This window comes from Adiantum capillus-veneris, chromosome 16, assembly GCF_014529385.1.
Source record: "Adiantum capillus-veneris isolate H3 chromosome 16, ASM1452938v2, whole genome shotgun sequence".
Lineage (NCBI taxonomy): Eukaryota > Viridiplantae > Streptophyta > Polypodiopsida > Polypodiales > Pteridaceae > Adiantum > Adiantum capillus-veneris.
In genome coordinates, this window is record NC_140946.1 from 142,726,061 (window position 1) to 143,014,418 (window position 288,358).

The 288,358-nt window shown below is 42.7% G+C and overlaps 1 protein-coding gene across 3 annotated transcripts; it reads right to left on the minus strand.

Annotated features, from left to right (window-relative positions):
* Positions 1–69,823: 69,823 nt before the first annotated feature.
* On the minus strand, positions 69,824–203,530 carry LOC147439983 (CBL-interacting protein kinase 24-like). Of its 3 annotated transcripts, XM_086485688.1 has the most exons (15): positions 203,403–203,530; positions 203,026–203,335; positions 146,029–146,091; positions 145,859–145,930; positions 145,614–145,721; positions 145,460–145,540; positions 145,289–145,342; positions 144,906–145,031; positions 144,735–144,824; positions 144,436–144,558; positions 144,217–144,336; positions 144,021–144,137; positions 70,885–70,941; positions 70,737–70,811; positions 69,824–70,627 (listed from the first exon to the last, which is right to left on the minus strand). In XM_086485688.1, exons 2-15 carry the CDS (start codon positions 203,182–203,184, stop codon positions 70,544–70,546), a joined length of 1,329 nt encoding a protein of 442 aa, XP_086341814.1. In that variant the 5' UTR covers positions 203,185–203,335; positions 203,403–203,530; the 3' UTR covers positions 69,824–70,543. The 3 variants fall into 3 exon arrangements, 2 of the variants coding, with proteins under 2 accessions (XP_086341814.1, XP_086341812.1); XM_086485686.1 differs by lacking the exon at positions 203,403–203,530 and having other exon boundaries at positions 203,026–203,396; XR_015184674.1 differs by lacking the exons at positions 69,824–70,627; positions 203,403–203,530 and adding an exon at positions 71,027–71,061 and having other exon boundaries at positions 203,026–203,396.
* Between the last annotated feature and the right edge of the window lie 84,828 nt (positions 203,531–288,358).

Genomic DNA, 288,358 nt, shown 5'->3' on the forward strand with positions numbered 1-288,358 from the left:
TCCTCCAGTGAATGAAGCGGTTGTAGAACTTTGTTGGTGTAGTTTTTGTGACCATGAGAAAGTTGAATTTTTCATGATCAAACTCCTCCTTTTACAGAGCTTGAGATTGGTTATTTTTTGGTTTTTCTCTTTTCGTGAAAGGATGAAGAGGTTATGGTAATATGAGTTTGATTCTAGAGAGAGAAATTAAGCTATATGTGTATAGAGATGATAATTTTGAGCTATAGAGTGAGGGAGAGATGGAAATGGTGAAGAAGATAAAAGAAGCCATGAAAAGTTATAGATTTGAGTGAGGGATGGAGAGGAATGAGTGTGTGTGTGTGTGTGTGTGTGTGTGTGTGTGTTTGGAAGTGGAAAAGGAGGTGAGAGAAGACTATGGGTTACTTTGTGAGAAAAGTGAGCAGACTGGGGTCCACTCACAAAATCCTATTTCACCGGTGGTAGCTCCAAAAATCATGCAAAAATTTGAGGTGATTACTCAGCTTATGGGCTACATTTCCTCTGTTGATCACTTCTTCAAATTCCGAGCCAAGATGGGCGCCAAAAATCTCACCAAAAAGCCTGTTTTTTATGCCTCCAAAAGTCTTTTAGTGGCCCCCTCCTTTGTTGAATTTTCACAATGCATACAAGAGTGAGCCCCTCCTTTGTCATATCGTGATACAAAGCATACAAATTCCCTTTACACATGCATGGAAGAGTATTATTGATGAAATAAGAAATATATACATGGTGGGACTAGTGTATGGACTATTCATGGATTTAGCTCAATGAGCACATGATGTTAGAATAATGAGTACATAACTAAAAACAATATGGAAGAATTATGAATATGGGAAAAGATATTAGAATCATATGATATGATCCCTCTTTTGTATTATTTTGGGTGAAAGAGGAAACGGTATACAAGTAAATGAAAATAAATAATAAACGTGACTAATGGAGTAGAAATCAATTTTTTGTTTTCACAAGGGTGAGGGTGAAAATATGGGGGGTAATTTGTATAAAAGAAAAATATGAGGTTAGAGTATGTACACATTGACAAAAAAATATGCTTATGGTGCAAGAGGATGAAAGAAGGCGTACATAGGTTTAATAAAACACACACCTAGGTATAAATATTTAAATAAAATACCAAAATAATTATAAAAATCCTATATTTAGGCCATATATACAATGAAATATCTACACACAAGAAAGGCCATAATATACTTTTTTTATTTATTTAATTTTTTTTTGGTTCAACTAGCCCAGTGACTAGCTAGTTGAGGGTTTTTAAGGAGATATGGGAAAAGTCTCCTAACTCACACAGGCCTATGTACAGTCAAAGGGTGAGGATAACCACAATGTTTGAGTGATTTGATAGGGTGAGGTAGCTCACTATGGAAATTTTGAATAGCCAGAAAACTGCTATCACTGTTAGTCTTGGGTAATTTATCCATGTTGGCCTCTTCCTCTTCAATGCATCGTGTGCCTGACATGTCCTTACCCTTGGTACAAGACAGAATGTAGGGTCCTTCTGTATGGTTGCATGTGCTCTTGTGAAAAGGATTAGATATCTAGAGTTCTTGTTCAACCAGTTCTTTCTCCATTTGGGGTGGATATCATTTGAGCCTTCTGCCTACATATCCTTGTAAAGTCTTTCCTTAACCTGCAGTAGATCCACCTTTATCAATGGGTAGGGTAGTGATTGTTGTTGCCATTGAGCATTGATTTGGTTGGGAGTGAGCCGAGTTACATCTACTGAGCCGAGTCTTGGGTAATTTAGCCATGTTGGCCTCTTCCTCTTCAATGCATCGTGTGCCTGACATGTCCTTACCCTTGGTACAAGACAGAATGTAGGGTCCTTCTGTATGGCTTGGCATGTGCTCTTGTGAAAAGAATTAGGTATCTAGAGTTCTTGTTCAACCAGTTCTTTCTCCATTTGGGGTGGATATCATTTGAGCCTTCTACCTGCATATCCTTGTAAAGTCTTTCCTTAACCTACAGTAGCTCCACCTTTATTAATGGATAGGGCAGTGATTGTTGATGCCATTGAGCATTGATTTGGTTGGGAGTGAGCCGAGTTACATCTACTAAGTGGAGAACTCTCAACCCCCAATCCATTGTTGCTTTCCATTTAGCATCTGCTTCTTGGACAATCTGCTCTTTCAGTGCATCTTCCTCATCTTTAGAAAGCTAGACCATTGGCATTTGCTTGGTTTCAATGATTGGTACTTGAAACTCTGATTCTCTGGCTAGCCCTTCTGATCGTTGTGTTTCCATATCAGCAAAAGAGATTGATGGTATATCTATGGTTGGTTGTTTAGAGGTTCCTGCCTCCTCTTGAGTTTCTATATATCTCTCTCTTAGTAGCTGATTGGCTCTCTTCAATTCCTCTATTTTGTTGAGCAATTGCTCTTGTCTTTGTACCCACACCAATGCAAGGTCTTGTCTTTGTGTTTGTTCCAGCTTCAGCTCAAGTTCAAGGTCTTTCTTCCTCTTTTCTAAAGTCTTATAGACTTCGTATTTTCCCTTGATTGAGGCTACAACATGGTTTTCTCTTATCTATCTCAAAAATGCCGCTTGATCCTTGATTTGTTGCTCAAAGTACTGCAAGGAGGCATTAGCTACATCTAGCTGCACTTGGATCTTTTGTATTGATAGAGTAGTGGTTAAAAGTTCATTGGTTACTTATGCCACTTGTTGATGTTTGATTTGGCATGCATCAGATAACTTTATTAGGAGCTCTCCCAGCTCTTTCATCTCTTTCTAATGTTTCTCCCTGGAAATCTGGTGTTGTTTTGCTTCATTTTTCAGCTCTTTAAGCTGCCTTTGAAGATCTACAATGATGTTCATTTTGTCATCTAGCTCTCCTTCTTGTAGAGCATCAATGACTTGTTCCATCCCTTTGACTCCATTTTTTGAGGTCTTCACCTGCAGCTTGGCAGCTCCTTTTGTATGTTTTCTTTTCTCTTTCAAATCTAGCCCTTTTTTGTTGTGGTTTCTCTTGGTGAGTTGCCACTGCTTTCTTTTTCATTGCTTCAATCCTTGCCCTGGTTTCTTTGTTGTTAGAGCTTTCACTGTTGTGGGCTTCATGGGAACTTTCTATAGATTCCTCATCTGATTTATATACTCTTTTGGTTGATCTAGTGGTCCGCGGAGAAGGTTGAGCTAAAATGATCCATGTGTTCTAATTTGGGGCTGGTGGCAAGTTGCCGATCATTCCAATAGCATGATATGCTATTATTGTTAGCACTTTTGGAGCACCCAGATATGTGATCTTTCCCCCTTTTGTAACATTTAATGGCCTAAAATCTTATGTGTAGCGGAAATTAGCATGAACATAGTGAGCATTTCATTAGAGTTGATTCCTAATGAGAATTACAAGAGTGCTTGGGTGGAGAGAGCAACAAAAAGCATAACACCTAGTTAGATAGCATCGACAATACTTTCAAAAGAGAGAGCAATTAAGCTATTGACAACAGTTGAGGACCGGATTTGCATGGAGCCGGTCCCCCCTCCAAAAGGCTTTGTATTATGGTTTCTCCCATCAAGAGAGACATTGTACAATACAATTCTTTGTGTTCCTTCAAGACGAGCTAGTGCAATGAAGATGGAAGCTTCATACACCAAGCAAAACACTTAATCAATCACAACTTGAATTATCCCCGTTCTCAGACCCAAGACCTCACACACCTTCGAAGATGGTGAGAGCTAGCAGGGTATGAGAGTAGATTGAGAGGAAAAAGAAGTATCTTACGAGAAAGAAGTACATCTCCTCACATAATCACTCATATTAGCATAGCTTAGCTTAGTAATTAGCTTGGTAGAGAAGATGAGCATGCATTGAAGCTTGGCTCTTGGTTGGATTTGCATCCACATGCCAAGAGAGTGTTGATGTAGGCTTCTATCTCACAAGCTTGGAGTAGGTGATGAGCTCTCCATTAAAGCTTGGGAGGAGATAGAGTATTTTCCCTTCACACATGGTCAAGTGTGAGAGTGTGTGTGTCCATGCCAAGCAAAAATCAGCCCCCTCTCTCTCTTGGGCGAGCCCTAGCTGCTAAGTTAGTCTGGCTTTTGCCTCATTGGACCTCCCCAGGTCAAGCCAATAGGGATTAAGCAGCATAAGTGATAGCCTTCTGACATGTGTCCCCCTTTCCCCTTTTGTGAGAGCTTTAGATAATTAAATAATTAAACTAAACTCTCATTGGACCCCTTTGCCTCCTGGCCAATAGGAATCAGGCAAGCCATGGGGCTCCTGAATGCTCATTGGACCCCTTGGGAGACTGCCCAATAGTCTTCTAGGACACTTAATTCTTATTGGTTTCTTTTATTAAATTTTTTTAAATTAATTAAACTAGATTTACTCTAGCCTAATTCTCATTGGTCCACTTCAAGGGTCTTCCAATAGGAATTGGGCATACCTTGTGGGCATCTGGCCTAGGGAGCTGACATGTGTCCCTCATTCCCTTTGTGTAAAGGGAGCCTGTGTGTGTGTGTGTGGCTTTCTCTCTCATCCCCTAGCTTTGGGGCTCGCCCCCTCCCATGTAGGGATGTAGAAAGACTTTTTGGGCACACACTAAGCATCCAATTTTCCCTAAGGTTGACCTTTGGACACAACCTTTGAATTTTGGAACCTTAGCATTTTGGAAGTCTTAATGGGCTGAACCTTAGGGTCTTTTTAGCCCGTTGTTTCACATGGCTCTTTTGCAGATGGCCCCCCCTTTGGATCCCTATTTTCCCTCCTTTGGATCCCTACTGTGGCCGGTCTGCTAACTTAACCAATATTCTAGCTTTTTCTCCCTTGGCACTTCCCCACATTAAATGATCAGTTTAATATGAGAAAATCATTTAGGAGAATTAGATATTGATTATTATGACACCTTTCTTCGTGCCCTTCAATGTTGTAAGCACGTATTGTGCGTGATCTATTGCTTGCCTGGTTGTTGACTTCAATACTTGAGTGAAAGTAGTCGCAACTGCATGGTTTGGAGTTTTGTACCATGGTGGTCTCTTTGAGAGGAATTGAAAATGTTGATGGTAGAGGCGAGCTAGATCCTCCACTTGCCTTTGGATGAGATCAAAAAATGTGGCAGCAGTAGTATCCTTGGTAAAAGTACCTGCTGTCTTTCTATCCCTAGCCCGCATTGTCATTCCTTCTGTTGGAAAATTCAGTGCCTCAGTCACTATATCATTAGTGATCACCACTTCAACCTTTTGCCCCTGTTGATCTGTGATTTGGGCCGATCCATCTTCTTTGATTGTGGATATCAATTCATATGCTTTCTGGAAATCCACTCCGCATGGTCGCCTGGTCGTAGAAATCTCAAAGCCCCAGTCTTCTGTTGGCTTCTTTGGTGTCTAGCTTTGCAGCTACATCATAAACCTCCTTAGGTAGCATTTGCAATTCTACCTGGTGTCCTTCTTCACTCTTGAATCTGTTAGTGAAGACCATTGTGTTGTGTTCTTCGAGCTTCTCTTTAGATAGGTAGGTTGCCTTTGTCATCTTTATTGAGCTTGGATCTAACTGATATGGTGGTAGGTCTTGCAGCTTATCTTTTTGGGACATCCTTTTCTTTGCCTTCTCAGTCGCTTGCATTGCTCCTCTTAGGTGAATACAATGTCAAAGTTAGAAAATTTTACAGATTCTGCTCTGAAATGCCCTAAGCTTGAATGGTTGACAATTGATGTCCATTTTGCTTCAAATCAATTTTGGAGCATGCATAGATGCATAAAAACATGTAAAGATCAAAATCATATAGTCCATGCAAAATTTGCAACAAAAGTAAATAATCGCAATTATTTACAGCTGGGGATTTTTTCCAACTTTTTGCATTTTTGACATCACAAGCTTGGAACATGTGGCATTTAGGTACTCTAAGTGAAGTGTGGGCTCATTTCAGTGCACTGGGTGGAAATGGTGCCAGATTTAGGCTTTTAGACACTGAAATATTAGATATAAAGAGATTTTGATTTTTTGAGATCCATACTTGCTTAAACTTGATTAGTGGGCTTGGGACATCATGTTCTTTGGTCCCATAAGGTCGAAGTTGCAAATTGCATCCATTTTGGTAAAAAGGTAAATAATCACGATTATTAACTTTTTCATGAATTTGTACGTTTTTTGTTGCAACTTGGTTCTAGGCATGATGTAGAGTTTGTGTGAGATATAGGGTGATTTGGATCAAGAAATATGACAGTTAACTCAAAAGTTGGATTCAGGAGACTTGGTGCGTTTTTGACAAATTCAGAGTTTTTCTTGATCATTTTGGCTTATGTTTGACATGTGGCATGTAATAGATGTGTAAAAGTGATAGGTGAATTGAAGAGATCAATTTCAAGACAAACAAGCACAAAAGTATATAATCACGATTATTTACAGCAGTCATTTTTTTTGCAAGAATTGACAATTTTAGGACTTGTTTTAATACATCTAAAACAAGTCCTAAAATGAATTTGGTAAATTTTGGTCATGTTGGCATCACTTTGTGCTCTTGTTGACTCTGAAATCATCAATTTTTGTGACTAGATGGCATGTAGAGTTGATTAGTCACTTTTGAAGCTACGGATTTGTCCGCTACATACTCCTGATGCTACTCATCTAGTTTTGGCCCATTCGGAGTCAGTTTGACTTCATAGGTTAAATTTGACGCTTTGTAGTCTTCAAGCTATTGTTTGTTGTTTGAGAGCTTGCCTTGTTTGTTTCCATGAAACCATCTAGGTACATTGTGTATAGACCTCGTCTATAAGCTGCTTGTGGAGTCAAATCCAATTTTGGCATATGGCAAAAACCTAGATTATTTACTTGGGACCCCCTAAACCCGTGCCAAATGGTCATCTGGTGAAAGTGTTATATTATATAGTGGCATGCTACAGTTCAAGTCTCGTCCAATTCGGTTGAGTTGACAGGCCGCTCTGGTCATTTTTGTGTCGTAGGACTTCGTGCACAACTGGGTTTCTAGGGTTCTTTCCTGAGCCTAGACTTGCTATCCGACCATAAAGAAATGTTCATTGATAAGTTTAGAACATACCTCTTATGTCTCGTGTGAGACGACGTTGTAAATGGACGACTGTAGACTCCAGAAATCGCACGCGAAGAAGGCAGAAAGCTCTCTCCTCCAAGAGTAACTAGTGGAAATGAGGTGATTTTGGGCTACCTTGGATATCTATAATCGGACTTCCCAAACTATTTTTCTCCAAATTCCCTTGTTAGTCCTAATAGGCCATGAAATCTATGTTAGACTCATAAATTTTTTCAATCGGATTTTGTTAGCTCATTCTGCAAGAATTTGCGAAAGTAGACCTTGGCGGCCTAATTTAAGCTTCCCGCTTTCATCTGTCGTTTTGGTTGAAAATTTATGTTCATGTTTTCCTTGTTCTTTTGATCATCATCATATCTTCAGTTTCTCCATCTGAACTCATTTGCTATTTATTATTAATTTTTGACTTGTTTATTAAAAAATCAAAGAAAATAATAAAATGCACTAAAAAAGCAAAGTGAAAAATCAACAATTAAGAAATTCCATTGACAAACACTGCTTTATTGTTTTTTGGTGTATTTCTCCATTTTTAAGTCCCAATATCAAGAAAAATGATGAAAATAAGAAAAAAAGTCTATTTTTTATATATTTTTTGATAGTATATACACTATTTACACTTATCGAGAAGATGTTATCAGTTAAATTCCCTTGTTTATGATTTTTTTTAAGGACATTATATTTTGTAAAAATCACACGTCAATATCCAACTTTGTCCTCCCTCTTCAGACATTGCCCTTAATTACTTAGTTCCCTTCCACCCCTCTTAGATGGTGTACTCCGGGACGACTGTGTGCATGGGTTGAAAAAATGTGTCTATGCATAGCCTTGGTTGGCTCTACCATGCTTTGAAGATCAATGCAATGCAAACCATTATGTTGTACAAGAGTTGAGTCTTGAGTAATTAACTCAAGGGTTTCTATGGTCGAGGTTACCTTTTGCTGTTTCCCAAAGAGAAAATCTTGTAGCTTGTGCGCTCTTTGCTTTATTGTACCATCACGATGCTTTGGCATGTTAAATTCTTGAGCTGTCGATATCAATGATGACGGTTGTTCATCTTTAACTCACCATTGGTATCTTGGTTTTTCATTGATGAACTATTGTGGTTGAGTGTTTTGAGACTTAACTCTCCATTGCTTCATCGATTTTATAGTTTGTGGAGAAGATAAGTGCTCCTTTTTCCTCCAAATCCATCTTGTGTTAGGTTCCCTGCTCAAAGGTGCTCTTCTTTATGTCTTTAACTTTGGAACCTTCTTCGGTACGGTAGATGATGTCTTGGGCAGCCAAATTTGAGACAGTTTGTCCTTGAGTTGTGCTTTTGGTACCCAGATATGCCTCACTCCTTGCATGCCACTTGTAGCATTTGCTTGTCTAGAGGATGAAGAAGACTAATTGATTCCTGGTTTCTTTTGCTGATAACCTCTTTTCCATTCCTCTTTGCTTGGTGCAATTGGAACAATGAGTTGTCTTTCTTTAGATAATAGCTTGAGTTTATTGGTATCCCAATCTGGTACTACCTTGTACATCCGCATCCATGAGATTTCAAGAATCATTGTTTTATTCATGTGTTCATTTGATAAGCATAAAAATTGATGAGGGCATGAACATCCATGTACTATCATATTCAAGTTGACTACTCCCAATGCCGATGTTGGGTTCTTGTTGCATCCTTTGATAGTCGATATTCCCGATGTCAAAGGCTGAATTTTTGCTTTCTTGTACGTGGAATAACTGAGTGCATTTACCCGAACTCCCGTACCAACCAATGCATTTGTGCTATGATTGTTCAGTTGTACTTTGATGCAAAGTTCCATTCCATCTAACCATTCATCATTTGTTGACACTCCATCCTTCTATGATTCCCATAGTCTTTCATCTAATTCCAAATTGTTGATGGGAATAGGTATTTGTTGCTTTTTGAGAGCAGCTTTCCTTTTAAGTACTCAAAGCCGAGCTTCCTCTTAGGCTTCATTAATGACCTGCTATCGTTTCTTCTTTCTCTGCTTTGCTGCATGCATCTTCTCTAGCAATTCATTGGCTATTGGCAAATTGTACTTCTTTAAACAGTATCCACTAATCCAATTGGCCATTGATTCACCATCTAGAGTGGACAACTTAATTGCTCCACTTGGGGATACATCTTCAATGATAAATGGCCTGTTCCCCTTTTTCTTAAACTTGGGAATGTGTTGCTCAAGTGAGTAAACTAAAACTAACTCCCCTTTTTTGAAGATTTATGTGACTAGATGGGAATCAAAAAACTGTTTTTGTTTTTACTTTTGTGCATATATGTGAGCTGCAGTTGTTAGACTTTGCTCATCAAGCTTCTCTAAATCTTCGAGCCTCTTTGACAATTCGTGTCCAGTCCACTCCACTCAAGATCCTTAGCTACCCTTAGTGTCGGCAATAGAAATTCTATTGGCAATATGGCATCAAGACCATAAACAAGGTTAAAGAGTGTAGCATTCAAATCTGTATTGAATGAAACTCTATAAGCCCATAGAGAGGCATGTAGATTCATTTCCCAATCAGTTCGTCCTAGCTTTCTTTACCATGTTAACTTGCCGATCTTGGCAATGGAGAATTGTTAGCGGCTGGACACACCCAACAGAGAATGATTGCTCGGCGGAATATTATTTTTTGTAATTATTCTTTAATTGAGAAAAACCAGCATTTCCCCCTTGTAAATAGTGGGGCTTACAGAAGCTTCAAGATTATATCCCATTTTTGACATTTAGATTCAGTAGATGGTTAAATTGGAACATTAGGGTCTGAAATTGTAAGGTATTTATACCACTTTTGACCTTAATGAAAAAAACCGTACTCTGTGTACGAGAGAGAGTGAGAGATTTATCTTGACGCTACGCACGCACCGATGGTCGGAATTGAGTGCATAGAAGTGCAGCGTGTTGCCCCTGATGAGAGCTACGCGCCAATACCTACATTGCGGGTGTACGGTCTGGCTTTGCGAAGTCGACCCACGAGCTACATCTGGTGATTCGATGAGAATACGTTGTCTGTTTTCACATTTCAACATATCCACATGTTCGCAATGAGTAGAGCTACACATTAGGCACTTTAGTTTTCGAAAACGGTGACCTGAAAATTTCGACCAAACATCCTACGTGATTTTGCATCAGGTGTTTCGGGTTGGGATTTTGGTTCATGGACCTTAGGGAGAACGACCTATTGGTGTTAATAGGGTCTTCTTCAAGTTCTGTGGCATTTTGAGAACGTTTGATGGGTATTTGGCTCTTGAAAGCGTTGTAGGAAATCTCCTCTTATGCACTCCTGAAGGTTGTAGCTTAGACATTGGGTAGAGACCTCTGTAGGAAGTAGTCAAGAGTCGGTCGAGTGTAGGTTGACACCCTATGCTTGCTTCCACGCACCTGCGGGTTGAGCTTCGTCCTTAGCTGACAAATCTTGTTAGGTGAGTTCTCGCTATGCTGACGTCCGTCGTGGCGTATCCGCCAACATTGGCGCCGTTGCCGGGGACGAAAACCCTAGGTAGGTGACCAAGACTAGTCCTTGAGGATAGGGATTCTCTGGCTTGCGAGAGTCTCGTTTTATATTTAGATAGGATCAGAGGGTGGAGGACTCTCTAGGTCTTAGGGGGAGTCTAGGGAGCGAGTGTCTGGCCTAGATCCTTTGACTTAGGTAGACTTAGATAGTTTTAGGTATTAGTTGAGTTGTGGTGTAGAGAGTAGGAGTTGGAGTAGGAGTTGGAGTGGTGAAAGGAGAGCTTGAGATTCCGGAGATGCCAGGAAGCAACCGAGACACCAATATCACCATCTCACATGATGAGTAGGAGTAGGATAAGTAGGACATCATGATTTACGATCTGGAGCACTTCATGCATGTTATATTTGTTGTTAGGCTCATCACAAGGTTGTAAAAGACAGAAAAGAGTGTTTAGAAGCTGAAGTGAAGTTCAAAAGTTTCTGTGATTGTTTCTGAGAGAGCTACAGAGCATCAAGAGTACTTCTCTTACGAAAAAATTAAATTTTAAGGCAGGAGACATCCTACGCGTAGGATGTCTACAGGGTGTTTTGGTGGAAATTTTGAGAATCTGAGTTGACCAGTGTGTTTAGAAGGTAGGTTTTACCCTATTTTCACCTAGAAAGTGGAAGTTTGACCATATCTTGACAGGGTAAGGCTAAATAGAAAGGAAATTGCCAGACTCCTACCCAAATTTTGCCAAGGCATTATTTTAAGACCAAAACCATAGGAGGGCTGCATGAGCATGATCTGTATGATTTATTGAGTGCCTGAGAAAGGTTTCATCTCAATTGGGTGAAGAAATTGTATTTTAAGCAGACTTTAGCATTTTTGACTCAAAGGGGCTAGGATAGCTAAAATTGGGGTCTTTTGAAATCCAAAATAAAATCTAAGCATAGCACTGGGTTGCTGACATCAAGGGGAAGTTGTGGCTCAAGATTGGGGTAAAAAAAACCATATAGACATCCTACAGGTAGGATGTGTTCTATGTGATTTAGCACTCCAAATTCAACTTTGAGCATACCAAAGTGATAAGCACCTTAAGAGGAGTCTGTGCTTTGAATTTGAAGCCATTTTGAGTAGTTAGACATGCTATGCATAGAATGTCTAATGCATGAAATTGAAGTCAGAAACTGACTAAAGGCATAGCAAGGTGTTGTATAGCCTGAGGCAAGCTTCCTAGTTAATTTTGGTCTAAATTGGAGTTGATTTGACTAGTCAGACCAACATCAGGCTGCTGTAACAGATTTTTGATCAATTGACTAGCTTATAGGTGTCCAAATCAAAAAGTAAAAATAGTTGTGGACTCAGCACATCAAGGGGAATCTATAGTGCAAAATCCAGGGAAAACAGAGCAGGTAGACATCCTACGTGTAGAATGTCTACAAGGGCTTAGTGAAGAGAAAAGCTGATAGAGGAAATAGAGTGATGTTCCAATTGACTTAACAGTTCCAGAACTTCTTTTAGAAGTGAATTTGGACCTTGTTTGACCTTTTGACGGATCAAAGATGGAATTAAGACTTTCCATATAAATTGACCAACATTCGAGGGAAGTACAGTTCCAGATTAGCAGACCTAATCAAGAACATCCGAAGTGTATAAAATACAGTAGTGGTAGAGGTTAACCCTCCAATTATACCAATCATTACTAAGACCACCTCTAGCGGTTAAATGCTTTGATTCAATTGCCGAAATTAAACGCTTGTGTACAGGTATATTCAGCGGCAAAGCAAGAAGTTTTGCGGAAACTGATCCTTTACCAGGTGAGTGGTTGGATTTGTGATAAGTTGCATTGCTAAGTTTGATGAATTTAAGATCAGGAAGACACATTCTTAGAGATCAAAAGGTGGCAGGTGATCAGGGTAGCTTAGTGTCTACTAAGGAGAGTGTAACTCAGGCAAGGCTAGATCCATTAGCACCGATTATTGAGGAGGTTAGTGATACTGACACTTCATCAGATAAGTCAACAGCCAGGAGGTTTCTCCGATGAAGGACCAATGCTAGGAGGAAGCACCTCCCAAAATCCTTTGAGCGATTCCAAGTTCACTATAATCTTCTTAGAAGGAACAAACTCGAGGGGAGCCCTAGTTTATTCTGACTATCGAGGACGCAAGTGTATTTGTATAGAAGAAAGACCTGCTCAGAGACTGGAGATAATTCGAGTCTATGATAATGGAGATAGATTCCGAGATGAAAAGGGGAACCACTATCTGATAGTTAGTAACCCTGAGGATTACAACAGATATGGAGATAACGTAGCAAAAGAAAATATGATTTCAGAAACTCAAGAACCGCCTCCAAACATTGATCGACCTGGAGCTCTTTTTATGTATGATAAGAAAACAACCAGGGTCTCTACTTATAATGAGAATGTGGGAATTTACAAGCATGAGAGCGAGGGAGTAGTATCTTACTTTCGATGCAAAGAATCCTACCCAAACGAATTAAGCAAAGACAAGGTTCTTTATTTATTCTCTTATGAAATTGCTATGGGGAAGGATATCATTTTTGTTGATAGGTACGGGCAAGAATACAAACGTATTCTCCCAGAGGAGGTAGAAAAGGCAACAGTTCCAGAAACATCAACATATACCCCCGAAGAAGTGCCAAGGGTCACTTACATCCCTAGCAAGTCGACAAATCCATTTTCAAAAGAGTATGACACGACCTCACATTCTAACCGACAACAGACGTTCAACTACCAAAACCAACCAGCAACCCAACCATCAATGCAGGCATGGCTTCGACAAAGTGCAACATTAGAACAAGACCGAAACCGAGATGGTTATCCAGCCGCATGAGGGCTAAGGTATTTACAAGAACCACCACTCTATTCACGGTATCAAGGCAAGAGTAAGCCAAAAACTCAAGGGTCAACAGAGCTTAGAAGACAACCCATAGAACCAGCAACCCAACCATCAATGCAGGCATGGCTTCGACAAAGTGCAGCATTAGAACAAGACCGAAACCGAGATGCTTATCCAGCCGCATGAGGGCTAAGGGATTTACAAGAACCACCACTCTATTCACGGTATCAAGGCAAGAGTAAGCCAAAAACTCAAGGGTCAACAGAGCCTAGAAGACAACCCATAGAACCAGTTCAAAGAGATGAACCATCCCAGGGAGGTCACCTAATAAAAATGTAACCTATCACGTGAGTTCACCAGAAGGGTATTTAAAGTTCATGAAACTTACAAAAATATATATATAGAAGGGCATTATTTTTTCAAATTCAAAAAAACTTACAGATTTTAAGAGAAAAGGGTATATTATATTCCTAAAAAAATTCACAGATAAGGGGTTTTACAAACATGTCTTGAACGCACGTGATATGGTAGTTTTACACATAGTGAACCCTCCGAGTGAACCATCTCTTGCAAAAACCGTTAGAAATTATGGCTTAGGAGCACCTGTGGGAGAGGAACCCTCCCACTATCGAAGGCCAGATGAGGTATATCGAGTAGGATGAGGAGAACCAATGATGAGATTTGTAGACCATCATAGAATTAGACCTTCTCAAGTGCAAAATTAGGTAAACAAGAAATACACGGGAAATAGAGATCCTAGGATCATGTAGCAGCCTTTGTGCATGTAATTAGAGCTGAATAAGTGTTTGACTTTCCTACTCAGATTGCAGGGTTTGGGCTTACCCTAGAGGAGGATGCTGCTACTTGGTTTGACTCTGTGGAGCATAAAGACTTTGAGTCTATGAAGGAGGTGTTTGACGAGTTTATCAAAGAATTCTCACAAAGGGGGATAGCTCATAATACAGTCTCACAAATCCATAAATTCAAACAGACAGAAGGGGAGTCTGTGCGAAAGGCAGCCCTATGACTAAAATGATATGTTAAGTTTTGCCCTGTGGAAGAACTGCCAACTCAGTCCAAACTTATGCTTATATTTATCCAAGGACTAAGGAATGCAGATCTCCAGAAGGACTTACATATGAAGAGGAGCACGACGTTAAATGAGTTAACTAAGGAGGCTCTTTACCTTGTAGACAATTGTGCAGTCTACAAGGAGGGTGAATTCAAGGATCTTGATGACGATTCATCCTCACAACAAAGTGGAAGCAAGTCCGCTAAGACAGCACCGAAAGGAGAAGTAGTTGTAAGCCAGGAGCAGCTTGTAGAGGAAGTGCTAAAAAAGATTAACATGTATGCCAAACCTCAGGCTAAACAGCCAAAGTGGTGTGCTATTGAACAAAAATGGACAAACCATGTGACGGAGGAATTTTATTATAACAAGGGATATGTGAGAGAATGACCTTATGCTCCCCAGGCTCAGGTAGCATCTCCTCACCTTCCTCCGATGTCTAGGTATCAAGCAGTCAACCTACCAGGACTTGTAGGCATAGAAAGACCACAACCAGTGTTGGGGCATCAATCACCCCTACCAGGATTACGACCAGTTGGCATAAGATACACACTACCAGTAATTGAACTAGAGGAGAAGGCTTTGGTGCCTATGCATGCATATTAAGAAGATCCCAATGGATATGCTGCAAAGCCTGTTTATTATCCACCGGAAGAATCCCCAACGCTAGAACCTTGGAGCATGATGGGAAGTGAGGGACCACCAACAGGTGCACAGGTAGAAGGAGAAGGAAGATATAGCTTGGATGAACGAACATTGTTGTTCATAGCCAACGGAGGCATGGGTGGGTAGAGACATGCATATCAATAAAGAGGAGCTCAAGGAGCACCTCAACAGCCTAAGAGACCCTGCTACAAGTGTGGTGGAGACCATTGGCTAAGAGACTATCCTCATGATGAAATCATTAGAGTCAATGCATATTGCATCGAGTGTGGAATTACTCATTTGATTCCTGATTGCCCTAAGAACCCGAGAAAAAGAGCAAAAACTACCTTGAACATGTTGGAAGCAGTGACTTCCAGTGGAGGGTCAGAAAACGAGACAGTAATACCTATTCAAACAGTGACACAAGCCCAAGCTTAAAGAATGATGAATGAACCCATAATTGAAGAGTCAAAAACCGATGCCCCAAGTTCAGAAATGAAAAATCAGAGAAGCACTTGGAAAGCTAGAAAGACGCGTATGAAAGCCAGGAGATAACGAGAGAAAACGGATCTATCCGAGGAGTTAAAACACACAAAGGATAGATTAGAGCGGTTAGAGGATCTAACTAGTCTAAGCTCACACACTGCGGCAACCATAGCACCCAAGGAAATAGCATCATCCAAAAGTGCAGGATCAGGAGGATCAGTGTTGGCAGAAAAGGTAAATGAGCAGTTAGACGCACTTTTAAAAGCATACAAAGCCAGATTCAAAAACAACCAAATCCAAGAGCAAAGATGGATGACTTATCCATGTGCAGAAATAGAAAAACATAGGTTGAAAATGTGTCGAAAGATGATTGAAATAGCTCAATCCTTGATAGAAAACCCGCTTGGTAAACCTGCAAGTTGGCACAAAGTACCAGCTCCAACCCCTATCAAACCAACTTTAGAGAAACAAGTAGACACGAAGGAGAGACTCACGAGTGCCTCTGAGTCTAGGAGAGAACCTATCATAGTGTCAAATACAACAGATGGGACAATTGATGATTTCCAGCCTAAAACATTGGTAGAAATGAGTAAGGATTGTAACGGTCTAGATGACCTGTGGAAGCAAATCCGCAATGCCAACGAGGCTAACAGGGTGAGTTACCAAATGAATGGCACGAGAAAAGAGAAAAATGAGATCTTACCTCCTATTGAAGAATGCAAGATCACAAATGAACTTTGATATGCACTCAGAAGGGGGAGACCAGGGATCAATTAGTTCGGGGCACAGCCAACCAGACTCACTAAAAACTCTACCCTCTTACCTAGGGGAGTATGAAGCCAAGTCTGAGGTGAGATCAATCCCATCTCAAAGACTTTCTTCCAACAGAGTGATGGATTCACAAGGGTTGATTGAGATATTGTCCATCCCTGTGGCATGCACAATCACATTAGCCGAACTCCTGAGGTTACGGCCAAAACATGTGGACCACCGTAGGCAAATTCTTAGAAAAAAATGGAGTAAAAGACCCCACCTTGAAGCTTCAAGAAGGGAATCAGAGAATTGGACAAGCCTCAACTAAACACTAGGCCAGTACCTTTAAACAAGGTTGGAGAATATTACGAGGGAGAAGATGGAAATACCACACTACCAGTAGAATTCCAAGGAGTAGTTTCCAAAGCTATTCTTGACAGTGGAGCAGGAGTCGCTATCGCCACCAAGGAAATCTGGAAAAAATGGGAAAAACCGGCTTTGAGAGCTACCAGAATGAAATTGCAACTGGAAGATGGGTTCATGGAAAAACCTCTAGGACTTTTAGAAAAAGTAATTGTCACCTCGTGTGGAATCGAGTATGAGCATACATTTGCAATATTTGATTTTGACAAAAAGAACAATTACGAAATCATTTTGGGAAGACCATTCATGAGACAATTAAAGATGGTCCAGGATTGGGGTTACGACCACATATACCTCAGACATGGCGAGACTACAACCAAAATACACCTAAAAGACCATAGTTACAAAGATGTTAACCAAACACCAGTGGAAGAGTTTGATTCAGCTACATTGGCAGGGTCTGAACTCCCAGCATGGTTAGGGCAAAAAAAAGAGCTATGGATGTGCGGAGCTTCACATTGTGGGAGCTTAAAAAGAGACGAATGCGTCTTAGAAAGAGCTATTGAGGACAAGGATTATATTCCAAAACCTTTTCCCAAAGATGCCTTAGAACCTCTGGAATGGGAACACATACTAGCAACATTGGATGTCTGTACCATTACAGATAGCCCAACGACAAAATTTTGCGATAAGGATGGCTATGATGTGCTACCCTATTACATGGTAAGCCTTACACCAGCAAAAGATGAGATTGTGGAACCACCAGAACAAGACAAGTTTTATAACTCCTCTGAGCATCTAGAGGTAAATAACGATACAGATAACGAGTGTTCAGACAGCTCAAGCCAACGTGGGGAGAAAACAGCGAATATCAAGTTTTATGATTTTGACAATCAACATCCCAGAAGCAAGGAACGCTATAGAAAAAAATGAGCAGAAAACAAAATAAGAGAGAACCTGATGCCCAGGATAAAAGATAAAACTCACTATCTAATGCTTGTCAAAGCAGAGGATTGTGTAAAAGACCAAATATCATGCAGGTCTCAAAAGTTCGAAGGAAAGGAACGCAGGAGGAAATAAAACAAGTACGAGAAGCTAAAACAGAAACAAAATCAAAAAAATCTCAACAATCAAAATAGGAAAAAACAAAAGACCCAGAGTAGACCAAAATGGAGCGTAAAAAGAAATACCAAGAACTAAAACGATCGTTACGAGAGGTATGGACTACGGAGGGAGAAAGTGATGGTAAGGAGGAGTCAGAAAAAGGAAACATGAATGTACCATCACACTATCGGAAATTCACCATCTAGGACCGAAAAATCATAATGACACCACCAGTCAGGGAAAGAATAAACCAGGAATCTTACGATGGGCCGGAAAATCAAAACAAATAGACCTCGCTGCGACAGGTAAAAAGCCTCAGTCTATCTATAGCGCAACTAATTTAGAGCCTGAAGAAGAAGAACTGCTAACACAACTTCTCAAGAAGTATAAAGGTGTGTTTGCATGAACCTACAAAGACCTCAAAGAAGTTGATCCATCGATATGCCAACATACAATACCGTTGAAATCAGATGCCAAACCTAGCAAATAGCGTCCTTACACATATAATGACACATTTGCTAAACGAATCGAAGAGGAGATTGACAAGCTGATGGATGTTGAATTCATCTATGAGATCGAGCATACAGATTGGGTGTCACCCATTGTGGTTGTCCCCAAAAAGAACGGGAAGCTTCATGTGTGTGTGAACCTCAAAAAAGTAAATGCAACCACAATAAGGGATAATTATCCCTTGCCGATCACAGAATATGTACTTGAGAGGGTGGATGGGAAACGGGCTTATTCCTTTCTAGATGGGTTTTTAGGGTATAACCAACTGGCAATTGCAGTAGAGGATCAACACAAAACAGCGTTTGCCACAGAATGGGGAATATATGCGTATAGAGTTATGCCTTTTGGCTTGACCAATGCCCCAGCTACCTTTCAAAGGTTAATCATGACTCATGCGTTCAAAGAATACTTGAGAATATTCTTAGAAATATATATGGATGATCTCTGTGTACACTCTCTTCTACAAGAAGAACATATTGACCATTTACAAAAGGTATTTGAGAAATGCAAAACATATCGAATCTGTCTCAACCCGGAAAAGTGCATTTTTATGGTTAGGCAAGGTTGCATCTTAGGACATATTGTCTCAATAAATGGCATAACCACTGACCTAGACAAAATCAAAGTCATCGTAGACTTGCCCAGGCCTACTAATGCCAAACAAGTACAATCCTTCATAGGACACTGCGGATATTATCGAAGATTCATATATATGTATGCAGTCATTGCACAACCTCTGTATCGCTTATTAGTCAGTTTCGACTGGACTGAGGAGTGTAAAACTTCATTCCAAAATCTTAAGGAAAACCTTGTATCAGGACCTGTACTTAAAGCACCAGATTGGGAAAAGATATTCCATGTTCACATTGATGCATCTGCATATGCAATTGGGAGTATTCTGGCTCAACTTGGAGACGGAACAATGGATTTCCCAGTTTGTTATGCAAGCCGACAGTTAAATAGTCCAGAAAAGAACTACACAACCACTGAAAGAGAGGGGTTAGGAATGATTATGCTATAAAGAAATTTTGGCATTATTTGCTCGCAAACAAATTTGTGTTCTTCACAGATCATCAAGCTCTTTTATACCTAGTAAATAAACCATGCGATACTGGTAGAATTGTACGCTGGTTTATTATATTGCTAGAATTTGACTTCACAGTGGTAGTCAAAAAGGGTAAAACTCATCCACGGGCGGATCATCTTTCAAGGCTGCAAAACGGGGAAGCTCCTAAGGGAGTAGACGATGACATACATAATGCTTATCTTTTCAATATTGAAATGATACCCAAATGGTCTCAGGAAATTATTAGCATTCTTTCTTTTGGAGGTAGATTTGATAACAAGGAAGACAGATCCAAACAACAAACAAGTCAACAAACAAAAAACTTCCAGTTGATTGCAGGACGACTGTATCATCTAGGCTCGGACCAGATTCTACGGTTATGTATAAATCCAGAGGAATTCGAGTGTTATCTTGAGGAAGCACATGTCCAGGATTGTGAATTTCATTGTTCAACAATGAAAACACACCAAAGACTAAAACAATTAGGGGTTTATTGGCCAACTATGTATGCTGACACACATGCTTATGTTACCAATTGTACTATATGTAGTGCCAAACGACCGGTGGATCACGTGACATTGTCTCAGGTAAACATTGCACTTGCATGGAGTCAATATATCATTGATTTCTTAACAACAAGGACATTTCCTGAAAACATAACAAAAGCGCAAAAAAGGGCTATAGAGATGGAGGCTCGCGACTTTAATTTAATTGGGAATCAACTCTATAAGCGAGAAAAGGACAATCAACTTAGAATCTGTGCAAGTGAAAGTGAATACGTGATTCTAGAAAACGCACATGGAGGAATAAGTGGAGGCCATTTTTCAAGCGATAAGATGGAAAAAATTGTCTTAACCGCAGGAATATGGTGGCCTACATTGCATATGGATGCTGAGGAGTTTGTAAAGCATTGTGACGCATGTCAGCGCACCAAGGTGCCGATAAAGAGAGATGAGATGCCACTACGGCCAATGATGGGAACAAGGGCATTTGCAAAATGGGGCATTGATTTTGTGGGGCCTATTTCACCCCCTGCATATCGCACCCATACCCAATATATCATTGTGACTACGGACTATCTCACAAAATGGGCAGAAGCCAAGGCAACACAAAAAGCAGACGCAAGAACCACTGCACAATTTTTGTATGAAAATGTCTTTGTACGATACGGATTACCAATAGAAATTGTCAGTGATTGAGGAACACATTTTCTTAATGAAGTCAACAAAAGAGACAAAGACTATGGCCAATTCAGCCACGACAATTCTCTTCAAGGAGACAACCATGGCCAAATCGACAATAGTGGCAAACCAAGCGACTTTTGCAAGAAAGACGATCAAACAAAGAGATGTAGAGTTACAACTTTTACTTGCAAAGAAAATCCACCAACCAAATCAACAACAAACAAGAAACCTCGACGGCGAATGCCAATAAGCATCTTGCTTATACCCTACTCTTGCACAACATTGATTTTTATATGCATTGACCGAGTATGTATCATATAGGGCCACATTACACAGCCGAGCATTAGCACAATTTTTAAAGCTATGCACGGAACATACACCGAGGCGATTCCTTGTCATCCAAGAGGACTTCGGCTAGGAGGGGGGGAGGCATTCTCCATTGTGGACCCAATGGTAAAAAGAGCAAAAAAGGGCATGTTTTTCGACTATTTTAAAGGGTTGTCATTTGATTGCAAAATTTTATGGACTAACCTAAGTACATATGCCCTTATACAGCATGAATCTACAAGTATATGGGGCCAAACGCCAAATCAAGCCCCTAGGTGTGTGTATATAGGTAAAAATAGCCATTTTTCGGGCAAAATATTGGTAAAATAGAGAAATCCGGCCATAAAAATTTCATGTGAGTGTATATAGCATTTTGCGGTGATGTTTTTGAGCTATTATGATTTTTGGAGATTTTTTGGGTTTAATTTGCTATTTTATTTTTAATTTTACTAATTATCGGCAAAATACAAAAAGCAGGTGAAAAACAATCGTAATGAAAAATAAAAAATATGGGGATAATCAGTGCCTATAGGACAACCTATGGTACAATGGGGGTGCAATTATGTGAATGGAGCGGAAAGCGTGTTTTGGCCAGATTTTGACCGAAACGTCAAATTTCTCGAAAATTGGGCAAATGGAGTCCAAATCAAGAATTTTTTGAGCCTAAATCGCATCTCGTAGGAAGTTGAGAGCACATGTCAAATTTCATGGAAAGTGGTTCGGGGACCCCCATTATAAGATTTTTTCACTTCATTTAAGCTCATTTCTACTATTGCCTTCTTGAGAGAGAGCTCTTGCCACCTAGAGCGAACCGGACTTCCAATGGCTTCTACGACACACACGACCACCCGACGAGCTCCAGACATGAGAGGTAGGCTCACCACCTTGAGCTTTTTGCGTATGTTTGATGTTTTGTCGTGAAAATTAGCGTAGGGTTCACACGGGAAGCGAGCAGTAGAGACCTACAGGTAGAAGTGGCCACCTAACGGCTAACCCAAAAGCAATGAGGCTTCATCGGCGGCTTACCCTAGCATAGGAGACCACTTTTGAATGCACAAAGGAGGTAGAAAACCATTGGAAAAAACCCTCACTTCTAGAGCCCTGCAAGAGGCCACCAAATGGTAAATCGGTGGAAAGGTGCCCAAATGCTACCAAAACTCATGGGTAGGATCATCTCGACATTCTTGACAAATCTATATAGCACACATGGCTATAAAGCGACCCAAAGTGGCACTAAGCTTCAAAAACGGCATCAGACACACAAAGCGTCAACTAGCTCTCACGGCCAAACCACATGTCCGTTTGCCACCAAACTTCACGAGCGGCTTTCCTAGACCATCAACAACCAAGTCCTATGGTGGTAGACCACCACAAGTCATCCACGACATGTAAACGCAACCACAGGTGCTTCCAGAGCGACAAATTGCCAAATCGAGCTCCGGTGCAGCCAAAGTCAACAAAAACCATATGGCAATGATCCCCAAGGAACCGTGAAGCTATGGAGACTAACATCAAGAAATTTCATCGCCAAAAAGCATTCCAAGAGTCAGAAAATGGCTCAGAGGCTCTGAAAGCCACACAGGGAGTTTCTATCTATCTATTTGACTTTTTTGTTGAAATAGTCCTTAAAAGGGACTCAGTTGGATTCAGGGCAGGCACCAGTAGCACTTCTCATATAAATTTCATCAGGAGACATCCTACGCGTAGGATGTCTCAAGGCCATATCTGGGAACCAAACACAACATCTCATATCACACACAGTTTTTTAATAGCCTGTACATGCTAGCCACCAAGTTTCATCACATTTGGACAAGAATTGACCTCATATGCATCAAAAAATGCAAAGTCAGAGCATAGAGGCAATAATGTGTCATAAACCTACCAAAACTAGTCCAAATCACATGAAACTTGCACAATATGCTCATGAGCACATTGCTAAGCTAACTGTGGGGTCAGATGTGAAAATTGATGAAATAGACATCCTATGTGTAGGATGTCTAAATGATCAATTTGACCTCCAGCTGGTATTTTTGAATTCCAGATCTCTTTATAACACCTTCATAAGCTCATGTATCAAGTTTCAAGCCTTTCCCATCACATTTGGCCACCAACACCTCCAAGATGCACTTTTTGAACCTAAAAACACTACACATGCTTTTAACAACACCAATGTTTATCCAAATCAAAATCTAAGAGCAGGGCCATGTTCCACATGCTAAGGGCTAACCCCAAAACCAACTTCAAGTCATTTTGATAATATAGACATTCTACGCGTAGGATGTCTCTAGTGTGATTTTGACCTTCTTTGTAAGAACTGACTTCATGGGAACCATTTACATGGTGCAAGAAGACTGTGTGTCAAATTTCAACCCAATTGAATATCATTTTCCACCTGTTGAGGACGTCTTATCCAATTTGTGAGCCTAAAGCCTAAATCTGCCCAAAATTGCACTTTTTCATGCCCAAACCCAATTCCAATCACATAGACATGTTGCACAGGTCAAGGGCCACCAGCCTGCCAAGTTTCACCAAAAACAGAGAAGGTAGACATCCTACGCGTAGGATGTCTACATGATAATTTTTTGGCCAGAAAGCTATTGTGGGCAAATGCAGTATTTCCCTAGTTCCTTTTAAGTTTTATATTCAATTTTCAAGTCATTTGGGTAGTTAGAACTCAGTTTATCAGCTAATATGGAAAAAACGCTAACTTCAGACTACTGAGTGCAACAGGATCCATGGCAGCTGCAAAATCACCTGCAAAGAAGAAGAGGATGACTATAAAAGACTACTTGGAAGAAGTGGAGCCGTTTGTGATCCCAAAAGGAACCCTGAAGCCCACAAGCACATGGATTCAGGATGATCTTCTAGAGTCCAATGATGTGAGAATCTACCAAGGAGTATTCAAAGATCCTGAAGGAAATGCAGTGGAGCTACCCATGATACCTCGGGAGCTCAATGAATTTTTCAGGAGCAAGATGGGGGATTACTTGGAGAAGCTAGATCTCCATAACTACTTTGAAGCTTTGCCAACAGGAATTGACATCAAAAGAGTATGGGAATTTGTAACCACAATCAAGGAAGATGGAGTGGCCCGAGTCACTGATCTGCGAGGCAAGCAGATACCATGATTGTCATCACAGTGAGGGTGGTGGCAGTCTCACTTGACATATCAAACAAAGGAGATAGTGTGACAAAGAGGCGAGATGAAGTCAAGGTCTACTCGGAAAAGAAGAACAACTATACATTTGAAGATGTTGCAAACCCAAAAGTGGCTATCATGAGCCAACTCTACAACCAATACTTCCACGTGTGTACAAAGCGGCCATAGAAGTACAGGATGCCACCTGGAGCCATTGCCACCACTTTCACCCGGGCAATGTAGAAGGGCAAACCAAAAGAGATCAATTATGACGCTTACATCCACGACAACCTGGTGAAGATGGGGAGCAAAAATCCCACCTATATTGTACCTGGTGAGCTGATAACAAAAGTTATCTATGGAGCAATGCATGCCAAAGGAAACTGGCTAAAGATGAAAGAAGACAAAGAAGAAGAACCTCCCAAGGCACCCAGGGTAGCCACACGTTTGAAGCGACGGTTAGAGATCGTGCTAGAAGAGCCGCCAGAATCAAAGGGAAAGAAAGGAAGTCTACAAGTGCCAATCAAGGAAACCAAGTCACAGAAAGTGGTGCAGCTAGAAAGACTGATGGAAAGCTTCAGAGCCAAGAGAGCACTCAAAGGAGATAAGCGAGTTGTGGAAGCCATCCCTTGAAGCCATGTCGGGTTCATCTCGAAGGGTTCACCGGGATCGATTCGAAGACTATATCAAAAACTTCGAGATCCTAGATGCTACGACAGAGAATAGCCCGAATATACCAATTACAGAAGAAGAGGTGGATGAAGTGAGATAGCAACTGCTAGAAGATCAGGAAGGCCAAGAAAGAGAGAGAAACACCAAGGCAGACCAGGATTTCAAGAAGACGCCACCAACTCCACCGTCAAGCCCGGAATCCAGCCCACTACCATCACCACCTCCCTTTAGCCCTCCACAAACCCAACAAAAAGAGCAAGATCAACGGCCACTGAGAGTGAGATTGATACTCTCAAAACAAATGAAGTTTATATCAAGACTAATTTACTGCAAAAACAGGGCCAAGAGCATATAGAGAAATAAACAGAGCTGCAAGCCAGTCTGGACACGGCATTACAAAGATGCCAAGATATGGAATGACAGAATCAGGTAGACGAACACAAGCTCCAAAGAGCAGAGGAAGAATACAAGAAAATCAGCAAGTCATTGAGAGATGCGGAGAGAGAGAGAGGGACAATCTGACTCTACAAATTTTTGAAGAGTCCAAAGAGGTTGAAACCCTGAGGAATGCCAAGGAAAAGGCCGAGATAGAACATGAGGCAAGCCAGGATGAGATAATAGAGTTAAATGATCAGATTAAAGTAAAAGATCAGACCATCCAAAGGCTAAGAGCATCTCCGGCCAGAGTTAAAGCTTCTACCTCGACTGGCACAACTTCAGAGACTGATTTGTATGAAGAACAAATGAAGGAACTCCAAAAGGAGTTAACGCTGGACAAGAGGCAAAGACTGATGCTAGCCGAGGGATCTCTTGTAATGCAAAACCGCTTGGAAGAAGAGAACCAGCCATGAAAAATGAGCTAGAAGCCGTCAAAAGAAAGATGGACGAGGAATTTCAGAGATGGCAAACAAAAAATGAAGCCATCAAGAGAAAGCTTGAGGAGGCGGAAAAAATCAATGCAAATCTGAACGAACTCCTAGTAAACATGGGAGATCAAGCGGAAGAGGCAAAGAAGGCATTTCAACAGCAGATAGATGAGCTGAAAGGCCAACAACAAACTGAAGAGCAGCATTTTAGCACCGGTCCAGCAACAACGGAAGGAATCGACATAGAGAATGTGTCAGATCTACTGGACACCAACATGCAAGAGGAAATCCTAGTGGGACCCTCACAAGAACCCCGGATCTGACACAAGAAGAAGAAGAAAAGTTGCAGAAGGCCATAGAAGCGGCAGTAAAAGACACAGCCAAAGAAGCATTGGAGTGGGAGCAGAGAGTGTTTAAATCAATGACCATTCAGAAGATAGATGCCAATACCATTCGGCGTGAATGGCTATAGCCTTCTCTCTCATATCCACTGCTAAAGTACGTATGAAGCTGCTACGATCAACAAACAGATAAAAGAGGAGCCCACAGTGCCATTGTACAAAGCAAATATCTCCAAACCTGAAGGAGTCAAGCTGATAGTGGATTCTCAACCCACGTGGAGAAAGACATGGCTCACAAAATATCCGCAATATATAATTCATCTGGTAGAGGCTCCCAAAAGAATCAAAGACAACCTTAGTTTTTTCCCTCTACCAAGGATGCGGACATGGAAAGCACACGAGCTGTTGCAGAGAATCCAACCCACTTGGCTCAATTACCCGAAGTTGCCAGGCTTGAAGGCAGGCGAGAGAATGAGTGAGCAATACATGGTGAAAACCCTAACAGGCGCCATCAAATTGTTCACTGCTTGCCTGACCTATCTTGCATCATGCTTAGAAAAGTATGTAAAACCCTTATGGCGGTCTTCAAAACCTTCAAACCTGGACAGGCGACAGATAGTATCTTTTTCTTCCAAGATACATGCAGATGTGCCTACGATCTGTCTGCTCAGCCTTCTCACGAGGTGATACATGCACTATATCACATAATTATGTTTTTGCCTTCTTATCACCTCCAAGCCTTTGAAGAAGCCTTCTACACCGACTTCTTAACCATCAACACAGAGATATTCGGCCCGACATTATTGGCTCAGCATGCGCGATATGAGTCCCTTCTAAAGATGTGAGAAAGCCTCCACTAAAGAAGCCTCCACTAAAGAACCAGGAGGGGGGGAGTGTTAGCGGCTGGACACACCCAACAGAGAATGATTTCTCGGCGGAATATTATTTTTTGTAATTATTCTTTAATTGAGAAAAACCATCATTTCACCCTTGTAAATAGTGGGGCTTACAGAAGCTTCCAGATTGTATTCCATTTTTGACATTTAGATTGAGTAGATGTTAAATTAGAACATTAGGATTTGAGATTGTAAGGTATTTATACCACTTTTGACCTTAATGAAAAAAACCTTTGTCATTTTTTTAAAAGTTATGTCTGTGTGAGTGAGCGTACTCTGTGTACAAGAGAGAGTGAGAGATTTATCTTGACGCTACGCGCGCACCGGTGGTTCGAATCGAGTGCGGAGAAGTGCAATGTGTTGCCCCTGACAAGAGATACGCGCCAATACCTACATTGCGGGTGTACGGTCTGGCTTTGCGAACTCGACCCACGAGCTACATCTGGTGATTCGGTGAGCATACATTGTCTGCTTTTGCATTTCAGCATATCCATGCGTTTGCAATGAGTAGAGCTACACATTAGGCACTTTAGTTTTTAGAAACGACGACCTGAAAATTTCGATCAGACATCCTACATGATTTTGCACTAGGTGTTTCGGGTTGGGATTTTGGTTCATGGACCTTAGGGAGAGCGACCTATTGGTATTAATAGGGTCTCCTTCAAGTTCTGTGGCGTTTCGAGAACATTTGATGAGTATTTGGCTCTTGAAAGTGTTGTAAAAAATCTCCTCTTATGCACTCTTGAAGGCTGTAGATTAGACATTGGGTAGAGACCTCTGTAGGAAGTAGTCGAGAGTCGGTCGAGTGTAGGTTGACACCCTATGGTTGCTTTCACGCGTCTGTGGGTTGAGCTTTGTCTTTAGCTGACAAAGTTAGATGAGTTCTCACTGTGCTGACGTCCGTCGCGGCATATCCGCCAATTACAAGAATCATTAGGAAGAAGATTATGTTGGATGGGCACGTCCTATTATTATTATCTATGGCATATGTAACACCTCTTAGCCCTATTAGCATAAGTGGCATAATATCTAGCCTAAATAGCCTGTGTGGCACTATGCTAGAAATAATATCTTGGATATTTCCACCACCTTACCTATGATGTCACCCTTTATTTCATTGTATGGCTCTTCTATATAAGAGCAATATTGTACATTCCCACAATCAATCCTTTTTGCAAGCTTAATTTTGTATTTTTCCATTTGCATATCTCCTCTCTCAAATTAAGTGTAATTACTCATAATCATGTATCAAGCATGAGTGCAACTTATAGCAAACCGCCTTAATTAGATCCTTACAAATTATGCCATGAGATTATGGAGGTGATTAAAACTTTGACAAATAGATGCACACCATGAGTGCAAGAATGGTGGCCGGGCGTGTAAGAATGGTCAAAGGATGCACTTCTTCCCTAGAAAAGGGGGTGCACAACTTTATGATATTCGGCATTCTATAACTCCTACATATGGTCTCTAATTAAAGTGGAGATTATAGATCTGTAATCTACATTTGTAGCACTAGCTAGCTAACAGGTTAACGAGCATCAGGTCCCAAGTAATGTATGTTGAAGCTCCAATATCCGACAAAGTTCTTATTTCCATTTTACTCAAAAGCTTACCTGCCAAATTTTGTCAAATTGTGATTGTCTTAAAGGAGAAATATCCTCTACCTTCTTTGGATGGTATTGTTATTCCTCAAAGGAAGCACAAAAGAGCATCACATGCTACTTCTTCTATGGTTCCCATAACATGCAATCAGTGGATGCACTTCTACGTCAACTTCAACCAAATTTTCCACTAGGACTAGATCTTGTTCAATTTGTGGGAAAACTAATCATCAAACGAAGAATTGCTTCACCAAAACTCCTTGTGTTCATTGTAGTAAGACAAACCATTCCTTCTAATAAGTGGTTCAAGAAGAACAAAAGTTCAATAAATATTGTTGATGGTGATGTTGAAGCATAAATGGTCTTAGTCAAAAGTGATGTCCTTCAGTTTGAGTTTTCTTTATGTTGTCATAGTCAATAAATTTTGTACGGGCTACACTTTCACACATCAAAATGGTAAGACCTCCCATATTTGTCAGTTTGGTTGAGTTTTTGTTGTCCCACTCTGATAGTTGTCCGAGGAGAGTACACATACCCCAATGTTGTTGTCAAGAGGAAGCCTTCTACTCATGTTTTAGGTGGTCTATTCAAATCTTCCATGGCCTACAACAAGCACTTTGTCAGTGGTTTGTCTTGAAGGGGATTGTTGGGCTTCAAGGCCATCAGTGCCCATGGGAATTGTTCACTTGGTACACACACACACCACTCTTTTTTTGGAGTCTGAATGGTAAATTTAGTGGTTAGACCAATTCTATATATATGTAAGAGGTTCACTCAATCAATATCATAGTGTTGATTTCTCTCCTTGTTCTCTATTTTTTGCTCGCCCTCCTCCCATGGATTGCATGTGATTGCACCCACCATAGTCTCTAAGTCCCAACATAGTTTTTCCAAAATTGACCTACTAAATTTAATTTTACTTTCCAGTACATTTTTGCATCTAATAATTTTTTGATGGATATGAGGCCCTAGGGATATCCTAGATGGTCTTGTCTATCTCATCATGGCAAGTTTGGCTGCAATTGGGCACTATTTTCTAGATGAAATGAATGCGTCAGGCTAGTGGTTGTAGACTAGCTTTCAATGATTGGGATCATTGATATTAGCATTTGATTGTGGCATGTTATGTTGTGATCACGTCTTCCAAGAGTCCTAACACCCTCTCGTAGCCTCCATACACTAGTCGAGTCAATTATGTCCCTTGGATTGATAATTATGTCTGAGGTTCTTGCTATTACTATAATAATGTTAGTGGCCTTGGGGAGCCCCATAAAATTTAGCATCATTTCTAGGGACAAGGGATCCTAAACTAGAGAAAACCTTCTATTTAGATTCATTATTAGAAGCTTCCTCTAGAACACTCGAGAGTAATCACCTTATCTTCTTTTTAGCACATAGTTAGTGATTGGTTTTGATGACTGTGTTGATGAATTAATTGAGAGTACTAAGATACTTGTCGATAACCTATTTGGTTTAGTTGGAGTAGGATTGGACTAGTGGGGTATGCTTTTGGGCTCTTGGGTGAGTTTAGAAGGTATTCATTGAGTCAAAGATTAAGTCAAGTTGTTTTTTGTTTTTAACTTCTTGTATATGTTTTAGCTTTCATAGGAGTACGGCAACTATGATGGATCAATGAAGGCGTAAACAAACAAACCCACAATTGATTCAAAATCAGCCTTTGTATATTTCAAGAGATATTTTAATTTGTGTCTTTGAAGTGTGCTTTGAATTTTTTCTTGAAAATTTTTTATTAGAAAGAGTTCCTAAATCGTTGTATACATATTTTTACTTTGTGGCTTTGAAAAGTGCTTTGAAAGTTTTCTTGAAAATTTTGTATTAGATAGATAGAGTTGATAAATCACTGTCTAAATACCCAAAAACAATCAGAACTCAAAAATATGAAAATTGACATATTTTTTAGTATCATTATATTAAACAAAAGGGCTAAAATTGATTTTGACTTTGCATTTAGTTTATGCATGTACTGTGCATAGTGCAAACCAAAATCTGGTCAATTTGGACATCAAAACTAAGACCAACATGGCAAACCAGTCAAAAAATGTAAACATAACAAAAACTAGTGAGATCTACTTGAAATCAATTCCAATTGACCACAAGAAACATCATTGAGCTCACCAAGCATAGGACTATCACTTCGATAAGTTTCAACAAAATCTAGAACAAAAGGCTACTATTGTTATAATGGTCTTATTGATTATCATTATATTAAACAGAAGGGCTAAAATTGATTTTGACTTTGCATTTAGTTTATGCATGTACTGTGCATAGTGCAAACCAGAATCTGGTCAATTTGGACATCAAAACTAAGACCAACATGGCAAACCAGTCAAAAAATGCAAACATAACAAAAACTAGTGAGATCTACTTGAAATCAATTCCAAATTGACCACAAGAAACATCATTGAGCTCACCAAGCATAGGACTATCACTTCGATAAGTTTCAACAAAATCTAGAACAAAAGGCTACTATTGTTATAATGGTCTTCTGGGCCAAAATTGGACACTTCTATAATTTTCTAGTTACACATTGTATATACATGCTAAAAATGGCCCATAGGTCAACTTAGAAAATTGGCATTTGATCAATCTAACTAGATCCAAACTTAACCAAAATTTTCTAGGGGGCTTAACTTAATATTGGGAACATTTATATCAAGTCAACATCTTCATAGCAAGTCCTAAGCTCAAGGGTGATACTAGACTTTTCTTCATAGTGGGGATATCTTAACAATCCTTTAGAGATACTTGATCACATCTTAGATTTTAAGTTTGGGAAAAATTGAACCATTAAATTGAGACCAAGATAGAAATTTGCAGAAAAAATAAAAACAGACAAAAATCTTGCAGTGGGCGGTAGCTGATACAAAATTGGTCAAATTCTGAGCAAAAAGTTCATTATTGTGTACTATATTTTTGGACCAAAAATGGTTTACATCGTATAAACATGCCAAATAGAGCCTAAAAGAGAACTTTGATAGAATTTGGACTTTCTAGTCATCTTGAAAGGCCAAAGACAAATTGCTATACTGAATACTGGCATTTTGGGTAAGCAAAAGAGATCTAAATTGAACCCAAATTAGTCAATTATAACTCATCTTTGTGAGAATTGTGATGTTAGGTCTTTCATAGCTATGAAATAGCTAGCATTACAATACCAGAATTTCCTTCATAATGGGGATAGCTAATTTGACAAGCTTATAGCTATACTTTGGCTCATCCCACATCTCAAGTTTGGGTCAAAAGTACCCTCTCGAGACCAAATTACAGGCACAAAAATCTCTTGTTTTTTTGTCTCAAAATTTTACTTAGTGCTGCTTCAAGTGCCTTTCATCAAAATTTCTCTAAATTTTGATACACAACTCCAAATTGAATGAGGTATTTCTAGAAACTAATCTTGTGATAGGTGTCTAGGATAGGTGTTCTACAACCTAAGGGCCACCAAAACTTGACTGATTAGAGACTGTATAGGGGAGGAAAGGGACTATTCACACTAAGAAAAGATGAGCAAATCAAGAACTATCTTGAGATTTTTGAGTGAACCTCAACTAGGCCAAATCATCCACTATTAGGGTTTCCAACTTGGCTAACCATAAGGAATCTCGCAAAACCTTTGAAAATGGATTTGGGAGAAAACCAAGGGATGTTTCGTCACATCAAGACAAACCTCATAGTTTGGCTTATAGAAATTCAATGAGTAGTTATTGACTCATGTGGAGCCATCCCAGCCACTCAATACATCTAGTCAATGCACAAGAGTAGGGAAATTATTCCAAATTATTGGACCAATGATACAAACAGAAACACAAAATGGGATAAACACTATGACCAACAAACCAATAAGAGGCCAAATGGGACACAATTTGATTCTAATTGGTTTGAAGATCTAGGTTTGGGGATGCACAATGACTAGAAAAGATACATCAAACCACACACAAAAAGTAAGACCAGTTGATTTTCAAAAATGGGTAAAATGAAGATGGGTCAAGAAATCCTCTAGACCATCTAGCAAGCTTTTGTCAAGTACTTAGAGCTAAAGGTCTATGATTTTCACACACAATATCAAGTTTTTGAAATGACACTATAGGGAAAGGCCTTAACTTGTTTCCAAACTCTAGATGCCCTATGGGAGTATTCATGGCCTTTAGACTCTAGCCAAAAAATTGTCACCTCATATGCTACAACAAGAATCAAACACAATACATTGGCACAAATCTATAGATTTTGTGGGATGGGTGTCTAACCTCACTCATATCTTATTGCAAACATAGCAAGAACCACGAATAAATTGTCAATCCATGGGACGAAGCTGACTCGACTAGTGCATAGAGGATACAAGAGGTTGTCAATCTCTTGGAAAACAACAAACAACTCGCATCTAACTCAAGCTACACTCAAGTGACTGAAATCACCAACCAATCGCTCATCGACTAACAAATCACATTTGTTACAGCATCAAATGACATCCAAACATAACTAAACTTCTAGGAAAAGTCTATAAGACCTAAGCACACATGCTTATGGTCTCAAATACCACTTTAGGTCAAGTGACAAAATCGCAATTATTAACAGCAGTGGATTTTTGACCTAGTCGTTTTTGACCCAGAATGCATCTAAATGCTTAGTAATGATGCCCCAATACCCCACCTATACTTAGTTTATGATTTTAAAGCTTAAATTCCTACTTATGATAAAATTAGGCCGTGGGTTGATGACGTCAAAAGCTACGGATTACCATGAAATGCTTATGTCAATGCGTAGAGCTCTTACCTGCCATCACAATGCCACAAACGTGAATGCAATGTGACAACCAGGGAGGGAATAGGAAGCATGAGAAGGAGAGAAGTGAGCGTCATTATCTCACACTGTGTATTTCATTATCCAAAACTTAATAAAATCTATACAAAGTTGGCTTTTATACCTTACCCAAGGTCAAAAATGTGTAATGTCTGGCACCGAAGACCTTTGAGGCTCCACACTTATTGTATCTGCAACCCAAGTACACTAAGTGACCTATGCTTTACATCTTGGAACTCTTATTGAGCCAGTAACATGTTACAATTATCACAATGACTAAATAAATCAAGAAATTACAATACATGGCCATTTTAGAAAAATGTGAAAAGTGTGTAACTCCAATCTTTACTGCTTCTTTGTATTCATCATCGATGTGCCTTCATAAGGCTTCGATCTTTAGCAGCTCCTGTTAACTGACATCGGCTAAGTTAACATTCTCCCCTTACAATTTTAGTGCCCGTCCTCGGGCACTGTTGAAAAGTGTCCGTGGAGGTTGTGGAAGGTTTTTGATTGGTTGTTGATGGGCTGATTGTCTTCATATGTGGTTGAATTTTTTGATGAGGTTCAATTTGTTGCAACATCTTGAGTGGTCCGAATATGTCTGATGTGAGAGATGATGTTGCATTTGTCCGTTGTAATAGCATAATGATGAGGCTGCTATTTATTTACAAGAAGTATGTCCAAGAGAAGTAAAATGATGAGGATCTAAATTAGGGTCTAATAACTGGATGACCAAAGGGAAAAAAACCCAATGGGAAAAAAATGCCTTTGGGATAAGCGCATTATTGGAGTACTTATTAGCATGGGAAATATTAATAAAGTACGCAAGGAATTTTTTGCTGATAGATATGGAATTAAAAGGGCAGCAAATATGAAAGGGTAGCCTTGATGGATCATGGTTTTGCCTGTTGTAGTCCACTCAAGGTGCATAGGTGGAAGCAAATAAGAGTGTCTAGTGCATATGTCCAATAATGGGACGTCCTATTTATGCATACACAAAAATGCATGGGAAACAATATGTTGTGCAAGAAAGATTTTGAGGAGTTCTTCAGAAAGATGGTGTAGCTATAAAAGCATATGACATGGCTTTGCAGCATGGCACCCTTTTAAGAATGGTTTTCATTGACGAGGATATGTGCTCTCATCCTACTGTGCACTGTGCGTGAGTGTGGGACTCTACGACACTCCACCAATTGTAAGTTAATACACTTTGACTCTTATGCTCATATCATCCAGCATGAGCAACATGACTTTAGATATTCTCAACTCTTCCAGTTTGAGCATAAGCCTAATAACTATGACTCTTAGCATAGAGTTTAATATGACTTGAAGCTTGGGACTAATGACTTTGCTCATTTCATGGCTCAACAGCCTGACTCTGACTATGACTCTGACTATGCCAAAGAGTGTTTTTTGCACCTAGGCAACTTGACTTTTTACATTCTTGTGCTTACTACAAACATTTCTTCAGGTAAAAGTAAGATTGAATCCTCAAAAAGAGGATTAATGAAGGACCAAGTTGGCATTGAAGGTTTATTTTGCCATACCTGTTTTATATTCTTTGAATCTGCATTCGTGTTGGTTGGGTTGTCCTTCTTTGACTGTGAAGACTTCATATATTATCTGATTGATTCTCCAATTGGGACTATTGATAGGATTCTTTGATGTTGTTCTAGGCCTTCGTTGATCGTTGACATTTGACTTTTGCCTAGAAGCATTGGAAGACTTAGAAATCCAAATCTCTTGAGGACCTTTGTAGCTCCTTTGTTGACTTTGCTTTGCTCTAGGTCATGTTGAGTTCTTGAGATTTGCATGCAAGTCTAGTGTAGTTGCAGTTGGCTTGTGGTTGACTCGTAGCCAAATCTTTGTATAACCTATGTAGAATCCTTGTCTAAGAGGGAGATTCTTTGAGATTTGTCTTTGTTATGTATCCTCTTGTGAGTTGTGGTAGACTTTAGAATATTTCAATGTTGTTCTATTGTATATTTGCTTCTTAGGTATCCTAGGATATTGTCGAGGTTGATACCTTGTGGGCCTTCTTTCTTGGGAGGGACTTGAAGCTACTTCATATGCTCTAACCTGCGATTTTGGCACCCATATCTATCTGTTACCTCCATAGTACTTCTATTCTTTTAAGCTCCATTGTGATGCTATCCATCCCATGTGTTTGTCTTTTCGTGGTGATTTCCTATCTTTAATCCAAACCGTATCATTGACTTTAACTAAAATGCTCGGAACAAACACTTGCTTGACTTTCCTTAGATTTCTTGAGTACTTTGTCTGATATATCTTTGCTTTGTTGGGTGGGTCCTTAGAGGTTTTAGTTGGGTCGGCAATTGACTTGAAGTTTTGAAAGCCTTTCTTGCTTGAAAAAGCTGATCCATGAGGGTTCTTTGATGTAGAGGCATATGCTCTCACACCTTCTTTGCTAATCAATGGAAGTTTCACTTTAGCTTTACCTTTGTCTACAAGATTTATCTTTGATTCTTGTGGCTTCTGCAACTCTAAATCCATCATTAATGGCATCTGTAATTGTTGCTTGATTCCTCTTAGAAAAGAAAGTATTAGTGTTGTATCTTCTTTGTAGGCCTTGTGTTGATCTAACCACCACTGATATCCAAGGATGACATCTGCAAGCATTTCCTTTGAAGGCTTCACCTGAAATTTTACTTGATCTCCATGTTGTTGGATGCTAAGGGTAGCAACCGTTTCTTTTTTAATTGTAGACTTACCCATGATTTCTCTGTTACCTGGATTGCCCTCAGTAATCTCCAAAATGCTCTGGATGTTTTTGAAACCATATTGCACTTTGCTTCGTTATCCAGTAGAGCATTACATCTAACACTTTCTCCTTTTGTACTACTGAGAACTATAGCTATTCTCATTGTTGGTTCTATTGAGGATCTCTCACCTGCTTTTGCCATGGTCTCATCTTGATCTAATTGTGTCTCCATGGAGGGTGGTTTGAGACTTTGTTTTCCAATCTGACTTACATCATATGATTCTTCTGGCAATGTTTGGACCTTTGGACTTTCTATTGCTTCCTGGTTGTCTGTAACCTTGTTCTTCTTTACTTCTGGGTTTGGTGGCATTCTCTGCCCAATAGCTTTCCTGGTTGCTCTTTACTCTGTTTGATATGCACTTACTGTTACCTAATTTGCTTTAAGCTCTTCTGAAGTTCTAATTGATGGAGATGACTCATCTTCAATAAGATTTTATTTGATATAATTCTCCATTTTAACTGTGTTTGAGGACTTTGTCATGTCATCTGCGGGTGACCAATCTTGGTCTTCATTCTTGGTTGTCTCTGAAGACTACATCTTCATTGAACTGTGGGCCATTGGCATTCCCATTATGATGTTCTCTGGCATATCTTTTGTTGTGATCACATGAAATTGAGCTATGATGATCTGTGAACTTACTGCAATGGTGGTGGAGATGATTCCCTAGCATTCTGCTCATTTGTTTCCTGATATGCTCACAAATTTAGGAGAATCTTCCAGCTGTGGTTGGCCACATCTTTTCCAAGTTTGAAAAGACATGAGGTTCTTGTCTACTTGAAAATCTAGCTTGACTTCTCTTGACTGTTTTTCTTCGTTTTCACCAACAATGTTGCACTTGATCGTCTCGGGATCTTTTTTTGTATTGAGTGCTTTTGTTATGGCAGCATCCTTTGGTTGAACTTTTTCTACATTGGCTTTGTCTTTGATCACCTGCTTCCGTTGATGTTGGCTTGTTTTGTTGTAATACTGCACCTTTTTCTTGCAATTGCTGATCATTGTGTGCCTGCATTTGAGTAACTTTTGATCTTAGAAGATCCACTGTACTTTCTGGCAGAATTTGTCTCTTCGGAGGATATTTTGGTGGGGACCTTTTTGTAGCCTTTTGGACTTTAGCTCTCATTGGTTTTGACTTTTCTGTCACCTGTTCTGGCAGCTTGAGGCTTTGCATCATCTTTAGATAGTCCTCGACTTTAGGTTTAACATCCGTAGGGGACTTGTACAAGGTCATGAACCTGCTGAGAATCATTGCCTTTTGCATCTTCGATATGCATATGCGAGCTTGGCATCATGCAACTGTTTGAACACTATGGGAATTTTTTGGCTTTTGACTTTGATTCGTGGAGATCAACTGAAACTTTTGTCCCTGATGATCTTCATAGAAGAATTTTTCTGTAGATTTTGATGGTTTCTGGGTGAATGAAAAACTTCCAACAATCATATGATCTTCCAATGGTTTTTACTTTGAACGGGTCTGCTGGCTAGAAGTTCTTGGGCTTCTATCTGGTGTAGCATTTTTTGGTACTAGAGCTGAGCTTGATGAATTTGCAGCTCTCCGCTTCCTAGGGTGATCATTATAGCATGCTTCATTGTGAGAGCTCTGGCTGAGTCTCACCTTTTGGGATTCTGAAGGCACACTTTGGGTAGCACTGTTGATGTTTGGCATATGTAAACCTTCTGCATAGTTTCCTATGTATCTCCGTGAAATATGACAAATTATTCCCCAAGTCAAGCTGTAGATAGCATTATCTTTGCCCTGATATTTTCTATCCCATGGGTCTCCTATGATATGAGCTTCTGTGGTTTTAAGACCCATGGCATCATAGATGCTAGACTCTCGTCTATATCTACAACTGCTTTGGTCAAAGTATATGCTCGTTTGGTCACAACATCGAAGCTTGATTTTTGATGGAGGAGAGTTTGGCTCTGAACAGATTTTCGGGTTCACTCGGGTAATATCCTTCAGCTCTAAAGAGGATGGGCTATAATAGATTATTTCCTCTGACAGGAACCATCCTTTTTGATCTATCATTGGATGTACTTCTATGAGTTGGTATGTGGGCCGTTCAAACACAGGTTGATCTTTTTTGTACAATTTCCCATTTTTGGTCTACATAGTGTGCATATGAATTATGTGTACCATACAAAGCTAGCATCATTATGTTTTGATGTGTCCCTTAGACTTCTGAATGATTGCACACTTGTGACAGTGGATGCAGAATCATTAGCAAACCTAACATTCTTTTCAACCTTTTGTGAGATCTTGACATCTTGACCAAATTCATGCAGGAATTTTTTGTTCAAAGAATCAATTTTAAGCTTTTCAAGTGCCTGTGCATCTTTTTGCTGGTTTTGAACTTGCAGTGCTTTTGTTGGTGCTTCTAAAGGTAATGCAAAATCATATAATTGCATTAAAAGTGACAAGTTAAATGCACTTACATCGAGATTTTCATTTCCAATTTTCTCTTGGCAGTCGATGTGTCCTTGTTGTCTGGATTTCTTGGACAATCTCCAGCAAAATGTCCACCTTTTCGTCCACAATCGAACCCATGACTGGTGTTATTTCATTTGGATCTGTCATATCAAGCTCTACTTGAGGAGTTTTTGTTTTTGTGCTTGCCAAATTGTCGACATGTTCTTTTAAAATACTGAGCATCAAGCTATAGATTGCTCCATCTTGACCTTTGTATCATCTTTGGCTTGGTTCTCCAATTAGACTGGCTTCTATTGGTTGATCTCTTGAATCTTGAAATTCTGGTTCTCGACTATAGATCGGACCACTATAATCCATGTACAATGACCATGATTGCATATGCACTAAATGTATGTTTTGCGAACTTATGCAGATTTCTGGATAAACACTTGGGTTGATTTTTTGCACCTCTATCTGCATCTTTGAGCTTACAATACCTGGCTCCACTGAAATTTGTGAACATCTGGGAGTTCTCAAAATTTGGTTTTACTTTGATCAATAGAATCTTGGCTCCTGTGCTGCTTTTGGTGTTCATCAAGTATCTATGGCCTTTTGAATCTGTATACAAGACTTTATCTCCATTGTAGTCATAAAGCTATAAAATCTGCTCTGTTGCACGTGTACCTGTGTTACCACTACTACTGGCTTGCTCTGCTGTACTTGAACTCTCAGCTCAAGATGCATCCATGTGGGTTGGTTCTCTAAAAATTGTCTCCTAGCAAATTTTGGTATTGATTAGCAAAACAATTTCCTCCTTGGGTTTGATAAGACTGCTTTTGCCAAAGTACTTTTGGCAGTTGATTTCTTTGAAACTCACAAGAGTTGATTAGCTTTAGCTTGAAAGTGTCAGAATTGATTGCAGGCTTTGAAATGATGGAAATCTAGGCCTTGAATAACCTAACCTGCAGATTAGATTGTTATTCGTTTTTTCCACTTGACTTGAATTCAGCTCTTGTCAAGCTCCCAATTCTTTGCCTGCAACCTGGTTCTTCAATCTAAGCTAAGTGAGTCAACAATTGAGATTTCCAAATTCTATCCTTGCAAGGAGCTAAAGGACTAATCTGCAACTTGAAAACTAAGTTATCATGTATTAATTTTGATCCGATGGAACCCAAACTTTGCTAGTGGCCTTGTATTATGTTCTTCTAACACTATACAAGCTTAAAAGTCCAAAATCTTGTTTCTAGGGCTGTCGTTTGGACAAGTTTGGTTGAGTTTGAACAAGATTTGTCCAAGTTATCAACTGTTTTAGTGTTCATAGACTCTGATTCCAAGAATCTGGCTTAAGTCTCAATTTTGTGATCCAAATTTCACCAAATTTGATTTGTGTGGTCTACTTGATATGCTTGACCTTGTGGTATGCTCAATATGTAAGATTGTCAATTTTTGAAGCGGATGTAAATAATCACGATTATTTACTACTGCTAATTTTTTGCAAGGTTTTGTTCCAACTTTGACACAATCTGTTAAGCACCTCAACTTAAGGTCTCTAGCCACGTTTCATCAAGTTTGGACTATTTTTGGTCAACTGAGCATCACTTTTCTTTCCACATACTAACTTTGCAAATTTGGTTGCAATTTTCAATCCAATGATCTAAATCGTGCCAAATTTGGTTTGTGGGCTTATTACAACATGATAAAACTAGTGGTATGCTGACTTGGTCAAAAAAGTTGAAAAATGCAATTATTTACAACTGGTAACTTTTTACATCTTTTTGGTCAAGTGATCATGTACACATGTTTATCACATCAATATAAGCTTATGAATCAAATTTCATCAAGTTTGGACAAATTTTTTCCCAATTTACACTCAAGTTTTAAAAAGTCAGTATAAACTTAAGTTTTTACCCAGTTTTTTGTCAGTTTGGTGATCCAAATCTTTTGTGTCTTTACAAAAGTTGTTTGTACACATGCAATGAGTCACTCGTATGAACCTTGGTCAAATTTGAGCTGAAAGTAAATAATCATAATTATTTACTTTTGGCCCAAAATGAACACTTTTTTCAACTTTTTCAGTGGACAGTCTTTTTATGATCTATTTTAAGCCTATAAATTAAGTCAAAACTTAATTTGACCTAAAATATCAAGAAAAAGAAAATAATCTGAGTTTTTACAAACTCTTGAAATTTTTACCTCAATGTGTCCTTGAACTTACCCACTGGTTCATACAACTTTTATGAGCATAATCTCCAGCTAGTTAAATGATTGATAGTCTTTTGGTGTTGTTTCAAGCCGTAGACCGGAAACTCTGCAACTTCACATAAACAATTCAGAGATGATACGTTTGGAGTGAGCAATGATTTGAGATCTCACCTCGGATTCTACTTACCCTACTCCTAGGTTCTTATGCAATGGGGTTGTGAAAAGTGTCCACAAACACTCGTTTCCTTGTTTTTTATGGTTTCCTGAGAATTAATCGTAAGACTTGTTTTGTCTATCAATCATCCTCAAAATCTTAATCTAGCTCTACAATCCTACAATCCTAAGGGCACTCAGCAAGTACGATTACTTCCAAGCTACCTCTACATAGCAAAAGATGACACTCTTAAGTTATGCGGTTTTAAAAAGAAATTTTTTACTCTAGGTGAACCTAGAGGAAGTTAATGGATAACTACACAAGACGCTCATGTTTTCCTTAATTTAGGTCTATTCGTCCCCGATAGTGGTGCCAAATGTGGGACGGGTGTCTAACCTCACTCCTATCTTATTACAGACATAGCGAGAACCATGAATAAATTGTCAATCCATGGGACAAAGCTGACTCGACTAGTACATAGAGGCTACAAGAGGTTGTCAATCTCTTGGAAAACAACAAAAAACTCGCATCTAACTCAAGATACACTCAAGTGACTGAAATCACCAAAAACCAATCCCTCATCGACAAACAAATCACATCCGTTACAGTATCAAATGACATACAAACGTAATGAAACTTCTAGGAAAAGTTTATAAGACCTAAGCACACATGCTTATGGTCTCAAATTCCACTTTAGGTCAAGTGCCAAAATTGCAATTATTAACAGCAGTGGATTTTTGACCTAGTCGTTTTTTACCCAAAAGTATCTAAATGCTTAGCAATGATGTCCCAATACCGGCCTATACCTAGTTTATGATTCTAAAGCTTAAATGCCTACGTATGATGAAATTATGCCGCGGATCGACAACGCCAACAGCTACGGATTACCATGAAATGCTTACGTCATTGCGTAGAGCTCTTACTTGCGGTTGCAATGCAACAAACGTGACTACAATGTGACAACCGGGGAGGGAGTAGCAAGCGCGAGAAGGAGAGAAGTGAGCTCCATTAGCTCACACTGTGTATTTCATTATCCAAAACTTAATAAAATCTTTACAAAGATTTCTTTTATACCTTAGCGAAGGTCTAAAATGTGTAATGTTCGGCGCCCAAGACCTTTGAGGCTCCGCACTTATTGTATCTACAACCCAGGTACACTAAGTGACATATGCTTTACATCTTGGAACTCTTATTGAGCCCGTAACATGTTACAATTATCACAATGGCTAAATAAATCAAGAAATTACAATACATGGTCATTTTGAAAAAATGTGAAAAGTGTGTAACTCCAATTTTTACTGCTTCTTTGAATTCATCCTTGATGTGCATTCATAAGGCTTCGATCTTTAGCAGATCCTGTTAAGTGACGTCGCCTCAGTTAACAGATTCAAACAAGACAAAGGGGATACACTAAGAGATTGTGCAAGTCAAATGAAACAATGTATAGCCGGATGTGAAATTCCTCACCAACAGAGAATTTGTTTCCTCTTCTTGTCAGGGTTTTTTAATAGGGAATTACATGCATGCTTGTATAGTATGAGATATGGGTCTAGCAATAATTTCCACTATGAAAGAGTACCAAAAAACATTTTGAGGAGAATAAATGAATTGATGGATAGTCTTCAAAGATAAATGCATCTGCAAATGTCAGGACAAGGGATTGCTTAAGATTAGTTTATCCTGAAAAGAAACAAATTAAGTAGTGTGCCATAGAAAGTAAGTGGACAAACTATGAAAGACAAGAGTGTTACTATAGGTCAATGAGCTATGGAAATGTGAATTATATGTCCATGGAGACACAAGGGCAGCGATGCACCTTACCTCATGGAAATCCAATTTCCCTTGAATGGATGCAACCCAAAGATCAAGTGGACAAATAGGCTATGTTTCATGTCATGTATTATATGGATCAATCAGCTATTCCATGATAGTTAATGGAGTATGATATTGGCCACCACCTATGGTATAACAAGAAAATTATATGCCCATGAGAGTAGATCTACTTTTATCTGATGTACATAGAGAAAACAAAGGGTACGGGGTTTTCATAATGGGGGAGACCATTATCATCAAAAAACCAAGTGTTCAAAGCCGGATCGAAACTTGTTACCACCTACTACATAATGTCAAGACTGTGGTAATAGTCCAAGAAATTCAAATAAAAAAATCAAAATAGCACTAAATGTGGAAGATGAAATTTTATCAGCCTCAATACAGGGTGAACCAATAGTGTTGGTTGTAACAAGATCTTGAGCAAAGCGCCAAAAACAATGAGGTTGAGGAATCTAACAAAAGCAAGAGGTCATCTCAATCAAGACAAAGAACCTCACAAAGAAAGTAAAAGTAAAGAGCATAGCTTGTGAAAAAAGCTAAAGAAATCTCAGGGAAAAAAAAGCCAAACCCACTCACCAAGGTAAGAAGGAGGAATCCACTGTCCATGTCGAGGGTTCAATCTTGGATGAGAAAGTGTACAATTCAATAAATGATGCACTAGAAGCATATCAAGTGGGTTGCAAGTTGCATAGAACATGGAAAACAAATAATAACACTACCCAAACCCTAGGGTAGAGAAAGATAAGCTTGAAGCTGGTCCAGATTACACAAGAACTTCTAAAAGTATAGAGAAAGGACCATCAATACTCATGGAAATCAAATAAGTGAAACCAAACACTAGTGAAAAGGGGCTCAAACAAGTTGAAAAAGACCCGTAATTGATAAGAGAATCAACTCTAGTGGTGCCAAATATGCAAGATGATTTTGACAGAATTCCACCTACGGTGGAAGATTGACCTAATGATCTTTGCGGAGCTATAAGGGATGTGAATGATGGAAGTCAAACCTTAGCTTCTACTCATTCGAAGAGATGTGTTTGAATCATCCAACCCATTGAGGTGGATATGAAGTTGTTACATGGAGATTAGGGATCAAAAAAATTGGGGACTCAAAAGAAAATACTTTTATATGTGGGTAACCACAAAGGCTATCATTAATTTGTAAGTCTACAAAGATGTTTATAGACAAAGTGCCCTTGAGATGTTGGTAACTTGCATTCTACATTGTCCAAGTCAATTCCATGCATTTTTAACGCTTAGTAAATTTCTAGAGAGACTTCATCTATGGAGTGATCTTATGAAGAGCTTAGAAAAAATGGAGATCAAGGATCTAAAGCAAGAACATATTGAGGAGATGAAGCAAGGAATTCTTTAAAGAAAAGTTTCAAATTTGTCCTTGTGAAATTGTGAGGGTGAACAGGCAACACCACCTTGCCTATAGAGTATGTCGTAGTCAAATCTCTTACAATACTTGACAGTGGGTTTAGTATTTCCTTTTCACATTCATATTAGGAACACCATTTATGCGACAATTGCAAATAATCCAAGATTGCGGATTTAATCATATAGACCTCAAACAGGTAGATCAATCACAAAGACCAACTTAGAAAGTCATTCTTTCAAAGATAAGTCTCTTTCCTGAGTATTGACAGCATGTTAGTGCCAGACAACTATGTTGTTTGGCACTAACATACAATGATGCATACATCCGATTGTGGCAACCTGCTAACGTTGGCACTGTTGTTGGGGACAGTGATCCTTAAAACGTGAGTGACCTAGTCATAGTTCTACCCTTCTTGTCATTAGACTTTGATATTCATTCCATTTACACCTAAGCAATCAAGTAGCTAGACGTGGTGTTTAGTGCTTGGTAGAGGAGGCTAGAAGTTGAGGACTTGCTAGATCTAGTCTTGATAGGCATTGAGAGTTGTGAGTGAGATATAAAAAGCATTTCATTTTGCATTTTTTTCAATACATTGAAAGTTCTGTTTTGCCACCCATTTCACTTTCAAAGTTGCATCGTTTGTTTGTTTTGTTCCTAGATTCATTTCAACACTTAGGAGTAGGCTAAGTTGCAACAAAAACATCAATTTGGTATGAAAAGTTTAGGGAAAAAACTGAAAGGAACCATATTTTGGTAAGGGAGTCCATAACTCTAAAAATTTAAAATTTTGATTTTCAGAGCTTGAAAGCTGATCAAAACCCAAAAATAGGTGCAAAAGGGATAATCAAACCCATAAGAAGCAATCTAAAAGGTTTCATCTTGTTTGGTGGAGGAACATGGATTGCGATCCATGTATTTCTGTGACAATTTGACCAAAGACTAATACTAATGGGTCAAGAGAATTGACCTCTACAGGGTACAAGCATTCTTTTGACCAAGTTTCATGCCAAAATGTTGCCAAACATGGATCACTATCCATGTACCTTTTGAGGACAGTAGAAAGATAAGTGTAAAAAATCTATACTTTCAACTTATGCACTTTAAAGCAATGAATTTTAAAATTTTCTTTATTTTTTCATGGCATGTGTGGATAACTTGGATGGCTCATAAGCTGCATGGATACATGAACTCTCCTCTAGGATTAAACAATCTCAAAATGATTGATCACTAGGTAAGAAATAAGAGATTTTTTAAAACCATGATAGCAGTGTCAAGGACATTAGCTTTTTGTACATGTATCCTTGAGATTACCCTTCACCATATGAGGCTAAGATTTGAGAATTAGATAGCCGACATCATTTGAAAAGACTTTCCTTAAAGGCACCAAAGAAAAAAATGCAAAAAAAATTGGTCAAATCATTAAAAGACCAATACATAGTCAAAAAACACAGGGCAGACTGAAAAATTATCTTTTGATTGACAAAACATTTTTCAAATCCAAAACAGAGTTGTGAGGTAGATTACTGACATTGCAAGTAATCAACATGCCAAATTTGGGATCTAGATGTGATGGAACATGGATCACAATTTTTGGACAGAGACCATATGAGCTTGTAGTAGAGAACATTAATACAAACAAAACTTCCAAAAGCAAGGTAGCCAAAAAAGTTGAAAAAGTTGGCAAAAGCCATTCAAGGCCAAAAACCGCCAAGTAGACCTAGGGTTTGACTTTTGGGTGACCTAAATTGATCCAAACCGTATCAAAATCATATACCTGATATTAGTAGACCAAGGGGACACTATGTACCAAGTTTCAGCAAGTTCTGACACAAATGTACATGGATGATGATCCAATATCCTTTGTCATAGTTGAGCTCAGACTCATACCATACTTCGCACTAGTCCCCAGGAGCATAGTGGTCTTTTCAAAATTGAATTCGAAGTTAATTTATGAATTTTACAAGAAAAATAATAATTCCTATCGAAAGGAAGATAAAATTTTGTTCAATTCAGACTTTGACTAATAGAGCAGTTTTGTAAACTCATAGCCACTATGTGTTTTTGTATAGGTTGCAAGAATCAAAGTGTGCATCTCAAAATACCTTCAATTAGAAGATTGGATGCATCAAACAAGGTCATGGATCAAGGTTTTGCGATCGTGTTTTCTTGATGTATTTGCAATCATGCAGACTATATCATAATAGAAACCCTACTGTTAAAGATCAGGTTAGTCACATTTCAACTAAGGAAAGTATCAACCACGGACCTTTGTTGAATTTAGAGTGCAATTACAAATGGATGACTTGTGCAAAAACCTTTTCCTCTTAGCCTTAAGAGTGAGACTTTTGGCAATTATGCAAAATTAGGTAGATTAAATAATAATCTCTTGCTTTGTGTAGTGGTATTCTCACACCTAGAAGAGATTTAGATAAGTAGTGAATTATGATTGCCTACCATGTCTAGAGTTACACTCACACTTGGAGGTAATTTAGGTAGTATATTTAAAGATATCTTTCTTTGTGTAGATTTTAGTCACACTTAGAAGTTATTGAGATAGGTTAAGTGATTTTTTATCATGATTCACGTATAGAGTGGAAGCTCACACTTGAAAAAGATTTAATTTGATTATTTGGAATTTAAAGAGGTTGAAAATCTATGTTTTTTTGAAAACGATAGGCGAATATAGTAATGTAAATGGTACGAGAGTTCAATTTTAGATGTGTATTTAGTAAATAGTGTTGTTTGAGTTTGCAGATCTCAAGAAGATGGTGAAAGGATATGAGTGGACTACATAGAGGAATTGGTTAGTAGAAAGACTACATCAAAGTTAAGGTGTAAGACCTGTGGCCATCATTTTAGCGGAAATGCACACATAATAAAAGAACATGTGTTCAAAATTCTTGGAAACGTGGCCGCTTGCAAAACCCCCCTAGAGGTATTGAAGAAAACTTTAATGAGTGGGCACTCAAGGCAAAGAGAGTACATCTTGAGGGGGGGGAAAGGGTGGTCCCAAAATGATGGCTCCATCTATAGCTAGTTGACGTGGAGATGATACTCAAGAATTGTAACATTTAATGGTCTAGTAAGTTGTGTGTAGCGGAAAATAACATGCACATAGTGAGAATTTCATTAGAATAGCTTCCTAATGAGAATAACAAGAGTTCTTGGGTGGAGAGAGTAACAAAAAGCATAACACCTAGTTAGATAGCATGAACAATACTTCAAAAGAGAGAGAAATTAAGCAATTGACAACAGTTGAGGACCGGATTTGCATGGAGCCGGTCCCCCCTCCAAAAGGCTTTGTATTATGGTTTCTCCCATCAAGAGAGACATTTTACAATACAATTCTTTTTGTTCCTTCAATACTAGCTAGTGCAATGAAGATGGAATAAGCAAAAACACTTATCAAACACAACATCAATTCCCTCACAGTCTCAGACCCAAGACCTCACACACCTTCAAAGATGGTGAGAGCTAGCGGGGTATGAGAGTAGATTGAGAGGAAGAAAGAGTATTCTTACGAGAAAGATGTACATCTCCTCACTCATATTAGCATAGCTTAGCTTAGTAATTAGCATGGTAGATGAGATGAGCATGCATTGAAGCTTGGCTCTTGGTTGGATTTGCATCACAAAGCCAGGAGTTGTTGGTGTAGGCATCCCTTCTCACAAGCTTGGAGTAGGTGGTAAGCTTTCCATTAAAGCTTGAGAAGGAGAGAGGGTCTTCTTTGCTTCACACATGAGATTGTGTGAGTTTGTGTGTGATAATGCCTTGCAAAAATCATCCCCCTCTCTCTCTTGGTCAACCCCCCTTGCTAAATGCTCATGCTACAGCCCTATTGGACCTCCCCAAGCCTAGACAATGGAAATTAAGCAGGATAAGTGATAGCCTTCTGACATGTGGTCCCCCTTTCCCCTTTTGTGAGAGCTTTAGGTAATTAATAAATGCAACTAAACTCTCATTGGACCCCTTTTCCTCCTGGCCAATAAGAAGCAGGCAAGCCATTTGGTTGTTGAATGCTCATTGGTCCCCTTGGGAGACTGTCCAATAGTCTTCTGGAGAGCTTAAGTCTTATTGGTTCTTTTATTAAGTGTTTTTAAATTAATTAAACTAGATTTACTGTAGCCTATTTCTCATTGGTCCACCTCCATGGCCATCCAATAGGATTTGAGTACACCTTGTGGACATCTGACCTAGGGAGCTGACATGTGTCCCTCTTTCCCCTTGTGTACAAATGAAGCTTGTGAGTGTGTGTGCGTGTTTCTCTCTCATTCCCTACTTCTTGGGCTCGCCCCCTCCTATGTAGGGCTTGACAAAGACTTTTTGGGACACACTCAAAGCATCCAATTCCCCTAATGTTTGACCTTTGGGCACAACCTTTGAATTTTGGAACCTTAGCATTTTGGAAGTCTTAATGGGATGAACCTTAGGGTCTTTTGAGCCCATTGCTGCACATAGCTCTTTTGCAGATGGCCCCCCCTTTGGATCCCTATTTTCCCTCATTTGGATCCCTATTGTGGCCTGTTTGCTAGCTTAACCAATATTCTAGCTTTTTCTCCATGGCACTTCCCCATATTAAATGATCAGTTTAACATGAGAAAATCATTTAGGATATTAGATAATTATTATTATGACATTCCCTCTCTCTTGAAATCATAGTCGTCCTCGACTATGGGGTAGAGAAGATAAAGCATAGTCATTAGTCCTTTTTGTAGCGGGTAGAGGATCTCTATGTTACCCTACAACATCGTTCCAAAATGGAAGACTAGTCCATTTGGTGCTTGAGAGCCTAAGCTGCCCAATTATTGTAAGCATTGACAAGGTTTAGGTTATCTAGAATCTTTAAAAGGATAAATTCTTAAACTTAATAAGATATCATCGGATAGTCTTACCGCCCTCTTAGTACCTTGTCTTCATGTTGGAGAATGGACTCGGGCTACAGCACCTCTTCTTGGTCCTCGATCTCCGGTGGGTCTTCAATAGTTGGTTCTTGAGGTGGCTCTAGTAGGCTCACATGGAAAGCATTGTGTGTGAGCCAATGACTGGGCAACTTGAGTTGATAGGCCATCTCATTGATTGGCCTAAGAATTTGGAAGGGACCATAATAACTTTTTTCTATCTTAGCATAGTACTTTTGGTGTCCCATAGGATTCTTGCATGTCGTGTGCCTTAATCGAGCCTTGGGAAATTTTAATAAGACCCAATCATTCTCTTTAAAGTCTTGGGCTCTTCTGTGCTTGTCAGAAGCAGCCTTTTGCCTTTGTTGTGAGATAGAGATAGCATCCTTAATCTTTTGAAAAGATTCTTGTAGGTCACAGCTATACTCATCTGCAGCGAAGATCTTCCTGTGTACCTTAAGTAGCAAGGGACTTTTTGATCTTCCGTCAATTACCTAAAAGGCGCTTTTCCCGTGGAATTATGTATAGTGCTATTGTAGACATACTCCATCCACTAAGGGTAAGTACTTCTCCCATTGGGATCTTTGATCTACTTCCGTTACATAGGCTTTTAGTAGATCGATAATTGTTAGGTTAGCTATTTCACTTTGGCCATCCGTTTGTGAGTGATATCCCGAAGAGAAGTTTAGCCTTGTTCCTAAATTCTCAAAGAGACCCTTCCAGAAATTACTTGTCATTCTAGGATCTCTATCCGACACTATGGACATTGGCAAGCCATGGTACTTGAAGATTTGTGAAATGAAGAGGGCTGCCATTTGATGGGCTTTGATAGACCTTTTGACAGGTATAAAATGAGCTTGTTTACTTAACTTGTCCATATTTCTGTATTCCCATGGATAGACTTAGGCGATCCAAAGATAAAATCCATGGATATGCTCTCCCATGGTGAATTAGGGATTGGCAAAGGTTGAAGCAATCCAGGTTGCTTCCCTCTATCAAACTTCTTCTTTTGGCATACCACACATTTAGAAACATACTCTTGTATGTTTGTTTTCATGGTAGGCCAATAGAAATATGTTTCAATCCGCTTTAGGGTAGAGTGAATCCCTCTATGCCCTGCATAAGGAGGAGCATGAGATTCATACATTACTTTCTCACGTAGTGAGCTAGTAACGCACTTAAGACTTTGGTGATCCGTTCGCAGAATGAAAGGAGTCTCCAATAAATAGTGCTTCCATGAGTCTAAGGCATGTAGAACTGCAAAGAGTTCCTTTTCATATATTCCTAGAGCTTACTCAATAGGGTCGAGCCTTCGACTTTCATAGCCTATAGCATGCCCTTCTTGAAGAAAAACAACTCCAAGGCAATCACCACAAGCATCACATTGGACCTCAAATGGCTTTGAGAGATCCGGTAGTGTAAGCACAGTTTGAGAGATAAGATTTTCGAAAGCATTGTTCTCCTTGGCAGACCATGTGTACCTAATGTTTTTCTTTGTTAGGTCATGTAATGGTCTTGCTATTAGTGAGAACTTTTCTATGAAGTGTCTATAGTATGCGCACATACCTATAAAGCTTCTTAACTCATGAAGATTCCTTGGTTTAGGCCATCCTTTTATTACCTCTAACTTTGATGGATCCATTTGGATGCCATCTTGAGAGATAATGTGACCTAAATACTGAATCTCTTGCAAGCAAAATTCACTTTTCTTTTGATTAACATAAAGTTTATTCTCTCTTAGAACTTGAAATATTACTTGAAGGTGTTGCTTTTGTTCGTCTAATGATTAGAGTAGATGATAATATCATCAAAGAACACTCCAGTAAAGGTTCGGTGAGGCCTGAATAGCTTCTCTATCAAGCGGTTGAATGTGGCTGGTGCATTGGTCAATCCAAAAGGCATGACAATGTATTTGTAAAGACCAAATGTAGTGCAAAATGCGGTCTTTACAATGCCTTGATCAACTCTCCTTATTTGATGATAGTCACTTTTTAGGTCAATCCTCCTGAAGTAGGTGAACCCTTGTAGCTTATCAAATAGGTCTTCTACTCGTGGAACAGGAAACTTGTTTTGATAGTGATCCTATTTAGTGCTCTATAGTCGACACACATATGATATGTGTCGTCTTTCTTTTGCACTAGTAGCACAGGAGAACAAAATGGAGATGAGCTAGGCCTAACCATGCCCTTCTCAACCAACTCATGCACTTGTCGCATAATCTCCTCTTGTTGAGCTTGAGAAACTCTATAAGGAGGTTTGTTAGGCGGTGAACGTTTTGGAAGAAGTTCAATTGCATTGTCATCATTACCTCGTTTAGGAGGTAGCTCACAAGGGATGTCGTCAATAAAGACATCTCGAAACCCCTTGAGAAAATTGGATAACTCTAATTCCTTTTGATTGTCTATATTTTCTTTTGCTAAAACATTAGGTTCATTTTGAGAATCTTTAACAAAAATCATGTACACAGGAATAGAGCTCTTTATTGACTTGTTGAAAGCTTGTGTATGTGCAATGGGTATAGTGTTACCCATTTCCTTAGAATCTATAAACATATCTTTTTCTTTGAAGTTAAAAGAGATTCTCCTTTCAGGGAATTTAACATTGGCAGCCATGCGATCAAACCATGGTGCCCCTAGGATTACATCCTCATGCTTGAGAGGAGAGATAAAGAAGTCCTCTTTGTCCACATAGCTTTGGACATGGAGCCTCAATTTCCTGATTAAGGGAGTGACTGAAGCTTTGTGACTGAAGCTTCTTGCCCCTTGAAAGCACCATCTGCGGGTAGGAAATCTCCCATCTCGTCTGCTTGTATGCCTAGCTTGGTGGCCAACTCTATAGATATAAAATTGTGAGTAGAACCAGGGTCAAAGAGAATAAAAGCATCATGTTCTCTTACCTTTCCCCAAGCATGGCATAGAGGAGATCCTTTGTGGTGAATTTCCTCCTCTTGGATTTCGACCAAGGTAGCTCTAGGAGGTTCATGGCGAGTGTTCTTTTGGGGACAAGTGCGGTACGCGTGCCCTTGCTTGCCACACTTGAAACAGCGGTTATCCTTGCGATAACGCTCAAGCTCTTCAAGAGAGAGTTTATTTTTGCCTTTGTAAACTCCCTTATCTTTAGCTTTGTTAGAGTTGCCCTCATGAGACTTTTGGACATTGCCCTTCCCCTTAGGCTCATTGGAACCCTTATTTTCCGTGGGCTTAGAATTTCTTTTAGCCCCCATTTGGAAATTGATTTAAGAGGCCACCATAGTATGGTGTATAACCACCAATATGGTGCGTGGCCTTTGGGAGTCAACATACTCCGCCATTTCTTCACTTAAACCCGCACAAAATTGTTGCTTTTGCTCTCCAAAATCCAACTTTTTGAACACGGTGGCTTTGAGTTGTAGGTCCCAAAACTTGTCTACATATTTGTGAATAGATTCATATGGAGAGAGCTTCAAGCTTCACCATTCGGTGAGTACTTCCTCTTTGGCATCGGTGGCCAAAAACTGCTTCATAATGGAAGCTCTTAAAGCTTTCCATGTTTGTGGAGCTTCATCGTTGGCCCGTAGGCTAGACCACCATTGTCTGGTAGACTTTTGAAAGTGCATAGCTACATGGCGTAGCTTAGAGGACTCCTTGAAGCCCTCATCTCCAAACGCCACATCGAATTGTTGGATAAAGGCAAATACTTTGTCCGTAGCACCAAAGGTGCCATCATAGGTAAGGAAAGAGATGCTCTTCCCTCCCTCTTTGAACTTCTTGATCTTGGACGACCTCTTCCATGCGGCGTAGGATTTCCTATGGCCTCTTCTTTTTTATGGTTAAAAGGTTGCACCATCACTTTGTTTAGAAGATGAAGAATTTGAGGAAGATGGAGAAGAGGGTGACCTCTTTCTCGCCTTTTTCTTTCCTTGATCTTCATTGTCTTCAACATCACTTTCATAAGAGGAAGAGGATGAAGAAAATGGAGAAGAGGGTGTCCTCTTTCTCGCCTTTTTCTTCTCTTGCTTTTTGTCATCCCTCTTTGAAGTATGGTTGGAGAAGTACACAATGGTCTTCTCCATTTTGGAGGTGATGGAGAGTGTTTGGCCAGCCGTCTTCGTGGAGCCATCTCCATCGAGATGGCAAGAGACTAAATTCTTTCTCGTTCCTTCGGTGGAGGATCTTGAGTTCTCCTTTGAGAAGGATATGTGTCATCAAGGAGAAAATTTTTGAGCCCTTCATATGGATCCTCTTCTTCTTCCCCAATCGGAGAGAGACCTCTTTTGGAAGTCTCGCTATGAGACTTCCTAGGTGTTCTCTCATCATGGTGGGGAGCTTGGAGAATCCCATGAGCAGGAAGCTGCCATTGCACTTCACTTTGGAGGGATGGATTGTCCATGGCTTGTTGAAGCCTAGAAACAAGATAGTTAAAAAGCATCGGGGCATCATTAGTAGCTTGCTCATTAGCAAAACCAAAGCTATCAACATTAATTTCACTCTCTTTACTATTGTCAACCATTCTAACAACTTTTAGGTGTAAACGTTTTAGGTGTACTTTGGCACTTCAAGCCGTAGTTGCTACTCCTCTTTACCCCTTTAGAAAAATCACTCAAGCTACTGTACACGTGGCTCGAATACCATTAATTGCAAGGAATAGAAGAGAGGATCGTTCAACACCAAAACAACACTGGCTCATGTCAAGCTTCTAATAGCTTGATAGTGGTTAAGCCGTAGGCAAGCCCCGTAGGACTCCACTATTAAGACCATAGCTCTCGACGGTGATGCCCGGTTAACTGCACAAAGGCAAGCGCACTGCAAGGGTGAAAAATACCTATTCTACTTACTCACATGTAATTAATAGTACCAATCATTTATAGCTAGCTTGAGGACCTCCCTTCTTGAGCAAGAAAAGAGAAACCTTGTGCTCTGATACCAATGTAACATTTAATGGTCTAGTAACTTGTGTGTAGCGGAAAATAGCATGAACATAGTGATCATTTCATTAGAATAGCTTCCTAATGAAAATAACAAGAGTGCTTGGGTGGAGAGAGTAACAAAAAGCATAACACGTAGTTAGATAGCATGAACAATACTTCAAAAGAGAGAGAAATCAAGCAATTGACAGCAGTTGAGGACCAAATTTGCATGGAGCCGGTCCCCCCTCCAAAAGACTTTGTATTATGGTTTCTCCCATCTAGAGAGACATTTTACAATACAATTCTTTGTGTTCATTAATACTAGCTAGTGTAATGAAATGGAAACTTCATGCACTAAGCAAAACACTTATCAAACACAACATCAATTCCCTCACAGTCTCAGACACAAGACCTCACACACCTTCGAAGATGGTGAGATCTAGCGGGGTATGAGAGTAGATTGAGAGGAAGAAGGAGTATTCTTACGAGAAAGATGTATATCTCCTCACATAAACACTCATATTAGCATAGCTTAGCTTAGTAATTAGCATTGCATCAGTAATAGGCTGATCTGTAATATTTTTAGAAACCCCCATAGGCTACACATTTGCCTCATTGGAATTTATATTCAAACTTCCACCACTAAAAAGAGGCAACAAAGTGTCATAAATGTCCTATGAGCTTACATTACTATCTCTAGTACATGACAGTAAGGGCTGAAAAAAATCTTCCACAAACACAACAACACGTGAAACCAATATATACTTTTTTGTGGATGATACAACTTGTAACCTTTTCTTTTAGCAATATAACCAACAAAAATACATTTGACAGCCTTATCATCCAATTTTTTGTGTTGCGTTTGTGGCACCAAAGCATATGCCAAATAGAAAAACACGCAGGTTCTCAACAGAAGGCTTTCTATCATGCCATGCTTCATATGGATTTATAGACTGCAAAGCTTTTGTAGGACACATGTTAAGTACCTAAGTGGCACACATAATAACCTCAAGCCAAAACAAATGTGGTAAAGCTTGACTTTTGACCATACATCTTGCCATGTTTATAAGAGACCTGTTTTTCCTCTCAGCAACACCACTTTGTTGAGGTGTATAAGGAACTCTACATTGGTGCTTTATCCCTTTGATTGGAAGGGAGGGAACGAATAGTACATTTCAAGACATTTTCATCCATAGCCAAAAATTTCTTGAAGCACATAAACACTTCGGACTTCACCTTAAGCGGATACACCCAAGCATGCCTAGAGTAATCATCAATGAAAGTCACAAAGTAAAGGTAACTGCTCAAGGATGGAGTTTGCATGGACCCACAAACATCCCTATGCACAAGTTGCAACTTTCATGTGGCCTTAACTAATTACCCATCCTTTGGAAACTTTGAATGTTGCACCTTACCCAAAATACAGCCTTCACAAACATGTTTGATAGGTGCTTCAAAAGGCAGCAAAGAAGCAACCATATCAAATTTCCGCAAACACAGCAAACTGGCAAAATTCAGATGCCCAAAACGTGCATGCCAAAGTTTTGCATCTAAAATAGCCTTAGAATCCAAAATTGCATTTGTAAAATTCTACCCACACTTGTCATACAAAGTGAGCTTATACAAGCCACGGCATAAAATACCAGATACAACAATTTCATCACCAAAACTGAGATCATGTATTGTACATCTGTCATCCACAAGTTTGACTACAAGACCAAGTCTAGCAAGGGCAGACATAAACAAAAGATTTTTCTTGATCCCACAGGTACATACAATGCATCAACAAGTGTGAAAGAACTACCATTTGCAACAGTAAGCACAATCTTTCCAACTCCCTGAATCGGATAAGAGGCATTGTTGGCACAAGTGACTAGATTCCCATGAGGGACAGACTCAAGCGAGGTAAACAAATCATGATGTGAGGTAATGTGCTTTGTAGCACCACTGTCAAAATACCACACATGTGAATTTTAAGCAACTAACATGCATGTATCATGGACAGAAGGATCATAAGTGCACTTTGCACTAAAAGTCCATTTTGCATCAACATGAGTATCATTGTCTCCTTTCACAAAAGACTCAACAATAGCTACATTTGTAATGGAACCAGTCTCTTTCTTCTTAGCCTCTTTGGCCTTCAACTTAGGACACTGCTAGATCAAGTGATCATTAGCTTTACAATAATGGAAACGCATCTTCTTTTTGCCCTTTTCACCAAAATTCTGAGATGAATTGTTGCCAGCAGAAGTATTAGGAACATGTGATTTACGACTCATAGAAGAACCATGAGAGGTGGGTACATTATTGTTGCCACCTTTTTTTGGATCCGGTATTCTATCCCCACAAATGAAGTAATGAGACCTTATTTATAGCTCTCTACTAGCTCTCTCACTGATTTTTCCCTATGCCATTTACCCTAGTAACCAATTCTAGTAATTACCAGCCTAAGCACCTCGACCTGGAAGTCACTCCCACTATTTACATTTCTTCTCCCCTTTCTAAGATTTTGGTGTATACCAAAATTTTCTAGTGCAAAGTCAACCAAGTGATCAATCCATTGAACACATTTCTTCTTGTCCGGTGCCTTCTTCTTTGGAGGTTGATACAATACTTTGTATGGTTCTAAAGCGCTTGGACCAGGACCAATTGTTCTCCTTATGAATTAGGTATTATAGTGCCTCTTGCTCTAGCTGGTCTTTTCTAATTTTTTTCATTTCAACTTCATATGATGTTAGCGAATTCCATGTCTTTGTGTCACGGTCATATAAAACTCTTTTGCCTCTAGTCAGGCGGGCTCTGGCCAACTAATGACAATATGAGGTAGTGTGCTGAGATAGTGGCTGATTGCATTTGGTTTTAACTTCAAATAAGATTTCAACCATCTCTCTATATTGGGGTTTAGAGGATGCTATGTTGGCCAATTCCTTCTTAGGAATCATAAAGCTTCCACAATTAGCTGCAATAGTTGGTTTGTAAATATTATTTAGTCATCGGAGTTGCCACTTGTTTATGCACGGATTCTGCTTGACTAAAAGCAAATGTTTGGACATTGCTTCTGTACATCCCATGGTAGAGCTTAGTTGAGCTATAAATTGCATAAGTAAACATTGAATTGATGCGCTTTCATGCTTGATTAGTGTAATGGTCAAGTGATATCCAACTTTGATACATATAAGTTTTTCTTCACTCATATGACATCAATTATGTATGATAGATCAGAGTCAAAAGTGAAAATTCATGAGAAACAGCAATCTCACTCTTGTTGATACATGTGTTGTTGGCATTGTGGTCACACACGACACATTAGATGTTTTTGTTTCAAATGTATGAGGTATTATTGGAGATGTATGCATGATACAAAGATGTTTTTGACACAAACTAGAGAGGTGGACTTTGTATGCCAGTGATGGTGATGGCACATTTACCTCTCATGTTCCTCTTGCTTTTATGTCTGATAGAGGTGACGCCTTCTCATGATGGTTGCTAGATGAGTATGTAGCATTCCATGTCACATCATGTCGTGAGTGGTTCAGCACTTTTACTAGTGGGAGCCTTGGTTGTGTGCATCTAGCTGATAGATTAGCATATGACATAGAGGGCACAAGAGATATATACTTGTCATTACTTGTGGTGCATCTTATATGCTACACCATGTGCCTTATGCTCCTGACTTTGCACAAAGCTTGATCTCAATGAGCTGCTTGAGAGATTGTGTTTATCATGTACTACTTCAAGAGCAATATTTTCAAATGCAATTGGGTCGCCTACTCAATTGTGTGAGGAGATATGTACTACAGTCTCTACCCACTACAGGGCATGCCAATGAACTTTGCAGAGGTAGAGGTGGAGTGAGATTGCTCATATGAGATACAAAAATTGTTGTCAGAGTCTGCAAATAGAGGTACAGCAGGTCTGATCCCTAGAGACACAGGAAGAGATTACAATCATGGAGTTCTTTGATGTGCTCATGCTAGAGGATGATGAGTTGATGCCAGGACAAATAGTTCCACCTATGGATGATAGGGACATAGAAATAAAATTGTTGGCGATGACACATCTATATGTGATGAGCAATCTTGATGATGCATTATATGCAGATAGCACAAAGGAGGCTAGTGCAGCTAGGATTGCAAAGATTTCATCAGCGTCCAGGCGTCTCATGTATGACCTACTAGTGTTCAAGCTCAATATAGCAGCTATAGTGGGATCATTTGCAATAGGTATTATTAGTCATATGATGATTGGCAATAGCATGATGCACTATGGAGCTATACATACTATACAATGATTACTGTGGGATTTGCATACATGCTCTAGTGTGGATTCACATGCTTGCGTATCACTAGAGCCAATACGGCTTCATGTAGATCAAGTGAGCAAGCTAGCGGCATAGGTTAAGAGAGTCTATCACCTATTTCTTGTACATTTTAGTAGTTTAGTTAGTAGGACCCACTCATTGGCACATTCACCTTTAAGTGGGATTATGTTGGGGTAAAGGTGACATATGCCTTGCCTTGAGGTTGGACGTCCGCTCTCCAGGCACCCACTAGGTTATATCTTAATTATGTCTATGGGATTTTCATACAGGCTCTAGTGTGGATTCACATGCTTGTATATCACTAGAGCCAACACGGCTTCATGTAGATCAAGAGAGCAAGCTAGTGGAATAGGTTGAGAGAGAGTCTCACCTATTTCTTGAACATACTAGTAGTTTAGTTAGTAGGAGCCATTTATTGGCACATTTGCCTTTAAGTGGGAGTATGTTGGGGTAAAGGCGTCATGTGCCTTGCCTTGAGGCTGGACATCCACTATCTAGGCACCCACTGGGTTCTATCTTAATGGGTGTCTTTATGCAAACAAGCACCTACATGCAATTTTATGCCTCTTATGTATCTTTGAACCTGCTTGAATTAGATTATGTGTATGAATAGCTCTATATGGATTTGTCAAAGCTGATATTGTATTTGCAATGATCAAGGCTTTCATTTTTTTATGCAAATCTTGATGCCATGTATGCACAATTGATTCGGTCTATGGTATGTGACTTCACTGAGTTTTCATGGAGAATGCTTAGGGGAATGACCATGGAAAATTTACAATACCACCTAAGTACAGGGGAGAAGGGTTTTTCAAAAGTATGGATAAGTCTGTTGTTGGGGTAAGCCTTTAGCTTACACACTATGTATGACCAATCCCTAAAGCCAAGCATGCACCCCTATGTGCATACATACAACCTTCTACAAAGAGTTCCCTAATCGATGCTTCTTATTTTGTGCACACATGCTACTCATTATAGCCACATGCTGCTTGTAGCCTACATGCTATTCATCCTCTATTACATATGGTGCATATCCCTTTCACAATTTATTCCACCTTCCATCTTGAGCCTATATAAGGCCATTATGCTAAATTTGTATTCTTTCAATCGAATGCCTTCAATGCGTAAGGAAGTACTCGTGGACCCCGCCCTCAACAACCCTTAGAGGCACATGGCATTAAAAACTGCCCTTTTTTAACGTGTGTGGGTGTGTGCCTAAAAGCCAAAGAAGCTCTTTAATGCTTCTTTTGAACGTCAAAAACTATTTTTAGGAAGATATTTTTTTAATGGGAAATTACTCCCTAAAATTTGTGGCAATTCCAATAATACTCCTCAAATTTCAAAAATTTCCAATATACCCTTCATATTTTACCAAAAGTTCCCAAAATGCCCTTCAATTTCTCCAAAATCCCCAAAATACCCCTTAGTAACCTTGCAAACATACCTAAAAGACAATTTCTTTTGCAAATCTTCATAGGAAGATTGGCTCTTCCTCAATAAAAGATGATAGAACTAGGATTTTGAATGGTATCATGGGCTCTTTGGATGAAATTGCTCATCAATTTTAGACACAGAGGTCGCTATTTGTGAGCTCATTGGTGAATACTTTTTTCTAAGACACTTAAAGATACAACTTTATTGTCATAAGCATTAGAGTATGCAAACATTGGGCCAAATCTACCCAAAAATGGTAAGGGTATATTGAGAATTTTTGACCTACAACAAGTGTAGTTGCAAATGGTATTCTAGACTAAAGATTCCTGTTAGATATATCCACTTGTATGTTCTCCAATAAAACTCATGACTGTTACCATATACATGTGGTAGTGATGTGTGTGAACACACTAGGACCGCCGGGGCATTTTTTCCCTCTTTAGGAGGTTTTTTCCCCCGTGCATTGTATATACGCTCATCACTCTAGGGCTATCTATCTTTCCATTGCACACTAAGTAAAACACTCTCTATTGTGTGCCTTGAGCTTCCTTCGTCTTCTCCAAGTTGTGTGTGTTTCTCTGCAACCCTAATTCCAACAATTGGTATCAGAGCAGGTCACCTCCTCCTGGGCTTAGTCGCCAGCTGCTCCAGCACACCCCTGCTCACGTTCTCCGATTTCAGTGAGCTTTGGCGAGTGTTCACAGGATGACAAAAACTTTGGGCAAGCTCAAAGAGCTTGGTCTACTCAGAATTTTGATTTGGGCTCATTTCGGCCTCCGTTTCCACTACAGGCAGTACTGCACAGGCTATTTCGTCATTTTGTGCAGAATTTATGTCAGTGCGTTTTTTTGCATAACAGGTGCCTTATAGTCTTCTACGGTTTGTGCTATATAGCACAGGTTGTTCCCGCTCTGTTTCTCCTATTTTTGGGCAGTTTTCACATCAGGTGCAGCATTTACCATGGCTGACAACAACAACACAGATGTGTTCAAGATGTTTGCTGTTGAGGACAGGTTGGATGAGGAAAACTACCCTATGTGGGCTTATATGATGCAACATGTTCTTGTGTCAAATGGTGTCTGGAACATTGTGCAGGGCATTGATGTACGTCCTGGTTCTGAGGATGTAGGCGATGTTGAGGATGTTGCAGGTCTTGCTGCAAGGATTGCAGCTGTTAGAGTTGTTTTGCCTACGGCAGAACAAGCTCGTTGGGATGTTAAGGATGCGCAAGCTCATGCATTGATTGCATTGTCTGTGAAGCGCACCATTGTTCCTCACATCCGTTTAGCAAAATCTGCAAAACAGGCTTGGGATATTCTAGCAGGTCTTTATGCAAGCCGCAATGAGGCTAAAATTGCTTTGCTGCGTAAAGAGCTGGAGTCGAAGATTATGCATGAGGAAGATGATATGGACACTTTCCTTGCTAGTGTCAAGGATATCAATGAGCAGCTTATTTCTGCAGGTGAAGTCATTTCAGATAGTTCCCTTGTGCAGACTGTTCTTGATGCCTTACCAGATTCCTACTAGACTTTTGCTAGTACTTGGAGACTGATGACCCATGGAAATCCTGAAGTTGTCAAGTTTGATGCATTATGCACATTGTTGTTGCAAGAGTCACTTTCTAGAAAAAACAGGACTAGGCAGCGTGCAGTTGAACAGGCTTTTATTGCTTCTCAAAGAAAGGGTGGTAACAGTAATGCAGCCACTTCTTATGGTTCTGTTGCGAGTGGCAAAAATTCTGTTCCTAATGCTTCTGTTGGCAGTACTTCGTCTGGCAATTCTGGTGATAAGGGCAAAAAGAAGATGCGTTGTCATTATTGTAAAGCCAATGATCACTTGATCAAGTCGTGTCCTAAGTTGAAGGCCAAAGAGGCTAAGAAGAAAGAGGGTGGTTCCACTGCAAATGCTGGTTCCACTACAAATGCAGCCATTGTTGAGTCTTCTGTGAAAGAAGACTATAATGCTGATGTTGATGCAGAATGGGCTTTTAGCGTAGAGTGCACTTACAATCCTGCTGTCCATGATGCATGCTTGTCAGTTGCTGCAGATTCACATGTGTGGTATTTTGACAGTGGTGCTACAAAGCACATTACCTCACATCGTGAATTGTTTACCTCTCTCGAGTCTGTCCCTCATGGGAATTCAGTCACTTGTGCCAACAATGCCTCTTATCCAGTTCAGGGAGTTGGAAAGATTGTGCTTACTACTGCTAATGGCAGTTCCTTTACACTTGTTGATGCACTTTATGTACCTGGGATCAAGAAGAATCTCTTGTCCGGATCTGCACTTGCTAGACTTGGACTTGTAGTCAAATTTGTGGATGACAGATGTACAGTTCATGATCTCAGTTTCGGTGATGAAATTGTTGCATCTGGGCTTTTGTGCCGTGGGCTGTATAATCTCACTTTGTATGACAAGTGTGGATAAAATTTTGCAAATGTTGTTGCAGATTCAAGGGCTATTTCAGATGCAAAACTTTGGCATGCACGTTTTGGTCATCTGAATTTTGCCAGTTTGCTGCGTTTGCAGAAATCTGATATGGTTGCTTCTTTGCCACCTCTTGAAGCACCTGTCAAACATGTTTGTGAAGGCTGTATTTTGGGTAAGATGCAGCGTTCTAAGTTTCCAAAGGATGGTTCAGTTCGGGCCACATGCAAGTTGCATCTTGTGCATAGTGATGTTTGCGGGCCCATGCAAACTCCGTCCTTGGGCAATTACCTGTACTTCGTGACTTTCATTGATGACTACTCCAGACATGCATGGGTATTTCCGCTTAAAGCGAAGTCCGAAGTTTTTATGTGCTTCAAACAATTTCTGGCTATGGCTGAAAATGTCTCGAAATGTACTATGGGCACCCTCCGTTCCGATCAAGGGGGGGAGTATATGTCTCATGAATTTAATGCATTTCTGGCTAGTCGTGGGATAAAACACCAATGTACAATGCCTTATACACCTCAGCAAAATGGTGTTGCTGAGAGGAAAAACAGGTCACTGACAGAAATGGCACGATGTATGGTCAAAAGTCAAGCTTTACCGCATTCTTTTTAGCTTGAGGCCATTATGTGTGCCACTTATGTACTTAACAGGTGTCCTACGAAAGGTTTGCAGTCTATTACTCCATATGAAGCATGGCATGATAGAAAGCCTTCTATTGAGCACATGCGTGTTTTTGGCTGTTTGGCATATGCTTTGGTGCCACAAGTGCAGCGCAGAAAATTGGATGATAAGGCTGTCAAATGTATTTTTGTTGGTTATAGTGTTGAAAGCAAAGGTTACAGGTTGTATCATCCGCAAACAAAACGTATTCTAGTTTCTCGGGATGTAGTGTTTGTGGAAGATTCTGTTCAGTCCTTGCTGTCATGTATTAGAGACAGTAATGTAAGCTCACATGACATTTATGACACTTTGTTGCCTCTTTTCAGTGGTGGAAATACGAATGTAAGTTCCAATGAGGAAAATGTACAGCCTATGGGGGTTTCTGAAAATATTACAGATCAACCTATTATTGATGCAGATGTACATGATGTACTTGATGAGGAAAGGGCTGAAAATGAGCAGGCTAGAGGTATGCCAAAATGGCTGGTCCACACTTTGTGTGATAGTAAATTGGATGCACCTTTGTCTAGTCGTACGCGTTCAGGCTCTCGCCATGCATCTTATGCATGAGATTGTTATGCTTTGGCTGTGTCTAGCTTACATGATGTTGAGGAGCCTCTGTCTTTTGATGAAGCACAGAATTCAGAAAATTGGATGGCTGCCATGCAATCAGAATATGATGCACTTATAGAAAATGACACATGGACTTTATGTGATTTGCCTCCTGGCAAAAAGGCCATTGGTACGAAGTGGGTTTACAAGTTGAAACGCAAGCCGGATGGTGAGATCGATCGCCATAAGGCTCCACTTGTTGCAAAGGGTTATGCACAGCAAAAAGGCATAGATTATGAAGAGACTTTTGCTCCCACTTGTCGTATGACTACTGTGCGTTTTCTATGTGCATTGGCAGCTCATTTTGGTTGGGATGTACATCAATCAGACATTGTTACTTCTTTCTTGAATGGTGACATATTTGAGGAAGTTTATGTAACGCAGCCTCGCGGTTTTGTCATAAAAGGACACGAGGACAAAGTGTGCAAACAGGACACTGCCAACACTATCTACACTGACAGTCAGAGCGCATTGGCAGTTGCGAGGAACCGAGTTTTTCATGCTCGCACAAAGCACATTGAGGTGCATTACCACTATGTCAGGGAGAGGCTCTCAGCAGGAGATATCAGCTTGGCTTATGTGCCAACACAGGACAACCTTGCAGATCTTTTCACAAAGGCATTGTCTCGTGAGAAGCTGGAAGCTTTCCGCAAAGCTTTGGGCTTACTCCCCTTTGTGGACTGATCATGTCCTCAGGGCATGGCACTTCCCTTTTCTCATGTGCCAGCTCTCGTTCACCGCATCACTCCAGGGGGGATTTGTTACCATATACATGTGGTAGTGATGTGTGTGAACACACTAGGGCCGCCGGGGCATTTTTTCCCTCTTTAGGAGGTTTTTTCCCCCGTGCATTGTATATACGCCCATCACTCTAGGGCTATGTATCTTTCCATTGCACACTAAGTAAAACACTCTCTATTGTGTGCCTTGAGCTTCCTTCGTCTTCTCCAAGCTGTGTGTGTTTCTCTGCAACCCTAATTCCAACAATGACAAATCCCTATTTAGTTTTAGTTATCTCATTGTGGGCACATCTATGGGCCACTACCTCATGAGTGTGATAAAAACTAATCAAGAGCTCCATTAGTTCATTATTAGATTCATAAATTAGTGTGGGCATTTGCATTGCATTGGCCGTACTCCATTGGAGGCCATGAATTCACTCTCAAAGCTTCTCAATTGGAAGTTATAGTAGAAAAAATTTGAAAAACCACACGTGTGTGCATAGCCGTGGTCGCTAGCTTTCATGAGCCCATCCACACATATTTTGCGTTGAGCATCACAAATTAATGCTCCCAATAAAATCAATCTTTTGAGCTTGGTTTTTTTTATCCCTCTATTGCAGCTCAAAAGATGTGTGTGTGTGTGTGTGTGTGTGTGTGTGTGTGTGTGTGTGTGTGTGTGTGTGTGTGTGTGTGTGTGTGTGTGTGTGTGTGTGTGTGTGTTTGAGAGCATTTAATGCTCACGACTCTTTTGGTGAGGAAAAGACTCAATTTCTTCAAAATCCTTCAAATCTACCTAAAAGCATGAGAGAAGCATCCTATGGTTGCTCGCTGCCAATTGGCTATTTCTCGATCAACGCTGCTTTTTGATGTATTTCCATCTGATTTGTGGACTGCAACTCTTTAGCTTTACATCTATAATAACATCTCTAACATTACTAATCTTTATCTGAAGCTTCATAGCCTTCGAGTGGATCACCACATAATTCTTGTGATGCCAAGGCATCCCTTAAAAGATATCACACTCCTCAAATGGTATGATGTTGATTTCCTCATGTCCTATGTAACCCTAAGAATGCAAGTGAGGCTTACCACTCAGAGGTTTTATGGTGACTTCAAGCCCTTGTGCTTACCATCATTGCATCTATTTCTTGTCCTATGCCCTCAAGCTTGTGTACAAGATGATCCGCCATCTCACTAAAGATAAAATTGGCTTTAGATCCAATTTCAAAGAAGCTTAAGGTCTCTTGATCTTGTCATACTCTACAGAGCTCAGTGACCTTGGGCATTCCCATAAAATCTTGGTACAAGTTACTTCCCTTCTTAGCCTCTTACTCCTCTACCACTTTTGATGCCTTTGGCTTGTCTTCCAAGTGCTCCTCCTTCTTAGGACGCTTTACAAAATGTGCCCTTTTTTGCTGCATCCATAGCGCTTTCATTGCTTATAGTATTCTTCTTTTTTCCTGGTAAACAATTGAGGAAATATGGATTTTTTATTCTAAATTAGCTTTGTACCCTTCTTTCCATTAGAAGTCGTTTTGTTTGCGCTTTATATATAGATGTATCCATTGAAAATGCCAAGGAGCTTGTTAACATTGAATAGCCATCTCATCGTGATGGGGATAGATCATTGCACTTATTGATCTTCAACGAGGAATTCCTAGTAAGCGCGAGTCACCAGCTCGCATTGACTACGTCCCTAGCCTTTATACACACCGCACGTCGCTCCTACCGATTGAATGGTCCAGTGAAGTTTTCGGATCGCAGCGACCCTGGCGGTTCGCCGCCGGCAACGTTGTGAGAAGTTCATTAAGCCTTATCATTTAGAGAAAGGAGAAGTCATAACAAGGTTTCCGTAGGTCAACCTGCAGAAGGATCATTGACACACATCCCATCAGAACGACGTGAACCGTGACGTATGCGAGGAAATGGCACATATCGATACACACAACAACTGCAAGCTCATTCAGTCCAACTTGACAAAGAACAAGCAGATTAGTAAGCGGCATCAAATTATTGGATGAAAAAATTACTTTGTTTGTAACCTTAAATCCAAAGAAAGTATCAAGTTTTAAACTTTGATCACAGTGCTTAAATTTTCTCCAAACCATCATACTTGGTTGGTTGAAGTATTTGGCTCCACTTTCTTCCAAGGTAGAGCCAAAGGTAGAAGATCTATCATCTAAATCATCCTCCTCTTCCAAATTTTCATAGCACCTTATATTTCTCCAAAACTCAATTCTTTGATGCTTTCTTTTTTGGGGCCAACCACTACCAGGGATTAAGCGGTTAGGGAGAAGAGTCGGGAAGGCACTGGGCCGTTGGCAGTGATAGTGATTGGAAAGAATCAAAGCACTAGAGATGAAACACAAAATGTAAACTAGAAACAATAATTGAGTTATTAATTGAGATTTGAGATGCTTGGTACAAGCGATAAACACTAGGGTTAATTCTACCTCTATGCAACTTGCAATAGGTAGCGAGCACTAGAGGAGAGTTACTTGAAGCCAATTTCCAACCTTCCTTGTCTTTCTTTGTTTTGTTTTGTGTCAAGAGAGAGAAAGAGGACGATAGAGAGATCAAGAGAGAAGCCCTCAAGCTTCTTTTCCCCCCTTCTTCTCCAAGAGCAAAGAGAGAGAGAAAGAGACTCTATCAAGAGAGAGTGAGAGTGTGCATGCAAAGCCTTTCTTCTTCTTCTTCTTCCTTCCTCCTCTTCATCTCTTGATAGTCTTCTTCTTCTTCCCTTGCTTTGTTCAGAAACTTATTCTTCAAGAAAGATTACAATACAACATCATAGCGTTATTTTTTGTCTTCTGAGAATGATCTCTCTCTCTCTCTCTCTCTCTCTCTCTCTCTCTCTCTCTCTCTCTCTCTCTCTCTCTCTCTCTCTCTCTCTCTCTCTCTCTCTTCGTTTCTTTTGATGCACGCATGCACCTTGCCATGCGTCCTCAAAAGCTGCATCCTCCATAGCCCGCTGCACCTAACATGACATCCATCCCTTCTAAACATGCACATCCTCTGGCATGTGCCATGAAGAGCACACCAATGCGGAAGTTGTGTGGCATGGGTGTGTGTGTGTGTGTGCGCGCGCGCGCGCACGGTGAGTGTAGAGTGATAAACTGTGTGTGGAGGTGGAGTACTTACTACTAAATGAATGAGACCCCTTATTCATTTATGTAGAAAGAATAAGGTCAATGGTCAATGAAGCCAGTATCTCGCACGATACACATCAACATATCTCTTGGACACACTAATGTCCATCAATCTTTAACAAAATGGGATTGCATGAAAAGCATTATCATGTACAAGCCAACCATGGATACACAAGCGCATTCATTACACTTTGACCTTTCCCTAACAAGAAGCTCAACAAGAAAATTTTCTTGCTTTCATAAGTACACCACACTTGGCATACAAGCGCACATGAGTGTGACTTTGAAACCCAAATTCTATGCAAGAGATTCATGAAATTTTAGTGGCATTGCTTGTAATCAATTTCCCAACAAGCTATTGGCCAAAGATGCTAAATAAATTGCCAACCCCTCAACTTCCCAACATTGTTGGTGCTTTATTCTAGTGCTATAGTTATTTTCTTCAAAACAACCTATAAATTTTGCTAGCTTCATACACTAAATTGTAGTTTCTAATGTTCTAGCATTGCAGCTCTATTTTAGCATTATTTCTTAATGTAGCTGCAACATTGGTTTTGACATTGAAAGGAACGATTGTGCGGGGATGGAGAGCATGAGAGAGAGAACATCCATTTCAACCAATTCCAAATCCTCAGTAGTAGTTGCTACTCCAAACATATTAAGCAAGATAGTCATCTTGACTACATGCAAAAAGATCTCATCAAACTTAATGCCTTCCGTTTGTGCAAATCCCTTAGTAACTAATCTACTTAGTCATAACATCTCCAGGAGTACTCTTTAGCTTGTAAACTCATTTGCAAGGTAATTCTTTCTTTACAGTGGGCAGTGCCAAAACCCTAGGATAAACCCTACATCGGAATTAAGGAAGAGAGAGAGAGAGAGAGAGAGAGAGAGAGAGATGCAAAAACTTGCTTTTGAAGCCCAAAAAAAGAAAAAAATGACCTATTGAAATCGGTTTTTCCTGTTTCTTCTCTGAAAAAATCGTCCAAGAGCTTACTTCTTAATCTTTACACAAGCTCAAGATTCATACTCAAGCTCGAATCTGCACTCCCTTTTGAATGCCGCTCAATCTCCTTCACTAAGTACCGCTTTGTCGACAATGCCGCCACAACCTCTTTTATATTGGCATACAGTCAATCTATAATTCTCTATACACTAAGTACTCCTCTGAGCTCCCACAAATTCAAGCTCTAGCTGAGGTTAAGCTCTACAATTGATTATACACATCTCTTTTTTATGCCACTTCAAGGAGTGTCCTAGGCACGTTCATGGCGAGAAGTGAGAGAGGAGAGTAGGTTGTAGTATGGGCAGAGCTCTACATCAGCAATCATTCTAGAAATGGTGCCAATCTTAGTGAGTTGCTACCATAGACGATACAACATAATTGCTTGAGCACTAACATAACAGCAATATTAACACGAGTAGAGCCACGTTTTAGGAGGGGAGGGGTGACCATAAAAAATGTAGCATACCATGAGTGTTCAAGAGGGGTATTTAATTTGACAAAATATTTAAACTTGCACATTCGATGAAGCGGATTTTGGTAAAAACTTACAAGGTTTATAAAGATGAGTTATCTTATTACCTCGTTTTGATAGCCTTTGAATGCGCGTTGTACGGATAATTTTGTAGAGATGACGCCCATGAAAAATAGGAAATTACAACGCGCCTTGCACAAGTGCTGCTACATCACTCCACCAGCTTTGTCATTTCTTGCGCAGATCCTCATGCTCAACACAAGCTTGCGGACTGGCCAGAGAATATACCTAGTATCAAAGCATGGCCATCCCACAATCGTCTAGCACAGTTGCCCTAGAAGAGCAAGGCCATTGAGCAAGATGGATCGAGCCTCCCAAAGATAGAAGGGAGGTTCTATCCATCTCTATCTCTCATTAACTTCAACTAGTTCCATGTGACCAACTGTATGAATGGTTTCCCACTCTCAAAACTATCAAGCCTACCCTTGAGCAAATGAGCAAGCCTCTCCTTATTTCACGCTTGTGCCCATCAATGTAGGTACCAGAACCCTCTAGCTAGGCCTAGTCATGTCTGCGCTCTTCAAACTTCTCTGAACAAGCCATATGATTGCCTCCTCAATGCCATAGAGCACAAAATCTCCTCCTTAATAGTATCATTATCCGTGTCGCTAGGACACTCAATCAAACGAACAAGGAGAGTCCACCCCAATTCTAGGTCCTTCAAGGATCACCTTTTCTCTAAACAGAGCTACACTTCAAAGGCCTCCACTCACCCCACTAGGTATGAGCCTCATTTTCCTCCAATCATGTAACAAGCACATACAAGCTTTCATTCCCTAGAGGTTCCGCTTCAGCGATCACGTAAAAAAGGACTTGATTTGTAGGTATTCATCCAGATGACTTGTTCTGGCTCTAGGTGGCATAGTTGGCCTATCCTTTGATCTGGGGGAGTTGATGTCTATTTGCCTATCTCTATCTGGAGCTCGTGTGAGGATGTAGGTAGCTGATCTATCGCGCATCAAACCCCATAATGAAGATGCTCACCCATGTAGCTCGGACATATGATGAAGCCATCCTTACTAGTGTGGAGAAAATGCTCTATAGAAAGCCATTTTCTTCCCTAGCTCCTCTCCAAGTGACAACCATGTCATCCTCATGTCCAGCTTTGAGAGATCCTATCTGATAGTCCTGCTAATCTATCGCCGTGTTAGTGCAAGCGATGGTGCATCCAATGAGTACTCTGAGAGAGAGAGAGAGAGAGAGAGAGAGAGAGAGAGAGAGAGAGAGAGAGAGAGAGAGAGATGAGATGAAATGACATATTAACGTTTTCAAAAGGCCAAAATGGCCTATGAGACCAATTCATTACAAACTACCATGTCTGGGTACAAAAAAAGAAGAGACCACTAATAGAATGGGTGCCCAACACAAGAGGGCGATATAATGTTTAATAAATCCATCCTTATCTGTACTCTGGATGTCGAGATAGTATGGCTCGAATCCTCTGTTGTAGTCTCCGTCGATGCTGTCAAGCTCCTCTCCTCAATTGTGGGCGTCTCAATCTCCCTAGCTCCAATGCTCAGTCAATGAGAGTACCGTGGGTATGAGTATGAGCTGAGCTTTGGCGTGGTGGCTGCTCCTCTATATGTCCAGTGTCTGGTGTGAAGAAATCGTCAATCTGGGGGAAGAGAGAGAGAGAGAGAGAGAGAGTGCTGTATTTAGAACTTGACATACAATAACCAATGTTCCAATTGAATAGATGTTTGTGTAAAGTAACAAGCATGTGTACATGTTATTGTACAGGGCAGATTGCATAGCCATCTGCAGTAAAGCTTGACGAGCAAGTACAAGTGGTATCTATGGTGCGATTTAGATAGAGAGACCAGACAACTCCCATAAAGGCCTCCTCCAATGCTTTGATCACTTTCAGCAAGCCCAATCACTGAGAAGACAGACGACTCCCGTAACGACTTCCTACAGCAACTTGATCACTATTAAGCAAGCCCAAGCATTGAAACTCATGGGTCACTTCGCAGAATCAGAATGGTGTGTCTCCTCTGCTGACTTCCACACAACATCTCCCAAGTCTGAGCATAAACTTTTATAAAACTGTGGAGGCAATATCAAGAGTAGCACCTTGGTCTCAACTTTCTTTTGGAAAAAATGTGTGAAATGCTGGCCAGTAAATAACAGAGACGAAAAGCGAGCAGCTGCATACCTTGTGATAATCCAGGGTGTCACCAGCTGCCTTGCGCACTTCAACAAGGTATAGAGATGGTGCAACCTCAAAAACCTTCATATAACGTACCAAACAAACTGTCAACTCAAAAGAACCCTCTTATTTGAGACAAACTTGAGATACATACCTCCATAGCAACTGCAAGTTCAGAACCCCTCTCACTCCAAGTCCCCTCCAGTCTCATCTACACACAAAATTCCAAAAAGACTTAGCAAAAATATCTCCAACTAACATCACAAACAAGGCCCATAAGCTAGCATCGACTATACCATTTGAAACCAACTTCCAGATTCGTAGAACAAGCCTATGTAACATTGGAGAAAAATAAGTAAGAAAGCCATTGCGAAATGTTTTGAAGTTTTAACCACATAAAACATGAGCCGTTTTCGCTTGCACTACAACACAGAACCATATCAATGCATCCACCAGCAACATGGAATGCCTACTATTAAACTCTTTGCAGCAGTGGGGCAGCAGACCCCCTGTACCATGTAAACTAGACTTGCGTGAAAATGCCTCTTAGTTAACTCTTTGCAGCAGTGGTGCAGCAGACTTCATATACCATTCAAAGCCACAGTCATGCAAGCCTAGGTCACGAGTGACTTGTGGCCCGCTATTTAGCAGTCACCCACTTGCACCTGTAAATATGCCGCTGCATGTTTTCCATATTAATGGACAGTTGGTTAAATGCAACAAACCCTGGCCTCTGGCGCTGACCTCTGGTGTAATCCATGCAGGACACTTGAACATAACTGATAGGCCCAACCTTTTGAATAAAACTTTCCAAGGTGAGAAAACATGAAAATGTTTGCAATTCACCTAATTTCTGAAGCTGATGCAACGTATTCATGAGTTCCATGCACATGCTACCATCAGGTGATCCCTTTACAGTACTTATAGATCTCACAGCTTTCAGATGAATGTACCATGCAAGCTGCTCGCTCCTGCTGCTCTGGCTCGCACCCACCCCCCCATCTCCCTTGCTGGCACCCACCTCACTGCTGCACCCTCCCTCGGTCGCACCCACCACACAATCTCCCTCGCTGCTGCAACCCTTGCTCGCATCCACCTTGCTGCTGCTTCCTCTATCGCGTCCTTGCTACTCCCCACCCCAAACCAATCCTCCACCTTCCCACCATTGCTGCCTCTCCTTGCCCACCTCGCTATGCTCCTTAGGACTCTTTTCCTTCGACCCTCACAGTGCACACGTGCTCTCTTGGGATTGTTCCTAGTGTTAAAACTTCTTTTCTTCTTCTCACCTCATTCACACTCCCCACTTTCTTCTTGTTAGAGTTTGGAATCTTTCCAGGTTTGTCCGATTGGTCCTGGTCTCTCTCGAGGACAGGTGATAACGAGTGGCGGTTGTTTTGCGGATGTGTGTAACCAGATGGCCTACTGCCCAGGCGGTATGGGACAGCAAAAACAGAGATTTTCAGCTTGTTAAATCAAAAATTCAGCACTTAGATATTGGAGATCAAAGACGGAGTAATTAGGAGACAAGAGAGACTGAGAGATAGAGATGGTATTAGGACAGATGGAGAGGGGGAGGGGAGTACTAGCCCCTAAATAGGCGCACCTTCCGATATTTGTTGTTACTATGTAAAATTTCAGCAGTACAAAGTTTATAAGGGATGGTGCCCTGCTTCTGTGAGAGCAGACCAGGAGAAAGGGTGCACCAGAAGAAGATACAATTAGTTAAATCACCCCTCTTTTATTGATGTGTGTGTGTGTGTGTGTGTGTGTGTTTAGAGTCTCCCCTCCATGCAGTTATGTGATGCCCCACAAGAGGGCTTTTCATTTAACCTATGTATAGTTATGTGGGTTCATGCGCGATTGCCGAGGCAAGAGTCTCTTGCACAGGTACTGGATTAGCTAGTTGCTAATCCTCCGCAAGTACAGGTGAATTCGGAGAGGTTTCACGTAAGAAATCTCGTCCGATTCAAAGGGCAAGTAGCCCTACACGTGCAAGAGCTCGAGGACTTGCTACAGATACGACCGGCTCGCGAAACAGAGCCCAAAACAGGGAAACAGCCTGCTGTGTATTTTTGCAGGTTTAGGGTTTCGGCCCTAACGGGTCCCTAATACCCCCAGGAGTTTCGGGGACGCCAAGGGACTGCTGTAGAGGTGATTTGGCGCATTTTCAGGGCAGAAAACAGAGAATTCAGCGTGCTGCAGATTCTCGCCGGGTTTTGCAAAGTGTTCGTATGCGTCAGGAATGTCATCTATTGCGTGGGGATACTGTGTGTGAAGCGTCCCTAGTACAATTATGCTACCGAAATCGGACCAGAACAGGTGGTTTTCAGCCCGGATTATGCGGGACAGCTCGTAGGAAATCACAGGTTTTATTCCCTCTGTTAATACAATTAACTGAAAGGGGCACCAGTCTTTGGGGCCAACAGGTGTCGGCGTTTGCTTGGTAGTGCTCTAGCTTCCAAGCCGTGTGTGTTTGAAGTATCAATTCCCGTTGCAGGTTTTCTTTTGCAAAGTTTCTCTATGTCCTAAAGTCTAAAGTAAAGTTTCGGGTGAAAGCCAAAGTCTACCGCCCTACGGGCCGGTTTCATGGTTCCATTGCCAGGATGAGGATCAGCCAGAAGTTGAGGAACTTAATGAGATCCTGGTACCTAAGTAAGTTTTGGCACTTAAGGACGGAAAAGTTAAGGACAGGTTGCAAGACGCTAGTTGGTGAAGTTCAAGAACTATCCACCTATGGATGCAAAGTGGATAGAAGAGCATGAACTGTCAGAGTCACCAAATGTATTGCAGCTTTACCTTGAAGGCTTTGGGTTACAGCCTACTAATGCCCCAACCCAACGTGTGCAAAGGAGGGGTAATGATAGAGCTAGCACATCATATGTACATATGAATTCAGTGTAATAGATAGAAATGACAAAAGTATGAAGGTCTCATTAAGTCATTTGTATCTGTCTGTTACAACCTTTCTTGCGGATACATGCAATGATAAAAGAGTGCTAACAACACAAGATCATCAGTGGCATGTATTTATGGTATGCAATCGAGGACGTTTGCGATTTCAAGAGGGGGGTATGTCACGAGGACGTAACAATTGTTAACTATGTCATGAGGACGCGGCAACTGCTAACCTTAGTTGTTGGTTTCTTTCCAATGATTTTTGTTTGATTTTTGAGCCCTTCTTTTTGAAGTTGCGAATGGTCGAACATTGTATGGCCAATATGAACGGTAGTTTCACCCGCAAACGAGAAGTTGGTCGGCACTCGAACTTGTATAGTAAAAGGATGTCTAGGCTGAGTTCAAAGTCATCTAGTCTCCTCGCCGCACTTAATAAGTTGGTGGATACTAGGAAATTACCTTCATAGAGGCACAGTGACAAGATGGGGTCACCTAGAGAAAATCATCCGAGAACTCGGCTACATTGCATTTTTGGATGTGGTCCCACTGGTGAAAGATGGTCTGATGATCTGTGAGAGTCCAATCGAAGCATCTCCTAAACTTTAGGGAACTGCTATTTTGGGCCATGAAATGTGTTCGCGTCATTAGCTCCGGAATGACAAGTGGAACATTTCATTACTCTGCCGCTAAGTCAACTAAGCAACCGGTTGAGATATTTTTAGACCAGAAGTTCCAAAAGCGGGGAATTAATGCATGAGTGTCACTTGGCACATTTTTGGACATTTTTTCAACTTAAGAGAGAAAGCGAGAAGCATTAAAACAAAACAAGGACTGCATTTTTCAGCCGTATGGTGGATTGTTGCAGGTACCAAAGCTATTGTGTGCTTGCCTACCCTCTATGTGCAAGAACTGAAGTCTTGCACAGCATTCACTACTCTGTCTCCCCCCTCCGTGCAATATTATGTGATGCCCCACAAGAGGGCTTTTCATTGAACCTATGTACAATTGTGTGGGTTCATGCGCGATTGCCGAGGCAAGAGCCTCTTGCACAGGTATTGGATTAGCTAGTTGCTAATCCCCCGCAAGTACAGGTGAATTCGGACAAGTTTCACGTGAGAAATCTCGTTTGATTCAAAGGGCAAGTAGCCCTACAGGTGCGAGAGCTCGAGGACTTGTTACAGATGCGACCGGCTGGCGAAACAAAGCCCAAAACAGGGAAATACAGCCTGCTGTGTATTTTTGCAGGTTTAGGGTTTCGGCCCTAAACGGTCCCTAATACCCCCAGGAGGTCCGGGGACGCCAGGGCACCGCTGTAGAGGTGATTTGGCGCATTTTCAGGGCAGAAAACAGAGAATTCAGCGTGCTGCAGATTCTCACCACGTTTTGCAAAGTGTCCGTATGCATCATGAAAGTCATCTATTGCGTGGGGATACTATCTGAGAGGCATCCTAGTATAGTTATGCTGCCAAAATCGAACCAGAACAGGCGGTTTTCAGCCCGGATTATGTGGGACAGCTCGTAGGAAATCACAGGTTTTATTCCCTCTGTTAATACAATAAAGAAATACCGAGAGGGACGCCAATCTTTGGGGCCAACAGGTGTCGGCGTCTGTTTGGTAGCGGTCTAGCTTCCAAGCCGTGTGTGTTTGACGTATCAATTCCTATTACAGGTGTCATAAGACAGGCACTACGTGCCAATAGAAAAGAACAGACAAAACATACTTTTAGCACTTCAATAACAACTGAACTGAGAGAGAGAGAGAGAGAGAGACGACACGCGACAGTGAGTGGCAGAATTCCACAACAACTGAACTCACAGCGAGAGAGAGAGAGAGAGAGAGAGAGAGAGAGAGAGAGAGAGAGAGAGAGAGACGACACGCGACAGTGAGTGGCAGAATTCCACCCCGGAGAGTATTGGCCCCAAACCTTGGCGCCCCTTTCGGTATTTCTTTAAATTGCATCAACACAGTACAAGCCGGTATTCCAGACTCTACACCTTCTCCAGGAAGCATACCAGAGAATGAGCCCTTAGCACATATTTAAAGGCCCTTGGCCTATGAAAAGCAATTTACATGAAAAGCCTTCAAACTCAAAAGCTTCTGGTCCAAAAGCAATGTCAAAAACCTACCAGCGGAAATCACGGAATTCCGTTCAACTGCCACGTCAGCACTGTCAGCAAAAAATCCGAAAATTGCCACATTATCAGCTGCTACGCATGTGTGCGGGTCCTGCTTTATTTTAATTCTTTATGTCACTTGGGGCCCCATCGGACGGGGTCCCCATAAGTTGGTAGGACTTTTTCTTCTGTTACTTGGTCTTCTTAGGGTTTAGGCCCCTCGGCCGACATCTGTAAGTTGGTTCCATTCTTCAAGGCTTTGACACGTCAGCAGTTTGTGACATCTCCCCTTCTTGGAAAAGAGTAATTGTCCACGATTATAGCATATCTACAAAACAACTCAAGTTAGCTTAAAAAAAAGTTGAGGGACAATCAGTTTGCTTTTTTTTTTTTTTTAGGAGTTGGCTTCTCCTTTCGGCTCTATCGATCAAGGAGTTCGCTTCTCCTTTCGGCTCTTTTGATCAAGGAGTTGGCTTCTCCTTTCGGCCAAATCGGAACTCTTGATACGCTGGTGTAGTAAAATTAGCCATCACACCCAGACCGCACTGATCTTCCATGGGTGTCTTGATGCACTAAAATTACATACCCATGCAATCTCATCCAATTAGGGATAATCAGTGGTTGGCACATCACAATGCAACACAAATGCTTACATATGCATGTTACAAGACACAACAAACAACGTCGCTAAGCACTCCCCTGAGACAGACGGTCTGCTGTATGAAGCTACTCAACGACTACCTCGTCATTCCTCCCGCAAATAACCTAAAAAGGTTCGGGCCATGAGCTCAGAGGACTGTACAACCAACCGTTCCCCAGACCGTAGTTTGCGTCGCCTGGAGGTTCAAGCATACAACCAAACGCTCCCCAGGCATCGGCCTGCGTCGTTCGGAGGTTTTCTAGCATACAACGGAACGCTCCCCAGATATCGGCCTAGGTCGTTCCGAGGTTTTCAAACATATAGAAACGCTCCCCAGGCATCGGCCTGCGTCGTTCCGAGGTTCAAACAATACCAAAACAGTATTCTCACTTCTCCACCCGGGAGTAAAATCATCAATCAACGAAACCAGTATTAAAACCATAGTCAAACATTTCAAACCGGCACCAAAACAGGTTCAAAACAGATACCATCCATTTCAAACAAATTCCAGCACGATCACCAAACAAGTTCTCAAACAAATTTTAAACTTAAAAAGCAATCTGCCGGCATCTGTAAGTTGGCTCCATTCTTCAGGGTTTTAACACGTCAGCAGTTTGTGACAACAAGTTTTCTTTTGCAAAAGTTTCTCTGTATCCTAAAGTCCAAAGTAAATTTTCGGGTGAAAGCCAACGTCTACCGCCCTACGGGCCGGGTTCACTCTCTCACTAAAGCAACGAGAGGCTCTCCCTTCCATAAGTAAAACGAACCCTTGAGCACACTTCGGAGCACTCATCTTGAGCAAAGTTTAACATTCACTTTCGATTGGAAATTGGTTACAGAAGCTGTTAATATGATTGCAAAGCGACAAAAGAGGGTGGACAAAATCATACTGGTTGATCCTATGTAAGCGCTTGAAGAGGATCTAGTGGAGAAGCCAAAGCCCAAGCTGTAAGAGCCAGTCTTGATGAGCTAGTAAAAGGTATACAAGAGTTGAATTTGAATTTGAAAGCTGTTAAACTTGATCGTTTGAGTGCAAGTGGATCTTCTTCAGAACCCAGGCAACGTCCTCCACAAAAGGACTCAGATAAAGGCTGCACGTGGTATGACACTTTAGATCATGTACGTGAAAATTGTGATGATTTTACTCAAGCTTAGAAGAACATAGGTTTTTGGAAGGATAGCAAGCTTCATCTTAAGGAAACTAGTGAACGTCTACGCTTCAACTATGCAAAGGGCGGTATGAAGAAGCTAGTTGAGGAGATGCAGCACAATGTCTCTAGGATTGATGCGACAACTTGAGGATTACAAGTATGCAGTGCGGAGGATGAAGAAGGTATCAAGGCTAAAGGGAATCTATGGCCCTATGCTTTGAGGACAGCCGACAAAGGTAAAATAACTCGTAACACATTAAGTCAAGCTGGGGATTGCATTCGACAAACTACGAGGTGGTCAGATCCTGTAGATTCTCTTTCTGTGTATGCCTTTCTTGCAAAATCTCAGACTAACGAAGTTATGGTGGAAGAGAAGCGCAAGAGAGATGAAGATATTGCGGGCTCATCAAAACGAGCTACGAGGACTAGCGGCAAGAAGGAAGAGGGCTCAAGTTCCAAAGCAGTTCCTGCACCTGACGTGGTTATGGAAGAGGCATCCAAAGACAAAAAGCAAGGTAAGCCAAGAGGACCTTCTTACAAGTTAAAATCCGACATTGAATTGGCTACAGATCTGAAGAAGGTATTTGAGGAACCCGTTCTCAATAGCAAGGTGGAACTTACTTTGGGCGATGTCTCGGGTATTGCTAAACGTGAATTTTATGAGGAAATCATTGACATTATAAAGCGGAAGCGACAAGTACCAGTTGAGCAGGAACCTGACACGGTCAAGAGCAAAGTGATTCAACATGTAGAATCAATTCTGGATGCTTATGAGATAGAGATTGAAGAAGAAAGCTTACAGTCTGCAATGATCTCCAATCAAGTTACACCTGAGGTAAGACATATTCACTTCAATGATGATGATGGTGATGAAATAGTACCTAGGAGTCATTTTTCCAGAACACATTGGGCGAGAGCCACTACAGAGATAATTGTTAAGATCGGTGATATTGATGAACCTATTCTAGCACTTGTGGATCTGGTTCAGAAATTAATTTGATGTCAAAGAGCTTGTATCAAAGAGGAAAGTGGCCTATTGATATGGATCATGGTTGGCGGATTCAAGATGCCAACACCCAGCCTGGCGAACTATATGAAGCATGTGCAAATGTCAAGGTAACGATTGGAGATGTTTGTGATGAACAGAATTTTTTCATACAAGAGCATTCCTCCTATCCACTTATTTTGGGTACCTTACATAACGGCTGTGCGCATGGAGACAAAGGTGTTGGATGATGGTTCAGCATATGCAAGGATCCGAAGCAGAGATGGTAAAAGACCGGTTCAGTTTTTGACTGTTTGTGTTGATGATGTCAAAAATAAAGACAGCTTACGAGATCAGTCCTTACCGAAGATTCGCAAAGAGTCCAAAGAGTACAGGTTTGCTCAAGATTTTCTTGGGGTGCCACTATAGAGCGGGACTATAGTGGTACAAAGAAGAAGAATTCTCGCAAGAAGAGACTTTTTCTTCGGGGTTTTTGGGACTAACATCCGAAGGTTCACTTTCATACAGAAAGTTCGAGGAGCTATCTAAGTGGGAGAAGCAATATGTGGTAAGTGTTCAGAGTGATCTGTACGGACGTGATATACTTGAACATGATGATGTTATCTCAGGAGTCTTTGAAGAAGTTTCTTATGTTGATACGATGTCAGAACTGGAAGTTATATAGAAGTGTAGGTTGCAAGGTGGGACTGAATTTATGCAAGTGCATTCGATGGACATGCATGACATTCTAACGGAGGTAAGCAAAGAATTGGGTGGTGCATTTGAAATGCAAGTAGATACAAAGTACAAGACTGTTGCAAAGAAGGTCAAGCCCGTAGCTACCCCTCTCACAAGGGGAAGTAATGAGGTTTGCCTAGGATTTTCTTGGGATCCCTTAGCTTCACATCCAATCTCACTGGGCTCCAAAGCAAAGGCCTTACCATGTTTTGCAAGCATCTCTTGAAAGCACTTGACCTCCTCATCAATAAGAAACCCTTCTTCACCGATGACTACTTGCTTCAAGGTCTCTTCAGTAAATTTGTGGCCAATATTCTTGGAATCCCTTAGCTTCAGTTGTTGTGAGAGGGGTAGCAACGCCCATCTAGAAAAGGGGCGACGCCGGAACAGTGTTCCAGGCCTTAGGCAACCTATGGAACATTGTCGTGACGCCCCGCGTCCATTGATGGAAAAACACAGAAAGAAAAGGATTTTTTATTAGGTTTACTAAAATAGAACTAACATTTTTTTAATGTGGTGTTTTGCAATGCTTTTGGTTGCACGCCTTAAATTTTGTGCTTGGTGGTGCCTATACCAAGTGTGATTCACATTAGAGATTATATTATGCCCTAAAAGAGCTATTGTCTAAAACAACATTACTTGGAGTACATTGATAGAGGGATATGTCTAACATGACGACAATCAGAGAAGATTTTTAATGATGCTTCAGACAAAATGTGCTTCCCTATCCTTTGGCTGATATTTATGCGAACGTGAAGTCCCCATTTGAAGCACTTTGATTGCATTATATGTCAACTCAAATGTAGCATAGCCGAAGATGTTACTTGACCTTGAAGTAATGACCGCTCTTATGAGCGTGTGAGTGGCCGCTTGATTGGTAAGGCTTAAAATAAAGCAAAAGCTACATGGGCAGCATAAATAGCAAACGAGAGCTCAGTATTCTCGTCGTCGTTTTTTCAGAGAGAGGCGGTCAAGGCAAGGACAATGGGAGGGACATCGCCTACAGAGAACGACGAGCAGAGTAGAAAAGCAAGGCCGGGCTTGCAAGACAGTACGAGGTCAAGAGCTGTCGAAAAGCGGCGAAGTTGAGGGGGGCGACCCTAGCAAGAGCCGACCAGTGCAGCGAGCCAAAGGATGAGAGGCGGAAAAAGCGACTAGAGAAACGGGCGCCGTCTGTGCAGGGGAGTGCTGGTGATTTTGTGGTGAACTGGCATACGAGCACAGGGCGGAGTCTTGCAGAGGAGCCACTGAAAACAAGTAAAAGAAGCGTTTCAAAGTTTATTGAAAACAAAATCAAGAGCCGGTTCTCCTGTGGATATCGGTCCGACAAAGTAAACAAAAGAGACTTAAGTAAAGGTTGGTTTCTGCAGAACAGAAGGTTGTGTTAGGAGAAGTGGATTTCTTAGAGGATCTTTTGATCAGTTCAAGAAAGACCAAAGCAAGTGACGACGGAGTTAGTGCTCGTGAAGGTGGTCGGGAAGAGCAAGGAAGGGAACTGAAACGAGTAAGGTTCGGTGTCCGTGCTTCCGCTCAAGATCTCGGCAGATTAAAGAGCACACAAGGTCTATTGCAATGGTCAAGTCTTTTGTATTCACATTTTGAGTTCATTAAATATATCAGTTTAAGATTTCCATAGTGTCTTTTGTACCATATTCTCTTGTGTAATGCATCTTTCTCTCACCGTTTCCCACAGCGAGCAGCCTGGTGCTGTCCCGGCTCACTAACCGCACTTATTTTTTCCCGACAAGAACGGCCAGCCGTTCCGAACAAGCGGTTGATACCGGAACAGCCCATAACGGCCCAGAACGACCAGATTTCAAATTTTAGTTTTTTATCTTGTGAGCCAGATTTTCAGAGTTTGGTTTTCTATCTTGTGAGCCTCTCCCTTATAAAATGCCCCTCCTCCCACCCCTTACCTTCACAATGCACACAAGCTTTCAAGGGCCAAGGATCAAGCTATACCCTCTCGAGTTTCAACTCTCAAGCTCTAGCCTCTTTCAAGCTCTCAAGACTACAAGGCTACATAGTACAAGCTCTCTCCCTCTGTCTCTCTCTCCCTCTCCCTCTCCCTCTCCCTCTCCCTCTCAAACTCTCAAGTCTACACAACACACCGTCACGTTTGTGATAGTTATGTTGAATGGTCTTCAAATCAAGATTTTTGTTAGTATTAGAGTCGAAGGACTCTACTACTACTTGTTTTCAATCACACAGCTAAAAATTACATTATTTGGGTGTTTCTAATGCCTCATATTCCGCGCCATTCCCGTTTCACAGACCCCTGTCGTTCCCCCCTTCCACGGGATCCCGTCGCCATTCCCGTTCCGCGTTTCGGGTAACTCTGACATATCTATGTACATGGGCATAATTCCCAAGCGCACCATTCTTGTATAGTCTCATCTACTACACCTACGCACCATGGCATCAAACGACGCTTCTCCTCACGAGAATGGCACCATTAGCACGCATCAATCAATGGAGAAAACACCGGTCTCTAAGACACTGATCTCCTCTCGACTCCACATGATCGCACGGGCTCCATCTCGGAGGCTCTTTCCCATTTTCCAGTTAACATGTATCTCTGGTTTCACCCGCGATTAAGAGTAAGTGATCAAGAGCAAGAAACCTTGAACAAGTGGGAGTGGTAGTCAGCCCACCAAGAGGTGCTGAGTAGGCGGGAGGATAATTTAAGTTCTCAAAGGGACTGCCCTTTCGCCGAAGCGCACTCATACTCTTTGGTCTACAACGTTTGAACTAAATCAAACACACCCCTAGGAGTAAGTGATTGGCAAAATTGATGGCCTACATAGGCTTACGCATGGTGAGCTGCAATACGCACTCGACTAATGATTTTGGCATATTTTCAATCAGCATGGCTTTTCTTTCGCTTCAATCAACAAGGTTGAATGTTGTTCATGTTGGAGATGGACCATATGACCTTGGACGTTTATTCACTGAATTTCCAGGCCCTCGACAAAGGTTTTAGAGGATTCGCAAGCTTTCTTGCTAATAATATATATAGCGGGATTGCAGCCCACATAACCACTTGAAGTATTGTGCAATCCCGTGGACTTTTTTTAATATAAAACATCTAAACTTTCGCGAAGCATTCCGAAAACACTTTGGCCATCATACGGGGAGGCTGATCCATTGGGGATCCTCCTCACCGTGTCATTGCTTCGCCAAAGACTACAGCCTTCGTCGCTTCGGCAGCCGCAATTCAATCAACAAAACAATAGCAGCAGAGGTTTCATACACAATGGCCACTTCTGCCGCATGAAGGATTTTCTACAGCGAAAGGCGTGACAACAACAACTACCTCATTGAACATTTTATTAGTCCAAGTACTTTGTCTTTTGATTCAAAGATGTTTCATGTTATTTAATGAATGTAGATGATGTTTGGCCCGCATGGTGTTACAGGCTTGGACACTCCAAGAGAGAAATCAATAGCAACATACGAACAAAAACTACAAAATCACTGAACTTGAAGAGAGAGAGAGAAAAGAAAGAAAGAAAGAAAGATTTTTAACGTCTATGTCAGGCCGAAATCGGCCTATGAGACAAATCAAATGTACATGGTGTGTATGTCATCCGTCTATCGGAAAGACAAATGAAACAAAACTGATACAAAACTGAACTGAATGTAGGTAGTGGAGTATCTGAGGAGGGATGGAGCTCTATCTCTAGGGGTATATGCATGTCTATATGCTCGAGGTAGTACAATCATGAGAATGCATCAAGCTATCTAGCTCCATCCTGTACTAATGGGGGGATGTAAGATGTGGTACATGGGCGGGGCTGGTGCCAAGGCTACCCGGATGAAAGCTGTCGGGTCGGCCCTCATCTGAGCTACTCGCTCCTCAGTGGCACGGCGCTCCCGGGCTCGGATCTCCTCGATCTGTCGGTGGTGAGAGAGAGAGAGAGAGAGAGAGAGAGAGAGAGAGAGAGAGAGAGAGAGAGAGAGAGAGAGAGAGAGAGAGAGAGAGAGCAGAGGAGTCGACACGGCACGGCAGAGTTCCGAGCCCAACTCCTCTGAGACTTTGCGTCCAGATGCTCTTCAGGAGAGTGGACCCAAGGGTCCTTATTTACAAGCGATGCCCAAAAGCAAAGCCCCAGAAGCACTCACATCCAAAAAATAAGTGTTACAGACTTGTACACCCCAAGTCCGAAATCTGGCACAACACAAGAGAAAATCACTTAAATACACTTCACAAACTTAATCAAATTCACTTGAGTCCACACGTGTCACAAGACGGGCACCACGTGCCAATAGAAAAGGACAGATTGAACAGACTTCAATAACAACTGAATTGAGAGAGAGACGACACGCGACACGGAGAGGCGGAATTCCACCCCAGAGAGTATTGGCCCCAAACCTTGGCGCCCCTTTCGGTATTTCTTTATATTGCATCAACACACTACAAACCAGTACTCCAGACTTTGCACCTTCTCCAAGAAGCATGCCAGAGAATCAGCCCATGGCCTCATATTTAAAGGCCCTAGGCCCCAAAAGCAGTTTACATGAAAAGCCTTCAAACTCAAAAGCATCTGGTCCAAAAGTAATACCCAAAATCTGCCAACCCATTTTGCGGAAATCTGTACAATTGCTACGTCGGCACTATCAGTGCATTTTGCGGAAATCTACCACGTCATCAGTCCACGCGCATGTGTGTGTGGGTCCTGCTTTATTTTGAACGTCTTTATGTCACTTGGGCCCCATCAGACGAGGTCCCATAAGTTGGTAGGACTTCTTCTTCTGTTGCTTGTTCTTCTTAGGGTTTAGGCCCCTTTGCCGTGATCTGAAGCTTGGCTCTGCTCTTCAATGTCCGGACACGTCAGCAGTTTGTGACATCCCCCCTTCTTGAAAGAGAGTAATCGTCCGCGATTACAGCATATCTGCAAAACAACTCAAGTTAGTCCAAAAATTTGCCGAGGGTCATTTCGAGGGACAATCAGTTTGCTAATTTTTTTTGTTACGGAGTTGCCTTCTCCTTTCAGCTCTTTTGATCAAGGAGTTGGCTTCTCCTTCCGTCCAGATCGGAACTCTTGATATGCTGGCGTAGTAAAATTAGCCATCACACCCAGACCGCACTCATCTTCCATGGGTGTCTTGATGCAATCTCATCCAATTAGGGATATTCAGTGGTTGGCACATCACAATGCAACACAAATGCTTACATATACATGTTACAATACACAACAAACAGCGCCACTGAGCACTCCCCCGAGACAAACGGTTTGCGGGGTATGAAGCTACTCAACGACTACCTCCTCACTCCCCCGCAAATAACCTAAAAAGGTCCGGGCCATGAGCTCAGAGGAGTGGACAACCAAACACTCCCCATACCGCACTCTGCATCGCTTGGAGGTTCAAGCATACAACTAAACGCTCCCCAAGCATCGACCTGCGTCATTCGGAGATTTTCAAGCATACAATGAAATGCTCCCCAGACATCGGCCTACGTCGTTCCGAGGTTTTCAAACATACAACAAATCGCTCCCCAGGCATCGGCTTGCGTCGTTCTGAGGTTCAAACAATACCAAAACAGTATTTCTCACTTCTCCACCCGGGAGTAAAATCACCAATCATTGAAACCGATATTAAGACCACAGTCGAACAATTCAAATCGGCACCAAGACAGGTTTAAAACAAATAGCATCCATTTCAAACAAACATCAAACAATACTTTCTCAAACAATGTTCAAAAGTATCTAATTAGAAAACAACTAGAGAGGTCATTCCGGCCAATAACTCTAGACACGGAACTCCGCCAGGCCATTGTCGACTAAATTCTGAACTGTGAACTGTTTTAAGGTGGTTATTTGGTGCTATCACGATAAAATAAGTCTTTTTAAAAATAGAAAGTTGAAAAAGAAGTCCTATAAAGAGACCTTTTATAAGCTAAAACAAGGTGAGGAGTCACAATGGCCTGCAAAAGGTAAAGGGTGGGGAAGATTTATTGGAAGTAGGTCTTAATCAGTGCTGCAATTGAATTGTTTTAATATAAAATTGTATTGTCTACATACACACATAATCACAAACTAGCGATTCCAAAGCAACCTAGCGATCAACCGAACTTTGAGGACAACCGGCTTGCCCTTCTACATCACCGTGATGGTTCGGTTCCGAATCTGGAGAGTTGCATCATTCTCGTCGTGCCAAGGCATGTCCAAGAGAACGTCGCAATTGCCCAACTTCATAATGTGGAAATTGGCTTTTCCATGATAAGTCACTGGAAGAGCACCAATGAGCGGTACCACTTTCTAAGTTTGCCCCATGGCTAGCTAAGCTTCAATTTCTCCACCCTCTGCATCATAATCAAAGTGCATCTGCTTCAAGAATTATGGATGGATGAAGTTCTCCATAGCTCCGAAGTCAAAGAAAATAAGGGCTTTCAAGACGTTGACTTTTCCATAAGCTCTGCATAATTCATTAAAACTCTCAGCTGTTGTCCATAACCCCCCCCCCCGCCCCCCCCCCCCCCCCCCCCCCCCCCCCCCCCCCCCCCCCCCGCTCTCGCCATCCCCACCCCTGCCTTGTGCGCAGCTTTCAGCCCTCCCCTTGCGCACAGCCTCAGCCCGCCCCCTGCGTGCTGCTCCTGCCCGCAGCTCCACCCGCTGCCCCCCCGCTGCCCCTGCCACTGCCTACCCCCGCCTGACACCAGCCCGATGCCCTCCCTCCCCCCCCCCCTGCCGCTACCCACCCCTGCAAGCCCCTAGCTTTTCCGCCTTCAGCCTATCCCTGCGCCTCAGCCCCTCCCCCGCTCGCCCGCCCCTTTTCTCCCATTTGCATTGCCTCCCTCCCCCCCCCCCCTTTTTTTTGCTCGCAGGAGTCTGTCCCCACGGCCTGCTGGGAGCTTCGCGTCCTTCCCGCCTTCTTCGACTCAGCAGCAGACACACATGGAGGCTCCAGATCCGCCACAGAGGGACTCTACCGAAGCCCCCTCACCCAACCCCGCTGAGCCCACCATTCGACTTGCTCTTTCACCGACACAGCAAGCGAGCCTAGCCGCAGAGGTAGAGCGCTTGCAGGCTACTTCTGTCATCGGCAAGATTTTCGGTACCCGAACCAGCAGAGGAGAGCTGTGTTACCTTCTCCAAGCCCGCCTTCTTGCAGAGGTGGGCAAGATCTTCGACGTACAGATACTCGGACGAGGCTACTATCAGATCGAGTTTGAAACCTTTGAGATGGCATCCAAGGTCATCGCCATAAGTCCATTGACCATCCGAGTAGCTCGAGCCCACTTTCGACAGTGGAGACATGGCTTTGACCCTGCTTCGGATGTTCTAGTAGCGGAGGCAGACATCCCCATCTCCGTCCGCTTTCCTGGTTTACGGAGGGAGTACTTACCACCTTTGTCCAGGATAGGCTCAGCGATTGGGACTGTCCTGGAGACACCTCGCACGGCAGCCCCAGTAGTTGCCAAGGCGGCTGGCATCCCCTCAGTTCGCGTTCTGGTTAGGGACACTCACACACTCCCGAAGGTCATTCTTCTACCTAGGTGAGTGGGGGTTGGTTTAGACAAAGCATGGAGTATTCGGGCTCCCGGACCAGTGTTTCATTTGTCGACAGATGGGCCATCTTGCGAAGGCCTGTCCACGGAGGAGGCCTCGACCTACACCACAGACTCAGCCCCAACCTGCAAGGGCTGGCCAGCAGCCACAGGCAGAGACAGCGCACACATGCAGAGCCTCCCTCCGAGCGTGGGGCTCCAACGGAGGAGGGATGGCAGCAGGTCCGTGGTCGACGATGGCAGGAGCCACAGCGACAGCCTAGCACTCAGAGTGGTCCTCAGGCGCCTGCCCAGCAACAGTGGGTTCCCACGGAAACCGTATCGGTCCTCTTGAGCAAGATGAGGTCCTTGCTCCAGCCCCCACCTCAGCTTCACCCTCGACAGCCCCTCCCCCCCTAGAGTTCCCCCCCTCCTCATCATCCTCCCCCTCGCCTCCTGCTCCCGCCGCCTCCTCCCCCCGCCCCTCTACCTCTGCCGCTCCCCACCGCCCCTCTTCACCTCTTTCCCCTGCTCCTACCCCCCCCCCCCCCCCCCTCCCGCTCCAGATCCACAGCCGACCCAGGGGGCAGGGCCATCTCCGACTGCTAGGAGATCTCTTGGCAGCGCCTTTGCCACGGGTCACTTGGCGAGAGAGGGACAACCTTTCTTGCGACCCCCTCTACAGGTACAGACGTCTCCTTTTGCAGCTATCCCTCGTGGTCTGACGAGCATCGACATTCGGCGCTGATGTGACTTCTTCGACTACAACATTACTCGTTTTCTCAGCGACCCCTCAGCAGACCATGAGGCAGCCTGCTTCAGGGTCCATGTTCTGTTCCTTGCAGCTAGGGGGATAGAGGCCTTGGCCTCAACGGTTGGCTTCTCTTTTCCCCTTTGCGGCAAGGACCAGACTGAGTGGACTCTCGACTCAGTGTTGGGTGGTTGCACACACAAGTCCTAGAGTTCTCTCACCACATGGGAGAACTAGGAGTTACAGACATGCTTCAAACTTTGTGGCCATTTGTAACTAAGTCAGACTTTGTAAATAATTAATATATTTACGAGAAAAGAATTATCTAATTAGTTGTGTGCACACCAGAATAGACCTAGCAGTTCTAAGGCCTCAGGTGAGCCTAAATGCGGGCCACAACACCTCAGAGGGACCTTAGCAGAAATTACCCTGAAGCCTTAGTGATTGGGAAATCGGGTCTTCAGAAAGGGGTAAGCAGTAGCCTCAGATTTTAGGCTCAGAAAAATACGCGCGTCAGTACAAGCACATGAATGAGATGGGGTCCTTAGAACAGTGACCCTAAGGCTAATAAAGCTAATAAAGCCTTAGGGTAAGTTTTGTTAAATTAAATTTAACGGTCCGTGCCCGGGCAGGCGGTCGGACAAGTGTGAACAGGTAAAGGCGGTGCAGTGCCCGTGCGGCATTGCGCCGGCAGACCTTTGGTGTTCTCATAAAAGAATCATTGGTAGCAGTTGTTAGTTAGTTGCACATTTTTTTAATTAATGAGCTAGAAGTTTTTAAAGTCAAAAGTTGAATGGTTTTTAAGTTTTTAAAGTAAGTGTGCCAAGTGGCACACTTACCAATGCAAACTAACTCTCTCTCTCTCACTCTCACCCTCTCTCTCTTCCTAGCGCCCCCTCTCCCTGATGGCTATTTAGGAGTCCCCCCTCCCCCATTTTCAGGGCTGGCAGTGCACCTACCCCCCCTAATGTGAGCGTGCTCTACGCGGTGGAGCCCTCCATTGAAGCTTGAGAGCAGCCCCTTGCGACATATGTGGTAGCCTTGTGCTCCCATTGTCAAGAACAAGGGATCTCACAGTCATAGACACCTTCTGGTGAAGTTTCATCGCGAGAAGCTGCCGTAGACGCTCTCTTAGCAGAGTGCAGCTGCTGTAATTCTCTGTTTTCAGCCCCTAATCACCTCAATTAGGGCTGTTTTCAGCAAATCAGCCATAGAAATTCTCTTCTCTCTCCTTATCCTAAGTCTACATCAAGTTTGGCGCGATTCCATCGCGAAGAAGACCTCTGTTTCGGCATAGGGGTGTGCACAGGTAAGAATTTCAGGTTATGTACAGAACATTACAGCAAGCATGTGCGTGTGCATTTTGCTTGTTTCTCTTTTGTGTTCGATGCATGAATGAATGAGCATGAAGGCAACACATAACGGAAGATGGACTCTCCTCTGTGAGAGCTTCCGATGAGCTGTTTTGGAAGATAGACTCTCTTTTCGAGAGCTTCCAACCAGTCTCGCAGAAGATGGGAAATCCCCTAAGCAGAAAGAAAGTGGAAACACTTTCTCAGTCAGTAGTCAGAACAGAACAAAAGAAAGAATAGAGGACGGGCGTATGCCCCGTTCCTGTGCTTGTAAAGATTCTCCCTTAGTAATAAAGATATTCTCTTTATAGGGGGGGACCAACCCATCTTCTGGTCCCCAATGGAGTGTCAAGTTTTCTCTCTCCCTCTAATTCTCTTGAGTATTTGAAGTGCAATTAAACGTCAGTTTACGCTTCCGTATTTTTTGTGACACCATTGGCCAAGTTTGCGGTGACCCCTCTAGATACAGCAGGATGCAGACACATTGTGGTTTACCTCTTTGCCGATACGCAGTGCTTGCCATGCTATGTACACATTCATGAGGACTCCTGGACAGAGGAGGTTGCTTTACGGACGGCTCGCTCTACTTGGGTTTGGGCCAGGCACTCGTTGCAATCACGCCTATCTAGAGGACGCTCGGATGCGGATTACTCCCCATCCAAGCCAGCCTCGAAGATAGCACATTTAGCTGCTACGGCAGCATCTGTTCTCTCTCGCTCCGCATGAGGATCGTCTCATGGAACGTGCAGGGACTTGGTGGGCCCCAGTTTCAGTGTCAGCGAGGCTGACTGCGTTAGGAGCTCCAACGCTGCCTTGTGGGAGAAGAGATTGATCTCCTTATGCTACAGGAGCACCATCCGTGTGAGAGCCACAGTAGATGTTGTGGTCAGCTCTTGCGTGGACGATATGATACTTTTTGGTCAACTGCTTTTGGACCTTGAGCCATCCAAGGTGGGGTATGTATGACTATTGCGGATTCCTTGCAGCAGGCCATTGTGGGCAGAGGGATTATTGTGCGAGGCAGGGCTCAGTGGATTACTATGCAGGTTCAAGGTTGCCTTGTGGGCTTCCTGAACATCTATGCGTCCAATGTGGCGAGTGCACGAGCAGAGTTTTGGTCACAGATAGTTGAGTCTCTGCCGCCGCAGGCAGAACACTGGTGCCGACTTCAACATGTTACAGAGGACCCTTCTGAGAGGATTGGTGGTCGCCATGCTACTGTGCATGGAGTTAAGATGGCAACTTGGGAGAGGTTTTGTACGACTCTGAGGGTCTCGGATGTGTGGCAGCACTCTAGTTTTGTGAGGCCCCCAGACAGCCTAGCCTTCTCTCGTTCGGCCCGCAGAGTGGGAGGAGTGAATATATCGCGGATAGATCGCTTCTACACTAGTGACCATTTCAGTGACTTGGGTGGGACAGTTGGCATTCTTGCAAGGACCTCCTTCTCAGACCATGCACCAGTGATCCTCACAGTGGCAGACAGGTAGAGGAGCGGGAGCACGATGCTTCGCATCCCACAAAGGGTCTTGCTCGACTCTGCACTCGGAGAGCGAGTAGAGGCTCTCTAGAGAGAGAGCTTGGACAGGCAGGATTCTCTTGCTGATAGAGTGGCCTCAGGACTAGCTCAGATTAGCCGTTTCTTTCTCCAGCAGTCTTTGGCTCGCCGGGCTGCAGCGAGAGAGGAAGAGCAGCGTCTCAGACGGGGCATTGCTTCGTTGCAGAGGATGAAGAAGCAGCATCCAGACAGTCCTTGGTTGGAGCAGCAGCTAAAGCAGGCTCGCCAGGAGCTGGTTAGCACAGAGGAGCGACGACATGAGTTTGCTTTCCATCGACAGGCATCTCAGTGGACACAGGTGGGCGACAGAGTGACTGGTGCTTTCTTCGAGGCAGTGGGACCTCGGCATTCGCATGCCAAGGTCAGTCAGTTGAGGAGGCCCGACGGGTCAATTGCTTCTGAGCCCGAGGATATGCGTGCAGTTGCTACTGGCGTTTCACTGTGAGTTACTGTCTGCAGAGCCTCAATCAGAGCGTCAGGATGCATGCAGGGAGCAGGTGTGGGCACAGATGCCTTGCCTTGTGATTGAGGAGATGCGTTAGAGGCTTGAGCTGTCACTTCAGCTTGAGGAGCTGCACACGGCTCTTAGTGCCCTCCCCCGTGGTAGCTTTCCAGGTGAGGATGGATTGACTCCCAGTTTTTCTTGGAGTACTCGGACTTGCTTGGCCCATATCTCTGTAGTGCTTTTCAGTACATCTTGCACACAGGAGTGATGCCTGACAGCATGAGTGAGGGTCTGATTTACCTCATTCCCAAGGAGGGTGGCTCCTTGGATGAGATTCGACATTGGCGCCCCATCACCATCCTCAACTCAACCTACAAAATTCTTGCCAAGGCTTTGAGTTTGACGATCCAACCACTTCTAGAGAGCCTTATATATTGGACTCAAACAGGTTTTTTCAAGGAGCGCAGTATCCTTGACAACATCTTTACTTTTTGGGAGGCTTCTGCCCTAGCGCGGCTCCGTGGTGAGGACCTAGTGATTCTTCTTCTCGATTTTGAGAAGGCATACGATAGAGTTGACTGGGACTTTCTAGAGGGCACTCTACGCAAGATGGGCTTCTCAGATGCTTGGATCAGAGGGTGTCAACTTTGTACAGACAGACACAAAGTCAGGTACTTTCGGTAGGAGGTAGAGGTGATCATTTCATGCTCACACGTTCGGTCAGACAGGGATGTCCTCTTGCCCCCTTCCTCTTTCTGTTCTATGCTGAGGCGATGAGCACGTTTTTGGTGTCACAGCAGGTTGGTCTACAGGGCTTAGCACTCCCTATTCGGAGAGATGAGCTACTAGACGCTGAGTTTGCTGACGACTCATACTTAGATGGCCAGGAGGCCAACCTTACAGGTGTGAGCAGGCTCTTGAGACCTTTTGTTGTGCATCTCGCGCACTGATCAACTAGAGAAAGACTGTGGCTTTCTCGGTTGGTAGTGCTCCTGTGCCCAACTGGATGCCAGGTGAGGGTTTAAGGTGGATTCCCCCAAGGACTGCAGTTCGGTAATGGGGTGTCAGGTTGGTTTGGACTTGTCTCCCAAGCAGCAGATTGCTCCCCTCCTCCTGTCCATCAAGAGAAAGTTGTTACATTGGAGCTCCGCACGACTTTCTTTGGCTGGCAGAGTTGTAGTGGCCAACAAGGTGCTGTTGGCTCCTATGTGGTACATCACTTCTTGCTGGATCTTCTCGAGTTCTTGTATCAACCAGGTTGAGCGGCTGATCAGGAATTTCCTTTGGTCAGGGCGAGACACTTTAACTGCCCGAGCCAAAGTGGCTTGGCAGGTCATCATTCTTCCTTGTTCACAAGGAGGGCTGGGGATCATTGGCCCACCACCAACAGAGCAGAGCCCTTCCTGGGAAGTTCATCGTCCGAGGTCTTCTTCCAAGTGAGGAGCCCTGGAAGGAGTTCTTATTACAGCGGCTTCGTGCTAGGGTGCCTCAGGCAGGAGGCCCCTGGCAACCTTCGACCAGATGGATCTTCACAGAGATGCGTAGAGTTGGTTTGAGCAGGAGACTGGAGGATCGTTTTGTTGTGGGGTTGCTTCGATCTTGGGAGCACTTGCGGCGAGGCCTGGAGCAGCGCCAGCCTACTTGCACGGAGGAGCGCCTACGATGGCCACTTGTTTGGAACCCCATGGTTAGCACTCAGAGAGGACACTTGGTCTGTAGTCTGCCTCATGTTTCCTAGGGTTCCATGGCAGCGGGTCCAGCACGCTCTTTAGGTGACTGGTTACAGTTTTCAGGCTTGTCAGAGGAGCTACAGGGATTTAAGCTACAGGGCATGAGAGGGGTGCAGAGCATGTGTCAGGACATCTCAGAGGCAGTATCAGCTGAGTGGCTCACACCTCTCGAGTCAGCAGCGCCCAGATGGATGGGAGCCTTCACGCGACTGGAGGTTCTCATCTCTGTTCGGGCTTGCTCAGAGACTGTTGCCTCCCTGTTTTTCGAGCTGCAGGGGCAGGGATGCTTACAGCGAGTTGTAGTAGAGCCCCCGCAGGTGACAGAGTGTTGTTTTCAGAGGTCCGAGTGTTGGGCATCTGTGGGAGAACTTGTGTCAATGATCCTAACCAGCAGCTCTTGAGACTGGACATTGGAGGCTGTGGGCCTGGGAGTGTTGTCCACTGACACCAGTACAGTGGGACCTTGGAGAGTGGCTCTGGAAGGACCCTTTCTCTTCTGCAGACCACCGAGGTGTCCCTTTCTTTCAGTACACTGTTCGACTGGGACGTCACGTACTGGCAGCACAGAGAGAGGCTCGCCCTGCTATGCAGCACCTCGCACACAGTGTACGGCAAGTCCCTTGCATTGACACGTGCGACAGACGCGCACATTTTTGGCGCCGTTGTCGGGGAACTGCCTTACACTAAGCTCGAGTAGCACTATATGCTGCTTTATGGTGCATTATAAAATGTAGGAAAGGTAGAGAAGGAAGGTGTGTGTATTGAGAAGAAGTTTTTTTTGTTGCAGTGTACTGTTTTTGTTAATAAGGGGTTGAAAGGTACTGTGTTTTGTGTTTTCTCTGTTCATAAGGGGTTAATATTAAGGTAGTAGATCTATAATGTTAGTTCTGTGTAAAGTACAATAAGTAGACTTGTTAGCTAATGAGTTGTTGTAGTACTGTGTTAGTGTGTAACAGTAGCTCTATTAGTTGTAAGTAGGTAGGTTAGGTGTGTGTGTGTGTGCTCGCGCACGTTGCGCGGCCGCGGCGACCTTATCCCAAAAAAAAATTTAAAAATTTAAAAAATTTGAAAGGTAGGGCTCATAGTTACCCGGAACGGGAACGGGGAACAGGAACAGGAGGGTCCGGAAGTGATAGCTTTACTTTTCTAAGTCTAGCTCATCTTTTCCCTTGATGACACCACTGCTACCATGCCTACCCCAATGATGAGCATGCCAAGAAACACGACATGGACCTATTTGTTAGTAAAGCACCGCTACATGGTAGCTCAATGCCTGCAACAGTACCCACAGGTGTGTACCAATTGTATACACCTATAGGTCCTCGTACTCAAGTAGCCCCTATCCCTCCCATTGTTTCAACAACCTATGCTCCACAACCACAACACCCAAGCTCTTATTTCCATGGGACCGTACGAGCTAGCATTAGCATGTCACATCCGACGTCTGCTATGCCTAGGGCCACACATATGAACTTTGGACCGCCACATGGCACAACACCGTATCAAATGTGAAACCAAGGCTTTCTATGCGCCAAGACCAATGCCAATAGCTACTCCACATGTAGTCTCTGGAGCGCCTTCACCCACGGTACCTGCTCACTTAGGTGACTTGGCAACATTTGCTCAAGCTATCGATCGATCTATTGCTGAGAATATGCATAACATGCCTGATAGAGAGCCTAGAGGTAAGGCAGTATGAATAGCCAAGCTCACACAAAAATTTAGTGAAGACGGGGATGTGAGAAAGCATATCTGAGTGTTTGAACAAATATGCAATTCTCTAGGAGAACACAATGACTTGCATAAGAGTAATGCTCTAAGCCTAACCTTAAGTGGGAAGGCTAGGGATTGGTATAGAACTCTAAGGGTGGAAAAAAAAACGATTTACCCTACTCTTAGAAGATTGTTCTTGAAAAAATACATACGAAAGGGAGTGCTTTGGGGTGTAGCCTCTCAGCTCCAGAAAGCCCAACGAGAAGAAGGAGAGTCGGTGAGAGACTTTATTAGTCACTTAAAGCATTTGAATTCTCGTTGTAATCCAAATGAGTGCTTCAATAATAATCAATTGCTTAATAGATTCATCAGGGAATTACGGCATGAGGATATCTACAATGGCCTAGTCATTAGAGGTATCACCACTTGGGAAGCGATCACCACCAATGCAATCCAAATGGAGGATAATTTAATGATTCAAGGAGAAAGAGTGTCTGTTGAGCCTAAATCTATTAGCTCGCAAGCATCGGGGCATCAGCCAATGACCCTAAAGCCTATTGCTAAGATATCTCAGATGACTTTAGCAGATCTCACCAAGGCCATTCAAGAGAGTCTTAGAGACGATCGTGCTCCGCAAAACAATCATATGTATCTAAGAAGGGAGCAACAATGGTACTTAGTATGCTATGGTCCGCATAGTACCAGTGAATGCCCTACTTTTAGAGTAAAATTCAATGGGAATTGCAATGCCTGGGAGGTATGGTCATCAATCTAAGGATTGCATAGTATTTAAGCGTGAGATGGCCAATAGACCAACCTTAGCATGGACAGACACACCTCGAGTGCCTGCATTGATGCCGGTCGCACCTCTTGAACAAACGTCACAATACATGGTCCCTAGGGCCCAAAATGTTGTTCAAACAGCACCCTTACCACCCCCAATGCTAGGACCGCAACCACCACATCCGAGAATCACTTCTGTGAATTAAGTGGGTTGTGAGTCATCTATTGCTTGTGTGGAAGGCTGTGAGGAAGATATAGACCCTAATATTGCCTATGGGATAGATGCGCTCGAAGAAAGTCCACAATACTACACGGAGGACTATTTGAGACAAGTCAAACTTGTCTATCAAGTAGTTGCTCTTGCTGCAAGAGGCCAAAATATCAATTACACTACTACGAGACCACCTCTTCAATGTTATGAGTGTGGAGGTCCACATCGTGTGACAAAGTGTCCTATTAGGCTACAAAAGAACGCCACAATAATACAAACCAATCAAGCGAGCACATCTACAATGCCGATACTCATGTGTAATCGATGTGGCATAGATTATTTGATTGCCCAATGTCCGAATAATCCAAATGCACCGAAGATTACGCCATTAAACTTGATTGAGGTTACCGAGGAGGCATCACAAAATACACCTGTGGTACCAGTAAACGTACTCACACGATCGATTCTCCAAAAAATATATATATATTCTTGAATAAAGAGACACGGCATCAATTGCCCATCTCAGAAGAAGAAGAAAGCACGAAGAAGAGAAAAGAGATCGCAAACAGCAGCGAAGTCAGGCCCCAGTTCAAAGACCAACATAGGGACTGGTGACGACCCCGTATATATGAACGACGCTCAAGAAGATTCTCATTCAGGTGAAACCACAGAGACAAAAACGACCAACAGGAAAGAAACCAACAAGGAAGATCGTCATCAACCACAATGGCCAAGATCCAAGAAGAAGATAGAAACTTATCCAAACCCTACAAAGGAGATCGAGCGAGTCAAGCAATTAAGAAGTTTAGTAGAAGATACCCAAAGGGATCTAGAGCCATCACCTAGACAGATCCAGATTACAGACACAATGTTCCCTACGCAACAACAACCTCACCAAGTCCATAGACCCTTAGCCATACCTAGTGTCATCCAAGAAGAAAGTGACTTAAAGTCATGGGAAAGTGAGCGTACTCACTTCTTGTTGGAAAGAATGTTTACAGAGGGACTATCTGACCCTATTGAAGAAATGGAGATCCCATCTTCTCCACGTCAAGGGATTGAAGCCCAAAAGGTGCCGTTAAATATTGCCAAATTGATGGATTTCATGGCTTCAGAGGTTAGAACCACCGTCATGTCCAAACTATATGGAGACCCTAAGCTATTCTTAGCTCTTCGAGCTTTCCTCAATGGAGAACTAAAGGTCGGGCTACCACAATTTGCACAGATAGATGAAGCTAGGGAGATGCCAACAAAGGAGAAACACTTAGATCCACAACCCAACGAACCTTGTTGTAGAAATACCTGTTAACAAGTTGGGACAATCCTTCGAGGGTGATGAATCCAATGCAACCATACCAATCACTACTAAGGGATTAACTGTGAAGGCAATCCTTGATGGTGGCGCTAGGGTTAGCATTGTGACTAAAAATTGGTGGGAAAGGATGGGAAGACCTCACCTTGCGACCATAACCATAGTAGTAAAGATGGTCAATGGGTCTATTGTTAAACCTATTGGGATGCTAAAAGATCTCAAGATGAAGGTCTTTGACAATAAAATAAAAATTACTTCATTGTTATGGATTTCTCCAAACACACTATGGCATCTGAGATGATCTTAGGACGTCCTTTCATGAGGGAAGCAAAAATGGTACATGACTGGTCTAAAAACCATGTCTACTTGCAATTCCAAGATTTTGTTATTTGGTAGATCTTGTAATTGGACGAGCACATCCTCTAGGAAACACGTTTATAATCGATCATAGATCTGACACCACAGTTCACTCGGTCCCATTGTAGTATTGTTACACGTGTAAAGCGGACACTGATGTTGGGGAAGATTCTCCTTATATGGATGTACTACCAGTGATGACTGAGTCGGACAATGTGGATTGGGTCCATCTAGCAGCAACCATAGACACTACCTGGGTAACACCTGAGGAAGATGAAATGCACCACTCGTACCCTTAAATATGCTAGAAGCAATGCATATAGCTTCTGACAAGACTCATCCTAATATAACAAAGAAAACATAGAAGTGGGTCCCTAAAGCTTCTTTAGCGGCCGTAGCTAGTGCTAAAAGACAGGAGCCTGGTAAGAAACGTCCACTCGCCCCAAGAAATGTAAAGAAACGTTGCGTTGGATTCCTAAAAAACTATTGGAAGCCCAAGGCTATTATGAAGGAAATGATCAAATGTGGGTGCAAAAACGTAAGTTGTGCTCTTACTTGTCACTTGACCCATGTGAGCCCAATCATGTAGCTCCAAAACAAATTGAAGATCGCAGAGAGGAAAAAATCACGAAATGCTACACACTCGCTCCAGAGTTAGTTTGGGTACTGAAGAAAGAACGATTTGTTCCACCTAGCTCAGTAACAGGGAAGTCTAATGAAGCTTCTTGCTCTTCATGTAGTTCCACATCCATCATTCACTTGCTTCCCTCTCAACCTTCCTTCCTCACCTCTCAATCTCCAATCTTAGGGAATGTATATATAAAGCCTTATACTCACAAAAACAAGATAAAAAAGCAAAGAGCAAGAACCATAACACAAAAATCATAAAAACACATTATGCACAAGAACACGACCCTTGTAATATTTACACTCTAACCATCATCTATCTGTGTGTACAAATATGGCTAGTACGCTAGAGTCATCCACTCCTGCCTTGGGTGAGAGGTACCCTCGTTACTTTTCACAAGTGGTTTACATGGTCTTTCTGGTGCTTGCCTGTGAATGAGATTTGGTAGGTACGCTAGCATGTGAGAGGAATTTCAAGGAGTTAGAATGGTTGATACGTACGTCTCTTGACCAGATCTGATTCATACTTAGTAGAGAGTGTCTCTCCCATTGCACAAGCCTATCCTTTTGACTAAGATGACTATAGACGTCTAGTGACCTTCTTAGTAAATATTGGTACCTCTAATGATAAAGACAATTTACATAATTATATGGATGGCCTCATATGGTCTCACGGATGATGACTTTGTTTTTCTCGACAACGAGAATACGGGTTTCGCCTTAGGGTTCCCCCTCAATCTCTCCAATATCTTATTCCCTTGACTCTCTACGGGGAGTGCAAATAATTAAGTTAGGGTTCCTTATGTCGTTTAATTGTGTTCAATAAGGGTTGATACCCCTTCCCACTGATGTGCCTCCTAGAGGTATTCATTGTGTTTCCTAGTGTGTACAAGAACGTGTTGCTACTGTTAGGATTTGGACCTTCCTGGAATATTTCTCTCGTTCACTCTTCAAATCAAGAGCGGTTATCAACACCAACAGGTGTTTCTTGTCCATTAGCATTGCCCCTTATCTTTTTACATCCATGTCTGTCTGCTTTAATTGTGATTGGTAGCATAATATTCAGTGCATTTGCTTAGTTTCAAACAATTCAATGTTATTTTTTGTCATAATCACTTGTCTAGGTTTAAAAATCAAGCAATCCGACTAAGCTAGTTTGACCAAGCTAGGCGTTAGAGGTCTTCTCTTGATACCATGGGGAATGCCTTCCTAATAATCAATGGTTACTTAGGTTCTTAATCCGATTTAGCCATCATTGTGTACAATGTACTAGGGCTTTCTAGTGGGCTTAGTCCCTATTGACCTTTAGCCCTTATTGACCTTTAGCTTAAGTATTATAAAGGGAGTTTACTAGTATGATGAGCCTGGGGAGGGTAACAGCGTTATATGACCCCCCAAAGTTACAAAATTAAAATGTGGAAAACGAACAAACAAAAAAATTTAAAAGTGCCACAATGTAAAATCTTAAGCGGGAAGAGAAATCTCAGCTTGATTTGGTACTTCACTCACATGTATCGCCTATGGTACTAGAGCCCTAGAGGTTCCCAGTGTGGGCGCTTTTCCTTGAAAGCAAAAAACCCAAGGCAAGCACACGCATCAAAATTGAATCACTGTGAAAAGAATTTGGGGAGTCAAAGAAAAGGAATTAAGTCAGACCTTGATTTCATGAGCAATTCCCTTTATCGTAACTTAACTACAAGGTCTTCTAGGTATAGCCTCTAGTCAATCCTCGGACATGAATTACTTGGCTCTCACGATTAAACAACTTAATTGACCGGAGAAAATCGAGCAGCTTACCCATGATATTAATAGTTGACCTCTAATGTCTTCCGATCGTTAAATTAGCGACCCCAGACTTGTTTAGTTTGCTGAAATGCGTTATCCAACGTACGAGAAGGAGCTTTATGCTGTAGTCCACGCCCTGAGGAAATGGCGGCACTACTTGTATGGCTCTACGTTTGTTGCATGGACAGATCATCACTCCTTGCGCTATATCTGTGATCAGGGTGATCTCAAAGGCCGGAAGCCTAGATGGGTTGAGCTTATGCAAGAGTTTGACTTTGAGATCCGTTATAGAAAAGGATCCAGCAATCGAGTTGCCAATGCGCTCAGCAGGATTCCTGAGGTCAATGCCTTGTCTATGGCTGAAATCTCGACGAATTTCTATCTCTCTCCGAGGGCTATGTCGTTCCGATGGCCATTTTGGCAAGATATGGAACGAGGTCGAAGCGGGGCATGACTCGCATACAGGCTTGGGTGGTCCGGAGACCCAAGTGAGTCGTGCTAGAGAGACGAAACAGCGACAATATTCCATAAGAGGTGGACTATTGTTCAAAAATGGTAAAGTCTGCATGCCGGAAATTGATGAGATTCAACAAAGAATTTTGTGCGAATGCCACGATGTTCCTAGCGCTGGGCACCTGAAACCGGCCAGTTCAATCCAAAAAGGGCGGTAGACTTTACTTCAAACCTTGATTTAGCTTTCACCCATTATTAATCGTCTATTGTACCTGTACTTCCAAGACACAACAAAGGGGAGAGGGATACAGGCTGCTAGATTGCACCTGTATGAGTAGACCGACACCAGATTGGCCCCTAACTTAGGCGCCCCTTTCGGTATTTCTTTATTGTTCAAAAGAGGGAATAAACGCTGTGGATCCCTACAAGCTGCCCCGCACAATCTCGGCTGAATTTCAACTGTTTCGGCCCGATTTCGGCGGCATAACTATACTAGGACCCCTCACAGTCAGTATTCCCACGCATTGATTGACTTTCCCGACGCATACGCGCACTTTGCAAAACCTAGCACGAATCTGCAGCACGCTGAATTCTCTGTTTTCAGCCCCGAAAATGCGCCAGATCACCTGTACAGCGGTCCCCTCGCATCCCCGAACCTCCTGGGGGTATTAGGGTCCGTTTAGGGCCAAAACCCTAAACCTGCAAAAATACACAGCAGGCTAAATTTACTGTTTCGGGCTCCGTTTCACGTGCCGGTCGCATCCTTAGCAAGTCCTCGAGCTCCCGCACCTATAGGGCTACTTGCCCTTTGAATCGGACGAGATTTCCGGCGTGAAACCTCTCCGAATTCACCTATACCTGCGGGGGATTAGCCGCTAGCTAATCCAGTACCTGTGCAAGAGGCTCTTGCCTCGGCAATCGCGCATGAACCCACACAACTGTACATTGGTCAAATGAAGAGCCCACTAGAGGGGCATAACATACTGCCAAAGGGGAGAGAGGGGGCAGTGCGTAGCGTGCAGGGCATCACTCCTGGCACCGCACTGTACATAAGAGGGAAAGCAAGCACTCCATAGCTCTTCACCTGTGACAAAAACTGAAATGAGGCTCTCCCTCCTTCAAATTCAGCGCCACTTCTTGTTGCATGAGGAGAGTGCACCAGAAGGTGCCACTTGGCACATTTACAAGCATTTTCCCGTTTCGGGGTTGCCGCCTAAAAATCTCCCAACCGGTTGCCCAGTTGACTTCACGGCAGAGTAAGAAAATGTTCCCCTTGTCATTCCCGAGGTAATGACGCAAACACATTTTCAGGTCCCAAAATAGCAGTTCCCTAAATTTTAGGAGATGCTGCCATTGTATCTGTCTAGGTCATCCGACCCTCTTTGTACACTGCGGCCACATCCAGAACTGAAATGTAGCCTCTGTAGCAAAGGATTCCACTTTGGCTAGTCAATGACCCCACTTGGCTAACCATAGTTCTTGTCCAACCTTAGTGCTCTCTTGCCCTCAGGCCTGGACTCCCTCTGAACAGTTCCACACTAGCTATGCAATGAAGGGCAATTAGATTTCCCGAGGGGTGTTTCCAAAAAGTGAAAGTAAATAGATAATAAGAAAGAAATCAACAAAAAGGATAGATAGTAGTCACACGCTGGTGACATACCCCCCTCTTGAAATCTCAAACGTCCTCGTTTGCATCTATGTCGTACATGCTCATAGTCAACACTGATGTATTCAACACCTGTCGACACATATACGACACATACATGCTCATTGTCAACCCTGGTGTATTCAACACCGCGTCGACTCATGTATTGCCTGGGTGTGAACCCTGTCCCAATGACATAGTGGTAGCTGCGCACTCTGCCATTGCTTTGAGTCACTAACTTTCCAATGACAAAATGGTAGCTGCACATTTTGCCATTGTCTTATAGTACACGTTGGATCCCGTAACACTTTCGAGCATACCCAAACCGACAGTTTAAGAATGCAGTTACACATGTACTCTTTAATAGAAGCAACTACTGTATCCTTGACAAACTGACAAGAAATACTCACTTCTATAGCACTAACCAAACTTTTGGACATTCCATAAGAGCAATTGCCAAACTGACAATCTGTACATCTCTAACATTCATGTAACAGGTATTTCATTTGAGCTCACTTTAAATACCATGTACATCATTTGTTTCAGAAGCCATTGTCACACTGACAATCCATGTAGCTTTGAAACTCAAGGGGTCAAGGTAGGTTGCAAACCGAAGGCTTCCAGGTAAAGTGATAACACAGTTGGTGACTCTGCAAGTTCACCTTCTTCCATCCACTTAGCATCCATTGGTGGTAGTTTCTGAACTTTACCAAGTAACGCCTAGCAACCTTGCCTTTCACTTTCCTTTCTTTGTGTGCCAAAATCTGTTCAGGGACCAAGATCTCGTCAAGTTCCTCGACTTCCGGCTGATCTTCAACTGGCATATCTTCTGGCACATCACCCACATAGGGTCTGAGAAGACTCACATGAAACGCATTGTGAATCTTCCAACTGTCAGGCAATTTCAGCCTATATGCAACATCACTGATTATGTCGCACACTTGAAAAGGCCCATAGTAACGCATGCTGAGCTTTGGAAACAGTCTTTCCTTGCCCTTCATCTTCTTTAACCTTGTTTTTTCAAAGCGTAATACACCCAATCACCAAGTGAATATACCACTTCACGACGGTGACGATCAGCTGCTTTCTTTTGCTTTGCCTAAGTCTTTTCTAAGGCCACTTTGTCCTTCTTGTACATTTCATCCATGTCCTGAACATACTTATCTGCTTCAAATATCTTGTCCTTTGTATGCAGTATGGGAGGAACTTTCTTGCCACCTTCAACTATCTCAAAGGGTGCCTTGCAAGTTGATGAATGCACTGTATTATTGTATGCATACTCCACCAATGGCAAATACTGCTCCCACTTTCCTTTATGCTCTGACACATAGCACTTCAGCAGATCTAGGACAATAGAATTTGCCTCTTCTGACTGCCCATCTGTTTGAGGATGAAATGACGAAGAGAATTTGAGCGTAGTGCCCATATTCTCGAACAAGCCTCTCCAGAACAAACTTGTCATGCGCGGATCACGGTCGCTAACAATCGACTGTGGCATGCCATGATACTTGAAAATATTGCTCATAAACAAGCGTGCCATCTGATCTAGCTTTATCTTCTTCCTGACAGGAATAAAATGAGCCTGTTTGTTGAATCTGCAAATAATGGTCCAAATACCATCGTTTCCTGTCTGCGTTCTCGGAAGATCAAAGATAAAATCCATAGCAATACTTTCCCATGGTTTATCTAGAATAGGTAGTGGTTGCAATAACCCTGGTGCCTTTTGCCTGTCAAACTTGACCTTCTGGCATGTTAGGCATTCTCACACAAAGGCATCCACATCTCTTCTCAATGTAGGCCAATAGAAGAATGTCTCAACCGCTTTAACTGTAGCATCGATACCACGATGCCCTGCATACGGTGGGACATGACTCTCTTCCATAACTTTGCGTCGCAATGGCTTTGTGACACACAATCTGCCATGCATCATCATGAACCCGTCTTTAAGAAGATAGTGTTCATGACGTTGTCCTTGCATTAGCTGCTCGAAGACCCTTGCAAAATCTTCATCATTTTCATATTGTTCTCTCATATCATCAAGTGCATGATGATAAGGAATTGACACAGCTGAAATTTGTGGCTTCCTTGACAAGGCATCAGCCACAACATTCTTCTTGCCTTCCACATGCACAATCTGAAAATGGAACATGGACAAGATATTTGCCCATCACATATGCTTCTCAAATAACTTTGTCTGTGTCAAGAAGTATCGCAAGGTCTGATGGTCCGTTTGGACAACGAAATCTGCACCTAGCAGGTAGTGTTTCCCACTTAAGAGCGCATGAATCACAGCCAGTAACTCTTTCTCATAGACCTGCATGGTCATCTCTGGCCCTTGCAAAATTCTCCTCTCATAGGCTACTACCTTGCCATCTTGCATTAGCACTGCACCAATGCTACTACCACAGGCATCACACTGGACCACAAATGACTTCCTAAGATCTGGCAACACAATGACTGGATCTGAAGTCATCTTTTCCTTTAAGAGATTAAAAGCTGAAATCTCTTTCTGTGTCCATCTAAAGGTGACTGCCTTCTTTTGAAGAGCATGTAAAGGTGAAGCAATCTCAGCGAAATTTCGGATAAACCTTCTGTAATAGGAGCATAGTCCCAAAAAGCTTCGGACATCATGCACCGTCTTCAAATTTGGCCATGACTTGATCGCTTCAACTTTTGCAGGATCCATTCTGATACCATCCTTTGAGACAATGTGTCCCAGAAAGTGAATCTCTTCCAGAAAAAATTCACTTTTCTTTGCATTGATGAGCAACCTATGACTGCGTAGCTCTTTGAACACAATGGACAAGTGATGCCTATGATCCTCTTCATTCTTTGAGTAGACTATCATGTCATCAAAGAATGTACCAACAAATTGCTTGTGTGGACGGAAAATTCTGTCCATCATCCTATTGAACGTAGCAGGAGCATTTGTGAGACCAAAGGGCATCACTAAAAATTCGTAAAGGCCAAACGTTGTTCTAAAAGCAGTCTTGTGCACATCCTCTGATCTAATGCGGATCTGATGGTACCCACTCTTTAGATCTATCCTGCTAAACATAGATGCTCCTTCTAATTTGTCCATAATATCATCAATTCTAGGTATAGGGAACCTATTCTTGATGGTATTCTTGTTCAGTGTACGGTAGTCGATGCACATACGCCATGAGCCATCCTTTTTCTGCACCAACAACACTGGAGAACAGAATGGAGATGAACTAGGCTGAATCAGCCCCTTTTCTAACAGCTCCTGTACTTGGCCCATTATCTCTTTCTGCTGAGCCGCACTAACCCTGTACCGAGGCTTATTTGGTGGGCTACTGCCTGGCACCAAATCTATCGCATGGTCCTCGGGTCTCTCTGGCGGTAATTGAGACGGTAATGAATCGGAAAAACAGTCACTATACTGTTGTAAAAACATTGACCTTTCTTTATCTAGCACAGATAAATTTGATTCATCACAATCTGACACTTCACGTACAAAAACCAAGTACGCAGAAAGATGCTTTTTCATTACAGAAGTAATAGCAAAAGCTGATACAGTGGGAATAGACTCCCCTTTAAGCTTTACATCCAGAATGTGAGTCTTTCCCCTCCTCTATACAGTGATCTTTTTGTTGTAGGCATCCATGATTCCCTGTACACGAAACAACCAAGGAATACCTAGCAACACATCACATCCGTCCAGTGGCATGATGTAAAATTCTTCAGCATCTACATAGGACTAGATATGTAGGCGTAACTTTCCAATGATGGGTGTCACAGCCTCTGTATGGCCAGGACATGCCAAACCTGCCTCTGCTGTATACCCCATCTCTTCAGGTCTGATTCCCAACTTTGAAGCCAATTCTGGGGAAATGAAGTTGGCTTTGGCACCTGGATCAAAGAAGATAAGCATTGTTTGATCCCTAACCTTTCCCCATGCTCTGGAAAGCTCACTTGCATCTGAATTTGGCTTGTCGCCCACCATATCTGGCACTAGACCGGCCATGGGCTTCTTTCCTTTCTTGTCTTCCTTGTCATCAGAATCAGCTGGCCTTTTCATTGTAGGACAATTGTAAGCAATGTGGCCAGGCTGCTCACATATAAAGCATTTGTTCTCTGTCCTCAGGACCTTCTTTTGCTCTTCTGACTTGCGAGGAAAACGTCTTTTCCATTTCTTTGCTGGTCCCTTTTCTGATTTAGCCGTAGCTTTATCTTTCCCTGCGTTGGCTGACTCCTGAGTCCCTTTAGGAGCCTCATTGGGAACGTGCTTTTTGGCTGAATTTTTCTTGCCTAATCCTGCCTTGACGCCAGTGTTAAATTCACAATCTTCTCCCTTGAGCAAACCATTGCCAGTGTTTGCTACCTCGATGAGCTGCGTCAAATTAGTGACTTTTGTCTTCGTACAATACTTTCTCAATCCTTTAGGTAGGCCACAACAGTATTTTTCAATCTATTCTATCAATGGCACAAACCTATAGGAAGTTACTGGAAGTAGAGCTTTCCAAAACTTCCGATTGTAATCATCCAGTTTTCTGCAAGTGGCAGCATTAAGCTGGTGCCATTCTGTCATGACATCTGCTTCAAAGTCATCAGATAACCATGCTGCTGCAAAAATCTGCTTGAAGTAAATCCATGTGGACGGAGCTTGCCCTTGAAGCAATAAAGTTGTCCACCATTGTCCCGCATTACCTGTCAAGAATGTGGCTGCCTTGCGGACCTTTGAAGCCTCTGTAAAGTTTCCCCCTGCATAGGCCTTGTCAAATTGCTGGAGGAATGAGAGGGCCTTCTTCCTGTCATCAAACCCTGTAAAGGTCGTGAATAACACACCTTTTCCACCTTCTTTGTACGGCGTTGGCCTCTCCAGCGGCATTAAATTGTCATATGGAAGTGACTGAAACATGGGAATACTATTAGGGTTCATCTGTGTTCCTTGGCCGCTATTAACTTGACCTGGAAATGCCATATTTGGCTACTGATTTGTAATTCCAGCCATACCAAAATTTGCTTGTGGCATCCCAAATTGGCCCTGAGTGCTCTGAAACTGTCACAAAGTGATGGCGTGGCGGACAGCAGAAACCCTAATTTCTGCAAGAAACCCTAAAATTCTTGCAAACCCTTATTTTTGCCAAAAACCCTAATTTCCGAAAATCGCAGAGGCTGAAATTTATTAAAAAAAAAAAAGGAAAATGATAAGCGACGCAAATTTCGCTTTTTCTCTACTTAAATGAGAAAGAGAGAGAGAATGCTTTTGCTTTCATGTTTTGACTCTCTGTGAGAGAGAGAGAGCAATTGCTTTTGATTTGAAGCTTTTGGGGCTCTGCTTTTGGGCATCCCTTGTAACCTTTAAATTAGTGGTGAGGGCCTCACTTCTCAGAGCATCTGGACGCAGAGTCTGAGAGTGAAACCCTAGCCACTCTCTTGTACTTTGATCTAATTAATATAAAAAGAAATACCGAAAGGGGCGCCAATCTTTGGGGCCAATATCTCTAGGCACGGAACTCCGCCGGGCCAGTGCAAATCTATTGTGATCTGTGAATTGTTTTGAAGTGGTTATTTGGTGCTGTCGCGGTTGATTCTTGACTTGGAGTGTCCAAGTCTGTTACAGTGGTATCAAAGCACGGCCGATTTCTCTTCTACGGGAAATCCGATCCCCGAATTTTTTTTCCGCGGCACCTATGGCTTCAGGCAATGATCAGTCGACTCCCTCTGCATCTGGAGATGCGGGTTGGGATCACAACGAAGATTCAGACAGAGAGTATGGCCCGCCTCGGCCTACTCAAGCGGAGCAAAGAGAGATGGAGCGTCGTCAACTGATTGGCGATGCAACAAAGATGATGCTCAATTTTGCCAAGGATCCGAAGATGGCAAAATATATGAACCAGACCTCTTTGGAAGAGGTACAGACGGAGTGGCAGAGAACCACAACACCACTCCCGAAACCCGCTCTCAAGAAACCTTCTGCCTTCAAGAAATATACGGAGAAGGAATTGGAGAACGTGGTTGATGCACGGATTGCTCAGCTTTTCGACGTGCAAAAGAAGGACAAAAAGCACGGCAAAAAGCAGAAGAAAGGCATTGACTTCCCGGGATATTTGGGTCGTCGGTCGACATTCGACAAGGCAAAGAAACTGAAGAAGCGCGTCAAGTTCGAAGGCCTGCCCAGTTCTTCTTCTTCTTCTTCTTCTTCTTCTGACAGTTCTTCTAGCTCTTCAGACTCGAGCGAAGAAGACAGGAAAAGCAAAAAGCGAAGCAAGAAACAAAGCTTCGGAAAGGGCAAGAAAATGGCAAAGAAGGCTACATCTCGCCCAGAGACTGACAGTTCTACTGAGGACTCGTCTACAGACAGCTCAGATTCCGATGACGGAAAGTTTTATGCGAACAAGAAGAATTTTTACAAGGCAACCAGTATGACTTTCTCGAAGATAAAAGCAAGAAAGTCCGAGAGTTTAAGGAAGGTGGCCACTCGATCAAGTTTGATACTTTTCAGGATACTCAGATGCTTCGAAGGCTTTGTCTTTTATAGAGCAGTTTGACATCGCTTTCGCGGGAGGACGCTATTCAGAGAACTCCAAGATTCAGAGAGCTGCCTCTTACTTTAAGAGGAATGCTCGTGCTTGGTGGTCCACGCTTCTTTTAAACAAGACTGTGCCAGTTAAATGGCTGAAATTTAAAAAGCTTTTTATTTCTTCTTGGTTGACGCAAGAATATGAACGAGATGTACGAGCTGCTTGGAACCATCTTCGGATGACCAAGAAAGATACAATCAATGCTTATTGTGAAAGATTCTGGAGCTCTTTTCTACCCGCCTCTTCATTCAAGAAGATCTCGTTCAGAGAACAGATTGAGCGGTTTACCTTGGGTCTACCTACAAGGATCCGAGATCACTGCTTGAAACAGAAGTCAGCTTCTATTCACGAGTTGATGAGTCATGCGAAGCGGAGCTTTGCCATTCACTCTGGCAATCTGACCTACCCCACAGATGAGGCCATGACACAACGAGCCGAACAGAATTCTGGGAATGAAAGTAGAATGAAAAAGAGCAACCCAGAGAAAAAAAAAAGGATGCACGACCCAAGCTTACTCTTGAGGAGAGAGCTCGCTCCATCAGAGAGGGGAAGTGCTTTGGATGCGGGGAACATGGACATATTTCCGCAAAGTGCCCTGATAAGGCACAGAAAGAACAGAATGATAAAGACGATGACAGGCCTAAGAGTTTGAGAGCAGCTGAGGAATGTGGCAGAAAAGGCAGATAGAAAAGCAGAACTGGTACCACATGGCGTGGGACCTGCACCGAATCTAATGAATGAAAGTACAAACTTTGCCGCTTTCGGGGCAAAGTGAAGGATCAGGAAGCTCTTTTGAAGGAGCCAAGGCCAACTTCTTCTCACTTGGAATTGGCAGCTCGATTTGGAACTACGCCCGACAGACTGATGCCATAGGCGGAGGGAGTTCGACTGGCACCCGGATGGGATGTTGCCATTACACCGAGCATTGGCAAACTTCGTTTGCAATGACAGGGGTGTTCAGGGCACGCGAGTGACATTCTACTCGGGATCCCTTGGTACCACAAGAACTACGCCGTGGTTGACTACCGGGCCGAGAAAGCGACTTTGATAAATGAAGGGCTTAGAGATTGTACTTGATGAACTTCAGTTTTCTTACTCATTCTTTTGGGAGAGTTGAACGATGGATAAAAGTTGAATATGTTTTGACCTGAAGAAAAGAACGCCAAGATTTTTTTCTCCACGCTCATGCCGATTGCTTTTGAGAGGGCCTGAAGATCATACCATTGACCTGATATCTGGAAGCACGCCACCGAATCAGCCACCTTATCGTGTGAGCCGAGTACAGAATGAAAAGATTATGAACTCAGTGAAAGACCTCTTGGAAAAGGGTCTTGTCCAGCCTAGTACTTCACCGTATTGCTCTCCAGTGTTGTTGGTTTTAAAGAAAGACGGATCTTGGAGAATGTGCATCGATTATAGCACTCTCAACGAAATCACCATCAAGGACAGATTTCCGATTCCTAGGATCGATGATATACTCGACAGGTTACACGGATCCTCGTGATTTAGCAGGATTGACTTAAGGAGTGGATATCATCAGATCAAGATAGCGCCAGGAGATGTCTACAAGACAGCTTTTCGGACGACTTTTGGGTTATTTGAGTTTTTGGTGATGCCTTTTGGCTTAACCAATGCTCCTGCGACATTTAACCGGATGATGGATAGGATTTTTTGAGAGTACAGGCTATTTGTTGGCACTTTCTTTGACGAAATCATTGTTTTCTCCAAGAATGAGGCAGAACACAGAGATCATCTGCTCCAAGTCTTTTAGGCATTACGAGATCACACATTAGTGATTAATGCTACGAAAAGTGAACTTTTCCTACCAGAGATACATTTTCTGGGACACATTGTGTCAACAGCAGGAGTGCAAATGAACCCGGCCAAGATAGAGACTATCCGTGATTGGCCCGATTTGAGGAATGTCCATGAAGTTAGAAGCTTCTTGGGACTGTGTTCGTACCACAGGCGATTCATACGAAAGTTTGCAGAGGTTGCTTCCCCTTTGCATACCTTGACACAGAAAGGAGTACCTTTTTCGTGGGGACCCACAGAGGTGACTGCCTTTCAGACATTGAAAGAGAAATTCACTACAGGACCAGATTTGACTTTGCTGGACTTGCAAAAGTCATTTGAAGTATTTTGCGATGCTTGTGGTCGTAGTCTGGGTGCGGTCTTGATGCAAGAAGGCCATGTCATAGCTTACGAGAGCCGTTTGTTCTCTAGGCCGGAGATGACAGCACAGATCTATGGGAAAGAGCTTTTGTCGGTTATCCACGCTCTTACTCGGTGGCGGCATTACCTACTCGGAGCGGATTTTACTGTCTTTACAGACCATCAGAGTTTGCGCTACTTCTTGTCACAGAAGCAGCTTTCGGAAAAGCAGATGCGGTGGGTGAACATCTTGTCACAGTTCCACTTCCAGATTGTCCATGTGCAAGGACAGAAGAATGTGGTGGCAGATGCTTTGTCTCGAAAACCGTTGGTTCTGGCTACTTCCGCGATACATCATAGGAGCTTCGAGGATATGGTCAATCAGTATGCCACAGATACAGATTTTGCAGATACTTTCACACAGATACGGGATGGGGAGACAGTAGCTGGATACTCCCTTCGGAAAGGCTACTTGATGAAAAAGACTATGTTGTGCGTTACACAACCGTTGAGAGAAAAGGTTATGACTGATTGCCACTGTCCACCTTTTACGGGTCACCGCGGCATTGCTACCACCATGAAAGGGGTAGAGAGAGATTTCTTTAGGCGGAGACTGAAGAAGGATGTGGAAGAGTTTGTGCGCAGTTGCTTGGTATGCCAGAAGGTCAAGTTTGACAGGCATAAGGCACAGGGATTGTTACAGCCTTTACCCATACCCACCCGCCCCTGGGAAAATATTGAAATGGATTTCATTTTTTTTTATCTCCCGAGAATACAGAATGATCACGATGATTTTCCGATTACATGGCACGTCTGAGACGATTCTCTCCGACAGAGACCCCAGATTTATGAGTTGGTTTTGGAAGGCAATTTGGGAGAACATTGGCACGCAGTTGCAGTTCTCATCATCGTTCCACTTGCAGACTGACAGGCAATCTGACATTGCCAATTCAGTAGTTCTAGATTTATTGAAGTCTTATATCTCAGACCAGAAGACTCAATGGGCAAAGAACCTATCTTTGGTGGAATTGGCCTACAGTAACACGATACACTCTTCGACGGGGAAGACGCCATGTGAGATTGTTGAAAGTGCTGCGAAGGTTCCATCCTTCCTAAGCACGAAAGATTAGATATTGGAAGCGGATGAATATTCGCGAGATTTGGATACCGCTGTTGCCAAGGTTCGCGAGACTTTGCAGGAGTCTCAAGAACGACAGAAAAAGGCAGTGGATCGCCATCGTCGCGACTTGAAACTGAAGGAGGATGATTGGGTGCTCTTACTTTTGAGGAGGCACGCCTAAGAAAGAAAAAGGGAAAGGAGAGGCTTTTTCCAAAGCTTAGTATGTGATACTACGGACCTTTCCAGATTACTGAAAAGATAAATGATGTCTCCTTCCGATTGAAACTGCCAGATACTTGGAGGATTCACAATGCATTGCATGTGAGTCTCTTGAAACCTGTTAAGGGTGATGTGCCTGATGATGGGGAGCCTGATGAGCAACCCAGAGTGGAAGAAAACGAGGAGATCCTTGTTCCTGAACAGATTTTGGCACATAATGATACGAAGAAAGGTAAAGTCCGAAGGCGGTTCTTGGTTTAGTTAAAGAAATTTCCTGCATTTGATGCGAAGTGGATGGAGGAGGAGGACCTAGCAGATACTCCTCGGATTGTGAAACTTTACCTCGATGTTTTGGTTTAGCATAGTCTACTCCAAACGGAACCCAGAATTCAGCTTGGCCGGAGATCTGGTGCAGTGGGATGCACAAGAGGGGAGTCACTCCACTCCTTTGTCAACAGATGCCTCGATTTTGATACTAAAGTCACTGATGTCTCTTTGAGCTTCAGGGATACTGAGAGCTGACAGTATTCTGCTGGATGACTTTATGAAATGGAATTCCTGATTATGATACTGATTTGTTCTTGACTTCTTGTGAGTGCAGGAACTGATAGCCGAAATGACTGCAGCATTTTGGTCTGATTGATCTCGAATAGACATGGTTGCAATAGGGGTTAGTCAATCGGACATCGATGAGGTCCCGATTGGACCTAGATGTGATTGCTAGCTACATTGCCGATAAATCATGGTCTAAGATCCGAATGGATGTTGAATGTCATGTGATGTCCTGTGATGTCTGGTGATGTCCTGTGATGTCGTGTGATGTGACTGTCGATTTTGTACATGTGCTAGATGTGTGTTCCTAGTACGTAGGTACTAACAGTCAGTGTCTGCTAAGACGGTTTATGGCTTTTGTCGGTTTTGTAGGCGTAATCACGGTCGATTACAATGCTTTCAAGAGGGGGGTATGTCACAAAGTGATGACGTGGCGGACAGCAGAAACCCTAATTTCTGCCAAAAACCCTAAAATTCTTGCAAACCCTAATTTTTGCCAAAAACCCTAATTTCCGAAATTTGCGGAGGCTGAAATTTATTTATAAAAAAAAAGGAAAATGATGAGCGACGCAAATTTCGCTTTTTCTCTACTTAAATGAGAAAGAGAGAGAGAGAATGCTTTTGCTTTCATGTTTTGACTCTCTGTGAGAGAGAGAGAGCAATTGCTTTTGATTTGAAGCTTTTGGGGCTCTGCTTTTGGGCATCCCTTGTAACCTTTAAATTAGTGGTGAGGGCCTCACTTCTCAGAGCATCTGGACGCAGAGTCTGAGAGTGAAACCCTAGCCACTCTCTTGTACTTTGATCTGATTAATATAAAAAGAAATACCCTAGCCACTCTCTTGTACTTTGATCTGATTAATATAAAAAGAAATACCGAAAGGGGCGCCAGTCTTTGGGGCCAATATCTCTAGGCACGGAACTCCGCCGGGCCAGTGCAAATCTATTGTGATCTGTGAATTGTTTTGAAGTGGTTATTTGGTGCTGTCGTGGTTGATTCTTGACTTGGAGTGTCCAAGTCTGTTACAGAAACCGTGGTTGCATACCCATGACACTGTACATGGGGTTAGGCATCATCGTTTGAGCACCCCAGAACACTGTTCCTGGCGTGTAAAACTGATTTCCAGGTGCATGACCAGCCATGCTCTCGAATACCGATCCACCTCCAAAATAGCCAAGGTGTACTGAAGGTGGTGGGAAGACCTGTTGCATAGCCTGTAGGTTGCTTCCCTGCCCATTAGAACCAGCTATAGGCTGCTGAAAGGTGGCGGGCTGAACTGGTACAGCTTGAAAGACTGGCATCTCAGCCACCTGTTCTTGCACCTTACGCACAGGTTGTGGAGACTGCATGTTCTCCGTAAAGTGTACAGGTGTTTCCATTGATTGTGCAGTATGAATCACCTGTGCTCGAGCCTTAACAGGCTTTTGAATATGATCCAGTGACCCAACTTGCTGAGACGGAACAGGAGGTTGCACAAAGGCTAAAAACCTCGGGTTCTACATTACTTGTGTGAACATAGCCACAGCAATAGCCAACTGGGTCCTGAATATATCATCATCCGTCTGTGGTGGTCTTGAGGACTCACCCACTTCATGTGTCTGTTGACCCTGTGAAGAGGACACCTCTTCAGTCACATCATCTGGTCTGTCATCCATAACTGCAATTCCCTGTGTCTGGTCTATGATCCCCCGTGTCTTCAAGCCCAATCTGACCTAGGCTCACTTCTATAGGAAAAAGTGATTTAATCCCTTCGATGCAACCATGAAACCGGCCAGTTCAATCCAAAAAGGGCGGTAGACTTTACTTCAAACCTTGATTTAGCTTTCACACATTATTAGTCGTCTACTGTACCTGTACTTCCAAGACACAACAAAGGGGAGAGGGATACAGGCTGCTAGATTGCACCTGTATGAGTAGACCGACACCAGATTAGCCCCTAACTTAGGCGCCCCTTTCGGTATTTCTTTATTGTTCAAAAGAGGGAATAAACGTTGTGGATCCCTACAAGCTGCCCCGCACAAACTCGGCTGAATTTCAACTGTTTCGGCCCGATTTCGGCGGCATAACTGTACTGGGACCCCTCACAGTCAGTATTCCCACGCATTGACTGACTTTCCCGACGCATACGGGCACTTTGCAAAACCTGGCACGAATCTGCAGCACGCTGAATTCTCTGTTTTCAGCCCCGAAAATGCGCCAGATCACCTATACAGCGGTCCCCTCGCATCCCCGAACTTCCTGGGGGTATTAGGGTCCGTTTAGGGCCAAAACCCTAAACCTGCAAAAATACACAGCAGGCTGTAATTTACTGTTTCTGGCTCCGTTTCACGTGCCGGTCGCATCCTTAGCAAGTCCTCGAGCTCCCGCACCTATAGGGCTACTTGCCCTTTGAATCGGACGAGATTTCTGGCGTGAAACCTCTCCGAATTCACCTGTACCTGCGGGGGATTAGCCGCTAGCTAATCCAATACCTGTGCAAGAGGCTCTTGCCTCGGCAATCGCGCATGAACCCACACAACTGTACATTGGTCAAATGAAGAGCCCACTAGAGGGGCATAACATACTGCCAAAGGGGAGAGAGAGGGCAGTGCGTAGCGTGCAGGGCATCACTCCTGGCACCGCACTGTACAAAAGAGGGAAAGCAAGCACTCCATAGCTCTTAACCTGTGACAAAAACTGAAATGAGGCTCTCCCTCCTTCAAATTCAGCGCCACTTCTTGTTGCATGAGGAAAGTGCACCAGAAGGTGCCACTTGGCACATTTACAAGCATTTTCCCGTTTCGGGGTTGCCGCCTAAAAATCTCCCAACCGGTTGCCCAGTTGACTTCACGGCAGAGTAAGAAAATGTTCCCCTTGTCATTCCCGAGGTAATGACGCAAACACATTTTCAGGTCCCAAAATAGCAGTTCCCTAAATTTTAGGAGATGCTGCCATTGTATCTCTCTAGGTCATCCGACCCTCTTTGTACACTGCGGCCACATCCAGAACTGAAATGTAGCCTCTGTAGCAAAGGATTCCACTTTGGCTAGTCAATGACCCCACTTGGCTAACCATAGTTCTTGTCCAGCCTTAGTGCTCTCTCGCCCTCAGGCCTGGACTCCCTCTGAACAGTTCCACACTAGCTATGCAATGCAGGGCAGTTAGATTTCCTGAGGGGTGTTTCCAAAAAGTGAAAGTAAATAGATAATAAGAAAGAAATCAACAAAAAGGATAGATAGTAGTCACACGCTGGTGACAGCACCCAGCACCCAGGCATTCAGAGAACTTTGGCTTTGGTCAAGCGATATTTCTATTGGCCAAGAATGCGCTCTTACATAGAGAGCTATGTGAAAAGATGCGCTCAGTGTCAAGTCAATAAGGCAAAGCGCCTTAGGAAAGCTGGCCTGCTAGACCCATTGGAAATCCCAAATGCCAAGTGGCAAAGTATTTCCATGGACTTCATCGTTGGTTTGCCAAATACTAGTCGGGGCAATGACGCTATTTGGGTTGTGGTCGATAGACTCACAAAAATGGCAAAGTTTATACCAACAAAGTCGACAGTAAAAAGCCATGAGTTGGCAGTCCTATTTGTCGATCAGCTTTATAAGCTGTATGGTCTCCCAGAAGATATCGTCAGTGATCGAGATACTAAGTTCACTGGCCGCTTATGGCGAGATGTGTTTGCTCATCTTCAGACGAAGTTGAGTATGTCATCTTCTGACCATCCTGAGTCCCGACAGACAAACTGAGAGGATGAATCAAACGTTAGAGGACATGTTGAGAGCTTATGTCTCTCATAGGCAGTCTGAGTGGTAAAGGTATCTTCCACAATTAGAGTTTGCCTATAATAGTAGCAAGCATTCTGCTACTGGATTTAGCCCATTCATGCTGATGTATGGATTCGAGCCTAAATCCCCAATTGCTATTGGCTTAGAGAAAGTCAAGGAACGCCAAGCTCGTGATTTCCTATATGACATGCAAGAAATGCTCGAATTGACTAAGGATAGTATAAGAACGGCTCGTGATCGAGTCACTACTTATGCTAATCAAAAGAGGTCTCCAAGGACTCTAGATGTGGGACAACTATTTGAAGATACCCAAGGATTCCAAGACTATGCGAACGGGAAAGCATTATAAGCTTTCAGCTAGATATTGTGGTCTGTTCTTGATCACAAAGAAAATTGGCCAAGTTGCCTACAAACTGGCTCTTCCTTCGGATGTTAGTGTACATCCAGTGTTTCATGTCAGCCGTCTTAAAGTGAAATTGGGCGAAGCCAACGTTGTTGTGCCTATCGAGGAAAATGTATGGCAAGATATGCAAACTGAGTATATTCCTCGAGAACCAGAAGCGGTTTTAGATCATCGTACCCGTCATTCACGTCAAAAGGCTTATGACGAGTACTTAATTAAATGGAAGGGTCAATCTGAAAGGTTTGCTACTTGGGAACCTGTTAGAGCTTTGAAGGCTCGGTATCCCCACTTCATTGATGAGGACATCAATGGTTCTTAAGGGGGGAAGTATGTTATGTCCCGCTCACACGAGAGGGGATCTAGCCCAGATGCCGTCGGGATGAGCGTCCAGTGTCCGGGCGGCCGTAGTGTGAACATGGCCAGTGTGGCCGGCCATTATTATAAAAGGGAGGTCAAGGCCTCATTTGCAGTTATTAGCCCGCGAGGCTAGGAGTGCGCGAGGTCACCTCGAGGAGGTGAGGTCGGGTGGTACGGGCCGCCCGGTCTTACAGGTGCACGCCTATGTCCTCGGACGTTGGCCCCAGCATGCGGGAGCTGCCGGATGGTGGCTTTGGTCGGGTGGTTCGTCCAACACGTATTTGTAGGCGGTCTGTGTAGTCGAGAGATCCATCTCCTCTTATGTTTCAAGACCCCTGGCAACCTTCGACTATATGGATCTTCACAAAGATGCGTAGAGTTGGTTTGAGCATGAGACTGGAGGATCGCTTCGCTGTGAGGTTGCTTCGATCTTGGGAGCACTTGCCGCGAGGCCTGGAGCAGCGTCAACCTACTTGCACGGAGGAGCGCCTGCGACAGCCCCTTGTTTGGAATCCCATGGTTAGCACTTAGAGAGGTCACTTAGTTGGTAGTCGATCTCATGTTTCCTGGGATTCCATGGCAGCGGGTCCAGCACGCTCTTTAGGTGACTCGTTACAGTTTTCACGCTTAGGAGCTACACGGCTTTCAGCAGGGCATGAGAGGGGTGCAGAGCATGTGCCAGGACATCTCAGAGGCAGTACTAGCTGAGTCGCTCACGCCTCTCGAGTCACAAACGCCCAGATAGATAGGAGCCTTCACGCGACTGGAGGTTCTCATCTCTGTTCGGGCTTGCTCAGAGATTGTTCCCTGTCACAAAGTGATGACGTGAATTTCTGACAGAAACCCTATTTTCCGGAAACCGCGGAGCTATTAAAAAAAAATAATAATGATGAGCGACGCAAATCTTGCTTTTTTCTCTACGCAATGAGAAAGAGAGAGAATGCTTTTGCTTTCAAGTTTTGACTCTCTGTGAGAGAGAGAGACCACTTGCTTTTGATTTGAAGCTTTTGGGGCTCTGCTTTTGGGCATCCCTTGTAACCTTTAAATTAGTGGTGAGAGCCTCACTTCTCAGAGCATCTGGACGCAGAGTCTGAGAGTGAATCCCGACCCACTCTCTTGTACTTTGAACTGATTAATATAAAAAGAAATACCGAAAGAGACGCCAGTCTTTGGGGCCAATATCTCTAGGCACGGAATTGCGCCGGGCCAGTGTAAATCTACTGTGATCTATGAATTGTTTTGAAGTGGTTATTTGGTGATGTCGCGGTTGATTCTTGACTTGGACTGTCCAAGTCTGTTACAGTGGTATCAAAGCACGGCCGATTTCTCTTCTGCAGGAAATCCGATCCCCAATTTTTTTCGGCGGCACCTATGGCTTCACGCAAGGATCAGTCGACTCCCTCTGCATCTGGAGATGTGGGCAAGGTGTTAGGATTTGGATCGTGCTAGCGATGGTGGATGCAAGAGAAACATGGTGCAAGTGTGTGAGTGTGTGTAAGCAAGCTTATCACTCGAGTGAATTAGGTTCCAAGATAGGATTAGCTTGGACTCATAAACACAATCTTGAGTATTGACTTAGCTTAGCACAAGCTCACCATAGACAAGCATGTAGTGCAAAATGAGTTGTTATTTATTGATTCAAGAAATGAGCTTTAAGTAGCTCTACAGCCTTGCTCCACAGTATGTGGGATAAATCCACTCTCCTCTCCTTGACTCACACCTTAGGACAAAGCTCACACTTTACAATCCTCCCCTTGAGGTTTGGACTAAGACAAGATACTGAAGATGCATGTTCCACACAGGCTAACAAAATCCACAAAGGATGGTGATATCCACACAGGAAAATAAAGTCCACAAAGGATAGTGATATCCACAAAGGATGGTAAAATCCACACAAGAAAGATCCACAAAGGATGGTGATGTCCACACAGGATGATAAGCTGGTATCCACACAGGAAAAAGTCCTCCCCTACAAGTAGAGAGTCTGCATCTTCAAAATGGGTCTTCCCAAACGCTACCTTCGTCTTCGTCCTTTTTGTCTTCTACTATGTGAGCTGATCCTCTGTCAGATCTCTTGCCTTCGTTGCTTCTGTTGTTGCTTTCAATTGCTTCATGGTCTGACTTCGTATCCTCCCCTCGAACGAGTACTTCTGTCTCCCTTTTTGTGGTACAATCAGGCTTTATTCCATGCGTCATAATGACATGCAACAATATGCTAAAATATCCTATGAAAAGGTTTATGCAAAAATTAATGCTCTCTTTCATCTTGGTTATACTCCGAGATCCCAAGCATGCGGAGTTTCTCATACAATTTGTCACAAATTCTTCACACATGGGGAGATTTTAGCAATTTGGAGACTCTCCAATGCCAATTTCTATCCCATCACAAAAGCACATAATGTCATCCATGTAGAAAAATACTATTACATACATTGCGAGAATTTTGTTGTGCTTGGCTGCAAGATTTGAATTTGTACTTTGGATTTTTTCCCTTCAATGTGAAGCTCCTCTTCGCTGTCAGTGAAGCCCCTCTTCACAGATAGGGGGAAATGATTCTTTGCTTTTGATGCTCGACAGAACTCCCTCTTTAAAGCTGTTGAAGTGGGTGTTCAAGCTCTTTTGAGTGCTTTGGAGAATCTTGATGAAGCCTTAATAGTTTGAATTCTTCGACTTTATGCCTGGACGAGCATTTGGTGCTCTGCAGTGAGAACAGACTCTAGTGGCCTTGGAGGCTTTTGGAGGCTTGCCTTGGAGCCGGTGCACAGGGTGGGAGCACCCTCTTGTAGTAGCTTGGCGACCTTAGCTTCTCGGGCGTGGGATTCCTTGCTAGTGCCAGTGGGCACGGCGGGTTTGAAGCACTTTGAGGCAGTGCGGGAAGGGGGGCCCAGCAAGGGCGGACCCGAAAGTTCTTAGAAAATGCTTGAGCGCGCGGGTAAGGTCCGTGGCCGGACGGCGTGGGAGTAGGCGTCGGTTGATTGCGACAGGGCACAGGCGCGCTCGCGCAGTTGCTCAATTTCCACCGGACGGGCGCATGCCTTTACAGTCGATCGGGCCAGTGGCGGACCCGCCTCGCTCATCCCAATGTAGTTAAGCGCGTGAATGTCCTCCTGCGGACCCGCCAGCCTTAAAAAAGGTGCAGTTGACTGACTTTTAAAATCCACCCGCTCTCCCAATTTGGCCAAGGGCATTGACCCCACGACCTCAAGCCAATTTTAGGCTCCCCAAATTGGGCTAGCCAACAAGCCAAGGTGCTTGCTTGTGAAGGCCTCCGAAAGTTTAATTATTAAGCAAGGCTCAGCAGACTTTCCACACACACACACACCTAAATATAGGCAATCTTGAAGATGGAGTTTGAGATGATTTTGAGCTCGGATTGCAGGGCTTGAAAGCTCTATGCGAAGCTTGCAAGGAAGGCTTCAAGATGGGATGATTGAAGCTTGATAAGTGCAAGATCGGGAAGATTAATTGAAGGTGCAAATCACTAGAAAATCGACACAAAAGTGGCTTAGGAACGCAAAAAATTGGATGCTAATCTTCTCCCTAATCAAACCTATCTAGCCATGGAGGGTAGTGGCCTCTTGGGTGTGCCAAGGACATGCCCACACATAACTAGATTAAGGCCTAATTAGTGAGATGCAACTAATCATGAAGAATGTAAATGGGCCGTGATAATGAAGTGCAAATCGATCTAATGGAGATGCTAGTGATTAACGCACACTAATGCATAATGAAAATCCTAGCTAGCACACCATAGCTCTGATACCAAATGTTAGGATTTGGATCGTGCTAGCTATGGTGGATGAAAGAGAAACATGGTGCAAGTGTGTGAGTGTGTGTAAGCAAGCTTATCACTCAAGTGAATTAGGTTCCAAGATAGGATTAGCTTGGACTCATAAACACAACCTTGAGTATTGACTTAGCTTAGCACAAGCTCACCATAGACAAGCATGTAGTGCAAAATGAGTTGTTATTTATTGATTCAAGAAATGAGCTTTAAGTAGCTCTACAGCTTTGCTCCACAGTATGTGGGATAAATCCACTCTCCTCTCCTTGACTCACACCTTAGGACAAAGCTCACACTTTACCCAAGGATCACAACGAAGATTCCGACAGAGAGTATGGCCCGTCTCGGCCTACTTAGGCGGAGCGGCGAGAGATGGAGCGCCGCCAGTTGATCGGCGATGCAACGAAGATGATGCTCAATTTTGAGAAGGACCCAAAATTTGCAAAATATATGAGCGAGACTTCTTTTCAGGAAGTGCATGAGCAGTGGCAGAAAACCACTACACCCACTCTCAAGAAACCTTCTGCTCACAAGAAATATTCAGAGAAGGAATTAGAAGAGGTGCTTGATGCACGGATTGCTCAGCTTTTTGACGCACAAAAGAAAGCCAAAGAGCACCGCAAAAGGCAGAAGAAAGGCATTGACTTCCCGGGATAGAAGAAGCGTGTTCGATTTGAAGGAGTACCCAGTTCTTCTTTATCTTCTTCTTCTTCTTCTTCTTCTTCTTCTTCTTCTTCTTCTGACAGTTCTTCTAGCTCTTCAGATTCGAGCGAAGAAGATAGAAACGGTAAAAAGCGAAGCAAGAAACAAAGCTTCGGAAAGGGCAAGAAAACCGCAAAGAAGGCTAAATCTCGCCCACACACTGACAGTTTTAGTGAGGACTCGTCTATAGACAGCTTAGATTCTCATGATGAAAACTTCTTTGCGAACAAGAAGAATTTTTACAAAGCCAACCAGTATGACTTTCTCGAAGATAAAAGCAAGAAAGTCTGAGAGTTTAAGGAAGGTGGCCACTCGATCAAGTTTGATACTTTTTCAGGATACTCGGATGCTTCGAAGGCTTTGTCTTTTATAGAGCAGTTTGACATCGCCTTCGCGGGAGGACGCTATTCAGAGCACTCCAAGATTCGGAGAGCTGCCTCTTACTTTAAGGGGGATGCTCGTACCTAGTGGTCCACGCTTCTTTTAAACAAGATTGCGCCAGTTAAATGCCTGAAATTTAAAAAGCTTTTTATTTCTTCTTGGTTGACGCAAGAATATGAACGAGATATACGCGCTGCTTGGAACCATCTTCGGATGACCAAGAAAGATACAATCAATGCTTATTGTGAAAGATTCTGGAGCTCTTTTCTACCCCGCCTCTTCATTCAAGAAGATCTCATTTAGAGAACAGATTGAGCGGTTCACCTTGGGTCTACCTACAGAGATCCGAGATCACTGCTTGGAACAGAAGTCAGCTTCTATTCAGGAGTTCATGAGTCATGCGAAGCGGGGCTTTGCCATTCACTTTGGCAGTCTGACCTACCCCACAGATGAGGCCATGACACAACGAGCCGAACAGACTTCTGGGAATGAAAGTAGAAAGAAAAAGAGCAACCCAGAGAAAACGGATGCACGACCCAAGCTTACTCCTGAGGAGAGAGCTCGCTTCATCAGAGAGGGGAAGTGCTTTGGATGAGGGGAACATGGACACATCTCCGCGAAGTGCCCTAAAAAGGCACAGAAAGAACAGAATGATAAAGACGACGACAGGCCTAAGAGTTCGAGAGCAGCTGAGGAACGTGGCAGAAAAGGCACACAGAAAAGCAGAACTAGTACCACATGGGGTGGGACCTGCACCGAATCTAATGAATGAAAGTACAAACTTTGCCGCTTTTGGGGCAAAGTGAAGGATCGGGAAGCTCTATTGAAGCAGCCAAGGCCAACTTCTTTTCACTTGGAATTGGCGGCTCGATTTGGAAATTACACCCGACAGACTGACGCCACAGGCAGAGGTAGTTCGACTAGCACCCGGATGGGATGTTGCCATTACACCGAGCATTGGCAAACTTCGTTTGCAATGACAGGGATGTTCAAGGCACACGAGTGACGTTCTACTCAAGATCCCTTGGTACCACAAGAACTACGCCGTGGTTGACTACTGGGCCGAGAAAGCAACTTTGATAAATGGAGGGCTCAAAGAATTGTACTTGATGAACTTCAGTTTCTTTACTCATTCTTTTGGGAGAGAACTGAACGATGGATAAAGGTTGAATATGTTTTGACCTGATCAAAAGAATGCCAAGATTTTTCTCCACACTCATGTCGATTGCTTTTCAGAGGGCCTAAAGACCAAACCATTGATCTGATACCTGGAAGCACGCCACCGAACCGGCCACCTTACCGTGTGAGCCGAGTACAGAATGAAAAGATTATGAACCCGGTGAAAGACCTCTTGGAAAAGGGTCCTGTCCAGCATAGTACTTCACCGTATTGCTCTCCACTGTTGTTGGATTTGAAGAAAGACGGATCTTGGAGAATGTGTATCGATTATAGCGCTCTCAACGAAATCACCATCAAGCACAGATTTCCGATTTCTAGGATCGATGATATACTCGACAGGTTACAGGATCCTCGTGCATTAGAAGGATTGACTTGAAGAGTGGATATCATCAGATCCGAATCGCGCCGGGAGACGTCTACAAGACAGCCTTTCAAACGACTTTTGGGTTATTTGAGTTTTTGGTGATGCCTTTTGGATTAACCAATGCTCCTGCGACATTTAACCAGATGATGGACAGGATTTTTCAAAAGTACAGGCTATTTGTTGGCACTTTCTTTGATGTTATCATTGTCTTCTCCAAGAATGAAGCAGAACATAGAGATCATATACTTCAGAGATACTTTTTTTTGGGACACTTTGTCTCAGTAACAGGAGTGCAAATGGATCCGGCCAAGATAGACACTATCTGTGATTGGCCCGGTTTGAAGAATGTCCATGAAGTTGAAAGCTTCTTGGGACTCTGTTCGTACTACAGACGGTTCATTCGAAAGTTTGCAGAGGTTGCTTCCCCTTTGCATATCTTGATACAAAAAGGAGTCCCTTTCTCGTGGGGATCCAAAGAGGTGACTGCCTTTCAGACATTGAAAAAGAAATTGACTACACGACCAGATTTGACTTTGTCAAACTTGCAGAAGTCATTTGAAGTATATTGTGATGCTCGCGTTCGTAGTTTGCCTGCGGTCTTGACGCAAGAAGGCCATGTCATTGCTTACGAGAGCCGATTGCTCTTTAGGCCGGAGATGACAGCACAGATATATGCGAAAGGGCTTTTGGTGGTTATCCATGCTCTTACTCAGTGGCGGCATTACCTACTCGGAGCGGATTTAACTGTCTTTACAGACCATCAGAGTTTGCGCTACTTCTTGTCGAAGAAGCAGCTTTCGGAAAAGCAGATGCGGTGGGCAAACATCTTGTCACAGTTTCACTTCCAGATTGTCCATGTGTAGGGACAGCAGCTTTCGGAAAAGCAGATGCGGTGGGCAAACATCTTGTCACAGTTTCACTTCAGATTGTCCATGTGTAGAGACAAAAGAATGTGGTGGCAGATGCTTTGTCTCGAAAGTCGTTGGTTCTGGCTATTTCCGCGATACATCTTAGGAGCTTCGAGGATATGGTCGATCATTATGCCACAGATACAAATTTTGCAGATATTTTCACACGGATACGGGATGGGGAGACAGTAGCTAGATACTCCCTTCGGGAAGGCTACACAGTCGTTGCGGGAAAAGGTTATGACTGAATGCCACTGTCCACCTTTTACGGGTCACCGCGGCATTGCTACCACCATGAAGGGGTAGAGAGATACTTCTTTTGGCCGAGACTCAAAAAGGATGTGGAAGAGTTTGTGCGCAGTATGCCAGAAGGTCAAGTTTGACAAGCATAAGGCACAGGAATTGTTACAGCCTTTACCCATACGCACCCGCCCCTGGGAAAATATTGAAATGGATTTCATTTTTCATCTCCCGGGAACACAGAATGATCACGATGATTTTCCGATTACATGGCACGTCTGAGACGATTGTCTCCGATACAGACCCCAGATTTATGAGTTTGTTTTGGAAGGCAATTTGGGAGAACATTGGCACGCAGTTGCAGTTCTCGTCATCGTTCCACTTGCAGACTGACAGGCAATCTGACATTGCCAATTCAGTAGTTCTAGATTTATTGAAGTCTTATATCTCAGACCAGAAGACTCAATGGGAAAGATATTTACCTTTGGTGGAATTTGCCTACAATAACGCGATACACTCGTCGACGGGGAAGGCGCCATTTGAGACTGTTGAAGGTGCTGCGAAGGTTCCACCCTTCCTGAGCACGAAAGATGAGATCTTCGAAGCGGATGAATACACGCGAGATCTGGATACGGCTTTCGCCAAGGTTCACGAGACTTTGCAGAAGTCTCAAGAACGATAGAAAAAGGCAGCAGATCGCCATCGGGGCGACATGAAATTGAAGGAGGATGATTGGGTGCTCTTACGTTTTGAGAAGGCACGCCTATGAAAGAAAAAGGGAAAGGAGAGGCTTTTTCCAAAGCTTAGTATGCGATACTACGGCCCTTTCCAGAGTACTGAAAAGATAAATCATGTCTCCTTCCGATTGAAAGTGCCAGATATTTGGAGGATTCACAATGCATTTCATGTGAGTCTCTTGAAACCTTTTAAAGGTGATGTGCCCGATGATGGGGAGCCTGATGAGCAACCCGAAGTGGAAGAAAACGAGGAGATCCTTGTTCCTGAACAGATTTGGCGCATAAGGATACAAAGACTAAAGGTAAAGTCCGAAGGCGGTTCTTGGTTAAGTTCAAGAACTTTCCTGCATTTGATGCGAAGTGTATGGAGGAGGAGGACCTAGCAGATACTCCTCGGATTGTGAAACTTTACCTCGATGTTTTGATTTAGCATAGTCTACTCCAAACGGAACCCAGAAATTCAGCGTGGCCGAAGATCTGGTGCAGTGGGATGCACAAGAGGGGAGTTACTCCGCTCCTTTGTCAACAGATGCCTTGATTTTGATACTAAAGTCATTGATGTCTCTTTGAGCTTCAAGGATACTGAGAGCTGACAGTATTCTACTGCAGTATTCTACTGAATGACTTTATGAAATGGAATTCTTGATAATGATACTGATTTGTTTCTTCACTTCTTTTGAGTGCAGGAACGAACCGATAGACAAAATGACTGCAGCATTTTGGTCTACTAGATCTCGAATAGACATGGTTGCAATAGGGGTTAGTCAATCGGACATCGATGAGGTCCCGATTGGACCTATATGTGATTGCTAGCTACATTGCCAATAAATTAAGGTCTAAGATCCGAATGAATGTTGAATGTCATGTGATGTCTGGTGATGTCCTGTGATGTCGTATGATGTGACTCTCGATCTTGTACATGTGCTAGATGTGTGTTCCTAGTACGAAGGTACTAACAATCAATGTCTGCTAAGACGGTTTATGGCTTTTGTCGATTTTGCAGGCGTAATCGCGGTCGATTACGATGCTTTCAAGAGGGGGGTATGTCACAAAGTGACGACGTGGCGGACAGCAAAAACCCTAATTTCTGCCAGAAACCCTAAAATTCCTGCAAACCCTAATTTCTGCCAAAAACCCTAATTTCCGAAAATCGCGGAGGCTATTAAAAAATAATAATAATAATAATAATAATTTTAATGTTGAGCGACGCAAATCTTGCTTTTTCTCTACGCAATGAGAAAGAGAGAATGCTTTTGCTTTCAAGTTTTGACTCTCTGTGAGAGAGAGAGAGCAATTGCTTTTGATTTGAAGCTTTTGGGGCTCTACTTTTGGGCATCCCTTGTAACCTTTAAATTAGTGGTGAGGGCCTCACTTCTCAGAGCATCTGGACGCAGAGTCTGAGAGTGAATCCCGACTCTCTCTCTTGTACTTTGAATTGATTAATATAAAAAGAAATACCGGAAGGGGCACCAGTCTTTGGGGCCAATATCTCTAGGCACGGAACTCCGCCGGGCCAATGTAAATCTATTGTGATCTATAAATTGTTTTGAAGTGGTTATTTGGTGCTGTCGCGGTTGATTCTTGACTTGGAGTGTCCAAGTCTGTTACATTCCCTCCGTGTTTTTCTAGCTACAGGGTGAGGGACGCTTACAACGAGTTGCAGTAGAGGCCCAGCAGGTGGCAGAGTGCTGTTTTCAGAGGATTCGAGTGGTGGGCATCTGTGGGAGGACTTGTGTCATCGATCCTGACCCAACTGCTCTTGCGACTGGACATTGGAGACTGTGGGCTTGGGAGTGCTGTCCACTAGCACGAGTACAGTGGGATCCTGGAGAGTGGCTTTGGAGGGACCCCTTCTCTTCTGCAGACCACCCAGGTGTCCTTTCTTTCAGTACATTGTTCGACTGGGATGTCACATACTGGCAGCACACAGAGAGGCTCGCCCTACTGTAGCACCTCATTGGCAGGAGGAGGGTCTCACAGCTGAGTTCTTGGTAGTTTTTTGGGAGAGGTTGTGGGACTCCAGACTGCCAAGGTGAGTCAATTTGTTTCAGTGGTTGGTCGTACACAGAGCTACAGCAGTTGGGAGCTGGCTTGTGCATAGTGGCTTCTCGTCCACATGCACAGCTTGTGACCACCTTGTGGAGAGTCATTGTCACTGTCTTTGGGACTGTCCCTTGGCACAGCAGGTGTGGCTTCGTGTTCTTCGGTTGATGCTTGCTCTTTCCACGGCTCGGCTGTACACTTGGGGGGCAACTGCTTGGTCCACTCTCACGGGCCCGACACTTCAGTTTGAGCTATCATCCACTAGCAAGATGATAGTGATGCAAGGGGGGCGACTTACATTCCAGGCTGCCACAGAGCTTACTCCACAGGAGTGGTGCAGTGAGAGAGAGGAGTGTCGGGAGCTCATCAGTGGCCCGACACTTCAGTTTGAGCTATCATCCACTAGCAGGATGATAGTGATGCAAGGGGGGCGACTTACACTCCAGGCTGCCACAGAGCTTACTCCACAGGAGTGGTGCAGTGAGAGAGAGGAGTGTTGGGAGCTCATCAGTGGCCTGACACTCTGGTTCATCTGGCAGGCCCGCTGCTTCCGCATCTTCGAGGCGCAGCCTGTACCACCAGCAGAGATTGTTCGGGATCTTTGGCTTGAGCTAGTTCATACTCTCAGAGGACAATTTGAGAGACTCCAGGGCAGTTCCGACCGCATGCGGGAGCGCAGAGAGGCTTTCCTTCGACTTTGGCGTCCTGGGCCATTTTTCACCATGGACCAGGGTGTGCTCAAATGGCACTACTGTCCACCTGTGTGGCTCTTCCCATCTCCCATCCCCTGATCTAGCCTCATTGTACATATGTTGTTTTTTCATAGGGAGAGTCTCCCCATCATGATTGTTGTAGTCCTCTCTTGTAGAGGAGGTTGTAGCCCTATGGGCAGTTTCATTAACTAATAGAAGGATCTTTTTCTCGGGGGGGGGGGGAGAATCTAAACTTGGGGTGCCCAAGTTTGTTACAATGGTATCAGACAGTGCTTGAGGCGAATGACTACTTGCACACGACAGTGCTTGAGTCGGAAATAAGAAAAAAAAAATCTCTAAGACATGATTGCAATATGGGATTAGTTAACCCGACATTAATGAAGTCCGGAATGGATCTAGATGTGGTTACTAAATACGTTGCTAACAGTCATGGTCTGAGATTTGAAATGAATGTTTCTGTGATTGATTGTCATGTGATGTCCTGTGATGTGATGTTGTCGTCTTTGTACATGTGCTAGATGTGTCGTGTCTAGTGCGTCGGTACTAACAGTCAGTGTCTACTAAGACAGTTTATGGTCTCTGTCTGTTTTGCAGGCGTAATCGAGGACGATTACAATTCTTTCAAGAGGGGGGTATGTCACAAACTCGTGACATGGCAAGCCCCGGACAAACACACACGTTGCAGTGCTGACGTGGCAGTACGGACAGATGCTGACGTGGTAGTACGGCCAGCAGTACGGACTCCCGGAAATTATATTGAAGTGCTGACATGGCAGTCTCGTACGGACATGGCCGGATTTTGCGTTGGCTGTCGTATGGAATTCTGCAAATCGCGTTGATGCTTTTTTGGGTAGATTTTTTGGGATCAATTGCTTTTGGAACAATTGCTTTTAATTTGAGAAGCTTTTAAGTTTAAGAGCTTTTGATTTTGGGGCTCTGCTTTTGGCATCCTTGTAAGAATAAAAGAGCCCTCAAGGCCTCACTCTTCAAAGCATCTGGATGCAGAGTCTGAGAGCAGAGGTTCCTGCGAGAGTTGTACTTTGCTCAAAGATTAATATAAAAGAAATACCGAAAGGGGCGCCAGTCTTTGGGGCCAATCTCTCCCGGCACAGAACTACGCCCGGCCATGTCGACTAAATTGAACTATGAATTTTAAAGTAATGAAGTATTTGAAGTGATCCTCTCTCGTGTCGCGGTAGAATCTAAACTTGGGGTGCCCATGTTTGTAACAGTATTGGCCCCAAACCTTGCCCCTTTCGGTATTTCTTTATATCACTTGAACTCATTACAATGGCGGTACTCACGCTCTGCACCTTCTCACTAAAGCGTGCCAGAGACTGAGCCCTCTGCACTTATTTAAAGGCCCTTGGCCTTGAGATTTTGAAAAGCAATTTACATGAAAAGCTTGAAACTCAAAAGCAACTAGCCCAAAAGCTGGCGCTGAAAATTAGCCAGCGTAAATCACGAAAATCTGTACAAGTTGCCACGTTAGCACAGTCAACGTGAAACGCGGATATACCTATAGACTGCCACGTCATCATGTCAACGCAAAATCCAAAATTCCGTACTGGCTTGCCATGCCATCAGGCTCCACGCAAATAAGCTTGTGTGTGTGTGTGTGTGTGTGTGTGTGTGTGTGTGTGTGTGTGTGTGTGTGTGTGTGTGTGGGGTCCAACTTTATTTTTATGCCTTTATGTCACTTGGGCCCCATCGGACGGGGTGGGAACTTCTTCCGCTTCTTCTTCTTCTACTACTTCTGTTCCTTAGGGTTTAAGCCCCTCGGCCGTGATCTGAAGATTGGCTCTGTTCTTTAGTGGCTTGACACGTCAGTAGTTTGTGACATCAATGACGACCTATACCACATTCTCTACACCAACCTCTTTGATGGCATGCAGAATGTGCGTCTAAATGAACTAACCTGTTATATGTTCCCCGGGCTTCCCTACATCCACTGCTCGCAAAAAGTAAGTGCCAAGGCAAGATGACACAAGAATGTTGATGATGTGTCGTCGCATATGTCACTCCAACCATCAGAAATGATAAGTGCACCCAAACTGTTTCCATTTTTACTTCACTAGAACCAAATCCTTGCCAATCAAAGCGTTCTATTCATCAAGCATCGTCGTTCCCATTTTCTTGTAATCTAAGCCAATCCATGTATCTGTGGGACCAACCTGAGCAATAGCCTTCACCATCCTTTTCCACTAGTCAATCCTCAAACATTGAAGGAGATGTTATACTCAATAAGAGTGCGAGAAATCTCCATTTCCGCCACCTTTTGTTGCTCCTTAATCCAAGATTGAGTATGCACAATTGACAGTACAACCTATTCCCCTAAAGTGCCCGACAACACAAGTGACGGTGCTCGTCTTCTACATCCCACAATATTTGCATTGCCAACGTCACGTACCTAATCCAGATTGCCCTGGAGTCTTCACAATCTTGAGGACATTGGTGTGAATGTTCCAGAGGGGGTTTGCTTTGCAAGGCATGGTGTTTTCTTCGCAAGGAACTTGCTCTATGACACTCTCTGTAACTGGTCTACACAGTTCTTGTAAAACACAAAGCTCTTTGGAAATAATACAACGCCACACTAACTTTAGAGGCTATTATAAGACCCTTTCCTGTTAGGTGCAGCGGAATGAATGTTGTATTTTCTCAAGATTAGTGATCTTTATTGCTCAAGGTTCCTTTTAGTTCTTAGGGAAAGAGACAGCTTTCCGTCTTATGGAGAGTGCTATGATCGGGAACAAAGTGAGTGGATATTGTGCGTGCAAGTGAATGAGACTGAGAGAAGGAGAGAGAAGAGATACGACATCCGAGAGGTTGTAAAACCCTCCTCCGAAGGCCCCACTCTCGTCGGCGAGAGTGGTCTATTCTTTGATTGCACAAAGGTGTACAATGCGTATGCAATGGACTATGCAACTTGGTCTATGCCGATGACGACGACGGTGACGACGACGACGATGACGACGGTGGCTGAAATCTGAGATCTTCTAATCGCTGAATTTCGGGACTGTTTCGGTGGCTGAAAATGACTGTTTTGGCTGCGTTTTCTTGGCTGAAAAATGAGGTTTCTTAGGGCTGAAAACTGATGGTCTTTACGGGCTGAATCTGCTACGCTTTAGGTGAATAATGCCGGTCTTAATTTGCTGCTGAAATCCAAAAACGCCAGGGGCTGAAATTGGTCCTTCTGTCGCCAGGGTTCCGCAAATGCAAAAACGCTAGGCTGATCTGCTGTGTCGTGATGACGCCGGGGCTGATCTGCTGTGCACAAATCGCCAAGGCTGATCTGATGCAAAAACGCTAGGTCTTCTGTGGAGAAAACGCCAGAGTAGTCGCGGGGGTTGGTCTTGCTGAGAAGTTGCCTGTTGAGCTAGGTGCTCCTGCTGCCTCTTCTGCCATTTAGTGCTAACTTGGGTTTGCTTATATAGAAACTTAGCAAAATTGCCCTACCTACTTTTGTTGGAAAGTCACTTAAAAATAATAAGTGAAAATCCCAATAAATAGGAAAATAGGCTAAATGCACTGGAAAATTCCCCTAACTGATGCTAATGGATTCTGATGGAAATTCCGATGATCATGCTGTGTGCAACCGAAGGATGTGCATCTATGCTAAGTGACTGGGCATGCACGGTCTACGAATAGACTCACAAAAGTGCCAGATCACTGCTAATCTAAACTGACTTGACTGACGAGAACCCTGCTATGGTGTAGCTTGTCCACGGACACATAGGGTTGGGATGTGTCACGTGACATTTCCCTAGCGCTTGAGCCTTGGACAATTGCCCAGAGACCCAACATCGCGCAAGCGAAATTTTATTTATTTTATTTAAAAAAACATGGATCCATACTGTACGGACGTACCATATGGATTCAATCCGTACGTATGTACAATAGTACCTTGAAGTAAATCACAGCAAAACCACTCAACTTGTTGCTTGAAGGTAATTTTCTTAAGAGAAGAGGCTGGTAGAAAAGTATCCCAGAACCTTTGGCAATAGCCGCATAGTAACAGGGAATGGCCGTTTTCAGATCTCCGTTCCCCGTTCCCGTTCTAAGTTCCCGTTCTTTGGTAATCCTAAGATGATTGGAAGCTATGATGGCATTCTCTTCCTATTCTTTTGTGAGCCAGACAGAAGTGAAGACACGTTTGAAGTTTAACCACTTTGTAGCACTTCCTTGCGAAATAGTAGGGTCAACCACTATATCTGGCATTTCCTTTCACATAAGACGACACTCTTCATACTCTGGAGTGTTAGGAAAAACATCTCCCAAAAGACAATGTCAAATTTCTATATGAATGCAAGAGATCTGTAGGTGTCCTTATAGCCTGAAAACGTGTCAAACCTGAGTGCTTTCCCACCCTCTTTAAAATCCTTGGTCTTCTCGCATTTCTTCTCGAGATGGTCATATTGGCTCAAACCGTACAAGTGTCTTCGCTTCTTGCAAGAGATCTGTAGGTGTCCCTATAGCTTGAAAACGTGTCAAACCTGAGTGCTTTCCCACCCTCTTTAAAATCCTTGGTCTTCTCGCATTTCTTCTCGAGATGGTCATATTGGCTCAAACCGTCCGAGGGTCTTTGCTTCTTTCCAAACATTGACTCATCTAAATCAGAGCTATCAAAGGACGGGGTGTCCTCATTAGAACTGCCAAAGTGTTTCCAGTGCTTCCAAGATTTCTTGTGTGACCTGCTCCTCTTGGTAAGCTTGTTCTTCTTGCTCTTTTGAATCTTTCTCCGCTTTCAGTGCCCTCGTTGAAGTCGAAGGAAGAGGAACTCTTCAAGCTACCACAAGAGGAGGATGAACTAGGGTCAGCCGCAAAGCGCACACGCTTCTTGGATTTGCTAGCTGCCACGAGAGTAGATTTCCAAACAAATAGCCGGGATGGTCAGTTGACCAACTCTTCTTCGGAGAGCTATTTGTAGTCTTCATTACTTTATTGACCTACTGTTCAATAGTAGCGTCAAATTCAGCTTGTGAGTACAATTTTTGCTTCTCGGCTTTGCTTTCTGATTCAAGGCCGACTTGAGAGGTGAGTGAATGGCAGCCTATTATCGCAAATGAATTTCGTCAAGTGGGTGATTCTTCAAAAACTTTGCATACTCAAGATCCTTGGAGTACTTGAGCATCTGATTAATGCTTTAGATCCCCTAGTGTTTTTGCATCCGCATCATTATCTAGCAGATCATCAGCATGGACCACTCGGTATTCAGCATTTAGCCATTGTATCAGCATTAGTGCAAGTAATCAAAGCTAACCCTCTTTAGGCCACTCGACCAAAATCTGCAAGTTGGTAAAAACTTCTTTTGCTTCTTCCATTAGGTTTTAGGCCCCTTCGCGGACACTGCCAGTTAGGCCATGCCACGTCATCAGTTTGCGACACTAGGGGGTTAGGATTTTAAAAACCTAACCCCCACTCACTTGAAGAGCACTGGTCAAGGGGCCTAAACCCTAAAAAAACAAAAGCGTTATTTGGCTGCAAATTTTCGCAAATTGCGCTAACATGCTGACGTGGCAGGCTGTACGGATTTCCGTGTTTTGCGCTAAAAGCAGGGCAGGGCAAGGCAGGGCAGATTTTTGCATAGAGATGTTTTTGGGATTGAATGCTTTTGGATGATCTGCTTTTGGGGCTGTGCTTTTGAGCATCCCTTGTAGAGTTTACAAGTGTCCCGAGGGCCATTCTTTGGAGAGCCTTTGAACGTAGAGTCTTGGAGGGCTGGGCCCTCAGGGAGTTGTACCTTTGCGAACCAATAATAAAGACATACCAAAAGGGGCACTAGTCTTTGAGGACAGTGCATCGGGGACGGATCTCCGCCGTTCCGTGCCGACTCTCCTTTGCTCTCTCTCTCTCTCTCTCTTTCTTTCTTTCTTTCTTTCTCTCAAGCTCCGTTCAGCTATTTTGGAGTTTCTATTCGTGTGTTTCTATTGATTTCTCACTTGGAGTGTCCAAGCCTATGATTAGGGAGTGGGGACTTTGCCCAGCATACCTGAGTTAGACGTACCTTCTCGGTGGTGACAGACACAAAGCCCATCCAGTAGGCTGGCATGAGCCTAGGTCAGAGTCTCTATTTACTTAAATTTTCCCTCATATGCATGGCCAGGGACCAGGTTTGATCCTGTGGGCCACTTTATTGTAAGTTGAGAAGATGTGGTATATTTATGGGATACCTATTTATTTATTAGGTGCAGTTTGTTGGAAAGCAGGTTGTCACATGACACATCCAACCCTATGTGTCCGTGGACAAGCTACAGCATGACCAGGGTTCAGTTCAGTCAAGTCAATCTTGAATAGGAAGTGATCTGGCACTTTTGTGAGTTTGTTCGCATATCGTGCATGACCAGTCACTTAGTTTAGATGCATATCCTCCGGTTGCACACAACATGATCAGAATCCATCGGGGGAATTTTCCAATGCATTAAACCTATTTTTGACATTTTTCACTTATTTATTAAGTGACTTTTGTTGGGAACTAGGTAGGGCAATTTTGCTAAGTTTGTATATAAGCAAACATAGCGCTAGCACTTTTTGGTAGAAGAGGCAGCAGGAGCACCTTGCTCAACAAGCAACTTCTCAACAGGACACCCCCGAATAGCCTAGCGTTTTTGCTCCACAGTAGACTGGCTAGCGTTTTTGGACAAGGACTCAAGTCAGCCTAGCGTTTTGCTTCTGCATCAGCTTGGCAACCTCAGACTCTGCAGATTCCCTAGCGTTTTTGCAACAGGACAGGAAACAACCCTAGCATTTTTTATTTGCACCACAACCTCAGCGTGTTTGCAGATCATCGCGACCAAATCAGCCCTAGGACCAGCGTTTTCAGTTTTCAGCCTTTAGACACCGCAGAACAACCCCTGAACCTGGCAGATCTCACCCTCCATTCACTTTGTTTGTGTCCATTGCACTCTCTCATTAAGAACGGAAGGCTCTCCCTTCCATAAGAAAAAGGAACCTTGAGCACAGTTCGGAGCACTCATCTTGAGCAAAGTTCAACATTCATTCCGCTGCACCCTACATTGGTACCAGAGCTTTGGCAGTGTTCTGTATCACTCAAGGAAAGAACCACAAGAACCACAAAATTTTGCTTGTTGAGGTCGCACGAACCCAAGTTCGTTGGGCGTGTCGATTCTTGATCGTGTTTTTGAAGAGTGACAGGAATCCCAAGAAAGAAGGGCTTGTCCAGCCTCCCCTTGTGCCTCTTTTCACTCATTGAGAGCGGACCGTGCACTTAGCAGCCAGCCAATCGACATGAGGTGGAAAAAAGCAACCTTGGTGTGAGCGCAAGGCCGCCAAGGGGTGCGCCCGCGGAAAAGAGCAGAAGTCGGGTGAAGAGAAGATCCTTCTCTAACACAAATTGCAAGCTAAAGAAGAACCTCAAGACCCTCAAGAACCCCAAGAACCAAGACCGCCAAGAACCCAAGTTCCTCGTGAACTTAAGAACCCAAGACCACAAGAACCCACAAGAACCCAAGACTTCAGTGGATGGTCATCATTCGAAGCAGAATGGATACTTTGCTTAGAGGTGATGAGCATGAGAGAGGCGAAGAAGAATTTTCCCCACCAGGAGGTTTTTCCGACCCTCCCGCTTCCCCATCTACGCCAAGGATTGCACTAACTCTTATGGAGGAGTTGGAGCAGATGTTTATGGACAGGAAGTAAGAACGCGAAGCAAGAAGAGTAGAAAGAATGGCAGAAATGGATTGTAGGCACGCACAAAGAAAAGAAAGGAAGCCATAGAGGGTGAGCATGAGCAAGCGCGACACATGCAAGAGTTGTTGCGACTCTTTTCTCAAATGCAGGCACAATGCAAGAGATTCGGGAAAAGAAGACTCTCTGTCTCTCTTCTCCAAAGCATGATACACAAGATTTGCATAATGAACTGAAAGCATGATAATTTGCATGATGATCAAGATGTGATTTCTCGCAAGCATGATGATTTGCATGATCAAGATGTGATTTCTCACAAGCATGATGAGTTGCATGAAGATGATGTGATTGTTCACAAGGATGATGTGTTAGTTGATACTTTCTTTAGTGAAGCTAACCTCATTGCAGATTTGATCAGTCACGAAGAACCGATCTTGGCTCTCGAGCCTAGGTCCAAAGAACCCTCACAGGAAGTACTATGTGTTCGAATGATTCGTCAGCATGCATTGTTCGAGTGTTTCATTCGTGATCGTTTCCTGTATTTTAGTCAGCGTCTTTATGTGATCCCTTTTCCTAGGCATACGTTAGCACGTTTCATTCATGAATGAGCACGATTGTATGCAGATTGTTCATGAAAAGCTGAAAAGTATGCATTCAAGGAAGTCACATTTCATATCTCTTCCTTGGCACGACACAGTTGTAGAAAGAGCACATGAAAGTATGAGCACCAAGGGTGGGCATTTCCATTGTGTTTTGCCACAGTTGATTGATTTAGATCAGCACGACAAGATTCGATCTCATTGTTTGCGTGTGTTGGTGAACGGGTTAGCACTCCGTCTCTTTGTTTATCTACATTGCATGCACAGTCTTTGAGGAAGACAAGATTTTTTCCACTCACTTTACATGGAATGGGTATGTTCATGTTTTTGTGTTGGAAGTGGTTTCAGGAATTTTCAACGGTGGATATTCTTGAAGATGGAAGAAGCGTGACTCTAGACGAAGTTGAAGCATCAAAAGAGCCACAGGAGACTGTCGCGCTTTCGGCGCGGCCCAAAGAAGCAAGCGTTGCAGACCTTTATGAAGTTCAAGTACCACACGACCCACACATCAGAGTGGGCTGATGAAGAGTCTCTTCCAGGATTCCGGATGCTATTGGCGATCTCCCTCGACGCCATACAGTTCGGTACCAGTACCTCACTTTGAAAAGGAGGGGATGTCACGTGACACATCCAACCCTATGTGTCCGTGGACAAGCTACAGCATGACCGGGTTCAGTTCAGTCAAGTCAGTCTAGAATAGGAGTGATCTGGCACTTTTGTGAGTCTGTTCGCAGACCGTGCATGACCAGTCACTTAGTTTAGATGCATATCCTCCGGTTGCACACAGCATGATCTCAGCATTCCCACCAAAATCCACCGGGGGAATTTTCCAATGCATTAAACCTATTTTCCCTATTTTTGACATTTTTCACTTATTTATTAAGTGACTTTTGTTGGGAACTAGGTAGGGCAATTTTGCTAAGTTTGTATATAAGCAAATTTAGCGCTAGCACTTTCTGGTAGAAGAGGCAGCAGGAGCTCCTTGCTCAACAGGCAACTTCTCAGCAGGACACCCCCGAATAGCCTAGCGTTTTTGCTCCACAGCGGACTGGCTAGTGTTTGTGGACAAGGACTCAAATCAACCTAGCGTTTTGCTTCTGCATCAGCTTGGCAACCTCAGACTCTGCAGCTTCCCTAGCGTTTTTGCAACAAGACAGGAAACAGCCCTAGCGTTTTTGATTTGCAGCACAACCTGAGCGTTGCAGATCATGGCGACCAAATCAGCCCTAGCCTCGCCGCACGGAGAAATCCATCAAGGTTTACACTTTCAGCCCGAAAAACGCAGATTTCAGCATCTGCGTTTTCAGCGCGTCGTACCGTCGTCGTCAACATCGTCACCGACATAGAGTCAGAATTCAGCAGATAAAGATTTGCAGATTTCAGCCATTAGTGTTTTCAGATTTCAGCCCGTCTCGTCGTCGTCCTCATCGTCGTTGACATCGTCGGCAAGTCCAAAGCATTGTAGAGATTTGTGCAATCAATAGTAGACCGCTCTCGCCATAAAGAGTGGGGCCTTCGGAGGAGGGTTTGACAACATTCCGATGTCGTATTCTCTTCTCTCTCTATCTCTCACTCTCATGCACCTTCACGCATAGTGTCCATTCACTTTGTTTGTGTCCATTGCACTCTCTCATTAAGAACGGAAGGCTCTCCCCTCCATAAGAAAAAGGAACCTTGAGCACAATTCGGAGCACTCATCTTGAGCAAAGTTCAACATTCATTCCACTGCACCTTACATAGGTAGGGCAAATTGCAATCTAGGGAACTCCATATATATAAAGGCCCCTTTCCCTTTGTACTTTCTCATCGAGTCATTGCAATATGTAGCCAGCATTTGAAGTTTCCATCTCTCTCTAGCATTTTATCCCCTCTCTCTAGCGTTTTGTCCATGCACTAGCGTTTTCTCTCCTTCTAGCGTTTGCCAGCGTTTGCATATTGCAATCTTGTTTCCCAGGCCCAGCGCTTCACTCTTTGCCACCCCCCTCCCCCTCTGCATCCCATTAATCTATTTCGGTAGATTCGAGTTGCAGTGGCTGCCAAGTCACGAGAGGAGGTTTGCTCACCGTTTCAAACTTAATCATCATCCAATTCACCCTTTCTGTTGCACCTTAGACAGATGGGAGCATAGATTTTTCATAAGCTTGTTTAGAGCCTGAGAGAGGCTACAAACTTGTCTATTTGAATGACATCCTTCTTGCATGGGGGAAAGACTTCGTCAAAGTTTGATTTGAAACATCGTGCTATGCAACAAGCATCGCCATATGTTAAGCAGTCAACCAAATGTAGCTTGGGGTTCCAACTCCCTTGTAGCGTTTGCTAGTGTTTGCATATTGCAATCTTGTTTCCCAGGCCTAGCGCTTCACTCTTTGCCACCCCCCTCCCCCTTTGCATCCCATTGATCTGTTTCGGTAATTCGAGATGCAATGGCTTCCAAGTCACGAGGAGGTTTACTCACCGTAACAAACTTAATCATCATCCAATTCACCCTTTCCGTTGCACCTTTGACAGATGGGAGCATAGATTTTCCATAAGCTTGTTTAGAGCCTAAGAGAGGCTACAAACTTGTCTATTTGAACGACATCCTTCTTGCATGGGGGAGAGACTTCGTCAAAGTTTGATTTGAAACACCATGCTACGCAACGAGCATCGCCATATGGTAAGCAGTCAACAAATGTATTTTGGGGTCCCAACTCCCACGAGAGCTGGACATGTATAGATCTAAAGTCGCTTATGCAAGATGCCTGAGGATGTACATGTATAGATCTAAAGTCGCTTTTGCAAGATGCTTGAGGATGTATAGGCAAACAAATTGAGCCTCCTTCGGGGAGGGTTAGTTGTGAGCAGGGTTGTCCACGTTCGACGTACAGGACGTTCCGCACGTTCCGTACCATACCGTACGACTCGTACATTCCGTACATGACTCGTCCCCCCCCCCCCTTTTTTTTTTTTTTGCGGGGACGATTTTTGGTATGGGATTGTTTTGCATCTCGACAACATTTGACCAAGAGCCCAATGGCTGCATTGGCTCAAACAACCATGGCCTATGTGCGACGAGGCTCGGGTAGCGGATCTACTATGGCCACCACCACTTTGGAGATCATGATTCTTCTTTCTTCGGACATCGCCGTTTCAATGTCCATGGACAGATCTTTCATGTTCTAACTTGTAAGACTTAAGTTACAAGTATTTAGTACTAAGTACTAAGGTCTATGTCATGACTCATATGATCTATCATGTGTAAAACGCATAATTTTTTTTTGCATCGTACGTTACTTCACTGTACGTCTAATTTTTTTAGTTCGATTAGTACCGCACGTCTTCGTACGTGTACCCGTCGTATGTCACCATACGTGTCAACTATGGTTGTGAGACACGACAGCCATGCAGCACTCCTGACAGATTGGCACATACACTTTGAGCTTCAAGCCCTAGTCTATATGGGGGCTTTCGTGCACATAGAGGTGTCAATTGCAAGCAGAGCTTGTACACCCGAGGGAGAGTGCTTCTTCTTTGAGGTGTAGGATGACGATCGGCTTCCTCGCATTCGGTTTGAGTTGGCCTTGGTCTCAAAGAGCACTCTCAAGAGGATTAGGCTTGTGGCAGTGGCAACACGGCAAAGGGAGCCTTGGACGCACACCAGGCAGCCCTCAACAGTACCCGATGCCTGATTTCTTGCCAACAGTTTACACACAAGAGACTCGAGAGAGACTACATACAAGAGTGGGTCAGAAGCCTACGGTTTGCATGGCAGGTCCGATGCCTTAGAGGCTATGAGGACACACCAGAGCCTCCCGCAATGATAGTACGCACTATCTCGCTGAATCTGATTCACACTCTCAGAGGAGCATTCAAGGCAGCTTTGACACGGCTAAGAAACGATGTTGGGCATTCATTCAATTGTGGCAGACCTAAACCTTTCTTGACAGTAGACCACCGTATCCACTAGCACTACATGCCACCTGTTTGGCTCTTCTCCTCTTAGCCAATGTACATTTAGTATTGATCATGGGAGTAAACGGTTTACGGAGGGTAGATTAGAGAGCCAATTGTAATGTTAACATGCTAATGATAATGCTAATTGCACAAAACAAAGTGGAGTAGAATGTAGACACAAACTTGATTGAGTCATTAAAAGTGTGTACAAAAAGGCTCATTATATATAGTTAGAGTAGGCATTTTATTTGGCATCATACATGACATTGCGTAGAGGTCCCAAATCAACCCAACCAACTTGCAAACTCGTGGTGACCTTTCAAGGCACTTTAGGAGTCCCTTAACTATTTCTAGGTGATTCCACACCCACTGGCAATGACCCCTATGGGTACCCAAACCCCTTAGGTGCCTTTTCCACATGCTACCACATGGTTCTAACTTCTATGCCACCCATGCATCCCAAAGGTGTTACACACAAGCATAGACTAAAGCCTTCGAGGAACCCTAACAGTCGAAACTGACATCTCTGACACACTCCAATCAAGAAGTAAAAGAGAATCTCCAATCTAAGAGACCATCCCCAATCCAGGAGACAAACCATCTCTAATCCAAGTGACACTGCACACCTCCCCTCGAACAAATGTATAAAGATTGAGACCAAACTATTCCAAGCTATCTCCAAACAAATACACTGAAAGGTGAAGGAAAAAATAAAAGGTAGAAAATGTCGGCATGGTCGTAGTCACAAGAGACTAGAAGGTTGTTGTCATCTTCTTCTTCATCTTTATCTTTGTCTTCTTTTGCCACAGAGACTGAACTTCTAGGCGTTGGACTGTTGCTTGTGCTGCTTTGTCTTTTTTGAAGTACTTGGAAAGAAGATGACCCCTCTTCTCGCAAATGCTACAAATCTTCGATGCTAAGCAATCTTTGGCTATGTGCCCTTCTTTGTCACACTTGAAACAAGTTTTATTGCTCCTATGTGAAGTACCTCTTTACCTTTTGGGTGAAGTCACCCTTCACAATTTGAAATATCGGTTGTTAACTTCCATCTTTGAATACTATTGTGGGCACCTTGTTGATTGGAAGGCCAATTCTTGCCTTTATTGGGGAAAACACCTCTTAACAGAGGGCGACCCTAAGCTTAAGATGTGTCTTAAGTCTGTGGGATTCGACTCTAAGATAACTGGAGCTTTGGGGAGCTTGGTCTCTTGAGAGAGAGTCAAAAAAAAAGGATGGTTGGTCGTCGCGTGGGAAGGGGAGCTCCTTTGGGGTTGGGCACATTCGGGCAGTCGAGTCAGCTTGGGCAGGCGTAGTCAGGTCGGGCAATGACGGGTAGGATTCCGGGCAGGCGCGGACAGACTGACGAGCAGTCCAAATGGGCTTTGTGTGTGTGGCCCCTTGTGCCCACAACAAAAGTCAAAAAAAAAAGTTTTGAAGGGGGGCTTTCACACGTGCATTGAATGCCTTTGAAGACTTTTGAAGAGCTTCTTATGGCTTGACTTCCACCCAAAAAGAAACCTAAGAACACAAACAAATCCTTTGAGCTACTACTAAAAGACCAGAGGATTGAGCTCTGTCCAAACGAGTCCATTAGATTAGGTTTTCCAGTTTTTGAATCCTCTTGCATAAATGGATTGAACAAGCGTTTTGACAGGTGTGGTTACAATATGGTGGGCATCTGACATGACGTGCATGTCATTTTAGGTTAGGGAAATCCAATGACCCATTCCCCGCGTCAATCGGATTCCTAGGTCGGCAGATGTGCGACGATTTCACCTAGCAACGCCAGCATTTTAAAACAATTCGGCGAGCATTTTTGCAGCCATCAGCTAGCGCTTGCAGCTGCAGATATTCAGTCCTAGCGATTTGCCTTCAAGACACCAGATCAGCCTAGCGTTTCCCCCTACAGCAGATCAGCATCAGCGCTTTCAGATTTCAGCCCTTTCTATCGCCAGAAAGCGGCTTGGATCTGCGTCAAGGTAGGATCCGTACGTACATATGGATCCTTACGTACATACATCCGTACAATACCTTACCGTACGGATTCGTACCGTATGCGTTTTTTTTTTTTTTGGAGGGTGTGGTGGTGGTTTCGGGGGGTGGTCCTGTGGGTTATGTGTGGAAAAAAATCCTATTGCATCGGCAATTTTTGGTTTGCCCTTCTTTAGCCTTATCCCAGGGCCTAATTTGTAGACATTTCGATACAACTTGCATCTATAGAGCACACACGAATGTCATTGCGGTGGTGAATATAGGAGGGCAAGCACGACTAGGAACTCATATAAAAGCTTTGCCTTGGTTTGTAGAATAGTGAATTAACATCCTTAAAGTGATGCTTATGAATTTTTATCAAGTACACATCGTATTGTAGGTTTTTGGCTTATGAATTTTACGTACCTATCAACTCTATCCATTCGGTACTACGTATAGGTCGTACCGAATGCATACCGTACCTTACATACCTTACCACCTTGATCCGTGTTCGCGACATTCCTGTTGCAATCCGGTACGTCGACAGCCCATCGAGCCTCTCCTTGGCCATTCCCTCGCTGACATCGAGTGCTCCCTTTGGTGTCCATCATCAGCATCGTCGAGATCTGCATTTTCAACCCTTCATTCCTCTCACATCGGGAACGCAATTCAGCCCCAAATCTACCCCTTGGTGGCCATCCAAAATCCCACCTCGAGAAGGATCCAAAGGTGCATCAAATCCACCCCAGAGGTGCCTCGTCTTGAGGAGTTACCACGACGACATTCACCATTCGAGTCGAGTTTGCACTTGAGGTATTGCATGTGTATACATTCCATTTATGCAATCAAAAGCAAATACCACATCGGCAGTGGTATGGGGGGCCCTTGAGAGGGTTGGTTGGGACCCAATCGCGTCTCTCTCTCTCTCTCTCTCTCTCTCTCTCTCTCTCTCTCTCTCTCTCTCTCTCTCTCTCTCTTTACAAGGAAAGTAAAAGGAACCATCATTCAAGCTAAAAAGAATCAAACACAAGGAAAGGAGGTAACGGATTTGTGGAAGTAAAAAACCTACATCTGCACCATTTCAATTCCATTGCCCTGACAATTTGTGATACTTCGCTCAACAAATATGTGGATGAGCTCAATCAAAAGCTTGAGTTGAAAGTCGTGAGCACACACTTGATATTTGAAATTGGGCTCCTGACTATGCAATGAAATCAAGTAAAAAAGAAAAAACACTTAAATTGCACACAATAAACTGCCAAAAAAACCTTAATCTCCCACTATAATTGAGATAGCAAATCGCCTCCAAATGGAGTGGCTAATAGCTCAATGGATAGATTATGCAAAGGGCTAATCATACACTTGATAAATGCAGACTACATACATAAACGATTGCTCAATATATAGAGCTTATTGGAATGTGAATTGGAGACACACACACACACACACACAGCTGATTATGTACTCATGCAATCAAGATGCTCGATTAGTGAGCTTATTGGAGAAAGCACAAATATTAATCAAGCGTTTGATCAAATTCAATTGAAAGGGTGGTGGCTCAATGGTATTGCCATGAACATATCCCAAATGAAAGAAGTAAATTAGTGTGTAGATTATAACTAAGCAAAGAGAGAAGTTTAGGATCAAATTTGTGATTAGGAATTGCTAACCACACTTGTGGCTCCGATACAATATGAAATGTTTAGGGAGGGTAGATTAGAGCCATTCATAATGTTAACATGCTAGTGATAATGGTGTAATGCACAAAAGAAAGTGGAGTAGAATGTAGACACAAACTTGATTGATTGATTAAAAGTGTGTACAAAAGACTCATTATATAGAGCTAGTGTAGGCATCTCATCGGGCATCATGCATGACATCGCATAGAGGGCCCAAATCACTTGCAAACTCGTGGGTCAAGGCAATTTAGGAGCCCCTTAACTATTTCTAGGTAAGTCCACACCCTCTAGTAATGATCCCCATGGGTACCCACACCCCTTAGGTGCCTTTTCCACATGCTACCACATGGTTCTATGCCACCTATGAATCCCAGTAGACAAGAGGTGTTAGTAGTTACACACAAGCATAGGCTACAACCCAAAACCCTAACAAGGAGTCTCCCTTGTCTTTTCTATTGTGTACCCTCTTGATAGGGGAGATGTAGCCGAGCAATTTAAAAACAAATAGAAGGATCTTTTTTGCGCAAAAAAGAAAAAAGTATCATGCAAGTATTAGGTACCTTGTAGCCACGTGTTTGAACATTGAACCCCATCTTTTTTGCTACTGCTTCCATTTTCGTCATGATTTGTTTGGCTGGACATCTTGAAATGTATCTAGTTTGACGTTTCACGTGATCCTTCAAGGCAAGAACGGCCAGTTATACATAATGTATCCTCTATATCTATCAAAAAGCAGACCTTCTATTATGAGTTTACCTGTCTTCTATCAAATAATGCAGAAAGGTTGAAACCTTGTGACAATGTAATCAGCTCAAAGGCATTCATTGTATATGGACCCAAGTCAACAGAATCTCTTTGGTCGTTAACAAATTTCTCCTGCCACAAACGTGAGCCAATTGAGGCATGGAAAGGTATCACAAAAGTCCATTTGATTGAAAACACATAGACAAAACACCGGACTGGACTTGTTATTACCTCTGAATCATCAAAAACTGCTTGGATGTCATCTAAATTGATGTCCTCATCTTCATACAACCTCACAAGAGTGTAGTTCTTTTTGAACCACTCGTCATTCCGAATACCAGGGATACTGATTCGCTGCAAAACAGACAAGCAAGTAGCAACTATGTAACTTTACTCCGTTTTTCGCTTCTTCAAATAAAAAGGGCTTAAGCCAAGGTCAAAGCTCAATTAAGTGCCAAAGCTACCCAAAGAAAAACAGAACAAAGGCAGCACGTTTCAAAAGGAAAAACAATTTTTCTCCTTACACTCACTTTTTGAGGATCTGGTTCTAGTATCTTGTAAATGAGGGACTTGGCACCAGGGGAAAACCAAGTTGGGCACGAAAACTCTGCAGCATTAACCTGACTCCAGCAATATGACAAAGTTATATAGAAAAACCAATGCTTGGGTTTGACTGGGCAATCTTATTTGAGCTTCAAAACCTTTCGATAAAGTGTTGCCAAGTCAGGCTCATCAAAAGGAAGGAAGCCAGCCATCAGCACATAACATATAACTCCACAAGACCAAATATCTGCTACAGCACCAGTATATCCCTTGTTGCTGAGGACCTTTTAAAAATTAACACAAGTCATCCATCAGACTGCAACTCAACAACAGAAACATGTATAAGCATGGAATCATGCCACTTATGTATGTATGCTGCATGATCCAAAATAAATTTAGACAATTACTACTTTCACAGGTTATAACAGCCACTGTGGCTTCCTTGCCTATTGACAAGACTGACTGTGAAACCTAATTTTAAAATTTTGAGATACTTCCATAATCCTTTTAAACGTCAAATGAGAAGTAATCTAGGAAATACTTCGGGGGCAACATAGTTGGGAGTACCACAGGTCGTATGCAGAAGCCCATCTGCCTGAAATGTCACAAGCCCAAGTATGTCACAAGGGTGATCTTGCTCACATTCATTCAAAGCAGAAGAAAGGAAAAATAGACCTAATTCTTCAATTGATGAGTAATTTAGGTTACTTACTCTTGTCTGTTGTGGTAGTGCACTCAAACCAAAATCCGAAATTTTCAGATTTCCTTGTGAATCCAAAAGAAGATTCTCTGGCTACATCAAAATATGTGTTATCAGGATTCAATTTTCTTGCTCTGAGTACAGCTTAAAGATGTTCATTTACAACCTTCAAATCTCTATGACATACACCCTTGCTGTGACAGTAGTCTACAGCATCTATTAGTTGATGAAAATATCTGCGAGCTTCATTCTCGCTTAGCCTTCCTTGATGTACCTGGTGAGTTAGTAGCATGGTTAAATTTCAAAAGCGAGGTGTTAAATGTAATTGAATAAAAAAAAGTCGCTTGGTGACCCTGTGCAAAGAAACCTAAGTACAAAAAACTGTAGGTTGTTGATGAAAGACCTACTCACGATTTTATCAAACAACTCTCCGCCAGTCACAAACTCCAATATGATGTAAATTTTAGTCCTACTTGCCAGCACCTGAAGAGAAAATGACTTCTGTGAACGTTATATGCAAACCAGCAAAAACATAGCTAATTCAGCCTGATTTAAATGAAAATAACAAGAAAGATACTTGCCTCGTGAAGACGAACGACATGAGGATGTCTGACTAGCTTCATGATTGAAATCTCCCTTTTGATCTGCATGTAATGACATCAGGCACCCATCTCTTCAATATAAAATCTCAAACTAACGGAAGTACATATGCTCTTATTTCTAAGTAGGCCTAGAATTATTTGTTTGCTTAGTGCATATGGTTAACATTTATATGGTAGGCTTAGAAAAAAATGAGTATGCTCTTACTATTAAGTAAGCCTAGTTGGTTGTTTGGGTACATGCTCTTATTTCTAAGTAAGCCAAGAAATATAGCACAATGTTCATTGTATGTATAGGGTCCCTTGGTTGTTATGTGCATTTGTTCTTGTCTCCATGTGGACATAGAAGATGTCACAAATTTGTGACATGGCATGCCCAATGTAAACAAATTGGCCAAGAGGACTAAACTATGGCCTAGGGGTTTAGGGTTTTAAAAACCTAACCCCTACCAACTTGAAGAGCATGGACGAGGGACCTAAACCCTAAACAGGCAAAGCATAAAGGCTGGCTGGCTTGAAGAGCATGCCTAAACCCTAAACAGGCAAAGCATAAAGGCTGGCTGGCTTGAAGAGCATGCCTAAACCCTAAACAGGCAAAGCGTAAAGGCTGGCTGTTATTTTCCATAAATTGCATTGACATGCTGGTGTGGCAGGCCAGCACAAATCTGCTGATGGCAGCACTTGGGATTCAAAGCTTTTGGTGCCATGCTTTTGAGAGCGGATGTTTTTGGAGACTAATGCTTTTGGATGAGAGCTTTGGGGCTCTGCTTTTTGGCAACCCTTGTACTATTTATAAGAGTCTTTGGGGGGCCACTCTAGAGAGCATCTGGACACAAAGTCTCAAACAGCTGGACCCTCAAGGAGTTGTACTTTGTGATCGACAATCAATAAAGAAATATCCCTATGGCATTGACATAAAACCTCCTTGTTCTTATGAGATGACATTCTTACCTCCAAGTAGGCTCAATACTTTAGTTAGGGTAGTCCTATAATCAATTAGTTATGGAACCAATGCTCTTACCTCTAAGAGAACATAGATAGTGGATGAATTGTAGGATTCACTTCGTTGCTTTGAGTTAACGCTCTTACCTCCAAGTGAATATAGGTCATGTATCTTCCCAGTAGGCTGGCATGAGGCATGACCCTTGTTCGTAAGTTTCCCGGCGATCAAAGTGTATACTGCAATTTTCACCTGCGTCACCTTGATGATGTGGCTTAATTATGCCAAGTGGCATATTTACGCTGGGTGTCAGTTTTTATGGTGACGTGATATATCCCCCCCCCCCCAATTTTGGGTCGGGGGTTATTTTGAGGGAGGTCCGGTAGATTGGCCCCCTATTTAAAAAGCCCCTCCCTCTTGTAATTTGTTGGTGTTGTATGTAGTATAGCCAGCATTTTTGGGTTGCACTCTTTCTCCACTTGGCAACGTTTTTCTCTCTCTATTGTTTCAAGATTTGGATCGCAATCTCTAGCTCTTTTGCCTAGCAACATTTTCTCTCTCTTTGGCTGCAATCTGCTCTCCCTCTCTCATCACCCCCTCTCTCCACCATGGATTGATCTCTTGGGAGGTTCTACACAAGAAGGTGCACCATGTTGCACTAGGCTCTCTACCGCACAAGCAGAGGGTTGTCCACAATTCGGGGATTACTTGCATGAGGTTTGATCGTGTCGTCGTGAAAATTCGTGTGGCTGCCCGTGATCGAGAGATTCCTTCTTGATTGTTTGCAGACTTGATGTCATCCTATTCATCTTTTCTGTTGCACCTTGACATGGTATCAGAGCCACGACGTGCTCTCGAGGCGGATTGGTGATCTGTGCGAGTTTCCAAGGCTGGTTTTTGGCAGCAGAGTGGAGTACATGTGTCAAGTGCAGCTGAATTGAATTGGTGAAGATCTAGGTTTTACACTTCCACAAATATTTACTTCTTCCTAGCGCTAATGATTGCTTCTTAGCTTGAATGATGGTTCCTTTTATTTCCCTTGAGAGGGAATGAGAGAGAGGTAGAGATGTCTAGAGAGAGAGAGAGAAGAGGAGAATGACACCCGATGGCAAGTCCCGACCAACCCTCTCAAGGGCCCCCGACACCGTTGCCAAGTTACACTCTACGGCCTTCAATGGGGAATGTCCCCACAATAACTCTTCGAGATGAAGCACGTCCGGGGCTGATTTGATGCACCTTTGGATCCGTCTCGATGTGGGATTGCATGAGGTTTGATCGTGTCGTCGTGAAAATTCGTGTGGCTGCCCGTGATCGAGAGATTCCTTCTTGACTGTTTGCAGACTTGATGTCATCCTATTCATCTTTTCTGTTGCACCTTGACATGGTATCAGAGCCACGACGTGCTCTCGAGGCGGATTGGTGATCTGTGCGAGTTTCCAAGGCTGGTTTTTGGCAGCAGAGTGGAGTACATGTGTCAAGTGCAGCTGAATTGAATTGGTGAAGATCTAGGTTTTACACTTCCACAAATATTTACTTCTTCCTAGCGCTAATGATTGCTTCTTAGCTTGAATGATGGTTCCTTTTATTTCCCTTGAGAGGGAATGAGAGAGAGGTAGAGATGTCTAGAGAGAGAGAGAGAAGAGGAGAATGACACCCGATGGCAAGTCCCGACCAACCCTCTCAAGGGCCCCCGACACCGTTGCCAAGTTACACTCTACGGCCTTCAATGGGGAATGTCCCCACAATAACTCTTCGAGATGAAGCACGTCCGGGGCTGATTTGATGCACCTTTGGATCTGTCTCGATGTGGGATTGCGGATGGCCACCAAGGGGTAGAATTGGGGCTGATTTGCACTCTAGTTGTGAGAGGAATGAAGGGCTGAAAACGCAGATCTCGATGATGCTGATGATGGGCAGCAATGGGAGCACTCGATGAGGCGAGGGAATGATCGAGGGGCTCAATGAGCTGCCAGAGTATTGGACCGTTGTAACAGACTTGGATACTCCAAGTCAAGAATCAACCGCGACAGCACCAAATAACCACTTCAAAACAAGTCACAGATCACAATAGATTTACACTGGCCCGGCGGAGTTCCGTGCCTAGAGATATTGGCCCCAAAGACTGGCACCCCTTTCGGTATTTCTTTTTATATTAATCAGATCAAAGTACAAGAGTGTCGCTAGGGTTTCACTCTCAGACTCTGTGTCCAAATGCTCTGAGAAGTGAAGCCCTCTCCACGTATTTAAAAGTACAAGGGATGCCCAAAAAGCAAAGCCCCAAAAGCTTTCAAAATCAAAAGCATCGGTTCTCTCTCTCTTAGAGTCTCTCTTTTTTTTTTTTTAAAGCAAGTTCTCTCTCTTTCATGGCGTAGAATTCAAAAAGCAACGCCCAAAAGCTGTCAGCGCAAATTGCAGCACAATTTCCAGAAATCCGTACTGCCCTCCTGCCACCACGTGGCACCCCGGCAGAAATTAGGGTTTGCTGTCAGAATTTACGGTTTCAGCAGAAATTAGGGTTTTTGGCAGTTTTTAGGGTTTGCAACGATTTTAGGGTTTCAGCTTCCCATAGCCACGTCATCACTTTGTGACATACCCCCCTCTTGAAAGCATTGTAATCGACTACGATTACGCCTGCAAAACCGACAAAAGCCATAAACCGTCTTAGCAGACACTGACTGTTAGTACCGACGTACTAGGAACACACATCTAGCACATGTACCAAAACGACAATCACATCACACGACATAGGACATCAACAGACATCACAGGACATCACATGACATTCAACATTCATTCGGATCTTAGACCATGATTTATCGGCAATGTAGCTAGCAATCACATCTAGGTCCAATCGGGACCTCATCGATGTCCGATTGACTAACCCCTATTGCAACCATGTCTATTCGAGATCAATCATACCAAAATGCTGCAGTCATTTCGTCTATCAGTTCCTGCACTCACAAGAAGTCAAGAACAAATCAGTATCATTATCAAGAATTCCATTTCATAAAGTCATACAGCAGAATACTGTCAGCTCTCAGTATCCCTAAAGTTCAAAGAGACATCAGTGACTCTAGTATCTAAATCAGGGCATCTGTTGACAAAGGAGTGGAGTGACTCCCCTCTTGTGCATCCCACTGCACCAGATCTCCGGCCAAGCTGAATTCTGGGTTCCATTTGGAGTAGACTATGCTAAATCAAAAGCATCGAGGTAAAGTTTCACGATCTGAGGAGTATCTGCTAGGTCCTCCTCCTCCATCCTCTTTGCATCAAGTGCAGGATAATTCTTGAACTTAATCAAGAACCGCCTTCGGACTTTACCCTTATTCTTCATATCCTTATGTGCCAAAATCTGTTCAGGAACAAGGATCTCCTCGTTTTCTTCCACTTCGGGTTGCTCATCAGGCTCCCCATCATCGGGCACATCACCTTTAAAAGGTTTCAAGAGACTCACATGAAATGCATTGTGAATCCTCCAAATATCTGGCACTTTCAATCGGAAGGAGACATGATTTATCTTTTCAGTACTCTGGAAAGGGCCGTAGTATCGCATACTAAGCTTTGGAAAAAGCCTCTCCTTTCCCTTTTTCTTTCATAGGCGTGCCTTCTCAAAACGTAAGAGCACCCAATCATCCTCCTTCAATTTCATGTCGCCCCGATGGCGATCCGCTGCCTTTTTCTATCGATCTTGAGACTTCTGCAAAGTCTCGTGAACCTTGGCGAAAGCCGTATCCAGATCTCGCGTGTATTCATCCGCTTCGAAGATCTCATCTTTCGTGCTCAGGAAGGGTGGAACCTTCGCAGCACCTTCAACAATCTCAAATGGCGCCTTCCCCGTCGACGAGTGTATCGTGTTATTGTAGGAAAATTCCACCAAAGGTAAATATCTTTCCCATTGAGTCTTCTGGTCTGAGATATAAGACTTCAATAAATCTAGAACTACTGAATTGGCAATCTCAGATTGCCCGTCAGTCTGCGGGTGGAACGATGACGAGAACTGCAACCGCGTGCCAATGTTCTCCCAAATTGCCTTCCAAAACAAACTCGTAAATCTGGGGTCTCTGTCGGAGACAATCGTCTCAGGCATGCCACATAATCTAAAAATCTGGGCCACAAACAATCTCACTAAATGATCCGACTTGACTATTTTCTTTACTGGAATAAAATGAGCATGTTTGCTAAATCTGTCAATAACAGTCCAGATACCATAGTGACGACTCTGTGTTCTCGGGAGATCAAAAATGAAATCCATCGCTATACTTTCCTAGGGGCGGGTGGGTATGGGTAAAGGCATAAGGCACAATCACTGTGCCTTATGCTTGTCAAAATTGACCTTCTGGCATACCAAGCAACTGCGCACAAACTCCTCCACATCCTTATTGCGTCTCGGCCAATAGAAGTATCTCTCTACCCCTTTCATGATGGTAGCAATGCCGCGGTGACCGGTAAAAGGTAGACAGTGGCATTCAGTCATAACCTTTTCCCTCAACGGCTGTGTAACGCACAACATAGTCTTTTTCATAAAGTAGCCTTCCCGAAAGGAGTATCCAGCTACTGTCTCCCCATCCCGTATCCGTGTAAAAATATCTGCAAAATCTGTATCTGTGACACACTGATCGACCATATCCTCGAAGCTCCTATGATGTATCGCGGAAATAGCCAGAACTAACGGTTTCCGAGACAAATCATCTACCACCACATTCTTTTGTCCCTGCACATGGACAATCTGAAAGTGGAACTGTGGCAAGATGTTCGCCCACCGCATCTGCTTTTCTGAAAGCTGCTTCTGTGACAAGAAGTAGCGCAAACTCTGATGGTCTGTAAAGACAGTAAAATCCGCTCCGAGTAGGTAATGCCGCCACTGAATAAGAGCATGAATAACCGCCAAAAGCTCTTTCTCATAAATCTCTGCTCTCATCTCCGGCCTAGAGAACAAACGGCTCTCGTAAGCTATGACATGGCCTTCCTGCATCAAGACCGCACCCAGACTACGACCACAAGCATCACAATTTACTTCAAATGACTTCTGCAAGTCCGGCAAAGTCAAAATAGGTCCGGTAGTCAATTTCTCTTTCAATGTCTGAAAGGCAGTCACCTCTATGGGTCCCCACGAGAAAGGTACTCCTTTCTGTGTCAAGATATGCAAACGAGAAGCAACCTCTGCAAACTTTCGTATGAACCGCCTATAGTACGAACACAGTCCCAAGAAGCTTCTAACTTCGTGGACATTTCTCAAGTCGGGCCAATCACGGATAGTCTCTATCTTGGCCGGGTTCATTTGCACTCCTGCTGTTGACACAATGTGTCCCAAAAAATGTATCTCTAGTAGGAAAAATTCACTTTTCGTAGCATTAATCACTAATGTGGATCTCGTAATGCCTGAAAGACTTGAAGCAGATGATCTCTGTGTTCTGCCTCATTCTTGGAGAAAACAATGATGTCGTCAAAGAAAGTGCCAACAAATAGCCTGTACTCTCAAAAAATCCTATCCATCATCCGGTTAAATGTCGCAGGAGCATTGGTTAAGCCAAAAGGCATCACCAAAAACTCAAATAACCCAAAAGTCGTTCGAAAAACTGTCTTGTAGACGTCTCCCGATGCGATCCTGATATGATGATATCCACTCTTCAAGTCAATCCTGCTAAAGCACGAGGATCCCTGTAACCTGTCGAGTATATCATCGATCCTAAGGATCGGAAATCTGTTCTTGATGGTGATTTTGTTGAGAGCTCTATGATCGATGCACATTCTCCAAGATCCGTCTTTCTTCAAAACCAACAACACTGGAGAGCAATATGGTGAAGTACTAGGCTGGACAAGACCCATTTCCAAGAGATCTTTCACTTGGTTCATAATCTCTTCATTCTGTGCTCGGCTCACACGGTAGGGTGGCCGGTTCGGTGGTGTACTACCAGGTATCAGATCAATGGTATGATCTTCAGGACGAGCAGGTGGTACTCTCCTGGCAGGCCTTCTGAGAAGCAATCGGCGTGAGTGTAGAAAATCTTGGCGTTCTTTATCAAGGTTAGACATATTTGTCCTATCATCTTCATTCAACTCTTTCATAAAGATCGAGTAAACAAACAGACTGGATTTAATTAATTTTGAAATGGCCGAAGCCGATACAATAGGGACAGACTCGCCCTTCAGTTTAATATCAAGTACAATTGTTCTGCCCTTTTCTGTAGTCAAAGTCGCTTTCCTTGCCCAAAAATCAACCACGGCGTTGTTCTTGTGGTACCAGGGAATCCCTAAGAGAACATCACAACCCTCCAAAGGCATTATAAAGAAGTCCTCATGCCCCCTGACAATGCAACCGAAGTTTGCCAATGACAGGTGTAATGGCTACGTCCCTGCCAGGTGCCGCTAGAACTGCCTCTGCAAGTGGTCCCATCCGATCGGGAGTAATCTCGAGCCGCGCCGCCAATTCCGATGAAATGAAGTTGGCCTTGGCTCCTCCATCAAAGAAAATCAAGGCCTCTTGATCTTTCACTTTGCCCCAAGCTCGGCAAAGTTCTGTACTCTCATCCATGGTGTCGGGATCAGTACCCACACAATCTGGAACCAGTCTTGTTTTCATCTTGCCTTTTCATATACGGTCGTCAGCTGCTCTCAAACTCTCAGGCCTTTCGTCGTCCTTGTCATTTTGTTCTTTCTGTGTCTTTTTAGGGCACTTTGCGGAGATATGTCCAGTTTCTCCGCATCCAAAGCACTTCCCCTCCCTGATGAAGCGAGCTCTCTCCTGAGGAGTAAGCCCGGGTCGTTCATCCTTTTTCTCTGGGTTACTCTTTTTCTTTATACTTTCATTCCCAAAAGTCTGTTCGGCTCGTTGTGTCATGGCCTCATCTGTGGGGTAGGTTAGACTGCCAGAGTGAATGGCAAAGCCCCGCTTCGCATGACTCATCAACTCCTGAATAAAAGCTGACTTCTGTTCCAAGCAGTGATCTCGAATCTCTGTGGGTAGACCCAAGGTGAACCGCTCCATCTGTTCTCTGAACGAGATCTTCTTGAATGAAGAGGCGGGCAAAAAAGAGCTCCAGAATCTTTCACAATAAGCATTGATTGTATCTTTCTTGGTCATCCGAAGATAGTTCCAAGCAGCTCGTATATCTCGCTCAAACTCTTGAGTCAACCAAGAAGAAATAAAAAGCCTCTTGAATTTCAGCCATGTAACTGGCACAGTCTTGCTTAAGAGAAGCGTGGACCACCAAGTGCGAGCATTCCTCTTAAAATAAGAGGCAGCTCTCCGAATCTTGGAGTGCTCTGAGTAGCGTCCTCCCGCGAAAGCGATGTCAAACTGCTCTATAAAAGACAAAGCCTTCGAAGCATCAGAGTATCCCGAAAAAGTATCAAACTTAAGTGCTTGGCCACCTTCCTTAAACTCTCGGACTTTCTTGCTTTTATCTTCAAAAAAGTCATACTGGTTGGCTTTGTAAAAATTCTTCTTGTTCGCATAAAAGTTTCCGTTGTCACAGTCTGAACTGTCCGTAGACGAGTCCTTTGTAGAAGTATCACTCACTGGGCGAGACTTAGACTTCTTTGCCTTTTTCTTGCCCTTTCCGAAGCGTTGTTTCTTGCTTCGCTTTTTGCCTTTCCTGTCTCTTCGCTCGAGTTTGAAGAGCTAGAAGAACTGTCAAAAGAAGAAGAAGAAGAAGAACTGGGTAAGCCTTCAAACTTGACACGCTTCTTCAGTTTCTTTGCCTTCTCGAATGTCGACCGACGACCCAAATATCCCGGGAAGTCAGTGCCTTTCTTCTGCTTTTTGCCGTGCTTTTTGTCCTTCTTTTGCACGTCGAAAAGCTGAGCAATCCGTGCATCAACCACGTTCTCCAGTTTCTTCTCCGTATATTTCTTGGAGGCAGAAGGTTTCTTGAGAGCGGGTTTCAGGAGTGGTTTTGTGGTTCTCTACCACTCCATCTGTACCTCTTCCAAAGAGGTCTGGTTCATATATTTTGCCATTTTCGGGTCCCTGGCAAAATTGAGCATCATCTTTGTTGCATCATCAATCAATTTACGACGCTCCATCTCTTGCTGCTCCACCTGAGTAGGCCTAGGCGGGCCATACTCCGTGCCGGAATCTTCGTTGTGATCCCTACCCGCATCTCCAGATGCAGAGGGAGTCGACTGATCATTGCCTGAAGCCATAGGTGCCGCGTAAAAAAAATTCGGGGATCGGATTTCTCGTAGAAGAGAAATCGGCAGTGCTCTGATACCACTGTAACAGACTTGGATACTCCAAGTCAAGAATCAACCGCGACAACACCAAATAACCACTTCAAAACAAGTCACAGATCACAATAGATTTACACTGGCCCGGCGGAGTTCCGTGCCTAGAGATATTGGCCCCAAAGACTAGCGCCCCTTTCGGTATTTCTTTTTATATTAATCAGATCAAAGTACAAGAGTGTGGCTAGGGTTTCACTCTCAGACTCTGCGTCCAGATGCTCTGAGAAGTGAAGCCCTCTCCATGTATTTAAAGGTACACGGAATGGCCAAAAAGCAGAGCCCCAAAAGCTTTCAAAATCAAAAGCATCAGTTCTCTCTCTTAGGGAGTCTCTTTTCTTTTTTTTTTAAAAGCAAGTTCTCTCTCTTTCATGGCGTAGAATTCAAAAAGCAACGCCCAAAAGCTGTCAGCGCAAATTGCGGAGCAATTTCCGGCTGCCCTGCTGCTGCCACGTGGCACCCCGGCAGAAATTAGGGTTTGCTGTCAGAATTTAGGGTTTCAGCAGAAATTAGGGTTTTGGCAGTTTTTAGGGTTTCCAGGGATTTTAGGGTTTCAGCTTCCCGTAGCCACGTCATCACTTTGTGACATCCGCATCTAGATGGCTGGCGTTAGCAGATCTCGTCCCCCTCCGACGAGGAAGTGGGCTGAAAACTAAAAATGTTTATATACCTAGATGAATCCAGGATATACCCAGATTCACCCTTGAAGGAAAGTGCAAGGTATAGCCTCATGGTAGTCACCCACGAGACAATATAACCATCAGCTCCATCATGCATAGTATTGACTAAATACCACGACATCCCCACTAACGTCGTCAGTGCCCAATAGTGGGTGTAGAACTAGGTACAAACATATGCTCCCAAACACAACACACACCACACGCACACACACATAAGCATACATCAACACAAAGTTCAGCGAGCTGAGTTTCTGTCATGACTCCGGAGATCAAGGGCAGACTCAGCCATAATGAAGCCTAGCACTAAGAGAAGAGTTAAATTGGAAAAATTAGCACAAAAGAAAAGGTAGTTGATAGGGCATACGCACACAAAAGATAGAAAGAATTAGCACAATATCAACTGGTCGTAACTCGGACGAAAACTTCACAATGTGAGGTTTGCATGTCCGCTATACGACTAAAAAATATACCTAGATGAATCCAGGATATACCCAGATTCACCCTTGAAGGAAAGTGCAAGGTATAGCCTCATGGTAGTCACCCACGAGACAATATAACCATCAGCTCCATCATGCATAGTATTGACTAAATACCACGACATCCCCACTAACGTCGTCAGTGCCCAATAGTGGGTGTAGAACTAGGTACAAACATATGCTCCCAAACACAACACACACCACACGCACACACACATAAGCATACATCAACACAAAGTTCAGCGAGCTGAGTTTCTGTCATGACTAAAAATGTTGGCTGATCTGCTGGGCATTGCTAGCGCTAGGGCTGAGCATGCACAAACGCTGGCTGATCTGGCTCCAAAACGCTAGGACTGATCTGGAGCAAAACGCCAGGGCTGGTTTGGAGCAAAAACGCTAGGCTGGGCTGCCTTCTACAAAGCGTCAGGGCTGAATGGTAGCGCTTGCTGCATCTAATGAAATATAAACTCCTTAAGGCTTAGGTACGGCAAAACCTCTGTGAAATTCTTCTAAAATAAATCATTAAAATAATTTATTAATAAGTTTGACCAAGGCTGAGTTTCTGAGTGAAATTGTTGCACATCTGCCGATTTAGGAATCCGATTGACGCGGGGAATGGCTCATTGGATTCCTCTAACCTAAAACTACATACATGTCATGCCAGATGCCCACTGTAATGTAACACTAGATGTCAAAACGCTTGTACAATCCATTTATGCAAGAGGCTTCCAAAACTGGAAAATCTAATCTAATGGACTCGTCCGGACATGCAGGCCTTGCAAATAGGCTCACAAAATTGCCGTTACTAATCCTCCTAGGATTCTAGACACTCCTATCTGTGGATAGGTGGAAAATTGTCTTTGGAAGTCAATGAAGCATGTCCACGTGGCCAATAGAGCCATTAGCACGTGACAACATGGCTGGTAGCTAGCTGATTTTCACTCTCATGGGGCTGATTTGATATTGTTATTAACAAATTTCAAAAAGCTTCTTCTTTTCAACCGGTCCTAACTGATTAAGATGCCCAAGTTTTCTTTAACAATGGATACTGGTGACATCTTCAAAAAGAATTCAGTATATGATGAAAAAGTACCCAAGGCAATTTCCAATGATGAAACAAATAGCAAAATATTTAATTTCTTTATTTATACTAAGTTGATGGCAAAAATTAGAGGCCCTTCTTTACACTTGAGTTTAAGTGGTTCCTATCACTTATTGCGTGAGCCCTCATGGAATACATTCTCACTCGCTTTGTACAAATGAGCCATGTAAGATTGGTTGCAGTTCTACTCCAATGTTCAAGATCAACCAATCAAGATTCCAACTCTACCCACATTTCCTACGGATCGGTAATTGAATAGAGAGAGAGTAGTGATGATAGTGTTCTTTGATTCATATGAGCCAAGGGGCTTTGTCAATAGTGACTTCAAGAAGCCGACTGATCTAGTTGAAACGAAGCTTTGGAGACGTGCCAATACCCGAATTTGATCGTTCATTACCCACAATTGTAAGGTGCAGCGGAAGTGAATGTTGAACTTTGCTCAAGATGAGTGCTCCGAACTATGCTCAAGGTTCCTTTTACTTACGGAAGGCTCTCCGTTCCTTTAGTGAGAGAGTGCAATGGACATAAATAAAGTGAATAGACACTGTGAATGAAGGTGCTGAGACTGAGAGATAGAGAGAGAAGAATACGACATCAGAATGTTGCCAAACCCTCCTCCGAAGGCCCCACTCTCTATGGCGAGAGCGGTTTACTTATGATTGCACAAATCTCTACAATGCTTGGACTTGCCGACGATGAGGACGAAAACGAGACGGGCTGAAATCTAAAAATGCTAAAGGCTGAAATCTGCAAATCTTTATCCGCTGAATTCTGACTAGATGTCGATGACGACGATGCAACGACGACGCGCTGAAAACGCAGCTGCTGGAATCTGCGTTTTCCGGGCTGAAACTGTAAACCTTGATGGATTTCACCGTGCGGCGAGGATCTAATGCGGGAAGGTGAGATCTGTGAGGTTCGGGGGTTCTACTGCAGGTACTGACTGCTGAAAACTGAAAACGCTGATGCTATCTGAAGTTCTGTCGCAAAGATCTGCAAAAACGCTGGACTGCTAGGTTGATGCAAAAACGCTAGGCTGAAAATGATCTTGCGGGGAATCTGCTATCTGCTCTGGGAGTCTTCTGCTTGGTCTGCTATCGTCAGGGATCTTGCAAGAACAAAAACGCTGGCTGATCTGGTCCAAAAACGCCAGCCTTCTGCAATGGAGCAAAAACGCTAGGGATCTTGGGTTCCGCTGAGAAGTTGCCTGTTGAGCGAGTGCTCCTACTGCCTCTTCTGCCAGAAAGTGCTAGCGCTAGGCTTTCTTATACACAAACTTAGTAAATTTTCCCTACCTAATTTCCAACAAAAGTCACTTAAAAACAATAAGTGAAAAATGTCAAAAATAGGGAAAATAGGTCTATGCACTGTAAAAATGCTACTGGTGGGATTTGACTGGAATCTGATGGTCATGTTGTGTGCAACCAGAGGATATGCATCTAATCTAAGTGTCTGGACATGCACGCTCTGCGAACAGACTCACAAAAGTGCCAGATCGCTTCTTATTCTAGACTGACTTGACTAAACTGAACCCCGGTCATGCTATAGCTTGTCCACGGACACATAGGTTGGATGTGTCACATGACAACAACACTAAAAAATCAGTTATCAATCAAATACGATAAATGAGACATCTCTTATAGCTTCTGGCAGCTGGCAAGAATAGAGGGGGTCTTCCTGGAGAAAACAGGGCTGAGAAGGGGGCTCGCAATCTAGAGAGAGAAAGCTTGCTTTTCTTTTGCTACAAAGAGAGAGAAAGTGGGGACACCTAATTTCTACTCCTTTTTTTGTCTTGGGCAGCCCACTTATTGAGTGCGCAGCTGGACACACTTAAAAATGGTGTAAACCTGCAAAAAAGCTCCGTAAAACCTTATAAGCTGAAAACAATGCTTACACAATCACAACCCAAGCCTCCCTGGATGCGGTATCATACACAGATGCAATGCAAACATAGACTCCTTTATGAGAAAGCATCTGCATGCCCTAAAAGCAACTCGTTTTCTCAAAAAGAAACTAACTACATTTCCTCAAAGTTTCCTCTGAACCCATCTTTGTGCAAGTGCTTGCCTCATTTCTTGTGCACAGTTCTAACTCAACTCGGAATTCCTACTCTAGAATCTTTCCTTTCTGATGCTCCCATCACCCACCCTGTGACGCGTCAGGAATACCCATCACCTATCCTTTCTCACCAAACTCCTTCGCAGTGCTCTATATCACCCATCCCATGACGCATCAGAGATGTCCGTTTCGGATGGTCAAATACTTCTTCTCAATGCTCTAATCCGCCGATGTGCGCATAAGCAGGGCTATGGGTTTCCCACCTACTGGGTGGCCAGCTTATCTGCTACCGATCACATCTTGATGTCCTTAAATCCAATGGAAATTGGTGATTTCGGCTCAAAACCGTACATAAGCATGAACGGGCTATAGCCAGTAGCCGAGTGCTTTGTACTGTTATAAGCAAACTCAATCTGCGGGAGATAACGATCCCAATCGGATTGACGTCGAGAGACATACGCTCGTAGCATGTCCTCCATAGTTTGATTTGTACGTTCGGTTTGTCCATCAGTTTCAAGATAATCGGAAAACGACATGCACAAAAGAGTCTCCAATTTCTAGAAGACCGTTCGCCAAAAATGCCTGGGAATTTTGGATCACGATCACTGACAATTTCCTCGGGCAAACCATATAATTTGTATAGATGTTCCACAAAGTGTTGAGCTAACTCAAGTCTCTTTTCAGTGGAACGGGTATCATCAGTAGCATTTTTACAGTGCATAGACCTATTTTCCCTATTTTTGACATTTTTTAACTTATTTATTAAGTGACTTTTGTGGGGAACTAGGTAGGGCAATTTTGCTAAGATAATATATAAGCAAACCTAGGCTAGCACTATTTGGCAGAAGAAGAAGGAGAGCATCAGGCACTCAAGTGCAACAGGCCCTCTAGAGACCCTTCTCAGCAAGACGACCCTCCCCATAGCCTGGCGTTTTTCATCAAGCATCCCCATCACGTTTGCCTTGCCTTGGCGAATTCAGCAGTACAAGGCCTCTTCATTAGCGTTTTGGTAACCCTGCTGTGTAGCGTTTTCAGCCAGCGCTTTCAGCGTTTTATAGCAGCCAGCCAGCGTTTTCAGCAAGGGCGATTTCAGCCATCAAGTGCACAGTGTAGCAGCAACTTCAAGCAACCCCATCAGCACCTACAAACAACCTGCTGTACAGCATTTTCAGCAGTGATTGCAGCAGCCCATTCAGCAAGGAAACCCCAGCAAAACTCAGCGTTTTTACCTCAGCCATATCAGCGTTTTTCATCAGTAAATTCAGCCGATAGAAGCCAGCAGATTCAACCATTCCAAGCAAGAAAAGACAACCCGACAAGAAGCTTCCCAAGCACTCAGTTTTAAGCCATAGTCTCGTCCTCTCGTCCACACCGTCGACATCGACATAGCCATTAGACTTGCATCAGCATCATTGTATCAGATTGTGCAATCAATAGTAGACCACTCTCGCCATCGAGAGTGGGGCCCTTGGAGGAGGGTTTGACAACATCTCCAGTGTCTTATTCTCTTCTCTCTCTCTCAGTCTCATGCACTTCCATTCACTGTGTCCATTCACTTTGTTTGTGTCCATTGCACTGTCACTAAAGGAACGGAAGGCTCTCCCTTCCGTAAGTACAAGGAACCTTGAGCACAGTTCGGAGCACTCATCTTGAGCAAAGTTCAAACATTCACTTCCGCTGCACCTTACAAGTGGAGAAAATATTGGCGTTCTTTATCAAGTTCAGACATATTTGTCCTATCCTCATCACTCAACTCTTTCATAAAGATCGAGTAAACAAACAGACTGGATTTCATTAACTTTGAAATGGCCGAAGCCGATACAATAGGAACAGACTCGCCCTTAAGTTTAATGTCAAGTACAATGGTTCTGCCCTTCTCTGTGGTTAATGTCGCTTTCCTCGCCCGCTAGTCGACCACGGCGTTGTTCTTGTGGTACCAGGGAATTCCCAAGAGAACATCACAACCTTCCAAAGGCATTATGTAAAATTCCTCATGCCCCAAATACCCCTGACAATGCAACTGAAGTTTGCCAATGACAAGTGTAATGGCTACGTCCCTGCCGGGTGCCGCTAGGACTGCCTCTGCAAGTGGTCCCATCCGATTGGGAGTGATCTCGAGCCATGCCGCCAATTCCGGTGAAATGAAGTTGGCCTTGGCTCCTCCATCAAAGAAGATCAAGGCTTCTTGGTCTTTCACTTTGCCCCAAGCTCGGCAAAGTTCTGTACTCTCGTCCAACATGCTGGGATCGGTACCCACGCAATCTAGAACCAATCCTGTTTTCATCTTGCCTTTTCTTCCACGTTCCTCAGCTGCTCTCGAAATCTCAGGCCTTTCGTCGTCCTTGTCGTTCTGTTCTTTCTGTGCCTTTTTAGGGCACTTTGCGGAGATATGTCCAGTTTCCCCGCATCCAAAGCACTTCCCTTCCTTGATGTAGTGAGCTCTCTCCTGAGGATTGAGCTTGGGTCATGCATCCTTCTTTTCCGAGTTGCTCTTCCTCTTTCTACTTTCATTTGTCGAAGTCTGTTCGGCTCTTTGTGTCATGATCTCATCAGTGGGGTAGGTCAAACTGCCAGAGTGAATGGCAAAACCCCGTTTCGCATGACTCATCAACTCCTGAATGGAAGCTGACTTCTGTTCCAAGCAGTGATCTCGGATCTCTGTAGGAAGACCCAAGATAAACCGCTCAATTTGTTCCTTGAACGAGATCTTCTTGAATGAAGAGGCGGGTATAAAAGAGCTCCAGAATCTCTCGCAATAAGCGTCCATTGTATCCTTCTCGGTCATCCCAAGATGGTTCCAAGCAATTCGTATATCGCATTCATACTCTCAAGTCAGCCAAGAAGAAATAAAAAGCCTCTTGAATTTCAGCCATTTAACTGGCGCAGTCTTGTTTAATAAAAGCGTGGACCACCAAGTTCGAGCATTCCCCTTAAAGCAAGAGGCAGCTCTCTGAATCTTAGAGTGCTCTGAGTAACGCCCTCCCGCGAAAGCGATGTCAAACTGCTGTACAAAAGACAAAGCCTTCAAAGCATCTCTATAACCAGAAAACGTGTCAAATTTAATTAGATGTCCACCTTCCTTAAACTCTCGGACTTTCTTGCTTTTGTCTTCCAGAAAGTCATACTGGTTGGCTTTGTAAAAATTCTTCTTCTTTGCATAAAAGTTGTTGTCATCCGAGTCCAAACTAGACGAGTCCTCTGTAGAATTGTCAACCACGGGGCGAGATTTAGACTTCTTTGCCTTTTTCTTGCCCTTTCCGAAGCGTTGCTTTTTGCTTTGCTTTTTGCCCTTTCTGTCTTCCTCGCTCGAGTCAGATGAGCTAGAAGAACTGTCAGAAGAAGAAGAAGAAGAGTTGGGTACTCCTTCAAATCGAACACGCTTCTTCTGCTTTCTTGCCTTTTCAAAAGTAGATTGACAACCCAAATAACCCGGAAAGTCAGTGCTTTTCTTATGCTTTTTGTCGTGATTTTCAACTTTGTTCTGTGCGTCAAAAAGCTGAGCAATTCGTGCATCAACCACCTCTTCTAATTCTTTCTCTGTATACCTCTTGGGAGTAGGAGGTTTCTTGAGAGCGGGTTTTCGGGGTGGTTTTGTGGTTTTCTGCCAATGCGTGTACACTTCCTCGAAAGAAGTCTGGCCCATATATTTTGCCAATTTCGGGTCCTTGGCAAAATTAAGCATCATCTTTGTTGCATCGCCGATCAATTGTCGACGCTCCATCTCTTGACGCTCCGCCTTAGTAGGCCGAGGCGGGCCGTACTCGCGTGAATCCTCGTTGTGATCGCTTCCCGCATCTCCGGCTGCAGAGGGAGTCGACTCATCTTTGCCTGAAGCCATAGGTGCCGCGGAAAAAAAAAGTAGGGATCAAATTTCCCATAGGAGAGAAATCGGCCGCGCTCTGATACCACTGTAACAGACTTGGACACTCGAAGTGAAGAATCCACCACGACACCACAAATAATCACTTCAAACAATTCACAATTCACAATTGATTTGCCGACGGAGTACCGTGCCTAGAGATATTGGCCCCAAAGACTGGCGCCCCTTTCGGTTTCTTTTTGTATTAATCTGTGTTTAAAGTACAAGAGTGCGGGCAAGCACTCACACTCAGACTCTGCGTCCAGATGCTTTGCGTTATGAGGCCCTACCTGCTTATTTAAAGAGTACAAGGGATGCCAAAAGCAGAGCCCCAAAAGCTTCCCATAAAAAGCTGCCCCAAAAGTAGGCTTGCAATTTAAAGCATCTTAAAAAATTAAAGCTCTTTCTCTCTCTCCAGCTTGCGTAGGATAAAGCAGCTTAACTTTGCGTAGGATACAGCCAGCAAAAGCGTAGCAAAAAGCAAAATGCCGTACGTTGCTGCCACGTCATCCTCCGTGATTTCCGGCGCTGCCATACAGGCATGCCACGTCATCATTTCATGCCATTTTCAGGAGCTCCAGCCATGTCATCATTTAGGGTTCCCATCGGGGGGTGTGTGGATGTGTACTGGCACGCCAAGTCACCAGTTTGTGACATTATGTGAATGGTCAATGCATTGTGATCTTCTTTGATTCTGGTAGTATGCATGATGTGATTAGCCACTCTCGTGAAGAGCGCATGTCTAGAAGCTCGACCCATTGATCCCATTGCGGCCTTTGGGTTTGCTCCTGGCATGCACTCTTTGTTTACACATAAATGTCCTGATGTGACCATGTCCATTCAAAATATTCGTTTTCGTCAAAAGTTTGTAATTTCTCCTCTCTTAGGATACAATTTAATTCTTGGCATTAAGTGGTTTAAAGGTAATAATCCACAAGTTTGTTGGAAAGAAAACACTCTCAGTTTTGCAATTGAAGGAACGCCTCTCGTGGTTCTTCAATGTGACACTAAGATTCCATCTATGTCACTAATCTCTCACTCTCATGTTTTGGACGAGGATAAAACACGTAGTCTCATTCTAAAGAAGCATGATTGGTTGCATGACAAAGAACATGAATGGACACATGAAACGAAACACGAGAAAGAACAGGTGAAGGAGTCCTTCCTTTTCCAAAGCACGATTCACATGTTTTGCATGATAGAGATGTGATTGTTCACAAGGATGATGCTTTAGATGATGATTTTTCTAGTGAAGCTAACCTCATTGCAAATACGATGAGTTACGAAGAACCAATCTTGGCTCTCGAGTCGAGGTCCAAAGAACCCACTCAGGAAGTATTGTGTGTTCACATGATTAGTCAGCACGCATTGTTCGAGAGTTTCATTCGTGACGGTTTCTTGTATTTTCGTCACCGTCTTTGTGTTCCCTTTCCACAGGCATGCCGTATTGTACGATGCACAAGATTCACTCACGGATGAGCACGGATGTATGCGGATCACTCTCGGAAAAAAAAAAGTTTGCATTCAAGGAATTCACATTCCATGTCTCTTCCTTGGATGACACAGTCTCAGAAAGAGCACAAGACAGATTGTCCATCACGCATCGGCATTTTCATTGTGATTTGCCATAGTTGATAGGTTTAGGTCGAAAAGTCAAGATTTGATCTCACTTGTTGCGTGTGATTGGTGAACGGTGTGACACTCCGTCACTTTGTGCATCTGTATTGCATACACAGTCATTTAGGAAGAATCATATTTTTCCAGTCACTCTACATGGAATGGGTATGTTCATGATTTTGTGTTGGAAGTGGTTTCAGGAATTTTCCTCCTCGGAGATTCTTGAAGAAGGTAAACGCACGACCATAGCCGAAGTTGGAGCATTGAAGCAGCCACAGATCCCTTTGTGTCTCTTTCGGCACGGCCCAAAGAAGCAAGCATTGCAAACCTTCATGAAGTTCAAGTATCGCACGACCCACGCATCAGAGTGGGTCGGCGAAGAGTCCTTCCCAAATGTCCAGACATTGTTGGTGCTCTCCCTCGACGACATGCAGCTCGGTACCAGTACCTCACTTTAAAAAGGAGGGGATGTCACATGCAGATCTAACCCTATGTGCATGTGGACAAGCTACTTCAGGTCCAGGGTTCAGGTCAGCTTAGGAAGTGTTATGGCACCTTTGTGAGCCTGTGCGCAAGCCGTGCATGTCCAGGCACTTAGTAGTTGCATATCCTCTGGTTGCGCACAGCATGATCATCAGCATGACCTATTTATCCATTATTTTCACTTATTATTTAACAAGCGACTTTTCTTGGAAAACTGGGTAGAGCAAATTTGCTAAGTTAGTATATAAGAAACCTAGTGCTAGCACTTTCTGGCATACTTACAAGGAATAGCCATTTTTAGGTCTCCATTCCCCGTTCCCATTCCAGCATTTCGTTCCAAATCCTCGTTCCATGTTTCAAACATGTCACGTGACACATCCAACCCTATGTGTCCGTGGACAAGCTACACCGTAACAGGGTTTCCGTCAAGTCCCGTCAGTCTAGATTAGAAGTGATCTAGCACTTTTGTGAGTCTATTCGTAGACCGTACATGCCCAGTCACTTAGCATAGATGCATATCCTCTTTTTGCACACAGCATGATCATCAGTATTCCCTTCAGAATCCATCAGATTCAATCAAGGAGATTTTCCAGTGCATTTAGCCTAGTTTCCCTATTTTTGGTTATTTTCACTTATTATTTTTAAGCAAAAGTAGGTAGGGCAATTTTGCTAAGTTAATATATAAGCAAACCCAAGTTAGCACTTTCTGGCAGAAGAGGAATCGGGAGCTTCCCGCTCAACAGGCAACTTCTCAGCAGTACCCCCCCCCCTCAACACCCCTAGCGTTTTCAAGCATTAGACCGACCTCCCTTCAGCCATTAGCGTTTTCTAGTATCGCCAACAAAGCCATCACCTTGGCGTTTCCCCACCTCAGCCTATCGCCCTCAAGCCTCTCTGCTCAGCGTTTTGACATCAGCAATTTCAGCCAAGATCAGCATTTTTACTAACGCTAGCAAGCCTGCCATTTCTAGCGTTTTGTGTTGGCATTTGCAGCATGGAAACCACAGCCATGGCAGCGTTTTCAGAAGATACAATCACAGGTACAAGCAGCCCTAAAAACGCAGATTTTCAGCCTATGGAATAGCAGCAGATCAGCCCCAGATTGGTTGCAGAGGTTCCCCCCAATTTTAGCCTCGAAAAACGCAGCCAAAACAGTCATTTTCAGCCACCGAAGCAGTCCTGAATTTCAGCAGATAGAAGACCACAGATTTCAGCCATAAAGTCGTCGTCATCGGCATAGTCCAATTTGCATCAGCCCATTGCGTACGCATTGTACACCTTTGTGCAATCAAAAGTAGACCACTCTCGCCGACGAGAGTGGGGCCTTCGGAGGAGGGTTTTACAACCTCTCGGGTGTCGTATAACTTCTCTCTCCTTCTCTCAGTCTCATACACTTGCATGCACAATATCCACTCACTTTGTTCGTGATCATAGCACTCTCCATAAGACGGAAGGCTCTCTCCTTCCCTAAGAACTAAAAGGAACCTTGAGCAATATAGATCACTAATCTTGAGAAAATACAACATTCATTCCGCTGCACCTTACAAAACATGAGTATCCGTAACAGGGAATGGCAGTTCACGCTCGTTGCCATTCCCAGTTCCGCGTTCCGATTTCCTGTTCTGGGTAACTATGCTTTCTGGCAGAAGAAGCAAAAGAAGTTCGAGTAACTTGCAGTGCACCTTCTCAGCAAGACCGGCACGAGACTTAGCGTTTTCAGCCACAAGACAAACCTTGCGTTTTTGGACATCCTAGATCAGCCAGTGTTTCCATACCCCAACACTTGGCGTTAGCAGATTGCAGATTGGACCTGGCGTTTTTCAATGCAGACCTAACGTGCGTTTTGCAGTTTCCGGTGTCAAATCAACCCAGTTGTAAGGTGCAGCGGAAGTGAATGTTGAACTTTGCTCAAGATGAGTGCTCCGAACTGTGCTCAAGGTTCCTTTTACTTACGGAAGGGAGAGCCTTCCATTCCTTTAATGAGAAAGTGCAAGTGCAAAGTGGATGAACACTGTGAATGAAGGTGCTGAGACTGAGAGATAGAGAGAGAAGAGAATACGGCACCATTGTCAAACCCTCCTCCGAAGGCCTCACTCTCTATGGCGAGAGCGGTCTACTATTGATTGCACAAATCTCTACAATGCAATGGACTTGCCGACGATGTCGACGACGATGAGGACGACGACGAGACGGGATGAAATCTGAAAACGCTAATGGCTGAAATTTGCAAATCTTTTATCTGCTGAATTCTGACTCTATGTCGATGACGACACGTTGAAAACAAAGATGCTGAAATCTGCGTTTTCTGGGCTGATTCTACAAACTTTGGCTGATTTAACCGTGCGGCGAGGATTTGCTGCGGGGAGGTGAGATCTGTGAGGTTCGCGACTTGTTCTGCAAAGTCTATGTGCTGAAAACTGAAAATGTTGGTCTAGATCTGAGTTCTGTCGTGATGAATCTGCAAAATGCTAAGCTTGCTTGCTGATCCAAAAACGCTAGGGCTGGTTTTGTGTCATTGATGCAAAAACGCTAGGTCCTGCTCTGTCTTGCTGTCGCCAAGTGGATCTGCAATGCAAAAACGCTAGAGGCTCTACAAAGCTGAAAACGCTGGTTGTTCTTGTGGCTGAAAACGCTAGGAGTTCTGCCGCGGGGGGGGGGGGGGGGGGGGGGGGTTCTTGCTGAGAAGGTGCCTGATGAACACAAGGTTTCTGCTGCCTCTTCTGCCAAAAAGTGCTAGCGCTAGGGTTTCTTATATACTTGGCTATCAAAATTGCCCTACCTAGTTCCCAACAAAAGTCACTTAAAAATAATAAGTGAAAAATAACTAAAATAGGGAAAATAGGTTCTGTGCACTGGAAAATGCTCCTGATGGATTCTGATGGTAATGCTGATGATCATGCTGTGTGCAACCAGAGGATTTGCATCTACTCTAAGTGCCTGGTCATGCACGGTCTGCGAACAGACTCACAAAAGTGCTAGATCACTTCCTAATCTAACTGAACTGAACCCATGTCATGAAGTAGCTTGTCCACGTACACATAGGGTTAGATGTGCACGTGACATCCCAGACTTTTCAAAGTGAGGTACTGGTACCGAACTGTATGGCGTCGAGGGAGATCGCCAACAGCATGTGGAATCCTGGAAAGGACTCTTTGTCGGCCCACTCCAATGCGTAGGTCATGCGATACTTGAACTTCATAAAGGTCTGCAACGCTTGCTACCTTGGGCCGCGCCAAAAGCGACACAAGTCTTCAGAGGCTCCTTCAATGCTTCAACTTCGTCTAGAGTCATGCGTCTACCTTCTTCAAGAATCTCCGATGATGAAAATTCTTGAAACCACTTCCAACACAAAAACATGATTATACCCATTCCATGTAAAGTGACTGGAAAAATTATAGTCTTCCTAAAAGACTGTGCATGCAAAATAGATGAACAAAGTGACAGAGTGCCAAACCGTTCATCAAACACACGCAAACCATGAGTCGAATCTTGACTTTCTGATCTAAATCAATCAACTGTGGAAAAACACAATGGAAATGCCTATGCTTGATGCTCAATTCTTCTTGTGCTCTTTCGGATACTATGTCATGCCAAGAAAGAGACATGGAATGTGAATTCCTTGAATGCAAACATTTCAGCTTTTCATGAATAATCCGCATACATCTGTGCTTATTCATGAGTAAATTGTGCTCAGTGTACAATATGTCATGCCTGTGAAAAGGGATCACATAAGGACCATGATAGAATACAAGAAAGCATCACGAATGAAACACTCGAACAATGCGTGCTAACTAATCATTCGAACACAGAATACTTCCTGTGGGGGTTCTTTGGACCTCGACTCGAGAGCCAAGATCGGTTCTTCGTGATCGATCGAATCTTCCTGTGGGGGTTCTGTGGACCTCGACTCGAAAGCCAAGATCAGTTCTTCGTGATTGATCTAATCTGCAACGAGGTTAGCTTCGCTAGAAAAAGTATCAACTAAACCATCATCCTTGTGAACAATCACATCTTTTTCCTGCAAATCATCATGCTTGTGAGTAATCACATCTTGATCATGCAAATCATCATGCTTATCATTATCATACAAATCATGTGTGTTATGCTCTAGAAAAAAGAAGAGACTGAGAGAGTCTCCTTATCCGGATTCTTTGCAATCGCCTGCACATTAGAAATGAGAGATGAAGAATGAACTTGCTCTCCACGAATGACAAGGGGAGAGTCACTTTTGGCATTGAAAGTGAACGTATTTTCCGCCCAATCAATGAGAGGGTTATGCTCACGAAACCATCGAATGCCCAAAAGCATATCACATCCTGAAAGTGAGACTACAAATTTTCTGCGGAAGGACACTTGTTGAACAGTGAACAACACATCAAGGCACTCTTGCGTGATGAGAGAGTCCATACCGAGAGAGAAGCCTGACACCCCGAAAGGAGATGTCGTGCGAACCTCCAAGCGGGCTCTTTCGACAAGATAGTAACTAATCAGATCATGCATACTACCTGGGTCAAACAATATGACAAAACGCTGACCCTTCACATGACCATAACACTTAATGAGAGACTCATCAATGGGAGGATCATGAGAAACTTGGGTCGCATTGTGTTCTCATTTATTAGATTCAAGCTTAGGACGTGTTCTTTTTATTGGTTCTATGGGTTCTTTAGATTCATTAGATTCAAGCTTAGGACATGTTCTTTTTATGTGACCCTTGATGTGACAATGAAAACAACGACCTTCCTTAGAATAAATGCTTTGTTCTTCTGACGTGATGTATCCTCCTCAAATGCCTTGATCTACCTTTTCATTTGGAGTCAGCTTAGGTTTAGCAATTGTGTTAGCTTTACCCTTAGGTTCATTTGAAGAGTTCTTTTCTGAGAGACTATTGGCAGATTGGTTAGAAGAGTTACCGTTCTTACCATTCTTACCGTTCTCAGGGTTCTGAGAAGTCTGAGAGGTACTTATGGAAGTCTTGTCGTATTCTTCTCTCTCTATCTCTCAGTCTCAGTACCTTCATTCACAGTGTTTACCACTTTGTTTGTGATCATGTCACGTGACACATCTGACCCTATGTATACGTGGACAAGCTACTTCACAACATGGGTTCAGTTCAGTTCAGTCAGCCTAGATTAGGAAGTAGTCTGGCACTTTTGTGAGTCTGTTCGCAAACCGTGCATGTCCAGACACTTAGAGTAGATGCATATCCTCTGGTTGCACACAGCATGATCATTAGATTTCCATCAAAACCTTTCAGGATCATTTTTACAGTGCATAGACTTATTTTCCCTATTTTTGACATTTTTCACTTATTATTTTTAAGTGACTTTTCTTGGGAACTGGGTGAGACCGCAAGTATATAAGAAAACCTAGCACTAGCACTTTTGGGCAGAAGAGGCAACACGAACCTTGTGTTCATTAGGCACCTTCTCAGCAAGACCCCCCCCCCCCCTCGGCAGGAGACTCAGTGTTTTCAGCCAAGAACAGCCAGCATTTTCTCCATTGCAGATCAGCCCGGCAACAGCAAGACACAGCAAATTCCCCTAGCGTTTTTACATCTGGACAAATTCAGCCCCTAGCGTTTCATAACCTCCCGACGTTTTGCAAATTCATCGAGACGGAACCTCAGTAAGCACCAGTATTTTCAGTTTTCAGCAATCAAACATCGCAATAGAAATCCCAAACCTCGCAGATCTCACCTTTCCGCAGCAGATCCTCGCCGCACGGTCAGATCCCGCGAAGTTTGCAGTTTCAGCCCGGAAAACGCAGATTTCAGCATCTGCGTTTTTAGCGCGTCGTCGTTGCATCATCGTCATCGACATCGTCACCGACATAGAGTCGGAATTCAGCAGATAAAGATTTGCAAATTTCAGCCTTAGCATTTTCAGATTTCAGCCCGTCTTGTCATCGTCCTCATCGTCGGCAAGTCCAAAGCATTGTAGAGATTTGTGCAATCAATAGTAGACCGCTCTCGCCATAGAGAGTGGGGCCTTCGGAGGAGGGTTTGACAACATTCTGGTCTCTATCTCTCAGTCTCAGCACCTTCATTCACAGTGTCTTCCACTTTGTTTGTGATCATTTGTACTCTCTCACTAAAGGAACGGAAGGCTCTCCCTTCCGTAAGTAAAAGGAACCTTAAGCACAGTTCGGAGCACTCATCTTGAGCAAAGTTCAACATTCATTTCTGTTGCACCTTACAGATCATTTGCACTCTCTCACTAAAGGAACGGAAGGCTCTCCCTTCCATAAGAGAAATGTCACGTGACACATCCAACCCTCTGTGTCCGTGGACAAGCTACAGCATGACCAGGGTTCAGTTCAGTCAAGCCAGTCTAGAATAGGAAGTGATCTGGCACTTTTGTGAGTCTGTTCGCATACCGTGCATGTCCAGGCACTTAGATTAGATGCATATCCTCTGGTTGCATACAGCATGATCATCAAATTTCCATCAAAACCCATCACGAGCATTTCTACAATGGATAGACCTATTTCCCTATTTTTGACATTTTTCACTTATTATTTTTAAGTGACTTTTGTTGGGAATTGGGTAGAGCAAATTCACTAAGCAAGTATATCAAGAAATCTAGCGCTAGCACAATGTAAGGTGCAACGCAAGTGAATGTTGAACTTTGCTCAAGATGACAGATTTCAGCCAGCGTTTTGAATCGCAGATCAGTCCCTAGCGTTTTGCAGTTCTACCGCGACAGAACTCAGAAAAACACTAGCGTTTTCAGTTTTTAGCATAGACTCACAGTAGAAGAAGTCCCGAACCTCGCAGATCTCACCTTCCCGCAGCAAATCCTCGCCGCACGGTCAGATCCGTCGAAATTTGCAGTTTCAGCCCAGAAAACGCAGATTTCAGCATCTGCGTTTTCGGCGCGTCGTCGTTGCATCGTCGTCATCGCTGTCATCTCCGACATAGAGTCAAAATTCAGTAGATAAAGATTTGCAGATTTCAGGCATTAATGTTTTCAAATTTCAATCCGTCTCGTCGTCGTCCTCATCGTCGTCGACATCGTCGGCAAGTCCAAAGCATTGTAGAGATTTGTGCAATCAATAGTAGACTGCTCTTGCCATAGAGAGTGGGGCCTTCGGAGGAGGGTTTGACAACATTCCGGTGTCGTATTCTTCTCTCTCTATCTCTCTATCTCTCTATCTCTCAATCTCAGCCCCTTCATTCATAGTGTTTCCCACTTCGTTTGTGATCACTTGCACTCTCTCATTAAAGAACGGAAGGCTCTCCCTTCCGTAAGTAAAAGGAACCTTGAGCACAATTCGGAGCAGTCATCTTGAGCAAAGTTCAACATTCACTTCCGCTGCACCTTACAAAAAAGGAAACCTTGAGCACAGTTCGGAGCACTCATCTTGAGCAAAGTTCAACATTCACTTCCGCTGCACCTTAACATTGGTATCAAAGCTTTGGCAATGTTCTGTATCACTCAAGGAAAGAACCACAAGAATTTCTTTCGCTTGTTGCGGTCGCACAACCCAAGTCCACTTGGGCGTGTTGATTCCTAATCATGTTTTTGAAGAGTGACAGGAAACCCAAGAAAGAAGGGGTTGTCCAGCCTCCCCTTGTTTCTCTTTTCACTCATTGAGAGCGAACCGTGCACTTAAGCGGCCGGCCAATTGACGTGAGGTGGGAAAAAGCAACCTTGGTGTGAGCGCAAGGCCGCTAAGGAGTGTACCCACAGGAAACAGCAGAGCTCGGGTAAGAGAAGATTTTTCTCTAACACAGATTGCAAGCTAAAGAAGAACCTCACGAACTCAAGACCCTCAAGAACCCAAGAACCACAAGAACCCAAGTTCCTCGTGAACTTAAGAACCCAAGACTTCAGTGTATGGTCCTCACCCGAAGCGGAATGAATACTTCGCAAGGAGGTGATGAGCATGGAAGTGGCAAAGAATAATTTTCCCCACCAAGAGGTTTTTCCGACCCTCCCCCTTCCCTATCTACACCAAGGATTGCACCAAATCCTATGGAGGCTTTGGTCAAGAAGATAATGGACATGATCTTACAACATGAAGCGCAACGCGCTGCCTTGGAGCACGAGCACGAAGAAAGGCAAGCAGAATTGGATCGCGAACACAAAGAAAGAAAGGCCGACTTGGAGCGTGAGCGTGAGCAAGCGCGCTTGGCGGCCGAAGAAAGAAAGGCAGCTATTAAGCTTCAGCGTGAGCAAGCACGCGAAGCCCAACAAGTAGTGGCCGAAGACAGACGAGCAGCCTTGGAGTGAGCGTGAGACGCAGAGAGACCAACGCATGCAAGAGTTGTTCCTACAGGTACTCACCTCGAAACCCGAGCCGGCCAAAGATGTTGGTGGTTCATCAAGTGGCGCAAGCCGAGATTCGGGCTCCAAAAACTCCATCACCGAGAAGTTGACATTCAATAAGTATGACGGTAAGATGGATGCCAATGTTATTCATTCTTGGTTGCATTAATTTAATGCTTATTTTGCGACAACTAAGAAGACAGAAAATAGCAAGGTTTTGACGACAGCTATGTACCTTGCCGGTGATGCCATTAATTGGTACTACGCATGGCAAGAGGCACGGTTGACCGTGCACCTAGAGAAAGCCGAAGAAGGCGCGCCCCTTTCCTTCAATATGGCCGACTTCCAAGACAAGCTCAAGGCGCTGTTTATGCCTCCTCAATACCTAGCGTGGTTGAAAGAAGATTGGCGCAATCTCAAGCAAAACGGTAGTCATGTCTTTTTCTAACCATGTTTTGCAGATCGGCACCCAATTACGCAAATCGGGTGATGAGCGCAAAGCGGCTTTCCTTTTTGGGTTAGATGAATATATCAGGTTTGATGTAGAAGTCTTCGACCCCGCGGATCTCAACAAGGCGGTAGCAATTGCTCTCTCCCAAGAGATGAAGCACAACAAGGGAAATCCTAAGGAGAACAAGTCTTCTCAAAGTACCTCTCAGATTCCTCAGAACGATAAGAACGGTAAGAATGGTAAGAACGGTAATGTAAGGTGCAGCGTAACGCATGTTTGAACTTTGCTCAAGATGAGTGCTCCGAACTGTGCTCAAGGCTCCGTTTACTTACGGAAGGGAGAGCCTTCCATTCCTTTAGTGAGAGAGTGCAATGGACACAAAGTGAATGGACACTGTGAATGAAGGTGCTAAGACTGAGAGAGAGAGAGAGAATACGACACCAAAGACGTAAAACCCTCCTCCAAAGGCCCCACTCTCTATGGCGAGAGCGGTCTACTTATGATTGCACAAATCTCTACAATGCTTTGAACTTGCCGACGATGAGGACGACAACGAGACGGGCTGAAATCTGAAACTGCTAATGGCTGAAATCTACAAATCTTTATCTGTTGAATTCTGACTCTCTGTCGGTGACGATGTCGATGGCGACGATGCGACGACACGCTGAAAACGCAGATGCTGAAATCTGATTTTCCGGGCTGAAACTGCAAACTGCGCTGGATCTAATTGTGTGGCGAGGATTTGCTGCGGGAAGGTGAGATCTACGAGGTTTGGGGGTTGTTCAGTGATGTCTAAGTGCTGAAAACTGAAAACGCTGATGCTTCTTGGTGTTCCGTCGCGGCGAATCTGCAAAACGCTATGCTGATGCAAAAACACTAGGGCTGAAAATGGTCCTACTACTACCGGTTGTCCTGCAAATGCAAAACGCTAGGCTTCTTGATGGGTCTTGCTACTGCCGGGGCTGATCTGCTAGGCAACAAACGCAAGGCTTCCTGTGGATCAAAACGCTAGGTCCTTGTAGATGCAAAAACGCTAGCCTTGCCGATGGGGGGTGTCTTGCTGAGAAGTTGCTTGTTGAGCGGTGCTCCTGCTGCCTCTTCTACCAGAGAGTGCTAGTGCTAGGTTTCTATTTATACAAACTTACTCAATTTGCCATACCTACTTTCCAACAAAAGTCACTTAAAAATAATAAGTGAAAAATGTCAAAAATAGGGAAAATAGGTCTAATGCACTAGAAAATTCCCCTGATGGATTCTGATGAATTCTGATGGGAATGTTGATGATCATGCTATGTGCAACCAGAAGATATGCATCTACTCTAAGTGTCTGGACATGCACGGTCTGTGAACAGACTCACAAAAGTGCCAGATCACTTCCTATTCTAGACTGACTTGACTGAACTGAACCCTGGTCATGCTGTAGCTTGTCCACAGACACATAGGGTTGAATGTGTCACGTGGCCAATAACTCTTCTAGCCAATCTTTCAATAGTCTCTCGGAAAAGAACACTCAAAATGTATCTAAGGGTAAAGCTAACACACTTGCTAAACCTAAGCTCACCCCAGATGAAAAAGCTACACAAGGAATCATAAGAGGATACATCACGGCAGAAGAACAAGTCATTTGTTTTAAGGAAGGTCGATGTTATCATTGTCACGTCAAGGGTCATATAAAGAAAACATGCCCTAAGATTAAATCTAACGAATCTAAAGAACCCACAGAACCCACATCCTCTGTTAATGCCATAAATAAGAACACTCATGTGTCCCAAGTTTCTTATGATTCTATCATTGATGAGTCTCTCATGAAGTGTTATGGTCATGTGAATAGTCAACACATGGTGGTCTTGTTTGATTCTGGTAGTATGCATGATGTGATTAGTCCCTCTCTTGTCGAAAGAGCCCACTTGGAGGTTCGTAAGTCATCTCCTTTCGAGGTGTCGGGCTTCGCTCCCGGTATGGACTCTCTCATTACAAGAGAATGCCTTGATGTGTTAGTCACTGTTCAACAAGCGTCCTTCTGCAGAGAATTTGTAGTATCTCCTCTTTCAGGATGTGATATGCTTTTAGGCATTCAATGGTTTCATGAGCATAACCCTCTCGTTGATTGGGCAACCAATACTTTCACTTTCAATGCCAGAAGTGACTCCCATTGTCATTCGTGGGGAGGAAGTTGTTCATTCTTCATCTCTCATTTCTAATGTGCAGGCGAAGATATAAAAGAATCAGGAGAAGGAGACTCTCTCAGTCAGTTACCGGGGAACGCCCCCTAGCCTCCGTTCCCGCGTTCCGGGGGGGCAGTTCCCTTCCTGAACGTTCCGAAACGTCCCGAAACGTTTGACGTTCCGGGTGGCCAGTGCAAACCGGAACGGCCGTTCCGGAACGTTCCGAACGCCCCCAAAACGTTCCGGAATGCCCCTGGAACGGCCAACGGCTACAAACAAATTTGGCAAAAATTGAAAAAATTGAAGTAAATGTTTGGGCTTCTTTTTGAAGTGTGCAAGGCCTCAAGGACTCATAAAATGCACCCCCCTCCCCCTTTCTCTCCACAAGCTAATCCTCAAGGCTCAAGCTCTCTCCCTCTCACACTCTCAAGATCTCTCCCTCTCAAGACTCACTCTCTCAAGGCTCAAGGCTTTGAGCCTTCAAGCTCTCTTCCTCTCCCTCCCACTCTCTCAAATCTCTCCCTCTCCCTCTCTCTCTCTCTCTCTCTCTCTCTCTCTCTCTCTCTCTCTCTCTCTCTCTCTCTCTCTCTCTCTCTCTCTCACATCATCTAGTCATAGCAAGATTGAATGGTCTTCAAAACGAGTTTTTTGTGAGCATTAGAGTCAAAGCACTCTAATACTCCTTGTATTTAAACACAAGAAGCTAAAAAATGCACTATTTGGGTGTTTTTTATACCTCCCGTTCCGCGCCGTTCCCGTTCCGAACCCCTAGCCGTTCCCCCGTTCCGCGGGGATCCCGTCGTCGTTCCCGTTCCGCGTTCCGGGTAACTATGCTCTCAATCTTGTCTTCTCCAAAGCACGACACATGTTTTGCATGATAAAGGTGTGATTATTCACAATGATGACGATTTGCAGGATAAAGATGTGATTGTTCACAAGGATGATGGTTTAGTTGATGCTTTTTCTAGTGAAGCTAACCTCATTGCAAATACGATCAATCACGAAAAACCAATCTTGGCTCCGAGTCGAGATCTAAGGAACCCACTCAAGAAGTATTGTGTGTTCGCATGATTAGTCAGCACGCATTGTTCGAGTGATTCATTCGTGACGGTTTCTTGTATTTTCATCACCGTCTTTATGTGTTCCCTTTCCACAGGCATGTCATATTGTACGCTAATAGATGAGCACGGATGTATGCGGATTTCTATCAAAAAGAATAAAAGTTTGCATGACACAATCTCAAAAAGAGCACAAGAAAATTTTTCCATCAAGCATCGGCATTTTCATTGTGATTTGCCACAATTGATAGATGTAGATCAGAAAGACAAGTTTCGATTCCAATTTTTGCGTGTGTTTGATGAATGGTTTGGCACTCCGTCTCTTTGTTCATCTACATTGCATGCACAGTCTTTTAGGAAGACTATAATTTTTTCAGTCGCTTTACATAAAATGGGTATGTTCATGTTTTTGTGTTGGAAGTGGTTTCAGGAATTTTCATCCTCGGAGATTCTTGAAGAAGGTAGATCCACGACTATAGCCGAAGTTGAAGCTTTGACGCATCCACAGATGACTGTCGCTTTCGGCGCGGCCCAAAGAAGCAAGCGCTGCAGACTTTATGAAGTTCAAGTATCACACGACCCACACATCAAAGTGGGCCTGCGATGAGTCCTTCCCAGGATTCATCCAGACGCTGTTGGCGATCTTCCTCGCCGCCATACAGTTCGGTACCAGTACCTCACTTTAAAAAGGAGCGGATGTCACGTGCACATCTAACCTTAAGTGCAGGTGGACAAGCTACTTGATGGCTAGGGTTCAGTTAGCTTAGGAAGTGTTCTAGCACCTTTATGAGTCTGTTCACAGGCCGTGCATGTCCAGGCACTTAGAGTAGATGCATGTCCTCTGGTTGCACATTGTTACCATATACATGTGGTAGTGATGTGTGTGAACACACTAGGACCGCCGGGGCATTTTTTCCCTCTTTAGGAGGTTTTTTCCCCCGAGCATTGTATATACGCCCATCACTCTAGGGCTATCTATCTTTCCATTACACACTAAGTAACACACTCTCTGAAACCGGCCCGTAGGGCGGTAGGCGTTGGCTTTCACCCGAAATTCTTTACTTTATACACACACACAGAGCACTTTGCAAAGAGAACCTGTAATGGGAATTAACACTTAATCACACACACAGCTCGGAAGCTAGAATGCTCCGAGCAGACGCCGACAACCTGTAGGCCCCAAAATTGGCGCCCCTTTCGGTATTTCTTTATTCTTTAGGAGGGTAAATTACAAGGTAAGGTCCTGGGAATCCTTCACGTGTATCCACCTAGATACCATTTGGTTTGGCCAAATTTCGGCAACATAACAGCCTCAAAACTTGCGCGAAACCAATTCCCCTGCTGGAACTCGCTTGCACTGTCGTATACCCTCTAATTCCTGTCCAAAAACAGTAAATTCAGCACGCTGTATTTACTGGTTTTTGCCCTGTGTTCAGCCCCAAACAATCCCCTAACTGTCCTTTGCCAGTGGGGCACAATTCCCAATGGTCCTGGCGTCCGTATGGCTGAAAAACAGTGAAATTACAACGCATACACAGCGCTGATTTTGCACCTGTACGGTGAGGTTATGACCCTCACCAGTGCCTGCTTTGGAGCAGCAGTTAGCTACCCCTGTTCCTGCTCAAGGAGGCTCTTGCCTCAGCACAAAAGCATGAACCCACACAACTGTACATCAGTCAAATGAGTAGCCCTCTTGTGGAGCATCACATAACTGCGCGTAGGGGAGAGAGAGAGAGCAGTGTGTAGTGTGCAGGGCATCACTCCTAGCACCACACTGTACATGAGAGGGAAAGAAAGCACTCCATAGCTCTTAACCTGTGACAGGTTGCAAATGAGGCCTCTCCCAGCATAAAAATCAGCGCCCATTTTTCTGCAAGAGGAAAGTTCACCAAAATGTGACACTTGGCGCATTTTCAAGCATTTTCCCGTTTCGGGTTCGCCGCTTAAAAATATCCCAACCGACTCGTCAGTTGACTTCGCGGCAGATTATAAAGTGTTCCCCTAGTCATACCGGAGGTAATGACGCGAACACATTTCACGGCCCAAAATAGCAGTTCCCTAAATTTTAGGAGATGCTTCCGTTGGGCTCCCACTGGTCTTCTGACCATCTATCCTCATTGGGACCGCATCCAAAAATGCAATGTGGCCCAACTGTCGGATACTTTTTGTTGGTAGTCCCACCTTGACTTTACGCCTTAATTGAGTTCACTTCCTAGTATCCACCAACTTGCTAAGTGCGACGGGGGGACCTATATGATCTTGCTCTGAGCCTAGACATCCTCTTACCATACGAATTCCAGTGCCGACCACTTCCCGTCTGCGGGTGAATCTACCGTTCACATTGGCCATACAATGTCCGACCGTTTGCTACTTCAAGAAGAGGGTCTTAAACAAATAAAATAAACCCCATTGGAAAGAAACCAACAACCAAGGTTAGCAGTTGCCACATCTCTGTGACAGGGTTAATAACTGCCACGTCCTCGTGACATACCCCCCTCTTGAAATCGCAAACGTCCTCGATTGCATACCATAAATACACGCCACTGATGATCTTGTGCTATTAACACTCTTTTATCATCGCATGTATCCGCAAGAAAGGTCGTAACATACATAGATACAAATGACTTAATGAGGCCTTCATACTTTTGCCATTTCCATCTATGGCACTGAATTCATATGTACATTTGATGTACTAGCTCTATCATTACCCCTCCTTTGCACACGTTGGGTTGGGGCATAAGTAGGCTGTAACCCAAAGGCTTCAAGGTAAAGATGCAATATATTTGGTGACTCTGACAGTTCATGCTCTTCCATCCACTTTGCATCCATAGGCGGATAGTTCTTGAACTTCACCAAATAACGTCTTGCAACTTGTCCTTTAACTTTTCTGTCCTTATGTGCCAAAACTTGCTCAGGTACCAGGATCTCATCAAGTTTCTCAACTTCTGGCTGATCCTCAACTGGCATATCTTCTGGCACATCACCCACGAAGGGTCTTAGAAGACTCACATGAAACGCATTATGAATCTTCCACGCATCAGGCAGTTTCAGCCTGTAAGCCACATCGCTGATCTTGTCAAGCACTTGAAAAGGCCCATAGTATCGCATGCTGAGCTTAGGAAACAGCCGTTCCTTGCCCTTCATCTTCTTTAACCTTGCCTTTTCGAACCTTAAGAGAACCCAATCACCAGGTGATAGTAACAATTCACGACGGTGACGATCAGCAGCCTTTTTCTGTTTTGCCTGAGTCTTCTCCAAGGCAACTTTAATCTTCTTATACATCTCATCCATGTTCTCAACATATCGATCTGCCTCAAAGATCTTGTCCTTTGTGTGCAAAATGGGAGGAACCTTTTTGCCGCCTTCAACAATCTCAAAAGGTGCTTTGCCAGTAGACGAATGCACCGTATTATTGTACGCATACTCAAGCATAGGCAAATACTGTTCCCACTTGCCCTTATTATCTGACACATAGCATTTCAGCAAATCTAAGACAGTAGAATTAGCCTCTTCTGACTGTCCATCAGTTTGTGGATGAAACGAAGACGAGAACTTGAGCGTAGTACCCATGTTCTCAAACAATCCTCTCCAGAACAAACTGGTCATGCGAGGATCACGATCACTGATAATCGATTGTGGCATACCATGGTACTTAAACACATTGTACATGAACAAGTGTGCCATCTGATCAGATTTTATCTTCTTCCTGACAGGGATAAAATGGGCCTGCTTGCTGAACCTGCAGATAATGGTCCATATACCATCATTCCCTGTTGGCGTTCTTGGAAGATCAAAGATAAAGTCCATAGCAATGCTTTCCCATGGCTTATCCGGAATCGGCAGTGGTTGTAACAACCCTGGTGCCTTTTGCCTGTCAAACTTGACCTTTTGGCAAACTATGCATGTTCGCACAAAGGCATCCACATCTCTCCTCAAGGTAGGCCAATAGAAGAATGTCTCTACCGCTTTAACTGTTGCATCAATGCCACGATGCCCTGCATACAGTGGGACATGACTCTCTTCCATGACCTTATGTCGCAATGGCCTAGTGACACAAAGTCTGCCATGCATCATCATAAAACCATCTCTGAGGAGGTAGTGCTCGTGATGTTGCCCCTCTTGTAACTGTTCAAAGATCCTTGCAAAATCTTCATCAGCAGTATACTGTTCCTTCATGTCATCTAACTCATGATGATAAGGAATTGACACAGCTGAAATTTGTGGCTTTCTTGATAACGCATCAGCCACAACATTCTTCTTGCCTTCCACATGCATAATCTGGAAGTGAAACATGGAAAGATGTTTGCCCATCGCATATGCTTTTCGGATAACTTTGACTGTGTCAAGAAGTATCGCAAGGTCTGATGATCTGTTTGGACAACAAAATCAGCACCTAAGAGGTAGTGCTTCCAGCTAGAAAGCGCATGAATCACGGCCAAGAGCTCTTTCTCATAGACTTGCATAGTCCTCTCTGGCCCTTGCAAAATTCGGCTTTCATAGGCTACTACCCGTCCATCTTGCATTAGCACTGCTCCGATGCTACTGCCACACGCGTCACACTAGACCACAAATGACTTCCTGAGATCTGGCAAAACAATAACTGGATCTGAAGTCAACTTTTCCTTTAAGAGACTAAACGCTGAAATCTCTTTTTGGGTCCATCTGAAAGTGACCTCTTTCTTTTGCAATGCGTGAAGAGGCGATGCTATCTCTGCAAAATTTCTGATAAACGTTCTATAGTAGGAACACAATCCCAAGAAGCTTCTGACATCGTGCACAGTGTTCAAGTCTGGCCATGTCTTGATAGCTTCGACCTTTGCGGGATCCATTCTAACACCATCCTTTGAGACTATGTGGCCCAGAAAGTGGATCTCTTCGAGGAAGAATTCACTTTTCTTAGGATTGACAAGTAACCTGTGACTGCGCAGCTCTTCGAACACAATGGTCAAGTGACGCCTATGCTCCTCTTCATTCTTCGAATACACAATCATGTCATCGAAGAATGTTCCAACAAACTGTTGATGCGAGCGGAAAATCCGGTCCATCATTCTGTTGAACGTGGCAGGAGCATTTGTTAGCCCAAACGGCATCACTAGAAACTCATAAAGACCAAATGTAGTTCTAAACGCAGTCTTGTGCACATCCTCTGGGCTTATACGAATCTGATGGTACCCACTCTTCAGGTCTATCCTGCTGAAAATTGCAGCACCCTCTAAACGATCGAGAATATCATCAATGCAAGGAATAGGAAACCTATTCTTGATGGTATTCTTATTCAACGCACGGTAATCAATACACATGCGCCATGAGCCATCCTTCTTCTGCACTAGGAGCACTGGGGAGCAAAAAGGTGAAGAACTAGGCTGAATCAGCCCCTTCTCTAATAACTCCTCAACCTGGCCCATAATCTCTTTCTGCTGCGCCGCACTAACCCTGTAGGGAGGTCTATTTGGTGGGCTACACCCTGGCACCAAATCTATCCGATGGTCCTCAGGTCTCTCTTGCGGCAATTGCGACGGTAATGAATCAGAAAAACAGTCACTAAACTTTTGCAAAAATGCTGACCTTTCTTTATCTAACACAGATAAATTTGACCGATCCCTATCTGAGACATCACGTGCAAAAATCAAGTACACAGAAAGATGATTCTTTATTACAAAAGTGATAGCAGAAGCAGATACAATAGGGACTGACTCTCCTTTAAGCTTTACATCCAAGATGTGAGTTTTGCCCCTATGCTGTACAGTGATCTTTTTGTTGTAGGCATCCAAGACTCCATGCACTCGGAACATCCACTGGATCCCCAACAAGGCGTCACAACCTTCCAGCGGCATGATGTAAAACTCTTCAGTGTCCACATACGACTGAATATGCAGACGCAGTTTTCCAATGATGGGAGTAACACACTCTGAGTGGCCAGGACATGCCAACCCTGCCTCTGCTGTGTACCCCATCTCTTCAGCTTTGATGCCGAGCTTCATAGCTAACTCTGGTGAGATAAAGTTGGCTTTGGCACCTGGATCAAAGAAGATGAGTGCCGTCTGATCCCTAACTTTACCCCATGCCCTGCATAACTCACTGGCATCTGTGCTGGGCCTGTCACCCACCATGTCTGGCACTAAACCTGCCGTGGGTTTTGGCTTCTTGCCTTTCTGGTCTTCTTTATCCTCTGAGTCAGCTGGCCTTTTCCTTTGTGGACAATTGATAGAAAAGTGACCAGGCTGCTCGCATATAAAGCATTTGTTCTCAGCCATTAGGACCTTCTTTTCCTCGAGCGACTTGCGCACAAAAAGCTTCCTTTTCTGTTTCTTTGCCTGCGCTCCAGAAGTCCCAGCTGAATCCTTATCTTTGGTGGCCTGTTCTGACCCCTGTGACGCATCAAGAGCCGTCTTCACAAAGGGCTTCTTCGCTGAATTTTTCTTTTGCTGCCCTCCTTTGTCACTGCTCGGAAATCCACTGTCCTCTCCTTTCAACAGGGCAAGACCAATGTTCGCAACTTCCATAAGCTGAGTAAGGGTAGCCACTCTGTTCTTTGTACAGTAATCGCGAAGCCCTTTAGGCAGCCCACAACAATACTTCTCTATCTGCTCTGTCAGTGGCACAAATCTGTAGGAGGTCACTGAGAGTAATGCTTTACAAAACCTCCTATTGTACTCCAGCAAGCTCTTGCACGAAGCTGCCGTAAGCTGGTGCCAATCTGTCAGGACATCGGCTTCAAATTCATTTGATAGCCAAGCAGATGCAAACATTTGCTTGAAGTAAACCCAAGTGGCGGGTGCCTGTCCTTGCATTAACAATGTCGTCCACCATGTAAGCGCATTGTCCTTTAAGAAAGTGGCAGCTTTCCTGACCTTCGAGGCCTCTGTAAAATTCCCTCCCGCATAAGCTGTATCAAACTGCTGGAGGAAAGTGAGTGCCTTTGTCTTATCCTCGAAACCACTGAAGGTACTGAACTTTACCGCTGCACCACCTTCTTTGTAAGCCTTCGGCTTCTCTAGTGCCCCCAAATTGTCATACGGAATGGTCTGCAACATGGGCACTGTATTAGGCATGATCGGCACGCCTTGGCCATTCACATTTTGCGTCAGAGGTGCGATATCTGGCTGCTGTCCAGAAAAACCAGCCATGCCAAAATGACCCTGTGGCACCCCAAACTGGCCCTGGTTGCCGTGGAAACCTTGCTGCATGCCGATAGTACCATACATGGGGTTTGGCATGATGCCTTGCATACCCCCGAACACTGTTCCTGGCATGTACGGCTGACTTCCAGACGCATAACCAGCCATACTTTGGAACACTAATCCACCCCCGAAATACCCAGGATGTACCGTGGGTGGTGGAAAAACTGAGTGCATAGCCTGGTATCCAACTCCCTGTCCATTCAAGACAGCATGCTGGCTCTGAAAGGTGGCGGGCTGAACTGGCATAACCTGTGGAAAAGGCGTTCTAGCCACCTGTTCAAGCACAGGAGGAACCTGCTTTGGAGCCCCCGACTCCGCAACATGCGAGTGTTCCCTTTCCTCCTGCGCCTCATGAAGTACCTAGGCTTGAGCTTCAACAAGCTCCGTACGCGGCGTAGGTTGCCTATTTTGCTGTTGCAGTGGTGGCGCTTGCAGGAATTCCATAAACCTCGGATTCTGCACCAGCTGCAAAAAGACATTCACCGCGGCAACTAACTGAGTCTTAAACGCATCATCCTCAAGTTGCCCTGTCATAAAGCCCTGTACTACTGGAGGGACATTCACGTTGACAGGAGGTACAGACTAACGTGGCCGTGAACTCTCGCCAATCTCAAAAACCATAGGAATCTCCTGCCTGTCCTTTGGAGAGGAACCCTCTTCCATAATTCCCTTCCCCTTGTCGGCCATAGTGTAATCCCCGCGTTCTTGCACTATGTGTCTTTACCCTGAACAATCCAGGCTCACTCTTTGAGGAAAAAGTGATTGATATCCCGGCAATGGAACCATGAAACCGGCCCGTAGGGCGGTAGGCGTTGGCTTTCACCCGAAATTCTTTACTTTATACACACACACAGAGCACTTTGCAAAGAGAACCTGTAATGGGAATTAACACTTAATCACACACACAGCTCGGAAGCTAGAATGCTCCGAGCAGACGCCGACAACCTGTAGGCCCCAAAATTGGCGCCCCTTTCGGTATTTCTTTATTCTTTAGGAGGATAAATTACAAGGTAAGGTCCTCGGAATCCTTCACGTGTATCCACCTAGATACCATTTGGTTTGGCCAAATTTCGGCAGTATAACAGCCCCAAAACTTGCGCGAAACCAATTCCCCTGCTGGAACTCGCTTGCACTGTCGTATACCCTCTAATTCCTGTCCAAAAACAGTAAATTCAGCACGCTGTATTTACTGGTTTTTGCCCTGTTTTCAGCCCCAAACAGTCCCCTAACTGTCCTTTGCCAGTGGGGCACGATTCCCAATGGTCCTGGCGTCCGTATGGCTGAAAAACAGTGAAATTACAGCGCATACACAGCGCTGATTTTGCACCTGTACGGTGAGGTTATGACCCTCACCAGTGCCTACTTTGGAGCAGCAGTTAGCTACCCCTGTTCCTGCTCAAGGAGGCTCTTGCCTCAGCACAAAAGCATGAACCCACACAACTGTACATCAGTCAAATGAGTAGCCCTCTTGTGGGGCATCACATAACTGCACGTAGGGGAGAGAGAGAGAGAGCAGTGTGTAGTGTGCAGGGCATCACTCCTAGCACCACACTGTACATGAGAGGGAAAGAAAGCACTCCATAGCTCTTAACCTGTGACAGGTTGCAAATGAGGCCTCTCCCAGCATAAAAATCAGCGCCCATTTTTCTGCAAGAGGAAAGTTCACCAAAATGTGACACTTGGCGCATTTTCAAGCATTTTCCCGTTTCGGGTTCGTCGCTTAAAAATATCCCAACCGACGCGTCAGTTGACTTCGCGGCAGAGTTATAAAGTGTTCCCCTAGTCATACCGGAGGTAATGACGCGAACACATTTCACGGCCCAAAATAGCAGTTCCCTAAATTTTAGGAGATGCTTCCGTTGGGCTCCCACTGGTCTTCTGTGTAACAAACTTGGACACTCCAAGTCAAGAATCAACCGCGACAGCACCAAATAACCACTTCAAAACAATTCACAGATCACAATAGATTTGCACTGGCCCGGCGGAGTTCCGTGCCTAGAGATATTGGCCCCAAAGACTGGCGCCCCTTTCGGTATTTCTTTTTGTATTAATCAATCATCAAAGTACAAGAGAGCGGTTAGGGTTTCACTCTCAGACTCTGCGTCCAGATGCTCTGAGAAGTGAGGCCCTCACCACTAATTTAAAGGTTACAAGGGATGCCCAAAAGCAGAGCCCCAAAAGCTTTCAAAATCAAAAGCATCAGTTCTCTCTCTCTCTTAGAGAGTCTTTTCTCTTTTTTTTTTTTTAAAAAGCAAAAGCAAAATTCGCGTCGCTCATCATTTTCCAAAAAAAAAAAAAATAATAATCCGCCTCCGCGATTTCCGGAATTTAGGGCTTTTGGCAAAAATTAGGGTTTGCAAGAATTTTAGGGTTTCTGGCAGAAATTAGGGTTTCTGTTGTCCGCCACGTCATCACTTTGTGACATACCCCCCTCTTGAAAGCATTGTAATCGACCGCGATTACGCCTGCAAAACCGACAAAAGCCATAAACCGTCTTAGCAGACACTGACTGTTAGTACCTACGTACTAGGAACACACATCTAGCACATGTACAAAATCGACAGTCACATCACACGACATCACAGGACATCACCAGACATCAGAGGACATCACATGACATTCAACATTCATTCGGATCTTAGACCCTGATTTATCGGCAATGTAGCTAGCAATCACATCTAGGTCCAATCGGGACCTCATCGATGTCCGATTGACTAACCCCTATTGCAACCATGTCTATTCGAGATCAATCAGACCAAAATGCTGCAGTCATTTCTTGCACTCACAAGAAGTCAAGAACAAATCAGTATCATAATCAGGAATTCCATTTCATAAAGTCATCCAGCAGAATACTGTCAGCTCTCAGTATCCCTGAAGCTCAAAGAGACATCAGTGACTTTAGTATCAAAATCGAGGCATCTGTTGACAAAGGAGCGGAGTAACTCCCCTCTTGTGCATCCCACTGCACCAGATCTTCGGCCAAGCTGAGTTTCTGGGTTCCGTTTGGAGTAGACTATGCTAAACCAAAACATCGAGGTAAAGTTTCACAATCCGAGGAGTATCTGCTAGGTCCTCCTCCTCCATCCACTTCGCATCAAATGCAGGAAAGTTCTTGAACTTAACCAAGAACCGCCTTCAGACTTTACCTTTCTTCGTATCATTATGTGCCAAAATCTGTTCAGGAACAAGGATCTCCTCGTTTTCTTCCACTTTGGGTTGCTCATCAGGCTCCCCATCATCAGGCACATCACCCTTAACAGGGTTCAAGAGACTCACATGCAATGCATTATGAATCCTCCAAGTATCTGGCAGTTCCAATCGGAAGGAGACATCATTTATTTTGTCAGTGATCTGGAAAGGTCCGTAGTATCGCATACTAAGCTTTGGAAAAAGCCTCTCCTTTCCCTTTTTCTTTCTTAAGCGTGCCTTCTCAAAAGTAAGAGCACCCAATCATCCTCCTTCAGTTTCCAGTCGCGACGATGGCGATCCGCTGCCTTTTTCTGTCGTTCTTGAGACTCCTGCAAAGTCTCGCGAACCTTGGCAAAAGCCGTATCCAAGTCTCGCGAATATTCATCCGCTTCAAATTTCTAATCTTTCGTGCTCAGGAAGGATGGAACCTTCGCAGCAGTTTCAACAATCTCTCATGGCGTCTTCCCCGTCGAAGAGTGTATCGTGTTATTGTAGGCAAATTCCACCAAAGGTAAGTTCTTTTCCCATTGAGTCTTCTGATGCGAGATACAAGACTTCAATAAATCTAAAATCACTGAATTGGCAATCTCAGATTGCCCGTCAGTCTGCAAGTGGAATGATGACGAGAACTGCAACCGCGTGCCAATGTTCTCCCAAATTGCCTTCCAAAACCAACTCATAAATCTAGGGTCTATGTCGGAGAGAATCGTCTCAGCCGTGCCATGTAATCGGAAAATCATCGTGATCATTCTCTATTCTCGGGAGATCAAAAAAAATGAAATTCATTTCAATATTTTCCCAGGGGCGGGTGGGTATGGGTAAAGGCTGTAACAATCCCTGTGCCTTATGCCTGTCAAACTTGACCTTCTGGCATACCAAGCAACTGCGCACAAACTCTTCCACATCCTTCTTCAGTCTCTGCCAAAAGAAATCTCTCTCTACCCCTTTCATGGTGGTAGCAATGCCGCGGTGACCCGTAAAAGGTGGACAGTGGCAATCAATCATAACCTTTTCCCTCAACAGCTGTGTAACGCACAACATAGTCTTTTTCATCAAGTAGCCTTCCCGAAGGGAGTATCCAGCTACTGTCTCCCCATCCCGTATCCGTGTGAAAATATCTGCAAAATCTGTATCTGTGGCACACTGATCGACCATATCCTCGAAGCTTCTATGATGTATCGCGGAAATAGCCAGAACCAACGGTTTCCGAGACAAAGCATCTGCCACCACATTCTTCTGTCCCTGCACATGGACAATCTGGAAGTGGAACTGTGACAAGATGTTCGCCCATCGCATCTGTTTTTCCGAAAGCTGCTTCTGTGACAAGAAGTAGCGCAAACTCTGATGGTCTGTAAAGACAGTAAAATCCGCTTCGAGTAGGTAATGCCGCCACTGAGTAAGAGCGTGGATAACTGCCAAAAGCTCTTTCCCATAGATCTTTGCTGTCATCTCCGGCCTAGAGAACAAACGGCTCTCGTAAGCTATGACATGGCCTTCTTGCATCAAGACCGCACCCAGACTACGACCACAAGCATCACAAAATACTTCAAATGACTTCTGCAAGTCCGACAAAGTCAAATCTGGTTCTGTAGTGAATTTCTCTTTCAATGTCCGAAAGGCAGTCACCTCTGTGGGTCCCCACGAAAAAGGTACTCCTTTCTGTGTCAAGGTATGCAAAGGGGAAGCAACCTCTGCAAACTTTCGTATGAACCGCCTGTAGTACGAACACAGTCCCAAGAAGCTTCTAACTTCATGGACATTCCTCAAATCGGGCCAATCACGGATAGTCTCTATCTTGGCCGGGTCCATTTGCACTCCTGTTGTGCTGCTTACACAATGTGTCCCAAAAAGTGTATCCATGGTAGGAAAAAATTCACTTTTCTTTGCATTAATCACTAGCGTGTGATCTCGTAATGCCTAAAAGACTTGAAGCAGATGATCTCTGTGTTCTGCCTCATTCTTCGAGAAAACAATGATGTCGTCAAAGAAAGTGCCAACAAATAGCCTGTACTCTCGAAAAATCCTATCCATCATCCGGTTAAATGTCGCAGGAGCATTGGTTAAGCCAAAAGGCATCACCAAAAACTCAAATAACCCAAAAGTCGTCCGAAAAGCTGTCTTGTAGACATCTCCTGGCGCTATCCTGATCTGATGATATCCACTCTTCAAGTCAATCCTGCTAAAGTACGAGGATCCCTGTAACCTGTCGAGTATATCATCGATCCTGGGAATCGGAAATCTGTTCTTGATGGTGATTTCGTTGAGAGTGCTATAATCGATGCACATTCTCCAAGATCTGTCTTTCTTCAAAACCAACAACACTGGAGAGCAATACGGTGAAGTACTAGGCTAGACAAGACCCTTTTCCAAGAGGTCTTTCACTGAGTTCATAATCTTTTCATTCTGTACTCGGCTCACACGATAAGGTGGCCGAGTCGGTGGCGTGCTTCCAGATATCAGATCAATGGTATGATCTTCAGGCCCTCTCAAAAGCAATCGGCATGAGCGTGGAGAAAAAAATCTTGGCGTTCTTTTCTTCAGGTCAAAACATATTCAACCTTTATCCATCGTTCAGTTCTCCCAAAAGAATGAGTAAGAAAACTGAAGTTCATCAAGTACAATCTCTAAGCCCTTCATTTATCAAAGTCGCTTTCTCGGCCCGGTAGTCAACCACGGCGTAGTTCTTGTGGTACCAAGGGATCCCGAGTAGAACGTCACTCACGTGCCCTGAACACCCCTGTCATTGCAAACGAAGTTTGCCAATGCTCGGTGTAATGGCAACATCCCATCCGAGTGCCAGTCGAACTACCTCCGCCTGTGGCGTCAGTCTGTCGGGCGTAGTTCCAAATCGATCCGCCAATTCCAAGTGAAAAGAAGTTGGCCTTGGCTCCTTCAAAAGAGCTTCCTGATCCTTCACTTTGCCCCAAAAGAAAAACGGCAAAGTTTGTACTTTCATTCATTTGATTCGGTGCAAGTCCCACGCCATGTGGTACCAATTCTGCTTTTCTATCTGCCTTTTCTGCCACATTCCTCAGCTGCTCTCGAACTCTCAGACCTGTCGTCGTCTTTATCATTCTGTTCTTTCTGTGCCTTATCAGGGCACTTTGCGGAAATATGTCCATGTTTCCCGCATCCAAAGCACTTCCCCTCTCTGATGAAGCGAGCTCTCTCCTCAGGAGTAAGCTTGGGTCGTGCATCCTTTTTTTTTTTCTCTGGGTTGCTCTTTTTCATTCTACTTTCATTCCCAGAAGTCTGTTCGGCTCGTTGTGTCATGGCCTCATCTGTGGGGTAGGTCAGACTGCCAGAGTGAATGGCAAAGCCCCGCTTCGCATGACTCATCAACTCCTGAATAGAAGCCTACTTCTGTTCGAAGCAGTGATCTTGGATCTCTGTAGGTAGACCCAAGGTAAACCGCTTAATCTGTTCTCTGAACGAGATCTTCTTGAATGAAGAGGCGGGTAGAAAAGAGCTCCAGAATCTTTCACAATAAGAATTCACTGTATCGCTCTTGGTCATCCGGAGATGGTTCCAAGCAGCTCGTATATCTCGCTCAAACTCTTGAGTCAACCAAGAAGAAATAAAAAGCCTCTTGAATTTCAGCCATGTAACTGGCACAATCTTGCTTAATAGAAGCGTGGACCACCAAGTACGGGCATTCCCCTTAAAGTAAGAGGCAGCTCTCCGAATCTTGGAGTGCTCTGAATAGCGTCCTCCCGCGAAAGCGATGTCAAACTGCCGTATAAAAGACAAAGCCTTCGAAGCATCTGAGTATCCTGAAAAAGTATCAAACATGATCGAGTGGCCACCTTCCTTAAACTCTCGGACTTTCTTGCTTTTATCTTCGAGAAAGTCATACTGGTTTGCTTTGTAAAAATTCTTCTTGTTCGCATAAAACTTTCCGTCATCGGAATCTGAGCTTTCTGTAAACGAGTCCTCAGTAGAACTGTCAGTCTCTGGGCGAGATGTAGCCTTCTTTGCCTTTTTCTTGCCCGTTCCGAAGCTTTGTGTCTTGCTTCGCTTTTTGCTTTTTTTCTGTCTTCTTCGGTCTAATCCGAGGAGCTAGAAGAACTGTCAGAAGAAGAAGAAGAAGAACTGGGTACTCCTTCATATCGAACACGCTTCTTCCGTTTCTTTGCTTTGTCGAATGTAGACTGACGACCCAAATATCCTGGGAAGTCAGTACCTTTGTTCTGCTTTTTGCCGTGCTTTTTGCCTTTCTTTTGCACGTCAAAAAGCTGAGCAATCCGTGCATCAACCACGTTCTCCAGTTCCTTCTCCGTATATTTCTTGGAGGCAGAAGGTTTCTTGAGAGCGGGTTTCGGGAGTGGTGTTGTGGTTCTCTGCCACTCCATCTGTACCTCTTCCAAAGAGGTCTGGTTCATATATTTTGCCATCTTCGGGCCCTTGGCAAAATTGAGCATCATCTTTGTTGCATCGCCGATCAACTGGCGACGCTCTATCTCTTGCCGCTCCGCCTAAGTAGGCCAAGGCGGGCCATACTCTTTGTCTGAATCTTCGTTGTGATCCCAGCCCGCATCTCCAAATGCAGAGGGAGTCGACTGATCATTGCCTGAAGCCATAGGTGCCGCGGAAAAAAAATTCGGGGATCGGATTTCCCGTAGAAGAGAAATCGGCCGTGCTCTGATACCACTGTAACAAACTTGGACACTCCAAGTCAAGAATCAACCGCGACAGCACCAAATAACCACTTCAAAACAATTCACAGATCACAATAGATTTGCACTGGCCCGGCGGAGTTCCGTGCCTAGAGATATTGGCCCCAAAGACTGGCGCCCCTTTCGGTATTTCTTTTTGTATTAATCAATCATCAAAGTACAAGAGAGCGGTTAGGGTTTCACTCTCAGACTCTGCGTCCAGATGCTCTGAGAAGTGAGGCCCTCACCACTAATTTAAAGGTTACAAGGGATGCCCAAAAGCAGAGCCCCAAAAGCTTTCAAAATCAAAAGCATCAGTTCTCTCTCTCTCTTAGAGAGTCTTTTCTCTTTTTTTTTTTTTAAAAAGCAAAAGCAAAATTCGCGTCGCTCATCATTTTCCAAAAAAAAAAAAAAATTTAATAATCCGCCTCCGCAATTTCCGGAATTTAGGGTTTTTGGCAAAAATTAGGGTTTGCAGGAATTTTAGGGCTTCTGCTGTCCGCCACGTCATCACTTTGTGACATTCTAACCATCTATCCTCATTGGGACCGCATCCAAAAATGCAATGTGACCCAACTGTCGGATACTTTTTGTTGGTAGTCCCACCTTGACTTTACGCCTTAATTGAGTTCACTTCCTAGTATCCACCAACTTGCTAAGTGCGACGGGGGGACCTATATGATCTTGCTCTGAGCCTAGACATCCTCTTACCATACGAATTCCAGTGCCGACCACTTCTCGTCTGCGGGTGAATCTACCGTTCACATTGGCCATACAATGTCCGACCGTTTGCTACTTCAAGAAGAGTGTCTTAAACAAATAAAATAAACCCCATTGGAAAGAAACCAACAACCAAGGTTAGCAGTTGCCACGTCTCTGTGACATGGTTAATAACTGCCACGTCCTCGTGACACTCTATTATGTACCTTGAGCTTCCTTCGTCTTCTCCAAGCTGTGTACGTTTCTCTGCACCCCTAATTCCAACAATTGGTATCAAAGCAAGTTACGTCCTCCCGGGCTTAGTCGCCAGCTGCTCCAGCACACGCCTGTTCACTTTCTCCGATTACAATGAGGTTTGGCGAGCGTTCGCAGGTCGACAAATATTTCGGGATTACTGGTAGAGCTCAGTGTGCTCAGATTTCTGATTCGGGCTCATTTCGGCCTCCGTTTCCACTACAGGCAGGTCTGCACAGGCAATTTCGTCATTTTGTGTAGAATTTTTGTCAGTGTCGTTTTCTGCATAACAGGTGCCTTACAGTCTTCTACGGTTTGGGTTATATAGTACATGTTGTTCTTGCTCCATTTCTCCTATTTCGGACAGTTTTCACATCAGGTGCAGCATTTACCATGGCTTACAACAACACAGATGTCTTCAAGATGTTTGCTGCTGAGGACAGGTTGGATGGGAACAATTACCCTATGTGGGCTTATATGATGCAACACGTTCTTGTGTCAAAGGGCGTCTGGAATATTGTGCACGGCATTGATATACGTCCTGGTTCTGAGAATGTAGGCGATGTTGAGGATGTTGCAGGTCTTGCTGCAAGGATTGTTGCTATTAGAGTTGTTTTGTCTACGGCAGAACAATCTCGTTGGGATGTAAAGGATGCGCAGGCTCATGCATTGATTGCGTTGTCTGTGAAGCGCACCATTGTTCCTCACATCCGTTCAGCAAAATCTGCAAGACAGGCTTGGGATATTCTAGCAAGTCTTTATGCAAGCCGCAATGAGGCTAAAATTGCTTTGTTGCGTAAAGAGTTGGAGTCGAGGATTATGCATGAGAAAGATGATATGGACACTTTCCTTGCTGGTGGTGTCAAGGATATCAATGAGCAACTTATTTCTGCAGGTGAAGTCATTTCAGATAGTTCCCTTGTGCAGACTGTTCTTGATGCCTTACCAGATTCCTACCAGACTTTTGCTAGTACTTGGAGACTGATGACCCAAGGAAATCCTGAAGTTGTTAAGTTTGATGCATTATGCACATTGCTGTTGCAAGAGTCACTTTCCAGAAAAAACAGGACTAGGCAGCGTGCAGTTGAACGGGCTTTTATTGCTTCTCAAAGAAAGGGTGGTAACAGCAATGCAGCCACTTCTTATGGTTCTGCTGCGAGTGGCAAAACTTGTGTTCCTAATGCTTCTACTGGCAGCAATTTGTCTAGAAATTCTGGTGATAAGGGCAAAAAGAAAATGCGTTGCCATTATTGTAAAGCTAATGATCACTTGACCAAGTCGTGTCCTAAGTTGAAGGCCAAAGAAGCTAAGAAGAAAGACGGTGGTTCCACTACAAATGTTGGTTCCACTACAAATGCAGCCATTGTTGAGTCTTCTGTGAAAGGAGACTGTGATGCTGATGTTGATGCAGATTGGGTTTTTAGCGCAGAGTGCACTTACAATCCTGTTGTCTATGATGCATGCTTGTCAGTTGCTACAGATTCACATGTGTGGTATTTCGACAGTGGTGCTACATAGCAGATTACCTCACATCGTGAATTATTTACCTCTCAAGTCTGTCCCTCAAGGGAATTCAGTCACTTGTGCCAACAATGCCTCTTATCCGGTTCAGGGAGTTGGAAAGATTGTGCTTACTGCTGCAAATGGCAGTTCTTTCACACTTGTTGATGCACTTTATATACCTAGGATCAAGAAGAATCTTTTGTCTGTATCTGCACTTGCTAGACTTGGACTTGTAGTCAAATTTGTGGATGACAGATGTATAGTTCATGATCTCAGTTTTGGTGATGAAATTGTTGTATCTGGCCTTTTGTGTCGTGGGCTGTATAAGCTCACTTTGTATGACAAGTGTGGACAAAATTTTGCAAATGCAGTTGCAGATTCAAGGGATATTTCATATGCAAAACTTTGACATGCACGTTTTGGTCGTCTGAATTTTGCCAGTTTGCTACATTTGCAGAAATCTGATATGGTTGCTTCTTTGCCGCCTCTTGAAGCACCTGTCAAACATGTTTGTGAAAGCTGTATTTTGGGTAAGATGCAACGTTCTAAGTTTCCAAAGGATGGTTCAGTTCGGGCCACATGCAAGTTGCAGCTTGTGCATAGTGATGTTTGTGGGCCCATGCAAACTCCGTCCTTGGGCAATTACCTTTACTTTGTGACTTTCATTGATGATTACTCCAGGCATGCATGGGTATTTCCTCTTAAAGCGAAGTCCGAAGTTTTTATCTGCTTCAAACAATTTCTGGCTATGGCTGAAAATGTCTCGAAATGTACTATGGGCACCCTCCGTTCCGATCGAGGGGGGGACTATATGTCTCAATGCATTTCTGGCTAGTCGTGGGATAAAACACCAATGTACAGTGCCTTATACACCTCAGCAAAATGGTGTTGCTGAGAGGAAAAACAGGTCACTTACATAAATGGCACGATGTATGGTCAAAAGTCAAGCTTTACCGCATTCTTTTTGGCTTGAGGCTATCATGTGTGCCACTTATGTACTAAACAGGTGTCCTACGAGAGCTTTGCAGTCTATTACTCCATATGAAGCATGGCATGATAGAAAGCCTTCTATTGAGCACATGCGTGTTTTTGGTTGATTGGCATATGCTTTGGTGCCGCGCAGAAAATTGGATGATAAGGCTGTCAAATGTATTTTTGTTGGTTATAGTACTGAAAGCAAAGGTTACAGGTTGTATCATCCGCAAACAAAACGTATTCTGGTTTCACTGGATGTAGTGTCTGTGGAAGATTCTGTTCAGCCCTTGCTGTCATGTACTAGAGACAGTAATGTAAGCTCAAAGGACATTTATGACACTTTGTTGCCTCTTTTCGATGGTGGAAATATGAATGTAAGTTCCAATGAGGCAAATGTACAGCCTATGGGGGTTTCTGGAATTGTTACAGATCAGCCTATTACTGATGCAAATGTACATGATGTACTTGACGAGGAAAGGGCTGAAAATGAGCAGGCTAGAGGTATGCCAAAATGGCTGGTGCACACTTTGCGTGACAGTAAATTGGATGCACCTTTGTCTAGTCGTACTCGTTCAGGCTCTCGCCATGCATCTTATGCATCAGATTGTTATGCTTTGGCTGTGTCTAGCTTACATGATGTTGAGGAGCCTCTGTCTTTTGATGAAGCACAGAATTCAGAAAATTGGATGGCTGCCATGCAATCAGAATATGATGCACTTATAGAGAATGACACATGGACTTTATGTGATTTGCCTCCTGGCAAAAAGGCCATTGGTACGAAGTGGGTTTACAAGTTGAAACGCAAGCCGGATGGTGAGATCGATCGCCATAAGGCTCCACTTGTTGCAAAGGGTTATGCACAACAAAAAGGCATAGATTATGAAGAGACTTTTGCTCCCACTTGTCATATGACTACTGTGCGTTTTCTATGTGCATTAGCAGCTCATTTTGGTTGGGATGTACATCAATCAGACATTGTTACTGCTTTCTTGAATGGTGACATATTTGAGAAGGTTTATGTAACGCAGCCTCGCGGTTTTGTCATAAAAGGACAAGAGGACAAAGTGTGCAGATGTAAGAAGGCTTTGTATGGGTAAAAGCAATCTCCTCGTGCTTGGTATGAGAAAGCTGACACTCATTTGGTCAAACGAGGCTTTCGTAACAGTCCAACAAAAAGCACACTGTATGTAAAGCGTGAGGGTGATGTACTTCTCATTGTGGTTCTTTATGTCGATGATTTGCTGATCACTGGACCAAATGAGAGACATATTGCTGAATTTAAGGCTGATTTGAATGCTACTTTCAAGATGAAAGATTTGGGGCTGATGCATCATTACTTGGGTATACAGTTTAAGCAGTGTGATGGTGGTATTGCCTTGTGTCAGAAAAGTTACATAGAGACAGTGCTATGTAAGTTTGGACTTTAGGATTGCAAACCTATTGCACTCCCATGGAAACAGGTTTGAAGTTAAGTCTACATGATGCTGGCGATCCTGCTGATGTCACTCTTTATCAACTGTTGTTGGCTGCCTCATTTATGTATGCAACACGAGGCCGGATATTCAGTTTGCAGTCTCACAGGTCAGCAAATTTATACATAGCCCAGGGTCTAAGCATTGGCAGGCTGTCAAGAGGATTTTCCGCTACCTTAGTGGCACTTAACATCTTGCTTGTTTATCCCAAGGGAGGATCATTGCCGCCAAATTTACATGCTTTTTCAGACTCAGATTGGGCTGGTTGTTTTGACACGCGAGTGTCCACAAGTGGTTTTTGTTTCATGCTTAGCAATTCATGTATATCATGGTTGAACGAGAAGCAACCTACTGTGGCCACTTCGAGTTGTGAGGCTGAGTACATGGCAGTCTTCACAGCTACGGTTGAGTGTGTATGGCTCAAACACCTTATGGCTGATTTGGGTGTTGGACAGAACACTGCCAACACTATCTACACTGACAATCAGAGCGCATTGGCAGTTGCGAGGAACCCAGATTTTCATGCTCGCGCAAAGCACATTGAGGTGCATTACCACTATGTCAGGGAGAGGCTCTCAGCCGGAGAGATCAGCTTGGCTTATGTGCCAACACAGGACAACCTTGCAGATCTTTTCACAAAGGCGTTGTCTCATGAGAAGCTTGAAGCTTTTCGCAAAGCTTTGGGCTTACTCCCCTTTGTGGACTGATCATGTCCTCAGGGCATGGCACTTCCCTTTGCTCGTGTGTCAGCTCTTGTTCACCGCATCACTCCAGGGGGGATTTGTTACCATATACATGTGGTAGTGATGTGTGTGAACACACTAGGACCGCCAGGGCATTTTTTCCCTCTTAGGAGGTTTTTTCCCCCGAGCATTGTATATACGCCCATCACTCTAGGGCTATCTATCTTTCCATTGCACACTAAGTAACACACTCTCTATTGTGTGCCTTGAGCTTCCTTCATCTTCTCCAAGTTGTGTGCGTTTCTCTGCAACCCTAATTCTAACTCACACAGCATGATCATCAACATTACCATCAAAATCCATCATGAGCATTTTACAGTGCATAGAACCCATTTTTCCTATTTTAGCCAATTTTCACTTATTATTATTAAGTGACTTTGTTGGGAAACTTGGTAGGGCAATTTGGCTAAGGAAATATATAAGAAAGCTAGCGCTAGCACTTTCTGGCAGAAGAGGCAACAGATACTATCTAGCAGTGCACCTTCTCAGCAAGACCGGCAAGGGAACATAGCGTTTTCAGCCACCAAAGACTAGCCAGCGTTTTTCAGCAAATGTAGATCAGCCCCAGCGTTTTGCAATTGCAGATCAGCCTGGCAATAGCAATTCCTCTAGCGTTTCCAGATTTGCTGCATCACCTAGCGTTTTGCAGTTTCTTGGCGACAGTTCAGCCCACAACATCAATGTTTTGCATTTTCAATGATTAGACTCCGTGCTGCAGTCCCCAAACCTCACAGATCTCACCTCCCTGCAATAGATCCTCGTCGCACGGTCGTATCAGCCAACGTTTGCAAATTCTGTCCGCTATTCGCAAATTTCAGCATCTACATATACCTTCACAAGTTCAGAATAGTCTGAACTCACGAATTATAAGAGGGAATAAAGCACTCATAAAACTATAAACGCAAGGGACGCAAGAAAAGAAAAGGAAAACAAAAACAAACAAACAAACAAACTAAATCACTTTGTTTGCTACGAAACAAAACTAAATAAAACAAAACATTATTAACTTAAAAATGTTTTTAGAAAAGGCATGTGTAAATAATAAGTTGACGCAACTTACTTTGCTTAAAACAAGTACTCAACTTTAAGCAAAAAAAAGGATAAGACATCTTAAAAACTTAATCCTAGAAATCAAGCTTCAGACAACAATTTCTAATGGAACACATTCTAAGTCCTCAGGTAAGCTAAATACGAAATCGAAAAATGAATCTTCGCTGCTTGTCCAAACAGGAAGAATAAGATTATCACCTTTATCATGCATAGCTTGGACAACAGCTATGACATTCCTACTCACGTCGTCAGTGCCCAAGAGTAGGTGCAGGTTTATATAGAGGTCATTCATGCTTTGAACGTACTCTACCAAACCAACGAACTGAGTTTCTATCACCCTCCGGAGGTGATGGGCATACTCAACCATGATAAAAGCTAGATTTGTCAAGCTATAGTAAAAATACTAGAAGCGCTAAAGATCAAAACAACAACATAAGGTGTTATTAAGTCAAACAATAAGTGGGCTTTTTAGCTCCCCACTTCTATTGAATTTACTATTGATTATCTTGAACATTCCAAAGGAAGAAACATTAAAGATAAACTTACTACGATGCAAAAATGAACGAACCTTTTTCATGATTCTTTTGAATGAGTATCCTTTTTCAACTAGTAAAGAAATAAGATGGCAAGATTGAACAACAAAAGTAGATTTACTAGAACAAAAGTTGAGAGCAAATGACACCGTACTTAGCTAAAAGAGAAATGTTCGAAGAAATGTGAGACATACGGATGATTTTTAGATTGGCATATTCTGGTTCAAGGCGCTTATCATAGATATCTACTTCTAATCCCAAGGGAGTCTGAAAAATCTTAAGGTCTAAAAAGGCACAACAATCACTATTTGTGGTACAGTTAAGTTCACAAAACTCCTTGGGATAAATTCCTCTGCCTACAGAACTTGAATTCAAGTACATAAAATCTTGAAAAGAAGGAACGTCAGGGATAAAAAGATTATCTACAAAGCGTCTTACATTGCATAACTTGTGCAAAAATATTGGGCAAGTGTTAGCAAGAACAAGACGCTCCATAAAATCAAACTCAAAAGTAAAAAGATAGAAATTAGCAAGAAAAACGGCACAATTGGTGCCCATAGGGATACCAATTGTTTGCTTGAAAAGAGAGTCGCCGATGGTTATCTATAAATCGTCCAAAAGAAAATCTAACCAAGATATGATGCCAATGTCATCTACAATCCTGGTGAATCTCTTTCTTCCTTTGTCTACATTTACAATCTTATTTTTCAGCCATAAGAAGTCAAAGTTCAAGGCTTACTTTTCTATAGCAATGCCTTGTACCTATCCTTCTCAAGCTTGTATGCAAAAACTTTTGAAATAAGAGACTTGACTCTAAATTTAAGGGCCTCCAAATTTAGCTTCGTGTATAGCGTTGTAAAGTCAAAAGTTTGGAGACATAAAGGAGAAGATTTCTCCTTAAGGCTTCTTGTAAGAGTTCAAAAACTTTAAAACATGAATCACACCCACTGAATCATTTAAAATCCAACTTGAATCGATAGGTACGTCTGCTTCCTTTAGCATATTTTTCCACAATTTATTTACGCTAGGTAAAATGGCTTTGAAACAATAACTAAGCCATTTGGAAACCTCGGTCAAAGAGGTGTTACAAGAAGCAGCTATAAATCTAGGCTTTATAGGATTCTTGTGGAACTTCCAAACGGTATATAAAAAAGGTAATTTAGGCTGGCACTTGAAACCAAAAGACTTACAAAAGTCTTGATGTTTCAAGATAACCTCTTGCATTGAAAATTCACAATCATTGTAAGTCTGAGAGTTTACTTCACCTAACAAGCATTCTAAATAGAACTTTTTGCACGTAACAACAAAGTTATTAGAGCACTTATCTACATAAGAGATTACAAAATCACGATGAAATTTCCTAAGAGCATCATGGTCAAAAGAAGATAAGCTATTCCTTCCAAAAGAAACGTTCCGAGAGCAGGATGTTAATTTCAAAGAAGCTTTCTTGAGGACTACAGACTTCCAATGGGTAAAAATACCTTGAACTCCTAAAGACTCCTCAAACTTTACTACGAAACTAGAAATTCCTTTTTCCATGGCTTTGAGAAGGCAAGAGTCGTTTGAGGAAGGGAGCCTATATTTAGTACCTCTTGAGAAAAGGTCTTTCAAGGAATCTGAAGGAAGGATAGAACAATCGGCAGTACTACATGACCCAAAGCTCCATTTACGTAGAATTCAGCGCATCGCATAGAAGCTAAGGTACGGGACGGGACGGTTTATACGGGGCGTTTAATACGCGTACTAGACGTATTTTTCAAGGATCAAAATAAAATACGTCGGTTTTTTTCAAATATATAGTTTTTACAAGTATTATATTATATGGGTCCACACAAAGGTATATAATTTATTGAAGTCCAATGTTGCACATAATTATATGGAAAATTGACATGTATAGACCCTAAACACATTGCTCACTCACTGAGAATTTAAATTCTTTACAGTGTACACAAATGCCCACGTTTTTTACCAAAACAACGTACTAAACGTTTTAAAACGTCCCGTTCTGTACTCTATTTAAAAAACGTGTTTTTTAGCTGCTATGGCGCATCGTCGTCCCGTCATCGTCACCGACATAGAGTCAAAATTCAGCAGATACAAGATTTGCAGATTTCAGCCCTTGGCGTTTTCAGATTTCAACCCGTCTCGTCGTCGTCCTCTCGTCATCGACGTCGTCGGCAAGTCCATTGCATCTAGACCATTGTAGAGATTTGTGCAATCAATAGCAAAGACTTCTCTCGCCATCGAGAGAGGGGCCCTTGAGGGAGCGTTTGACAACTTTTCTACTGTCGTATTCTTCTCTCTCTATCTTTCAGTCTCAGCACCTTCATTCACAATGTTTACCACTTTGTTTGTGATCATTTGCACTCTCTCACTAAAGGAACGAAAGGCTCTCCCTTCCATAAGTAAAAGGAACCTTTGAGCTTAGTTCATAGCACTCATCTTGAGCAAAGTTCAACATTCACTTCAGCTGCACCTTACAAGGCAAGTGGTGACTAACAAATTAGGTCAGTTTGAATTGAACTACTATCTACAAATAGACAAAAGTCTCTAAATCTCGAGAAAGTGGAGGTTTTTGTGTAAGTTGCAAATCAACAACTTCAACTAACTTGATACAAAAGAGGCAACAAGAGACGGACAAGTTGATTGTGGGAGACATAGGTACAAAGGTTGAAGAACCGGTTCTAAATGAACTTATAAAGGGTATTCAAGAGTTAAATCTAGCAGCTCTCAAGTTTGAAAATAAGTATTCAAGTCCTGAACCAAGTCAACGACATCCACAACAAGCCTATCGTTGTATGTGGTGTGATGGTCTTCACCATATACAGAACGACACTTTAATGAGGCTTTAAGGCCCAATTTGGCTTTCTAGAAAGAAAGCATGACCCATTTTAGGGAAACAAGCTTACCTCTCAAAACCAACCTTGGAAAGGGAGGCATGAAAAAGTTATGGAAGAGATGATGGCTGATAGTAATTTTGGTGAAACCTCTACTTGTGGTTTATGGTCTCCAAGTAGGGCGTTAGGGCGTGTATATGAGAATTTGTATTCATTTTGTGGAAATAAGAAATCAAATGATCCCGCTTGAGCATTTCTTTGGAGGTATAATTTCTAAAACCATGTTTTAAAGATTCAGAAAACCTTCCCTTTCTGCAGAGCTTTCAAAATGCCAAAACACAACTGCTACTTGATACAAGGTTCATTGAAGATGATATTATGCAAGACTATTGGCATCACTAGGCCCGGGGTGTTAGTGTTAGTATGTGTGGGAGCATGCTGGCTTTCTTATTCTATTTGAAGAGCGGCGATTGCAACTTTATACAGCAGAAAACAAGCGCACCTGGTCTACCATTTTGTGCTTAAGTATGGCCTCTTTGTCGAGAATTTTCATGGCTACACTTTCACCAGTCTCTGAGTTCTGAGCAAATTTAACCTTGGCAAACGTGCCCTCACCAATCGTGCGGCCTACTTCATACTTGCCCACCTTGCGCATAACCATTGCTAATCTGAGCTCCTTATTCCTTCTTGTCTCTGAAATATGAGCTCTCTTTTTCTGTCTCGCTCCTTTGCTGCAGGTGATGGGCCTTCTTCGCGCATCAACAATGAACGCTTTACCTCCCTGCCTGCCTCTCGCGTGTCGCGGTGCTTCTCTGCAACGTGAGGCGAGGTCAAATGGAAAGCTCAGCACAAGTCAGTGTCCAGATCGGGACTTTATACCTGTGTTCTGGAGAAGACGTTCAGGGTCGATTCCGCTGCTTTATACCGCTCAGGAGAAGACGTTCAGGGGTCGATTCCGCTGCTTTCCTTTTTTTCTGGCCTATCCCAAACGGGTGAGGCCATAGCTATGACTCCCCTTTTTCGCTAATGAAAAAGGAGAGTTAATTTTTTTTCCCAATTTTGTGATTGGCTGTTGGTTGGAGAATAAAGGCACTCATCACAAAGACAAAAGATACCCACTTGGTATTATTATTATGCCTGCACGAGTTAGGGAGAAGACAGACTGACTGCAGCTCCCGCAGGTGTGATGCTCGACAGAGTGCCGCAGGAGTTTTAGACACATTCTCATGATATGAAAATAGGGTAGAATGTGTGACATAAAGTTCAAGTTCAATCACAATTTAGAAACTTCATAATGAATGTTCTAGTTCCCTCATAAAAATGCTTGTTCTAAAGTTAGAAATATTCTGTAAGTAGACCCAGGCGAAGTGTGCGACTCAGAGAGACAGAGAGAGAGAGAGAAGAGAGAGAGAGAGAAATCTGAGACAGCCGTCTGGCTCTCCTGCCTCAGCCGATCGCACCAAATCCCTGAAATGGGCGTGGTTGCGAGAGAGATTCTATGCGCCTTTGCTGTCTGCTTTGTGATGTCGTCCACGAGAGAGAGAGAGAGAGAGAGAAAGAGAGAGAGAGAGAGAGAGAACGATCCCACATTCCCAAATTGGGATGGGAGGAGCATGGCCTCCACGTAGCCTCCTTCCCCTTCTCGCTCCTCTATAAGCATCTCTTGTGATTCTCTATTATATTAGAATAAACTCCAGTTAGTACCGCCTACTTAACATGGTTAGAAAGTAAACTCTTCATGGCTAAGTAACTAATATGAGAAAAATTCATAGGACCCTCCTAAGATAATAAAGTCATTTTCTCACAACCTAAACATCGTATTTTCATCATCGTAAGAATAATTTCATTATGATAATATAGTTTTGTTATTTTTATGATTAAAATAATTCTTATACTCTTGAATAATCTACTAGCTAAGGTAAAGGGGTCATATTAACAACCTTTACAGTGGTGTCGAGCGAAAATCGTGGTTGCTACACGATTTTGACGACTTTGTAGCCCAAAAGGTCGATGGGCTATGATGGAATCTTTGCAAACATGGACGACAGAAAACAACATTTTTTGCGTGTAAAAAAAGGGGGCTCAAGATGCGAGACAAGCATGGCTTATTCACGAATGCGGACATCGCATGGACTCAAACCTGCTCTCAACCAATAAGAGGTTGATTTAGCTCTCGAAAACCATCCCACCAAATAGCACTCGATGTCCTAGAATTGGTGCTTTTATTTAAGTTGTTTTAAGCCCCGATCGTTTTCCTACAAGAGGCCATCCCATTAATGGTCCCCCGTTCACTAAAATTGTATATTTTAATGATACCAAAAAAGTCACTCTCTCTCTCTCTCTCACACCTTTCTATCACCCAAGTGTGGTAGATTGGTAATGCAATTTTCCTCTTTAATAACTTAGGTCTTGAGTTCAACTCTCTTCGACCAATAGATTTTAAGGTCTCTTGGGATAGTTTGCCACGATGTTACAATACTCTTCTTTTTCTTCTCTCTCTCACACACACACATACACATGCTTTTGTGGATTATGTATGTATTTCCTCAAAACCATCTTACATATTCTACCTATCTAAACAAAATCTCCTAAAATCTCCTAAGACATAGAAACTGTTCAATAATAGGAGCACGCTTTACTTTTCATCTATGTAAGATTCTTTAGTACACCATTTAGCATCTTGAGAAGGTGCAAACGTTACAAGATAAAGAAACCACAAGTGAAACACAATTTTACAAAAGTACATTAATTTTGATTGGTAATTTAAAGCAATATCTATATCTATCTATACTACAGATAAAAGGGGAGGGAATTTCGCCCCCTCCGCCACGCGCCATTGCCTGTTTGATCCAACGCCCTTGCGGCACTGGTCTCTGAGCCAAACGTGTTGTTCCGCCACTGTTTGCGCAACGCAAGAGAGAGATGGGACGCGAGCCTGAGAGAGAGGGAATTGCGTCGCTAGGCCTAATTTTTGAAGGCTTCGACGCCCTTCAAAGAGAGAGACGGAACGTGAGTCTGAGAGAGAGGGGCCATGCCTAATTTTTGAAGGCTTCGACGCCCTTCGAAGGCACTTTTACCCTTCAGTGAAGGGCAAAAATATTTTTACCCTTCAAAAGAAGGGTAGAATATTGAAAAATCTATGAGTAGCCCTTCTAATTTTAGCCTAAATATAGCTTAATGAAGGATAGGGTCACCTTTCAAAAATGAGCCTTGACTGTGCGCATCGCAAGAGAGAGACAGGACGCGAGGCGGGCCGCCGACACTGCGCACTCCTGCTCCCATGTGCTCGCGTTACCAATTCGCCACACGTACGAGAGAGAGAGAGAGAGAGAGCAAGAGAGAGAGAGAGGTTATTTTTTTGGTTTTTTACACTGTTTTTCTCTATTCTGGGGCGGAATTTCTCCTTTTCCCCTCGCACTCAACCGGCATTTTTGAAATTGAAAACGGCATGATGTTAAGCTGAGACACATTTTTCCCGAACACTACGTACGTCACACAGTCGAGAGAGAGAGAGAGAGAGAGAGAGAGGGGGGGGAGAGAGAGTTTCTCTATTTTGGAGAGAGAGAGAGGGGGGGGGGGAGAGAGAGTTCTCTATTTTGGGGCAAAATTTCTCCTTTTGCCCTCGCCTTCAACCGGCATTTTTGAAATTGAAAACGACATCTATACTAAAGATAATGGGGGAGGGAAATCCCCCCCCCCCCCCCCCCCGACACAAGGCAGCATGACATTCATCCGGCAGACACAAAGGCGGGCTGAGCGCGGAGAGAGAGAGAGAGAGAGAGAGAGAGAGAGAGAGAGAGAGTAAACTTAGTAGAGGCGGCCGGGCAATGCTCTCTGAGCACGAACACACACACACACACACACACACACACACAGAGCCTTGACTGTGCGCATCGCAAGAGAGAGACGAGACGCGAGGCGGGCCGTCGGCACTGCGCACTCCTGCTCCCATGTGCTCGCGTTACCAAACGGCCACACGTACGAGAGAGAGAGAGAGAGAGAGAGAGAGAGGTTTTTTTTTTTTGTTTTTTACACTGTTTTTCTCTATTCTGGGGCGGAATTTCTCCTTTTCCCCTTGCCCTCAACTGGCATTTTTGAAATTGAAAACGGCATGATGTTAAGCTGAGACACATTTTTCCGAACACTGCGTACATCGCACAGGAGAGAGAGAGAGAGAGAGAGAGGGGGGGGGGGGGGGGGGGGGGGGGGGGGGGGGGGGGGAGGGTTCTCTATTTTGGGGCAAAATTTCTCCTTTTCCCCTCGCCCTCAACCGGCATTTCTGAAATTGAAAACGACATCTATACTAAAGATAATGGGGGAGGGAAAATCCCCCCCCCCCCGACACAAGGTAGCACGACGTTCATCGGCAGACACAAAGGCGGGCTGGACGCGAAAAAGAGAGAGAGAGAGAGAGAGAGGAAGAGAGAGAGAGAAGAGAGAGAGAGAGAGACTAGAAGAGAGAGAGAGAGAGAGGAGAGAGGAGAGAGAGCAAACTCAGTAGAGAGGGCCGGGCAATGCTCTCCTGAGCGCGGACACAGAGAGGAGAGAGAGAGGAAGAGAGAGAGCAGACTCAATAGAGGCGGCCGGGCAATGCTCTCTGAGCGCGACACACACACACACACACACACACACCACACACACACACAGGGAGCTCAGACTCAGAGGCGGGCTCAGTGTAGCCTGCACCTTCGCTCGCAAAGAGAGAGACGTCTCTCTCTACGTCCTTTCTCATTAACTCGGACCCTGCCTCCGTCACATTTATGCCAAAACCATAACACACACACACACACACACACACACACGCGAGGTCGTGAGTAGCAGGTGGCGAATAGACAATGCCTCTTTGTGCGCGAGCTACATGCCTGTTTGCCGAGAGAGAGAGAGAGAGAGAGAGAGAGAGAGAGAGAGAGAGAGAGAGAGAGAGAGAGAGAGAGAGAGAGAGAGAGAGAGCAGAGCAGACTCAGTAGAGGTGGCCGAGCAGTGCTCTCTGAGTAGGATAGAGAGAGAGAGAGAGGTAGCAGGCTCAGAGGCGGCGGGCTCAATGTAGCCTGCACCTGCACTCGGAAAGAGAGAGACGTCTCTCTCTACGTCCTTTCTCATTAACTCGGACCCTACCTCCGTCACATTTATGCCGAAACCATCACACACACACACACACACACACACACACAAGGTGTGAGTAGCAGGCGGCGAATAGACAGTGCCTCTTTGTGCGCGAGCTACATGCCTATTTGCGTGCATTGCAGACAGTGGTCAGGCAAAATCATTTTTTTCCAAACTTACGAAATTCCTTTCCTTGAATTTGCCAAGAGGAAATTTTAGAAACTTAGGTTTATTTTTTGGGTTTTTACACTATTTTACTCTATTTTTGGGGTGGAATTTCTTCTTTTCCCCTTGCCTTGAACCGGCAGTTTTGAAATTGAAAATGGCACGACATTAAGTTCAGACACATTTTTCTCGAACACTGGTTGTAGGCCAGTGGGCATCGAGAGGAGAACCATAGGTGATGGAGGAGGAGGGGATCCCAGTGTTACAGGATTCGCCAGCATAGGTGTCGTCCGCCCTCCACAGACGAGAGAAGAGAGAGAGAGAGAGAGAGAGAGAGAGAGATAGATAGATAGATAGATAGTTCTATTATCGTCCTGGGAGGTCAAATATGACCTATGGGACCAAATGAACATGTCACGTGGTGTGAGTGGAGTTCATAAGTGACTCTCGATGCTCAAAAATGGCTGAAATGAGCGTCGCAATAGAGAGTCCACATCGTGGTTGGGAGAGGAAGGTATGTAGGGAGAGCTCATGGCTGAATATATGGGGAAAAGAGGACCTAATGTGGTCAAAAGCTGAGCACTCAAGTAGTGTGTGGTACTCACTCTCTCGCACTTGACGAGGGCATAAGGTGCAAAGTCGATGACACTCCTCGCCAGTGCCCCAACGTCCTGTCTCGCAGCGTAGAGAATGGGAGCTAAGACGAATGGAGGCAATGGTGCGGATCGCACTCAACGGGATGGGCTCAAGGATGTAGGAATGGGTTCGGTTACCTCGTTCCGAGAAGAAGAGAGATTTGTAGTTTGGGGCAACGTGTGTGGTGTAATGGCTGAAGCGAGAACCTCCGGATTTCTCCCAAGCCATGATACATTGGCGTTGTAAGAAGGCCTCATTAACTTGGGAGTCGATCGACGCATCCTTGACCAAGTGACATGCATCCCATCTTCCAAACCATTTCTTGATATCAAGCATCCACCCCGAACTTAGTATTTTGCTCTTGCATGTCTTTTGAACCTTTTGACTTGCTTCATATGCGATTCTAGGAAGTCGATGCAAAGGGCTACGTTGTGTCTTACGCATGTACTCCACAACCCTTTCCATGCCCAAGACCTCAATGGGAAGCGATCCGGACTCAAGAAGTAAGAGCATGTAGGGTGTTTGTGTCTTGACTTGGAGAAAGTTGGTGAGAAAACGCTTTTGGACATTCTCAAACTCTTTCCAAGTAGACTTCCCGATGCTTCCACCCCACACCTCCACTCCATAAAGAAGCACCGGTGTCACCAATGTGTCAAAGAGGTACTTTTTGAGAGCCCAACACTTGATCTCTCCTGCATTGCACATGTTCTCAAATGCATAATAAGCCCTCTTTCCGGCTTCCAAGCGACGCATTGCACAATCCTTCCATTTATGATTGGATGGAACCTCAAGGCCAAGGTACTTGAAGTGATCTACCACTTCAAGTTTCTCATTGTTGTATACAATGCATGGATTTTCGTCATTGAGGGTCTTTACAAGCATAACCTTGGTTTTGGATCCATTCACGATCAGCCCGCTATGTAGGCAAAAGCGTTCCAAGACACTCATAAGCTTTTGTGCATCTTCTAAGGTATGTGCCAAGAGCACTACATCATCGGCATAAAGCAAAAGCATGATCACCGCATTTCCAATCTTAACCTCTTCTATGCCTTCTTGCTGCATAAAATCAAGAACCATGCTATTCCAATTCATCAATGAGTAGCCCAAAGAGGGTTGGGGAAAGTGGGCATCCTTGTTTGACACCAATAGTGCTTGCAAAAAATTCTGAAATTCCATCTCCCATACGTAATCGACATATCACTTTTTGGTAGATGCGAAAGACTGCATGCATAAATTCTCTCGGCACTTGAAGGCTTTGCATACGTCTCCAAAGATTTCCTCGCGGTACCATGTCAAAAGCTTTCTTGAAATCCACAAAGCAACAATACAACTTTTTTCCTTTCAATCGAGACGCTTCCATAAGAACTCGAAGAGTGACAAGGTGATCAATAGTGCTATGATGCTTTCGAAAACCTGCTTGGCCAAGCGCACGTTTGCCATTCTTTTCAGCCCATTCACTTATCTTCATCTCCATGATACATCCAAATAACTTTGCCATCAAAGAACCAACCATTATAGTGCGATAGTTGTTCACATTGTTTACATCTCCTCCTTTGTGCAAAGGTTTGATCCAATTTGCACTCCAATCATGAGGCATGCCATACTGAAGTGCAAGGTTAAACATATCGCATATCCAATATCGTGTTTTCTTGCTTGTCCATTTAATCATTTCAGCCTTGACACCTTGAAGGTCACCTGCCTTGCGAGTAGCAAGTTTCTCAAGCGCGCGGCATACATCTTCAATGGTAAAGAAGGGAGACATAAATGGAAGGGAGCTAACCCTCCATCTTATCAACATTGGGTTGCTCATAGAGGTTCTTACAATGCATATACATATCCTCAAGAGTCAAGTCACCAAAGCTCTCAACGCGCTTGCCTTTTAGATTTTGCCAAAACTTGCCACATGCATGTGCTTTCTCTTGTGCTAAAAGAAGTTGTTTTTCGACTTCCCACCTTCTCCTCTTCTTTTGAACAAGTGCTTTGTATGTGTGTGTGAACATTCCAAGTAAACTTCCTTGTCTTTGATTGCATCCAATCTTAGCAAGTGTTTTCGGGCTTGACTACATTCCATGTCAAACCATTTCTTCTTGGTGCTACCCTTCTTAGACCTTTTGCAAGACATGTGTTTCACCGAAAAGCATTCCTTCGCACAAGAGAAAATTACTTCTTTGAAAACTTTCCACTTGCATTCTAATGTTGGGCTCCCTTGATGCTCTATCATGCTTAACATTTGGTCCACCATATCAGCATATATAAGTGCTCGTTTGAAGTCTAGACGTAGGTACAAATGATTCACATCATGATTGGAGGCTACATGCTCGGGCCGTTTACCACACTTGAGGTCAATACATAACATCCTATGATCCGATTCCGGATTCCATTCACCAAGTGTAAAGCTTTGTATGCATTCTAGAGTGGCTTCTGAGAACAACATATAGTCAATCACGCTAGCACCATTGTGCTTTCTACATGTAAAGTCATTGGTGCCTTGCCATAGAGATACACCATTTGCAATGAGCATTCCGGTACTATTGCACATATGTAGAAGTGACTTTCCATAGTGATCCACTTCTTTTGCATCATTAGAACTTCGATTATACATGTATGAGTCATCCACTCTTCTTGATACATGCGGCATGTCGACTTGTTGTGTGTCGTGTTGTAACATATTTGTGCGAGCATTCATGTCTCCAAAAACAATGACTTCACCTTGATCCTTGTAATGAGCAATGTCTTCCTCTAGTTCAACAAAGGGCTGATCTCTATCCATATTCAAGCGAGCATAAAAGTTGGAGTCATAGTGAGGAATGTAGCAGCCGGCCACAAACATGACTTGACCATTTGGTGGGCTGATTTTCAGCCATAAGTAGCGTTTATACTTATCTTCTTTGACAATGGAAACATCTTTCAAACCCTTTTTGGTCATACATGCTACGCCTCCTTGGCCTCTTCGTTGCTTTGCATTTTTGGCCCACATCAAAGAATGTACATCGTATTTGTCAAATCCAAAAATTCGTTGCGCATCATGCTCCATGTTTCGACAAGAAGTATCACATCGGAGTCATTGGTAAGCTCATAAATGCCAATTCCCGCATTCCATGGATACCGTTACAATTCCAAAAGCTTATTCGCAAGCGTGAGTTGGTCTCATAGATCATGTGTCCCTATTTGTTGGGTGGACTTGCATCCTCCTCAAGTGACTTTTCTTCTTGAGATGATACCTTAACCTTCTTGCTTCTTTCCTCGTATGCTTTGCGACGTACATTTTGTTGCATAAGAGTGCGATCCTCATATACATTACAATCCGTTCCTTTGAGGTAGATCCAACCATTGTCAAGGATGATCTTTCTCTTTACCTCATCAGCCATGGTACATACAATAGGTCTTTCTCCCGAGCGAGGGACTCCTTGTTTTCCAACTCGATGTGCACCATAAGCCATGATTCCTGACATGCCAAAGTGTGTAGCAAAAAACTCTTCAATAGCAACCGCAAGAGATTGGGGTGTTTCCATGCTTTCCTCCTTGATTCCACGAATGACGATGTTCTTTGAGCGTTTTTGTCGTTCTTGCAATTCTTGAGTGTCCACATTCTCTACATTCTTTGCTTGGACAACGGCTTGCGTGATAGGAGATGTAGAAACCACATTATCCTTACATATATCAGCCCATGATTTGGATGCATTTCTCATCTCACATACTTCATGTCGTATTGTATCTATCGTTTCCTCTTTCAATACATGATCACTCTCAACTTTGCTCAAGCGCTCTTTCACTACATTCATGTCCACAAGAGAGCGTTTACATTCTTGAACTTCATTCTCAAGATGCATCAAGCGTGTTGTTTGCATTTCAAGAACCTTCTTGAGGTGCTCATTCTCCACAACGAGAACTCTTAAAGTACCATTCTCCATTGCAAGTGCGCGCAACTCTTCACCTTGCTTGTTGACGGTTTCTTGTAACGAGATCAAGTAAGCCATGATCATTGCTTCCGTTGTTGTAGACGATGTGGTTGGATTAGCATCCAAATTCCTTGGAGATTTTGCATCATTCTCCATGGCAAGTGTGGCTTTTCCACCCTTGCGAGTTTTGTCTGACATTGCCTTCAAGTCGGCAACAAAAACGCAAAGTTTTGACAGTTTTTTCAGTTCTGAGATGCTGTTACAGCAAAGCCTTTCATTACACAGAAAAATTATGTCTTTACATCAATGCGTAGAGGGCTTCGTGCTCTTCGATTGAGGCTATAGATCACCTAAATCGGAGTTCGGATGAGCAAGTTATGGTCAAAAGAGTGAACTGCTGCCTACTAGGTCAAAAAACGGCTGTGTGTGTGTGTGTGTGTGTGTGTGTGTGTGTGTGTGTGTGAGAGAGAGAGAGAGAGAGAGAGAGAGAGAGAGAGAGAGAGAGAGAGAGAGAGATGAATGAAATGATATATTAACGTCTTCGCGAGAGATAGATAGATAGATTTTATTATCGTCCTCGGAGGTCAAATATGACCTATGGGACCAAAGTTACATGTGATGTAGTATGTGTATGGCTGATGAGTGACTCTCGATGCTCCAAAATTGTAGTGATGAGAGTCGCAATGGAGAGCCCACACTTTGGCTGGGAGAGGAAAGTGTGTAGGTCTAAGTTATGGCTGAAAATGTGAGAGAAGCAAGTTCGGATGTGATCAAAAGCTGAGCACTCTAGTAGTGTGTGGAACTCAGACTCTCGAACTTGCAGTGAGCATAATGTGCACAATCGATTTGACTCTTCTCCATTGCCCCAACGCCCTATCTCGCATCGAAGGAAATGGGAGCTAAGCCGAATTGCTGTGATAGTGCGTATCGCGGACAAGGGAATAGGCTCAAGTATGTAAGTGTGAGTACGGTTCCTCTCTCAGCGAAGAACATGGTTTTGTAGTTGGGGGCAATATAGGTGGTGTAATGTATGAAGCGTGACCCACCGGATTTCTCCCAAGCCGTAATACATTGGCGTTGTAGAAAAGCTTCATTCACTTGAGAGTCAATTGAAGCATCATGTAGCAAGTGTAATGCATCCCATCTCCCAAACCACTTCTTTATGTCTTGCATCCATCCCGTGCTCAAGATCTTGCTTTTATGCGTCTTTTGAACTTTTTTGCTTGCTTCCCATGCAATTGTAGGAAGTCGATGTGAGGGGTTTTGACGCATCTTTATCATGTACTCCACAACCCTTTCCATGCCCATAACCTCAATTGGAAGAGATCCCGACTCAAGAAGTAGGAGCATATATGGTGTTTGTGTCTTAACTTGGAGAAAGTTTGTAAGAAAACGCTTTTGGACACTCTCAAACTCTTTCCAAGTAGACTTTGAGATGCTCCCGCCCCACACTTCAACTCCATAAAGAAGAACCGGTGTCACCAATGCATCAAAAAGATACTTCTTGAGAACCCAACACTTGATGTTTCCCGCATTACACATGTTCTCAAATGCATAATATGCTCTCTTTCCCGCTTCCAAACGACGCATAGCACATTCATGCCACTTGTGATTGGATGGAACCGCAAGGCCAAGGTACTTAAAGCTCTCAACAACTTCAAGGGTCTCGTTGTTGTACACAATGCATGGCTTCTCCTTATGGTTGGTTTTCACAAGCATAACCTTTGTTGTGGATTCATTTACAATCAGCCCACTATGCAAGCAAAAGTTCTCAAGGACAACCATAAGCTTTTGTGCATCTTCTAAAGTGTATGCTAGAAGCACTACATCATCCGCATACAACAAAAGCATGATTACCGCATTGCAAATAGTGACCTCTTCAATGCCTTCTTCTTGCATAAAGTCAAGTACCATTTGTTCCAATTGATCGATGCATATACCAAAGAGAGTTTGTGACAATGGCCATCCTTGTTTAACCCCAATAGTGCTTACAAAAATTTCTGAAATTTCTCTTCCCATGCGCAATTGACAAATCACCTTCTCATAGATTCGAGAAACCGCAAGCATAAACTCACTTGGCACTTGGAGTTCTTCCATCCTTCTCCACAAATTGTTACGTGGAATCATATCAAAGGCTTTCTTAAAGTCCACAAAACAACAATACAATCGCTTGCCTTTCAACCGACTTTCCTCCATGAGAACATGAAGAGTGACAAGATGATCAATGGTGCTATGGCATCGACGAAAACCCGCTTGTCCCTTTGCACGCTTGTCATTCTCTTCAGCCCAATCACTCAATTTCATCTCCATTATGCACCCAAACAACTTTGCCATAAGAGACCCAATCATTATAGTCCGGTAGTTGCTTACATTCTTTACATCCCCTCCTTTATGCAAAGGCTTAACCCAATTAGTACTCCAATCATAAGGCATACCATGTTGAAGTGCAAAGTTGAACATATCACACATCCACTCATGGGTAAAATCTCCCGTCCATTTGATCATCTCCGGCTTGATACCTTGAAGATCTCCCGCTTTGCGAGTGGCCAACTTTTCAAGCCCACCGCATACATCCTCAATAGTAAAAAAAGACGGCATACATGGGAGTGAACCATAAAATGGCATTTTTTTAGTATTTTCTTGCTCATATAATTGCCTACAATGTGTGTACATATCTATTAGACTCAAGTTACCAAAATTCTCAACCCACTTGCCTCTCAAGTTTCTCCAAAATCTTCCACATGCATGTGCCTTTTCTTGGACTTGAAATTCGTGTTGCTTTACTTCCCATCTTCTTCTCTTCTTTTGAATCAATGCCTTGTATGTATGCAAATGACTTTGATAGTTGTCTTTGTCCATAGTTGCATCAAGCTTTATCAAGGACTTTCTAGCATCTTGACATTCTTTATCAAACCACCTTTTGCGTGATCTATCTTTGTTGATACCATGGAGATGCTTTATAGCAAAGCATTCTTCCGCACAAGAACAAATAACTTTCTTGAAAGCTTCCCATTTAGTTTCCAATGGTGCATCACATTGAAGCTTTGTCATCCATAATTTTTGCTCAACCATTTCAATGTACATTGGTGCCCGTTTGAAATCCATACATAGTGATAACTTCTCTTTTCTTTGGCTGAGATTATCATGCTTAGTTGCTTCTCCACATGAAAGGTCAATACATAAGGTGCGATGGTCGGATTCCGGGGTCCATTGACCAAACATAAAACTCTTTATGCGATACATGATGGCTTCAGAGAGTAGCATATAGTCAATCACACTATCCCCATTATGTCTCCTACATGTAAATCCATTGGTTCCACTCCACAAAGATACACCATTGGCAATGAGCATACCCGTGCTATTACACATGTGTAAAAGTAACTTTCCATAGATCCGGCTCTTTCTCATCCATTGAAGTACGATCATACAAGTGAACTTCCTCCAACTCCCTTGAAATGTATGGCATATCAAATTGTTGAGTATCATGTTGCAATGTTTTTGTGCGAGCATTCATATCCCCAAATACAATAACATCACCTTCACCTTTGAAATAAGCAATGTCCTCTTCCAAATCAGAAAATGGTTGATCTCTATCCATGCAAGCATGAAAGGGAGAATCATGATGAGGAATGTAGCAACCGGCTACAAAAATGGGTGCTCTTTTTGGTGTCATAATTTTCAGCCATACATAACGTTTGTCCTTGTCATCTTTCACAATTGATACAAAATCTTCCAATCCTTTCTTAACCATACATGCTAACCCTCCTTGTCCTCTTCGTTGCTTGAGATTCTTTGACCACATCAATGAATGTACATTGTAATCCTCCAAGCCGTTAATCCTTTGTGTATCATGCTCCCAAGTTTCAACAAGAAGTACAAACATCGGCTTTGCTTGTTAGTTCATCAATGCCAACCCCCGCATTCCATGGGTATCCATTACAATTCCAAAAGCATATTTTCAATTGTAACTCGGTCTCATAGGTCACGCATCCCTATTTGCTTGAGAGACTTGCCTCCTCCTTGGGCACATTTTCTTCATGAGAGATCTCCTTGTTTTTATTATTCTTTTCCTCATATGCCTTGCGACGCATATTTTGTTGCTTAATAGTGCGATCTTCACATACAAAACATTTTGTATCCCTCAAATAGATCCAACTGTTATCAAGGATAATCTTTCGCTTGGTCTCATCCGGCATGGTGCATACAATTGGCCGTTCTCCCGAGCGAGGAGCTCCTTGCTTCCCCACTCTATGTGCTTCATAGACCATAACTCCGGACATGCCAAAGTGGGTTTTGAAGAAATCTTCAATAACAATGGCAAGAGAAGGAGGTGTCTCTAACTTCTCTTCGGGAATTCCACGAATAACAATGTTCTTGGAACGTCGCTCCCGTTCCTTCAACTCCTCCACATCCACATTCTCAACATTCTTTGTTTGAACCATAGCTTGCATGAGTGAGGAATTAGAAACCACATTGCTACCACATACATCAGCCCAAGACTTGTTTGTGCATACATTTTTCATGTTGCATACATCCCGGCTCATAGTGTCAAATTTCTCCTCTTTCAATACATGGTCATGCTCTACTTTGCTCATCCGCTCCTTCAAAGCATTCAAGTCCACAAGAGAGCGTTTACATTCCTTGACTTCTTCTTCAAGTTGCATCAAACGTGTTGTTTGCATCTCAAGTGTCCTCTTGAGATTCTCATTCTCAACCACAAGTACCCTTAGGGTGCCATTCTCCATTGCAAGTGCTCGTAAGTCTTCGCCTTGTTTGTTTACGGTCTCTTGCAATGATACCAAGTACGCCATGATCATGGTTTTCGATGTCGTTGGTTGGGTGGTTGTGTTGCTATCTCCACACTTAGGAGATTTTGGATCATTTTCCACAATGGTTGTGGACCTTGTTGAAGAAGAAGAACCCTTGCGAGTGCCGGAAGACATTGTATGTAAAATAGGAGATGAGAATCAATTTTGTTGAACCTGTTCACTTCGGAAATGCTGCTATAGAAACGCCTTCCATAACTCTGAAAATTTTTGTCTTTACATCAATGCGTAGAGGACTTCGTGCTCTTCGATTGACAGAGAGAGAGAGAGAGAAAGAGAAGAGAGAGGAGGAGGAGGGGGAGCGAGAAAGAGAGGTAGAGAGAGAGAGAGAGAGAGAGAGAGAGAGAGAGAGAGAGGGCGGCGAATAGACAATGCCTCTTTGTGCGCGAGCTACATGCCTATTTGCGTGCATTGCAGACAGTGGTCGGGCAAAATCATTTTTTTCCAAACTTACGAAATTCCTTTCCTTGAATTTGCCTAGAGGAAATTTTAGAAACTTAGGTTTATATTTTGATTTGGCCATGCTTTAAATTTATAGACCCTCTATTGGTTGTGTTCCCCACAAGAAAGCAGTGTCTCTCCCCTGTTCAACTCTGCTTCCAACCAAGTTACTGTTGCTAAATTTTGCAGCACCACTGCTTGCCCTATCGTACCTATATGTGATCACCAGTAGATACCCTAGTCAAGGGCTTGGTTCTGGTCTTGGTGACCCACCTCATTCTTTCTCTTTCTTTGTATAGTTGCTAGTGGCAGAGTGATCTCTCTATTTGTGTGTGTGTGTGTGTGTGTGTGTATTTATCTCACGATGATGTGACACACACACAGGACACACGCGTATGCATACACACACACGCAAGTTGTCAGGCACAGAATTTTGGGTACTATAGTTTGCACGTTGTTGAAAATGGTGGATTTGTACAATCTCTCTCTCTCTCTCTCTCTCTCTCTCTCACACACACACACACACACACACACACACACACACACACACACACACACACACACACACACACACACACACACAGGTTAAACGATGTCAGGTGTATGATTTTGACTATTTCAAGGCATTGGGAAAGAATTAATTTGCATTGAATTTGGAGTACTTCATGTAAATTTTGAAGGCTCTTTAATGTGTCTAGAGCAAGGAGGACAACCAACAGGGACTCAAAAACTCAATTTTGGTGTTGATCCAGTATGCTGTGCAAATAAACCAGAAGGCGACATGTGGAGACCCTCACCTTCCTCTAATTTTTCAAGCTTCATTATAAAGAGTATACATAATGGACTATTGAATAATATCAAAAAACTATTGTGTACGCAAGTGCTCAAGAAAAACCTAAGTTTAGTGTAATCCCACCTAAAATTTTGAAATAGTCAAAATCATACATAGGACATTGTGTTAACCTCTATGTGTGTGTGTGTGTGTGTGTGAGTGAGAGAGAGAGAGAGAGAGAGAGAGAGAGAAAGAGAGAGCGCAAATCTACCATTTTTCAACAACATGAAAATTACAGTACCAAAAATTGTACGCTTGACAACTTGCATGTGTGTGTGTACGCATACACATGCGTGTGTGTGTGTCTGTGTGACCATCACCATGTGGGAAAGAATTGGTTTGCATTGAATTAGGTGTACTTCATGTAGTTTTTGAAGGCTCTTTAATGTGTATAGCAAGGAGGAAAGCCAACAGGGACTCAACCAGAAGGCGACATGTGGAGACCCTCACCTTCCTCTGATTTTCAAGGTCCATTATAAAGAGTATACATAATGGACTATTGAATAATAACAAAAATCTATTGTGTACGCATGTGATTTAGAAAAACTTAGGTTTAGTGTAATCCCACCTACAAATTTCCTTGACTATATCTAATACACCTTGTAGGCCTCTGCCACGTGACATAAGGAAAGGGCTTGGAGGCAATGGGAGTTGGAGACCGAGTCAAAGGAAGAAAGAGAGTGGATTGGACGCAAGAAAAGTGTGTGTGTGTGTGCACGTGTGTGTGAGTGTGTCCATCCATAGGATGGGCCACACACTCAATTTAATTTGAAGATTAGGACACCCACAACAATTGGAGGAAAAAACCCAAGTTTAGTATAATCCCACCTAAAAATTTTGAGATTTACCTCTAATTTTGCAAAAAAAAATAATACCAGCACTCACTTGTCACTTGTCAGAGTGAGTTGTAATGAATCAAAAACATAAAATATACAACATCCCTATGCTCCAAAAAAGCCATGGATGCAAAAAGGCTAACAATTTAACATAACAACTTTAAATTTTAAATTCAAGGTGAAAATATCTTCAAAGTTCAAAAAACCTAAATTAAAGTTTAGAGAAGCTACAGAGAAGTTTAGTGCTATAACCTTAAAATATAGTAAATTTGCTTGTAACTTTTTTGGAAAAAACATAGTATAGTTGAATAATTGAAAAGTCCTCGCTTTAGTGTAATCCCACCTACAGATTTTGAAATTATCTCTAAATTTTAGATTTGGAGATGAGAAAACTGACAAAGTAGAGAAATTGAGTGTAAGAGCCTTCAAATATAATAAAGTTGCCCCTAAAATTTCTCATATGTAAGTTTTTTGAGTTTTTGGGAAAAAGTATTGAGGGTCTATAAACTTAGGTTTATATTTTGATGTGGCCATGCTTTAAAATCTATAAATTCTCCAAATTTTGTCAAGCAATGTGCCTATCAAAAATCAACTTGAGAGAGAGACGGAGAGAGAGGATAATTTTAGTGTCCAACAAATGACACAGGAGGAGAGAGAAAGAGATATCAAAATGTTTGTGTTAGGAACAATCTAAAGAGACATTAAAATTTACATGACAAGTCTTCAACAAAAGCGAGCATCTATGGGGAGGAGAAGGAGGAGAGAGAGAGAGACGAAGAAGAAGAAAAATTTTAATACCATAGGAACAATTCCAAAAGATATATTTGACAACATGGGTGAGATTAGTTATTTTTGTTTCATCTTCTGTCTCTCTCTCTCTCACACACACACATCTTGATAAAAGGAGAATTTCAAATAATGTAGGAACATCCAATGAGATCTCAAAAATCTATCCAATGGTCTCAAATGCGAGACACACACACACACACACACACACATCTTGATAAAAGGAGGATTTAAAATAATGTAGGAACATCCAATGAGATCTCAAAAATCTATCCAATGGTCTCAAATGTGTGTGTGTGTGTGTTTTTTTAGAGAGAGAGAGAGAGAGAGAGAGAGAGAGAGAGAGGCATACCAATCATAGCTATCTACAGTTTTCTTTTCAAAAAAGTGAGAAAAGGGAGTTTGATTCTTTTTTATAAATGTCCACTTGAGATCGTCACTTCAACTAGAGCGCCAATTTGTCAAATACTATGCCACAATGACACACGAGCTCCAGGCAAACTGCTATCCACCCAACATGCCTGCCTGCGTGTGTGTGTGTGTGTGAGAGAGAGAGAGAGAGAGAGAGAGAGAGAGAGAGAGAGAGGTTTGTAGTATACACACACACACACACACATATACTATGTGTGTGTGTGTGTATACTATGTGTACAAACCCCTCTCTCTCTCTCTCTCTCTCACACACACACACACACACACACGTAAACTCTTGACTTCTCTACATGTAACCCTCCCCTTCTACCCTTGCGCAGTGTCTATGAGAGAAGACGGTCGCAGTCCAGTGTATCAAAAAAATAGCGATGCCCCATGTTTGTCTTCCTCGACTTGGCAATGAGCCCCCCCCCCTCCTCTCTCTCTCTCTCTCTCTCTCTCTCTCTCTCTCTCTCACCCAAGCCCTCAAAAACATACTGGCACATGTCCTTTTGTAGCCAAAATGGCCTTCACTTTGTTGGTGTATCTACAATGCACATCTTCTTTCCATAAATATGCACAGTAAAAGTACTAATAGTCTCTAAAATCTACAATTTTAGACCATTTTTATCTGCTTTACTTCCTATTAACATGATTTGAGACCAATTAATTTAGACTCACAACCCCTAAACTTAGGCAAACCTTCTACAAATACTGCTTGCAGAAAGACATCGTGTTGCATAACTTAAATAATACACACATACACAAGATTTAACATCACCAAAAAAATAAATTGAGTGAGAAATACTATCAAATGAGTTTTAAGAGGGAGAGAGACAACATAGAGAAAAAGAGATAAAAAGCTGAAGAAGAAGACAAGAGACCTAAAAAATATAGCCAATGAGTCTTGATTCTTGAACGCAAGTGCTTACATGCTCGTATACTTTCTTAAGGAGGGAGAGAGGGTGGTATTTTTAATATTGTAGAAACAATCACAATGACCTCAAAATTCGAGAGAGAGAGAGAGAGAGAGAGAGAGAGAGAGAGAGAGAGAGAGAGAGAGAGAGAGTGTAATTGTCCTTTAGTGTTATGTATGTGTGTGTATATATATACACATACATCTATATGTGTGTGTGTGTGTGTGTGTGTGTAAGTAAGTAAGGATGTATGTACACACACACACATAAATATATATACATATTCGTGTGTGTGCGTGTGCGCGTAAGTAAGTATATATGTATGTATACATACACACACATACATATAGATACACGTTCATACACACACATGTATACATACATAGAGAGAGAGAGAGAGATCTCAACTTATGTGTACCATCTCTGTAGCATTCCAATTTTATCAGCATTGAAACCAATTCTAAAACCCACTGCATTTTTATTAAACAAATCATTATTACATTAACTTCTCTTAACTTTCATCTCTTCACACCATGCTAACTTATCTAATCTCTATAATCAAGCTTGGTTAGACCAAAAGGAGGACTCTCTCTCTCTCTCTCTCTCTCTCTCTCTCTCTCTCTCTCTATACCCACCTTAATAAAATTAGAGCACTCTTAAGTTTGTTGAACAAGGGCCAGCACCTCATGAAAAATAATGTCTATGAGAAGCTCCCAATCTTGGTAAGAATGCTTTGCAGCATCTATTAAGAGGTTGTGTCATGCATCACTTTTAGAAATGCAATAGACTATACATGTAGGAAAAGATTATTGACAATGTTCCAGTTGGAAGAGAAGGTAGCCCTATGAGAATAGAGGCGATGTTTCCTTGTTCGCAGCAACACGTGGGTCACATATTAGTATATTGTTAAACATTTAGTGTATCGACGTTGAAAGATATACCATAAAACTCAAATCAACATTATAACTATCATTCAATTTCAATTCGCCTGGACCACCTTGAGATACACAATGTAGTGCTCATCGTGAGCAAGGCAGATTGTGATAATTGCAGTCAAGGATTTAATATTTACATGATTACCAAAAAAATTGTGTGATCACAAGGTCTTGTTGACATATTTACATAATCGCAGTTAACATGATCACAAACAAGCCATTTCAGAGCAACCTGGAAACCCATAAAAAGTCCGTTGGGCTTTTGCCTTTTCCCTACAGGCCCGTCGGGAAAACCCTAAAGCCCGACGGGCTGCAGCTTAATATATAGAAGGCCCCAATCGGGCCCGTTGGGTGTTTTTTGTTGAGCCACACACACACACACACACACACACACACATAGAGAGAGCGAGAGAGAGCGAGAGAGAGAGAGAGAGAGAGAGAGAGAGAGAGAGAGAGAGAGAGATGACCATCTTTGTAGGTACGTCGAGAGGAGAGAGGGGTTTGTGTGTGTGTGTGTGTGTGTGTGTGAGAGAGAGAGAGAGAGAGAGAGAGAGAGAGAGAGAGAGAGAGAGAGAGAGAGAGAGAGAGAGAGAGAGAGAGAGATGACCATCTTTGTAGTTACGTCGAGAGGAGAGAGGGGTTTGTGTGTGTGTGTGTGTGTTTGTGTGTGTGTGTGTGTGTGTGTGTGAGAGAGAGAGAGAGAGAGAGAGAGAGAGAGAGAGAGAGAGAGAGAGAGAGAGAGAGAGAGAGAGAGAGAGAGAGAGAGAGAGATCAATGACTACCTTTGTTGTGGGAGCTAGCTAGTGCTGCCATGATCATAATGGCTACTTGCATGCAAAAAATTGACATCATTTGATACACTTACAACAACAAATAGCTCCTAGATGCGTTAGCACACATGCTTCGGTTTGCAAGGAAGGCTTGGCATTGTTATGTATCTCTCTCTGAGACAATCGTGATGGTGCAATTGAATCTCCAATGTGATGAGCAAGCAAGAAGTAGCGTCAGGATGAAGCTCACACACTCTCTCTCTTTCTCTCTCACACACGGTCAATGACAGCTTAAAACTTTGATTATGATTAAGTTCTCTTTACAAAATGACCTAGGTACCTATATACTAAGGCTATCATAGGTTAAATCAAAATAGAGTTCAAGGACAACTTTGTAAGGATTCTGAAGAAATTGTCTAGCTAAACCTTCAACTTGTTTAGGCCAAGTTATACTCCAATACTCAGTCTGTTTGTCAGGCCGAATCTTGGAGATAATTTTTTTGATTTGAGATTCAAAACGCATGTTTGCTAGGGGCTTTTTAATTCTTTGCCTTCTTCGTATCACTTATACCGACATTTTTCTCCATTGCTTTCAATTTAATACTGCAGACATAATAACTAGATGTTCAATCAAAATAAATAAAAAAACATCTCAATATATATTAGAAACAAAATCACTAAGAAAGCAATCAAATCTACAGAATATGAGATTTGCAATGCACTCTAGTCAATGCCACCTATCGACTACATATGTTCAGAGCAAACATACACATTGCAATGCACTCTCTACATGGCATTATGGATACAAAAATAATATGAAATTGTCAATGCAATTATAAATATAATGATTAGTTATACATCCTCTGCGATCTGAAAACATAAGACACAACTATTTTCACATGCTACAAAGAATCATCAACATTTACATTGAAATGATGATAATTATTTGCAAAACAAACATGAAAGAAATAATGTCGATGATTGACCATATCATGCACTAACAATCTTTTATAATACATAATTCACTCCCTATATAAAGCAATGCATAAAACAAGGCAATGAAATCTTCAATACAATTGTACCCAATCAAGGATTGTAGCCCCCTTATGCATCCAATTCAATATATAAAAGTTAATTTCACCCAATTAAGGATTATAGCTCTCATATTGTGCAGTGGCAATGTATATCAACTCAAATCTATGATGGTGAAAAATACAAGACTTCAAGGATCTTTATATACCCAGTACACTAGTACAGGGCATCCGACCCTTGACTATCAACTCGTTAATTAAATATGCTCATCTTTTAAAACCAACTTTAGCCCTTTTATGGACCAATGGCTTCATCACAATGAGCACGAGTCTCCAAATTCTCAATTGTTTTGGTTTCGCACCTTTATGTTCGGTGAAGGGTTTAAATATTTTTAGAAGTGGTTACCGAATTAAGAATCACGTTCGACCCAAAAAATAGGACCTGTGACTCTGTAACCTTAGGTCAATTCACAAGGAGATGACTATACCCGTGCTCGGATACACTCCCGAGGGATTTGCCTAGTTAAAATGCCAAAGTAAGAAGAGGTTTACTATATACAGTTGGGCTCGTCGGGCTTTTTCATTTTCCCGACGAGAAACCCCTATAGCCCGGAGGGACCCGTCGGGAAACCCTATAGCCCAGAGGGACCCACTAGGAAAATGAAAAAGCCCAGTGGGCCTACCGGCTCTACTATAGATCACCATCAAGATCACATTAACAATTAACGTAATCACGTGATTTTCTTGTGTAAATACTAGAGTTATTAACGTAATCACACGATCGTGATTACGTCAATGAAATCCCTAATTGCAGTTCTTGAAGGCCTATTGTTGTGTACACAAGTGGTGTGTGAGTGTGTGTACCAGGGCCATCCCCACTTCGCTCTCGACGGATTCAGAGAGGGAAAAAGTGTTGCAAGCCATGGCTCCTCATTTGCTGCCGACGTGGCTGCCCGAGCCCGCACCCTCCTTGATTTTCCTTAAGCTTGCTTTGCCTGCTCGTCCAATCTGCTCGTGAGCTAATCAAAGCTGTTGATTGCAATAAGGCCTTCCCATTACTACTTGGTGCCGAGCTCTAAAAAAAAAATTGCTCGAGTTTACACTTTTTTTGCATGCACAGATCTTATTAAGGAGTGTGTACTCATTGAGTGCTCAAAGAAAGGCAAACCTCACCTATGAGATAGTAGAAGTAAAATTGAAGAGTTTTACGGGAAAGTTCTGTGAACTTTGTAGGTTTCTTCACCTTCACATTCAAAGTTTGAGAGGTAAATCTCAAAATTTAGAAGTGGGATTACACACTAAACCTAGGGTTTTTTGGAGCACTAGTATGGACTCATGTTAGCTATCATTACAAAATATAAGAATTCATCTTTGAAGGGCTTGTTCAAAGAATCAGCTGAGCTATGCCCTTTGGGTGATGTGAAAGTTCCATTAAAATCATAGGAATTGAGCATTAATTTCTTCAACACCATCGAAAGTACTAAACGAGACTAAAGTCATTCTAGGATTCCCAATGAACAAGTGAGGCATGGTGATTAAGGGGGGTTCAAACTTGGAAAAGCATTATCTTCTTCGTTGCACCTAGGGACTTTTTCTTTGTGACTAAATGACATCTAGGCAAACAAAGAAATCCATGGTGAAGAATCTTTGAGCCCCTGCTGGTACCATTGATCAATGTATATGGCAATGAGCTCAACCCCTTCATAGTCATTGGAACAATGTTTCCAATTTATCAATGTCAAAAGGGCATAGCCGCAAACACTGAACGTTCTTTAAAATACAAATTTATGGGAATGGAGGCACCCTCTAGCTTATGCAAACAGTAACCCATCCTAGCATTGCAATATTGTAGCCAACCCCATGGAAGATGATATTGTGACAGGTTTCATTTTATCACGCCTTTCTCTCTCTGTGTCATGACAGCGCCTTTCATAAGTTTCAGAGGTACGTTATTGCAGCGATTTCCTTGTCTGGTGAGGCAACATCATCAAGAAGCTTCACTATAGCACTACCAACAATGGCCCCATCAGCCCCCCACTGAGCACTGCAAGGAAATTTACCAAACGTCTTGAGTGGCAACAAGCCCTATGTGTTGATTTACATGTACCTTTCCCAATGCAATTACCCAAGAAACTAATGTGTCCAACATGACAATCTTTGATGTAGACCCTTTTACATCCACAAAATATACGTTGTTTACTTCTTGTATTAGCTTCACCTTAGAAGGTAGGTTTCCATACATGGCATCCACATCATTTTCCCCTAAGTACTTCATGACAATTTCTTCCTTGTCCTCCTTTGTAAGGACATCTAAATCAACACTACTCTTGCTTTGATGCAAGCACCTTAGTCAACAAGCACGACAAGCACCTCAAGCTTGGGCCGGGTTCCCACCTCAAGCAAAGCCCTAGCTTGCCTAAGGTCAAAGGACTTTTAACACTAACCTTTGGAGGTCTTTAATGAAGCTAACCCTAAGGTCTTTAAGCTCCATTAGCTAGCCTTGCTCTTTGACAGACCATCTCTCATTTGGAGCCCTTTACCATTGGCCCCGTGTTGAGATAGATCTGTAAGCACATGTCTATATTATATCTCTTGTTCTTGTTTATTCTCCCACAGTAAATGATCAGTTTAATATGAGAAAATCATTTAAGTAGGTTATATATTCGATTTTTTGACATTACCTCTCTCTTGAAATCATAGTCGTCCTTAACTATGTGGTAGAAGAGATAAAGCTTTAGTCATTAGTCAATGTTTCTTAGCAGGTAGAGGATCTCTTTTTACCCTATGACATCATTCCAAGATGGACGACTAATCCATTTGGTACTTGGGAGACATACATGCCACAAGCATGTCTCCTCTTTAATCCATTTCATTTTCCCAAAGTAGAGTGACAAATTCTACTTGGTGTTTGAGAGACATCGTCATCACAAACATGATTGAAAGCATGCATACTATTTAAATTTGTGGACAATAAAAAGAGAATTAGTCTTATAAGACAAAACATTGATCATTAAAAAGAAACATGTACATTTGCTTACTCTAATGTAGCATTGTAAGCATTGACAAGGTTCATACTATCCTTAAGCTATATTCCTTGCATCCATCTTGTATCTTAAAAAAGATAAAGTTTGAAATTGATAAGATATCGTCAGACAATCTTACCATGTCCTAGTACCTTGTCTTCATGCTGCTAAAGGATAGCTTCGGTTGTAGCACCTCTTCTTGGTCTTTGATTTCTGGAGGGTCTTCAATAATTGGTTCACTTGGTGACTTTCCTTTGTAGGGCTTAAGTAGGCTCACATGAAAAGCATTGTGTATGAGCCAATGATTGGGTAACTTGAGTTGATAAGCCATCTCATTGATTGGCTTCAAAATTTAAAAATGCCATAGTATCTTTTTTCTAGTTTAGCATAATACTTTTGATGGCCCGTAGGATTTTTGCCCGTCGTTTACCTCAATCGTGCCTTGGGAAACTTAAGTAAGACCCAATCATTTTCTTTAAATGTTCAGGCCCTTCTGTGCTTGTCAACAACATCTTTTTGCCTTTGTTGAGAGATGTATATAGCCTCCTTAATCTTTTGAAAAAATTCTTGTAGGTCACGGCTATACTGATCGACGGTGAAGACTTGCCCATGTACTTCAAGTAACAAGGGACTTTTAGGTCTTCCCTCTATGATTTCATAAGGTGCTTTTCTCGTAGAAGTATGGACAATATTATTGTACGCATACTCTACAAGGGGTAAGTACTTCTCCCATTGTGAGTGTTGATCTACTTTTGTAGCAAAAGTCTTTAGTAGATCGAGTATTGTAAGATTGGCTATCTCACTTTGGCCATCCGTTTGTGGGTGATAGGCCGGAGAGAAATTCAATCTTGTACCTAGATTTTCAAGGAGATCTTTCCAGAAATTACTAGTCATTCTAAGATCTCTATTTGACATGATGTCTGTTGGTAATCCATGGTGTTTGAAAATCTAAGATATGAAGAGAGTTGCCATTTGGTGTGCCTTAATAGTCTTTTTGACAGGAATAAAGTGTGCTTGCTTGCTAAACCTGTTGACTTTTTTCTATATGCCCGTATTCCCATGGATAGACTTGGGTAATTCAAAGATAAAATCCATGGATATACTTGACCATGGTGAATTAGGGATTGACAATGGTTGGATTAATCCAGGTTGCTTCCCTCTATCATACTTAGTCTTTTGGCATACCGCACATTTTGAAGCATACTCTTGTATGTCCACTTTCATGGTAGGCCAATAGAAGTATGTCTCTACTCCTCGAAGAGTAGGTTGAATGCCTCTATGCCCCACATAGAGAGGAGCATGGGATTCATACATGACTTTTTCACAAAGGGAGTGGGTAACACATAGCCTATTGCCATGGAGGAGATAACCATTCTGCAAGGTGAATGGTTCTTCTTTCTTCCCCAATGCAAGGAGTGACATCATGTCTTTAAAGTCAATGTCAATAGCATACTCATATATCATAGAAGATAGATCGTTGTGAGTTGCTATAGACACTGCATTAGCTTTCGGTCGTCCTGAAAGTGCATCAGCCACTTGATTGTGCTTACCAGCAACGTGAGCAATATGAAAATAAAATTGCAAAGAAAATTTTCCTACCTCATTTGTTTGTCAAAAAGCTTGGTTTGCGTCATGAAATACTTGAGACTTTGGTGGTCGGTTTGCAAAATCAATGGAGTCCCCAATAGATAGTGCTTCCATGTATCTAGGGCATGTAGAAGAGCTAAAAGCTCTTTTTTGTATATGCCCAAAACTCATTCATCGGCATTGAGCCTTCAGCTCTCATATGCTATGGCATGCCCTTCTTGAAGCAAGATTGCTCCAAGGCAATCACCACAAGCATCACATTGGACCTCAAATAGCTTTGAGAGATCTAGAAGCATAAGAACTAGTTGGGAGGTAAGCTTCTCTTTGAGCTTGTCAAAAGCATTTTGCTCCTTAGCAGTCCATGAGTACATAACGTTCTTTTTTGTTAAGTCATGTAATGCTACTATTTGAGAGAATTTTGCTATGAAGCGTCTATAGTATCCACACATACCAATAAAGCTTCTTAGCTCGTATAGATCCATTGAGTTAGGCCATGCTTTTATTACCTTTGACTATTGAAGTAGGTGGAACCTTGTAGCTTATGAAACAGATCTTCTACCTGAGGTATGGGAAATCTGTTTTTGATAGTGATATGGTTTAGTGCTCGGTAGTCCACACACATGCGGTATGTACCGTCTTTCTTTTGTACTAAAGGGACTGGACAACAAAAGGAAGAGGAGCTAGACCTCACCATCTCTTTGTCTACAAATTCTTGTACTTACTTCATGATCTTCTCTTATTGAGCTTGGGAAAATCGATAAGGAGGCTTGTTAGGCGGTGAGCTTCCTGGTAGGAGCTCAATTCTATGGTCATCATCCCTCGTCTTGGAGGTCAGTTCATAGGGATATCATCGATGAACACATCTTGGAATCCATTTAGAAAATTAGACAAGTCTAACTCTTCTTGATTCCTTCCATTTATATTTGATGTAACATTAGGATCTTTTAGGGACTCTTTGACAAAATTCATGTATGCAAAAACTGAGCTTTTCATTGATTTATCAAAAGCAGGAGGATTTACAAGTGGTATAATACGACCAAACTCACTAGCATCTATATACATGCTCTTTTCCCTGTAGGTGAAGTAGATTCTCCTTTTAGGGAACTTCATGTTGGCAGCCATGTGGTTGAACCATGGTGCCCCGAGGATAACATCCTCATGTTGGAGAGGAGAGATGAAAAAGTCTTCTTTGTCGACGTATGTTAGTAGCAAGCTAACTCGGATAACATTTTTCGGAGCTTTTATTGTAAAAACACTTATTATTTTGATGAATTGGGAATGTTGTAACTCCTACTTTCTAGATAAAAATTATAATTGATGAGCCGGGGCTACAAGCTTCCAGATTGTATCAACCTATCTTTAGTTAGAGCTCCCAGATTATTAGTTTTGACCACAAAAACCTTGGCTACGGTATAAAAGCCAATTTTTGTAAGTATTTCATAAGTTTTTTGGATAATAGAAACACAGCGTGAACTAACGAATCTCACTTCTCTCCTTCTCGCGCTTCCTAGTCCCTTCCTTGTTGACACCTTGTAGTGTCGTCTGTTGCGTTGCAACCACATGTATGAGATCTAGGCACTGACGTAAGCCTTTCATGGTATTTCGTAGCTTTTGACATCGTCGACCCGCAGCCTAATTTCATCATAAGTAGGAATTTAATCTTCAAAATCATAAACTAAGTATAGGCGAGGTATTGGGAAATCATTGCTAAGCATTTAAATACATTCTGTGTTGAAAACGACTAAGTCAAAAACTCTTTGTTGTTAATAATCATGATTTTTGCACTTGACCTAAAATGAAATTTGAGACCATACGCATGTGTGCTTAGGTCTTATAAACATGTCCTAGAAGTTTCGTAACGTTTGGATGTCGTTTGATGCTGTAACAGATGTGGTTTGTTTGTCGATGAGTGATTAGCTTTTGGTGATTTCTGTCATTTGAGTGCAGCTTGAGTTGATGCAAGTTGTTTGTTGTTTTGCCTCAATGCACTAGTCGAGCTAGCTTCGTCCCATATTCGTGGTTCTTGCTATGTCTGCAATAAGATAGGAATGAGGTTAGACACCCGTCCCACATTTGGCACCGTTGCCGGGGATCGAAGAAAACAAAACTGTGAAGTTATCCTTTAACTTCCTCTAGGATTACCTACAGTCAAAACTTTCTTTTTAGAACCGCATAGCTTAAGATAGTGGTCTTTTGCTGTGTAGAGGTAGCTTGGAAGTAAATGTACTTGCTAAGTACCTTTAGGATTGTAGTATTAGATTAGGATTTTGAGAATGATTGATAAATGAAACAAGTCTTAAGATCAAGGCTTAGAAAACCATTAAAAACAAGAAAACGAGTGTTTGTGGACACTCTATTGCAGTAGAACCTAAGAGTAGGGTAAGTAGAATCCGAGGTGGGATCTTAGAACATTGATCTATCCAAAAGAATCAATTGTGAGTTGTTTATGTGAAGTTGCAGAATTTAAGGTCTATAGCTAGAAATAGCACCAAAAGGCTGTCAACCATTGAATCCGACTGGAGATTATGCTTTAGAAGTTGTATGAACTAGTGTGTAAGCTTAAGGACGCATTTGAGGTAAAATTTCAAGAGTTTGCAAAAACTCAGATTATTAACTTTTTTTTCACATTTTAGGCCAAATTAAGTGTTGACAACTCAAAGGCTTAAAATAGCTCATAAAAAGACTGTCCATTGGAAAAATTGAAAAAAGTGCTCATTTTAAGCCTAAAGTAAATAATCACGATTATTTACTTTCAGCTCAAAAGTAACCAAGGTTGATACCAGAGACTCTATGTATGTGTACAAACATCTTTTGTAAAGGCCCATAGAATTTGGATCACTAAACTTGGTAAAAACTGACTTCTGTACTCATTGTCGAGAACTTGAGTGTAAATTGGAAATTTTTGTTCAAACTCAATGAAACTTGACTCATAGGCTTATATTGAAGTTGTAAACAAGGGCACATGCTCAATTGACCAAAAAGATGCAAAAATTTGCCAGAAGTAAATAATCGTGACTATTTACTTCTATCTCATTTTTCAACTTTTTTGACCAACCCAACATACCACTAGTTTTAGCATGTTACACTAAGCCCACAATCAAATTTGATAAGATTTGGATCATTGGATTGAAAATAGTGGCCAAATTTGCAAAGTCAGTCTGCAGACACAAAACTATTGACCATTTGAACAAAAATTATCCAAACTTAATGAAACTTGGCTAGGGAGCTTAAGTTGAGATGTTTAACCATTCGGTGTCAAGATTATGGCAAAAAATTACATAAAAATAGCAGGAGTAAATAATCGCTATTTTTAACATCTGCTACAAAATTGGACATTTTTGCACATTTGGATATACCACAAGGTCAAGCATATCAAGTAGACTACACAAATCAAATTTGGTGAAATTTGGATCAGAAAAGTGAGACTTAAGCCAGATTCTTGAAAATTGAGTCTGTGGACACGAAACACTTGATAACTTGAACAAATTTTGTTCAAACTTAGTGAAACTTGTCCAGAGATCTTAACAAGTTGCATACTTGGCAAAACAAGCCAAAAAGTGTAAAAATTTGAGAAAAGTAAATAATCACGATTATTTACTACTGATACACAGAGACAGACTTTTTGACTTTTGAACTTGTACAGTGTTAGACCAACAAGCCACCGGGCAATTTTGGGTTCAATCGGATCCAAATTAGTACATGTTCACTCAGTTTTCAGGTTGTAGATTAGTCTTTGGCTTTTTGCAAAAGTAGAATCTAAAAGTCTCAAGTGCTGACTCACCTAGCTCAAATTGAAGAGATACACATAGACCAGTAAAACTGATACAGGAATCAGGTTGCAGACAAGGAAGTGAAAGCTTGACAGAAGTTGCAATCAAGTCAAGTGGAAGAAGTTGACAACAAGTCAATTTGACGATAAGTACTCTATCCATGGCTTCACAAGTCTATATGAACTTTAGATCTGGTCGTATACTAGCAAATTAAGTCATATTTGGAGAGACCGCTAGTAGAGTATCCATTGAAGAGAGTGTGAACCAAGGAAATCACTTGGACACTATCTTTGAAGAAGTCTCAGGCACTTTTTCAGAATCAACATCTGCAATGTCTTCCTATTCGACTCATTCAAAAACTGGAACGACAGTGCGATATAAGCACATACTCTCCTTTTATAAGACTAATTGATGGATCTCAGGTTTACCTGGATCCTAATGAAGAGTATGCCATTCGCATTGATGACCATGACATAGAGTTTAAAGAGAAAATCAGGGCAAACAAACAAGGAAAAGTGTATATGGATAAAAACGAAACTCAATATTTACAAGTTGAAAACCCTGATGTGATAGACAAATGCGGGTTAGATGTAAATACCATAATTCTAGATATGGCAGCAAAAGAAGGACCACTAACTTTAGAATTTGAGGGATACGATCAAGTTGATTTGAAGCCTTTGAAACAGCTTAGCACGGATAATCCTAGGATCGGAATCTATTGTTGGGAGGATAGAAAAGTGAAAGATCTTCTATGGACTTCTCATGCCAAATCAAGACAGTTAACACCTATGAAGATCATCTATATCTTCAAAATCAAAGACAAGGGTTCAACAGATCTACCAACCTACCTATTTAGGGATTGTTATAACAATAATTTTGTTATGATGAGTCTTGAGGAGGTGGAACAAACCAAATATTAAGCCGGGGTACTCCATACGGGATTGGATATTGGGCCAAGGACCTGAAACTATTCCAAGAGATGAACTTTGCGAGAGATCTTTTGAGAGCAATGTTAAAAAACTAGAAACTACCTCATCACGAAGAAAACCGGGTGACACTAAAGCTAGTCCCAGGGCTACATGAGTCACTATTTTCAACAGACTGGTTTGAAGGACTCGGAACATGACCAACTATCAGGAGACCAGGAGTTGAACCAAATAGACGTGTCAGACCAACTGATTTTCAAAAATGGGTCAGAAAATACAGTGGATCTGGCGATCCATATGACCACTTAGCAAGCTTTAAGCAAGTGCTAAGAGCATAACTCATATTTGATTTCCATACTCAGTTCGAGGGATTTTGAATGACATTAAAAGGAGAAGCACTGACATGGTTCCAAAACATTCCACCAAGGTCAATCATGGACTTAAACACATTAGCTCAAGGATTTGTAGCTACATGTTCCAAAATGGGGATCAAACATAATATTGTAGCTCAAATTAATAGCTTCAAATCGAAACAAGGTGAGTCTGTTAGGGATCACGCAACTAGAATGAAGCAATACATTGCAAGATGCCCAAAACTAGAGATACCTGCAGAAGAAAGAATAGTTTCATTGTTTCTAGAGGGACTGTTAACAAAGAACTTCATGCTATACTGTATAGCAAGAAGCATATGACTCTAGAGGTGTGTGTTCAGATGCTATTGACTTAGGAGACAATTGTGATATTTTCAATGAAGAAGATGTCCCTAAGGATAACCAAGCGGCAAGAAAACAACATCCACCAAACCAGCATAAGTGGGAACTGTTGTTGTAGCACCACTTACAACCATAGAAGACATGCTCAAAAGGATAAATGACATGATGAATAACATGCAAAAAGCACCTATGAGGGGACCAGGGCAAGGGATACCTCAATAGGGACAACCAAATAAGCCGCAAAAATGGTGTGCAATCAAGGGAAAATGGACCAACCATGAGACCAATGAGTGCTATTACCGACCAAAGTATGATGGGAATGTTCAATATGTGCCTCTGAGGCCACAAGGACAACCCGGTACAGATATCAGCCTAATATGGCCCCAACTCAAAGACCACCGATGGGTATGGAAAGACCTCAACCTGTGTTGGGTCAACAACCTCCATATCCTGAACATAATGCAGTGCTTGTAAAGTACATGCATTCATAGGGAATCATAGATGAACAAGCACTAGTGCCTGTTACACCCTATGTTAGAAGGAGATTGGTATAATTCACGTCCACCACCAATGGAAGAACCTGTGACTTATACTACACCAGAGCTTACACCGATGTACTATGTTATGGTAAGACCCATGATTAAACCAAGAACTGGAAACTGTCACAATTGTGGTGTGATGATCACTGAAAAAATGAATGCCCAGAGCTTGACAAGAACATTAAGCTAGTTGAAGCTCTTTGCGTCCAATGTTGCAAAAAGGGAGAATTCTTCCTTGAAGAATCCAAAAAATCCTTTAAACAAGGGTAAAAAAGTAGTGAACGTAGTCCAAGTGATACCTAGTAGCTCATCTGAGAGTGGACCTATTGTTCCAATCAAGGTAATCACCAGAGCCCAGGCTAAGAAAAAGAAACATAACTCCTCTAATGATTTGGAGAATACTAAAATTTTCTCTCAAAAGACCAAGAGAAGCAGAAGCAAAATGTATGAGATGAGAAAACAAATACAAAGGGCTGAAATTGAGGAGAAAGTAAAGAAACTATTCCAAGAAAAAGTGAAAGAAACTGGAAGTGAAATCAAGGAAACCACCGTGAAATATGGAGGATCAATTTTGGTAGACAAATTTTTTGAGCCAATTAATGCAGCCTTGGAAGCTTACCAAGCAGGACTTAGAGCAGGCCAAATCATGAAAAATAAATGGAAAAACTATCCTTCTCTAGATATGGAAGCAGCAAAGCTTGAAGCTTATCAAAATATGGTAAGAATTACTCAAGAATGCTGGAAAAACAAAAACCTAAGCTCGAGAGTATGGCAAAACCTGAGGAGCTTGTGGTAGGAACTAGTAAAGAGAAATCTGAAGTGGTGGTAGAACCCCACATTGAAACAAAAGAGCCAGAAATCATAGTCCCTGACCGTGAAGATGCCTTAGATGGAATTCCATTTGTAGAAGAAGACTGGCCAGGACACTTATGGAAAAAAGTTAGAGAAATTAATGATGGGAGCCTAACTCTGAAGTCAACTCCTATAGAGGAAGTTTGGTTAGACCATCTACCTCCTGATATGGACATGAATGTACAATCCTTGTATGGGGATTACGGCTCTAAAGCTTAAGGAATGTCTAACCCAATGACTCTGAAAAAACTACCCTCTTACTTGGGAGATAACAAAGATGAATCCATAGTGTGTAAAACCACTCAGATAAAAAAAGCGGTACAGACCCTAGAGGTAGACAACATCCATTCAATCATGTCTACACCCATTCAATGCACTCTTACTTTGAGTGAACTGTTAAAAATCAGACCATATTTATGGAATGATTTACAGAAAACTCTAGAGAAGGTGGTGATAACAGGGCTAATCGCAAAAAAATTGGGAAAATTGAAACATGAAATGGATAACAAAGAGATTAGATCTGTTCTAATGAACAAAGTCGCAGAATACTACGAAGGGGAAGAAGGAAACACAACCCTTCCAGTGAGATATAATGATATAGAAACCATGGAAATACTGGATAGTGGGGCAGGCATAACCATAGCCATGAAATCAGTATGGAAATCTAGGGGACAACCAGCCATTAGACAAACTCGAATGAAATTGCAATTGGCTGATGAACACATCGAAAGACCCTTAGGAGTGCTTGAAAAAGTGATAGTTAATTCCTGTGGGATTGAATATCAACACACTTTTGCAATAGTGGACTTTGGAAGAAACTCAATTATGAAATCATCTTGGGAAGACCTTTCATGCGACAAGTACAACTCATCCAGGATTGAGAAAACAATTATCTGTGCTTGAAGTAAGTGGGATTGAATAACAAGGGTTAATCTAAAAGATCACACTTATATAGATGTCATGAAAACACCCATGCAAGAATTTGACTCAGTCTCTTCGGTTGAAACTAAGCTTCCATCTTGGTTGACAAAGACACACCTATTTGGATGTGCGGAGCCTCAGAAAATGGGAGCTTAAAACGAGAAGAATGTATCTTAGAAAGGGATTTCACAGATGAAGCCTATGTACCTGAACCCTTTCCGAAGCATTTGTTTGAGCCATTTGAGTGGACTCAAATTTTGGCAACAATGGATGTTTGTGTAAATACATCTATGCCTACTCAATTTTGCAATGAGGACGGCTATGACATAATTCCCATACAAATGATCTCAACCCTTCACATTGAAGACAAAATTCAGGAATCCAAGGACTTAATAATAGCTTAACAAGTCTTTTTAGACCTCTATTATGATGCAACTGATGAGTTCAAAGAACATTTAGCTACCTTAGATGATTCGGGGTAAAAGAAAGAACATGTGAGAGCTAAACTACTCATGAAAGGAAGGGAGGAAATTTTTTTTGACTTTCCAAACCAGAAACCGAGAAGACATAAATGGTATAGAAGAAAAAGAGACACGAGAAACTTGAAATCTAGACCTATGCCATCAATCTCCAGTAGAACACAATTTCTGATGCACATGATCGTGTCAAAGACAAAATCATTGGTAGATATCCTTTAAACAGAAAGCAGGAAATATCGAAAACATTGAGAAAAACAAGAAATGAAACTCAAACAAAACCTAAATACCAAGGCAAGGATTCAACCATGACACGAGTTGAACGGAGAAAGAAGTATCAAGAGTTGGAGAAAGCTCTAAAGGAACTATATACAACTGAAATGGAAACCACTAAGGAGGATGGTAAAGATGTAATGAGCGTTCCATCCCATTACAAGAAATATACTCTCCAAGATCAAAAAATCATAGTCGAACAATCCGTCAGGGAACTACAAAAACAGGACGAGTCCTATGAAGGACCTAAAAATGCAAAAAAGATAGATCTGGCGGAACCAAGAGAAGAGCCTAGACCTGCCTATATTGCAAATGACCTGACAGAAGAACAAGAAGATCTTTTCTTAAGTTTACTAAAAGAATACCGAGATATCTTTGCTTGGCCATACACTTATAATGAGACATTTGCCAGAAAGATCAAAGAAGAGATAGAAAAGCGAAAGGAATCCGAATTCATTTATGAAATTTAATACACAGATTGGGTGTCTCCAATTGTGGTAGTACCCAAGAAAAATGGATAATTAAGGGTGTGTGTCAATCTCAAGAAAGTGAATGCAGCTACCATTAAAGACAACTTTCCTCTTCCGATACTGAGCATGTTTTAGAAAAAGTTGCAGGAAAAGAAGCTTACAACTTTTTAGATGGCTTTTCGGAATACAATCAACTTTTGGTTGACCCCAAAGATCATCATAAAATTGCCTTTGCAAATGAATGGGGTATTTTTGCCTATTGGGTTATGCCTTTTGGGTTAACTAATGCTCCTACCACCTTTCAATGATTGATAAGCCATGCTTTTAAAGAATACCTTCGGAATTTTTTGGAAGTATACATGGATGATCTATGCGTACATTCATCAATTTGGGCTGATAATTTTGAACACCTTAAAAAGGTATTCGAAAAATGTAGATTTTACAACATTTGCTTAAATCCTGAAAAGTGCACATTCATGGGCAGACAAGGAAAAATTCTTGGACATATAGTGTCTAAAAATGGCATAGCTACTGATATGGATGAAATTCATGTTATTTTTGATTTGCCTAGACCGACAACAGTAAAAGGGGTTCAAGCTTTCATAGGACATTGTGGATATTATAGACAGTTCATTTACATGTACGATATAATTGCAAAACCCATGTACAACTTGATTACACTCTTTGAATGGGCTGATGAGTGTGAAGAATCCTTCATGAAGCTTAAGCAAGCTCTCATGTCAACCCCAATATTGAAAGCACCATATTGGAATAAGATATTCCACATACATGTAGATGCTTCCAATTTCTCCATTGGGTGTATCCTAACTCAACCAGGAGACGAAAAAATTGATTTTCCTATTTTTATGCTAGTCAACTGTTGAATATGGCAGAGAAAAACTATACAACCACAGAAAGGAAAGGATTGGGAATGATCTATGCCGTAAAAAAGTATAGACATAACCTATTAGCTAACAATTTTGTGTTCTTTGTGGACCACCAAGCCTTATTATACTTGGTCAACAAGCCATGCAACACAGGAAGAATAGTGAGATGGTTCATTATTCTTTTAGAATTTGATTTCACTGTAGTTGTGAAAAAGGGCACCACTCACCAAGGAGCAGATCATTTATGAAGGGTTATATCAGGAGAACCACCAAAGGGAGTAGACGATGATCACTGAATGCATATGTGTTCTCCGTTGAAACTACTTTCGCAAATTCTTGTAGAATGAGCTACCCAAATCCAATTGAAGAAATTTTTGAGTCTAACATAGATTTCACAGCCTAGTAAGACCAACCGGGGAATTTGGGGAAAAATAGTTTGGGAGGTCCGAGTATAGATATTCAAGGTAGCCCAAAATCAGCTCATTTCCACTAGTCACTCTTGGAGGAGAGAGCTCTCGACCTTCTTCGCTCGCAATTTTCGGAGTCCACGATCGCCTGTTTACAACGCCGTCTCACACGAGACATGAGGGGTAAGTTCTAAGCTTATCAATGATCAATTTATTTGGCCAGTAGCAAGTCTAGTCTCAGGAAAAAAACCTACAAACCCAGCAGTGCACGAAGTTCTATGATCCAAAATTGACCATAGCGGCCTGTCAGCTCAACCAAATTGGACAAGACCTGAACTGTAGCATGCCCCTATATAATAGAACACTTCTATATCATTAGATGACCATTTGGCAGGGGTCGAGGGGGGTCCCAAGTAGAAAATCTAGGTTTTTGCCAGATGCCAGAATTCTGACTCCAGAACCAGAAATAGCTTATAGACTGGGTCTATACACAATTTACATGGATGGTTTCATGAAAACAATCAAGGCAAGCTCTCGAAAAGCAGAAAACAGCTCGAAGGCTACAAAGCGTCAAATTTGACATATGAAGTCAAACTGACTCCAAATGGGCCAAAACTGGATGAGTAGCTTCAAGACTATGTAGCGGACAAGTCCATAGCTTCAAAAGTGACTAACCAACTCCACAAGCCATCTAGTCACAAAAGTCGGTGATTTTAGAGTCGACAAAGCACGAATTGATGCCGACATGAGAAAACTTTACCAAATTCAGTTTAGGACTTGTTTTAGATGTTTTGAATATGTGTAGGTCATCGAATTGTCAAGTCTTGCAAAAAAATTGACTGCTGTAAATAATCGTGATTATTTACTTTTGTGCTTTTTTGGCTTGAAAATGATCTCTTTATTTCACCTATCACTTGTACACATCTATTACATGCCACATTTCAAATTTGAGCCAAAATGATCATGAAAAACTTGGAAATTGTCAAAAAACGCACCAAGATCTTTCCAATCCAAATTTTGAGTTATTTGACACATTTTTTGATCCAAATCACCCCATATTTCATACACAGAATCTATATCATGCCTAGAGCCAAGTTGCAACAAAAAATGCACATTTTGATGAAAAATTAATAATCACAATTATTTACTTTCTTACCAGAATGGGAAAAATTGCAACTTTGACCTTATGGGACCAAAGAAAACAATGTCCCAAGTCCACTAACCAAGTTTGACCAAATTTGGATCTCGAAAACTCAAAATCTCAGTATATCTACTGTTTTCAGAGACTAAAAGCCTAAATCTAGCACCATTTCCACCTAGTGCACTCAAATGAGCCCACACTTCAGTCAGAGCACTTAATGCCATCTGTTTCAAGCCTATGATGTCAAAATTGCAAAATGTGGGAAAAAATCCCTATTTGTAAATAATTGCGATTGTTTACTTTTGTTGCAAATTTTTGCCTAAACTGTATGATGTTGATCTTTACATGTTTTAATGCATCTATGCATGCTCCAAAATTGACTTGAAGCAAAATGAATCAATTGTCAGCAATTCAGACTCAAGGCATTTCAAAGTGGAAGTTGTAAAATTTTCTAAATTTGGCACTGTATTCACTTGACGGGAGCAATGCAAGCTGCCGAGAGAAAGCAAAGAAAAGGTTGTCCCAAAAAAACAAGACTTGCCACCCTACCCACTAGACAGAAGTTCAGTGAAGACAGCTAAGGAAACGTACTTGTCAAGAGAGCAGCTTGAAGAAAACAACACCACGGTTTTCATAGGCAGGTTTCAAGAGCGAAGAAGGACACCAAGTGGAACTCCAAATGCTACCAAAAGACATATGATGTAGCTGCCATGCCAGACATCAAAGAAGCTAACTGAAGGCTGGGCCTCAGGGAATTCTATGACCAAGAACCATGCGGCGTAGATTTCCAGAAAGCATACGAACTATTGTCCACAATCAAAGAGGATGGGTCAGCCCAAATCACCGACCAACAAGGGCAAAAAGTCGAAGTAGTAATCACAAAGGAGATAGTGGCCGAGGCACTGAAGCTGCCTACTGAAGGTATGACGATGTAGGCCCGAGACAGAAAGACAGTAGGCACATTCACCAAGGAGGCTGCTGCTGTAACTTTTTTTGACCTCATCCAAAGGCAAGTGGAAGAACCAGCACACCTATACCACCAACACTTCCATTTTTTTATCAAAGAGACCGCCATGGTACACCACCCCAAACCATGCGGTTGCGACCACCTTCACTCAGGTCTTGAAGTCGACAACCAGACAGCCAATTGGTCACGCACAGTATGTGTTGACAACACTGAAAGGAATGAAGAAAGAAGGTAAAATCACCTATCTGGGCGCACCTAAAGTGCTGACAAGAATAGCATATCATGCTATTGGCATGGCCGACAATTTGCCGCAAGCCCCAGATCAAAACACATGGATTGTTTTTGCACAACCTTCTCCCAGAACCACACATTCATCAAAGAGAGTATATAAGTTAGATGAAGAATTTGCAAAAAGCTCTCATGAAGTTCATAGCAGTGAGAGCTCGAATAACAAGGAAAGGTGGGCAAGAATTGAAGAGATAAAGAAGAAAGAAGTAGCTACACATCAAGAAGAACCTCAGCAAAATAAGGTGAGGTTTGAAAGAGAAAAGCAAACTTAAGAAAGGAGCCACCAAGCTGCAGGTGAGGACTCAAAAAGATGGGTTCCAAGAGAGATAAGGGGACCCAGAACCAAGAACCATGCAAAGGAAGGAAGCAAAAGATCCCATGGACTTCCTTGAACGAATGTATGTAGAAGCAGAAGCCTTGAACCTGAAGGAAGCTCAAGAATCAGAAAGGAAAGCAAGGGAAGATGCAACCAAGCAACACAGACAAACTGAGGCTACTGAACAGAGTGAGACACATCATGATCAGAGGGAGATGTCTCCGAAAGCCACTTCACCCACTACGGAGCAGGTAGACCATCCCATGCCAAGCCCAAGCCCTTCACCCATAGCTAAATCCAATGAGGGTGAGGAAGCCAAGGAAACAGAGCCGGAACAACAGGCAAAAACAAGTTTTGAACAATCAAAGCCAATAGACAAACAGAGGCAGAACCTTCTACGACCACCCATCTAGAAACGACTGAGGCATCTACTAAGCCTCAAGAAGCAAAAGCAGCCGAGGCAACTGCAACGCCTCAAAAGGAGAAGTGGAACCCCCGCTGCAACTACAAGCAGCCACCACAACACCACCCAAAGAGCCACACATTGAAACGGATGAAACTTCTAGACAGTCTACAGAGCCTGAAGATTGGGAAACAAACAACTAAGTCATCATGCAAGTAAATGAATATGCCAAGCAGATGCAACAGATGACATAAAAAATGCGAACAAGGGTACTTGGTACAATACAATCTTTGTGCTCCTTGTGACCTAGGTGATGCAATGAAGATGGAAAGCGTCATGCATCACGAGCATAACATAGACTTTTAGAAAGCATTAACCATCCCCGGCCTCAGTCCCAAGGCCTCAAACACCTTCAAAGCTGAAGAAAGCTAGTGGGGAACAAGGGTAGGGAAGAGGAAGAAGAAACATTCATAGGAGAAAGAAATAGTTCCTCACTGATCATCACTCTTCTTGCTTAGCATACATGATAGCATAGTAATGAAGATGGAGAAGATGGAAAGCTTAAGAATTGGAGCATGGCTCTTGGTTGGATTTGCATTCCATAGCCAAGAGTGTTGGTGTAGGCTCTCAACTTCTCTACAAGCTTGGAAAAGGAGATAGATCTCTTGCACTTTGCAACCCACACACTGAGTGAGTGTGTGTGTGTGTGTGGGGGAGAGTACCCCCCAAGCTAGCCCCCTCCTTGCTTTGGTCGGACCCCTCTTCTAGCACTACTTGCACTTGATTGGAACTCATGCTAGCCTCGGGACAAGTGTCCCCCCTTTCCCCTTTGTGAGAGAGAACTTGATAAATGCATAAATAATTAATTAAATTAACTAACTTATCATTGCACCCCTTGGGAGGCCAACCAATAGGATTTAGGTACACTATGAGGAAACATGAAGAGGAGCTTGACAAGTGTCCTAGGTGCTTTCTTTGTAACAAGCTTGCCTTGTGTGAGGGTGTGTGTTTCTCTCTCTAGCTCCTACTAAGAGGGCTCGGCCCCTCATGAGTAGGGATGTGATTTGACTTTTTGAACACCTTAACCCCTCAAGCACCTTAGTCATGGAGCACCTTAGCACCTTAGTCATTAAGCACCTCAAGCACCTTAGTCAGCAAGCACGACAAGCACCTCAAGCACCTTAGTCATCCCTCATCGAGACATTCAAGACAACTCAGAACAAAACCCACGAGGTAGTACACAAGAAGATTGATAGTGAAATACAAGCAACTTTACAAGAATACCAGCTACAGGAAGCTCTCAGTCTCAAGATTCAGATTGGAGGGCTTTGCTCCCCATGGTGCATAGGGGAGGACACCCTCTAAGAAGCCATCACCAAGCTCAATGAAATTCTTAAACCAATTAACATCGAGCCCAACAGTGTCTCTTGGATCAACGATACACATAGGCATGTGCCACTTGGTCAATGCATCCTCATTTTCAAAAACAAGGAAGAACAGAAGAGTCTGCTACGTCAATCCTATCGTCTCAAGGGGATAAAGCTTTGGATCATCGCTGACCACAAATCAACTCCAGCTTAAATCAAGCGAGCTCAAAAAGATGCATGAAGCTCGTAAACAAGATAAATGGGCTGTCTACTATGGCGCTAAAGCCAAAACTCCCAAGCTAGCTCCACCTCCACTTGACCCTCCTTAGGTTTTGTTCTTGTTCTTTTTCTTTTTCCCTTCACCCCCTGATGGACACACAGTCCCTAATTGATATGTATCTAATGTATTCACCTTGGAAAACCAGATGTAATGCTTGTTTTTGGTTCCATGGGTCATAACTGACCTCCGTGGACGATAATGAATCTATCTCTCTCTCTCTCTCTCTCTCTCTCTTTCTCTCTCTCTCTACAACGATCATGTGTTGAGTTCAAGACTCGTGATGTCTCTTGGGATTGTTCCTCATGGCACTCAAAACATGATCCCAAGAACATCATATCATTATATAAATTTTTGAACAATAAACAATGCTAAAAAAAGAAGCAATTTGTGAGCTAACTATTACTCTTGCTAAAGGTGCAATCGATTAAGAATCTACCCCGATGGTAAGTGTCTTAACAACAAATAAGCCTTGGCTATCCCTTGTTTTCAATAGAGGCATTCATAGTCAGACTGGTTGCCACCACTTGGAGGGTAATCCTTGATTGTCCCTTGTTCTCAACAGCGGCATTCATAGTCAGACCAACTGCCTCCACTTAGAGGGTTAGATAGTTCAGCTTGGTTCTTCTGTTGCCCCTTGTATCTTGTTGGCCCTCCACTATCATAGTCGTCTTGGCCACTATCATGGTCTCCAGAGCAAGGATCTCTTCTTTGACTATCATCATATTTATCATATCCATTATGATTGTTATAGTTATCATACACTCTATTTGCATTAAAGTCGCTATTATGACCATTGTAGCGCACTCATCAAGCCCATGGCCACTGTTATAGCAGCTGTTGTCTATCACTACCATAGGAAAACTTGCTGCCACTATCACAAGGGAATCCCTTGCCCAGTGACCCGGTTGCCCACAATTGAAACAAAAGTTTATCATGAAGCTTATCAATAGCATATTCCATGCCTCTTTTGTTAACCCAATGCAGGAGACACAAATGCCTTGAGTAGTAAAATGTCTAAAAACATTGGAATGTAGAAAGAAAGGAGAGCTTTACAAAATAAAGAGGTTGAATAGGAAAAATTGAAAGGTGATCAAGAGCCCACCTATTTATTGCAGAGAAAACAGCTTTGGTCCCCATAAAATAGTGGTTACAATTCTCTGCTAATTAAACATATGCAAAAAACTTGTGATACCATCGTAGACCATGCTGCACGCCAGTGAATCCTTGGCCCAAGTAAGTGCAAAAAAGAAAATTTCCAAAGAAATTAGCATAACTCGCTACCTGCCAACACTTTTAAGGGGCCCCAAGAATTTTGCATTATCGACCTAATCTTCTTGTGCTTTTTTGTTTTGACTTCTTGAAATAATCATGGATTGTATGACATCTATAGATTAAAGGAAGGCTCTTGCAAATGCCTCACATTTTAGGGCTTTTTTGTAGCCACCCTTAGCAACACCTTTGAGGACGTTGGGCTCCATGGATATGTTGTAGTTGATGGAGAAAAGGAATCGGCACAAATTCACTATGCAAGGAAGTAAAGTGTCCATTGCCATTAACAAAGCAGCAGAGCTATTCACCGAGCTTAGAGCGCCTAGGCCAAAATTATATCCCTAGAAATGGAGGCCAATAACCAGTAGTGTCAGCAAGGATTCAATGGATGCACAATATTTTGAATTCAATTTTCATAGCGGGACTCAGATAATGCAAGGAATCTCTCTCTCTCCCCCCCTCTCTCTTAGACATATAGCGTGAACTTTGAAGCTCCTTCAGAGTCTCTCTCTCTCTCTCTCTCTCTCTCATCTCATAGGTAGGCCTAGTTGGAGTTTGGTGCACATGTGCAATGCACATCATTTCTCACGCACACTCAGTGACACACACAAGCACCCGTCTCGTTGTGTGTGTCTTTATCTCTCAAGCACACTTACATGCATGTAGACGACTATTGCAGCCTGTATGTTGCACAAAAAGTGTAATAGCTCAAAACAAGTTCTCTAATTCCATTTGAAGATGAAGTGCTCCAAGAGCTGACACATGGAGGCCTTCTCCTTCCTCTAAAATTTGAAGCTCCATTATATATAGTATAGATAGAAATATAGAATTGAGTTTAGTCCCTTGCCGCTTATTGAGGTACTGTCTGATCCATTCTTGTGCCATGTATTTGTCAATACTTACAAATGAATGTGCTATCTTACAACCCACCAGCTTCAAATTTATGAACTATCATACTCTCCTCGCTTTCCTCATTCACATAACTTGACGCAACCCTCACCTTCCAACTTGCTTTGTCTTACTCACAAGTCATATCTCCATATCTTTTGAAATGCCCTCTTCACTTAGGCACCTACCTCATTGTCGTCTATCACTCCTTTGTCAACACCAAAACACTCTTATTTATGCTCTCGCTACACTAACATAAAACAACCCAATGCCTCTTTGCCTGACATTGTTGGAATACCTTGCAATTAGTTCATTCCCAAAGACCACATTTTACATGAAAAGCTCTTAGAAAATAGTCTGTGCTATTAAAACTACACCAAAGTTTACATACATGTTTGCAAAGAGCTGAAAATAGCCCAATGCTACCAAAATTTCACTTTGAATTCGCACAAAATAGTCCAATGCTTCCGCTCTTTGTCTCTATTGGGCATATCATTCTATCAATGCATCCCAAGAGACCCCATAGTATGGAAAAAATCCTCAACTTAAGCTTTCAAAAGTACACAGCATTTGTCTTACATACTGAAAGCTGTCGGGTCCTTATCCATTTGTCATAATCTAAAATCAACGCATTCCACGAGATCACGTCCCACCTTAAAACATGTTATGTAATGCCACATGCCTTCAGAGTGCTGGAACGGGTGACAGCATTCGGGGAGAAATCCCCACTATGCATCTCCTAAAAGCAACCCAATGTTGCTCGACTTGCTTTATATATGTTTTGCATGCCTTGCAATCAATACATTCAAAGAGACCAACAAATAGCTCATCATAAACCTTTTAAAGAACACCCCGTTTGACATATATCTCGACCAAAGCATCACAAAGAGCTCGTGACAAACAACATTACACTATGTAAATGTTCGCCAATGTCACTATCTTGCATAAGGCAACATGCCTTCAAGTTGAAAGCATGTATAATTGCTCCTGGAGACTGAATTCTCACTTTGCAATTGCTGAAACAACTTGAGGACCTGCATTACACAAAAGAGCAGGACCCATGAGCTTTGATTTTTGATTGAGATGCCACAAGACTTCAAGCTGCAAGAGTAGGTGCCTGAATTCACACCATGGCAACGACCCCCAATTGGCTACCTCAGTGGCGATTTGGGGAGTTTGATGCCCTTATTGTTTGCAGTGTACATCCTTCACTCCATTAGATGACATCCATTATTACATTGTTTTTGTGTCCTGCATTCTCTCCCACCATCACACACGAATAGTGTTATCAATAAATCTTTCCCCACTCCCTTTCTCTGGCTAAGCTACCTAACAAACTATCGCATGATTCTCATTGCAACTCTCCATAATTCGACTGCTGCTATGATAGCTACATCTCCCTTGGTAAAGATATTGCGCTTTCAGATAGCATGCTACCTCATCCTACACTCCACCTTTGTCACCACTCTCTTGACATGAACACACGTTCCTCTTGTGGAAGCTCACGTGATGCGGAGTGTCCCTCCATAGTGAAGTGGGTAGTCCCCTATATTGATAGGTGACCTTCTTCTTCCTACTTTCCCCCATATAGCGGGTCTTCCCCAGTCTACATTCCACCTACCTCATGAGACTTTGTCTGTAGCGGAGACACTCAACAACCCCTCTTACTCCACCATGCTCAAATAGGCCCAGCTGCGACAACAATCCCCCTCTTATTAGATCACCACACTCTCCTTGCCCACGTATGGCCCATGTCCTTGCTTGGCCTTGGCTCAACACATACACAAGTTGGTTGCACACTCTCCTTGCCCACGTATGGCCTGTGTCCTTGCTTGGCCTTGGCTCAATAGACACAAGGTTGGAACGAGAGAGAGAGAGAGAGAGAGAGAGAGAGAGAGAGAGAGAGAGAGAGAGAGAGAGAGAGAGAGAGAGAGAGAGAGAGAGAGAGAGAGAGAGAGAGAGAGAGAGAGAGAGAGAGAGAGAGAGAGAGAGAGAGAGAGGTGCTCCAAAGATTTCAAAGCTCTCAAGGAGGCCCTTAGCTAATCGACACATCAAGAATTCAGGGTCCCGGAGATGGACAAGGTGGGAACAATAGACCAATTAAAAGCCCAACACCTCCATGTGTCGATTAGCTAAGGGCCTCCTTGAGAGCTTTGAAATCTTTGGAGCACCTAGATCAAGAGCGCCGCTCTCTCTCTCTCTCTCTCTCTCTCTCTCTCTCTCTCTCTCTCTCTCTCTCTCTCTCTCTCTCTCTCTCTCGCTTCTCTCCTCCATGCGACAATGTGTAGAGCTCCGGGTCGCTGAATCCTTGATGTGCTTGGTCATGCTGCAACACATAAGATGATACCCCAAAGCTCACCGCAAGGGTCTGACCAAGTTTTGCGGCAGTCATAGCAGCCCGTAGCAAGCTCACTCAGATTGTTAGCTTCAAACAACTGTTGATCAGGTTACGGAGGAGAATTGTGACCTTAAAGCCCGCTTTAGCAAGCTCAAGGCACGCTTCAACTCCATGGTCCATCTCGCCACCGACAAAGTAAAAGAAGTGGAGGCAAAGGTCACTCAAGCCCAATCGACCGCTTTTGCTAAAGTACAGACTTGCATGATAGTGGAGTTCCGTGAACAAAGACTCTAGGAAAAAAATGCCCTCAAGGTTTGCATTGGTGGGCTTCCCTTGCCACGGTGCACCATTGAGGACACTCTCAAGGAAGCAATCACCAAGCTCAATGATGTCCTTCAACCAACGGTTTCTTGGATCAACAACACACATAGGCAAGTGTTGTCCGAGCATTGTCTTCTCACTTTCAAGGACAAAGAGGATAAGATGCCATTACTTTGGAAATCCCGACTCCTCAAATGAACAAAGGTTTGGATTAGCGAGGAGCTGACAACAAGCTAACTGAAGATAAAAAAGAATGAGCTCAGAAGATGCACGAAGCTTGCAAGCAAGGTAAATGGGTAGTATACCGAGGTGGTAAAGCCATCATCCAAGAGTTTCAAGCCCCTAAAAAGGCTCTACCCAACCGCCCTAGATCCTGTTTCTTTCTTCCTCCTTTTTATCTTGATGATTAGACCCTCAATCCTTAGCTGATATGTATTCGATCGCTTCACTTAGAAGCAACGAGCCGATGTAATTCTTTTGTGATGGTCCCATAGGTCATATCTGACCTTCGTGGACGATAAATGAATCAATCAATCTATCTCTCTATATCTCTCATGGTCTGGTTTCACTCCTCCATGCGACAATGTGTAGAGCTCCGGGTCACTGAATCCTTGATGTGCTCGCTCATCCTCTCTCTCTCTCTCTCTCTCTCTCTCTCTCTCTCTCTGATCTGGGCTTCTCTCCTTCAGGCAACAAAGTGTCAAACTCCAGGTCGTTGAATCCTTGATGTGCTCACTCATCACCCTCTCTCTCTCTCTCTCTCTCTCTCTCTCTCTCTCTCTCTCTCTCTCTCTCTCTCTCTCTCTCTCTCTGTGTTTGTCTTCTCTTCTCCAAGCGACGATGGATCATATTTCCTTAATGCCTCAATCCGTGCAAGAGCTCCAAGATACGACATGTGGAGTCCATCCCTCCGTGTCGTCTCTATCATTCCCTCCCTCTCTCTCTCTCTCTCTCTCTCTCTCTCTCTCTCTCTCGACAGTGGACACAACTTTCGTGTAGAGAGGTGTTATCTGTCTCCCAGCTCTTTTTCAGAGACAATGAACACAAAGAGGTGCAAAAGTCAAGGTTTTTTTTAAACTTCAAAAAGGTTCAAAACTCTCAAAGGTTGCATAACTTCCAATGCATGACACGTGGAGCCCCTCTCCTTCTTCAAAAACTTTAAGCTGAATTATAAATAGTATAGGTATAAAAATTATCCCTTTTTTGTTATGTAATCAAACTGGTGCATTTATTCTATATAGAAGAGAAAGTCTTTTGACTTTACAATTGAAAAGCTCGTCATTTCTTACATTGTGAAAAGGATGTCTTAACCTTAACTTTTACATTTTAGATTAGATGTTTTGTCAGGTTTTGTTATTTCTTACAATCTTACCCTTGAATTTTGCATTTTAGATTAGTTTTTTTGTAAGGTTTTTTTGAAGTGAACCAGTGAGGGACACGTGGAGGCCCTCACCTTCCTTGAAAATTGTAAGCTGCTTCATATATAGTATATAAATTAGAGAATTTCTAGATGTAAAATCACAAACATGCGCATACTCTTGGGCAAGAGCCACACATTGACATCCCAATGGGCAACATCACACAATGGACATATCAAAATCCTTCTTCTCAAACTCATCAATATCCCAATGGGCAACATCACACAGTGGGCATACCAAAATCATTCTCCTCGACCACTCATGATAGTCTAGGCACTTAAGTGTCCAAGTGGAAGAGCCCATCCGAATAAGGGAATCTTGACGTCAGTCTGTTGAGATAATTCACCTCACCCACCCAAGAATGAGGATAAAGGTCAAGGTGGAAATGCAAGAGACCACAATTATTTTTGAAGCTTCAAATAAACCAAGGGAACATGATTAGTCTAGAAGGGGCATGCTCGAGGATCATAGTCACCTTCATTCTTCATAAAGTGGATATCAAGATAACTTTTAAAGTCTTTCAGAAAGTAGATTTAGACTTGGCTAGATAAAATCATCAAGTAATCTATCCTTATTGAAGAGCCCTTTAGTAATGTTAAAGCTAGCTTAATTGTGTTGCTTTTGTACATGAACCGATGTTATCCAAAAGAAACTTGAACCTCTTTAAAATGAAAAGGATGACATGGATATGATAGAACAATGTCTTTTTTTTGTGAGTGCATTGGGAGGTGCGTGTAGAGTTCGAGTGCGGGTGAGAAAGGAGATGAGTACACAGCATGTGGGTGGAGCTCTGCATGAGGATCCAAATTCTTCATTACTCATTACTCTATATAACCAAATAATAGAATAAGTTTAGTACGGTCAGTATGATGGATTTGTGAATCAATGTTATCCTGAAAGAAACTTGACCCTCTTTAAAATGAGAAGGATGACATGGATATGATAGAACAATGTCTTTTTTTTATGAGTGCACTTGCAGGTGCGTGTGGAGCACGAGTGCGGGTGAGAAAGAAGATGAGTACACATCGTGTGGGTAGAGCTCTGCGTGAGGATCCAAATCCCTCATTACTCATTACTATTCTATATAACCAAAGAATAGGATAAGTTTAGTATGTTTAGTATGATGGGTGCCCAGCCAGATGACCTAAACCCTAACAATCTCCCACTTGAATGCCAACGTGGCTCAAGTGGCCAATGTTTGTACAACTTGTACAACCATGAAGCATTCAAGTGGCTTCACCCTACACTCATAATCTCCATTCAATGTGCAAACCGCTTTGAGGGTAGGTTCTTCGTATGAAGATTCCTGTATGATGAGGTTGTCATCCATATGAGGCTAAATTCATCTTTGCCTTTGTGGTGGAAGATGAGGTACAATATTAGAGACATGATCTCCTTGACACGACCACTCCAACAAATAGGAAAACATAGCCAGATGTGGATCTTTGACTATCCACACAACACGCATAATCTACATTCATGTAACCCACAATGGATGCATCAATATTACCAAAGCATAAGCACTTGTTTGACATACCCTTCAGATATCTCAAGATGTGCTTCACCGCTTCCCAAGGCTTCTTGCAAGGATTTTCCATAAATTCATATCCATCTAACCCACAATTGATGCATCAATATTCCCAAAGCCATACCTTTCAGATATCTCAAGTTGTGCTTCACTGCTTCCCAATGCTTCTTGCAAGGATTTTCTATAAATCTACAAACCACTTCCACTGCAAAAGGAATGTCCGGTCTTGTGGCTACCATGGTGTAAATAAGACTGCCAACTACTGAAGAATATGGCAACTTGGCCATTTTCACTTTCTTAGCATCAGACTTGGGAGCATCATTCTTGCTAAGTTTTTCATATGCCTGCATTGGGTACTCAATGTAGTCTCCCCCTACATATTAAAATGTTGTAAGACCTTGTGGATATATGTTTCTTGAGATAACTCTAGTATTCCACGTTTTTTATCCCTCTTGATATGCATACCAAAAAAGTGACTTGCATTTCCCAAATCCTTCATAGCAAGCTGTGTGCTAAGTGAATTTTTCAAGATGGTATTCTCGTCTTTAGACTTCTCAACAATGAGCATATCATTGACATAAAATATCAAGATCATAATGAACCATTGTTCAAATTCTGCGTATACAAGTAGTGATCTTCCTGGCTCCTTTCATACCCTTGGGACTGCATGTACATGTCAAACTTCATGTACCACTTCCTTGAGACTTGTTTTAGGCCATACAATGCCTTACACAATCTACACACCACTTTTGCCCTCATAGGCTTCTCAGGTTTGACTTCAAAACCCTTTGGATGTGTCATGATTACAGCTTCTTCTAGATCCTCGTGGAGGAAATCCGTCTTCACATCCATCTGGACAAGTTCCATGTCCTCAGTGGCTATCAATTCAAGCACAAGATGCAACGTAGTCATCTTGACCACTGGAGAAAAATCTCATCAAAATCCATGCCTTTCTTTTGCTTGAAACCCTTAGCAACCAATCTAGCCTTGTACTTAGGCTTGGGATCCTCTCCCATGTGCTTCTTCTTGTACACCCATTTGCAAGGCAAGACTTGTTTTTCCTCTAGCAACTCTATTGATTCCCAAGTTTTATTAGGCATAATCGAGTTGTGCTCAGATTGCATTTCATGTTACTTCATGCTATCTTCCATCTCAATAGCTCTTGGTAGCAGGTAGGTTCTCCATAGTCATGACCGATAGATAGTCTAATTTTGGCTAAAACCACTCAGGACATGAGATACACATGTAAATCTCCTCACTGCCTGACTGTTGCACTTTGCTCTCTCAAGAGCATCACTAGCTCTCTCTAGAGCACTAGTAGTGGTAGGTACATCTCTAATAGACTAATCAATTTGTATATTTGGACTTGAGGCTACATCCTTGAATCTTAGTTTACAATGCTTAAGCTCTTTGATGGGCTATTTGTATATCTTTGGTTCACTTAAGATCACTTGTGAGCTGCAATTAACTCTAAAAGATTTTGGGTTCCAAAGATGATAACCCATCTCTCCATTTGCACCATAGCCAACAAAGATGCATTTGTGTGACTTGGGGTCTAGCTTCTTTCTAAGCTCTTTACGCACATGTATGCCTCACACCAAACACACGTAATGTGTCATAATTAGGCTTCTTGCATGTCCACATCTCTTGCAAAATCTTGTAGCTCAATGGTGTACTAGGTCACCTATCAATTTTATGCACCACTATCATAACAACCTCTCCCAAAAACTCTTGAGGTAAATTAGCCATAGTAGCATGGAAGTGACCCTCTCCTAAATAGTCCTTTTCATGCGCTCATCAACTTCATTTTGAGCAGCTTAATTGTGCTGGGTGGTATAAAGTGAAGAATATGGATGTGTATCTCCGTCCACTATTGGAAGAGCTACAACAATTGTGGATTGGCATAGAAGTGGTGGATATAAGCTGACACACAGGTCGACACAATGCCTTGATAAGAGGCATTGTGATGTGGACCATGCATGACTATCCCGGACTAACAGAATGCTCAGGTGATACTCAAGCTCAAACACTATAAACCTTTGTTTTTTTTTCTCATGTGGAGTTATTGTCATGTATACATACATGGCTCCAGGAAAGCAGATATAGAGTATGTGTCACATGTGGCCCTAGATTTAATGCACTTTGGGTGCCCTCACTCAAGAAGCAAATCTATGAAGGTCAGAAAGCACATCTTCCAGAGGATCACAAGTTACACGTTGGTTTTTTGAAAAGAGAACCACCAAGGATATCTGCTCGAGCATGGTTAGAGCAGAAGGAGATGTGTGATGACAGTTTGCCCCAAGGGATGAAGAGATTCTCTCTATGGTATGGGTTTCCATATTGGCACAAAATCATGATCATTCACTTGCTTGATCCAATGCACATATTCAATAATGTGGTTAATTTGCAATGGGACCATCTCATTGGTAAGAAAGATACTTTGGGAGCCACAATTGATCTTAGGAATGCAGATCGTATGGAGCAATACTGGCCACACACAACACCCGATGGATTGATAAAAACATTGATTTTGACAGGAGGCTAGAAATGCAAAGTAAAAGAGATCATTTGATCCGTGTGTACGCCCACTGGCGTAATGCACTCGCTTCAAACATGTATCATTAGAAGGGAAGCTTACTGATTTGAAGTCACACGACTGGCATAAATGTGTGAGGTATGTTTAAAATGAAATAGATCATAGTGGGAATTGCGTAGCATATCCGTGTCTGGACTCTAATACCATTGTTAAACTTGTTTTTTAGTTTATTTTCCCGGTGGCCATTGAGGGTTGTTTGTCCCCTAACGTCCATACCAAAATCTACAAACTCGTAAAGTTGGTGGAATGGATCTCCTAGAAGGAGATTGATGTAGGTTCCATACTATCCACCAAACTAAACACTGTGGAAATTGCTTGCATGTTTAAGATATGTTTTTCTACTACCTTGCTAACCATTCAAGTGCATCTTCTTGTTCACATAGTTGATGAGGTGGAAATAGCAGACACAGTGCATTCCAAATGGATGTTCTTTTTAGAGTGTTTCATGAAAACACTCAAGGGAAATGTGAGTTAGAAGGCATGTCCGGAGGGTAGCATGACAGAAGGTTGGATGGTTTCAGAGTCCTTGGTTTACATTGGAGAGTGGCTAGATGGAGTTGATTGTTCTCAAGATACGCTTTGGTGCACCGTAGATGATGACCGCATATCTAGGATTGTGATGTGAAATCTCGGTGTTGAAAAGAAACTGACGAGATCTAGAGGCTAAGATCAATTGATTTTGCATGCTTCACGATCCAGTGATGCAAAAGTGGATTTCATAGTACAAGGATGAAAAGCAAGAGCAATAAAGGAGGGCACAAATCGAGTGGAGACGGGGAAGATAACCACCAATGCATTATCTGGCGGGTCTTGAGAGTCTACCAGCATTCATGAGCTTAAGATGGTTGGACAACCAATTGAAAGGTACACAATAGTGCGACAAACAGGTGACTAAGGAGGAGTGGGAGTATTCGGGGGGTTGTAGCCCCAAGGTATGTTTGCAATGTTTGACTCGTGGCTTTCTAGATGTTTGGACAACCACTCATAATCGGTGTTGGTTGTAGCATAAGTCATACACAAAAGCATGGCGTTGTCGTGCAGTGACACATACATAGTGGGAACGCATGCTACAAGATCTATCTTGTAATTTTTTAGATACATAATTATATTTCCTATAATGTACATATGCATATTTAAGTATAATAATAAGCCTTCTATATCATCCTATTATTTTTCTCAAGGGTAACCTATCCTTACTTTACCATCAGAAAATACTATGGGAAAAGCATCAATAGCTCCGCCTCTTTAACTTGGGGCAAAAAGCATTGATTCTTTATTTCTACTATTTAATTATCATCTCACACCCTAGCTAGATCCTATATCTAGGGTAAACTCCAATATATATATATTCTATGTATTTTTTATACTTTTCTTATATTTCTTTTTAAATAGCTACTAGGAGAGAATCAAATCCTAGTGGGACACTAGGTGGCATGATTTCAAAGATACACTTATTTTAATGCATTATTGCAAGCATGATTACAAAACTTTGTCAAGGAGCAATGTCATGATTTCATATGGCATGAGGTGTCCTTTGGAATTAAATGAAAGTCTAAGCTAAGGGGACCACGGGAAGACTTTTGCTGCCAGAATTGGACCCTATTTTCATGAATTTTTTACACAAGGTTCCAATCCGAATTGGAAAATGATTTTAAAAATGAAAATCGTAGCTAATGAGCTGAAGTTTCTGCCCATATTTTTACTTTTTTATTTTGAGCCACGGTTGAGGAGATATGATCAAAAGACTGGACCCCAGTCTGCCCACATCATGCAGGGACAGCTCATTTCCAACTTTTCCAATTCCTGTTCACACTGGCTCCTCTCTTCTTGTGTAAACCCTTGGGGGTTCCCTTCACCTATAAAAGGGGACCTCTTCTTCCTTGGAAAAAGAACTCAAGCATTCAAGCCATTGATGAGAGTAATTCTTGAGGGAGTGAGTAGTAATGCCTAACTGTACTTAGCCATTAACATAAGCCCAAGCCTACACTTTCTCCTAGAGGAAGACTAGCCATTCTTGTACGCTATCTTTGGAAGATCAACTCTAATCAAAGAAGGTCTTGGACTTGGCGTATCAATCAACGTTGAATTCTCCCCTTTTCTTCTCTCTCCATCAATAATGGTGTCGAAGGGTTTGTCAAGTAAGATGTGTTCTACGTTGATGTTTTCTTGATTTCTTGTTGTTTTCTTTTTCATTTCTAATCCAACATATATATATATATATATATATCTAATATCATCTCCTTAACCAAATCTATCTTTTTCACTCTTAGTAATTCATCCTCTCTACAAATTTTAGGTTCTCCTTGCTACAGGTACATCTCTCCCCGCAGTATTCTTATTGCCTACGGGCAAGAATAGGGCTTGGGAGGGAAACTCTCTTCTCTTCCCTTCTCTTCTCTCATATCTACATTTCTCACATACTATCCTAGATGAATGACCCACATGATGATAATTTCTATCGCTTTCACTCTGTACGATCCATTAGAATTAACGTATGGATTAGCCGTAAAATACACTTTCAACAACGTATAGTGTTTCTCTTTGGCCCAGAAAGGCTCAATGAAATACTTCTATCACCGGATCCCATTATACTACCTCTCATAGACTATAACTTTTCTTTTGACGTAAGCGTAGTTATCTTGCTATGAACCAAGAGGTTTTGTACACACAATTAATCCCAATCACTAGACAAAATATATATATTATGGTAAGCACAAAACTACAATTCCAAAGAACAATTCGTAGCCTATTTGGTCAGCCAAGATTGAATGCCATTAACTCAGCTACTAACCCTTTCATACTACCGATGATACGATATGACCATAGCCTTGATGTTTTCATCTTTGTGTTATTTTGACATTTTCTTTTGTGTTCTTTCTTTGTGCATGTGAGTGCAAGAGAGAGTGGGTGGGCTTCTTTGATTGTACTTCTTTCCAAACCCTAGTCTTCATGGCATCTATGGTTTAACTCCTTCATATAGTTTTTGTCGAGTTCTCTCACAAACTCTCACAGCCATAAGCCCGGTGCTTTCCTGGCAAGACCGCAAATTTCTCGACATATTTTTGGTGAACCCGACGCGAAACTGCCAGGGTGAGAGTTTGTGGGTAACCATGGGTGATCATGTTGAGCAACAGGGTATGCATTTTGACCCAACAACAATGCAAATGTTTCAAGCATTTGCAATGTTCATGCAACAACAACATGCCACTGAAAGAAGGGAGATTTCAGCAACAAAGTCCATATAAGTGGTCGTCAACAGAATGGATCAATTCAATGGCAAAGATGTAACCAAGTACTTACGCGAGTATGTGAAGGAGATGGAGCTGCATCGCGTGTCAGAAGGTGAGATGATTCAAAGCTTTGAGCTAGTTGTTGCTCCAGAAATTAGGGAGCATGTTAGGGCAATTAAAGACGGGCATGGGAGAAATTGGGAGGAACTCAAAGTAGCTTTAAAGGAGGAATATTTCATGGAGGACTCTGAGAGAGTGACCAAAAGGACATTCTTAGAATGGGTAGTCAAGCCAAAGCAAGGACTATCAATAACAGAGCTACTTAGGAAATTTGAGCGGCGCTATGCACAACTCACAAGGATAGAAAGGGCCACACTAGATGCAGAGAAGACAGATCTTTTCTTACAAGCTGCAGGTAAAGAGTTTCAAGAAAATTTGGAGCTTCTTCTTGAAGATAAAGATGCTGAGCAAGGACTAAAGACCGACTGGAATGAGGTTGAAGGTGCCGTCTCACTGCTTGCCAAACGACAAAGAAGAAGGGACAAGATGGTACTAAACACTACAAGTCCTTCCACCTCAACTTCTGACAAAATGGTAAAGCCTACTTTTATCGCTCCTAAGTTTGACAAGTCCATGCTAGATGAGCTTGTGAAGGGAATGCGTGACTTGAAGGTGAAGCTTGCAAAGCTTGAAGAAAAAGGCCAACCATCAGGGCCACTTCCTAGGCAAAGACAACAGCCCAAAGAAGGGTTTGTTAATAGATGTATTTGGTGTGATAGTACAGACCATGTAAGAAGGGATTGTGATGATTTTAGTGATGCTTTGTCAAAAGATGTTGTCTTTTTTAAGGATGGTAAAATCCACTTAAGAGAGACAGGTCTACCCTTGAGAACTAACTTTGGGAAGGGGGGAATGCAAACCTTAGTTGAAGATATGGCAACTAAGCATGCCACCTCTTCAGTTGAGGCAGCTACTTATGGAGTTAAAATTGAACATTTTTGTGATGAAGAGGTGAGTGACCATCATGGTCAAATTTGGCCAAATGTCATGCAATTAGCTAAAAAGGGAAAGCTTACAAAGGAGATTCTACATGAAGCAGGTGATTGCATACGTCTAGAAACAGGATAGAATGATCCAGTGGACTCATTGTCAGTGCATGCCTACATTACAAAATGCCAACAAAATGAGGCTATTGTAGAAGAGAAGCGCAGACGTGAGAATGATGATGAAGGACCATCAAAAAGAGCTTCGAGAAGTGGGGGAAGAAGCGAGTCAATGCCTTCTCAAACACCCTCGACACAAGGAGCATCTCCACCTGAAGTACTCATGGAGGAGTCTACAACAGGAAAGAAGAAAGAGCCAACAAAAGGTAAGACAAAAGGCCCAACAGATTTAAAGAAATTCTTGGAGGAAAGGATCTTGAATAGCAAGATTGAGTTCACTCTGGGAGAAGTTCTTGGCATTGCAAAGCGTGAATTCCACGAGGAGATCATTGACATCATCAAGAGGAAGAGGCAAACCCTTGCTGAAGTTTCTCGCCCACAGGCTGAAGGGGAAACCTCGAAGACACAAGGAATGCAACTGCAAAATAAGGAGGATGATGGAGCTGTGGTAGGATGCTACCAATCTAGTGGGAGAGTGAAGCAAGTGCATTTCTCAAATGATGATGAAGAAGTTGAAGCTATTCCTAGGAGCTACTATTCACGAAGTCACTGGGCAAGGGCTACTACAGAAACTTTGGTCAAGGTAGGTGATCTTGAAGTGCCATTTGTTGCCTTGATTGACCATGGTTCAGAAATAAACATAATGTCAAAGAGTCTCTACAACAAGTGCAAATGGCCGATGGACACAGATCATGGTTGGATGGTAAAAGTGGCAAACAATTCATCCGGTGAATTGTATGCAGCATGTCCAGGGGTGAAGGTGACAATAGGTGATGTAAAGATTGACCAAAACTTCTTTGTTCAGGATACATCTTCATATCATCTCATCCTTGGACAACCCTACATTGTGGGAGTTCGAATGGAAACAAAGGTAATGGACGATGGTTCAGCATATGCTAGGATACGTAGCAAAGATGGTAAACGTGCTGTCCAATTTCTCACAGTTTGTGTGAACCATGAAAGAAATCGTGACAACCTCAGAGAACATCCTCTACCAAAGGTGAGCAAAGAGTTTCATGATCATAGAGAAATGATGGGTTTTTGCCAAGTACCATTGTAAAGCGGGATTGTAGTGGTACAGAAAGAAAAAGGGTCTCGCCTGATCCAAAAATAGGTGAAACTTTCTCAATGAGCTCCTTGGTAACAAGGAATGGATCAGTATGTTTTACAAAACTTGAAGATTTGAAGAAATGTGAGAGGCAATATGTGCATAATGTACAAATAGGCATGAAAAAGAGTGGGTTGCTAAAGCCTACTGAAAATGTTTTGGGTTTGTGTGAATAAGTTTCTTTCGTAGATACTATGGGTGAGCTTGATGCTATAATGAGGTCTAGTTTGCATCTTGAAAATGAACTTGTGGAAGTTTGCTCTATGGAAATGTATCAAGTAATAGAAGCCTTTAAAGAAAGACAAACAGTTGGCCCAGAAGTCCATGTTGAAACTAAATACAAGAGTGTAGCAAAGAAGGTGAAACAAGTAGCTTCACTCTTACCACCCAACAACAGGGAAAAGATTGAGCAGGCTTCTTTACAACCAAGTTTGCGGAATCCTAAAAAGATCGGGCATACCTTCACAAAGGAGTCTTTTCAAGAGTTGCAAATTGGTTGTGAGGAGTTTCTAACACAGGAGGAGACAAAGTGATTCAAGGAAATGCTTTCAAAGCATGGTAAGGCTTTTGCATTTGAGCCACATGAGATAGGATGTGTTGATCGTTATATTGTAGCTCCTATGGTAATTTTCACAATACCTCATGTGCCTTGGAATCTGCGGCCTATTCCGGTTCCAAAGGCTCATTTGCCAAAGTTAGTAGAGCTACTGAATGAGAAAATCAAAATGGGAATCTTGGAGCCTTCTTGTGCTCCATACTCAAACAGGTGGTTCACAGTTCCAAAGAAGAATGGTTCTCTACGCTTCATCCAAGATATGCAACCAGTGAAAAAGGTGACAATTAGAAATGTAGGTATAGGTCCAATTGTGGATGAGTTTGCAGAGGCGTTTGAAGGGAGGGCAATCTACTCAATGGGGGATCTCTACTCAGGGTATGATCAATTTCAGCTTGCAATCGAAAGCAGAGACTTGACAACCATGAGGACACCTTTGGGTTTGGTAAGGATGTGTACCTTGCCACAGGGAGCAACCAACTCGGTTGCACATATGATGAATGGGATGAATAAGGTCTTACGTGACTTTATTCCTCAAATCACAATGCCTTTCATTGATGATTTGCCTATCAAAGGATGCGAAGAAAGTGACAAAGATGAAGCTTTGGATCTCAAGGGATGTCGCAGGTTTGTGGTAAATCACATAAATGATTGTGATGAAATTTTGTCTAGGTTGAAAGAAGTGAATCTTACATTGTCAGGGAAAAAGTCTATGTTTGGTGTCGATGAAGTGCTCATTGTGGGACACATGTGCGGGCCATATGGTAGGAAACCTTGTCCAACAAAGGTAGATACCATCCAAAGAATGAAAGAAACATGCACTAGCATCACTGAGGTTAGAAGTTTTCTGGGAGCATGTGTGTTCTATGTTATTTGGATTCCACATTATGCACATGTAGCTGATCCTCTTTATCAGCTGCTTAGAAAGAATCAAAAGTTTAAATGGACAGAAGCACATGTAAAATCCATGAAAAAGCTAAAGGAGTTGCTTCAGTCAGCAACGACTTTGAGAAAGGTAGACTATGAGTGTCAAAGGCCAGTGATTGTGACAGTAGATACCAGTCCTACAGGGATTGGATGGGCAATATGGAAAGATGACAAAGAAGGACATAGGTATGTGGTAAGATTTGGAGCAAAGGTACTAAGTGCTCGCCAAAGAAACTATCCACAGATAAAGAGAGAGTTATGGGGTATGGTTACAGCCTTGAAAAGTGGGAAAGAGTACCTAATTGGTGCATGCGGGTTGTAGAAACAGATTGTCTACCACTTCTTGGGATGATTACAAGCTGCTCAATACCAGACATTGCTATGTTGCGGTGGATTGCCTACATTAAGTCCTTAAAGCCCGAGTTTAAGCACATCACAGGTAAAGACAATACAGTGGCAGATATGCTATCAAGGGCAAGGTATGAAGATGAGTCACAAATGATTGATGAGGGAGATGATGTAGGCACAAAATTCTATTCTATCTCTCATGTCAAAGGTAACAATGTCTGCATGACTAATTCACTTGAATTGTTCTTGAAAGATCTTTATGAAGGTGATTGGCTTTCTATTGGAAGGTACTTGAGTACTCTAACAAAACAGGATGATTGGTCTGAACAAGAATTCAAGAGGAGACGCAGGAAAGCATATGGGTACTTTTTAAGGGATGCTTACTTGTGGAAGCATCCTAAACAAAAGGATGCTACACCACAACGGGTTATATGTAAAAAAGAGACTCAAGTAAAGCTCATGCAAGAGTTTCATGAGAGTCTATGGGCTGGACATAGGGGTGTGTGGGCAACCTTCTCCAAGTTGAAAGAAAAATATTGGTGGAAGGGTATGTATAAAGATGTATCTCAGTTTGTAGAGTCATGTGTAACTTGTCAAATGTATTCAAATGTTCGACATCGTGATGGATTGCACCCTACATATCCACTAGCCATGCACTATAAATGGGTTGTGGATCTAGTCACAATGCCGTTAGGACTCTGGCAGATGAGATACTTGGTTCTTGCACGAGAAGAACTCAGGTTGAAGGAAGAGCATTAAGAGCTAAAACCACAGAAGCTGTGTGCAAATTCCTTCTTGATGAGGTGATTTGCCGTTATGGTTGTGTGGGAAAAATCACTGCAGATCGAGGTGAACTGGATGCCGAAGAAGCAAGGGAGTTCTTCTCTAGATTAGGAATCAAGTTTTCTCTTACTACAGCTTACAACCCTGAAGGCAATGGAAAGAGTGAAAGAGGGAACCCTCCTATCATCAAAGCTTTGGCCAAGGCTTGCGAAGGAAGAGTTGGTGAGTGGCCAAAATTGTTACCATATGCTTTATGGACTGATCGTACAACACATAGCTCAGTAACTGGCTACATGCCTGCAGAGCTAATGCATGGTCAAAAGCCAGTGATGCCGATTGAGGATACAATTCCCACATGGAATGTACTACCTTGGCAAGAGGGGCTTAGTAGGGAAGATCTCCTTGCACTGCGTATAAGGCAGCTAGAGAGAAGACCTGGAGACATTGAAGCTGCAAAAGAACGACTCAAAAATGCAAGGTTGAAAAACAAGGACTATTTTGATAAGGGACATCGACTCAGGAGCAAAGAAATTGACAAGGGTGACTGGGTTTTAGTATATGATAGTAGCCTTGATAACCAACACACAGTCATGCGTAAGTTTTCAAAAAGATGGTTTGGACCGTATGTTGTAAAGCATGTGCATGAAAATGCTACTTACAACTTGTCTGAAATAGATGGTACAGAAGTAAAGATTCCCATTGCAGAAAAAAGGATCAAAATATTTAAGAGAGAGGAGACAATGATCCAGAAGATGTTGATGAGGAAGAAGAGCAAACCACATGTAAAGATCAAAGTGAAGATGAAGCTTTAGAATCATCCAGTGAAGAAAGCAAGGAAGATGTACAAGAGGGCTGATCTTACAAATAAATAATGTGGCACATACCGAAGGATGTGCAGGTTTAGAGGGGGTGGATGTCGTTCAGTGACACGTACATAGTGGGAACGCATGCTACAAGATCTATCTTGTAATTTTTTAGATACATAATTATATTTCCTATAATGTACATATGCATATTTAAGTATAATAATAAGCCTTCTATATCATCCTATTATTTTTCTCAAGGGTAACCTATCCTTACTTTACCATCAGAAAATACTATGGAAAAAGCATCAATAGCTCCGCCTCTTTAACTTGGGGCAAAAAGCATTGATTCTTTATTTCTACTATTTCATTATCATCTCACACCCTAGCTAGATCCTATATCTAGGGTAAACTCCAATATATATATATTCTATGTATTTTTTATACTTTTCTTATATTTCTTTTTAAATAGCTACTAGGAGAGAATCAAATCCTAGTGGGACACTAGGTGGCATGATTTCAAAGATACATTTATTTTAATGCATTATTGCAAGCATGATTACAAAACTTTGTTAAGGAGCAATGTCATGCTTTCATATGGCATGAGGTGTCCTTTGGAATTAAATGAAAGTCTAAGCTAAGGGGATCACGGGAAGACTTTTGCTGCCAGAATTGGACCCTATTTTGATGAATTTTTTACACAAGGTTCCAATCCGAATTGGAAAATGATTTTAAAAATGAAAATCGTAGCTAATGAGCTGAAGTTTCTGCCCATATTTTTACTTTTTTATTTTGAGCCACGGTTGAGGAGATATGATCAAAATACTGGACCCCAGTCTGCCCACATCATGCAGGGACAGCTCATTTCCAACTTTTCCAATTCCTGTTCACACTGGTTCCTCTCTTCTTGTGTAAACCCTTGGGGGTTCCCTTCACCTATAAAAGGGGACCTCTTCTTCCTTGGAAAAAGAACTCAAGCATTCAAGCCATTGATGAGAGTAATTCTTGAGGGAGTGAGTAGTAATGCATAACTGTACTTAGCCATTAACATAAGCCCAAGCCTACACTTTCTCCTAGAGGAAGACTAGCCATTCTTGTACGCTATCTTTGGAAGATCAACTCTAATCAAAGAAGGTCTTGGACTTGGCGTATCAATCAACGTTGAATTCTCCCCTTTTCTTCTCTCTCCATCAATAATGGTGTCGAAGGGTTTGTCAAGTAAGATGTGTTCTACATTGATGTTTTCTTGATTTCTTGTTGTTTTCTTTTTCATCTCTAATCCAACATATATATATATATATATCTAATATCATCTCCTTAACCAAATCTATCTCTTTCACTCTTAGTAATTCATCCTCTCTACAAATTTTAGGTTCTCCTTGCTACAGGTACATCTCTCCCCGCAGTATTCTTATTGCCTACGGGCAAGAATAGGGCTTGGGAGGGAAACTCTCTTCTCTTCCCTTCTCTTCTCTCATATCTACATTTCTCACATACTATCCTAGATGAATGACCCACATGATGATAATTTCTATCGCTTTCACTCTGTACGATCCATTAGAATTAACGTATGGATTAGCCGTAAAATACACTTTCAACAACGTATAGTGTTTCTCTTTGGCCCAGAAAGGCTCAATGAAATACTTCTATCACCGGATCCCATTATACTACCTCTCATAGACTATAACTTTTCTTTTGACGTAAGCGTAGTTATCTTGCTATGAACCAAGAGGTTTTGTACACACAATTAATCCCAATCACTAGACAAAATATATATATTATGGTAAGCACAAAACTAAAATTCCAAAGAACAATTCGTAGCCTATTTGGTCAGCCAAGATTGAATGCCATTAACTCAGCTACTAACCCTTTCATACTACCGATGATACGATATGACCATAGCCTTGATGTTTTCATCTTTGTGTTATTTTGACATTTTCTTTTGTGTTCTTTCTTTGTGCATGTGAGTGCAAGAGAGAGTGGGTGGGCTTCTTTGATTGTACTTCTTTCCAAACCCTAGTCTTCATGGCATCTATGGTTTAACTCCTTCATATAGTTTTTGTCGAGTTCTCTCACAAACTCTCACAGCCATAAGCCCGGTGCTTTCCTAGCAAGACCGCAAATTTCTCGACAGCGTAAACGTTGACATTTAGGTGGAGTGGATCGACAGAAAGCGTTTTACACAAGATTCTGGAATCATGGCAAAATTCAAACAATCTAGTTGAGACAGTCCTTTGATGGAGATCCTGTGGTGGCGGAACTCACCTACTTCGGCATGCTATAAGAAATTATGAGGATAGACTATAGATGATTTTTTGTGGATGTGTTTGATGTGTTTGATGTGTAATGGTTCAAGATAAACATGGAGGGTCGCAACACTATTGTGTATAGAGGAGAGTCAGGTTTCCTTGAGGTGGACTCAACCAAAATGTGGACCGACCTTCGAGACACTTTTGTACTACCCAAGCATTGTGAACAAGTAAGTATTAACATCCAACTTTAGAGAGCTGGTGGTATGGAAGTACTCATGTAACTTATGTGGCTGTTGCAGGTGGTATTCCATCCTACAAAGTCTACACCAAACTGATGGTATGTCATAGAGGTAGCCCCTTGTAGTACACGGATGTATGAGGGCTACAATTTGTTGATTATCTTGGCATCTATGGAGGATATCGGAGAGGATGCTGATTTGGAAGCCGCTGAGGTGGTTCCAGACAAGCTTGGCACTGCTGCTCTTTATGGGATGCATGCGGAGGACCTACAAAATGAAACAAAGGACATTTGTCTAAACGGAGAGCTCTATATAAACATAGGGAGCTATGCTAGCCATAGATATTGTATCTGAGTGATTTTGCTCCCTTTTATCATAGAGACAAGAATGGAGTTTTGCCCATTCTTGTCTCTATGCTAAACTTGTAAAATTTGTGCATCAAATTAGAACTTATTTGGATTTTCTTCTTCATTCATCATTAAGATTTAATGTTCATGTATTTAATGCAGGTATGGATGATGATCAGTTTCTTGCTTCCTTGGACCTCAAGCAGAGGAGATGGTACAAGGACCACCATCGCTCCGATACACGATTGCGTCATTCCTCTCCTTCGCACTCTCTGTCTCCTTCCGAGCAATCAACATGCTCCAAGAGTTCGGTGTCGACTAGAAAATCCACACACTCCTCTAGGCACCGATGCTCTAGTGGTGGCGAAAATTGCAACGGAGGAGGCACCATTGATACTTCCACACCACCTCATAGTCATCGGGGCTCCTTACCTCCCCCTTCTCTGCTCGCCCCCACACTTGACATGTTGTTGCTCTCTCACTAGGTCTTGTGAGGCTATTGGTTGTTCCTAGCTACACATCACTTGCTACTCCTCCGGGACTCACCTGACTTGACACTCGTGGCTTGTGGACCCAAACTCCAGTGGAGACACCTGCCCCCTATAGCCCCATCGAGATGCCACTCAAGACTCCTATTGTGACTCTTACAGTGACTTCCAAGTTCACGCGTCACAGGCAAGAGGACTTGCCGTACTCGATCGACATCAGCGATAACATAATCTTGGATGACAACGGCAAGAAGGTGATCCTGCGCATGCGCGGCCTTTGATATCAAGTGTTTCAACACTTTATACTAAACACCTGGAGTGAAGTGCCAAATGAATTAAAAGACAGAGTCATCAACATGCTGCATACAAGTTTCTCGTGTCAAATTGGGATGAGCACTTCAATGAAGACTTGATGAAGGTGCGAATGCACGAGAACTACAATCATAAGTGTTGTGGAGTACATAAAGCAATAAAGCATGGGTGGAACATGCCAGATTGGCTGGCCAAAGAAGATTGGAAGAATGCAAAGCGAGCAGCATGCGAGAATCTTGACAAGTGGAAGCAACCAAAGGAAGCAGCCAGAGCTTGCACCACTTGGGGAGCGGTGGATGGGCGTCATTTGAGGCTGACTTTGTAAGTGTTTTTGCATTGCCCTTTAGGTTTGGTAGTTATGGGTATTTCTACTTTTAAATTCTAACATAACATTTTCTTTGTATGTTTTGAACAGTGGTCGATGATTGGACATGACCCCACACCGTACAAGCGCAAGTATACGGGCAAAAAGGGCTTAAACACTCTTATGGACATTCTGTGTTCTGGCTCCAGCTTGGTTAGTATTTAAATTCTCTCTTACATTTGTTATATTTTAATAATAAGCTAAAAAATAGATTATTTTGTAATTATATGTTTATACTTACAGAAAGTCTTATTATTTTTTCTTTAGAATTCAACAGATACGTTGCTAGGACGTGATGCGAAGTCAAATTAGTCAACATCAATCTAGCCGTAGCCAAATAGCAGTAGTTTTCTTTTCTCATTGCATGTATAAGGAGATGACTTGTGTACATCAAATTTGTAACTATTTGACAACAATGTATTTTTTCAATAATGACAATTGTGTTGTCACTAGTACATTTTGGTCAAAACTTAACAATCAAGTGATTTTTCCTATGATGTGTATAATTTTGTCAATGTATTACTTTTGTCAATTTACTTTGTCGATATACTTTTGTCTGTTTTGCATCTTTATTTTGGAAACTTTATGTTCAATATGGTTGATGGGGTGACAAGACAATGTATGTCCTACCACCAAAAAAATTTATTCTCGGGCGTCGCTCTTTTTGGTCCTGTAGCATCTTTATATCCATCGCTAAATTGGGAACTGCAGAGTTGCTATATACGTCTCTATATAGAGATGCATATAGAGATGCAAATACCGGCGCATATAGCGCCCCCGGGGGGTTCACTATATTTAAGACCACTATATCACGTGCATTCAGGCTCTTTTTCTAAAATCCCTATTCTGTGAATTTTCTAGGAAATATAATGAACCCTTTTCTTTTAAATTCTGTAAAGTTTTTTGAGATTTGTAAAAAAAATATCCTTATGTAACTTTATTTTTGTAAGTTTTTAGGGATTTAAATACCCTTCTATTGAACTCACGTGATAGGTCACATAGTATGGAAGGTGAAACCCCCGGGATAGCGCCGTCCTCTTTGCGACGCGTATAGCGACGCTTATAGTGATGCCGGAGAAAAAAATATCCCTGTGTATTTTCGTCGCTACAGCCGTTCCAAGTGTGAAGAACCTCTTGTGGTGTGTGTGTGTGTGTGTGTGTGTGTGTGTGAGAGAGAGAGAGAGAGAGAGAGAGAGAGAGAGAGAGAGAGAGAGAGAGAGAGAGAGAGAGAGAGAGAGAGAGAGAGAGATTTTCTCTTTATGCTCTTTTGTGTGCGTGTCAAAGAGAAAAGGAGATAAGAGAGTGAGAGAAGCACACCTCAGAGAGAGTACAAGTGTCGCACGTCATCGTATCTCTGATGCCTTCTCTATCGGGGGCTCCTCTGCAGACTCTGACGATGGCGGCCTTGAGCTCCTCGATGGCAGAAACTCAAACTCGATGCTTCGAGATTGAGTTTTGGCCTAAACAATTAAAAGTTACTATATTATTGTTTTAATTTCTCAAACTTGGTGAGTTACCTAGCATGACATGTAACTTGCCGAGTCCTTGGCCACATAACTCGCCGAGGTATGTGGAATTACACGTAACTCGCTAAGTTACGTGGCAAGGAGCCGATGGGTGATGTGTCCACATAACTCGCCAAGTTATGTGGCTGCCACATAACTCAGTGAGTTAGGTGGAGAGATGACATGTCTGTCACGAAGGCATTAAGAACGCAACCATGATGGCAATCATGTCTTGTCGAGTTTTATGGCCTGTCTGTGTGGCAATAAGGGTGGCCGTGCCACGTAACTCCTTGATTTACGTGACTTGGCTATGTATGCATGTACATGGAATGGCGTTCATGCCATCATGGATTGAACATGTAACTTGGCGAATATGTGGAGTCTCTTTCCAGTAACTTTCCAAGTTCTAATACTATACCACTCATCCCAAGTTGGTGCTTTGGGATGTCACGCTTGGATAGGGACTGCGCGAAGTGGGTGCGCTCAATCTTGCATACACCCCATGCTCAAAACAAGTGCTGCAGATTCTGTGCTCCTGTTAGGCCAGGGTGAAGGTGATTAATTTGTTTATGCTCTTGTACATGTCTTTCATTCGTCTGCTTCTCAAAATAACTAAATGCTATTGGAAGGAATTATAACACCAAAGATTCACTGCCTTGGAAGTGAGCCAAATGGGAGGTTGTCGCCAGACCCAAGGAGCGAGGTGGTATTGGGATCCTCAACCCTACAATTCATGCAGAGGCCCAGTGTGCCAAATTTATGGTCTCAATCGCAAAACACGACCAAGCGTGGGCCATTATGACAAAAAACATGATTAACAAGGTAAAGCTCTTTTCTCAAGGTGGCGCATGGAAGGAGTTGGGGACTCACAACAAACTACTTGCGCCTCGGTGGATAAACCTGAGATTAGGTGGCATCACATGTGAGCAGGTACAAAAATATACTAGAGCAACAAAGACGCTAGAATGGGTGGAGGTAGCCAAATATTTCTAAAACTCCATAACACACTGATACCCTTGGCTCTCTAAAGTGGGAAGTGAATTATTGAATCCATTTTGGAGAGAAATTTCTATAATGATAAGTAGAAAAGGACTTTGACATCTAGCCCAATTTTGGAGGGCAACAGATGGAAAGGAGTAGACAATTGCCTTCCCAATCTCACCTCAATGGAACTAAAAGACTCCTAATCAACAGATCCGTAGTAGGGCTGGACAATGTTTTGATCCGTATTTGGAGGCTAAGTTTGAGTGGAAAACCTGATAGTGGCCAAAGAACAAATACTTCTCTAAATCATCAACCAACAAAATCTTCTACAACTTTAAGCTCAAAACTAATTGGTTTCCCCCCATCAATGAACATTGGAGCAGGCAATGTCCAAAATCTAGATGGGAGACTATAGTATGTAATATATGGGACCCTCCATGGCCCCACACAATGGAGACATTCATGTGGAAGGTGCTATATGGGGGGCTCAGATAAGTGCTCAAGGTGCAAAGAGGCAAGTGAAGATCCCCCTCACATGCTCAATCAGTGCGCTTGAATATAGATGGACTTGCAGGAAAAATTTGTAAATGGATATAAAGGACCGGGAAGATTGTGTTCTTCAAGAAAGATGTTCTCCTATGAGAGAAGATTGTGAAGAACCAAACTCTTTTAATTTGCATGCAAATTGTTTGCTTCCACTAATTTAAAGAGGTGTAGAGGGCTAAGAACTGGTGGGTCTTTGAAAACCGTTCTCTCAATAGCTAGCTTCACAGAGACTATCGGGGAAAGTAGGAAAGTGATCATATCTATTGGAAAAAGGAAGAACTCTAACGAGTGGAATCAAGCAATCAAAGTCATCAAGATCACAACCTTGATAACATCTCAAAAGGAATAGTTTACCTTAGTTTGGAGCTTTGTAACTCCTATAGTATCTTGTGACCCCTCAAAGCTTGTCATGTACTTGAGGGGTATTGTACATTCTTTATGGTGAATTTAATACACTTACTCACAATTGTGAAAATCTAGTTTTTGCATTATCAAAGGACTCTTCAATAAGGATTTATTACTTACATGATATAATCTAGCCAATTCTAAATCCACTTTCTAAAGGACTTTGAATGTTTGTCTTGATATCCAATTTATGATGAACGGATGTGGCTATGATGCTCGAGGATGCCCCTCCTAGACTAATCATGTTCATTTGGTCTGTCTGAAGCTTCTTTAATATTTTTGGTCTCTTGCATTGCCACCTTGACCGTTACCATGAAAACTTGGAGTATCCTCATTCTTGGGTGGGTGACATAAATTATCTCAAGGAAGTGACGTTGAGATTCACTTATCCGGATGGGCTCTTCCACTTAGTCAAGAGCCCACGGACAAGTTCCCAACATGGGTGGTTGAGGAAAAGGATTTTGATATGCCGATTGGGATGTCAATGTGTGGTTCTTGCCCAAAAGCTCATGCGTGTGGACCATGCACGAGAGAGAGAGAGAGAGAGAGAGAGAGAGAGAGAGAGAGAGAGAGAGAGAATTCTCTAACATTGAGAAGTTTGTGAGAGTATCAAACAATGTAATATGTAGTCTCCGTGTCCTACAAAATATGACATGCAGCATCAAAACCTATCACAAAACTCTTAGCAAATAATAGAGATATTTATAGAGCCACTTTACATCAAGCTTTCATATGCTAATTATGAATTCCTCTTCTAATCAGTGCATATGTAGAATTGTTTATTGTTGATTCAATGTAACCATGAGAATTTGAATTTTAAGAACTTAAAAGCTTTAGGGAAGATTTTTTGGCACCTTGGGACCCTGCAGGGGATTGAAGTAACCCATAAACAAAAATACACTTGGGCCATGTAGAAGATTAGATGCAAGATACATAGATGGGAGTATGTGCTTCTTCCCTTCTTGAGTAGAGTGAAAATGATCAACTCATTCATGCTCCCCTACATAGATTTTAATAGTCTGCTGCTTAAACTTGCCAAATGTAATTGGAAAGATTTTCTCAAACCGGTAAAAAGGTTCCTGTGGAAGAACAACACCAAAGACTCAACACCATGGTAGTGGGCTAGATAGGAAACAGTGGCAAGACCTATCAAGCATGACGGTCTCGGAATTCCTAACCCTAGTGCCCATGTGGAGGCCCAGTGTGCTAAGTTTGTGGCTGCACTTGCTAAGAAAAACCAATCTTGGACACTAATGGCCAAGTTCATGATGGACAATGCAAAGCTCTTCTTGCAAGGTGGTCGATGGAAAAGGCTAGAGATGCACGACAAATTGCTTGCCCCTTGGTGGACTAGCCTAAATCTCGAGGGCTCAACAAGAGAGCTTGCTTGCAAAGGCAATAGAGCAATAGAGACTTTGGAGTGGGATGAGCTTGTAAGGTACTGCCACAACTCTTCAACTCATTGGTCCCCTTGGCTTTCTAAGGTGGGAAGAAGGCTCCTTAACCCATATTGGAGGGAGGCTGCTAGAAAGATTAATAACAAAGGTCTTAGACATCTGGGCCAATTGTGGGATTATAACAGTAACCAGTGGAAAAGAATAGACCAAATGGCAGACCACCAGTATAACCTAAATGGATCCTAGAAAGGCTTGATAGATGGGCTCTCCCTAGTTGTGTGAGTCTTAAGTTTGAGTGGAAAGCTTGGCACTGGCCTAAGGACAGACCTTGAGCACTACTGCCGCATAAGCTGTACTGGAAAGACTGTGCAACCTGTGAGCAAACTCGCTTTGAAACTGGCACACACTACCTCATCGGTCGGTAAAAACGTCAACCAAAAACACCATCCAAGAGCTAAGTGCGCTCGAGGAAAAAAAGACCCGCTCCAAAATAGGCCGTTGGAGCCGTATGTGTTGGTATGTGCCACTGAAGCCAAAAATTTGGAAAGCTGTCGAAGCTAAAACGCTATGGAGAGTACATCGAAGCCGGGTTTCTCTAGATGGGGGCTAGAGGAGAGCCAATGCCATTCTTGCTCTATGGTTTCCTGCTATGTTGAGGTTAGGAAATCGCCATCAATGCCGTCTTCTATCGTCGGGTGGAAGTACGCTAGCCACATAGCCGCTGACCGGCATCAAGATCAATGTGCCGAGCTGTCAATGCTCAAAACTGGTGCGGAGCTGTTGATGCCGAGTGTAGAGAAAAATTGCGAAGATGCCGAGGAAACACCACCAAAATTGGTGTCAAAACTAATGTCGAGGTCGTCGAAAGCTAAACCAAGAAGAAGCCGATGCCGGGTGATGCCCGGCCTTACTCGCCGAGACTCACAAACACCTGTGTGTGCGTACATGTTTACACACTGTGATCACTATCTTCCTCTCTCTCTTTCTCCTCTCTCTTTCTTTCAAAGTCGATGTCAGCTTGTAACCTCTCTCTTCTAGCCAGGGTCGCTCAATCTCTCAAGCTTTCTCTCTTTAGTTTGGAGAGTGTGTGAGTTGGGGTGTGAGAGCCGAAGAGTCGGGGTGTCGAGGCCGGGTGGGGGAGATGGTCAAGGGCTTTACTAGGAATAGCCCCTTGTACACACCCAATGTTTGTAGTCAAAGTTTTTTATAAACAAGTGAAAGGGTCAAGGTGGGTTTCTACAATAACAATAAAATGATAAAATCATAAGGCTTAGTTTAACTAGAATTATATAAGGTAAAGCATTGTTCAAGAAGATCTCTTTTATTAAGGGACCGAGTTTACTCCTTGCAAAGAAGAAAACAGAAAATAATAGTCAAATTTTTGAATTTGCAAGATTTGAACTAAGTTCTCACATATTTTACCAATTTTGCCTCCCTTTTCCATGGTTTGTTCATTTAGTGTGTGTAATATATATACATACACACACACACATATATATATATATATGTGCGTGTGTGTGTGTGTGTGTATTTGTAAAATAAATAAATATATGTATATGTGTATGTATGTATATGTATAGACTTTACTAGAATTATGTAAGGTGAAGCTTCACTTTAGCATTCTAAAAGAATAGAATGCAAGTGAAGTCAAGCAATAGAATGCAAGTGAAGTCAAGCCGTGTAAGGATGTAAAATGAAAGCTGAAAAAGGAAGATTCATTTAATATTTTTAAATGAAAATAAAATTTAAGATAAGTCTCCATCATGGCACTGAAAACAATCAAAGTCTGCCTAACCCAACACAACACTAAGGCTTCTTTTAGAAAGCCAAAAAATAAAACCTTTAATTTCTTGCAAAATGACGAGCTCTCTATCTCTGTCGAAACTTGCAATGACAGTTTGACAAGCACTAGCGATTGTCTGAGGACTACCAATTGCTTCTGCAAACCCACCAAGCTTATGTGTGTGTATGTGTGTGTACACACACACAAGCTTGCGAATCTCCTCATGTAGCGTTGTCTCTCTGTTCGGATATTTGGAGCGTGGTTCTGCTCACGCTCGTTCTGCCCAAAAATGCCTCCTTTGTCTCGATTGTTGTTGTGGCTGCCTAGTGTCGGTACCTGCTTGAGTGTTCTGCAAGCCTTAATTGGCTCAATTTTCTTCCTTTGAGCCCTCCAATTGCAATGCTCTTTTTCTTGATTGCAATTGTGCCTATGTACATGCCGTTGTGTCAGCCCTTGCTTCTGCTTGCCTCCCACTTTTGTAGAGGCCCTTGGGTAATGTCGGCCCTTAATTTTGATCGCCTCACACTTCTTGCTCTCTCTTCTGCTCAATTACAAGGTGATTCAATGCCCATGCTTGGATTTGCTTGGTTTGGCAATTGACTGACTGCTTGCCCTACCCAAATCTACTGCCCTTGATTTGCCTTTGAATGCTCCTGCAAGGTTCAAAACCTTCTCAGATTTTGCAGCGCAAAGATCTTCCAATTTCTTGTAGAGCTTCAAAGCTCCCAAGACTCCCTCTCTGATGTATTGCTGCACAAGCCAGGTAGCCAAGATCCACCCGATCTCCTTCGGGTGCTCGAAGAGCTTCTATTCGACGCCGCCAAGCTAGATCTATTGCTGTCGAACTCAAGCTGCCATGGCCATGCTCCGTTACTCCCGTGTTTGTCATCGGGAAGTGATCGCACGTGCGTGCAATGTTGGGGGATTTGTGGTCAAAACGTGAGCCGAGAAGGCGTAGGGCCTCTGGTTGTGAGAGGTGTGTGAGAGAGAGAACAATCTCTCTCACAAAAGATGCAGGCTTCAACAATCACCATAAACATAAATGACCTTGAGTACAACTTCAATAATAACCAAAGTGGGACGTTAACATCATCAATATTTATCAACAAGACTAACAATTTTTTAAGCTAATGATGATGATAGGGCTTCCCCCTATGTCGCTCTTCCTGCTTCATTTCCCTCGTTGCTTGCCTGATTTTTGTCGAGAGACAGCAAGAAACCTCGAATCCTACTATGTACTGCTTGATTTCCATGGCCACGGTTGCCTCAAGGTGTCAAAGGTCTGGCGAGAGAGATTCCCTTCACAACTTTGCTTGCTTATCGGTGGCTTCTAAGCAGGAGAGAGCAAGAGATATGGTTGTCCTCCTTTGTTTCTTCAAGGCCGAGGAGGGTTTAATGGTTAAGTAAGTCTTAATGGTATTGAAACTATTGATCTTGGCTTAGTCGACATAGATTAGATAGGATTAATGAGGTTTAGGCTATTAACAAGAGCATGAGAGATTACAACTTGGATTATGGCTTCATTTTGATCAGGCTAATAATATTGGGCTTAACAATATAGACTTGATGGATTTCAAAGCTTTTGGGAGAGAGCGAGAGATGGCTATGACAGTGGGAGGGAGATCAATCTCCAAGGCTTGAGCATGATGATGAGGGGAAAAAAAGGAGCTTGGGATTGTGGTTGGCTATGGAAGCTTTCATTTGAGTGAGGTATTCTGGTATATGGCATCCAAAGGGAAGAGAGAGTGTGAGGCCTTTTTATTTCTATGAGAGCAGACCTTGGGAGCTTATTCGTTGTATGCGAAAACTCATGTTTCTATTGGCCAATCGCTAGTGGGCAACACCCCTTGATGACGTGGCATGGCCGAGGTTGAGGTGCACGATAAACGCTATTTCTAAGACCGAATGGAGGTGCGAAGGCCTGTTGAGCATAGCTCGTTTCATGCTTGTGCTTGTCCAGGCCTTGTAAAGGCCATCGCGAGTGCCTTTCTCTCCCCTGCGTCCTCGATGGATGCCGCCCTCGCCATTCCCCTTCTTTATTTCCTCCCACCACACCTTAATCCCAAGTTGGGCGGCTATTGGTTTCCATAGTGGGTGGCCTTTTGCTTTAAAAAACTTGGGTGGCCTTTTGCCCTCATAACACACCACATTTAGCATGCATAGTGAAGCTTAAGCATCACATTTGGCATGATTAATTTCGGCTAAGGCATTGCTGGCTAAAATTTCCAGACTCAAGCTCATCAATAACTTAATATGTTGTTGTAAAAGGCACCACATTTGATTTATTTATCGGCCAAAGCACTGCTCCGCACGGCATATCACCCAATCAATGTTCCTCAAGCATTTTAATGCTTCTTGAACTTGATCCACTTAGCATATTTATTGTCCAAGGCACTGCTAAGCACATCTTTTGTGTCTTCATTAGCTGTTCATGAAATACAATTCAATTGAAGCACCAATTATTAGTGCACTGGAAGAGATGAAATTATGAACAAGATACTCCTTGAGCACTTATTCTACCATTTTCTAGGACCTGGCTGAAGCTCAAAACTCCGAGATGAAGAACTAACCAAGGCGACCAAACTGGCCATATCTTGACAACCGGAACTCTAATTGACAATTTGAAAGACTAACACACTCCTCAAAGTGAGCACTTCAGGTCCATGCATTTACATCAACTTCTACCCTTCATCAGCAGCTGCCCAATCCGGTACAGATCTACTATCAACTCAAACTTAAATTGACATAACTTCCTATCTGTAGCTCCAATTGACGAGCCAAAAAGACAAGCCAGTAGAGTACTTAAAGTACTGCAATTCTAATCAATAAACTCCCAGCTATGACCACTTCAAGCACACTCTCTGTTAGCATTAACAAGATAACTTTTGTCCCTTTAAAGCCGTATCTGGCATACTTTTAGCTTAGACTTGGCTTGTTATCAAGCCCTTATTACTGTTGAATAATCATATAGGATTCAAATAAATCTTATTTGCATCCCTTTGCTCATGTTCTTGTCATGGAAGAAGAGTTGCACGACAACGGTTCGCCGCCAAATCTCTAATACCACTAGTGAGCGCGCGTGTGTGCGGATGCGTGCCTGCATGGTGAGGTGCGGTTCGTGGGGGGAAGGGGAGGAGCACACGATGATGTGGATGGAACAACCTTAGGGAACTAGTGAGTGAGGTGCTTCTTATTCACACACACATATATATATATATATATATATAAAGAGTAAGGGCATGTATGCACGTGACGAGTGGCCGTACATCGGATGTCCACCCTGGGCAAAAGGCGTAGCGCCTTTACCCCAACAGGGATGACATATATTCATAAGGGGGGGAGTGTTGACCCATGGGTGAACAATATGACATAACTCAACAAAGCTTTATTTTTTGAGAGTTATGAAATGCTACATGGATTATGGTTAAAAACATCATTTGTAATGAGTCGTTAGTCTATTTGCAAAAGTCTGAGTGCAATGGCACTTCTAGGCACTTCTAGATTGTAAATACAAAGCCATTTGACCCTTTGAACTCTATTTTAGGTTTAACCTATGGTAGCTTTAGTATATAAGGTACCTATGTCATTTTGTAGAGAGAATTTTTATCATAATCATGTTTGAAGCTACCGACGATTGTGTGTGAGAGAGAAGGAGAGAGAGCGTGAGCTTTATCTTGGCGCTACCCCCCGCTCGCTCATCTCATTGGAGAACCGACTGCCCCATCACGAGAGGCTCGACGAGAGCTACATGACAACCCCAAGAAGATGAAGCACGCAACCTGATGCATCTACGAGCTATTTGTGGCCGTAAGTATATCAAATGATCTATTTTTTGTGTGAAAATAGTCATTAGAATCGTAGAGACATAAGCTAAGTATAGGTACTCATAGACTTCAGTTTTGAGCACTTATGAAATTCGGATCTATCTTCATATGTGTTTTCCACATATAGGTTTAGAGTGAGGATTTTGAGTGTAGAGGCTTTGGGACATGTGTAGCCTAGTGATGGAATGATGTTCCTTAAGTTTCGTACGATTTTGGCATGGTTTAGCGAGTTTTCTTCTGTTTATGCGTATGTGGGTTGTGTGGTGTAGTTGAGAGCAATGAGATTCTGGGTTGTGGTTTAGTTAGCCTCTAGAATGTTGTATGCATGGGATGGTCTCAGACTGACAAGCTAAAGAGATTGCCTCTGTGTGCCTATCGTGTCGTTTGTGTCCTCGATTGACATTATGTTGATCTAGGTAGTGTTGCATGCACTTTATAGGTAACGTGGTTTGTTTATCAGAAACAATACTAATCACCTCCACATGGTATGGATATGCATTTATATTGTACTTGTTTATACGTGTCTTAGTTTTGGCCTTATTGCCTTTTTATCTAGAAACACTTGTAATCAAACTAATTCTTATTCTTATTTACGACACAATAACAACCTTAAGAAGGATATCAATAAAAGAAAAGGGCCTTGCTCACATCGAGCCACGACATTACCATCAAATAAGACATGAGAATATATTCACTCCTTTTCTTGTGAGTATCACAAAAAGAAAAAGGATCAATATATGACCATTTTTGGACTACATAAGGAGTCCTTAATGAAGGGTGGATTTTTGGGTGCAAATCTGATCATTTTTGGACTACATAAGGAGTCTTTAATGAAGAGTGGATTTTTGGGTGCAAATCTGGACCATTGACAAAAGCTTGTCGATTAATGCTACATGACAAGCTAATAATAATTTTAAGTTATTTTTCTTAGGCCGTTGTGAGAGGGTGTTGATATTTGTGTACCTTTGTCTTTAAAGAGGGGCATTGAGTTTTGTGGTAAACATTAATTTTTATGCCTTTGAAATATATTGTAATGTAAATAGTTCATTGTTACACTTAAAAAAAAAAACATAATATTGTATTGTGGGAGTAGATGTTTAAAAATAATAGTGTCACTTTCTATTTTTCGTGAATTTTCACCTTGTTTATTATGACTAGAAAGGAGTTGTTTAGAAAAAAGGGTGGAGGAGAGGGCGACCTAATATGGTTCTCTTATTTAGGAGATGAAGAGAAACGAGTCGAGAGAAAATGTCTATTACATATAGATACAAGGACCTCCTTTCACAAGAACACACAAATAGCCATGTAGACACCTCTTGTATACCTACATTGGCTAAAGAGGTGACCCACCTCCTAGAATCTTGAGATAAGGCAAGGGAGCTCGGTGAGTTGGAAAGAAGCATCATTATTGCACCCACTCCATCATAGACGAGTCATAAAGCTCATACAAATATGAGTCTTTGAAATCGTTTCATAGCACATGAAGGTTAGGATAGATTACGACATTTGATTGATATCCTTATCCGAGATTCCTTCAATGGTCAATGAAAAGGATGACATGAACATTCTACAATCGTTTCTTTTTTGCCCCTTTTGTCCATAGCATATGTACCCTCATTGGCTTCTGCGTTCTATAGCATTTTCAAGCACCTTACAAAAGTTGAGGAGGAAGGAAGGCCTCCAAAGTGCAAAGGTTAAGGGGGGATGAGATTTATAGAGAGTAAGTTTCAAAAAGTGCTTACAATCACAAAGAATTTTTATTGTATTTTACTTTAAAATTATATTATTCATTATACATACATAATCACAATGGTTTATATATCAGGAAAGGTACACACTTTCATCAGATTCTGATCTTCATTATTCCTAATGCTGAGACTTCCAGAGATCGATGATGGTGAATCTTTTTGAGTGACGATGGTAGGGGAGATGGGGTAAGAGGAGCGAGGTTGCAAAGGTGAGATGTAGACCTGTAGCTTGAGTGATTGCATCTGGGAGATCTAGCTTCGGGTTTGTTTCACACATTGCTTGCCTTGACGGAGGTGGGGTGGAGGACGGATTGTCAACCATGGTAGGGCAATCTATGTGGGATCCTCCTCAGTCTCCCGTGGGTTATTCCTTGTGCATGCGCTCAATAGGTTTTGCTCTGCGTTCTTTTTTCATTGTCTAAGGCTTGGTAGCTTTCCATGCCATCTTAAGCGTGCTTATTATTGTATAATAAGTGTTCCTTTTGTAGCATGCGATGGAGCTCATAATAGGTGCCGCTTATCTTAAGTGTTTTTTTCTTGCTTTGTTGTGAGGGGTTGGGCTCAAGGGCACACTTGCCTCGCAGTGTGGTGGTAGGGGATCGGATTACGCTGGAGCTATCCAGGCAGGCACTGCGATGTAGAAGGGATTGAAACCCACACATGCGGATGTGGTCATGGGAAGAGGGGGGTTGTCCAAGGGCCTACCCGGACCACATTGGAGAGGGTGCTAAAGAGGATAAGGTGCAACAAGGCGGTAAGACTGGCGGTGGATGTGATCAGAGTGACTTAGCTGGGATGAATAATGACGAATTAAAAGGCTGACAAGCAAGAATTGAGAAGGAACTAGCGGAGATCCTAAGTAAACTCTCATTGAACAAAAGATCACTTGAGTAAATGGAGGAATCGACCCATGATTATGCAAAGGTGACAGGGCCTATCAAGCTCTCAAAAAAATGCTCCGGCAAAGGGTAGAAGTCGAGAATGAGCTCACTATCTGTCATAAAATATAATATCTAACCAACCCAAATGATTTTCTCATATTAAACTGATCATTTAATGTAGGAAAATAAACGGGAACAAGGGTTAATATATAGACATGTGCTTATGGATCTATCTCAGCACGGGACCAAAGTCAATAGGTCCAAATGGGAGATAGTCTGCCAAAGAGCAATGCTAGCTAATGGAGCTTGAAAGACCTTAGGGTAAACTTCATTAAAGGCCTCCAAAGGTTAGTGTTAAAAGTCCTTAGGCCTAGGGCCTTATGTTAAGCTAGGCCCATGCATTTGATGTTTTAATAATTAAGATGCTAGGCAAGCTTGATGACTAAGGTCCTTGGCCAAGCTGGCCCTGTGCTTAAGGTGTTCCAAAGTCAACAAGCAACCCTACAAAGGGGGGGGGGGGGGGGAGCCTAGAGGATAGGGGCATGAGAGAGAGTGAACCCATGCTCATGCTAAACCTATACTTGCTGACTAAGGTGCTTGAGAAGCTTCCCATGCATGGAGGGTAAGGTACTTGAGGGGCTTGAGTCAAAGAGATTCCCTACAAAGAAGGGGGCGAGCCCCAAAGCTAGGAGAAAATTTGACCAACCTCTCACTCACCCAAAGGGCACCTCTTCCTCAAGGGGCACAAGGACACATGTTCTCCCTATGCTTAGCCACATGGGGGATGCGTGGCTAGGGTAAAGAGGGGTCCAATGAGAATTTAGATTAATTACTTAATTCCTTAGGCATTATCAAGCCCTCTCTCTCTTAAAGGGGAAAGGAGGACACTTGTCCAAAGGGTATATGTGCTGCATGACTTGACCTATGCTTGTGATTGGCTAGGCTTGAGAGAGCCAATGAGCACAAAGCATGAGCTAGAATGAGGGGGTCGACCTAAGAAACTAGGGGGCTTGCTTGCAGGATATACTCTCTCCCACATACTCACACTCTCTCATTGTGTGAAGTGCAAAGTGCAAGAGCTTCATATCCTTCTGCAAGATTTTTTTTGAGAAGTTGAGAGCCTACATTAACACTCTTTGCTATGGAATGCAAATCCAAGCAAGAGCCATGCTTCAATGCTTAAGTTTTTCATCTTCTCCATCTTCATTACTATGCTAAGCAAGAAGAATGATGATAAGTGAGGAACTTTTTCTTACTCATATGAATGTTTCTTCTTCCTCTTCCCTACCCTTATTCCTCGCTATCTCTCTCCCCCTTTGAAACTATTTGAGGCCTTGGGACTGAGGCCAGGGATGGTTAATGCTTTTACAAAGTTTATGTTATGCTCGTGATGCATGAAACTTTCCATCTTCATTGCATCACCTAGGTCACAAGGAACACAAAGATTGTATTGTACGGAGTCTGTCTTTTGGGACCGAATCCAAGTAAATCCGGTCCTCAAATGTTGTCAAGTTCTCTAATTCTCTCTCTTGCAAAAGTATTGTTCGTGCCAAGTTAATTAAGTATAATGGTTATGTTGCTACCGCTAATTAAATTCACCCTCTATGTTCTCAAAGTAGTCTCATAAAAATGCTCGTTGTAGTTCTCTTAATTCCGCTATTTTCAAAGTTCATAGGCCGTTTCCATTATATTGGTATCAGAGCTATTGGTTTCTCTTTTCTTACTTAAGAAGAGAGGTCCTTAAGTTGTCTATGAAAGGTTGGACCTGCTCATTGCAATAGGGTAAATGGGACAGGGATCTATCATCTTTGCTGAAAAGGACTTAGTTTGAGGTACACCATTGGGAACTATAGTCTTAATAATGGAGTCTCTTAGGGCTTGCCTTTGGCTTAACCATTATTAAGCTACTAGCAAGATCAACTAAAACCATAATCAACCGAGCAATGTTAGACCTTCTCCACTAGCCTTTGCAATCAACAATGTCTAGACCACGGCTGTGGCTGCTTGAGAACTAATTTTCAAAGTTAAAGAAGAGTAGAGACTAAGGTTTTTGACGGTACCAAAGCACAAAGTAATTTATACATAAGTTTAATTAGCATGGTTGACAATAATCGAGAGAGTAGAATGAATATTGACAACTTTGTGTCCCCATGTTTGTTAATTATCTTGTTACTAGGTTGCAACAAGCTATGGGAAACCCTCCTTTGCAAGCCAAAGTTACTCAACAACTTTGGCTTATGGGATTTCCCTTCCTCTCCAAGAGGAGAGAGAGCTTAGGAGGCCTCTATATGAGACTCCCAGAAGAAGCCTCTCTCCCATAAGAGAGGAGGAATCCAAAGAACAAGAAAGAAGTGAATCACTTACTTCCTTTGAAGATGTAGCTCCATGAAGACGGTGGTCTAGATAGTCGCCAACTCCTCCCAAGAGGAAACAATCAACCCATAGTCCTTCTCCTCGTTACTCCAAAAGGGAAGAGAGAAAACAAAGGAAGAAAAAGGCAAGTAAGAGGTCACCCTCTTTTCCTTCTTCTTCACCTTCCTCCTCTTCCGAGAAAGCAACAACTATTCTCCTAGAGAATACAAGAGGAGAGGACATCACAAGTCTTACCATGCATGGCAAAGGTCTCAAAAACTCAAGAAATTCAAAGAGGGAGAAAAGAGTATCTCTTTTCTCACCTATGATGGCACCTTTGGTGCTACCGACAAAGTATTGGCCTTCTTCCAACAATTTGATGCGGCCTTTGGAAACAAGGTCTTCAAAGAGTTCTGCAAGCTATGTCATGTAGCTATGCACTTCCAAAAATCTGCTTGTCAATGGTGGGCTAGCCTTCGTGGCAATGGCGAAGCCCCAAAGATATGGAAAACTCTACAAGTTTCCATCATGAAGCAATTCCTTGCAAGCAATGCAAAGGACAAAGTGCTTACCGAATGGCGGAGTTTGAAGCTGCTCTCCAACGAGTCTATCCACAAATATGTGGACAAGTTTTGGAATATGTGTCTCAAGGCTACTGTATTTCAAAAGATAGACTTTACCAAGCAAAAGAAAAAATTATGTGGGGGATTACCTAAAGAAATGGCCGAGTATGTCAACTCCCAACGGTGTGGTTCTATCACCGAAGTAATCCACCATACTATGGTTGCTTCACGCGTCAATTTCCAACAAAGGGCTAAAAGGAATGCCAAGCCCATGGAAAACAAAGATCAAAATGATGTAAATAGGAAGAACAATGCTCAAAACTCTTCCCAAGGCAGTTCCAACAACAACAACAACAACAACAACAAAAACAATCGGTCCAAGGAGAAGGGAGTTTACAAAGGTAAAAATAAACTCTCTCCTGAAGATCTACAAGATTTTTGAAAGGACCACAAATGCTTTAAGTGTGGGGAGCAAGGACATAGCTATCGTTCTTGTCCCAAAAGAAATGCCCGCAATGAGACTCCTAGAGCTTCCACGATTGAAGCTCCAAAAGAGGATGCTCATTGCAAAGGATCACCTCTCTCCTATGCTTGCGGAAAGGTAAGGGAGCATAATGCCTTCATCTTGTTTGACCCCGGATCTACTCACAATTTCATATCAACGGAGTTGGTCACGATGTTAGGCATTCAAGCTCATGAGATGGGAGATGTTGTTCCAGCCGATGCAGCCTTCAAGGGGCAAGAAGCAGTAGTTACTCCCTTGATTGGGAAATTGAGGCTTCATGTCCAAGGCTATGTTGACAAAGAATATTTATTCATCCCTCGTCTCAAGCATGAAGATGTCATCCTAGGGGCACCATGGTTTGACCATATGGCTGTTAATGTAAGTTCCCTAAAAGAAAGGTTGTATTTCAAGTACAGGGAAATTTCAAGTCCTTGGAACTTACATTTCAAGTCATATGGCTGTTACAAGCTTTCTCCCTCACGTATGGCTGAAATTTCAAGCTTTGAGGAAGAACAAGCTTTTTAAAAGAAGAGTGAATTTTTCCTTTAAGAGATTCAATACTTAGGTCATATTATCTCTCAAGATGGTACCCATATGGATCCATCAAAGTTAGAGGTAATAAAGGCATGGCCTAATCCAAGGAATATACATGAGCTATGAAGATTTATTGGTATGTGTGCATATTATAGACGCTTCATAGCAAAATTTTCTCAAATATTAGGACCATTACATGACTGAACAAAGAAGAACATTACGTACTCATGGATTGCTAAAGATCAAAATGCTTTTGACAAGCTCAAAGAGAAGCTTACCTCCCAACCGATGCTTATGCTTTCAGATCTCTCAAAGCCATTTGAGGTCCAATGTGATTGTACACTTATATTTCACGTGTCAGAGGCTAGGGACTTGCCGGATATTGTGTGCGAGCCACAAATGGCTGCAAACACACAACCACACTATCCTAGTAATCTCAAAGGGGGCAATGGTGTGTCACTTACCGCTCTATGCTTGCCATCGTAAAGGAGTTTGTGCCGCAAAGAAGAGGGAGCCACCGCCGCCACGCTCAACCGCCTCGCTGCCATTGATGTCGCTGCAGTGCTCGATCACTCTCTCTCTCTCAAGCATACACACACAAACACTCATGAGCACACGATGGAGAAGAAGGTAGAGCTAGAGCAAGATCACTTATTTAGCATGCACCTCAAGAATGAGTATTTTAGGTCAAAATGGACCTTTTATATGAATTCGACCCATTCAGACATGGGAGTCCACAGTGGCCGATCATATAGCAAAAATAATGTAAAAATGAGATAAGTGGTGCACCTCTCATCGGCGATCATCTACACACCTATAGGACCAACAAAGCTAGTGAGGTGAAGCTCGTTCATCCAGGTGGAAGAGCATCTGAGATTGAATGTCTGTAGATTTCTTTAAACACTACAAAATCAACCAAAAATAAAACAGTAATTGCATTCTCATAGAACATATATAAGTAAAAAGCATATGCAATGAATAGGCACACAGATTGATCGGTAAGAAAATATTAAATATTATTTTAGCAATAAACATTAAACTGTAATATAATCAAACGCATAAGCACTTGTAAAGGTCAAAAAATAAACAAGCCTAGGGTTGCTTATTTAACTGTCGAGAGGCACTAGAGGTCAACTAATAATACCATGGACAAGCTTCTCAATTCTCTCTGGTCAATTAAGCTCTTTAATTGCCAAAGCAAAGTATTTTATGTTCGAGGATTGACTAGAGGCTATACCTATAAGACCTTCTAGTTAAGTTACAATAAAAGGAAATGCATATGAAATCATCGCCTGAATTATACCCTTTGTTTGACTCCCCAAAGTGTTTTCCACTTTGATTCAATTTTTTGACGTGTGTGCTTATTTTGCCTTGGGCTTTTGATTTTCAAGGAAAAGAGTCCATACTGGGAACCTCTAGGACTCTAGTACCATAGGCAATACATGTGAGTGAAGTACCAAATCAAGCTGGGATTTCTCTTTCAGCTTAAGATTTTACATTTTTGGCACTTTTGATTTTTTGTTTTTCACTGCATTTCAATTTTGTAACTTTGGGGGGTCATATTGACACTGTTACCCTCCCCAGGCTCATCACAATTGTGAACTGCCTTTATAATACTTAAGCTAAAGGTCACGAGGGATTAAGCCCACTAGAAAGCACTAATACATTGCACACAATGCTTCATAATATTGGATTAATGTAACCAATGACAATCACGAAGGCATTTCCCTTGATTGTATTGTACAGAGTCTTGGACCTGCAAGTAGACATGGATTTTAGACCAATCATGCACCATTTTTGCCTCCCTCATGATAGGACGTCCTAAGATCATTTCAGATGGCGTAGTGTTCTTGAAAAAATCCATAACAATGAAGATATGCCTTATTTTGTGTCCAAGGACCTTGATCTTGAGATCTTCTAGCATCCTAATAGGTTTAACAATAGTCCCATTGGACATCTTTACCACTATGTTTGTAGTCCCAAGGTGAGGTCTTCCCATAGATTCCCAGCAATTTTTAGTTACAATGCTAACCCCAACACCACCATCAAGGATTCATTTCATAGCTAATCCCTTGGTAGTGATTGGTATGGTCGCATTGGATTCATCACTTTCAAAGTATTGTCCCAACTTGTTAACATGTATTTCAACAACAGAGCTCTTATCTAGGTTAGGTTGTGGATCTAAGTGTTCCTCCTCTATTGGCACCTCCCTAGCTCCATCCATCTATGCAAACTGTGGTAGCTCCACTTTTAGTTCTCCATTGAGGAAAGCTCAAAGAGCTAAGAATAGCTTGGGGTCTCCATATAGTTTAGACATGATGCTGGTTCTAACTTCTAAAGACATGAAATCCATCAATTTGGAAATATTTAACGACACTTTTGGGGCTTCAGCCCCTTGACATGGGAAACATGGGATCTCATTCTTCGATAGGGTCAGGTAATCCTTGTGTAAACATTGGAGACCCACTTCGTTAAGTAGTCTAGAACAAATATAATATACTCTACATGAGTTCTATAAGTTGGTGGTGCTATGGGATCCATGAAATCTAGACCCCACTTTGCAAACATCATGTGTGCTTTATCATTGTTCTCATAGGCATTTCATCCTTTTTAAGTGGAATTTTTGTTCTCTGGCATTCATCACACCGATTCACATATGATTTAACATCCATGAAGAGTGTAGGCCGCCAATTTCTAGCAAACATTATAGCCTCAGTCACTTTTAGGCAAAAAAATGACATCTCGCTTGCCCTGAATGTGCTTCTTACAATATAGGCAAGTATTCACTTTTTGATGCACAAAGTCTGAGTTGATTATCTTTGCAACACTTGTACAGCTAGTTGAAAATCAATTCATATGAGTGTGCTTCAATTTTGATACCTTTTAACCTAGTTTTAGACATGTTTGCAGTTGCTTGACTCGCTCGATCTCCTCTATAGGGTTTGGGTAAGTTCTTATCTTCTTCTTGAGTTCCTTGGGTCTTGGCCATTGTGGCTCATGATGATCTTCCTTGGTTGTTTATTTCCTAGTGACCATTTTAGTCTCCATGGTCTCATTCAAATCAAAATCCTTTTCAACATCGTTCATATACACAAGGTCGTCACCAGTCCCTATGTTGGTATGTGAAATGGGGTCTGACTTTGCTGCTTTTTGTGATCTCTTCCTTTGTGTTTTCTTATTCTTCTGAGATTGGGCAATTGATTATGTGTCTCTTTCTTCAAGAATATAATTTTGGGTTTGGAGCGTCTATCATGTGAGTACATTTACTGGTACCACGGGTGTACTTTATGATGGCTCCTTGGTAACCTTAATTAAGTTCAATGGCATGATCTTTTGTGCATTTGGAATATTAGGACATTGGGCTATCAAATGATCTATGCCACATTGATTACACATAAGTATCAGCATTGTAGTTGTATTTTCTTGATTGGTTTGCATTAGAGTGACATTCTTTTGAAGTCTAATAGGACACTCGGCTACACAATGTGAACCCCCACACTCGTAGCATTGAAGAGGTGGCCTCTTGGCAGTGAGATTGATATTATGGCCTCTTTCCGCAAGAGCAGCTACTTGATAGAAGGGTTTGACTTGCCCCCAATAGTCCTCCATGTAGTATTGTGGACTTTCTTCAAGTGCATTAATCCCATAGGCAATATTAGGGTCGAACTCATCCTCGCAGTCCACACAAGCAATAGATGACTCACAACCCACTTGATTCCTAGAAGTGACTCTTGGATGTGGGGGTTGCGATCCTAACACATGAGGTGGTAATGGTGTTGTGATAGTTGTTCAAGAGGTGGGGCCGACATCAATGCAAGCACTCAACGTGTGTCTGTCCATGCTAAGGTTGGTCTATTGGCCATCATGCGTTTAAATACTATGCAATCCTTGGATTGATGACCATACCTCCCACAGGCATTGCAAGTCCCATTAAATTTTACTCTAAACGTAGGGCATTCACTAGTACTATGTGCAAACTAAGCACCATTGTTGCTCCGTTTTGGGATACATATGATTGTTTTGTGGAGCATGATTGTCTCTAAGACTTTGAATGGCCTTGGTGAGATCTACCAAAGTCATATCAAATATCTTTTGCTCTATAGAAATAGGATTTATGGTCATTGGCTCCTGCCCTGATGCTTTGCAAGCTAGTAGATTTAGGCTCAACACACTCTTTCTCCTTGAATCATTAAATTTTCCTCCAATTGGATCGCATTGTTGGTGATTCCCAAGTGTGATACTTCTAATGACCAGGCCATTGTAGATATCCTTATGTCGTAGTCCCCTAATGAATCTATCGTGCAATTGGTTATTATTGAAGCACACATTTGGATCACAAT

Excerpts from the sequence above, each read along its gene's own strand:
- LOC147439983 (XM_086485688.1), bottom strand. The coding sequence starts at position 203,184 with ATGGTTATGCGCAAGGTGGGCAAGTATGAAGTAGGCCGCACGATTGGT. Across the intron at positions 145,541-145,613 it reads TATGTCATAGAGATTTGAAG|CCAGAGAATCTTCTTTTGGA; the intron begins GTTGTAAATGAA and ends ATTTTGATGTAG. Across the intron at positions 70,942-144,020 it reads TTCAAACACGTGGCTACAAG|ATGAGACTGGAGGGGACTTG; the intron begins GTACCTAATACT and ends TTTTGTGTGTAG.